Source organism: Salvelinus fontinalis, chromosome 1 (genome assembly GCF_029448725.1).
Source record: "Salvelinus fontinalis isolate EN_2023a chromosome 1, ASM2944872v1, whole genome shotgun sequence".
Lineage (NCBI taxonomy): Eukaryota > Metazoa > Chordata > Actinopteri > Salmoniformes > Salmonidae > Salvelinus > Salvelinus fontinalis.
In genome coordinates, this window is record NC_074665.1 from 75850043 (window position 1) to 76138400 (window position 288358).

General features: G+C 43.4%; 5 protein-coding genes and 5 long non-coding RNA genes across 16 annotated transcripts; 7 read left to right on the plus strand and 3 right to left on the minus strand.

Moving 5' to 3' along the window:
• Nucleotides 1–10772: 10772 nt before the first annotated feature.
• On the minus strand, nucleotides 10773–19216 carry LOC129862147 (glucose-induced degradation protein 4 homolog). Its single transcript, XM_055933530.1, has 6 exons — nucleotides 18818–19216; nucleotides 16396–16455; nucleotides 13458–13565; nucleotides 12807–12908; nucleotides 12537–12667; nucleotides 10773–12173 (listed from the first exon to the last, which is right to left on the minus strand). Exons 1-6 carry the CDS (start codon nucleotides 19004–19006, stop codon nucleotides 12110–12112), a joined length of 654 nt encoding a protein of 217 aa, XP_055789505.1. The 5' UTR covers nucleotides 19007–19216; the 3' UTR covers nucleotides 10773–12109.
• A 362-nt stretch (nucleotides 19217–19578) lies between these two features.
• On the plus strand, nucleotides 19579–22925 carry LOC129862125 (ATP synthase mitochondrial F1 complex assembly factor 2-like). 2 transcript variants are annotated; one of them, XM_055933498.1, is made up of 8 exons: nucleotides 19579–19815; nucleotides 19925–19969; nucleotides 20074–20225; nucleotides 20405–20502; nucleotides 20666–20746; nucleotides 20910–21022; nucleotides 21247–21362; nucleotides 21499–22925. In XM_055933498.1, the coding sequence occupies exons 1-8, from the start codon at nucleotides 19677–19679 to the stop codon at nucleotides 21634–21636; spliced, it is 882 nt and encodes a 293-aa protein (XP_055789473.1). In that variant the 5' UTR covers nucleotides 19579–19676; the 3' UTR covers nucleotides 21637–22925. The 2 variants fall into 2 exon arrangements, with proteins under 2 accessions (XP_055789473.1, XP_055789481.1); XM_055933506.1 differs by having other exon boundaries at nucleotides 20077–20225.
• A 101-nt stretch (nucleotides 22926–23026) lies between these two features.
• On the plus strand, nucleotides 23027–39994 carry LOC129862106 (TOM1-like protein 2). 4 transcript variants are annotated; one of them, XR_008760723.1, is made up of 15 exons: nucleotides 23027–23445; nucleotides 24154–24238; nucleotides 24925–25153; nucleotides 25917–26051; nucleotides 26197–26388; nucleotides 26537–26653; nucleotides 26890–27023; nucleotides 27169–27217; nucleotides 28459–28621; nucleotides 28814–28937; nucleotides 29116–29197; nucleotides 35044–35103; nucleotides 35651–35687; nucleotides 35764–36494; nucleotides 37063–39994. XR_008760723.1 is itself a non-coding variant. In XM_055933473.1 (15 exons), exons 1-14 carry the CDS (start codon nucleotides 23394–23396, stop codon nucleotides 35904–35906), a joined length of 1602 nt encoding a protein of 533 aa, XP_055789448.1. In that variant the 5' UTR covers nucleotides 23027–23393; the 3' UTR covers nucleotides 35907–35913; nucleotides 36085–39994. The 4 variants fall into 4 exon arrangements, 3 of the variants coding, with proteins under 3 accessions (XP_055789448.1, XP_055789438.1, XP_055789461.1); XM_055933473.1 differs by having other exon boundaries at nucleotides 35764–35913; nucleotides 36085–39994; XM_055933463.1 differs by having other exon boundaries at nucleotides 35764–39994.
• Nucleotides 39995–45243: 5249 nt separating this feature from the next.
• On the minus strand, nucleotides 45244–48367 carry LOC129862140 (forkhead box protein L3-like). Its single transcript, XM_055933518.1, has 4 exons — nucleotides 48113–48367; nucleotides 47334–47435; nucleotides 47179–47245; nucleotides 45244–46785 (listed from the first exon to the last, which is right to left on the minus strand). Exons 1-4 carry the CDS (start codon nucleotides 48256–48258, stop codon nucleotides 46318–46320), a joined length of 783 nt encoding a protein of 260 aa, XP_055789493.1. The 5' UTR covers nucleotides 48259–48367; the 3' UTR covers nucleotides 45244–46317.
• Nucleotides 48368–53507: 5140 nt separating this feature from the next.
• On the minus strand, nucleotides 53508–165673 carry LOC129862155 (extracellular serine/threonine protein kinase FAM20C-like). Its single transcript, XM_055933543.1, has 9 exons — nucleotides 164179–165673; nucleotides 163638–163816; nucleotides 161979–162057; nucleotides 84769–84861; nucleotides 66208–66323; nucleotides 63960–64140; nucleotides 63642–63751; nucleotides 60526–60667; nucleotides 53508–55378 (listed from the first exon to the last, which is right to left on the minus strand). Exons 1-9 carry the CDS (start codon nucleotides 164916–164918, stop codon nucleotides 55117–55119), a joined length of 1902 nt encoding a protein of 633 aa, XP_055789518.1. The 5' UTR covers nucleotides 164919–165673; the 3' UTR covers nucleotides 53508–55116.
• On the plus strand, nucleotides 74500–75309 carry LOC129862174 (uncharacterized). The gene is made up of 4 exons (XR_008760727.1): nucleotides 74500–74550; nucleotides 74902–74955; nucleotides 75010–75117; nucleotides 75280–75309. It is a non-coding gene; the product is annotated as an uncharacterized LOC129862174 (long non-coding RNA).
• On the plus strand, nucleotides 75436–76291 carry LOC129862184 (uncharacterized). The gene is made up of 3 exons (XR_008760734.1): nucleotides 75436–75495; nucleotides 75901–75954; nucleotides 76225–76291. It is a non-coding gene; the product is annotated as an uncharacterized LOC129862184 (long non-coding RNA).
• Nucleotides 77090–78398, plus strand: LOC129862165 (uncharacterized). Of its 2 annotated transcripts, XR_008760725.1 has the most exons (5): nucleotides 77090–77142; nucleotides 77332–77412; nucleotides 77899–77952; nucleotides 78169–78249; nucleotides 78358–78398. It is a non-coding gene; the product is annotated as an uncharacterized LOC129862165 (long non-coding RNA). The 2 variants fall into 2 exon arrangements; XR_008760726.1 differs by lacking the exons at nucleotides 77899–77952; nucleotides 78169–78249; nucleotides 78358–78398 and adding an exon at nucleotides 77818–77873.
• LOC129862178 (uncharacterized) lies at nucleotides 78431–79056 on the plus strand. 2 transcript variants are annotated; one of them, XR_008760730.1, is made up of 3 exons: nucleotides 78431–78465; nucleotides 78628–78735; nucleotides 79006–79056. It is a non-coding gene; the product is annotated as an uncharacterized LOC129862178 (long non-coding RNA). The 2 variants fall into 2 exon arrangements; XR_008760733.1 differs by having other exon boundaries at nucleotides 78445–78492; nucleotides 78655–78735.
• LOC129862159 (uncharacterized) lies at nucleotides 164440–174287 on the plus strand. The gene is made up of 2 exons (XR_008760724.1): nucleotides 164440–164737; nucleotides 169293–174287. It is a non-coding gene; the product is annotated as an uncharacterized LOC129862159 (long non-coding RNA).
• The last annotated feature ends 114071 nt before the right edge of the window (nucleotides 174288–288358 follow it).

Consider the following 288358-nt stretch of genomic DNA (forward strand, 5'->3'; position numbering starts at 1 on the left):
GAGCACACAGGCTTCAGTGCGGGAAAGAGTCCAAAAAGCTACTGCAGTTTGCCTTACCACTGACTGCTGGACATCAAGGGTAACCACTTCTTACATGTCAATTATATGTCACTTCATTGAAGATTTTTCGATGTCTAGCTGTCTTCTGGACTGCTTTGAGTTCAGCAACAGACACACCTCAGAGAACTTGGCAGAGGAACTGTTGAGAGTGGCCAGAGAATGGCAAGTAGATGGAAAAATGGTCTGTTGTGTTAGCGACAATGCAGCTAACGTAACTAAAATGGACCCATCATCCATGTCTTGCCCACACAATCAACCTGATTCTAAGAGATGCTCTGAGGGTGATGATGCCTACTGTGGACAAAGTGAAAGCAGCTGTGGAATACTTCCACGGGAGCACAGTAGGTGCTGAAAAACTACACAAGGCCAGATGGGGATGCCTGAGCTGAGGCCTAAACAAGACTGCACTACAAGGTGGAATTCAACATGTTATACGTTGAAGCGGTTTCTTGAGTCAAAGGATGCCATCATCTCTACCCTGGCCATTGTCAATGCAGCTGTTGATGCTCTGACCCAAGAGGAATGGGAGGTGGTGGAGGAAGTGTGCAGAGTTCTGGAACCATTTGAGCAGGTCACTGTGGAGATCAGTGGAGAGATGTACAGTAAGCAGTTATTACTACATCATTATTTAACCCAGTATTATATATGTATATGAGCAGTAGATTAGAATGTAGTATCAGTAGACAAAACATAAACCTGAACTAATAAGTTACTGTTCTGTCTTTTCAGCTATGTGACAGCCTCAAAAATGATACTCCTGTGTAAGGGTCTAAAGCGAATCACAGCCAGCCGCCAGAGAGAAGCAAATGTAACCACAGGACATGTGACAGAGTTGATGGCCACCCTACGTTCATCAATGGACAGAAAGTTCCACAGAATGGAATATAATCACGTGCTATCAGAAACCGCTGCACTTGACCCCAGGTTTAAGAAGTTAGCCTTCAGTGATGCCAGAGCGATTGATGAGGCTCTTCAAAGATTAACCTCAGCAGCAGGGGGGGACAGCCCCGCCAGTCAGCTGGCTCAGGCACCAGGGCAACAGGAAGAAGAGGGATCAGATGGAGCAGAAGCACCAGGAGTAGCGCCACAAACGTCTGCTGTTTGGATGCTGTTTGACGAGAGAGCAACTGGGGATGCAGCACAAAGATGCAATAACGGAGGTCAGATCCTTTTTGTTTTAAGTGGGATGCTGCAGTTTTGCACATTGTTAATTATTTTTCTTTGATATGGTGCAATATTCTATTATTATGCTGTTCAGATTGTATTAGTCTTGAATTGTTACATTTATATGCACTTTGTTTGTATACATAAAAAAGTTATACTTTAAATGCAAATGTTTAATAGCATTCTTTTTCATAGCAAACCAATGCATTTTTAAATATGATTTCATTTAATAATTTAATTAGAATTGTTTTAACACCAATCATAGTCAAACTATCGCAAACTGTTTGACTTGAAAAAATATGAAACATATTTTTTTAAAGAGCCATTTGGGAGCCAAAGGAGCCGAACGAGCCGGCTCACTGAAAAGGGCCGGAATGCCCATCACTACTTTTTTCACCTCTTCATTTCACCTACTGTTCTAACTTGGTAGCGCACAAATAGCCTATAACCTGTTTTAGAGCAATGTATTCGTTGAATATTGTAAGCGCTTTCATTGTCTGTTTATATGCCCCATTTATTTATCCTACAGTTGTAACTTGTACAGGTTCACTGTTAAAACGACCCATGTTCTGAATTCTGTCATTGTACATTTTCAAAAGTGCTAAACAAATAGTTATAGTGACTATTTCCGAAGTCACTTGCTCATGTCTTAATCGAAATTACGGATTGCCTCTTATCCGCTTGTCGTCCCCTTATGCCATAGTTTGTACATCTCAATTGTCAGTATTAAGCAAGTCTGCCATATCAGATATGTTTTTTTTAAAGGTAGTAATTGAGGCTGAATGAATTGTTTCGATAACAGACAAGGCTCCGCTGAAAGCCAGGTGTAGCAGTGGTAAGGTGTTGGGACTCTGCTGTTGGGACATCTTTATGTAGGCCCTAACAGGAATGGTTGAAGAATTGCAACATTTGCGTAGAACTAACGCTACAGATAGCAATACTGGGGGATTTGAAAAGCCATAGTCAATCAATCAATAATATAATAATTATTTTAGCAAAAATGTTTATTTTTAATTTACAATCCGTGGAAGCTATGAGAATAGGAAGATTCAAATCTTTTGTGAAGCATCACAGCACAGTTGAAAAATATATGGCAAATAAAAATCCGAAATGGATGATGTTGGAAGATAGATGGGAAAGGTTGAGTGGAGCTGAAGGGTGGGACTAATAACAAGATAAACAATGTAGGGCATACGGGATCTGTGAAATGTGTATAGGTGCGGAGCTATTGTGAAATAGCACAGTTACAAGTGGAAATCAAACTGGATGGACAACAGAAATAGAGGAAGGACTAAGAACAAACAAGAGAGAACTATTATAAAGTAGACTGTGTCTGTAAAATGTGTATAAGATGTATAAATTGAAGGTAAAAACAGAAATGTTTATCAGTTTACTCCAATTGGGGGATCGGTGGTAGGGTTTGCAGGGAATAATAATAAAGGTATACTCTTTAAAAAAAGTATGTATGTCTATGTAGGTATGTGTATGTATATATGTGTATATGTATGCATACGTGAATGGATATATATATTTACCAAAAAAATATGGGGGATTGGAAATGATGCAGACAATTACATTGGAAGCAACATTCTTTCCGCAATATTAAGCTGATCCACCCCCCCCCCCCAAAAAAAATAGGCCCTAACAGTTTGTGGGCACCGTTTGTCACTGTTATAGTGCAACTAATGTATTGTGTTGTGTAGTGTAGTGTTGTGTAGTGTAGTGTAGTGTAGTGTAGTGTAGTGTAGATTTACATACTAAAATCGCCACTGCAACCACCCATCACGTTTATTATTTTTTTCTCTTCACCTGGCCCTAATACTCTTCCATAGAAAAGTGCTTTACAAATTAAATGAATTAGTATTACCTTCACAAATAAGCAGTTTATTCATCAATCCTGCAAACTTTTAGAAATCCTGGAACCGTTTAGAAATTACACCACTTTTTGTACCTAGTCCCCCGATTTTATGGGACCAAAAGTATTGGGACAAATTCACTTATATGTGTATTAAAGTAATAAAATGTTTATTGTTTGGTCCCATATTCCTAGCAATGACTACATCAAGCTTGTGACTTTACAAACTTGTTGGATGCATTTGCGATTTGTTTTAGTTGTGTTTCAGATTATTTTGTGCCCAATTGAAATGAATGGTAAATTGTGCATCGCCGCCTGGTACGGCAACTGCACTGCCCATAACCGCAAAGCTCTCCAGAGGGTGCTGTGGTTTGCCCAATGCACGGGGAAAAACTTCCCGCCCTCCTGGACACCTGCAGCACCTGATGCCATAGGAAGGCCAAAAAGATCATCAAGGACATCAACCACCCGAGCCACTGCCTGTTCAACCCACTATCATCCACATCCACATACACAAGGCGAGGTCAATACAGGTACACCAAAGCTGGGACCGAGAAGCTGTTTTTCAGTCTCTATCTTAAGGACATCAGACTGCTAAACAGCCATCACTAGCGCATCAGAGGCGCCTGCCAATAGGCATAGATTAGGAATGTATAAACTGCACTCCACACTATTCTACAGTATCTTAGTCACTTTAATTTGTGTTTACATATTACATCACCCATTTCATATGTATATACTGTATTGTATTCTATACTACACCACTGACTGTTAAACAGCCATCTCCAGCACATCAGAGGCTGCTGCCTATAGACATGGATTAGGAATCACTGGCCACTTTAAGGAAATGAAACACTAGCCACTTTAATAATGTCTCCGTATCTTGCATTACTCATCTCATATGTGTAAACTGTACTCTATACTATTCTACGGTATCTTAGTCACTTTACTTGTGTGTAAATACTGCATCACCCATCTCATATGTATATAGTGTATTCTATACTATGCCACTTTATCTTAGTCCAATGCTGCTCTGACATATATGTATATATATTCTTAATCCATTCCTTACTTAGTTTTACGTGTATTTTCGGGTGTATGTTGTGAAACTGTTAGATATTACTTGTTAGATATTACTGCACTGTCGGAGCTCGAAGCACAAGCATTTCGCTACACCCGCAATAACATCTGCTAAAAACTGGTATGTGACCAATACAATTGCTTTAATTTTGATTTGATTTATACCCACTAGGCCTACTTTATATTGGCAGCTCATACCCTCTAGGTCTACTTTATATTGGCAGCTCATACCCTCTAGGCCTACTTTATATTGGCAGCTCATACCCTCTAGGTCTACTTTATATTGGCAGCTCATACCCTCTAGGTCTACTTTATATTGGCAGCTCATATCGTCTACTTTATATTCATTGTGAGAGGACAGAGGATATGGCTTTTGAGTCTCGCCTCATAAATGGAAGGGGAAAACAGTGGAATTGAATCACATGTTGTTAGTCTCTGAAACACTGTTACCCCATCTGACCACAAACGCTTGGCGTTTAAGATCTCCCATAGGTGTCCTCGAAATAGCGATAAGATAGTACTTTATTAATCCCCCAGAGGGGAAATTTGATTGCACCAGCCAACACTTACTCTGAAAACCTTCCTAATATTGAGTTTCACCCTCTTTTGCCCTCAGAGCAGCCTCAGTTCGTTGGGGCATGGACTCTACAAGGTGTTGAAAGCGTTCCACAGGGATGCTGGCCCATGTTGACTCCAATGCTTCCACAGTTGTGTCAAGTTGGTTGAATGTCATTTAGGTGGTGGACCATTCTTGATACACACAGGACAACTACATTCTGGTTAGACTATAAACTCCTTCCAGACTCACACATCTCCAATCCAAAATTAATCCTAGAATTTGCTTCCTATTTCGCAACAAAGCCTCCTTCACTCATGCTGCCAAACATACCCTCGTAAAACTGACTATACTACCGATCCTTAACTTATGCGATGTCATTTACAGAATAGCCTCCATCACTCTACTCAGCAAACTGGATGTAGTCTATCACAGTGCCATCTGTTTTGCCACCAAAGCCCCATATTCTACCCACCACTGCGACCTGTATGCTCTCGTTGGCTGGCCCTCGCTACATATTCGTTGCCAAACCCACTGGATCCAGGTCATCTACAAGTCTTTGCTAGGTAAAGCGCCGCCTTATCTCAGCTCACTGGTCACCATAGCAACACCCACTTGTAGCACGCGCTCCAGCAGGTATATTTCACTGGTCATCCCCAAAGCCAACAACTCCTTTGGCCTTCTTTCCTTCCAGTTCTCTGCTGCCAATGATTGGAAAGATTTGCAAAAATCACTGGAGCTGGAGTCTTATATCTCCCTCTCTACCCTTAAGCATCAGCTGTCAGAGCAGCTTACCGATCGATCACAGTACCTGTACACAACCAATCTGTAAATAGCACACAACCTCATCCCCATATTGTTATTTATCTTTTTGCTCTTTTGCACCCCAGTATCTCTACTTGCACATCATCATCTGCACATCTATCACTCCAACGCTAAATTGTAATTACACTGCTCAAAAAAATAAAGGGAACACTTAAATAACACAATGTAACTCCAAATCAATCACACTTCTGTGAAATCAAACTGTCCACTTAGGAAGCAACACTGATTGACAATAAAATTCACATGCTGTTGTGCAAATGGAATAGACAAAAGGTGGAAATTATAGGCAATTAACAAGACACCCCCCAAAACAGGAGTGATTCTGCAGGTGGTGACCACAGACCACTTCTCAGTTCCTATGCTTCCTGGCTGATGTTTTGGTCACTTTTGAATGCTGGCGGTGCTCTCACTCTAGTGGTAGCATGAGACGGAGTCTACAACCCACACAAGTGGCTCAGGTAGTGCAGTTCATACAGGATGGCACATCAATGCGAACTGTGGCAAAAAGGTTTGCTGTGTCTGTCAGCGTAGTGTCCAGAGCATGGAGGCCCTACCAGGAGACAGGCCAGTACATCAGGAGACGTGGAGGAGGCCGTAGGAGGGCAACAACCCAGCAGCAGGACCGCTACCTCCGCCTTTGTGCAAGGAGGTGCACTGCCAGCGCCCTGCAAAATGACCTCCAGCAGGCCACAAATGTGCATGTGTCAGCATATGGTCTCACAAGGGGTCTGAGGATCTCATCTCGGTATCTAATGGCAGTCAGGCTACCTCTTGCGAGCACATAGAGGGCTGTGCGGCCCCACAAAGAAATGCCACCCCACACCATGACTGACCCATCGCCAAACCGGTCATGCTGGAGGATGTTGCAGGCAGCAGAACGTTCTCCACGGCGTCTCCAGACTCTGTCACGTCTGTCACATGTGCTCATGTGCTCAGTGTGAACCTGCTTTCATCTGTGAAGAGCACAGGGCGCCAGTGGCGAATTTGCCAATCTTGGTGTTCTCTGGCAAATGCCAAACGTCCTGCACGGTGTTGGGCTGTAAGCACAACCCCCAACTGTGGACGTCGGGCCTTCATACCACCCTCATGGAGTCTGTTTCTGACCGTTTGAGCAGACACATGCACATTTGTGGCCTGCTGGAGGTCATTTTGCAGGGCGCTGGCAGTGCACCTCCTTGCACAAAGGCGGAGGTAGCGGTCCTGCTGCTGGGTTGTTGCCCTCCTACGGCCTCCTCCACGTCTCCTGATGTACTGGCCTGTCTCCTGGTAGGGCCTCCATGCTCTGGACACTACGCTGACAGACACAGCAAACCTTTTTGCCACAGTTCGCATTGATGTGCCATCCTGTATGAACTGCACTACCTGAGCCACTTGTGTGGGTTGTAGACTCCGTCTCATGCTACCACTAGAGTGAGAGCACCGCCAGCATTCAAAAGTGACCAAAACATCAGCCAGGAAGCATAGGAACTGAGAAGTGGTCTGTGGTCACCACCTGCAGAATCACTCCTGTTTTGGGGGGTGTCTTGCTAATTGCCTATAATTTCCACCTTTTGTCTATTCCATTTGCACAACAGCATGTGAAATTTATTGTCAATCAGTGTTGCTTCCTAAGTGGACAGTTTGATTTCACAGAAGTGTGATTGACTTGGAGTTACATTGTGTTGTTTAAGTGTTCCCTTTATTTTTTGAGCAGTGTATTTTGCCTCTATGGCCTTACCTCCCTAATTTTCTACATTTGCACACACTGTACATAGATTTTTATATTGTGTTATTGACTGTACGTTTGTTTATGTGTAACTCTGTGTTGTTTTTGTCGCACTGCTTTGCTTTATCTTGGCCAGGTCGCAGTTGTAAATGAGAACTTGTTCTCAACTAGCCTACGCTAGTTTAAATAAAGGTGAAATATATATATATTTTTTAAAACAGCTCTGGTGGACATTCCTGCCGTCAGCATGCCAATTGCACGCTCCCTCCAAACTTGAGACATCTGTGGCATTGAGTTGTGTGACAAAATTGCACATTTTAGAGTGGCCTTTTGTTTTCCCCAGCACAAGGTGCACCTGTGTAATGATTATGCTGTTTAATCAGCTTCTTGATATGCCACACCTGTCAGGTGGGCGGATTATGTTGTCAAAGGAGAAATGCTCACTAACAGGGATGTAACTTAATTTGTGCACACATTGTTTTAGAAATAAGCTTTTTGTGTGTATGAAACATTTCTGGGATCTTTTATTTCAGCTCATGAAACATGGGACCAACACTTTAGATGTTGCGTTTAGATTTTTGTTCAGTGTAGTATGATATGTTGGACAGATGGTTACTTGAGGCAAACATAATTAACGCAAACGTCTAGCATATGCGAGTTCGAAGCTCATCACGGGTCAAATTTAGCATCTAATGATTCTCCATTCCATTCGTATTTGGGAAAAGGAACATAAATTCAGGAGGTGGAAAGAAACAATATCGCCAGGCACCCGTATTTGGAATTACCCCACTGTACCTCCAGCGTTTAATGATACCACCTTTAAATGCTGGTTCCCAAGCAGCATCATACATTTTGAGCATGTGTACTATGATGGATCTCTGCTGTCATTCAATCAGTTACAAGAAAGATTTGGATTATCCAAAGCAGATTTCTTTATATTCTTACAACTCAGAAATCTTATACAATTCGCTTCAACAAATCTGGATGAACCTAAAGGCATCTAGCATAGAAAACATAACGAAAGAAGCTTCTACGCCAAAGACGTTGATTGCCAAGTTATATCAAGGGTTGATTGAAACTCTACCTGATCTAAAGGAAGAAATGGAGAACTATTGGTCACAGATATGTGAAAATGCTCATACCTGCTCCTACAACATGGGACAGAAACTACAGCAATTTAAGATCATTCATAGGATTTACCACATTCCTGCCAGAATGAATGTAATGCACCCAGAAATGTCACATCGCTGTTGGAGATGCAAAAAGTTGCCATGTGTTTGCTGTGTTCAATACAGTTCCATATATTAATTCCAGCCATTACAATGAGCTTGTCCTCCTATAGCTTCTCCCACCAGCATCCTCTGAACACTATTTTGGGATAATGTATGTGCTATCATTTTTTTGTTTATAGGAATTTTATATCCACCCATCTCCAAGATTGTCTGTTGGGAAATGTAAATATTGGTGATCAATATCAGAGAAAGTTTTGCAATCCAGGTCTAATTGCTACGGACAAATGAATAGCGGTCAATTGGGTTGGCGCCCCCCCCTTGGTTGTGCTGTGGTGGAGACCTTTGTGGGCTATACTCGGCCTTGTCTCAGGATTGTAAGTTGGTGGTTGAGGATATCCCTCTAGTGGTGTGGGGGCTGTGCTTTGGCAGAGTGGGTGGGGTTATATCCTTCCTGTTTGGCCCTGTCCGGGGGTTTCTTCGGATGGGGCCACAGTGTCTCCTGACCGCTCCTGTCTCAGCCTCCAGTATTTATGCTGCAGTAGTTTATGTGTCGGGGGGCTAGGGTCAGTTGGTTATACCTGGAGTACTTCTCCTGTCTTATCCAGTGTCCTGTGTGAATTTAAGTATGCTCTCTCTAATTCTCTCGTTCTCTCTTTCTCTCTGAGAACCTGAGCCCTAGGACCATACGTCAGGACTACCGGGCATGCTGACACCTTGCTGTCCCCAGTCCGCCCGGCCTTGCTGCTATTCCAGTTTCAACTGTTTCTGCCTGCGGTTACGAAACCCCTACCTGTCCCAGACCTGCTGTTTTCAACTCTTAATGATCGGCTATGAAAAGCCAACTGAGATTGATTCCTGATTATTATTTGACCATGCTTGTCATTTATGAACATTTTGAAAATCTTGGCTCTCTCTAATTTTCTCCTTCTCTCTTTCTCTCGGAGGACCTGAGCCCTAGGACCATACGTCGGGACTACCGGCCGTGGTGACTCCTTGCTGCCCCCAGTCCGCCTGGCCTTGCTGCTATTCCAGTTTCAACTCTTCTGCCTGCGGTTATGGAACCCCTACCTGTCCCAGACCTGCTGTTTTCAACTCTTAATGATCGGCTATGAAAAGCCAACTGAGATTTATTCCTGATTATTATTTGACCATGCTTGTCATTTATGAACATTTTGAAAATCTTGGCTCTCTCTAATTTTCTCCTTCTCTCTTTCTTTCTCTCGAGGACCTGGGCCCTAGGACCATGCGTCGGGACTGCCGCCCGTGGTGACTCCTTGCTGTCCCCAGTCCGCCTGGCCTTGCTGCTATTCCAGTTTCAGCTGTTCTGCCTGCGGTTATGGAACCGCCACCTGTCCCAGACCTGTTGTTTTTCAACTCTTAATGATCAGCTATGAAAAGCCAACTGAAAATTATTCATGATTATTATTTGACCATGCTTGTCACTTATGAACATTTTTGAACATCTTGGCATAGTTCTGTTATAATCTCCACCCGGCACAGCCAGAAGAGGACTGGCCACCCCTCATAGCCTGGTTCCTCTCTAGGTTTCTTCCTAGGTTTTGGCCTTTCTAGGGAGTTTTTCCTAGCCACCGTGCTTCTACACCTGCATTCTAGCTGTTTGGGGTTTTAGGCTGGGTTTCTGTACAGCACTTCGAGATATTATCTGATGTACGAAGGGCTATATAAAATAAAATTGATTGATTGAATTGGTACGCCTCATATTCACCCTTAAACTGGAGGACTGAACTACCAAGCTACACCCCATTAGATTCTATATAACATAAAGTCGAACATAAACCAGACACATTTGACAGAATTTGGAAATCGTATGTTGACCGTCTCAGAGAATGATTTGTGTAGTGGGCGTTTTGTTTTTGTGTTGTTTATGAAAACATAAAAATAAAGTAATTGGTTACTTTCACTGACCGCCAAGGATTTAATTAAGGCGATTACGCCGAAATGTAAGCCTGTTGTATGTCAGATCGATGCAGAAACAGAGCTTAGTTTTTCTTTATTTTCCAGGCGTCACCAGTCGAAGCGTCCTGTGTTAAGGAATCCTTTTTTTCGTTATGACCCAGAATACTTGTAAACTATTGACAAAACATTGTGTATCAGATAGGTATGACCACTAGAGGGCAGTGGTTTGTAGGTAGGAACAGGTACCCAAAAAATGCACACATTTTTTCCGCTGTGCATTCTTGACCTTCTGTGGCTCAGAAAATACAACCAGATGGAATATTTATTTAGCTCATTGTAGGTGTTTATATGAGAAATATAAAGAGCAGGACCCATTGCTAGTATGTCATTGCAGTACAGTTAATACAACAGTCATTTATTTTTCAAGAAAAAGACAAGGCGTTTTGATATGATTTACTCCATTCCCCATAGCCACAACCAGTCAGGTCACACCAATCTACTTTCACTCCACACACACACACACACACACATTTTGATAAGCATTAAAAAGATGGCACCATTCCATGGCAAGGGACTGCTTTAAAAGGCAATTAGACACAATATTTCCTTTAATGAGAAAGACACGTTTAATACTATCATTATAGAATAAATCTGGTTTCTGAAAATGAGTTGTATGGTTGAAGTCACAGTTGTACTGTTAAATAATGTTGCATAGTTAACGATGAGGTGGCATTGATTTTTTTGTAAGTGAAAAGTAAAATGCTGCAGACTGCATGGGGCTAATAACATGATTCCATGTCAAATCCAACCAGGATCAACGTGTGGCATTACATTATGCATGTACACTGGGTTAGCAGTGTTGCACCGGAGTTAAACACAACAATGTGTGGCAAATAAACCCAGCAACAGAAGCAATCATGAATGTCACCTCGTTAGTCAGAGACCTCCAGACACTCATTACTCTGTCTTCTGAAGCTTTAGAATGGGTAGCTGAAGATGTAACTTGCAAAATCTCTTTGCAGGCAATCAGAGAAGTTAGCTGAGCTTTCCAATAAAACAATAACACTGTCATTCAATGAGCTATAAAGTCTATAAAGCTCCAATCCAAAAGATGCCTGACCTGTAGTTCAAAGATCAGTAAACTTTATTCCAAACGCTAACATTCAGCTTCAAAATTGACCCAGCATTTGATAGAGTAAACTTCTAGAAGAATCCTTGTCCAATATCTGTTCAGCTCAGCTGTGATTGGATAACAGCAGACAAGTCCATAAGTGGGAATCTTCAGCTGTATTTATTGTGTCCAAAGATAAGTGCTGTAGTAATGGAGTCCAGGACTCGACCTCAAAGCAGCAGAGTGAAAGAAAACAAGATATTTTAAACCAGACATTAAAACAAATTAAGAAATTATAAAGCGTCACACTGCTGCAGCTGTCTGGCCCAATCTTACGACTGAAGTTCCTGCCTGCCCTGGGGTAGAGCAGTCCTTTCCCTCAGTCTTTTGCATCCATCTTTCCATCCCTTCATCTGTGAAAGCTCCAGCCTAAAAGACCTCCTTCCATCTGTCCATCAATAAATCCATAATTTCCTTTACTTCATCCTCAGATGTCCTCTTGGTAATCGTAACAACAGTTTATGTTCCTTTCTCCCCAGTCCTTCCCCAGCAGCTTCTGCAGGCCTTACAGTCCTTCTGAGCCAACAGAGCCACAATTCCTGGGTCACCGGAACTCATAGATGGCTGCACTGTGTTCTGGAACATGGGTGAGGTTCAGAGACTGGTACCTGTGAAGGAGACAGAGTCAGACAGTGCTAGTTAGTGTGGAAAGTCAAGAGAGGAGAGATGCATTGGCCTGTCCCAAATCAACCTCTAGTCCTTGACTCATATCTTACAGAGAACAGTGCATTCTGTTTAACTTGACTGAAGTAAAAATCACATAACTTCATGCCCCACAGAAACAGGGCATGAACACCATTCTGACCTTGATAACCTGAGGACATCAAATATTTGCAAAACCAGTCTAAATAAAAAAAATATTAATTTAGAGAAAATAAATCATCAGAACTGGTGATGCACAGGAATATGTTCTAAGTTATTAGTCATAAAATGTTCATGAATTAACCCGTTGGTATTTAGTGTCCCGTTACCATTCTGAGCTCCTGTGGTAGTAGTACCCCTCAATGGTGGCTGTGGACTTCTGGAAGCAGATATAGTAGAAACCAGCAAAGGAAGCACCACTGATGTCTTTAATTGTGTGATCAGGGACCAGGAACTGTTCCTGTGGAGGAGGAAAACAACAGTTAGTACATCCTTATAACAACATTATACAGGGGAAATGTTTCCAAACTTCATATGCATGTTTCAGGTTTTCCTTGGTCGGGGAGGAAACGGTGACATGCGGTCAGGTTTAAGCTTACCTTCCACCTCATGAAAATGTAGTCAGAGTTCTTCAGCTCATCATAGTCAAACTCATCCGAGTTAAACGTTTTTGCATACTGGTAGAAGGCTTGGAATTTGCCCTGGAGCCCAAATAGAAAATTGTTAAAACACACCACAAGGAGTCCTTTTGCTGGATGAGTACAATCTGTTAACAATCAGAACTATTGTTGTTGCTTGACAAATCTACTGATATCAGACAGTAAAAGCCAAACCACTGTTCTGTAGCAACCTGATCTCAGAAACACAGAACTAGAACTGTGTGTAACTGCGTCATATGCTGGATAAGGGGAGATGCATGAGAGAAGATATTAACCAGACTAGTGAAGTCTCCATCCCCATAAACAGAAACTCTTAACCCGGGCCAGCTTAATTGAATCCTCTCATTAATTGAAATCTCCGCCCCCACTTTCAGCACAACCTTCACTCTATCCTGATATGACCAAATAAGCAGTGACTGCAACCCAACATCATTCATGGGGGGGGTGGGGGGCAGGGGTGATGCCCCCACATTCTCACCAGACAAGATTAGCCTACTTCATTTGGATCTGAGGCCTAAAGCAGAGCAATGTTGGTGGAATCGCTTTTTTTTTTTTTTAAAGGCTAAATTAAAGATCAATTCTTTGATTTACCCAGTGCTTGCGATCCACATCCTCATCTGCATCCCACTTCCTGGTTAGAAATGGACGCTTCCTGCTGATGATCTCCCCAGCAAAGAACGTAGTCAGAGTGGGGTACTCCTATGGAAGAAAATCACAACAGAGAAAGAGAAACAAGTTATAGGCTGGGAATCAAATCAAACCAAATGTTATTTGTCATAAGTGAAATGCTTACTTACAAGCCATTAACCAATAATGCAGTTCAAGAAATAGTGTTGGGAAAATATTAACTAAATAAACTACAGTAAAATAAACAATAACGAGGCTTTAAACAGGGTGTACCGGTACCTAGTCAATGTGTGGAGGTACAGGTTAGTTGAGGTAATTTTTACATTTACAGTTGAAGTGGGAAGATTATACACCTTAGCCAAATACCTTTAAACTCAGTTTCTCACAATTCCTGACATTAAATCCGAGTAAAAATTCCCTGTCTTAGGTCAGTTAGGATCACCACTGTATTTTAAGAATGTGAAATGTCAGAATAATAGTAGAGAGACTGATTTATTTCACCTTTTATTTCTTTCACCACATTCCCAGTGGGTCAGAAGTTTACATACACTCAATTAGTATTTGGTAGCATTGCCTTTAAATTGTTTAACGTGGGTCAAACGTGTCGGGTAGCCTTCCACAAGGTTCCCACAATAAGTTCGGTGGATTTTGGCCCATTTGTCCTGGCAGAGCTGGTGTAACCGAGTCAGGTTTGTCTTTGTTGTCCTTAAGCCATTTTGCCACAACGTTGGAAGTATGCTCATTGTCTATTTGGAAGACCCATTTGCGACCAAGCTTTAACTTCCTGACTGATGTCTTGATGTTGCTTCAATATATCCACATAATTTTCCAGACTCATGATGTCATCTATTTTGTGAAGTGCACTAGTACCTCCTGCAGCAAAGCACCCCCACAACATGATGCTGCCACCCACATTCTTCACGGTTGGGATGGTGTTCTTCGGCTTGCAAGCATCCCCCTTTTTCCTCCAAACATAACGATGGTCATTATGGCCAAACAGTTGTATTTTTGTTTCATCAGACCAGAGGACATTTCTCCAAAAAGTACAATATTTGTCCCCATGTGCAGTTGCAAACCCTAGTCTGGCTTTTTTTATGGCAGTTTTGGGGCAGTGGCTTCTTCCTTGCTGGGCAGCCTTTCAGGTTATGTCAATATAGGACTCGTTTTACTATGGATATAGATACTTTTGTACCCGTTTCCTCCAGCATCTTCACAAGGTCCTTTGCTGTTGTTCTGGGATTGATTTGCACTTTTCGCACCAAAGTACATCCATCTCTAGGAGACAGAACGCGTCAAACAATAGTACGCAAGTATAAACACTATGGGACCACGTAGCCGTCATACCACTCAGGAAGGAGACGCGTTCTGTCTCCTAGAGATTAATGTACTTTGGTGCGATGAACATGGTACCTTCAGGCATTTGGAAATGTCTCCCAAGGATGAATCAAACTTGTGGAGGCCTACAATTTGTTTTCTGAGGTCTTGGCTGATTTCTTTATATTTTCTCATGATGTCAAGCAAAGAGGCACTGCATTTGAAGGTAGGCCTTGAAATACATCCACAGGTACACCTCCAATTGACTCAAATTATGTCAATTAGCCTATCAGAAGCTTCTAAAGCCATGACATCATTTTCTGGAATTTTCCAAGCTATTTAAAGGCACAGTCAACTTAGTGTATGTAAACTTCTGACCCACTGGAATTGTGATACAGTGAATTATAAGTGAAATAATTTGTCTGTAAACAATTGTTGAAAAAAAATGACTTGTGTCTTGCACAAAGTAGATGTCCTAACCAACTTGCCAAAAACTATAGTTTGTTAACAAGAAATGTGTGGAGTGGTTGAATAACGATTTTTAATGACTCCAACCTAAGTGCATCTAAACTTCCGACTTCAACTGTAGGTAGGGGTAGTGACTATGCATAGATAATAAACAGCGAGTAGCAGCAGTGTAAAAACAAAAACTTCCGACTTCAACTGTAGGTAGGGGTAGTGACTATGCATAGATAATAAACAGCGAGTAGCAGCAGTGTAAAAACAAAGAGAGAACAGTCTATGACTTGGGTGACTGGAGTCTTTGCCAATTTTTTGGGCCTTCCTAGTATATAGGTCCTGGATGCCAGGAAGCTTGGCCCCGGCGATGTACTGGGCAGTACGCACTACCCTCTGCAGTGCCTTAAGGTCGGATGCCGAGCAGTTGCCATACCAGGCGGTGATGCAACTGTTCAGGATGCTCTCAATGGTGCAGCTGTAGAACTTTGAGGATCTGGGGACCCATGCCAAATATTTTCAATCTCCTGAGGGGGGAATAGGTTTTGTCATGTCCTTTTCACGACTGGCTTGGTGTGTTTGGACCATGAATCGTTTGTAGGTGATGTGGACACCAAGGAACTTGAAACTCGAAGTGAAAGGGGGCATGTTCAGCCCTCCTTTTCCTGTAGTCCACGATCAGCTCCTTTGTCTTGCCCACATTGAGGGAGAGGTTGTTGTCCTGGCACCACCCTGCCAGGTCTCTGACCCCCTCCCTATAGGCTGTCTCATCATTGTCGGTGATCAGGCCTACCATTGTTGTGTCGTCAGCAAACTTAATGGTGTTGGAGTCGGGAGTACAGGAGGGTACTAAGCACGCATCCCTGAGGGGCCCCAGTGTTGAGGATCAGCATGGCAGATGTGTTGTTGCCTACCCTTACCACCTGGGAGTGGCCCATCAGGAAGTCCAGGATCTAGTTGCAGAGGGAGGTGTTTAGTCCCAGGGTCCTTAGCTTAGTGATGAGCTTTGCAGGCACTACGGTGTTGAATTCTGAGCTGTAGTCAATGAACAGCAATCAGAAACATGATGAAAATAAAAGCTTGAGATTCAACCTCTATTTAACCTCTTCAGTATCACGTAATTCATTCTCACCTCTGTCAACCCTTTGATCTTCAAGTACCCACACAAGTATGAGGCTTCCCTGGTCACATGCTGAAAGAAACAAAACTTCATTGTGAATATAAAGGCTGGACATACAGAAAGTAAGATCAATGAAAAGCTGATTTCTGCTGGAATCTTAGGACTGATAGGAGAGCTGGTAATGAAAATGTAACCCTATCACATGTCACTTCAATTAATGATAAGGTCATCCTAAAGCTAGGTTTAATTAAGCAGTAAGGCCTGGGGGGGTGTGGTATATGGCCAATATGCCACGGCTAAGGGCTGTTCTTAAGCACGACAACGTGGCGTGCCTGGACACAGCCCTTGGCCATGGTATATTAGCCATATCACAAACCCCTGAGCTGCCTTATTGCTATTATAAACTGGTTACCAATGTAATTAAAACAGTAAAAATATAAATTGTTGTGGTAGATGGTCTGATATACAACAGCTGTCAGCCAATCAGCATTTAGGGCTTGAACCATAAAGTTTATAATGGCTGTTAGAGCATCCCTGACAAAATGTAAGATGACACTGGCAGTAGGGCTGGGCAATATGGCCAAAATATCATATCAAAGTATTTTCCAAATTTGATGGTATGACGGTATTTAACGTTTTTGAAAAAAGTTTTACTTTGAGTTGTGCGTGACCCTACGGTGGCAACACATTCAATGGGCCTTTCTTCATTCTGATTGTTTTATACTGTTCAATTCAACCAGAAATAATTTCCATAAATTTCTGCATTCCCTGCACTCATTTGAGACAATTTCCACACTGTCACATAGGGCTGCATGATATGGGCAAAAAAACTAGACCTCATCTATAACCAAATGTTGCAATTGCGATTTGACTGCCGACTTAGATGAAAACACTTGGGTGAACTGTTGGAATCATGGAAATAGAACGATTATTATAATTACACTACTGTTCAAAAGTTTGGGGTCACTTAGACATGTCCTTGTTTTTGAAAGAAATGCACATTTTTTGCACATTAAAATAACATCAAATTGATCAGAAATACAGTGTAGACATTAAAGTTGTAAATGACAATTGTAGCTGGAAACAGATGATTTTTTATGGAATATCTACATAGGGGTACAGAGGCCCATTATCAGCAACCATCACTCCTGTGTTCCAATGGCACGTTGTGTTAGCTAATCCAATTTTAAAAGGCGAATTGATCATTAGAAAACCCTTTTGCAATTATGTTAGCACAGCTGAAAACGGTTGTCCTGAATAAAGAAGCAATACAGCTGGCCTTCTTTAGACTAGTTGAGTATCTGGAGCATCAGCATTTGTGGGTTCGATTACCCGCTCAAAATGTCCAGAAACTAAACACTTTCTTCTGAAACCCGTCAGTTTATTCTTGTTCTAAGAAATGATGGCTATTCCATGCTAGAAATTGCCAAGAGACTGAAGATCTCGTACAACGCTGTGTACTACTACCTTCACAGAACAGCTTAAACTGGCTCTAACCAGAATAGAAAGAGTGGGAGGCCCCAGTGCACAACTGAGCAATAGGACACCTACATTAGAGTGTCTAGCTAAAACTTGCTAAGAAAATACAAAACGAATAGTGTAATTATAACACGCACGAAGGAAAGTGGCAACAACATCGTTGTCAACAACATTGTTGCATTGACCATGCAGACCAAACAAGTCTCGTGGTCAAGCAACAAATGCTTGAGTGACAGGGGGCGGGACTAGGTCTGTGTGGAAAGCAGCATAGAGAGAGCGAGAGAGAAGAGATGACTCAAGTAGCGGAGTAAACTAATATATATATATATATATATATATATATATATATATATATATATATATATATATATATATATATATATATATATAAATAAAATGGACGTTACAATACTTATCACATTTAACAAATCAAACATTCAAATAGCATTATACCAGGTAAAGTAAAAACCCAAACCCGTCCGTGCATCATTACCGGCATATAGTAAAATACGGAATACCGCCGAGCATAACCAGTGTTGGGGAGTAACGTTAGTGAACGACATGTAGTTCAACTAGTAACGTTAAATTTAACTACATTTTGCATTAGCTTGGTGGTAGTTTAACTAAATTCAAATATATGTAGTGTTTTCAGTAGTTAATTACTTTTTTGCCCTAAAGTGGTGTAGCTTACTACTGGAACAATTGACAAACATAGGTACAGGTAAGCGTTTTCAGAATTAACATTTTTACAATAATGGATGGATGGCGTCTCAATGCTGTTGCTAGTAAATCCCGCGACCAGTCATCAAAACTCAACTCCGCCTCGATATAAGAGAACCGAGTTGAGGGTTCCTCAGGTAATTTCTGGAAGCTGTCAATCATTACGTGTTATGACATGTCAGCAAAATAACTCGTCAGCTGACTGGCAAATTAAAGTTTCATAAATCGAACTTGCCTGCAAAACAACCTCGACATCGTAGGAGTTGCCTTTGCTCTTCTGGTGTCCTCGGAACTTGGAGCCGCTGTACAGAAGTGAGGCGACAACCCCGGGCTGGTGGGTGTTGATCGGGGGAGCCGGGATAAGCAAGGCCGAGGATGTGAAGGCCATGGGGGTGTTACGGAGGTATCCAGCGGGGACAGGCATGATTCGGGTACCGCGGGGAGGACACCGACCGCTGTCAGTGTCCGTCCGGGCGATAGACGTGGGAAGGGGGCACGGAGAGCACGAATGAGGCGGCTCACCTACATCCAAATACCTCCAAATCTATACCTCCAAATCTGTAAGCACTTCAGTCACCACCAGTCTCGAGTAAAGTAAGCGGATTTTGACGCAGGTGCCGTAAGGCAGCAGCATCCTCCTCTCTCATTAGCTGAGGAATTTCAGTGATCTAAAACCTCGCTCCTGACTGGCTTATTTAGCGCAATGCTCTCTGGGAAGTGTGAGGATGTCGTTTTTTCCTCTCTGGTACTGTTCCATTCTGGTTGATTTTATAACCACTATGGAACTACGTTTCCCATGTATCTGGGAATTCTGCCGTCTGTCAAACACGGAAGGTCAATCTCATGTAGAGATGCGATGCATTGCAGTGAGAGGTGTGTGGAAATACAATCGTATTTCTCCAAATGTTTAGTTTTAGGTCAGTCAACCTTCAACTACTCTTCAGTCGTTTCCTATAGTGACCGCAATATTTCCTACATTTTGAATAGCGACACTATCCGGTATTCATAATTCCTGCTAGCTAACGTTAATGCAAGTTTTGAACCCCACTTGAATTGGGAAAACTTGTTTGTTAATAACTCTTGTCACTGACACGATGCTGAGGAATCTTGTGAGATTGCACATTCGTGTGGGGCATGCCCTCTCTCCCCCCATTGTCTACCCAAGAAGTCAAGCTCTCAAGCTGCCGCTCACTCTACTCTCTGTGAACTCAAAATATTACTCCATTATCACAGGTAAGAGGTGCACCATTTGATCACCTTTTTTCATCAAATATCTGGCTATATGCACCATGGAGGTTGCACAGTTCTTGACATGTTGACTTTGTTATGCTGTCATCAACAGAAAGAAAGAAATTCTACAAGGATGTCAGCATATCCCACGGAGAGGGTGAGTACTGGCCCGGGCGAGTGAGATACTTTCTCTTGATTGAAATAAGTCTGAGTGCTAAGAATTCAAGAACTTACTGTAACATTACCTTGATTCTTGGTCAGCAGGTGGCATGTTTGAGATCAACCTGGACCAACGGAAAATGAAGACACCAGGAGGAAAGCTGTTCACAGCCCCCAACGAAGCCTTAGCCATTGCTGTGGCAAATGAGTGGGATACTCAGAAAGACACGCTCAAGTTCTACAGCATGCATATGGTATGACCTTTTACTTTAGTTACTTATTTTGTTTGATGCTTCATGTTGGCTGTATCTGGAAGGACACACTGTACCCCAAACAGGGCACTACTTTCATTAGCTATTTTGACTTGGGCACTGATTTAAAACTAATGGGGGAAAAGGGTGCCATTTGAGATTTGTTCTCTCTCCTACTTCAGACCACTCTCTGCAACACAGCCCTCGATAACCCTACATTCCGCAGCAAGGACCAAATAATCACTGCTGCCCTGAAGTATCTGGAGACTGACACAATTTGGTACGCAGATGTCTTCGTAGTAGCATAGGGTTTTAGTTTCTGGTGAATAAAAGTAACCTGCCTAACAAAGGACCAATATGATACACAGGTTCTCTCCATCAGATCATTAATGTGTGTGATTTTGTAGGAATTATAACTCTGTGATTATGTTGTCTCCTTGTAGTTACAGAGTTGAGGAGCCTCCAACTTTAGTGGAGCTTCAGAATAATGAATGGGACCCTGTGCTGAACTGGATTGAAGACAGGTTAATTTCACTTTAACATGATCATTGACTCATTTGCTGTGAGTTACCTTACTAGAAGTTCCATGGACATGTCTACTTATTTGCATGTCATCTTCAGCAAAGGAGGAAAACAAATTTGTAGCATTGTCTTGAGAGTACTTGAATTAATGTTTTCCTCTTGCAGGTACAACGTAGTCATTGGCTCTTCTACCAATATACTGGGGCCAGAGATCCCACAGGCAACGATGGATACTTTTCGCCAGCACCTGGGTTCCTATAACTTCTGGTCAATGACAGGTAAAAACAACTAAAAGCGTAATTAGAGATACTCCCATCCTGTGCACATGTGCAAATTCTGAACTGTGTGGGTGCTAAAGGAATCAGCCTCTTGCCTAGACCAATGGAGAGAGAACCCTCAGAAGTTGCACCGCTGTTCATGATCACATCATATTGCTGAGTCTCTTAGTTAAATAGAGAGTACACGACTGCACTAATACTATTTGCGTGTCCTCTGTGTGTAGGACTGGAGTATGTGATCACCCAGCTGAAGTCTGTGGTGCTGGCATTTGCATTGATTGACAAACACATTACAGTGGAGCAGGCCGTGCTGCTGTCACGACTAGAGGAGGAGTTCCAGGTATGAACTCGCCACAGAATCAATGCATATACTGATTAGAAAAGCATCTTGGCTATGTATTCAATCTCCTTGTCTGTTTCCGTCTTCTCCTCTTACTAACCATTTATTTTTCCCTCACTCTCTTTCCCCTTCACAGATTGGGCATTGGGGAAATGTAGAGTGGGCTCATGATGTTGACCTGTATGAGCTGAGAGCACGTACAGCAGCAGGGGCTCTGTTTGTACATTTCTCCTCTGAGAGTTCAACGGTCAAACGCAAACTCATGCAAGACTAAGGAGGCCCTTTGGCGCTTCCTTGGGGCAAACATACAAGCTCAGACAGCACTCTAAGAGCAAAGACAACAAAGGCAGTGTACTGGCCTCTGACTGGGAAGAAATCCCAACTCCTTAGGACTTGAATTTATCTCTGGTGTTGTCCTTGGTGGAACAAAAACACATTTTATCTGCACAGGTCCGTGACATAATCTGCCGTTTATAAAACGTCCTGTGATGATTCATTTCAGTAAAGAGGAACCGTCTCCTCTGCCACTCCTTCCCTATAAAGTACAGCCAAGTATGATGATCATCTCTTCTACATGTGTTTTGAATCACTAACCAGGTTTCCATCCAACCTTTTTATGGGAGTAAAGTACATGTGGGACAAAAATATCATGGCAGGCTTGATGGAAACAGAACATTTGTCTGCAAACGTTACAAATGTCGACAAAACACAATATGATAGACAAGTTGGGCTCTTTTTGTATCGGTCAAATTAATTACATGAGAAACGTTGGTGGAAATTATTTTAAGTATTGATATATTAACCATCATATCGATGTAAACTTGGAGTCGGCTGATAACGTGTGGTTCTCCCTCTGACTAGTCTGGAAAGTATTCACCGTTTGGGAACCACTGTATTGGGCTACAGATTAAATAAAGTGTAAGGTGATCAACTCAATTGATGCCCCTTTCCAATAAATATAGAGGGTCTTATTCTAGTGACATGATCATCGATGCTTGGCTGCTGTTTGACACAAAATAATCTCGTTTGCTAGAGCTCACGTGCCAATACCAGAGTGGGCACACTCGCTATATAACACATTGTTTTGTGTGAGAACCATCAGTAGAGTCCAATTTGTAAGTCGCTCTGGATAAGAGCGTCTGCTAAATGACTTAAATGTGAATGTAGAGTTGAAAATGCGATTGAAACCCATTTAACTTGTTTTTGTTATTCGGTACATGGGAATTTAACGCAACGGGTAGGTGCGTTACGTCATCACGCATCTACGTCATTGATGGAACCACATCTCGGTGGGAAAATGCGTATTTTGTTCTTATGCAGATTTTTTTTTAATATTCCCATGAAAATCTGTCCCCAATTGGATGGAAACCTAGCTAGTACCTCAGTCATCAGTGACTTTTTAGAACATCGGATGTTTTTATGGAAACAGTAAGTGTTACCCTCTATCTGTTTCAGCCCAGACTTCTCACCCACTCCCACTGTATTTATTATGTGGTGACTAGCTTGTACAAAGTTTACTCTTTTGCTTCAGTAAAAATTTAATAAATCTATCAATGGGTCAAACTGACTAAAGTATGTTTGTTACATGCACAGCAGGGACATACATCACCAGCTTTTTTGCCTAACAACTTTGCATCAAACCCTAAATGAATAAAAATGACATGGAAACACTTTTTGTATTTTTTTGTTAGAAAACATTTTGAAATCCTATTGTAAATTCATTGAATTATTGTCTTGTTGATGTGAGAATGTAAACATATGTAATGTAAACATACTTTCTCAAGGGTTTACATTGGATTGTCTCCACTGCACAGATTGTAAAATCCTATTCAGTTGGAAAAAAACTAAAACCAAAATGAGTAGGTTTTATTGTTGGTTGTCATTTATTTACAATAATAATGTAAAGATGGACGTTAATGTTGCTCAATCAGATTGACATGCTAGATGCAGCTGATTGCTCGAAGGGCGGGGCTTACTTGTGTCTTTCCCATGAACTGGTGACTTCGTACAAATTGTTTGTTGTCGATCAAGATGGAGTTCCTTTTGGGAAATCCATACAGCACTCCGGTGGGACATTGCATTGGTAAGTCTTTCTAAAATAAACTGTGATTGAAAGGAAACGTCAGATAATCGTGTTTCACGTTCTTGAATCGCACTGACATTTGATTCTTACTTGCTATCGTCTTCAAGCTCTTTGGCTATCGACCCACTTATTAGCCGCGACGCTATATGCCTGGCTGACTTGCTATTATTTTGGTTATTTGCAGGCTGATTGGAAATAAAGATGTTAACTAGCTATGTGTATATACTCATAAACAGTAGTTGGTGGTAATCTTGCTAGTTCGTGGTGGGGATCTGGAACAGTATGTTGTATCGCTAGCCTGCTATAACTAACGTCAACTATCTTGTATTCATTCCCACTACTAAACTAGCTAGTTACCAACCAAGCTAGCTAGTTTACAGCCTGTACTGTATCTGGTTGCGCTAACTGGCTTACTAGCGAATGATTGTAGCTGGCTAGCTAGCTATTCGATTGAACCATGTCTGTCGTTTGCCATACATTTGACAACTGATACAACTGGATTACTGACCTGGGCGCAGCTGTCCTAAGCCGCAATAACCAGTCCTCCCCAGTACGAGCTAACTAACTAGCTAGTTAGCACTACCTGTCTGTTCCACAGAATAGAGTTGACAGTGGTTGTGAGCCAATTAGCTAGCTGACAAGTTAGTATGTGATCATTACAATTCTACTGCTCTGACAAGAGGAAATGTAATGTTCTGTCTTCTTTAGAGAGAGCCACGGATGGCTCCCTTCAGAGTGAGGACTGGACCCTCAATATGGAAATATGTGACATCATAAATGAAACTGAGGATGGGTAAGTAGAAAATAGCTTTCTAACTAGGCCAATGAATAATATGAAGTCAAAACACATTTTACACCTCTTCTGGAGCTGTGTGAAGTTGGACTCAATTTGTCCCTAGTGACTTACATGTGAATATGACCATGCTTTCTTGGTGAAGATCTCTGTCTTTGTTTGCCGCTTATCAAATACTTGTCTTATCAGAAGCAGTAATGGACTTGAGGATGGATTTGCTCCAAGTGCTCTTCTACTATCTAAGGCTTGGATGGCAATCTGGTCCATTAACCTTGTTTGTGAAAGTGTTGAAAGCCATTGCCTGTTTCTGTTTGAGAAATGGGTGGGAAGTTAGGGTATGTTGATTTGCCCCTACTCCCAGTTTATCTCAAAGTATGACATCAGTTTGATAAAGCCCTATATCAATAATTCAAGGGAAGGCCACACCTACCTATCACAGTACCATTGATTTGTTATCTGCATTATAGTGTAACCTAAACCAGAGCACTCTATTAGACCATGTAAGTAAAACATTGAGTGTTAAAGGGTTTAAGTAAAGTGTTACTAACATTATTTCAGTCAACATGGAGAAATTATGTTTGGTGGTGCTGTTACTACATTGTTACTACTGTTGTGTATCATGCACATCATGTTTCTGTCTCCTCCCTCTCTGACCCTGTGCTCTGCTCTGTGTGTTGTTGCTGCAGGCCCAAGGATGCTATCAGGGCCATGAAGAAGAAGCTGAATGGAAACAAGAACTACAGGGAGGTGATGCTGGCACTGACCGTCCTGGAGACATGTGTGAAGAACTGTGGGCATCGTTTTCATGCCCTCATCACCAGCAGGGACTTCATAGACGGTGTGCTTGTGAAAATCATCTCTCCCAAAAACAACCCTCCCACTATTGTGCAAAACAAAGTGCTCACCCTGATCCAGGTAAAGGATCACACACACTTGTGTGAATGTGTATGCATGACATGTTTTCCTTTTATATTTGACGACTTGAGTGATGGCATTAATAGAACCTGCTTTCATTGAGTATTCTGACAGAATTGTCTGAGGAGATGATGATAGTTTGTCCTTGGGAAAATGGGAGTCATTTGAGGAAGTATACTGTATGTCAAGTGCTTTGAGAATGTACTGTACAGTATAGGCTACATACTGAGGCAGTGGAGGAGGGTGTTTGGTTACATGTAGCTGCAGTGTTAACCAGGCAGGGTCTTGCTGGTGTGCTACCTGCAGCCAGGCCACTGGTTCTCTGTTTACTGTGGGGATCTCGGGTTACCCTGGCCGATTACCTCAAGTGGCTTCTAGTTTCCCGCTGACATGGTGGCTGTTGCTGTCTGCTAGAGCACACAGACCTGACAGCAATATCATCTTGTACAAGTACTGTAACACAACAGAGACCTGACAGCAATGAACTGAATGGTTTCTCACCAGACCTCGTGCAAGTGTTATATTACAAACACAGCACAGTTTTCTCACAAAGATGTATGTGTAAGGATGATACACCAAAGACGCTCACATGCTTCCTTGCTCGGCAAGCAATAGCTTTTGTTGTAGCCTAAATGTAATTTTTGACACCTCTGACCTTAATACTTTGACCACTTAATGAATACAGCACTGAGAAACATGAGAAGATTATACAGTGTATATAACATTTGTCTTTCTCATCCTCCTTCTCCCTCCTGTCTCCCAGGCGTGGGCTGATGCGTTCAGGAGTAGTCCAGACCTGACGGGTGTGGTCCAGATCTATGAGGAGCTGAAGAGGAAGGGTATAGATTTCCCAATGTCGGACCTGGATGCCCTGTCTCCCATCCACACTCCTCAGCAGGTACAACTGCCACTGTCACATCCATTTGCATGCATTTCCTTACTCTAAATTGAGTATGAAAATACATCTGCTGTTCTGCCATTTTTCAACAAGTTTATTTGAGTTTTTTGGGGTTTGAGTCTCTTTTTTTCTTTCTCATTTAAAGCTGTTGACTGGCCCAGAGGAGAACCAAGCCACCGCCCCTCCCCTGGCCCAGCCTATCCCCCAACCCCAACAGCAGCCTCCTCCCCATGCTGTCTCCGCCCCATCGTTTGCATCGTCTGTTCCTCCCACCTACTCCGCCCCGCAGGTCCCCAACCTTGGCGCTTCTGGGTCTATCAACCCTTCACCTGAACAGGTAGGCGAATGAGTGAATTGCCATTACAGTTGCACAATCTGTTCCCTTCTCAGATTTGTAAGAAGGCTTTAAAATCTTCTGGATAGCTTGCATTCTAAGGTGCAAGGAGATGGATCTGAGAGGAGTTGACATGGTATTCCCTGTTCAGATCTGCCGGCTGCGAAGGGAGCTGGACATTGTGCGTGGCAACACAAAGGTGATGTCAGAGATGCTGACAGAGATGGTTCCTGGACAGGAGGACCCCTCGGACCACAAGCTCCTGCAGGTCAGACTCCTTGCCCCTCTTTCTCTCTGGTATTCTTATAGCGTGTAAATAGGGCTGGGTTTCTTGGCCATGTGACATGACAAGAGAACTCCTAGACTTTATTTTACGGAGGCCACTGGTAGGGTCTGCTTCATTGTTTCTGGTGTACTGGTGGAAGTATCTGTGATATCAACAAGTGATTTCAGCCTGGGCAGCACTATATCTTTTGACGGCTAACCCTCCTGTGCTTTTTGTAGGAGCTGAACCGGACATGCCGGGCCATGCAGCAGAGGATAGTGGAGCTCATCTCCTGTGTGTCTGACGAGGAGGTCACAGAGGAACTACTGCACGTCAACGACGACCTCAACAACATCTTCCTACGCTACGACAGGTAGGCTAGCTTACACACACCCACCCACCACTATGAGAGATCGCTAACATTTCTGTCTCAACACCTTTTTCCTCTGAGAGGCATGCATGACTTTATAGTCATTATGAGCAGGTATGGACTACTTGTTATTTGGCTTCTCTCTCAGGTACGAGAGGTATCGGTCAGGCAGAGCATCTCAGGGTATCAATAATGGGGTGAGTTAGCAGTGACCTCCATAGGACGTAACCCCCCCACACACACACACAAACAATGACATCCCTTGCTTATTTGTACATGGTTGTCGCATATTTCTGTGGTAAAGTTTCTGTACTTTGTCTTCCATAGCTTGCCTGTTTCTCACGTTTCCTCATTCTGTAACGTTGTCGAGTCTGTCTAAAATACAACTGTTCTGTCTAGAGATTTCGGCATGTTACATGTTAGATCGTCTGTCGATGTCCGCACCGTACCATTAATATCATGTCCACACTGACCGTGGCGTGTTGCCCAGGCATGTTAATGATTTTCATGGTCTTTTTCCTTTCTGTTTGTCTCTATGTCTAGCTGAGGCAGGCAAGTATGAAAGTCGCCCCAATAAGTAGTATGTCACGTATTTGGACCCAAGGTGGCCACTCATGGCTGAACTATATGGACCTTGTACATCCCATTTGTTCCATGTGGCATGTTTTAACCACCCACTCCCCTCAGTAACTGACACAGAGACAGTCTAAAGCTGGGAGTAGTTGCCACTAGACACTGATCTAAGGCCAGGTGGGTTTCCTCCCTGTATGGTTAAAGTTGGGATTCAGGGTAAACTGATCCTAGATCTGTGTCTAAGGGGTAACATCTACCCGTGTCTAAAGATGCACCAACCCCTTCCCCACCACCACCCATCATTCTCAAGAGGAAAAATTATCCTCTTTCGCAGCCAAAAGAAAAAACACCCACCCAGTGCAAAGGTCATTGCCATGGTTACTGTGGTCACTGCTCATAAATGAATGACAATATCACAGACACACCAAACAGCTCATTCTTCGCCACAAACAAATCATATTATTGCAATTCTCTGACTAACCCATTCTGGCTGAGTACCTACCCCTCCCTTCAGAAAAACTCCCACAAACAACAACTGTTTCTCATTCATGGGCAGATTCCTGTTTTTCTCCAGCTAACCTATGATATTCCCTGACCTCTCACGTGCTTTATTTGCCTGTACCTTTCTGTTCAAGGTAATCAGGTTGATCTTAGTCAAATTGATGAACAAACTGAAGCCAAATGTCAGAGCCCTTTATGTAATCCCTCTCCCCTTACTTCAGGACTAGTTTGTCACTTTGCTGTAGTGATAGTATGCAAAATGGAATTAGCATTCTGTTTTGGAATGGCTCCTAAAAGAGTGGTCTTACATTGTCTTCAATGGGTCTCTTTCTCTCTTTCCCCTTCTGTCATCCCTGGATCCCAGGTCCTCAGTGAGGCTACAGAGGACAACCTTATAGACCTGGGCCCTGGTTCTCCTGCTGTCGTCAGCAACATGGTCACTTCCACCGCCACGCCTCAGTACTTCACCGCACCGCTCAGTACTTCTTCCTCACCTGCCTCCCTCGCCTCTCGGCTGGCCGGCCTCGGTATGTCCTCCAGACTGTTACTAAATAGACTTCGGTGTACAGTAAAAATACATTCTACTTTAACAGTGCTGAAGCATTTTGTTCTCTTTGAACTGTTTGCCAGGTAATTTAGCAATGTGACAAGTTCTTAAAAACATAAATATTTTAATTTTGTTGGAACAATATGGCGGCTGTCTTTTTGTTGTTCCTCAGACGTGGATGCCAGTGTGACCAGCACTCTGAGCTCTCTGCCCAGCTGTAAGCCTCAGGACGACTTTGATATGTTCGCTCAGACCAGGACCGGAGCTCTGCCACTGACCACCGAGACACTCGTCACGTAAGAACACATCATACATGTTCTCCTGTTCAGAGACAACCCCTACCTTATAGGCTTGTAATGAATAGAGCATACACAATTAGATTTTCTACATGACTGACAGTGTCTGTTCTGCACCATACATTTTAAATCTGAATGTTTTATAACTGTCCTTCTGGTCATTACCTCTATCCTGCAGAGCTCCTCTAGAGGACCTTAATGCTGTAGGTGGGATTGAGCTGCCTCCTACTCTGGAAGTCAGGCAGCAGCCTGCAGGAGGGGTGAGTATTGTGGCTGGTCAACCTTTAGAAGTGCGCTAACATCACTAATGATCACTAACTTTTCCATGCGGTCTGCTGTTACTGTCGGGTAGGGCTGTCCCCAACAAAAAATAATCTTGGTCGACCGAGATTCTTCTGTTCTTTAAAACATGTATTTTTCCATATATACACACCCTATGTGTTTGAATAAAATGAACTATATGCATGGCGCTTGTCTGATTCTTTAAGCGCACTAATTGATTAAATAATTAGGACACACTAATGACTAAAGAGGCAGCCAGAGATAAAGATAACAAGATGAAAATAAACCTAAGTGAACAATGTTACTTTAAGTTTTCAACCATACAGTAAGTAGAGCAGCAGTAGTAACAACCAGATGAAGCGAGGAATATACTAGGAAATTAATTATACAGAGTACAGTTTTAATTGAACATATTCACATTTTAAAAAGCTGTTTTTTTATGCTTGATCTGGCAATGCGATCCAGAGACTCAGTACGGAGGGTGTGATGCATTTGCAGAGGTCTGTGGAAGCCAAATCAAGCACCTCCAAAATGTTGTAACATTGCACAGGGCTCTGTAAGGCTCTGCATTGATGTAAATGGTAGGTGGGAGCTGTACGTCCTGTATAAACACAAACTCCCTTCCTTGACAACTTTCTTTACAACAACTCTGCGAATTGCAAGAAGTATGAATGCCCAGACTTCTGCAAAGGCAGCATCGCATTAAATGCTGTACGGCCAATGCAGATGCCGGATTTGCCATGCTGCTAGCTTAACTGTCACAGTGGTATTCAGTACAGTATAAATGGCCATGGCCCTAAGACTGATTGGACTGTACCAGAAGAAGTGCCCCTCTGCAAGGCCCCCTTTAACCTTGTACATTTTCCCATTTGTAAGTTAATATTTGTCTGTATCCTTTTCTCGAAATTAACATTTCCCCCTGTTTTTCCCCCCGAAAATGTGCCCCCCCAAATGTTGGAGTCGCTCCTACGCCCCTGGCTTCATGACTGGTGATTATACACAACAAACTAATACTTTCTATTTGACCGAATCAACCAGGTAACAACTTGTGGGAGTCAACCATCTGAATTAGACCTACAGCAGCCAGGTTAAAACAGTCAAAGCTAAGCTTATCACTGACTCCTCCAAACGCGAATAGCCTATGTCTCTCAGATATAAGATATGGAAAAATCTTATAAGCTATGTAATAAAGAGCAGATAAAATAAGACATTTGTTAAGAACATAACAAATTGAACAATAAACAATAAAATTGTTCTTAATTAAAATAATGAACCGCAAGAGTTACAGCCGATAGGCCTAGTATTCAATCAACATACAGTGCCTTAAAAAATGATTCATACCCCTTGACTTATTCCAGATTTTTGTTATGTTACCGCATGTATTCAAAATTGATTAAATTCAGCCATCTACACATGATGACAAAGTGAAAATATGTTTTGGGAAATTGTAGCTAATTTTTTGAAAATGAAATGCAGAAATATCTAATTTTAAATAAGTACTCACACCTCTGAGTCGAAACATGTTAATCACCGTTGGCAGTGATTCTGGTTAAGTCTCAGAGCTTTGTGGACCATGATTGATTCAAAATTCTTCAAGCTATGCCAAATTGGTTGTTGATCATTGCTAGACAACCATTTTCAAGCAGATTTAAGTCAACATTTTAACTCACGAACATTCAGCGTCTTCTTGGTAAGCAAATTGAAAGTAAATTTGGCCTTGTTTTAGGTTATTGTCCTGCTGAAAGGGGAATTCATCTCCCAGTATCTGGTGGAAAGCATACTGAACCAGGTTTCCTCTAGGGTTTTGCCTGTGCTTAGATCCATTTTATTTATTTTTTATCCCGAAAAATTCCCCAGTCCTTAACAATTATAAGCATACCCATAACATGATGCAGCCACCACTATGCTTGAGGATATGGAGAGTGCTACTCAGTAATGTATTGGATTTGCCCCAAACATAACACATAACACCAAACATAACACTTCTGGACAAAAGTGTATTGCTTTGCCACACTTTTTGTAGTATTACTTTAGTGCCTTATTGCAAACAGGATGCATGTTTTGGATTTTTTTATTTATTGTGTACAGTCTTCCTTTACAATCTGTCAATTAGGTTAGTATTGTGGAGTAGCTACAATGTTGTTGATCCATTCTCAGTTTTCTCCTATCACAGCAATTAAACTCTTACTGTTATAAAGTCACCATTGGCTTCCTGGTGAAATCCCTCTGCAACTGAGTAATACTGATATTCAATGTCTGCTTTAAAAAAATGTTTTTAACCCATCTAGCTTATTTGCAAGACATTGGAAAACCTCCCTGGTCTTTGGTTGAATCTGTGTTTGAAATTCACTGCTCAAATGAGGAACCTCACAATTATCTGTATGTGTGGGGTACAGAGATGAGTTTGTCATAAAAATGATGTTAAACTCTTATTGGACACAGTGAGTCCATGTGACTTGTTAAGCCAATTTTTTTCCACTTTTTTTATTTATTTTTTAATTATTTTTTTTTGGCTTGCCAATAAAAAGGGGTTGACTACTTATTGGTTCAAGACATTTCAGCTTTTCATTTTTAATTAATTCGTAAAAATTTTGAATAACTTAATTCCATTTGTCATTATGGGGTATTTTGTGTATGAAGAACAAGTTGTCACAACAGTAGGCAATTTAAGTCACCTTCAACAGCAGCTTATGATCTCTAATGCTGAACATAAAATGGCTTATATAGGCCTAGGCTACTTCCAAAAAAATAATAAGCATAGACTATTGCACAATTCCAAACGTTTATCCACCTGCATAATTGCTTAGTCTTCTCTCTTGTCAGCTGTATCGGACTGGCTTACTTTACTTCCTCACATAGACCTGGGCTGCCACTTATTAACCTACTTCCCCAATCTTTTCAAGTTATGAGACAGAAACACCAGCTTGTCAACATTTTCGGACAAAAGGCAGCTCCTGGTTTTATTGAATATAAGCCCTGCCTTGGAAAAGATCAGCTCTGATGGAGTAGAGGTCGCCGGGATGGAGAAGAGGTATTTCGCTGCTCTGGCCAGCTTCGGATACCTGTCCTCATTTTTTTCTCCACCAAGCTAGCGGTCCACCGTTGACTTTCATTATATCTTGGAGATATTCCTTAATTTCTGCTTTGCTATCCCGTTGATCCTCTTTCTCTTCCTCATCTCCACACATGAGCATCTCCATCTCTCGCTCCTTGTCTGTTTTCTTTTTCTTTTGTGCAGGTTCCTCTTCTTCCTCCGTGGATGTAGAGTTGTCTCGTTCTCTCTCATGGGGCCCTGGCTCCTCTAGCTGTGACGCGCTCAAACTGTCGGCCAGCTGGGACAGGTTGACATAGGCTTCATCCCGTTTTGCATCGTCAAGGAAGGAAAGCAGCTTGAAGCGGGGATCTATGACTGCTGCTTGGATGTAAAGACTACTGTCAAATATTTGGTCGTTGAGCTGCCATCTTCTATCAATTTCCTGCACCAGCTTTGTTTTGAGACTCTTAGTGGTAGGGCTGTCGTCCTCCGCCATGGCCAAGTGGCGGCGTTTGAGATGCGCCAGCATGGGTAAGGTTGCAGATAAAGATGTGTTGTCCTCCTCAGACAGCAGCTCCGTCAGGGTGACCATAGGCTTCAGCACATTCCAAATGTCTTCTGCCATGTTCCATTGCGCTGTGGTGAGATCAAGGCTGTGTTCCCTTTTCCCTGTGTAGTTTGGATCGGAGAGCACGTCGGTTATGGGCCATCTATGTTCTAGCAAACACTCTAGCATTGTCTGAGAAGAGTTCCACAGTGTGGAAATGTATTGGGGCAGGAGGTGTTCAGCCACCTTTTGTTGTTTCTGCTTCAGTCCCTTTCTGGCTTCCTTCTTAAAATGAGCCACGAGGTGTCTGGCTGCAGCCGCAGTGCGACAGATGGGGTCTTGTTCGAGAGCGGCATTGATGCACAGCTGTAAGGTGTGCCAGGTACATCTGACTCCTTTAACGTCTGCCCATTCCGCTTCCTGCCTCAGTTTATCCGCACACAAAACCATGTTTGCGGCGTTATCGTGTACCAAAGCAACCCATTTACATCCTGGAATTTCATATGCGTCTGCAACTTCTCCAAGTCTCTCTCCAATGTTGGCTGTGGTGGGATTCTCCTCCATTTGTTTTGTCTCCAGCACAAGACACTGCAGTCTCCAGGCCTTGGTAATGAAATGGGCAGTGATGGTCATGTAAGACTCCATTCTCAGGGAGGTCCACATGTCGGTTGTAAAACTTACTGCCTGGCTGTTTTGGATATACTCCAAAACCTTCTCTTTTGTGTTCTGATATTTGGCAGTCAGAGCATGCATAACAGTTTCTCTCTTGGGAACGGTGTAACCAGGCTCCAAGATTTATCATCTTCTTAAATCCCACGCCTTCTATCAGGTTAACGGGCCTCATGTCCAGGGAAATGAAGTCCACGATACCATCGGTTATCTCTCTTTTTCTTTTTTCTGAGATGTGGGGCTTTTGGTCCGCGGTGGTTAAACCTGAGCTAGCAGTGGAGGCGCTGTACTGGGGATGCGCCTATAAATACACAAATAAAGTACATTTAAAATTCTGTATGCTATTACTATGTTATTACATTGTAATATGCCTATTCAATTTCGTAATGTTCACTTTTCAATCATATAAAACCTGTCAATGTTTTAGCATGCAACTAGAAAAACAAAGGAGGTTAACTTACTGTTTTCAAGTGGTATGTCATATTTGTTGTCGAACTATGGTAAGCAAACCGCTGTTGGCAGAGTTCGCATTCCACTTTTTTGGTGTCATCCTTTACTACAATGAAATGTTGCCAAACTGCAGACTTTTTTTGACATTTTGCCTTTAATTAGACCTAATAAGAGTTTCAAGTAGCTACCGTATGTAGCAGTAGGTAAGTCTTAGGCAACAGTTAGGCAGATTCGCGTGTGCTGTCTGCAAAAAAATCTGTCCGATACACAGATAAATGAAAGGGGATGTTAGGCATTATATGTTAATAGTAATTAACCACACAATTCGGAAAACATTTGCTGTAAAATGATAATAAAAAACTATAAGCGTTGCACCATTTTGTTCTTGCATAATATAACTATATACAATTTCAGTAGCACATATGTCTTAGTGATGGACTTTACCATCCCCACGGCCTTCACAATGGATTAGGCCACTGAGACAGGGGAGAGTCAGACGGGTGTCTCCGTCGACCAACAGCCTATCGACCATACAATCGACCAGTCGACTAAATGGGGTCAGCCCTGCGGGCAATACATTATTTTCCACCATTGGCGCGTGTGTGTTTAATGTTGGCCTCTGCTCTAACCATTGATCCCAAGCTTACACTCACTCAGAAGTAAGGATTTCATATAGAGATTTGTTTTTGATGGGATAGAGCTTTTTAGCTGGCCTGTGGTAGTTGGTGCTTGTTGTTTTGAGCAGACAACCTCTCTCCCTAACAACAACTCTAACATTAAAGTCTAGTGCATGGCCATTCTATCCAACAGTTTTTTTTATACAGCCTGGAAGATGCTGCCTCTTCATATTGACTGTCACTGCATGACGCTGCAAAGCTTTCACATGGCTGTGTGTTAGTTGGAGTGTTTCATGGTGTTTGGTACTGCATGTCATCGATCAGTAGCAGAGGTCTATGTACCATTTATCAAATGGTTTGGTTGCGTTTTTATTAAATGTTAGGTTTAAGTATTGCTTTTCACGTTATTTCAGTTATTTTTTATATTTAAGTTGGTTTTGTTTGTCTTTTTTTTTCTGTGTATATTTTTTTGTTGTGGTGCTGTTTGTCCATGACGTTGCCCTGTAGATTCCCGTTGGCCAATCCTCTGTCATGGATGACATAGAGGAGTGGCTGTGTACTGACGTGGTGAGACTATGATTTTATTCCGCCTGTTTTCTTTTCTCTTTTTCCTGTTGCATCCTTCCATTTTTGGACTCCTCTTGTTCTTCAGAAATCTAACTATCACATTCCACTTCCTTTGTCTTTCAACACATTTTCTCATCTTTGACCAATCACGTTTCTGATCCATTGGAGCTTTCTGTGTAGTCTTAAATAATGGTGTGTCCTGGCAGGGAACAAAGGACGATTTCTGTCCTCTTTGGTGCATGGTGGTTTTGTCTTAACATTTAATTTGATGTAAGAATATGTAGTAATACTGTGTGTGTTGAAGTTCTCTAACCTAAATGGCATTGCGGTGTTGGTGAAATAGGGGATCCGCCGTTGTGTGGGTGTAATGCTGTCTGTGGTTTTAAGCACAGAAAGACTTGTCAATGCTGGGTCTGGTTGTGTTTCAATCAGCACTTTTGGGTAAATGAAAGGTCAAAATGTAAAAGTATATTATAGGAGTTTAAATTCAGAATTCAGGTTATCCTTAAAAGATAGTTCCACAATGATGCTTTTCCTTCCTCGACAGCAAGGAGAGGAGGGCGAAGAAGGTGTGACCAGTGAAGGTAGGAAACAATTATTCACCTCTAGTAGCTAGCATGTATAATATGCTTCCTCTGATCCCTCTCGTCCTCCTTCTAGAGTTTGACAAGTTTCTGGAGGAGCGGGCAAAGGCAGCAGAGATGGTGCCCAGCCTCCCCTCACCCCCTAGTGGTGATCCCGGTGCAACTACCGGTGCACCCAAGAAGAAGGCTGAAAGACCAGAGGACGCCCTGTTCACTTAGTACAGTGGTTTTCAAACCTCTCCTCGGGGACCCCCAGACATTTCACAATGTTGTAGCCCTGAACTAGCCCACTGATTCACCTAGTCAAGGGCTTGATGATTTGTTGACAAGTTGAATCAGGTGTGCTAGCCATGGAATAGTTCAAAAGCATGGAACGGCTGGGGGTCCCTGAGGAGAGGTTTGAAACCCCTCGCTTAGTAGACCTCTCTTAACCTTTTGACTTCTGACCTGACCAGCGCCTGGAGTCCCCAGACTGTTGTCTGTGACAAATCCACTTTCTCATCCTCCCACTCTGGAGCTGTCTACCATCAGCTAAACGTCTGCTACCCAGTAACACATATTCATGTTCTCAGGCAATTTACTACACTGCGAAGGGAACCCCCACGCATTGTAATTATTATTTTTTGTTGTTGAAAGAAAGCAGCTACATTAGGTACAAGGTTGCAATGTATTGCCATAATCAACCGTCCCTATCTAACAGTTGATGGTTTGGGACTGTCTCCTGCTTCAGAAGGACTGCGGAGTATCAACAGCCATCTTTATAAACCAGCAGCTCACTCTGTCCCGGGGCTGGTCTTCCTCTGAAGGGTAATATGAGACGTTCCCTACCTACAGTACTACCCATATTCTGCTCTGTTCTGACAGCAAGAAGCCATCCCTATCCAGTCGTCCCCTACTCTACTGCATGTATTAACAGATCCATCCACCCTTCAACCCCTCCTCGGACTGAAAGGGAGTTAAATGAAGTCCATGGACAGTTATTGTTAACCTTTTTTATAGGTCAGATGAGGGCAGGTAGTATTGAAATATATCATGAGATGTATGAATGGGGAATATTCTGGATCATTGTATTGTTTTTACGATGTGTTTAATTATAAGTCTATTATATTGTCCATTATTGCCCCTGACTTGATGTCTTACTTCATCCATTTAACTTTGTTTTTGAGTGTGTAGATTTCTAGAATATTAGTTTGGAGAGATTTATTTTCGGGTTATTCATTTTCATTTGATGTTTTTTTAGAGTAAGACAACATTCATTAAATCATTAAATGCACTGCTATGGTTGTTTATTGAGGTGTTATACATTTTATTTTAATGAACAAATAAGTAGTATCTACCTGACAATGATTTTCTGTTCATCCATATATTGGGACAGGTACAATGCTGCTGGGAAGCCAAAGACCAGATGTTGTCGTGGAGCCCAAGCATGAATGCATCACATTCATAGTGAATAGAGTAGCTGATAATGCTGTAAGAGTCAGTCAGAAGTGATAATGTATTAGTCAGTCTTATGAGAACAATAACTTTTAGGTTTTAAAGTCTGTAATGTGGTTTTCACTACAGATATGGAGGCAGACTGAATATTGTATGGCTGGTGTTGAATAATAACTGAATTAATGGAAGTTTTGTTTAGTGGATGTTTAAAAAATATATATAGAAGAGATTGTTATGAACACTATGAAGGGGACATTTGGTCTTTGATTGGGGAGTCCAATGTTATATTTTCACCTGAACTCTACCATGTTCTTGTCTCTCGCTGGCTGTGCTGGCACAGCACACAGATGTTAGCTCAGTGGTCTCACCAGCTGATCAGAAACAGTGTGACTGTGCTGAAAAGAGGGGTGGCCTGAGTAGGAGCCAGGCTCTCACCATTTAGCGAATGTGACATTGATGTTTTCAGAAACAACACTGCTATACTGGTATGAGCAAGAACATGGAGTACTGAAATCATCTTTATTCTCTTTCTTGATAGTACACATGCTCTTTCATACAAACACTTGACAGTCCTTCATTACCTTATTCTGCTGTTATGTTATTATTAGAAGATCTAGTTGAGTGAGTTGGTAAGTTTAACATATCTGTAATCAACGGAGAATGTTCGAATATTGAAAAGTGTAGGAATAATTTATTTTGTATTTTCTTCTGTTCTATCAGTATTTGAAATAGTTTTATTTTACAAGGCAGAATGAAATCATGAACTGCCTTATGAGACTGATCAAGGTTTTTCATGTGTGTTAAACATGTTTTGTTGATCGTTTATGGACTTTCCCTACATTTTTCCTACACAATGATTTATGCTGATTCAATGTTAGAAATTGTATAAATGTAATCGGATTAATTTGCAACAACTTTAACGGTCACTATTTATGGCAAGTGTCCACTCGTTGGTTTGTAACTAAGAAAATAACCCTATTGAATGTGTTTGTTTTTCCATGGTTTGTTGAACAAGCAGTACAGTCATGTTACTATATCTTCCCCTCTGTCTTTATATACATATATATATATCTCATGGGACAGCCTAGCACATGATGAACCAACATCATAGGTGTCAGAAAAATGACCTCGCTTCTGAAAGACACTTTAAAAGAAGTGTTGACATTGCACATTATGAAAAGGTTTTCCGTCTCTTCTATGAATGGAAGTATTGTGTGTGCATGTAGAAGGGTTGCCCTGCTATAAGCCTGTACATCTCATGTATTGGAGGGGGAAGAAGTATTGCTATGTGTGCCATCCAGTGTACATAGTTTAATATAGCTTGATATTGATCTAGCTTGCTCAGTGGAACTTTGATTCTATACTTTATCTTGTATAATAAGGTGGTCACTTTGAAGCCTGCTCTTAGAAAGAACAAATAATGTGTATATGGTAAAAAAAATAAAGGGTATTTTATAAGGGTATGTATGTATGTATGCCTACTGCTTCAGCTGTTTACTGTGTTACAGTGAGCTTCAAAAGTATTGGGACAGTAACACTGTTGTTTTGGTTCTGTACTCTCCACTTTAATTTGAAGGTGTTTTCATCCATATTGAGTAAACCGTTTAGAAATTACAGCACTTTTTGTACATAGTCCTCCCAATTTAGGGGACCAACAGTATTGGGACAAATTCACTTATGTGTATTGTTTTTTTTACCATTATTTAACTAGGAGAGTCAGTTAAGAACACATTCTTATTTTCAATAACGGCCTACGAGCCGTGGGTTTAACTGTCTTCTTCAGGGGCAGAACGACAGATTTTTACCTTGTCAGCTCGGGGATTCGATCTTGCAACCTTTCGGTTACTAGTCCAACGCTCTAACCACAGCTACCTGCTGCCCAAATTGAAGTATAGTGAGCAAAAATATAAATGCAACAATTTCAACGATTTTACTGAGTTATAGTTCATGTAAGGAAATCTGACAATTTAAATACAGTCATTAGGCCCTACTCTATGGCTTTCACATGACTGGGCAGCCATGGGTGGGCATAGGCCCACCCACTGGGGAGCCAGGACCAGCCAATCAGAATTTAGATTTTTTTCCCCCACAAAAGGCCTTTATTACAGAAAAACTCCTTAGTTTCATCAGCTGCCCGGGTGGCTGGTCTCAGATGATCTCGCAAGTGAAGAAGCCAGATGTGGATATCATACCGCCCAAAAAAATGCTAACCTCCCCTGTTATTATAATGGTGAGAGGTTAGCATGTCTTGGGGGTATGATATTTGTGCCTCTAACGTTCTCACTCATCTTTATTCACAGTTCATTCAGGAACATCCATAATCATGGTAGTATCCACATTAATGTAGACGTGTTTAGAAACATATTCTATTCTTATTTACAATAAAAGTGACTCCAAAATGACAACATTAATTACCATTCATTTCTATTGGGTACAAAATAATCTGAAACACAACCAAAACAAACTGCAAATGCATCCCCAAAAAATGTGTGGAGTCAAAAGCTTGATGTAGTCATTGCATGCTATGGATATTGGACTAAATACTTAACTTTTTAGTACTTTAATACACAAGTGAATTTATCCCAATACTTTTGGTCACCTAAAATGGGAGAACTATGTACAACAAGTGTTTAATTGTTAAACAGTTCACCCGATATGGATGGAAATATCCTTAAATGAAAAAGCTGTCAGTCTGCACTTTAACCTCATAGTCATTGTATCATTTCAAATCCAAAGTGCTGGAGTAGAGCCAAAATTCAAATGTGTCACTATCCCAATACTTTTGGAGCTCACTTGTTTGACTCTATTGTGTGACTCGTGCATGTGTTGAACACCAATAAAACACTATAGCAGTGTAATCTGCACCAACTTTATCCCTTTGGTTTTTTTTCTTACTTTATATAGTTTAATGCTGTGTATATAGTTATGTTGAGTCTAGATGGTATCAACTTGTCTGATACATTTGTGTGCAGTTTTGGCTGTTCATGATTACATATGCTTGCAAATAAATAACACAAAGTACATTACTGTATATTACTGTACCGTGGAACAGAAGTAAATCTTTTCATGGCTTCTGCCTGACATACAATACTCTAGTCTAATTTGACCTACAGTAACCTTTCACCTTGCTGTGGAAACACTGCATTCCCTCCAATACTCACCCCATGGCTCTCTCATCCCTTTCTTCCTTAGGGGGGCAGGCCCTAACTGCCAGTAGTCTAGGGGCTCTCCCATTGGTTGTTTAGGATCACCTCATCTGGAGCATGACTGGCTCCTCACATTCTGCTCCATACTGCCTGCTGCATTTTCCCGGTCAAAAATATGGGCGTGTCTTATTGCACAACTCATGCTTTGCACAAGCTTGCTGACCATGTGTAGACAGTTGTCCACAAATTCTGTTCTGTTCTATTCAATAACGTGTGGATTTCACTTTGGAAGGTAAATCTTAGTAATAATATATTTTTGCATTAGATGGATGCTTGTTCTTCTTGTTGCGAAATTTTATGACAATGTACATGTATTCTGCTGTGTGTTCATATTTCATATTTGATTGATTATTTACTGAATTATCTCAATCTTGTATAATAATCCTTTCTCATCATTTCAACGCTATAATTTACTATAATCTGCCATTTTTGGAAAATGTGAATGATTTAAGTGACCCCGCCAAAACACTTTCATTATAATAACTAGAAGATTCAAAACCTTTATGAAAACCTCTAAGAAAAAAATGTGATCATGCCACATGTGATCAAGTACTGCGTTGAAGGTTTACGTATTGTCCAGTAATGTGATAGTGGTAACAGGGCATCGATCTGAAAGAGAAAAAAGCTGCCTCTGCGTTATCAATGATTGAAATAGATAGAGATGGCCTAATAAATCAATTACATTATTAAAACCATAGAGCTCTTGATTAAAGTATGTGTGTAGAGGGAGCAGTGTGAGCATAGCATAGGCCAGGGATCATCAACTAGATTCAGCCTCGGGATGATTTTTTCTTGAGCAAATGGTTGGGGGCCGGAACATAATTACAAAAACTTTGTAGACTGCAAATTGACCACAGAAAACCCAAACAGATATGTTTGACTAAAACATAATAACTTTAAACCTTGCTTAAATTTGTATACGATCACGTGTCTCAATTGTGCGTAGGAATACTTGGGAACAAATTTCTTAATTCTTTAGAGTCTAAGACATTATTGGAGGATGGGTACTAAACTGACAAGGAATTGTTTTAAACTGGTCATACTATGGATCATTTAGCTGTTACATTTAGAATTTTAGGACCCCTTTTAGGTATCAAAAAAATATATACAAAATGATTTGATAAAATGTAGATTTTGGCCTTTACAACTAAAGCCTAGAGAAACACATTGAATAACACATTCATAAATGGCAAAAAAGATAGTCCAAAAATAAATCATAAAAAACAAGGTTTTGAAGTGTCTGTCCTAAATCTAGGAGATATAAGAAAATTCAGGAAATACATATATATATATATATATATTTTCTTTACACATATTTAACCCCTTTTTTGGGGTATGCACAAAATCACCTTCCTTCCATTAGTTTTTTAAAACCGGTACCGTGACACTTGTGGGGGTCGGATGTGGATATCCCGTGACACTTGTGGGGGTCGTAGAGCAAAACGGAGAACACCATCGTTTTTGGGAGAGTCTCCCCTTTCCATTGCGAGGTAGTAGTTTAGTTTGTAGGTCAAACCATTCGTACGCTACGCTACAGATGTTTAAGTGAGAAGACCGATTTCAGGATGTCTCATGGTCTAACAAAGACCGCTCTAGCTTTACCACCTTTCACTGCAGATGCGGAAGTGTGACACTGGTGGATGCAGTGCATTGAGACGCATCCAATGCACACAAAAAACAACCTAAACTCTAGCAAACTGACACTGACACATTTTTATGGGGATTTTTTTGTTATGTAACTTAGATCGAAGCAACGGTGCGTCAATCAACTCTAGGAGGTTAAATTAAAATCACTTGGAGCTGGTGTTTTTGCAGTCTTTTATGTCCAACAATGAACATATATATATATAATGTTTAATTAAAAACAAAAATGTTTTTAGTTTTTGTTTAGAAAACTTGGGGAGCCAAATAAAATCAACTACAGGCCAAATTTGGCCCGCGAGCCGCCAGTTGGGGAACCCTGGCATAGGCCGACTTACACGACAACATGAATTAACAAGTGGTCTTACAGTCACCCAGCCTCTATTAATGTCAAGGGTCTCTTGCCATCCCCTTTTCTAGTGGTTGTTTACATGGGACCATGGATCTTTGCAGTACGTAGTAGTATCAAAGATACTGATAACCTTTTATCGGTGGTAGAACCTACTGAAGGCAGTAGTGGTGTAAAACAGACAGGATTAATGATGTTCTTCTCTTCCTCTCTCTTCAGTTTCAATGGAAACATGACAATCACAGTTCACATTCTAAGCTGTGAGCAGCTCCTACTGGCCAAACTGGATGTGAGAAGGCAAATGGCCATGTGCAAGCAGCGCTGGAAGGGACTGGGACTAACGACCGTCAATCAGCCCATACACTCATAGCAAAGTAGCAAAATTAACTGGCGTGTGTGTGTGTGTGTGTGTGTGTGTGTGTGTGTGTGTGTGTGTGTGTGTGTGTGTGTGTGTGTGTGTGTGTGAGTGTGTGTGTGTGTGTGTGTGTGTGTGTGTGTGTGAGAGTGTGTGAGAGTGTGTGAGAGTGTGTGAGAGTGAGAGAGAGAGAGACTGTCTGGCGTGCGTGCGTTTGTGTGTATTGACCAGTGCTGTGGTGCATTGTAGTTGCATTGCATGTGTGTGTACATGGTGTGCAATGCGCCTTCCATGCAACACAGAGCTGGGTCATGATGACACACATTGTGCATGCTGTGTAATTCAGTCTTTACAATTGCAAGGAAGAATTAAATAAAAGTCAAGGTCTGATTCTGAAACTTTTTAATCTCATTGTCTACCGTCTTCTCATCTATCATTTCATGATAAATGCATATTAATTATTGTATTTTCACCCAAAGGACATGACTGTGAAGTGTGAATACTGAAACATGGGACAATATAATGTGAATATGCTAGTTAGCTTTTTAAAGCAGTCTGCTGTACCCCTATAGATGTTGTCACAGATAATATTCTTGAAGATGGTTTACAAAACGTTGACTCAGGAACAACAAGTGGATGTCTCAGATTGGTCCTTCAAACATTGGATTAGACATTGTGTTCTGTCTATGGTCTTAGTAAGCTGCTTCTTAAATGGCACCCTATTCCCTACATAGTGCAGTACTTTGAGAAGAGCCCTATGGGCCCTGGTCAAAAATAGTGCACTATATAGGGAATAGGGTGTCATTTGGGACATACACTAAAGGAATAAGGTGTCATTTGGGACTCATCGTAAGCTCTGCCAGGCTTCCTGACTAGGACAAGCAGGCATGGAACTGGAGGTGGAGAAGAAATGAGGCAGGCTAAATTGGAAATGAGGGCTTACGCTTTATTTTACAGTCCGATGTTTACTTGCTATTTACTAAGAGTCGCAAGCTACCATAATTACATAGTAATTAGCTAACAAATTACTCTCATTTCTTTTGAGATTCACTGAAGTGCCTCAACATATAAAGCGGTTCCTGCTTGCTAGGCAGTTAGATGCCAATTCTCAGTGAATAGTGATGTAAAATAAAGGATACTTCCCGTATTTCTCTCACATCCTATTTCATTTCTGACACCCTTCTAGTCATTTTTAAACCCCAGTTTTGGGTTTAGCAGGGACATCCTAACAGGTCTCCAGTAGCAGGAGGCATACAGGGCCTGAAGGATCTACAGTAAATATAATCTGTAACTGTAAACACATCTAAACTGACATTGATTTGACATCCAGTGTTGATGTTCTCATTCAAAACACATTTAAAAGCCATTTTAAAACTGGCATATTCCACCTTGCAGAATCTATCCCTGGCCCTTTGACTTGTACTGTAAATGCGGCTTCGAATGGATTCAAATGTATGTGAGTCTTTTCTGGCTTCTCAGGCTATTCCAACCCATCTTCATTAGCTAGATGCAAGCCTGATATCATTACCCAGCAATATGCATTCCACTGTAGGACTGGTACATAAGCAAGTCCCATACAACAAACTGTGCACCCCTACCCCCTCCAATCCCCTCCTACCACAGCTCAAAGAAATCATGGTTGTTAGTCAAGTAAGGAGAAATTACACAGCCTCCCACATAGACAAACATACACTGTATTGTATTGTTTATAAACAACAACACACATATTTATAATGAGATTCATGGTCATAGTCATGTTGAAAATGACTCCCAAGAATGAAAATCCAATTATAAAACAAACGCTGTAGATTAAATGACTTACTTATGTTTATGATTTAGATGTTATTAACGTTGCAGATCGTTGCTTTCCCAATTTCCTTCTCCCTAATCCACTCAATCTACCCTGCGTTGCACATTTCAACATTACCTACCTGCAACATAGCCCACAGCAGGTTGACGCTTATTGGGATGAGTCTTGTCCTGGAGGCAGGCAGAACTGAGTGATTTCCGCTAGATAGGCCAGCTGCAGAGTCTGTTTTTTTTTGCTCAATATGACATAAATTAAGGTAAAACATATTGATAGCCTCAAAATGCATTTAAAATATTTTGCGAAAATGTTTGGATTAATTAAAAAATATTTCCCCAGAAAAATAAATCAAACATGAAATATGAAATATAGACGTTTAATAAATGTAATAGACGCCGTTCTAGAACCCTTGAGTCCGCAGCTACAGCAATAATAGGAGCATTCATTGACAACATAATGTGTGCACCGACTTTTCCCCTGCCTGTGCTCTTTCTCTTTGGTGTCTCAACACAGACCAATGCAGACCCAGACCAGCCTTGCAGCACTTTATGCTAAGTTCATTTACCCAAATAGGCCTACATCCACAGCGCCACCTTATATCAACAGCTTCGTTAATGGAAACCTACTGATCCATAACAGTGGTGGTGCTAGACGTTGGCTGGAGGGCCAAGCAGGTATGAATGTTAATATCACTGATCGATCACAGGATTTGCAAGGAGGCATACGCCGGTGTGTTTAATTATAATTGCGTCAGGGTGGTCGGGAGGGGGTTGCGGCAATGTTATGGCAGGCCTCTGTATTTGACTAGGGTCACATCTCGGTCTCACCTTGCAAGTGTAATGCTATATTAAATGCCACTCATGTTAAGTGTGTTGTTGTGTTCTGTTGAAACCCCTCCTGTCCTGAATGATGTAGTCACGGCATAATAGAAAGGTTAAATTGAAAATTGTCCCTTCAAACAAGCAAGAGAAGCCCGGAGATGATTGATATCCCTCCTCATAACAGGGAAATAAATGTTAGCAGAGTAGACCCCATGTTTAAACTCCTACATACAATATATGAATATAATGTATTTTAATGGAATGCCTGGATTAAATATGGACTATGTCAGTCTCAGGAGAATTTAAAAGGTCATTGGGAAAGATTAGGTTTAGAGAGGGCTCAGCCTGGATTAATTCAACCTCATGATAATTGCCTTCAATCACAACAAGGGTTGAAGTGGCTGAGTACCAGCTGTGACATGTGCCCTTTACCCTGTTCATTGCTTTGACACTTTCACTAGCCCAAAACATTGTAGAGATTATTACCTTTTAATCTTAATAGTTCATGATGATATCACACTCCCTTCAGTTTTATCAGCTTTCTCATACAGTCAGCATACTCTGTATTATCCTGTACTTAAAATAGGCAAGATATTATATAGATTATAGATATTATATAGGTGAATCATTATTTTCACAGACCTTCGCAACAGAACATCCCACTTTATGGATAAAGCGTAATGTAAACATGTATGCCTTGGGACAAGACTATGAACAGTGTACAAGTTTCTTTTGAGTGTATACTAATGTATATTTACTATAATCAGCTAGGATCCACAGCACAATACTGGACCTCTCTATGTTATTTAATTACAGGACAAGTCAATAAAATATCCCCTTGCACAAAAGGAGGTCTTTCGATCTCTTCATTTACTAATTCAGATATGGAGGGAAAACCATCCAGTCTTTCAGATATAGTCTTTCGATCTCTTCATTTACTAATTCAGATATGGAGGGAAAACCATCCAGTCTTTCAGACATAGTCTTTCGCTCTCTTTCTAGTCAAGACTGTGACACTCACAGGGTCCAGAAGTGCAGGTTGAGGTGTTGGGGCTCCAGAATGTGTATGTGGGGCTCTGTTGTACCACTATGTGGGGGTCTGAAGCCCGGCAGAGGGGGGTCTTGGGTGGAGAGGATGTAGTCAATACTGAATTTAATTTCCGGTTCTGGTTTCCCCTGGCAGTTTGGGTTGAGGGGGTTGTGGTGACCTGGTCTGTGGGCAGGGCTGATGGAGCAGAAGGAGTCCGGGTAGGGGTTAGGATCGGACCGCCTGGTGGAGCCGCTTTGTTGGTTGTTGATGTTGTTATTGTTGTTATTTACTGGCAGGAAAGGCTCCCCAGGCTCTCTGAAACCAATCTTCATGTTGCGTCGGCGCCGGCGACGCCGAAAGTTGCCGTTCTCAAAGAGGTCGAGCATGGACTCACAACCGGTGGCGAAGGTCCAGTAGTTGCCTTTCCCCTTCTCATTTCCCTCCGTACGGGGAACCTGGAGGGAAACAAAAAACACACACCAATAAGAAAAGAGATCCCGCTCAAATGTGAATTCTACATACAGTACTGTAATGAAACAGTATTATGTCTGTTACCATTTTTGCTGATATTGTGTGCAAAAAAGTATTTGCTTACAATTCATACAGTCAATTGGTAAATTTGTATGTAAACGTGTATGCCTGTCTTTACTGTTACCTTATTATTGTAATATATTTTCTAAGTTTCATACAATATTTCATCAATGAGGATAAAATATGATATATTGTTCTGACTGATATCAAGTGAAACTTGTATCGACGATTGTGATAACATTTGTACTCTGTTTGTTAATGATTCTTAATCAAATGATCAAATATCATCACACAACATGTGATAAAATGTCCCTTACCTTAACAAAGCAGCTGTTGAGAGAGAGGTTGTGTCGTATGGAGTTTTGCCATGCCCTCTGGTTGGACCTGTAGTGGATAAAGGAAACACTACTCTGTCAAATTTGTGGAAGGTATCCAGAAAATGGCTGTTGAATAGACATGTGAAGCTCCTGACCGGTAGTAGGGAAAGCGCTTCATGATGAACTCATAGATCCCTGACAGGGTGACCCGGTGCTCTGGACTCTGCTGGATGGCCATGGCTATCAACGCTATGTAACTGAGGAGAGAGGGCAGACAGAAAGTTACAAAAAGTAAAACGATTTATTTGTTGTTTTTCACATTGAAATTCACAAGAACATGGTTGGAGAGTAACTGATTACATGCCTCTTAAGGGGAAGGTAATCCAAAAGTACCTTAAAGTAATCATCAGATTACATAACTGAGTTTTGGTAATCCAAAAGTGACGTTACTGATAAAAATTTGGGACAGGTAACTAGTAACTCTGACGGATTACATTTAGAAAGTAACCTACCCAACCCTGACCAAGAATATCTTGATAAGACTGATTAAAATTACATTCAGGGTAACTTGTTTAATATTCTTAATTATGATACCAATTTAATTTGGATATTGGTTGAAATACCACAATCTGATTAAAATAATACAACAATATTTGGTTATTTGAAATTAAGAAAATAAGGTAACTGAGAGTAAGTTAAAGGTTTTTAGATTTTAAATGCATTGCATTCCTTTGGGATTTATATTATGTTCTATAAAATACCAAAATAATTTGAATTTCTTTAGTTCTTTTTTACACATTAAAACTAACTAAAGATAATGTAATATTTTAAATACATAATTTATAATAGCTTAGATCATGAATAATGCTAATAATAATACTCTTGATAATTATATTATAAATTCATAAGCCTATATTAATCATAAGAATTCTACCTGTAAGCAGGTCGACACATCTTCTTGTCTTCATCTGTGCTGCAGGAAGGGTATCCATCTCCATCATAGTTGAAGCAGTTATATGGATACTGTGAGTTATCAAACATGTCTACACTTCCACACTGGCTATTATCGGACTGCTTCATCTAATTAACAAATAAAGGCAATTTTTACCACCCTATAAATACCAACAAAAGCAGACACTTGTTTCCTTTACAGTGAATGTCAACGGTCTTCTACTCTAGCATACTCTACTCATAGTGGTAGCTACTGAGAATGAAGTCTACCTTCTCCCTCGGTTGATGACTGGGTCACAAGGAACCCCCACTCTCCTCCTGACTGGCTGACTGTTCCCCAGCTACTGTAAGCTAGGCTAGCGCCGATAAGACATGCCATGCACCAAATGACTTGGCCAGCCCAACACATGCTGTCTGCTTGAATGTCTGAACCCGGGGTGTGATCAACTGGTAGCTAGACTAATCTCTGTCTCACTTTGAATCTGGGTGGTCTATAGCTTACTTAGAATTGACTTTGTTATGTTTCTTATAGGTTAATCTACCCAACAGAATTTAAACTAATCCAATACTAACAAACCTCACATCTCCATCGCTCTCTTTCTATTGTTCGTCTTCAGCCTAACTCTTTAAAAAGTGTGTTGTGTCAAGATTATACTTTTTTCTGTCCAATGTTTTTATTGTTTGTGTGTGTGTGTGTGGGGGGGGGGGGGGGGGGGGGGGGGGGGGGGCTTCCTTGCATTTTAGTCAACAAGGAGAGTTTTGTAGATGCATTCTATAACGCTGTATAATGGCCGCAAATTGTGTTTCCGTGAATTGAACAGGGGATGCGTGTTCAGACTGGTTACTAAAGTGGCATGTAGGTCTCTCCAGGCAGCCAACAGCCCATGGGCGCGAGGCCTCCATGTGTGGTCTGCTGGGATCCAGTAGATTAATTGTTGTAGTGGCCCTTTGTGTGATTATATCGATGCGACCAGAACCGTTTTAAAACGCAATTCTGTGTTTACTAATTCTATACTAATGGGGTAACAAAGTGTCAACACCCAGGTCAATTTTAAAGAGGCAAGCAAGAGTGAACATTTTAGATGTCCACGTCCAAATAAATATAGTCCTATTCTCAGATCATGTAATTGTGCATTTTCCAAATGAATAAAACGTTCAAGTAATGATATGAAAAATGTGCCCAACCATATGCTGGCAGCCTAGGTATGGTGCATTAGGAAAGTATTCAGACCCCTTGACTTTTCCACATTTTCTTAAGTTATCCTTATTCTAAAAAATATTAAATCGTTTTTTCCCCCTCATCAATCTACACACAATACCCCGTAATGACAAAGCAAAAACAGGTTTAGACATTTTTGCAAATTTATAAAAAATATGAAACATCATATTTACATAAGTATTCAGACCCTTAATTCAATACTTGGTTGAAGCACCTTTGGCAGCAATTACAGCCTCAAGTCTTCTTGGGTATGACGCTACAAGCTTGGCACACCTGTATTTGGGGAGTTTCTCCCATTCCTCTCTGCAGATCCTCTCAAGCTCTGTCAGGTTGGATGTGGAGTGTTGCTGCACAGCTATTTCCAGGTCTCTCCAGAGATGTTCGATCGGGTTCAAGTCCGAGCTCTGGCTGGGCCAGTCAAGGACATTCAGAGTCTTGTTTGGAAGCACTCCTGTGTTGTCTTGGCTGTGTGCTGTTGGAAGGTGAACCTTTGCCCCAGTCTGAGGTCCTGAGCACTCTGGAGCAGGTTTTCATCAAGGATCTCTCTGTACTTTGCTCCGTTCATCTTTTCCTCGATCCCGACTAGTCTCCCAGTTCCTGGCACTGAAAAACATCCCCACAGCATGATGCTTCACCATAGGGATGGTGGCAGGTTTCCTCCAGACGTGATGCTTGCCATTCAGACCAAAGAGTTCCATCTTGGTTTCATCAGAGCAGATAATCTTGTTTCTCATGGACTGAGAGTCTTTAGGTGCCTTTTGGCAAACTCCAAGCAGGCTGACACGTGCCATTTACTGAGGAGTGGCTTCCTTATGGCCACTCTATCATAAATGCCTGATTGGTGGAGTGCTGCAGAGATGGTTGTCCTTCTGGAAGGTTCTCCCATCTCCACAGAGTAACTCTGGAGCTCTGTCAGAGTGACCATTGGGTTCTTGGCCAGCTCTAGGAAGAGTCTTGGTGGTTCCAAACTTCTTCCATTTAAGAATGATGGCCACTGTGTTCTTGGGAACCTTCAAAGCTGCAGAAATATTTTGGTACCCTTCCCCAGATCTGTGCCATGACACACTCCTGTCTCGGAGCTCTACGGACAATTCCTTTGACCTCATGGATTTTGCTCTGACATGCACTGTCAACTGTGGGACCTTATATAGACATGTGTGTGCCTTTCCAAATCATGTCCAATCATTTGAATTTACCACAGGTGGATTACAATCAAGTTGTAGAAACATCTCAAGAATAATCAATGGAAACAGGATGCACCTGAGCTCAATTTTGAGTCTCATAGCAAAGGGTCTGAAGACTTACAGTAACAGTCAAAAGTGTTGGCACACCTACTCATTCAAGGGTTTTTCTTTATTTTTACTATTTTATACATTGTAGAATAATAGTGAAGATATCAAAACTATGAAATAACATATATGGAATCATGTAGTAACCAAGAAAGTGTCAAAATATATTTTAGATTTTCGATTCTTCAAAGTAGCCACCCTTTGCCTTGATGAACTCTTTGCACACTCTTGGCATTCTCTCAACTAACTTCACCTGGAATGCTTTTCCAACAGTCTTGAAGGAGTTCCCACATATGCTGATCACTTGTTGGCTGCTTTTTCTTCTCTCTGCAGTCCAACTCAACCCAAACCATCTCAATTGGTTGAGGTCGAGTGATTGTGGAGGCCAGGTCTTCTGATGCAACACTCCATTACTCTCCTTCTTGGTCAAATAGCCCTTACATAGCCTGGAGGTGTGTTGGGTCATTGTCCTGTTGAAAAACAAATTAAAGTCTCGCTAAGCGCAAATCAGATGGGATGCCGTATCGCTGCAGAATACTATGGTAGCCATTCTGGTTAAGTGTGCCTTGAATTCTAAATAAATCACTGACAGTGTCACCATCAAAGCAACCCCACACCATCACACTTCCTCCTCCATGCTTCACAGTGGGAACCACACATGCGGAGATCATCCGTTCACCTCTCTGCATCTCACAAAGACACGGGGGTTGGAACCAAAAATCTAAAATTTGGACTCATCAGACCAAAGGAGAAATTTCCACCAGTCTAATGTCTATTGCTCGTGTTTCTTGGCCCAAGCAAGTCTCTTCTTCTTATTGGTGTCCTTTATAGTAGTGGTTTCTTGCAGCATTTCGACCACGAAGGCCTGATTCACACAGTCTCCTCTGAACAGTTGATGTTGAGATGTATCTGTTACTTGAACTCTGTGAAGCATTTATTTGGGCTGCAATCTGAGGTGTAGTTAACTCTAATTAACTTATCCTCTGCAGCAGAGGTAACTCTGGGTCTTCCTTTCCTGTGGCGGTCCTCATGAATGCCAGTTTCATCATAGCGCTTGATGTTTTTTTTGTGACTGCACTTGAAGAAACTTTCAAAGTTCTTGAATTGTTCCATATTGACTGACCTTCATGTCTTAAACTAATGATGGACTGTTGTTTCTCTTTGCTTATTTAAGCTGTTCTTGCTATAATACGGACTTGGTATTTTACTAAATAGGGCTGTCTTTTGTGTGCAACCCCTACCTTGTCACAACACAACTGATTGGCTCAAACGCATTAAGAAGAAAATAAATTCCACAAATATACTTTTAACAAGGCACACCTGTTAATTGAAATGCATTCCAGGTGACTACCTCATGAAGCTGGTTGAGAGAATGCCAAGATTGTGCAAAGCTGTCATCAAGGCAAAGGGTGGCTACTTTGAAGAATCTCAAATATAAAATATATTTTGATTTGTTGAACATTTCTTTGGTTACTACATGATTCCATATGTGTTATTTCATAGTTTTGTGGTCTTCACTATTATTGTACAATGTAGAAAATAGCAAAAATAAAGAAAATCCCTGAATGAGTAGGTGTGTCCAAACTTTTGACTGGTACTGTATGTAAATAAGGTATTTCTGTTTTTTAATTGTAATAAATGTACAACATTTTCTGAAAAACATTTTTTTTCGCTTAGTCATTATGGGGCATAATGTGTAGATTGATGAGAAACATTTTTTTTTATTTAATCCATTTTAGAATACGGCTGAAACGTAACAAAATGTGGAAGAAGGCAAGGGGTCTGAATACTTTACGAAGGCACTGTAGGCCGATACCAGAAAATGTGGATTATATCAACTATAAATAGGTGTCAGTCCAACTGCAACAATGAGGTGTCCACATTATCAACTACAGGATATTGTATTCACATTTAGAGCCACGGTGTATCCTCTCTGTTTGTAAGCGACCTTTGGTTCGTCTCCCTCAAAATTATTTCGCAAATAAAGTGATTAGCCAGTTCTTCTAATTACAATAACCCATTATCTATTCTAAACATGCCAGTACACTAATTCCCTTTCTTTAGTGATGCAGTAAAATCAACCGTCTTCTGGAGCAAATCCAGGGCATGGTGTACCACCCACATTTTTAAACAAGGAGTCACTATCATAGAATTAGAACTTGAAACAGATTCCAAAGCTATGTCCATTCTATTCTATGGTCACTCCATCGGAGCAGTGCAGAGGAAAGAGGGTGGGCGCAGGATCAGATAAGGCGTCCTGTTGGTCGGATTCCTGGTTTATTCCCATGACGATGATTCCTCTGCTGTCCCATCTGCGGTCAGGCTGATTACCCTAGTTAGGCCTGTGGTCTTTCTCTATTAGATGCTTGTCTCAGACAGCATCCCAAATAGCACCCTATTACCTTTACAGTGCAACACTTTTGACCAGGGCACATAGGGTTCTGGTTAAAAGTAGTGCACAATATAGGGAATAGGGTGCTATTTGAGTCATAAACTCAGACTGGGCTTCCTCCATTCAGTCCTATGGATGTATTTATAAAGCATACGGAGGCTTTTACGGCGGCTAGGGAAAGGTTATCAAAACAAAAAGACTGTAAACATGTTGATGTTGGGGTGCTGTAGTAGACATCATTACTGTACTTACATGTATTCAATTCACTTGATTGTGTCAATTAAGCTACAGATGAGGCACTGTACTCTGAACGTATGGACACATAGATATTAGATATATTTGTTTTCTGTAAGACTTGACTGTTTCTGTGGTGCCTACAAGGATCAGAATCAAGTCAGAGTTTTATGCCCCGTCTCAATCATTATTTTATCTATTTTTCTAACTTTGAGATATATAACTGATGAGGTTAAATGACACATTTAAATGCACATCTTGTTTAATTGCACCTTTACAAACCTCCACATTAACCGTCCATACATACAGTATCAACCAGACAGACCTAAAGAGACACAGGTAAAAACAGGATGGGATGGATGGAGTATACGCACAGAACTCCCCACCTATGTATATAGCTTTTTATCAGGAATTCATATTTTCCTGCAATTACTCTTTTAGTCATGATCCCAAACTTTCAAGTAGTTCTATCATTGCACAGGCACTAGGTTTATCTACTGCAGTGGGGGCTGGTGGGAGGAGCTATAGGAGGATGGGCTCATTGTAATGGCTGAAAATGGAATAGATGGAACGGAGTCAGAAATGTGGGTTCCATATGTTTAATGTGTTTGATACTGTTCCATTTATTCCATTCCAGCCATTACAATGAGCCCGTCCTCCTATAGCTCATCCCACCAGCCTCCAATGATCTATATATTGACTTTCAGTAGCAATAACTGAAATGTTTTCTCCAGCAAAGCAGATCTGCCATTGGAAAGTTAAGAAATGTACATCCTGAATATCTGTAGACCACATTTCCATCTGGACATCAGACATTCACCACACTCTAAAGGAACAATCATCATACAAAACCTTGGTGTCACGTTTAGCTTTTTAGTACAATAGAGGACTACTTTTAAATCTTAACTTCATCCTCAAACCAATAAAATAATCTACAAGCAGAAGAAAAATAAGAAAAAAAAAGTACAAAGGAATAATCAGAATAATTGTAATATAAACATAGATTTGAACATACATTTTGATTTGATTTAGTCCAACCAATGATTAACGGGTCTGTGAATTGTGATACAGCTCTGGACTGGTGCAGTTCTTGAAAAGTTTAAAGAGCCTAAATTGGACTCAGCCTACTGTACCCTTGTTAGGTTTTGACACAGTTCAAACTGAATCCACAAGCGATTCAGATTCCTTTCCACTAACATTGAACAAAAAGTTCAAATTTATTGACAAAGGACATTGCTATTTGTAGATGCACTAGTGCTACCCTCTACCTGACAAACTTTGAACTATGTGACCACTTTGTGGCAGGGGTAACTAATAAATACTCTCAGAACAGGTTGCACTTGAAAGATGAAAAGCAGAAGACACAATTTGCAGTAAACTGGCACTCCAATCAAATATATTTATAAAAAAACACATCGACAACAACGTAAAACAACAACAGAAGTAATAAAACAATTAGCAATAAACTTTAAAAAAAATTAAGACAGAGTCGATCTCCTCCAATAGGCATGTTGTTTACAGGCCTTTGACAGGTCCCAACAATGCTTATAAACACACATGATTCAGGTGACAACAGAAGGAATAATATCAGTCTTGGAATTCACTGAATTCAAAAATGTCTTCTGAACAAGACAAGCATCTCAAGACTTTCATGGTCTGTAGCGCTGTGGTGGGCAATCCATCGATCGATCGGTTGGTTGGGTGGTGTACACTAAGCTATTTAAGGGGCCTATGGTGATAGCGGTCCACATTTGTTCAATCCAGTCCAGTTAAGTCCGATCCACTCTAGTTCCGGCCAGTTCGATCCAGTCCAATCTAGTCTAGTCCATTCTAGAACAGTTCAGGCCTCGCAGCTACCTCCCCCTGGGTGATGTGTGCCCCCACTCCCTCTCCCCCGCCAGGTCATCCTCCACAACATTACTATAGCCCTCCTTCTCGATGCAGTCTGCCAGGACGTTGAGTGTGTGGTGTAGTCGTCTGTCCATAGCCTTCAGGTGGGGCTGGATGAGGATGGGGGTCAGTTTGTCCTTCAGCAGAGACTCAGACATCAGACCACTCAGCTGGTACTCCTCCTTCGCCAGCAGCTGCAGACGCAGGTGTGTCGACTTCTTCACTCTGGAGGGACAGGAGGGAATGGAGGAAGTTTATTAATGCTGTTTGATTACAACTTCATATAAAGTCATCAATTTATGATAAGTGAAAACTCAGGTTAAGTGCATTGCAGTTCACCAGTCACAATTCAAGTAAATTCTGAGAGTTCAGGAAGGCCTACAACAAACAAAGAAAAGTAGGAGCGGTGCTCGACAACTATGACAAAAATCCAACAAACGGCCTTACCAAGAAAATCTTCCAAAATTACTAATTCGAGGCAGAATGGATTTGGAGCACTCAACAAAAAAGGCAGAGATTAATTTCTAAAAAAGTTTTAACAGGAGACAGAATGCAATCGGATCATCATCCAATTGAAGTTCACATAACTCTTATAGAATTTCCACGTGGACGGAGATATTGGAAATTTAATCAAAGTTTACTGGAGGACAATTTATTTTGAACTATAACCAAATAATTCATAACTGAATTTTTCCAGTACAATATAGGTTCAGCAAATCACCTTATTGTTTGGGATATCTTTAAATGTACCTTCAGAGGTCATTCAATTCAATATTCATCAATAATAAAAAAGCAGTTTCTGGTTAAAGAAACACGACTAATAAGGGAAATACATGAACTAATAGTACAGGTAGATAGCAAAAAAATGATACTACGGAGATGCAAAATAAGTTAGAGGAAAAACAAAAAGAACTGGAGGAACTTATTCAAGATACAAAATAAGTTAGAGGAAAAACAAAAAGAACTGGAGGAACTTATTCAAGATACAAAATAAGTTAGAGGAAAAACAAAAAGAACTGGAGGAACTTATTCAAGAACAATCTAATGTAATCTATTACAAAAATAAAGCAAACTGGATGGAATATGGTGAAAAATGCACAAAATTACTCCTGAATCTCCATCACAGGAACGCTAACAAAAAGAATTTGCAGAAACTCGTTACTGAGTCATCTATGACTCTCCAAATTATATTTTTAAAGAGGAAGCTAAATATTTTAAGCAGATGTTCTCTTTTCCGTCTCATCCTCACCCACTTAATGACGATTACTGTAAGGAATTCTTTCCAAATAAAACAAAAAATTGAAAATTAACAAATGTACAGAAAGATCAATGCGAAGGCCAAATTACAGAGGAATAACTTTTTGAAGCTATTAAATCCTTTCAGTCTGGAAAAATCCCAGGGCTTGATGGCATACCGGTATATCAAGCCTTTTTTGATATAATCAAAGCTTCATTGTTAGCTTGTTTTAACTACTCCTATAGAAATGGTAGTCTGTCAGGTACTCAACAGGAAGGTCTGATTTCACTATTACTAAACCAAGACCCAGATGGCAAATATAAAGATCAAGTCTATCTTAAAAACTGGAAGCATCTTACACTTCAATGTTGTGATGTAAAAATACTAGTGAAATGCATAGCACTCAGAATTAAAAAGGTTTTACCAGGTATTGTTCATCTTGATCAGACAGGTTTTTTACATGGACAATACATTGGAGATAATATACGACAACTACTAGAAATAATAGAACATCATGAAACATCTAAGAAGCCAGGCCTGGTATTTATACCGGATTTTGAAAAGGCCTTTGATAAAGTAAGACTGGATTTCATTTATAAATGCCTGGATTTTTTCAATTTTGGTGATTCTCTCTAAAAGTAATGTATAGTAACCCCAGGTATAAGTTGTAAATAGCAGCTACTTCTCAGAGAGTTTTGAATTTTTGTCAAGAGGAGTTAAACAACGGTGTCTTCTGTCACAATATCTATTTGCTATGGCCATCGAAATGCTAGCTATCAAATAACATTAGAGGATTAGAAATCCAAGGCTTAAAAACAAAGGTGTCTGCTGGTGCCTCAAGTTTTATATTAAGTCTGCAAGCTAGATCCCTGCAATGTCTCATTGAAGATCTAGATAGCTTTTCTGGACTCTCTGGACTAAAACCCAATTATGATACGTATTGGATCTTTAAAAAAACTTTTACATTACACTGCAGTTTACCTATACAATGGGCTGATAGTGAAGTAGACATACTTGCTATTCATAACACAAAATATATAAATTCCTTTCAATAGAAAACTTGTAAAAATAGACCAGATCCTGCAGCCATGGAGTGGTAAATACCTGTCTATTTATGGAAAAATTGCTCTGATTAACTCTGTTTACTCACTTAGTTATGGCGATGCCTACTCCTGATGATTCGTTTTTAAAATCATATGAGCTAAATATATTTCACTTTATCTGGTATACTAAACCATACATGAATATGAATTGGGTGGGTTGAGATTATTAAATATAAAAGCACTAAACCTCTCTCTAAAAGCTTTGCTTACTCAAAAGTTTTACTTGAACCCTAAATGGTTCTCAAGTGGATTACTCACAACCATTGTTTAAACATTGCTTTTTTGCCATGTCTCATTTTTGATTCATTTAAAATAATATTTTTTTTTAAAGTGTCAGTCTTTTTCAAACAAGCATTGCAGAGCTGGCTACAATTTAATTTCACCCCCCTGAAAAGATAGAACAAATATTACAACAAATATTATGGCTGAACTCAAATGTGCTGGTTGACAAAAGACCTGTATTTATATTGTAAATTGGAATGATAGAGTTATGTCTTTCATGGAGTTATCAAAATTGTGTGGGAAGGTTTGCTCAATCCAAGATTACAACCAATTGATTTCAGCACTACCCCAAAAATGGAGCGGGAGGAGGTAGGGAACTGGTCTGTCTGCCCAATATAAAGGATCAAAACTGGCGGAGGAATAATAACAGCATTAATAGGAAAGTATACCAGTTTCATTTGAAGACCAGGATGTTGACAGCTGTGCCATACAGATTGCAAAATAGTTCAGAAGAGATTTTTGATGTACCAATTCCATGGTACAGGGTGTATGAGTTGATATATAAAATGCCGGCAACAAAATCTTAAATATTTGGGGCATACAATCATCAATGCTCTGCAGATTTTGTTGTGAGGATAGAGAATCAATAGACCATTTATTTTGGTATTGCCCTCAAGTAGCCTGTTTTTGGACTCAAGTCCAAATGACTGAAAATGCATAACATTGATCTAAAATTGTACCGTTGGGAGATCTGGAGACACCGGGCCTGTCAATTACTAATATACTAATACACTTTGTAAAAGTATTTATCTTCAACTCGCAATCTGTGGATTCTATTCGATTAGATAGATTGAAATTGTATGTTAAACATCACATCATAGTTGAAAGATATATGGTGCATCGATATCCGAAGAGGGTGGCCAGCAGAGATAGGTGGGACGGGCTGAGGGAAGCTGAGGGTTGGGATGTGGAATTGGAGACAAGTGGGAGTGGAGTTGCAGGGCGGGGGATAGAATGCTTCTACACCTCATTGCTTGCTGTTTGAGGTTTTAGGCTGGGTTTTTGTACAGCGCTTTGTGACATCGGCTGATGTAAAAAGGGCTTTATAAATAATGTGATTGATTTGAATGAATGACGGTCAAAGATAAAAGTAAAAAAAATGACATAAAAATAAAATATAACAAAAAGTAAGTTTGAATGACACTGAGGGGCAGTGTTGTTACAGTTAATGCCTGTTTGCCTGAGGCTGATGCAGTGCAGGTGTTTTTACATATGCAATATACACACACTCTCATTCAAATGCACACATACACGGACACACACACACACACACACACACACACACACACACACACACACACACACACACACACACACACACACACACACACACACACACACACACACACACACACACACACACACACACACACACACACACACACACACACACACACACAAATAGTGCCATACATGCACTTAAACATATTCAGTTGGCCTTGCTGTTATGATTTTTGTTGTCCTTGATGTCTCTTGTTTTTTGCATTGTTGTTTCTGTTTTCCTTTGTCTTTGTCTTTTTTCGCTTTTATTCATTTTGTTGGTTGTTGGTGCATTGGGGGGGGGTCTTGGGGGTGGGGAATGGAATTATTGTATTTATGTATTTATTTTTTCTTGGGGGGGGACTGTGGGGGGCAGCTCTTGGGGAACTGTAGGGGGGATCTTGGAGGGCTGGTAGGAGATCTGTCGACATGTCCTTGAGCAGGGCGCTGACCCTGGTTGCTTCTGTGTCTCGCTCTGCATGGGAGGCTGTTAGATGACTAATGTGATCTAGTTGTTGAGCGGCTTCAATAAAAAACAAATGTAAATAATGTATTATTTTGAAAGAATATCTGTCAAAGAATTAGCATACAGGAAATCTGTTCACAATGCGGACAGAGTGGACGGATAAGACCATGTAGACGCATTTCTGAAAATGTGGGCACAATCAGAATGTGGACACGATCAGGACAAAGGAAGCATGTTAGCGCCAGAAGTTTATTTATAAACTGGGTGGTTCCAGCCCTGAATGCTGATTGTCTGAAAGCCTTGGTATATCAGACTGTAGGTGGCAATCAACACCCATGCCCACACACTACAACCCTCTACCTCTCCTCCTGTTGCTGCCCATGAACTGTCTGATACAGTTTCCCCTCATGAGACCATCCTCATCCAGGTTGACCCCCCGATATCCCCCACCACCCAGGAGATTAGCTATACCCGGATCCCCAACCAGGTTGAACCTGGTTGGAGATAACCCCCACCGCCCAGGAGACCAGCTACACTATCAAGGAGCCGCCCAGGAGACCAGCTACACTATCCTTGGGGATCCGCCCAGGAGATAACCCCCACAACCCAGGAGACCAGCTACACTATCCTCAACCAGGTTGAACCCCCAATAGCCCCCACCGTCCAGGAGACCAGCTACACCCAAACCCGAATCGAAGAAGACAGGGAGAAAGTCCTGTAGACCCCCCATTTTAGGGTACCAAAAGTATAGCGACAAATTCACTTATCTGTGTATTAAAGTAGTCAGAAGTTAAGTATTTTTGTCTTTTATATTTGAAATGATTCAATTTACTATGTTATTAAATATCGCTGTTTAAATTATTCTTTTTATTTTTAATTAAAATAAAATAAATCTTATTTCTCATTGTTCAGGATGAATACGGGTGTCTGACATTTCAGTTTAATTAGTAAGCCCTTGATGTCTGCATGCCCAATGATACATCAAACATGCCAGTTGATGGAAAATATTAAAAAAGTCACTAACCTGCAACATTGGCTTAAAGGCACCAGAATAGACACCTCATCATGAGAATGCTTTCCAAACCCTCTCCCATTGTCGAGATGGATGATGAAGCTCTCGTTGCCAAACTTCTCAAACGTCTCGTAGTGATGTCGATCCATGTTGCCTAAGGAGAGATGTCATTTTAGAAAGGGAGCCATGTTGTAGTTGTAGGGCAGAGTGCGGTAAGTTCAGCCAAAGGGGTAAGTTAAGCTACCTTTGTTTCTAGAAAACCATACACAAAATTAATAATTTGACCATATAATTATGAAGAGGTCATCATTTCATGCAGTCTGTGAACCAAGACACCACATGGAAAAAGTGGTAAGCGAGTTAGGTCCAAAAACAGATTTTCACCAAGTCAAATGAATGTTTTGTGTTAGAGGGTTCATGATACCAAAGTAGATCATTGTAAGGTTGTTCTATTTATCATTAGGCATCCCTATAAGCTTCAATATGAGGTTCCAAACCTAGGATGAAAGTGTATCCTTGTAGCTGTGTGGGCTAATATAGTGCATTGCGATTGGAAACCCTAATTGGTCTACGCGGACAAGTTCTAGCCTTGTTTAGATGTTATCTGTTGGAAAGATATCAGTTTGTCTTTGTGGATGGTTTGTTCTCTGACAAATAAATAGTACGTTTCAGTGTTTCTCAAGGTTCCGTTCTAGGGCCACTATTTTTACTATATATGTTACCTCTTGGTGATGTCATTCGGAAACACAATGTCAACTTTCACAGTTGTGAAGACAACACACATCTGTACGATTCGATGAAACCTGGTGAAGCCCCAAAATTGTCTACCCTGGAAGCCTGTCTTTTCAGAGTTCAAGTAACAGACACATCACAACATCAACTGTTCAGAGACTGCGTGAATCAGGCAATAATGGTCGAATTGCTGCAAAGAAACCACTACTAAAGGACACCAATAAAAAGAAAAGACTTGCTTGGGCCAAGAAACACGAGCAATTAATATTAGACCGGTAGAAATCTGTCCTTTGCTTAGTGGGACTATCATTTGTTTTTCAACAGGACAATGACCCAACACACTTCCAGGCTGTGTAAGGGCTATTTGACCAAGAAGGAGAGTGATGGAGTGCTGCATCAGATGACCTGGCCTCCACAATCACCCAACCTCAGCTCAATTGAGATGTTTGTGATGTTGGATTGCAGAGTGAAGGAAAAGCAGCCAACAAGTGAAAAGCATTCCAGTGGAAGCTGGTTGAGAGAATGCCAAGAGTGTGCAAAGCTGTTTAAAAGTTTTTGGTTACTACATGATTCCATAGATTAGGGCCTAATGAATTTACTTCAATTTACTGATGTCCTTATATGAACTGTAAAACTTTAAAATCTTTTAAATTGTTGAATGTTGAGTTTGTATTTTTGTTCAGTATACAGTTGAAGTCGGAAGTTTACATACACTTAGGTTGGAGTCATTAAAACTTGTTTTTCAACCACTCCACAAATTTGTTGTTAACAAACCATAATTTTGGCATGTCGGTTAGGACATCTACTTTGTGCATGACACAAGTAATTTTTCCAACAATTGTTTACAGACAGATTATTTCACTTATAATTCACTGTATCACAATTCCAGTGGGTCAGAAGTTTACATACACTAAGTTGACTGTGCCTTTAAACAGCTTGGAAAATTCCAGAAAATGTCATGGCTTTAGATGTCATGGCTTTAGAAGCTTCTGATAGGCTAATTGACATCATTTGAGTCAATTGGAGGTGTACCTGTGGATGTATTTCAAGGCCTACCTTCAAATGCAGTGCCTCTTTGCTTGACATCATGGGAAAATCAAAAGAAATCAGCCAAGACCTCAGAAAACAAATTGTAGACCTCCACAAGTCTGATTCATTCTTAGGAGCAATTTCCAAATGCCCGAAGGTACCACGTTCATCTGTACAAAGAATAGTATGCAAGTATAAACACCATGGGACCACGCAGCCGTCATACCGCTCAGGAAGGAGACGCGTTCTGTCAACTAGAGATGAACGTACTTTGGTGCGAAAAGTGAAAATGAATCCGAGAACAACAGCCTGTGGAGATGCTGAAGGAAACAGTTACAGCAGTATCTATATCCACAGTAAAACGAGTCCTATATCGACATAACCTGAAAGGCCGCTCAGCAAGGAAGAAGCCACTGCTCTAAAACCGCCATAAAATTGCCAGACTACGGTTTACACCGGAGGGCCCCGGTGGCAATACATTAGTAAAACCAAAAGCTTACTTTGACTTGGAAGAGTTTCAGTGTTATGTTGGATAGTCATAGCCAGCTAGCTAACATAGCATCCCTCTGTTTGAGCAGGTTGTTTAAGTAGGCTAAACTAGCTAGCTGCATTGGCTAAGTGAAACTAAAAAAAACAAAAAACGAATGATAATCTCTTGCTTCTCCTTCATTTTGGAAGAAATTAATTTGTTAAACTGTTCAACTATTGTCTTCTCTCTGAGTCAACTACTCACCACATTTTATGCACTGCGGTGCTAACTTATGCTTTCAGTACTAGATTCATTCTCTGATCCTTTGATTGGGTGGAGTTCATGCTCCAAGAGCTCTGACAGGTTGGAGGACGTCCCTGGAGGTTGTCATAATTACTGTGTAAGTCTATGGAAGGGGGTGAGAACCATTTGCCTTCTAGGTTGTGTTGAAGTCAATGTACCCAGAGAAGAAGTGAAGATAGCTTTCTTCTGGCTACACCAGGGTGCTACCCTAGTGCTACTGTAGTCCTTCATTGCAAAATAGTGTTTTAATCAATTATTTGGTGATGTGGATATATTTAGTATAGTTTAATCAAAAAATTGTGACTTTTTAAATGGTAAAAAAAAAAAAATCCACTGAGGATGGTTCTCCCCTTCCTCCTCTGAGGAGCCTCCACTGATGTATGTAAGTCACCGGAGGTTGGTGCACCTTAATAATTGGGAAGAACAGGCTCGTGGTAATGACTGGAGTGGAATCAGTGAAATGGTATCAAATACATTAAACACATGGTTTCCAGGTGTTTGATGCCATTCCATTTGCTCCTTTCTGGTCATTATTATGAGCCGTCCTCCCCGCAGCAGCCTCCTGTGAAGTATGTATTAAGAGGTGTGGTCTCACCCATGAGGAAGTCAAAGATGGTCATGTCCATGATGTCCAATAGACGGGTGCCGCTGTCGTAGGGAGGGGTCTGTTTAACCTCTTCACAGTAGTCAGGGTCTACCTCCCACCTACACACACACACACACAGCAGAGTACTGATCAGCACCATAATAACCTATATACAGTATGTACATACTGTATACCTATCGAGTGAACAAACTTAAAATAAAACTGTTAAACATCTTAACTCTTCAAACTCTACATGGGTGTATAAGCCTGTATATAAATGCACCACTCTATTTGTTATATTATGTCATCCTTGTATTGGTGCCTTACTCTGCTTTCTTGCGTTTGTTGTAGGATCGTCTCCAGGGGTTTCTCCAGGTCTTGCGTTTTGCCAGGGTCAGGTCTGGGAGGAAGGCAGCCAGTGAACCCTCGATCTGGTCTGGCTTACCGCACAGCGCATGCTCTGTAGAGCAGTAGTACGAACACTCCCCGTAGAAACAGATGTTGTTGGCTGAGAAATTACGTAGTTGACATGAATGGCTTAGTTGGTGATATTGATTTGTCAATTTGATGACCAATAGAACCATCTAAAGTTCTTAAACACAGTTGATATGTTCATACTGTGTTTTTTATTATAATGTTTAGTATTTTATTAAGATCCCCACTAGCTAATGCTAAAGCAGCAGCTACTCTTCCTGGGGTCCACACAAAACATACATGACATAATACAGAACATTAATAGACAAGAACAGAACCACATTTAAAATAATAATACACTTTCATACCTTTATGCCTTAGCATTCCAAGCATCATGTGATCATTATAACGGAAACAACGCAGCCATTCATTTGACCATATACTGCATCCGTTGTTCTACTGTTACAATTACTTTACCTAAGCAGGTCCTGATGTCATAATCTCACAGCATCAGGAGCCAACTGTGTCCTTGGTTCTTCCGTTTGACGCCAATACTATGCATAATTATCTGATTCATAGTCACTGGACACACAACGTTAGTTGCACGTAATTTCAATGAAATTACATTGAACCAACGTGGAATAGACATTGAATTGACTTCTGTGCAGAGTGGGTACTGAATGCAAGTGCAACACACAAAAATAGAAGTTTCACCAAGTTGTTAAGTCCTGCTCAGTTCATCTTGTGCGAGAAGAGGCACATTTGATATCGTAAGGAGTTGCCACTAACTTTCACCACTGCTTTGTTCCCCTCACATGAATGCCGCAACCGTTTTTGCTAAATTCCCCTGACATGAACAAAGCTACACTAAAAGTATGTGGGCACCCCTTCAAATTTGTGGATTTGGCTATTTCAGTCACACCCATTGCTGACAGCTGTATAAAATTGAGCACACAGCCATGCAATCTCCAAAGACAAACATTGGCACTAGAATAGCCTTACTGAAGAGCTCAGTGGCTTTCAACGTGGCACCTTCATAGGATGCCACCGTTCCAATAAGTTAGTTAGTCAAATTTATGCCCTGCTAGAGCTACTCTGGTCAACTGTAAGTGCTGCTATTGTGAGGTGGAAACTTCTAGGAGCAACAACAGCTCAGCCACAAGGTGGTAGGACATGCAAGCTCACAGAATGGACTACCGAGTGCTAAAGCGGGTAGCGTGTAAAAATAGTCTCTTTGGTTGCAACACTCACTACCGAGTTCCAAACTGCCTCTGGAAACAATGTCAGCACAGTAACTGTTCGTCGGGAGCTTCATGAAATGTGTTTCCATGGCCGAGCAGCTGCACACAAGCCTAAGATCACCATGCTTCTACACCTGCATTGCTTGCTGTTTGGGGTTTTAGGCTGGGTTTCTGTACAGCACTTTGAGATATCAGCTGATGTAAGAAGGGCTATATTAATATATTTGATTTGATGCACACCGCTAAGCGTCGGCTTGGAGTGGTGTAATACTCGCCGCCATTGGACTTTGGAGCAGTGGAAACGTGTTCTCTGGATTGATGAATCACGCTTCACCATCTGGCAGTCCGACGTACGCATCTGGGTTTGGCGGATGCCAGGAGAATGCTACCTGCCCCCAATACATAGTGCCAACTGTAAAGTTTGGTGTAAGAAAAATGGTCTGGGGCTGTTTTCCATGGTTCGGGCTAGGCTCCTTAAAGCTACAGCATACAATGACATTCTAGACGATTCTGTGCTTCCAACATTGTGGCAACAGTTTGGGGAAGGCCCTTTACTGTTTCAGCATGACAATGTCCCCGTGCACAAAGCTTGGTCCATACAGAAATGGTTTGTCGAGATTAGTGTGGAAGAACTTGACTGGCCTGCACAGAGACCTGAACTCAACCTCCCTGATGTGAATAAAGAAAGCTACACTGTTTTGCTAAATTCCCCTGACTTGAATAAAGCTACCTTGTTTTGCTAAATTCCCCTAACATGAACAAAGCTATATTGTTTCTCTAAATCCCCCTGATGTGAATAAAGCTGTTAAGCTTCCCATGTCAGTTTCATTGCTCAAGACAACTGTGTTTGAACCTCAGACTACTGTCCTATAGGACACTGACACAGAGAACAGAGGAGCGTAGCATGTCTGGTTCAGTACCTGGTGAGATGAAGAAGGTTCTCCACAGCTTCTTGTCTCTGGTCACGTCCTTGATCTCTTTAGTCATATTCAATAGTCTACCGGCTACAGGAGGGACACGGCGGAAATCCAGGATCCTGCAACAGGACATAGAGAGACATATAGGTCCACATGCTATGCCACCATGTAATTTCTCTACTATTCTTCTTCAAGTAAAGTGCACTGTAGTTTCTTTGTAACACCACCAGAGGTAGCTGTGATATAAGAAAGAGCACTCTGCTTTGAACTGCTACAGTAACAGCCTAGGTCATCACAGAAAGTCTAAATGATTTCACATCAAAAGCTCAAATTACTCTATTCTAAATCAGCGATGATAATGATCTAATCAACCATGCTTGGTCTTAATTTACACCATGCGTAGTTCTGACATATGCTATGTTTCTATTCTACAATGTGGGAAGGAGATAGTTATCCAGAGAAGCCACGAGTTGGACACATGCCTCTGATGATTCATCTGTGTGTGAACCCAGGTATGTGCACAGAATATTGGCATGTGTGGGCGCAGATGTGTATGTGTGTATGTCCTGTGAATGTGTGTATGCATGAGCTATGCAGATGTTCTGTGTTTATAGTATTCTCAGCACGTATGAGACCACTCCAGGGAGATGGAGTCTTCTAGCATGAACACGGTCTCTCTCTCTCTGTCAGTCCCTCTCTCTCTCTCTCTCTCTCTCTCTCTCTCTCTCTCTCTGTCAGTATCTCTCTCTCTCTCTGTCAGTCTCTCTCTCTCTCTGTCCCTCTCTCTCTCTCTGTCAGTCCCCCCCTCTCTCTCTCTCTCGCTCTCTCTCTCTCTCTCTCTCTCAGTCCCTCTCTCTCTCTCTCTCTCTCTCTCTGTCAGTCCCTCTCTCTCTCTCTCACTCAGTCCCTCTCTCTCTGTCAGTCCATCTCTGTCTGTCTGTCTCTCTCTCTCTGTCCCTCTCTCTCTCTGTCAGTCCCTCTCTCTCTCTCAGTCCCTCTCTCTCTCTCTCAGTCCCTCTCTCTCTCTCTCTGTCAGTCCCTCTCTCTCTCTCTCTCTCTCTCTCTCTCTGTCTGTCTGTCTCTCTCTCTCTGTCCCTCTCTCTCTCTGTCAGTCCCTCTCTCTCTCTCAGTCTCTCTCTCAGTCTCTCTCTCTCTGTCAGTCCATCTCTGTCTGTCTGTCTCTCTCTCTCTGTCAGTCTCTCTCTTTCTCTGTCAGTCCCTCTCTCTCTGAGTGCTGTTATTCCTGTCTCTGTGCGTGCTACACACACATTTTATGCATGTATAACCCCCCCTTCTGTTAATGATGACACCACTGTTAACCAGGGATGCTTCAATATTTACCTACTGACATGAACTAGGCCTGGGGGGGGGGGAGATATATATATATATATCCTTGCTATTGATAAAGGTCGCCGTAGGCAGACCTGGCTCTCAAGAGAAGACAGGCTATGTGCACACTACCCACAAAATGAGGTGGAAACTGAGCTGCACTTCCTAACCTGCCATATGTATGACCATATTGAAGACACATATTTCCCTCAGATTACACAGACCCACAAAGTATTCAATTTTTTTGATAAACTCCCAAATCAATTGGGTAAAATACCACAGTGTGCAATCACAGCACCAAGATTTGTGACCTGTTACCACAAGAAAAGGGCAACCATTGAAGAACAAACACCATTGTAAATACAACCCATATTTATGTTCATTTATTTGCTTTTCTTTTTTTAAATTGAACTATTTGCACATCGTTACAACACTGTATATATACATACTATGACACTTGAAATGTCTTTATTCTTTTGGAACTTGTGTGAGTGTAATATTTACTGTTGACTTTTTGTTGTTTATTTCACTTGCTTTGGCAATGTCAATTTTTTTAGGATCTGAGGACCCATGCCAAACACAGTTTAGTCTCCTGAAAGCCTATTCCGCTTCAGGAGACTGAAAAGATTTGGTATGGGTCCTCAGATTCTCAAAAAGTTCTACAGCAGCACCACCGAGAGCATCCTGACTGGTTGCATCACTGTCTGGTATGGCAACTGCTCGGCCTCCGACCGCAAGGCACTACAGAGGGTAGTGCGTACGGCCCAGTACATCACTGGGGCCAAGCTTCCTGCCATCCAGGACCTCTATACCTGGTGGTGTCAGAGGAAGGCCCTGAAAAATGTCAAACTTCAGCCACCATAGTCATAGACTGTTTTCTCTGTTACCGCATGACAAGCGGTACCGGAGCGCCAAGTCTATGTCCAAAAGGCTTCTTAACAGCTTCTATCCCCAAGCCATAAGACTACTGAACCGCTAATCAAATGGCTACCCAGACGATTTACATTGTCCGCTCCACCTCTTTTAAGCTGCTGCTATACTCTGTTTATTATCTATGCATAGTCACTTTTACTCTACCTACACATAGATATTACCTCGACTAACCGGTGACATATGCGATTGGATTTGATTTAAACATTTGATTTGATTTAAACATATGTTTCCCATGCCAATAAAGCCCCTTGAATTGAATTGAGAGAGAGAGAGGAGAGAGAGGGAGCAAGAGAGAGAAAGAGAGGGAGGGAGACAGAGAGACAGAGAGATAGCCAGAGAAAAAGACAGAGAGAGAGAGAACAAGGAAGTAGTTCTGGATTCAATTTCCCCTCGTCACTCTGCTCTTATTCCTCCATCCTCCCTCCTCTACCTACACCCTCCTCCACCATCCTCTACTTCCACCCTCCCTCCTCCTCTACTTCCTCTCTCCTCTCCTAGCTCCACCCTCCTCCTACCTCCACCCTCTCCCTCCCTCCCTCCTCTACCTCCACCCTCTACCTCCATCCTCCCTCCTCTACCTTCCACCCTCCTGTCCCTCCACCCTCATTTACCTCCACCCTCCTCTCCCTCCATCCTCTATTGTCCTCTACCTCCACCTTTGCTCTTCTACCTCCACCCTCCTTTACCTCCACCCTCCTCTCCCTCCATCCTCTATCGTTCTCTACCTCCACCTTTACTATTCTAACTCCACCCTCCCTCCTCTAACTCCACCCTCCCTCCCTCCATCCTCCTCTACCTCCACCCTCCCTCTTCTACCACCACCCTCCTGTACCTCCATTCTTGTCACGATCGTTTGTTGAATAAATGCACCAAGGCGCAGCGTGCGTAGAGTTCCACATGTTTAATCAATGAAACTCACAAAAAAACTATAAAGAATAATCAAACGTGAAGTTCAAGCAGTGCTCACAGGCAACTACACAGAAATAAGATCCCACACATAACAGGTGGAAAAGGCTGCCTAAATACGATCCCCAATCAGAGACAACGATAGACAGCTGCCTCTGATTGGGAACCATACCAGGCCAACATAGAAATACAAAAAACTAGAGTACCCACCCTAGTCACACCCTGACCTAACCAAAATAGAGAATAAAAGGCTCTCTAAGGTCAGGGCGTGACAATTCTCCTATAACTCCACCCTAACCCCGCTACCTCCACCCTCCCCTCCATCTACCTCCACCCTACTCTACCCCCACCCTCCCCCTCCCTCCTCTACTTCTACCTCCACCCACCCTCCCTCCTCTACCTCCACCCTCACTCCCTTACCTCCACCCTCCCTCCTCAACCGCTACCTCCCTCTTCTACCTCTACCTCCACCCTACATCCTCCCTCTTATTTTCCTCCATCCTCTACCTCTGCCGTCTACCTCCACCCTACTCTACCCCCACCCTCCCCCTCTCTCCTCTACTTCTACCTCCACCCTCACTCCTCTACCCCCACCCTCACTCCCTTACCTCCACCCTCCCTCCTCAACCTCTACCTCTGCCTCCACCCTCCCTCCTCTACCTCTACCTCCACCCTCTCCCTTACCTCCACCCTCCCTTCTCCCTCCTCAACCTCTACCTCCCTCTTCTACCTCCACCCTACATCCTCCCTCTTCTTTGCCTCCCTCCTCTACCTTCCACCCTCCATCCCACATCATTTCAAAGGAAGCTGAGACATTTAAGACAGCATTTCCTCCTTTTAATCCAATCAGATAATTAATGGTGCATAGAGCCCACCTTAAAATCCCAAATGGAAAGTGTGTGCCTGTGTTTGTGCACATACCTGTGTGTATGTGTGTGTCTGCGGCCTCCTGGGAGAGAAGACAGAGCAGCCTCAGTCTCGATAGTTAGCCCGTACCCGACGACAACGCTGAAACTTTCAATTAGGCCAGAAACCAAATGTGAAAAACTAAACGACTGCTTTTGGCTAACCATAACCCTAACCCAAATCTCTGCCTGGCTTATATTTATAAGGTGTGTGGTAGACTGTCTGCTATTGCTGAATGCTGAATTGTGCCTCCAGGCAGATACAGCTTTATACTCTATCTAGGTACACTGTGTATGTATGTATGTGTGTGAAAGACTAAGAGATAACAAGTACATTATCATCACCATCTTCACACCACAGTTGACTACAACTGAGCCAGACAGAGAAAAGCCTTGCTGTGTGAAAGGGGCTGCGACAGATGACTACAAACGATATAGTATCAATGACCTGTCACGCCCTGGCCTTAGTATTATTTGTTTTCTTTATTATTTTAGTTAGGTCAGGGTGTGACATGGGGTATGTGTGTGTTTGGGGTATTATATGGTAGAGGGGGGTTGGTGGTAGTGTATGGGTTTGTGTTGAGTGTATGTATCTAGATGTGTCTATGGTTGTGTGGAGTTTTCTAGGAAAGTCTATGGTTGCCTGAATGGGTTCTCAATTAGAGACAGCTGGTTTCTGTTGTCTCTAATTGGGAACCATATTTAAGGCGATCATAGGCTTTAGCTGTTTGTGGGTCATTGTATATGTCGAACGTAAGTAGTTTGTGTGTGCACTTGCGTTTTAAGTTTCACGATCGTTTATTGGTTTTTGTTAGTTGGTATAAGTGTTACGTGTTCATCTTCGTCGTTGTAAATAAAAGAAGATGTATTCAAGTCATGTTGCGCCTTGGTCCTCTCATTCACGTCAAGACGATCGTGACATGACCTGAAAGAAAACTATTAGACCTCCATGTCACTACAGTATGTAGCTATGGAAACCGAAGAGTAACCATGGCAGTACTATTATAATACGAAGCTTAACCATCATGGCAGTATTATTATAATACGCAGCGTAACCATGGCAGCCTTATTATAATACGGAGCATATCCATGGCAGCATTATTATAAAACGGAGCGTAACCATGGCAGTATTATTATAATATGGAGCTTAACCACCATGAGAGTATTATTATAATACGGAGCGTAACCATGGCAGTATTGTTATAATACGGAGCATAACCATGGCAGTATTATTATAAAAACGGAGCGTAACCATGGCAGTATTATTATAATACGGAGCATAACCATGGTAGTATTTTTATAATATGGTGAATAACCATGCCAGTATTATTATAATACGGAGCATAACCATGGCAGTATTATAATAACAAGGAGATTAACCATGGCAGTATTATTATAATACGGAGCATAACCATGGCAGTATTATAATAACAAGGAGAATAACCATGGCAGTATTATTATAATCTGGAGCTTAACCATCATGGCAGTATTATTATAATACAGAGCGTAACCATGGCAGTATTATTATAATACGGAGTGTAACCATGGCAGTATTATTATAATACGGAGTGTAAACATCATGGCAGTATCATTATAATACAGAGCGTAACCATGGCAGTATTATTATAATACGGAGCATAACCATGGTAGTATTATAATAACAAGGAGAATAACCATGGCAGTATTATTATAATCTGGAGCTTAACCATCATGGCAGTATTATTATAATACAGAGCGTAACCATGGCAGTATTATTATAATACGGAGTGTAACCATGGCAGTATTATTATAATACGGAGTGTAAACATCATGGCAGTATCATTATAATACAGAGCGTAACCATGGCAGTATTATTATAATACAGAGCGTAACCATGGCAGTATCATTATAATACAGAGCGTAACCATGGCAGCATTATTATTGTCACACCCTGCTCTGTTTCACCTGTCCTTGTTATTGTCGCCACCCCCTCCAGGTGTTGCTTGTTTCCCCCAGTGTATTTATCCCTGTGTTTCCTGTCTCTCTATGCCAGTTCGTCTTGTATGTCCAAGTCAACCAGCGGTTTTTCCTGTTCTTTTGCTTTTGCTATTTTTCCTTTTTCTAGTCCTCCCGGTTTTGACCCTTACCTGTTTCTGGACTCTGTACCCGCCTGCCTGACCATTCTGCCTGCCTTGACCACGAGCCTGTCTGTCACTGTACCTTGTGGACTCTGATCTGGTTTTGACCTTTTGCCTGTCCACGACCATTCTGTTGCCTACTCCTTTTGGATTATTAAACATCTAAGACTCCAACCATCTTCCTCCTGTGTCTGCATCTGTGTCTCACCTTGAGTTATGATAATTATAATACGGAGCATAACATAACCATGGCAGTATTATTATAATATGGAGCATAACCATGGCAGTATTACTTTAATACGGAGCATAACCATGGCAGTATTATTATATTCTGGAGATTAACATTCATGGCAGTATTATTATAATACGGAGTGCAACCATGGCAGTATTATTATAATAAAGAGCATAACCATGGTAGTATTATTATAATACAGAGAGTAACCATGGCACTATTATTACAATAAAGAGCATAACCATGGCAGTATTATTATAATACAGAGAGTAACCATGGCACTATTATTATAATAAAGAGCATAACCATGGCAGTATTATTATAATACAGAGAGTAACCATGGCACTATTATTATAATAAAGAGCATAACCATGGTAGTATTATTATAATACAGAGAGTAACCATGGCACTATTATTATAATAAAGAGCATAACCATGGCAGTATTATTATAATACAGAGAGTAACCATGGCACTATTATTATAATAAAGAGCATAACCATGGCAGTATTATTATAATACAGAGAGTAACCATGGCACTATTATTATAATAAAGAGCATAACCATGGTAGTATTATTATAATACAGAGAGTAACCATGGCACTATTATTATAATAAAGAGCATAACCATGGCAGTATTATTATAATACAGAGAGTAACCATGGCACTATTATTATAATAAAGAGCATAACCATGGCAGTATTATTATAATAAAGAGCATAACCATGGTAGTATTATTATAATACTCATTTGTTTGTCTCTCTTACATCCAGGCGATCCAGGAAGTTTTCCTTCTAGGATCATTAATTCGTTCTCAACAGGCAGGATATAAAGCCTTGTAAAGCCAGTGGAGTTCCAGAGCAGAGAGGCAGACAGAGAGACAGAGCAGACAGACAGAGCAGGCAGACAGACAGGCAGGCCAGAAAGAGAGAGGTAGACAGAGCCGGGTGGTTGGGTTAGCTAGTCATTGTTAAATTCAATCCGAAATGCAATCCTATTCCCTACATAATGCACTACTTTTGGCCGGAGCCCAAACGGAATCTTATTCCCTACATCGGGCTCCGGCCAAAAGTAGTGCACTATGGTCTTCCTGCTGTTATAGGCTGAGTCCCAAATGGAACCCTATGTCCTACATAGTGCACCATAGGGCTCTGGTCAAAAGTAGTGCACTATGTAGGAAAAGGGGTTCCATTTGAGATGCACTTATAAGAGCAGGAAGGCAGTGCTCAGCCAGTCAGTCAGTGTGACTCATGGGCCTCCTGATGATTAGAGCTACAATAGAGTAACACACAGAACTCTGCCTGCTAACTATTCCTCAGATATACAGACATGAGCCCCGTTTTTACCTGCTGCTAACATGCATCCTTTGTCCTGATCTTCTGATTGTGTCCACATTGTCGATATGAGTCTACACATGGTATTAAAATGAGTGTCTTATCCGTCCACTGTATCTGCCTTATGACCAGATTTAATGGTCACTCCCTGTATGCCATTTTTAATTTGAGATAAGATTTATTTATTTTCTTTATTTCTTTCTCGACACATATCGATTCCATATGTACAGTAAATGATGCCAAAATGAGTGTCTGACTAACTCCGGAGGTGGTGGGTGTCTGACTAACTCCGGAGGTGGTGAGTGTCTGACTAACTCCGGAGGTGGTGGGTGTCTGACTAACTCCGGAGGTGGTGGGTGTCCGGCTAACTCCGGAGGTGGTGGGTGCCTGGCTAACTCCGGAGGTGGTGGGTGTCTGGCTAACTCCGGAGGTGGTGGGTGCCTGACCAACTCCGGAGGTGGTGGGTGCCTGGCTAACTCCGGAGGTGGTGGGTGCCTGGCTAACTCCGGAGGTGGTGGGTGCCTGGCTAACTCCGGAGGTGGTGGGTGCCTGGCTAACTCCGGAGGTGGTGGGTGCCTGGCTAACTCCGGAGGTGGTGGGTGTCCGGCTAACTCCGGAGGTGGTGGGTGTCTGACTAACTCCGGAGGTGGTGGGTGCCTGGCTAACTCCGGAGGTGGTGGGTGCCTGACTAACTCCGGAGGTGGTGGGTGTCCGACTAACTCCGGAGGTGGTGGGTGTCCGGCTAACTCCGGAGGTGGTGGGTGTCCGGCTAACTCCGGAGGTGGTGGGTGTCTGACTAACTCCGGAGGTGGTGGGTGTCTGACTAACTCCGGAGGTGGTGGGTGCCTGACTAACTCCGGAGGTGGTGGGTGCCTGGCTAACTCCGGAGGTGGTGGGTGCCTGACTAACTCCGGAGGTGGTGGGTGCCTGACTAACTCCGGAGGTGGTGGGTGCCTGGCTAACTCCGGAGGTGGTGGGTGTCCGGCTAACTCCGGAGGTGGTGGGTGCCTGGCTAACTCCGGAGGTGGTGGGTATCCGGCTAACTCCGGAGGTGGTGGGTGTCTGACTAACTCCGGAGGTGGTGGGTGCCTGACTAACTCCGGAGGTGGTGGGTGCCTGGCTAACTCCGGAGGTGGTGGGTGCCTGGCTAACTCCGGAGGTGGTGGGTGCCTGGCTAACTCCGGAGGTGGTGGGTGTCCGGCTAACTCCGGAGGTGGTGGGTGTCTGACTAACTCCGGAGGTGGTGGGTGCCTGGCTAACTCCGGAGGTGGTGGGTGCCTGACTAACTCCGGAGGTGGTGGGTGTCTGACTAACTCCGGAGGTGGTGGGTGTCCGGCTAACTCCGGAGGTGGTGGGTGTCCGGCTAACTCCGGAGGTGGTGGGTGTCTGACTAACTCCGGAGGTGGTGGGTGTCTGACTAACTCCGGAGGTGGTGGGTGCCTGACTAACTCCGGAGGTGGTGGGTGCCTGGCTAACTCCGGAGGTGGTGGGTGCCTGGCTAACTCCGGAGGTGGTGGGTGCCTGACTAACTCCGGAGGTGGTGGGTGCCTGACTAACTCCGGAGGTGGTGGGTGCCTGGCTAACTCCGGAGGTGGTGGGTGTCTGGCTAACTCCGGAGGTGGTGGGTGCCTGGCTAACTCCGGAGGTGGTGGGTGTCTGGCTAACTCCGGAGGTGGTGGGTGCCTGGCTAACTCCGGAGGTGGTGGGTGTCTGGCTAACTCCGGAGGTGGTGGGTGCCTGGCTAACTCCGGAGGTGGTGGGTGTCTGGCTAACTCCGGAGGTGGTGGGTGCCTGGCTAACTCCGGAGGTGGTGGGTGTCTGGCTAACTCCGGAGGTGGTGGGTGCCTGGCTAACTCTGGAGGTGGTGGGTGCCTGGCTAACTCCGGAGGTGGTGGGTGTCTGGCTAACTCCGGAGGTGGTGGGTGCCTGGCTAACTCCGGAGGTGGTGGGTGTCTGACTAACTCCGGAGGTGGTGGGTGTCCGGCTAACTCCGGAGGTGGTGGGTGTCTGACTAACTCCGGAGGTGGTGGGTGCCTGACTAACTCCGGAGGTGGTGGGTGCCTGGCTAACTCCGGAGGTGGTGGGTGTCTGACTAACTCCGGAGGTGGTGGGTGTCTGACTAACTCCGGAGGTGGTGGGTGCCTGACTAACTCCGGAGGTGGTGGGTGCCTGGCTAACTCCGGAGGTGGTGGGTGCCTGGCTAACTCCGGAGGTGGTGGGTGCCTGACTAACTCCGGAGGTGGTGGGTGCCTGACTAACTCCGGAGGTGGTGGGTGCCTGGCTAACTCCGGAGGTGGTGGGTGTCTGGCTAACTCCGGAGGTGGTGGGTGCCTGGCTAACTCCGGAGGTGGTGGGTGTCTGGCTAACTCCGGAGGTGGTGGGTGCCTGGCTAACTCCGGAGGTGGTGGGTGTCTGGCTAACTCCGGAGGTGGTGGGTGCCTGGCTAACTCCGGAGGTGGTGGGTGTCTGGCTAACTCCGGAGGTGGTGGGTGTCTGGCTAACTCCGGAGGTGGTGGGTGCCTGGCTAACTCCGGAGGTGGTGGGTGTCTGGCTAACTCCGGAGGTGGTGGGTGCCTGGCTAACTCCGGAGGTGGTGGGTGTCTGGCTAACTCCGGAGGTGGTGGGTGTCTGGCTAACTCCGGAGGTGGTGGGTGCCTGGCTAACTCCGGAGGTGGTGGGTGTCTGGCTAACTCCGGAGGTGGTGGGTGCCTGGCTAACTCTGGAGGTGGTGGGTGCCTGGCTAACTCCGGAGGTGGTGGGTGTCTGGCTAACTCCGGAGGTGGTGGGTGCCTGGCTAACTCCGGAGGTGGTGGGTGTCTGACTAACTCCGGAGGTGGTGGGTGTCTGGCTAACTCCGGAGGTGGTGGGTGCCTGGCTAACTCTGGAGGTGGTGGGTGCCTGGCTAACTCCGGAGGTGGTGGGTGTCTGGCTAACTCCGGAGGTGGTGGGTGCCTGGCTAACTCCGGAGGTGGTGGGTGTCTGACTAACTCCGGAGGTGGTGGGTGTCCGGCTAACTCCGGAGGTGGTGGGTGTCTGACTAACTCCGGAGGTGGTGGGTGCCTGACTAACTCCGGAGGTGGTGGGTGCCTGGCTAACTCCGGAGGTGGTGGGTGCCTGGCTAACTCCGGAGGTGGTGGGTGTCCGGCTAACTCCGGAGGTGGTGGGTGTCTGACTAACTCCGGAGGTGGTGGGTGCCTGGCTAACTCCGGAGGTGGTGGGTGTCTGACTAACTCCGGAGGTGGTGGGTGCCTGGCTAACTCCGGAGGTGGTGGGTGTCTGGCTAACTCCGGAGGTGGTGGGTGCCTGGCTAACTCCGGAGGTGGTGGGTGTCTGACTAACTCCGGAGGTGGTGGGTGTCCGGCTAACTCCGGAGGTGGTGGGTGTCTGACTAACTCCGGAGGTGGTGGGTGCCTGACTAACTCCGGAGGTGGTGGGTGCCTGGCTAACTCCGGAGGTGGTGGGTGCCTGGCTAACTCCGGAGGTGGTGGGTGTCCGGCTAACTCCGGAGGTGGTGGGTGTCTGACTAACTCCGGAGGTGGTGGGTGCCTGGCTAACTCCGGAGGTGGTGGGTGTCTGACTAACTCCGGAGGTGGTGGGTGCCTGGCTAACTCCGGAGGTGGTGGGTGTCTGACTAACTCCGGAGGTGGTGGGTGCCTGGCTAACTCCGGAGGTGGTGGGTGTCTGACTAACTCCGGAGGTGGTGGGTGTCCGGCTAACTCCGGAGGTGGTGGGTGTCTGACTAACTCCGGAGGTGGTGGGTGCCTGGCTAACTACGGAGGTGGTGGGTGCCTGGCTAACTCCGAAGGTGGTGGGTGTCTGACTAACTCCGGAGGTGGTGGGTGTCCGGCTAACTCCGGAGGTGGTGGGTGCCTGACTAACTCCGGAGGTGGTGGGTGCCTGACTAACTCCGGAGGTGGTGGGTGTCTGACTAACTCCGGAGGTGGTGGGTGTCTGGCTAACTCCGGAGGTGGTGGGTGTCCGGCTAACTCCGGAGGTGGTGGGTGCCTGGCTAACTCCGGAGGTGGTGGGTGTCTGACTAACTACGGAGGTGGTGGGTGCCTGGCTAACTCCGGAGGTGGTGGGTGTCTGACTAACTCCGGAGGTGGTGGGTGCCTGGCTAACTCCGGAGGTGGTGGGTGTCTGACTAACTCCGGAGGTGGTGGGTGCCTGGCTAACTCCGGAGGTGGTGGGTGTCTGACTAACTCCGGAGGTGGTGGGTGTCTGACTAACTCCGGAGGTGGTGGGTGTCCGGCTAACTCCGGAGGTGGTGGGTGTCTGACTAACTCCGGAGGTGGTGGGTGCCTGGCTAACTACGGAGGTGGTGGGTGCCTGGCTAACTCCGAAGGTGGTGGGTGTCTGACTAACTCCGGAGGTGGTGGGTGTCCGGCTAACTCCGGAGGTGGTGGGTGCCTGACTAACTCCGGAGGTGGTGGGTGCCTGACTAACTCCGGAGGTGGTGGGTGTCTGACTAACTCCGGAGGTGGTGGGTGTCTGGCTAACTCCGGAGGTGGTGGGTGTCCGGCTAACTCCGGAGGTGGTGGGTGTCTGACTAACTCCGGAGGTGGTGGGTGCCTGGCTAACTCCGGAGGTGGTGGGTGTCTGACTAACTCCGGAGGTGGTGGGTGCCTGGCTAACTCCGGAGGTGGTGGGTGTCTGACTAACTCCGGAGGTGGTGGGTGCCTGGCTAACTCCGGAGGTGGTGGGTGTCTGACTAACTCCGGAGGTGGTGGGTGTCCGGCTAACTCCGGAGGTGGTGGGTGTCTGACTAACTCCGGAGGTGGTGGGTGCCTGGCTAACTACGGAGGTGGTGGGTGCCTGGCTAACTCCGAAGGTGGTGGGTGTCTGACTAACTCCGGAGGTGGTGGGTGTCCGGCTAACTCCGGAGGTGGTGGGTGCCTGACTAACTCCGGAGGTGGTGGGTGCCTGACTAACTCCGGAGGTGGTGGGTGTCTGACTAACTCCGGAGGTGGTGGGTGTCTGGCTAACCCCGGAGGTGGTGGGTGTCCGGCTAACTCCGGAGGTGGTGGGTGCCTGGCTAACTCCGGAGGTGGTGGGTGTCTGACTAACTCCGGAGGTGGTGGGTGCCTGACTAACTCCGGAGGTGGTGGGTGTCCGACTAACTCCGGAGGTGGTGGGTGTCCGGCTAACTCCGGAGGTGGTGGGTGTCCGGCTAACTCCGGAGGTGGTGGGTGTCTGACTAACTCCGGAGGTGGTGGGTGTCCGGCTAACTCCGGAGGTGGTGGGTGTCTGACTAACTCCGGAGGTGGTGGGTGTCCGGCTAACTCCGGAGGTGGTGGGTGTCCGGCTAACTCCGGAGGTGGTGGGTGTCTGACTAACTCCGGAGGTGGTGGGTGTCCGGCTAACTCCGGAGGTGGTGGGTGTCTGACTAACTCCGGAGGTGGTGGGTGCCTGACTAACTCCGGAGGTGGTGGGTGTCTGACTAACTCCGGAGGTGGTGGGTGTCTGGCTAACTCCGGAGGTGGTGGGTGTACACACTAGAGGTCGCCCGATTATGATTTTTCAACGCCGATACCGATTGCTGGAGGACCAAAAAAAGCACATACTGATTAATTGGTCGATTTTTATTTTATTTTATATATTTGTAATAATGACAATTACAACAATACTGAATGAACACTTATTTTAACTTAATATAATACATCAATAATATCAACTTAGCCTCAAATAAATAATGAAACATGTTCAATTTGGTTTAAATAATGCAAAAACAAAGTGTTGGAGAAGAAAGTAAAAGTTCAATATGTGCCATGTAAAAAAGCTAACGTGAGAACATATGAAAGCTGGTGGTTCCTTTTAACATGAGTCTTCAATATTCCCAGGTAGGAAGTTTTAGGCTGTGGTTATTATAGGAATTATTTGACTATTTCTCTCTATACGATTTGTATTTCATATACCTTTGACTATTGGATGTTCTTATAGGCACTTTAGTATTGCCAGTGTAACAGTATAGCTTCCGTCCCTCTCCTCCCTCCTACCTGGGCTCGAACCAGGAACACATCGACAACAGCCACCCTCGAAGCAGCGTTACCCATGCAGAGCAAGGGGAACAACCACTCCAAGTCTCAGAGCGAGTGACGTTTGAAACGCTATTAGCGCGCACCCCGCTAACTAGCTAGCCATTTCACATCGGTTACACCAGCCTAATCTCGGGAGTTGATAGGCTTGAAGTCATAAACAGCGCAATGCTTGAAGAATTGCGAAGAGCTGCTGGCAAACGCATAAAAGTGCTGTTTGAATGAATGCTTACGAGCCTGCTGCTGCCTACCATCGCTCAGTCAGACTGCTCTATCAAATATCAAATCATAGACTTAATTATAATATAATAACACACAGAAATACGAGCCTTTGGTCGTTAATATGGTTGAATCCGGAAACTATCATTTCGAAAACAAAACGTTTATTCTTTCAGTGAAATACGGAACCGTTCCGTATTTCATCTAATGGGTGTGTAACGGTAGTCCTCCTCCTCTTCAACCGAAGAGGAGGAGTAGTGATTGAACCAAGGCGCAGCGGGTTGTGAATACATAATTTATTCAAAGAAAAGACGAAAACACGAACTTCACTATAAACTAACAAAACAACAAACGGAGTAGACAGACCTGGACGACGAACTTACATTAAACACGAAGAACGCACGAACAGGGAAAAATAGACTACACAAAAAGAACGATGTACAAACAAACCGAACAGTCCCGTATGGTGCGACAAACACTGACACAGGAGACAACCACCCACAACGAACACTGTGAAACAACCTACCTAAATATGACTCTCAATTAGAGGAACGCCAAACACCTGCCTCTAATTGAGAGCCATACCAGGCAACCCTTAAACCAACATAGAAACAGACAACATAGAATGCCCACCCAAACTCACGTCCTTACCAACTAACACATACAACAAACTAACAGAAATAGGTCAGGAACGTGACATAACCCCCTAAGGTGTGAACTCCGGGCGCACCAGCACAAAGTATAGGGGAGGGTCTGGGTGGGCATCTGACCACGGTGGTGGCTCAGGCTCAGGACGAGGTCCCCACCCCACCATAGTCAATCCCAGCTTGCATCTCCCCCTTAGAATGACCACCCTCTCTCTCCACCCACCTAATATAAGGGGCAACACCAAGACAAGGTCGAGATAGAGAGGTAGCTCAGGATAGAGAGGTAGATCAGGATAGAGAGGTAGCTCAGGATAGAGGGGCAACTCCGGACTGAAAGGCAGCTCCGGACAGAGAGACAGCTCTGGACTGAGGGGCAACTCCGGACTGAAAGGCAGCTCCGGACAGAGAGACAGCTCTGGACTGAGGGGCAGTTCCGGATTACTGGCAGCTCCGGGCTGGCTGACGGCTCTGGACGCTCATGGCTGGCTGACGGCTCTGGACGCTCATGGCTGGCTGACGGCTCTGGACGCTCATGGCTGGCTGACGGCTCTGGACGCTCATGGCTGGCTGACGGCTCTGGACGCTCATGGCTGGCTGACGGCTCTGGACGCTCATGGCTGGCTGACGGCTTTGGACGCTCATGGCTGGCTGACGGCTCTGGACGCTCATGGCTGGCTGGCGGCTCTGGACGCTCATGGCTGGCTGGCGGCTCTGGCAGATCCTGTCTGGTTGGCGGCTCTGGCAGATCCTGTCTGGTTGGCGGCTCTGGCAGATCCTGTCTGGTTGGCGGCTCTGGCAGATCCTGTCTGGTTGGCTGCTCTGGCAGATCCTGTCTGGTTGGCGGCTCTGGCAGATCCTGTCTGGTTGGCGGCTCTGGCAGATCCTGTCTGGTTGGCGGCTCTGGCAGATCCTTTCTTGTTTGGCGGCTCTGGCAGATCCTGACTGACGAATGGCTCTAGCGGCTCCTGACTGACTAACGGCTCTGACGGCTCGGGACAGACGGGCGGCTCTAATGGCTCGGGACAGACGGATGGCTCAGACGGCGCTGGGGAGACGGATGGCTCAGACGGCGCTGGGGAGACGGATGGCTCAGACGGCGCTGAGGAGACGGATGGCTCAGATGGCGCTGAGGAGACGGATGGCTCAGATGGCGCTGAGGAGACGGATGGCTCAGACTGATCCTGTCTAGCGGAAGGCTTTGGCTGCTCCTGTCTGGTGGAAGGCTCTAGCGGCTCCTGTCTGGCGGAAGGCTCTAGCGGCTCCAGTCTGGCGGAAGGCTCTGTAGGCTCATGGCAGACGGGCGGCTTTGCAGGCTCATGGCAGACGGACAGTTCAGGCGCCGTTGGGCAGACGGCAGACTCTGGCCGGCTGAGACGCACTGTAGGCCTGGTGCGTGGTGCCGGAACTGGAGGCACCGGACTGGAGACACGCACTTCAAGCCTAGTGCGGAGAGCAGGGACAGGGCACACTGGACTCTCAAAGCGTACTATTTGTCTGGTGCGTGGTACCGGCACTGGTGGCACCGGGCTGAGTGCACGCACATCAGGACGAGTACGGGGAGAAGGAACAGTGTGTACAGGGCTCTGGAGACGCACAGGTGGCTCAGTGCGTGGTGCCGGAACTGGAGGCACTGGGCTGGAGACACGCACCATAGGGAGAGTGCGTGGAGGAGGAACAGGGCTCTGAAAACGCACTGGAAGCCTGGTGCGTGGTGTAGGCACTGGTGGTACTGGGCTGGGGCGGGGAGGTAGCGCCGGAAATACCGGACCGTGCAAGCGTACTGGCTCCCTTGAGCATTGAGCCTGCCCAACCTTACCTGGTTGAATGCTCCCCGTTGCCCTACCAGTGCGGGGAGGTGGAATAACCCGCATCGGGCTATGTAGGCGAACCGGGCCCACCATGCGTAAGGCTGGTGCCATGTATGCCGGCCCGAGGAGACGTACTGGTGGCCAGATATGTAGGGCCGGCTTCATGACATCCGGCTCAACGCTCAATCTTGCCCTACCAGTGCTGGGAGGTGTAATAACCCGCACCGGGCTATGCAAACGTACAGCAGACACCGTGCGCTCTACTGCGTAACACGGTGTCTGCCCGTACTCCCGCTCTCCACGGTTAGCCTGGGAAGTGGGCACAGGTCTCCTACCTGCCCTTGGCCGACTACCTCTTAGCCCCCCCCCCCCCTCCCCCAATAAATTTTTGGGTAGTACTCACGGGCTTTTCGGGCTTCCGTGCTAGACGCGTCCCCTCATAACGCCGGTTCCCTTCTCCGGTTGCCTCTGCTCTCCTCAGTGCCTCCAGCTGTTCCCATGGGAGGCGATCCCTTCCAGCCAGGATCTCCTCCCATGTGTAGCAACCTTTACCGTCCAAAACATCCTCCCATGTCCATTCCTCCTTCTTGCGCGGTCCCTTCCTCCGATTACACCGCTGCTTGGTTCTGGTTATTTGGTGGGTGGTTCTGTAACGGTAGTCCTCCTCCTCTTCAACCGAAGAGGAGGAGTAGTGATTGAACCAAGGCGCAGAGGGTTGTGAATACATAATTTATTCAAAGAAAAGACGAAAACACGAACTTCACTATAAACTAACAAAACAACAAACGGAGTAGACAGACCTGGACGACGAACTTACATTAAACACGAAGAACGCACGAACAGGGAAAAATAGACTACACAAAAAGAACGATGTACAAACAAACCGAACAGTCTCGTATGGTGCGACAAACACTGACACAGGAGACAACCACCCACAACGAACACTGTGAAACAACCTACCTAAATATGACTCTCAATTAGAGGAACGCCAAACACCTGCCTCTAATTGAGAGCCATACCAGGCAACCATTAAACCAACATAGAAACAGACAACATAGAATGCCCACCCAAACTCACATCCTGACCAACTAACACATACAACAAACTAACAGAAATAGGTCAGGAACGTGACAGGGTGGCATCCCTAAGTCTAAATATTGCTGTTACATTGCACAACCTTCAATGTTATGTCATAATTATGTACAATTCTGGTAAATTAATTACGGCTTTTGTTAGGAATAAATGGACTTCACACAGTTCGCAATGAGCCAGGCGGCCCAAACTGCTGCATATACCCTGACTGCTTGCACAGAATGCAAGAGAAGTGACACAATTTCCCTAGTTATAAGAAATTCATGTTAGCAGGCAATATTAACTAAATATGCAGGTTTAAAAAGATATACATGTGTATTGAATTTAAAGAAAGGCATTGATGTTTATGGTTAGGTACATTGGTGCAACGACAGTGTTTTTTTCACGAATGCGCTTGTTAAATCATCACCCGTTTGTTGAAGTAGGCTGTGATGCAATGATAAATTAACAGGCACCGCATCGATTATATGCAATGCAGGACACGCTAGATAAACTAGTAATATCATCAACCATGTGTAGTTAACTAGGGATTATGTTAAGATTGATTGTTTTTTATAAGATAAGTTTAATGCTAGCTAGCAACTTACCTTGGCTTCTTGCTGCCCTCGCGTAACAGGTAGTCAGCCTTCCACGCAGGCTCCTCGTGGAGTGCAATGTAAGGCAGGTGGTTAGAGCGTTGGACTAGTAACCGGAAGGTTGCAAAAACGAATCCCTGGGCTGACAAGGTAAAAATCTGTCGTTCTGCCCCTGAACAAGGTATTTAACCTACCGTTCCTAGGCCGTAATTGAAAATAAGACTGTGTTCTTAACTGACTTGCCTAGTTAAATAAGGTGTAAAAAAATAAATAATAATTTGTGTCCAAAAATACCGATTACCGATTGTTATGGAAACTTGAAATCGGCCCTAATTAACCAGCAATTCCGATTAATCGGTTGACCTCTAGTACACACAGACACACACACACTGTGGATTCTTCGTGTCAGGTACAGGTGTGTGTGTGTGATTTACCTGTCCAGATGAAAGGCAGCGATCTCAGCATTGTGTCTCTCAAAGTCCGAAAAGTAGAAAAAGTCAGGGGGCGTCTCCTGCTCCCGAGTCTGCCTGCAGGGGAAAGGGCAAAGGTCAGGGGTTTTACAACCCTGTTCTCTTAACCCCATACAAGAAAATAAGCTCTGGGTTGGCATAGATCTAGGATCAGCTTCCCCTTCCCAAAGCATAGCCTTAGGTGAAAGAACGCTGGATTGACCTTAGATCAGTGTCAAGGTAGATCAAAGTTTTATCTGGGTAGATGGACGTTGCTCTAGGCACAGATCTAGGATTTTAAGATGCTAACTTCTATACCTAACAGAGACACACCGCCTACCACACAACCAAGGCCCTCTCTAAAGCACTAACAGAGGTGAAGCCACAATTTAAACTTTGCGGATTGCATTGTGGCTTTGTGTTTGAGACTGGAGAGATTCAAGGTTACTGTAGCCCTCTACCGTACCTATTTCTGGAGTCCTATGATCCTCCCTGAAAATGCTTTCCACACACAGTCTGACCGAAAGCTCTGACTGTTTAAAAAAAGCTTTTTAAGGCTTAACCCTCTCGGAGAGCCCAACAGAGAGGATGAGTTTAGAGGCGAGGTACAAAGGAGTCAAAGGCATTGAAGTTGAAGAAAAACAGACATACACTTTGGTACCTTTAGATTATCAACGAGCTGACACAGAATATATGTTTTTCAGTAAAGACATGATAGCAAGTTGAACTGCAGTTCACAAACTCTGTTAATCACAACAACAAAAATACCACAAAACATCCAACATCTACGTGTAGTCAGGGTGTATTGCTGATTAATAGAAGGAATGTAGCTGAGATGGGACCGTTCCATCCATTCAATGACATGCTTCACGTTGCCTCTCACACTGTTGTTTACACAAGCGTTAGAAGAATAAAACACAACCAGAGAGAAGTCGTTTCGGGAGAAATGGGTCTGCAACCTCCTCCACATCCATATCTACTCTGAAGGCCTTATCTCATCAGCTGAGGAGGGGTGGTGAGCAGAGGAGAGGAGAGGAGGGACAGGAGGAGGATTGGAAACAGATTCTTATCTTGGCAAGGCAATGCGCTGCGCTCTCTCTCTTCTTCTATCACTTTTTCTCACCCTCCCTCTCTCTCTCTTTCTGCCTCCCTCAAGCACTTCTCTATCTCTCTATTCCCCCTTTCTTCCTCACTCTCCCCCCTCATGTCCTCTCTCTCTCTCTCTCTCTGTAGCCTTCAGCTGTGTGTGATTGTTGCTCCACAGCTGTGAAGCTGACATATGCACCCATCATTACATAACTCACCCGGAATCATGGAACACTCCACAACGCATTCCTAACTCTCTACTAACGCTTCCTCATCCCTCCTTCCTTCCTTCCTCAGCTCTCTCTCGCTGTCTCTTGCTCTCTTTTCTTTCTCTCTCCCCCCTTTCTCTCTCTCTCTCTCCCCCCCTCTTTCTCTCTCTCTCTCTCTCTTGTTCATCCTCAAAGACCAGTCAGCCTGCAGATTCTATCTTCTAAAAAGAAGGCTCTACAGGGACCGCTAATTTGAAACAGACTGTCTTTGCCTGATGAGAATAACAACAGTGAAAAAGTGACTCTGCTTAGGCCTACGTATGGTGTTTGGTTACACTGTAAAACATTTCCTGTAAAATGTACAGTAAGTTATTGGCAGAAATTACAGTACCAAGTGAGTTACTATAATCTCATTCACAGTACTAATTACAATTACAGCATATTACTGTAATTACCTAGGGACATATTACCCATTGTTCTTTGCAAGTCTTCATGTTTACATTTTGGTCATTTAGCGTGCATTCTTGTTTAGCAACTTAGTCGGTGCATTCAGCCAAGCACATATCAGTCATAGGAAGTGAAACGTTTCTGTAACCATTACTGAGAATGTTGTTGTAGTTAAGGATACATTGGTCTTCAGAATAATTGTAATTACAACAAGATATCTTAGGATATAGAGTATCAGTCAAAAGTTTGGATACACCTACTCATTCCAGAGTTTTTCTTTATTTTTGCTATTTTCTACATTGTAGAATAATAGTGAAGACATCAAAACTATGAAATAACAGATATGGAATCATGGAGTAACCAAAAAAGTGTCAAACAAATCAAAATATATTTTATATTTGAGATTCTTCAACGTAGCCATCCTTTGCCTTGATGACAGCTTTGCATACTCTTGGCATTCTCTCAACCAGCTTCATGAGGTAGTGACCTGGAATGCATTTCAATTAACAGATGTGCCTTGTTAAAAGTTAATTAGTGGAATTTCTTTCCTTCTTAATGCGTTTGAGCCAATCATTTCTGTTATGACAAGGTAGGGGTGGTATATAGAAGATATCCCTATTTGGTAAAATACCAAGTCCATATTATGGCAAGATCAGCTCAAATAAGCAAAGAAACATGACAGTTCATCATTACTTTAAGATATGAAGTCCAGTCAATCCAGAAAAATTCAAGAACTTTTAAAGTTTCTTCAAGTGCAGCTGCAAAAACCATCAAGTGCTATGATGAAACTGGCTCTCATGAGGACCGCCACAGGAAAGGAAGATCTACAGTTACGTCTGCTGCAGAGCATAAGTTCATTACAGTTATCAGTCTCAGATTGCAGCCCAAATAAATGCTTCAAAAGTTCAAGTAACAGACATTTCAACAACAACTGTTCAGAGGAGACTGCGTGAATGAGGCCTTCATGGTCGAATCGCTGCAAAGAAACCAGTACTAAAATACACTGTGACGGATCAGCTCGTCCAAAACACCCTAACACTGGAGGGGGGCATGAAATTAACAGACCGGAGGCAGTGGCTGGGGTTCCTTTTCTTTTGTATCGTCACTAAACAGGTTTTCTTTCGCCCGACAAAATAAGCCCAGTACAAGGTAGGGTCCAACGCTGAAACAACAGCGTCAAAATAATAAACCTCAACTAAGCAGCTGACAAAGGCTGTGGCCAAAAAGGGAACACAAAACAACACACGTCTCCCCTTGTCTTTAGACTATTGTCTACACATCATATTTACATGGGGAACGCTTCCCTCTATCTATAGCCTGCCTTGTTTCACATAGAGCCAAGGTGCATCAGATGAAGACGCTTTCTCTGAGGTAGGAAAGTCTGACGTCCTCACAGGTCCCCGTGTCTGATCCCAATTCATCCCCAGCTCTTCTCCTGGCACACCTATACAGTCGTGGCCAAACGTTTGGAGAATGACACAAATATTCATTTCCACAAAGCTGCTTCAGTGTCTTTAGATATTTTTGTCAGATGTTACTATGGAATACTGAAGTATAATTACAAGCATTTCATAAGCATCAAAGGATTTTATTGACAATTACATGAAGTTGAGGCAAAGAGTCAATATTTGCAGTGTTGACCCTTCTTTTTCAAGACCTCTGCAATCCACCCGGCATGCTGTCAATTAACTTCTGGGCCACATCATGACTGATTGCATAATCAATGCTTGGAGTTTGTCAGAATTTGTGGGTTTTTGTTTGTCCACCCGCCTCTTGAGGATTGAGCACAGGTTCTCAATGGGATTAAAGTCTGGGGAGTTTCCTGGCCATGGACCCAAAATATCGATGTTTTGTTCCCCGAGCCACTTAGTTATCACTTTTGCCTTATGGCAAGGTGCTCCATCATGCTGGAAAAGGCATTGTTCGTCACCAAACTGTTCCTGGATGGTTGGGAGAAGTTGCTCTCGGAGGATGTGTTGGTACCATTCTTTATTCATGGCTGTGTTCTTAGGCAAAATTGTGAGTGAGCCCACTCCCTTGGCTGAGAAGCAACCCCACACATGAATGGTCTCAAGATGCTTTACTGTTGTCATGACACAGGACTGATGGTAGCGCTCACCTTGTCTTCTCCAGACAATATTTTTTCTGGATGCCCCAAACATTCAGAAAGGGGATTCATCAGAGAAAATGACTACCCCAGTCCTCAGCAGTCCAATCCCTGAACCTTTTGCAGAATATCAGTCTGTCACTGATGTTTTTCCTGGAGAGAAGTGGCTTCTTTGCTGCCCTTCTTGACACCAGGACATCCTCCAAAAGTCTTTGCCTCACTGTGTGTGCAGATGCACTCACACCTGCCTGCTGCCATTCCTGAGCAAGCTCTGTACTGGTGGTGCCCCGATCCCGCAGCTGAATCAACTTTAGGAGACGGTCCTGGCGCTTGCTGGACTTTCTTGGGTGCCCTGAAGCCTTCTTCACAACAATTGAACCACTCTCCTTGAAGTTCTTGATGATCCGATCAATGGTTGATTTAGGTGCAATCTTACTAGCAGCAATATCCTTGCCTGTGAAGCCCTTTTTGTGCAAAGCAATGATTACGGCACGTGTTTCCTTGCAGGTAACCATGATTGACAGTGGAAGAACAATGATTCCAAGCACCACCCTCCTTTTGAAGCTTCCAGTCTGCTATTCGAACTCAATCAGCATGATAGAGTGATCTCCAGCCTTGTCCTCATCAACACTCACACCTGTGTTAACGAGAGAATCGCTGACATGATGTCAGCTGGTCCTTTTGTGGCAGGGCTGAAATGCAGTGGAAATGTTTTTGGGGGATTCAGTTCATTTGCATGGCAAAGAGGGACTTTGCAATTAATTGCAATTCATCTGATCACTCTTCATAATATTCTGGAGTATATGCAAATTGCCATCATACAAACTGAGGCAGCAGACTTTGTGAAAATTAATATTTGTGTTATTCTCAAAACGTTTGGCCACGACTGTATAGAGGGAGACACCAAGCCAATTAGTGGGCCCAGGTGTGTACTAATTGGCTTTACACTGAGTACCTATCTCCTGAGGAGGGTGCTGTCGTGTCGTCTTCCTCCGTCTGGTCACTGAACCCTCACAACACCAATAAGAAGAAGAGACTTGCTTGGGCCAAGCAATTTTGCATCTAAGATATTAGGTTCAGTATTTCTTCTCAAGTGAAAAAATGTGTATGAAAACGAGTCTTCTCTCTAGTTACTGCACTAGCACAGTAGGCCTACTAGCTTTTAACACCTTTTCTTCTGGCAAACATTCAGTCCTATGATTCAAGGTCATTCGGGCTCCTGGAAATCCACAATCATACCACACACATTCCTTTCCTTGTGAAAACTAGACATAACAAAATCTTGGATTTAATTTCTGTGCAACAGAATACACACCATGTTTTCATAGTGTGAACCTATGGCCCAGCGGCTGTCTAAGACCCTGTCTTGCTGTGTCCCCCCTGACTAAGACCCTGTCTTTCTGTGTCCCCCCTGACACTCTGTGGCTGTCATGTGCGTGTGTGTGCATGCACGGTGTGTGTGGGATGTGTGTGTTTGTGTGTGCGCCTATATGCATGGTGTGTGTGTTCCCCTCTTATTGTCTACAGGGCCAGAGATGATCCAGCATTGACACGTATTTGTCAATGAGTGTCTTGCCCAGAGGCAGGAAGGCTGGGTAATTACTTTGATACACATCTAATTCAAATGCCAATAAAGCTATCTATCTGGAGCATGGTATTACACACACACAGAGAGAGAGAGAGAGAGAGAGAGAGAGAGAGAGAGAGAGAGAGAGAGAGAGAGAGAGAGAGAGAGAGAGAGAGAGAGAGAGAGAGAGGTGGAATGCTTCAAGTTTCTCGGCGTACACATCACTGACACACCACGCAATAGGGTCTCTTCAATCTCAGGAGGCTGAAGAAATTTGGCTTGGTCTCTAAAGCCCTCACAAACTTTTACAGATGCACAATTGAGAGCATCCTGTCGGGCAGTATCACTGCCTGGTACGGCAACTGCACCGCCTGCAACCCAACGCATCACCGGGGGCAAACTACCTGACCTCCAGGACACCTACAGCACCCGATGTCACAGGAAGGCCAAAAAGATCATAAAGGACATCAACCACACGAGCCATTGCCTGTTCTCCCCGCTATCATCCAGAAGGCGAGGTCAGTACAGGTGCATCAAAGCTGGGTCCGAGAGACTGTAAAACAGCTTTTATCTTAGGGCCATCAGACTGTTAAATAGCCATCACTAGCCGGCTTCCACACGGTTACGCAACCCTGCTCCATAGAGGCTACTGCCCTATATACATAGGCTTGGAATCACTGCTCACTTTAATAATGGAACACTAGTCAATCCACTGGAGCACCAGGCCTGATGGTGATGGTGGCCTGTTGTTTTAACTCCACTGGAGCACCAGGCCTGATGGTGATGGTGGCCTGTTGTTTTAACTCCACTGGAGCACCAGGCCTGATGGTGATGGTGGCCTGTTGTTTTAACTCCACTGGAGCACCAGGCCTGATGGTGATGGTGGCCTGTTGTTTTAACTTTAATGGAGCACCAGGCCTGATGGTGATGGTGGCCTGTTGTTTTAACTCCACTGGAGCACCAGGCCTGATGGTGATGGTGGCCTGTTGTTTTAACTCCACTGGAGCACCAGGCCTGATGGTGATGGTGGCCTGTTGTTTTAACTTCACTGGAGCACCAGGCCTGATGGTGATGGTGCCTGTTGTTTTAACTTTACTGGAGCACCAGGCCTGATGGTGATGGTGCCTGTTGTTTTAACTTCACTGGAGCACCAGGCCTGATGGTGATGGTGCCTGTTGTTTTAACTTCACTGGAGCACCAGGCCTGATGGTGATGGTGCCTGTTGTTTTAACTTTACTGGAGCACCAGGCCTGATGGTGATGGTGGCCTGTTGTTTTAACTTCACTGGAGCACCAGGCCTGATGGTGATGGTGCCTGTTGTTTTAACTTTACTGGAGCACCAGGCCTGATGGTGATGGTGGCCTGTTGTTTTAACTTCACTGGAGCACCAGGCCTGATGGTGATGGTGGCCTGTTGTTTTAACTTCACTGGAGCACCAGGCCTGATGGTGATGGTGGCCTGTTGTTTTAACTTCACTGGAGCACCAGGCCTGATGGTGATGGTGGCCTGTTGTTTTAACTTCACTGGAGCACCAGGCCTGATGGTGATGGTGGCCTGTTGTTTTAACTTCACTGGAGCACCAGGCCTGATGGTGATGGTGCCTGTTGTTTTAACTTCACTGGAGCACCAGGCCTGATCATAGAGCTGATCAAAGGAGAAAGGCAACACACATCTCTCCAAAAGCTGATGGTGACGTATTAATCTACAAAAGCACCTTATAGTTTTTATGAGAGCAATGATTAAAAATATAATGTAATAATTATGCATAATTAGCATAATCATGTTGTTGTGTTGGAAATGAGGCGCCTCATTTCTAAGTGTATCTTTTCCCCAACCACATTTAAAAACAGAGTTAAAATAGGAGAGGCTATCTAGTGTATATGACCACAGTATTGCTCCCTGCCTCAATGGGCTGCTGTGTTTTATAGTGATTTAGTGCTCTGTCAGACAGTGGTAGCTGACAGTGTGTGTGTGTGTACTGGTTGGGTGAGGATGAGAGAATTTGAGAGGGGAGGAGGAGAAGACCTTGAGCATGCTCCAGACTGCCTTGTCCATGAGGGAGAAGGAGTGTGTGAACAGATACTCAGCTAGGCAGTAAACATTCCACTTAGAGACTCTAGTAGCCAGAGGATTCTTAACAACTCCTACACGGTGGTCCACGTATGCCTGTTTGTATGTGTGTGTGTGTGTGTATGCATCATGCGTGCGTGCATATACGTGCCTGTACTGTATGTGTCTGTGTGTGCGTGCATCATGTGTGTGTGCATATACGTGCCTGTACTGTATGTGTGTGTGTGTGTGTGTGTATGTGTGTGTGTCTGTGTGTGTGTGTGTGTATGTGTGTGTGTGTGTGTGTATGTGTGCGTGTGTGTGTGTGTGTGCGTGCGCGTGTGTGTGTGTATGTATGTGTGTGTGTCTGTGTGTGTGTCTGTGTGTGCGTGCATCATGCGTGTGTGCATATACGTGCCTGTACTGTATGTGTGTGTGTATGTATGTGTGTGTGTCTGTGTGTGTGTGTGTGTGTCTGTGTGTGCGTGCATCATGCGTGTGTGTGTGTGTGTGTGTGTGCGTGCATGCATATACGTGCCTGTACTGTATGTGTGTGTGTGTCTGTGTGTGCGTGCGTGCATCATGCGTGCATGCATATACATGCCTGTACCGTATGTGTGTGTGTGTGTGTGTGTGTGTGTGTGTCTGTGTCTGTGTGTGCGTGTGTCTGTCTGTCTGTGTCTGTCTGTGTGTGTGTGTGTGTGTGTGCATCATGCGTGCGTGCATATACGTGTCTGTTCTGTGTGTGTGTCTGTGTGTGTGTCTGTGTGTGTGTGTGTGTCTGCGTGTGTCTGTGTGTGTGTGTGTGTATGTGTGTGTGTGTGTGTGCGTGCGTGTGTGTGTGTGTCTGTGTGTGTGTGTGTGTGTGTGTCTGTGTGTGCGTGCGTGTGTGTGTGTGTCTGTGTGTGTGTGTGTGTGTGTGTGTCTGTGTGTGCGTGCATCATGCGTGTGTGCATATACGTGCCTGTACGGTATGTGTGTGTGTATGACTGGAGATGACTGGAGAGTCGGTCGGTACTAAAAGACTGACTGACAGGTTCTCACTCTGTATTACCATTTAACTTTGACTTCCAAGACACTATAGGCAGTCCTCTTCTCTGTGTGTCTACTTTCTAAGATATATCAAATAACATGTGTTGAATGCTAATAACTATAAGTGTGAGGCCTGATGTCTTTGACCTTGCTGGGTGGTAACAGATAGAAATATCCCTACCTTATTAAACTTCCCAACATTTAAAAAGTCCTGTGTTTAAGCTATAAATAGACCTAAATGTAAATCCGAGTTTGAAACAGCCATTAGAGGGTTAGTGTGTGGCAAGACAACATGTGTTTTTACTCTGTGAGGAGAACGCAGAAGAACTGCACATTATTGTGTTACTGAATAGCTTTCAAGATGAAAGCAAGAGAGAGCTAAGGCACTGACTGACAGGTGAAAGCAAAAGACAGCTAAGGGACTGACTGACAGGTGGAAGCAAGAGACACCTAAGGTACTGACTGACAGGTGAAAGCAAGAGACAGCTAAGGGACTGACTGACAGGTGACAGCAAGAGACACCTAAGGTACTGACTGACAGGTGAAAGAAAGAGAGAGCTAAGGGACTGACTGACAGGTGAAAGCAAGAGACAGCTAAGGGACTGACTGACAAGTGACAGCAAGAGACAGCTAAGGCACTGACTGACAGGTGAAAGCAAGAGACAGCTAAGGGACTGACTGACAGGTGAAAGCAAGAGACAGCTAAGGGACTGACTGACAGGTGAAAGCAAGAGACAGCTAAGGGACTGACTGACAGGTGAAAGCAAGAGACAGCTAAGGGACTGACTGACAGGTGACAGCAAGAGACACCTAAGGTACTGACTGACAGGTGAAAGCAAGAGACAGCTAAGGGACTAACTGACAGGTGAAAGCAAGAGACAGCTAAGGGACTGACTGACAGGTGACAGCAAGAGACAGCTAAGGCACTGACTGACAGGTGAAAGCAAGAGACAGCTAAGGGACTGACTGAGGTGACCGCAAGAGACAGCTAAGGGACTGACTGACAGGTGAAAGAAAGAGAGAGCTAAGGCACTGACTGACAGGTGAAAGCAAGAGACAGCTAAGGGACTGACTGACAGGTGAAAACAAGAGAGAGCTAAGGGACTGACTGACAGGTGAAAGCAAGAGACAGCTAAGGGACTGACTGACAGGTGAAAACAAGAGAGAGCTAAGGGACTGACTGACAGGTGAAAGCAAGAGACAGCTAAGGGACTGACTGACAGGTGACAGCAAGAGACAGCTAAGTCAATAACTGACAGGTGAAAGCAAGAGACAGCTAAGGGACTGACTGACAGGTGAAAGCAAGAGAGAGCTAAGGCACTGACAGAAGACAGCAAGAGACAGCTAAGGGACTGACAGAAGACAGCAAGAGACAGCTAAGGGACTGACTGGCAGGTGACAGCAAGAGACAGCTAAGGGACTGACAGTTGACAGCAAGAGATAGCTAAGGGACTGACAGAAGACATCAAGAGACAGCTAAGGGACTGACAGAAGACATCAAGAGACAGCTAAGGGACTGACAGAAGACAGCAAGAGACAGCTAAGGGACTGACTGACAGGTGACAGCAAGAGACAGCTAAGGGACTGACAGTTGACAGCAAGAGACAGCTAAGGGACTGACAGAAGACAGCAAGAGACAGCTAAGGGACTGACTGACAGGTGAAAGCAAGAGACAGCTAAGGGACTGACTGACAGGTGACAGCAAGAGACAGCTAAGGCACTGACTGACAGGTGAAAGCAAGAGACAGCTAAGGGACTGACTGAGGTGACCGCAAGAGACAGCTAAGGGACTGACTGACAGGTGAAAGAAAGAGAGAGCTAAGGCACTGACTGACAGGTGAAAGCAAGAGACAGCTAAGGGACTGACTGACAGGTGAAAGCAAGAGACAGCTAAGGGACTGACTGACAGGTGAAAGCAAGAGACAGCTAAGGGACTGACTGACAGGTGAAAGCAAGAGACAGCTAAGGGACTGACTGACAAGTGACAGCAAGAGACAGCTAAGGCACTGACTGACAGGTGAAAGCAAGAGACAGCTAAGGGACTGACTGACAGGTGAAAGCAAGAGACAGCTAAGGGACTGACTGACAGGTGAAAACAAGAGACAGCTAAGGGACTGACTGACAGGTGAAAACAAGAGACAGCTAAGGCACTGACGGACAGGTGAAAGCAAGAGACAGCTAAGGGACTGACTGACAGGTGAAAGCAAGAGACAGCTAAGGGACTGACTGACAGGTGACAGCAAGAGACAGCTAAGTCAATAACTGACAGGTGAAAGCAAGAGACAGCTAAGGGACTGACTGACAGGTGAAAGCAAGAGAGAGCTAAGGCACTGACAGAAGACAGCAAGAGACAGCTAAGGGACTGACAGAAGACAGCAAGAGACAGCTAAGGGACTGACTGACAGGTGACAGCAAGAGACAGCTAAGGGACTGACAGTTGACAGCAAGAGATAGCTAAGGGACTGACAGAAGACATCAAGAGACAGCTAAGGGACTGACAGAAGACATCAAGAGACAGCTAAGGGACTGACAGAAGACAGCAAGAGACAGCTAAGGGACTGACTGACAGTTGACAGCAAGAGACAGCTAAGGGACTGACAGAAGACATCAAGAGACAGCTAAGGGACTGACAGTTGACAGCAAGAGACAGCTAAGGGACTGACAGAAGACAGCAAGAGACAGCTAATGGATTGAAAGATAGATCCTGCACCTGCAATGCAATACAGGATGAGATCTGTAATCCCACACACACACACATGTGCGCAAGCACACACACACACACAGCTACTCCACACACCCACCCCCCTGTCTACCACACATACTGTAGATAAACTGACAGGCATAACATAATATCCTTCCCTACAATACTCCATAAGCAAGCCTCCCCTACCAGGCCCTGTTGTAATGACATCCTGTAAATGCCCAGGCAGGCAGCTACATCAACAGGTCATAAAGAGGGATCTATACATAGACTGGGAGCGATTTACCGCTCACTGCTGATGAAGCCTTTTTAAAACTGAAATACACTACAAGTTTGTATTACTTCCTGTGCAGGAAAATTATCAGCTACAAAAAAAGTGATTCAATTACAATCCTACATGTGCAAGCAGCTACAGTAGCGATTGTTCCCCCCAACCCCTCTTTACACTGCTGCTACTTTCTGTTGACCATATATGCATAGTCACTTTAATTATACATTCATGTACATACTACCTCAATTAGCCTGACTAAACGGTGCCCCCACACATTGGCTACCCAGACTATCTGCATTGTGTCCCGCCACCCGCCAACCCCTCTTTACGCTACTGCTATTCTCTGTGTATCATATATTCATAGTCACTTCAACCATACCAACATGTACGTACAATTGTTTACATTTTTTAATTCACCTTTATGTAACCAGGTAGGCTAGTTGAGAACAAGTTCTCATTTACAACTGCGACCTGGCCAAGATAAAGCAAAGCAGTGTGACACAGACAACAACACAGAGTTACACATGGAATAAACAAACTAGCCAATAACACAATAAACAAGTCAATGACACAGTAGAAAAAAAGAAAGTCTATATACAGTGTGTGCAAAAGGCATGAGGAGATAGGCAATAAATAGGCCATAGGAGCGAATAATTACAATTTAGCAGATTAACACTGGAGTGATAAATGAGCAGATGATGAAGTGCAAGTAGAGATACTGGTGTGCAAACGAGCAGAAAAGTAAATAAAAACAATATGGGGATGCGGTAGGTAGATTGGGTGGACTATTTACAGATGGACTATGTACAGCTGCAGCGATCGGTTAGCTGCTCAGATAGCTGATGTTTAAAGTTGGTGAGAGAAATAAAAGTTTCCAACTTCAGCGATTTTTGCAATTCGTTCCAGTAACTGGCAGCAGAGAACTGGAAGGAAAGGCGGCCGAATGAGGTGTTGGCTTTGGGGATGATCAGTGAGATATACCTACTGGAACGTGTGCTACGGGTGGGTGTTGTTATCGTGACCAGTGAACTGAGATAAGGTGGAGCTTTACCTAGCATAGACTTATAGATAACCTGGAGTCAGTGGGTCTGGCAACGAATATGTAGCGAGGGCCGGCGGACTAGAGCATACAGGTCACAGTGGTGGGTGGTATAAGGTGATTTGGTAACAAAACGGATAGCACTGTGATAGACTGCATCCAGTTTGCCTGGTAGAGTATTGGAAGCTATTTTGTAGATGACATCGCCGAAGTCGAGCATCGGTAGGATAATCAATTTTACTAGGGTAAGTTTGGCGGCGGTGCTCAGCATATGTGGGAACTCCTTCAAGACTGTTGGAAAAGCATTCCAGGTGAAGCTGGTTGAGAGAATGCCAAGAGTGTGCAAAGCTGTCATCTGAACACTTATTTGGTTACTACATGATTCTATATGTGTTATTTCATAGTTTTGATGTCTTCACTATTATTCTACAATGTAGAAACTTTTATAAATAAAGAAAAACACCTCATTTGGTGACAATATTAGCCTATCACTTGTGAATTATATATTATCACTTGTCAAGGATGCCCAGCATAAGAAACAACATTTTGCGACATTTTCGAATCACAGTCGCACATCTCATGTAGCATAGCCCATAGACCTATATGTTTGTATAACTTCTTAAATTGAAGCACATTAATCTGGCATACATAAGCAGCTCGTGAGTTTCACAATTGGGGAAGATAATTTTCACAATAATAATGCACCTTTATAATAAAGGCATTACATGCTTAATCGCATTTGCGGTCACTTTTGATAATGGTGTTTTCCCGCTAATGGAACATTCATGCTTATAGCCTACTGCCATGTGCGCATTACTGCGCTTATAATTTGAAGAAATAGCCTAATAATTTTCCAACATTTTAAGCTAAACGTTCTGATCTGTTGCATCAGCCACATTGGGTAAATACGTTTTTGGGGATGCTAGTGGTTGTATTAATTTGGGATCTATTGCAACCGACAACTGTCCCAAAGAATGTTTGGAATATTTATTTATTGCACAGAATAGAATAGGTCGACTTTTGTACTATGGGGGATAGTAGGCTGACAGAGGCTAGTGCTTTTGCTATTTGTTTGGCCTACTCATCTTGTTGGCTGACGAAAAGTAAATATAGACAGTTCCCAATATCTTCAATACGTACCTTGGAATTGGATAAGGATGTGCGCAGTTGCGTTCCTGATGTGTCTGTCTTCACTTGTAGCCTGTGAGAAAGACCCGATCACGTGATGGAGACATATGTGAGTGAGAGGTGCTTGGATTGCGGCCACAAAGGGGATGCTGCTCTGAAATTCGAGGCATTATCAAGTGCTTGTCAAATTGTGAATGAGAGACGAATGAAGTGTGTACAGCCTGCGCAAAAAACGAAGCAGAGCTCATGCCTTTCAAGCGACTTTTTCAAATCATCATTAGAGTCGCATCATGCAGCCTTACAATGTATTAAAAAATCAAAACATATAGCCCAATGTTTGTAGAACAACTAAAGTTACATAATAACTCTAAATTAAGCACATAGGAGTACCTATTTCTTTATTAACCACTCAACACCGAATAGCCTCATGTGCGTACTCCCTCAAATCGTTTGGAGAAAATATTTATACTTTATTCAGCTTTGTTCAATTGTATTCTTCATAGTATAAAACAATGCCACGTAATTCTAAGCAAATCGTTTCTGCTAAATTAACTAGTGTATGCCACATTCATTTGGCATAGCCACATCAGGAACTAACGTAAGGACAACTCAGAGTATGCTATTATTTTCTTCTGAAATAGACTACATTTTCTTCATATCATGCTTCTTTAGACCTGTCTAAAATAAATACTGGATTTATTGTGAAGGTGTAGGCTATATTACATGGATTTATTAGACTTTTTAAAATGTAGATGTTCCAAAGGTCTGCATCAGTGGTTACAGTGGGGCAAAAAAGTATTTAGTCAGCCAACAATTGTGCAAGTTCTCCCACTTAAAAAGATGAGAGAGGCCTGTAATTTTCATCATAGGTACACTTCAACTATGACAGACAAAGTGAGATTTTTTTCTCCAGAAAATCACATTGTGTCACGTTCCTGACCTGTTTTCCTTTGTTATGTATTTGTTTTAGTTTGGTCAGGGCGTGAGTGTTGGGTGGGCAGTCTATGTTTTCTATTTCTATGTGGGGTTTTGTGTTTGGCCTGGTATGATTCTCAATTAGAGACAGGTGTGTATCGTTTGTCTCTGATTGAGAGTCATACTAAGGCAGCCAGGGTTTCACTGGTGTTTTGTGGGTGTTTGTTTCCTGTGTTAGCGTTTGGGCCACACAGGACTGTTGCAGGTTAGTCACTTTTGTTAATTTGTAGTGTTTGTTGGTTTGCCATTAAAATCATGAATACCTCCTACTCCGCATCTTGGTCCGATCCATGCTCCTCCTCGTCTGAGGAGGAGAACGACATTGACAACCTTTACAGAAACACCCACCAAACCAGGACCAAGCGGATTGGAGAAGGACCGCAAGAACAAAAGCAATGGAGAGAAGAGGAATGGACATGGGAGCAAATATTCAACGGAGAAGGACCCTGGGCTAAGGTGGGAGAGAATCGCCTTACCGTGGAGGGCTTACCGTGGAGTGAGAGGGCGTCGTACTGGTCAGACACCGTGTTATGCGGTAAAGCGCACGGTGTCCCCAGTACGCGTGCTTAGCCCAGTGCGGGCTATTCCACCTTGCCGCACTGGGAGGGCTAGGTTGGGCATCGAGCCGGATGTCATGAAGCCGGCCCAACGTATCTGGCCTCCAGTACGTCTCCTCGGGCCGGCGTACATGGCACCAGCCTTACAGGTGGTGTCCCCGGTTCGCCTGCATAGCCCAGTGCGGGCTATTCCACCTCGCCGCACTGGCAGGGCTACGGGGACCATTCAACCTGGTAGGGTTGGGGAGGCTCGGTGCTCAAGAGCACGTGTCCTCCTTCACGGTCCGGTATATCCGGCGCCACCTTCCCGCCCCAGCCCAGTACCACCAGTGCCTACACCACGCACCAGGCTTCCAGTGCATCACCAGAGCCCTGTTCCTCCTCCCCGCACTCGCCCTGAGGTGCGTGCCCTCAGCCCGGTACCTCCAGTTCCGGCACCACGCATCAGGCCTATAGTGCGTCTCAGCCGGCCAGAGTCTGCCGTCTGCCCAGCGGTGCCTGAACTGCCCGTCTGCCCAGCGGTGCCTGAACTGCCCGTCTGCCCAGCGGTGCCTGAACTGCCCGTCTGCCCAGCGGTGCCTGAACTGCCCGTCTGCCCAGCGGTGCCTGAACTGCCCGTCTGCCCAGCGGCGCCTGAACTGCCCGTCTGCCCAGCGGTGCCTGAACTGCCCGTCTGCCCAGCGGCGCCTGAACTGCCCGTCTGCCCAGCGGCGCCTGAACTGCCCGTCTGCCCAGCGGCGCCTGAACTGCCCGTCTGCCCAGCGGCGCCTGAACTGCCCGTCTGCCCAGCGGCGCCTGAACTGCCCGTCTGCCCAGCGGCGCCTGAACTGCCCGTCTGCCCAGCGGCGCCTGAACTGCCCGTCTGCCCAGCGGCGCCTGAGCCATCCGTCTGCCCAGCGCCGTCTGAGCCATCCGTCTGCCCAGCGCCGTCTGAGCCATCCGTCTGCCCAGCGCCGTCTGAGCCATCCGTCTGCCCAGCGCCGTCTGAGCCATCCGTCTGCCCAGCGCCGTCTGAGCCATCCGTCTGCCCAGCGCCGTTTGAGCCATCCGTCTGCCCAGCGCCGTCTGAGCCATCCGTCTGCCCAGCGCCGTCTGAGCCATCCGTCTGCCCAGCGCCGTCTGAGTCATCCGTCTGCCCAGCGCCGTCTGAGTCATCCGTCTGCCCAGCGCCGTCTGAGTCATCCGTCTGCCCAGCGCCGTCTGAGTCATCCGTCTGCCCAGCGCCGTCTGAGTCATCCGTCTGCCCAGCGCCATCTGAGTCATCCGTCTGCCCAGCGCCATCTGAGTCATCCGTCTGCCCAGCGCCATCTGAGTCATCCGTCTGCCCAGCGCCATCTGAGTCATCCGTCTGCCCAGCGCCATCTGAGTCATCCGTCTGCCCAGCGCCATCTGAGTCATCCGTCTGCCCAGCGCCATCTGAGTCATCCGTCTGCCCAGCGCCATCTGAGTCATCCGTCTGCCCAGCGCCATCTGAGTCATCCGTCTGCCCAGCGCCATCTGAGTCATCCGTCTGCCCAGCGCCATCTGAGTCATCCGTCTGCCCAGCGCCATCTGAGTCATCCGTCTGCCCAGCGCCATCTGAGTCATCCGTCTGCCCAGCGCCATCTGAGTCATCCGTCTGCCCAGCGCCATCTGAGTCATCCGTCTGCCCAGCGCCATCTGAGTCATCCGTCTGCCCAGCGCCATCTGAGTCATCCGTCTGCCACGAGCCATCTGAGTCATCCGTCTGCCACGAGCCATCTGAGTCATCCGTCTGCCCAGCGCCATCTGAGTCATCCGTCTGCCACGAGCCATCTGAGTCATCCGTCTGCCCAGCGCCATCTGAGTCATCCGTCTGCCCAGCGCCATCTGAGTCATCCGTCTGCCCAGCGCCATCTGAGTCATCCGTCTGCCCAGCGCCATCTGAGTCATCCGTCTGCCCAGCGCCATCTGAGTCATCCGTCTGCCCAGCGCCATCTGAGTCATCCGTCTGCCCAGCGCCATCTGAGTCATCCGTCTGCCACGAGCCATCTGAGTCATCCGTCTGCCACGAGCCATCTGAGTCATCCGTCTGCCACGAGCCATCTGAGTCATCCGTCTGCCACGAGCCATCTGAGTCATCCGTCTGCCACGAGCCATCTGAGTCATCCGTCTGCCACGAGCCATCTGAGTCATCCGTCTGCCACGAGCCATCTGAGTCATCCGTCTGCCACGAGCCATCTGAGTCATCCGTCTGCCACGAGCCATCAGAGTCATCCGCCTGCCACGAGCCATCAGAGTCATCCGTCTGCCACGAGCCATCAGAGTCGCCCGTCTGCCACGAGCCATCAGAGTCGCCCGTCTGCCACGAGCCATCAGAGTCGCCCGTCTGCCACGAGCCATCAGAGTCGCCCGTCTGTCCCGAGCCATCAGAGTCGCCCGTCTGTCCCGAGCCATCAGAGTCGCCCGTCTGTCCCGAGCCATCAGAGTCGCCCGTCTGTCCCGAGCCATCAGAGTCGCCCGTCTGTCCCGAGCCATCAGAGTCGCCCGTCTGTCCCGAGCCATCAGAGTCGCCCGTCTGTCCCGAGCCATCAGAGTCGCCCGTCTGTCCCGAGCCATCAGAGTCGCCCGTCTGTCCCGAGCCATCAGAGTCGTCCGTCTGTCCCGAGCCATCAGAGCCGTCCGTCTGTCCCGAGCCATCAGAGCCGCCCGTCTGTCCCGAGCCATCAGAGCCGCCCGTCAGTCAGGAGCCGCCAGAGACGCCCGTCAGTCAGGAGCCGCCAGAGACGCCCGTCAGTCAGGAGCCGCCAGAGACGCCCGTCAGTCAGGAGCCGCCAGAGACGCCCGTCAGCCAGGAGCCGCCAGAGACGCCCGTCAGCCAGGACCCGCCAGAGACGCCCGTCAGCCAGGACCCGCCAGAGTCCCTCAGCCAGGACCCGCCAGAGTCCCTCAGCCAGGACCCGCCAGAGTCCCTCAGCCAGGACCCGCCAGAGTCCCTCAGCCAGGACCCGCCAGAGTCCCTCAGCCAGGACCCGCCAGAGTCCCTCAGCCAGGACCTGCCAGAGTCCCTCAGCCAGGACCTGCCAGAGTCCCTCAGCCCGGAGCTGCCCCTTCATTTAGGTGGGTTTAGTTGGAGGGTGGTTATTGGGAGGGGGATACGGAAGCGGGGAGTGACTATGGTGGGGTGGGGACCTCGCCCAGAGCCGCCACCGTGGACAGACGCCCACCCAGACCCTCCCCTAGACTTTGTGCTGGTGTGCCCGGAGTTCGCACCTTAAGGGGGGGGTTCTGTCACGTTCCTGACCTGTTTTCCTTTGTTATGTATTTGTTTTAGTTTGGTCAGGGTGTGAGTGTTGGGTGGGCAGTCTATGTTTTCTATTTCTATGTGGGGTTTTGTGTTCGGCCTGGTATGATTCTCAATTAGAGACAGATGTGTATCGTTTGTCTCTGATTGAGAGTCATACTAAGGCAGCCAGGGTTTCACTGGTGTTTTGTGGGTGTTTGTTTCCTGTGTTAGCGTTTGGGCCACACAGGACTGTTGCAGGTTAGTCACGTTTGTTGTTTTGTTAATTTGTAGTGTTTGTTGGTTTGCCATTAAAATCATGAATACCTCCTACTCCGCATCTTGGTCCGATCCATGCTCCTCCTCGTCTGAGGAGAACGACATTGACAACCTTTACACATTGTAGGATTTTTAATGAATCAATTGCAAATTATGGTGGAAAATAAGTATTTGGTCACCTACAAACAAGCAAGATTTCTGGCTCTCACAGACCTGTAACTTCTTCTTTAAGAGGCTCCTCTGTCCTCCACTCGTTACCTGTATTAATGGCACCTGTTTGAACTTGTTATCAGTATAAAAGACACCTGTCCACAACCTCAAACAGTCACACTCCAAACTCCACTATGGCCAAGACCAAAGAGCTGTCAAAGGACACCAGAAACAAAATTGTAGACCTGCACCAGGCTGGGAAGACTGAAGCTGTGCTAACATAATTGCAAAAGGGTTTTCTAATGATCAATTAGCCTATTAAAATTATAAACTTGGATTAGCTAACACAACGTGCAATTGGAACACAGGAGTGATGGTTGCTGATAATGGGCCTCTGTACACATATGTAGATTTTCCATAAAAAATGATCCGTTTCCAGCTACAATTGTCATTTACAACATTAACAATGTCTACAGTGTATTTCTGATCAATTTGTTATTTTAAAGGACAAAAAATGTATTTTCTTTCAAAAACAAGAACACTTCTAAGTGACCCCAAACTTTTGAACGGTAGTGTATTTCTTATATATTTCTTTTACTTTGAGATTTGTGTGTATTGTTGTGAATTTCTAGATCCTACTGCACAGTTGGAACTAGGAACACAAGCATTTCACTACACCCGCAATTACATCTGCTGAATATGTGTATGTGACTAATAACATTTGATTTGATTCGAAGTGGTTACATACATTATTAAATCTCTCCATATCCCAGTCTGTTGTCCCCACTTGCTTCAAGATGCCCACCATTGTTCCTGTACCCAAGAAAGTGAAGGTAACTGAACTAAATGACAATCGCCCTGTAGCACTCACTTCCTTGACCCACTACAATTTGCATATTGCAACAACAGATCTATGGACGACGCAATCACCATTGCACTGCACACTGCCCTATCCCACCTGAACAAGAGAAATACCTATGTAAGAATGCTGTTCATTAACTACAGCTCATCCTTCAACACATTAGTGACCTACCTCCAAGCTCATAACTAAGCTCAGGGCCCTGGGTCTAAACCCTGTGCAACTGGGTCCTGGACTTGCCGACAGGCCGAACCCAAGTGGTGAAGTTAGGCAACCACACCTCCTCCACTCTAATTCTCAATACGGGGGCCCCACAGGGGTGCTTGCTCAGCTCCCTCCGATGCTCCCTGTTCACTCTTGGATGCTTGACCACGCACATCTCCAACTCAGTCATCAAGTTTGCTGACAACACAACAGTGATTACCAACAACCATGAGATAGGGAGGAAGTGAGAGCCCTGGCGGAGTGGTGGCAGGAAAATAACCTCCCCCTCAACATCAACAAAAGGAAGGAGCTGATCAGGGACTACAGGAGACAGCAGAGAGCGCATGCTCCCATCATCATCAACAGGGCCACAGTGGAGAGGGCCAAAAGCTTTCAGATCCTTGGTGTGCACATCACTGACAACCTGAAATGGTCCCATCACACAGACAGTGTGGTGAAGAAGGCGTAAAAGCGCCTCTTCAACCTCAGGAGACTGAAGAAATTCGTCTTGGCCCCTAAGACCCTCACAAATGTCTACAGATACACCATTGAGAGCATCCTGTCGGCCTGTATCACCGCCTGGAACGGCAATTGCAGCATCAGCAACCGCAGGACTCTCCAGAGGGTGGTACGGTCAAGCCCAATGCATCACCATGGAAACACTGCCTGCCCCCCAGGACATCTACAGCACCTGGTGTATATAATTTCTCTCATTCCATTTCCAGTGCATCATCATCAAAGCCACCAGTACATTATTAAGGGATTACATTTAATGAAAATGCATTTGATTAAAAACGTAGCTTGAGAACGCGATTAAGCTTTTCAAACAGGCTATTAACATCCAACTCTGAGCTGTGGAGAAGCAGAGTGTGGAGTGTCTCTCAGCCCAGCCTAGTGATGAGGCTTCACTGTGGGGCTGGTGAAGAGAGATAGAGGGCTCTATGGTGCTAACAACACCTAAAGGATATAATATAACTTACTACCCTCAGGGATGCAGTTAAGTGTTAATCAACACCAGCTGATTATAAAACGTATTTATAAGTATCATAAAATAAAGTGTAACCAAATTATTTTAATTATTAAAGGTGTGAAACATGAAGGTACTTAATTTAATATTTTTTTGTTTTTGTTTACCTTTATTTAACTAGGCAAGTCAGTAAACCCTCTCTGGTACCAGTGGGACGGTAGCGTCCCACCTCGACAACAGCAAGTGAAATTGCAGGGCGCCAAATTCAAAACAACAGAAATCCCATAATTAAAATTCCTCAAACATACAAGTATTATACACCATTTTAAAGATAAACTTATTGTAAATCCAACCACAGTGTCCGATTTCAAAACGGCTTTACGGCGAAAGCACACCAAACGATTATGTTAGGTCAGCGCCTAGTCACAGAAAACCATACAGCCATTTTCCAGCCAAGGAGAGGGCTCACAAAAGTCAGAAATAGCGATTAAATTAATCACTAACCTTTAGTGATGGCCCTCACAGGACTTCATGTTACACAATAAATGTGTGTTTTGTTCGATAAAGTTCATCTTTATGTCCAAAAACCTCAGTTGAAATTGGCACGTTATGTACAGTAGTCATTGTCTCAAACAAACATCCGGTGAAATTTCAGAGAGCCACATAAAATTACAGAAATACTCATCATAAACGTTGATGAAAAATACAAGTTTTATGCATAGGATTAAAGATAAACGTTTTGTTATTCCAGCCGCCGTGTCAGATTTCAAAAAGGCTTTGTGGCAAAGCACACCACGTGATTATGTTAGGTCAGCGCCTAGCTACAGAAAACCATACAGCCATTTTCCAACCAAGGAGATGTGTCACAAAAGTCAGAAATAGCGTTAAAATGAATCACTTACCTTTGATGATCTTCATCTGGTGGCACTCCCAGGTCTCCATGTTAGACAATAAATGTTCATTTTTTTCGATAATGTCCCTCTTTATGTCCAAAAACCTCCGTTTTGTTAGTGCGTTTAGTTCAATAATCCAAAGGCACAATGCGCGCTCTCAACATCCAGACAAAAAGTTTTAAAAAGTACAATAAAAGTTCGTAGAAACATGTCAAACGATTTTTTAAATCAATCCTCATGTTGTTTTTGTCATAAATAATCAATAATATTTCAACCGGACAAAAGCTTCGTCAATAGAAAAGGAGAAACAAGAAAGGCGCACTCCCGATCACACGCTGGACTCATGTCTAGAAATGTCCACTGTCCACTCATTGAAAGTGCTATATCTCCCTCATTTTTCAGAGTAAAAGCCTAAAACAATGCCTAGAGACTGACCACGTGTAGAAGAAGCCATAGAGATCGTGAACTGGGTCCTAAGTCTTTGTATGGTGGATAGGCTTTCAATGGAAAAACAGCCTTTCAAAATAATAGTACTTCCTGGATGGATTTTCCTCAGGTTTTCGCCTGCCATATCAGACTCACAGACTGAGTATGATGAGTATTTCTGTAATTTTATGTGGCTCTCAGATTTTAATAGTTTTGGAAAATTTAGAGTGTTTTCTATCCAAATCTCAGGCAGTTTAATTTGGGCGCGCTTTTCATCCAAAATTCCGAATGCTGCCCCCTACCCTAGTGAACTTAAGAACACATTTTTATTTACAATGACGGCCTACCCCGGCCAAACCCTAACCTGGACGACTCTGGGCCAATTGTGCTCCGTCCTATGGGACTCCCAATCACGGCCGGTTGTGATACAGCCTATAATCGAACCAGGGTCTGTAGTGATGCCTCTAGCACTGAGATGCAGTGCCTTAGACCGCTGCGCCACTCAGGAGCACGTCTTAACCCCATGATGAATGAAGTCTGGAATCAACAACTAGTTGTATCATTACGTTAAAGTAAAAGTGTTGTCATGACTCTCTCTCTTTGGTGAGGATCAAGGGTGCCAGATAAGCTAGGCCAATGGCTGACAGATAGCCAAATTCTCTCTCTCCTGTTGGAGTTGGCACAGTTTTGACTTAACAACCAGATCGTAAATACCTTGCAGAAACTCTCCGTTTGGTTCTGCAGTATTGGGAAAGAAATCCTTTGTGTTACAGAAGAGAGACTCTTGCCCAAAACTTCAAACATCAGACAATGGACACTGGGATAATATACTTCAACATCCAAATGTTGGGGATGATGAGGGATGGAATATGGGAAATTAGTATCTCTTTTGCCATTAACATGATCAGAAAGACGTTATAACGGAAACATCGTAACTTTAAGAGCTTTCACAATGTATATTTCAGATTTACATCTAAATGTTGTAAACCGTATATGATTAAATATGTAACTATTTGTGAAAAGATAGCAATGTGATTTCAGCCTTCTAAATGAGAATAGTTTTTCTTGCAAAACTTGTGACAGTCAGTAGCCATGCCCAAGTGAGCTCAGAGTTTGTGTCAACATGATGGAACCGCCTTTCAGGCCAGAGTGCTTAAGAAAACTCGTCACGAAATGTACATTAGACAAGCAGGCAGATGGTGTAAGCCGGACGTCACGAAAAGGTTAAAACTACAAGACCAGAAAATGATAATGATATGGCGAGTAGTTCGATGCAAGTCTCTGGATGTCCATCAGAGGTCACAATGTCCTTCTTAGTTGTAGGCTTCTTTTGTTCTGGAGTGTTGCATTTCTAAATCTGAATGAGCGGTTGTTAGGGTGCTAAATATTCATATTTACGATGAGCGTAGTTCGAAATGTATGTACGATAAGTCCACTCTCTTTGTCTCTCCTGTTCTTTATCTTTCCCCACCTCTTTCCATTGTGTAACGACACATCAGAGGTGTACCACACAGTGGTAAAGTGGGAAATGGGAAAGTAAGATCCTGCGAAACTCTCAACGAGTGAAGGTGAAGATTAGACCAAACATTCTCAGTCTGCAGCTGGGTACTATGAAGTAGTCTAGGACAATTGACCAAGACAAAAGGGAATCTTGGTCAATTGTCCTAGACTACTTCATGATGTGTCGTTACATTGTGACATTGTGACCTCTGATGGACATCCAGAGACTTGCATCGAACTACTCGCCATAGATGGAACTACTCGCCATAGGTGGTTTCAACAGAGAGACAACAGAGAAAGACATCTACAAGTAAATATATGTTGCATTTCTAAATCCGATGAGCGGTTGTTAGGGTGCTAAATATTCATATTTACGGTGAGCGTAGTTCCAAATGTATGTACGATAAGTCCACTCTCTTTGTCTCTACCGCCCTTCTTCTTTCCCCACCCCTTTCCATTGTGTAACCAAACGGCCGTGTTTTTGTTAGTCCACTAGGGACTTCTCATTGCCTTATGTTAGTAATCAATAACATATACAGTGTGTGTGTTTATGTATTTCTGTGTGATTATTTAGTTAGTTAGTAAATAATTAAGCTAATTTGTGTATCGCTGATTCATCACTTAGGTTAGGGTTTGTGCAGATTAACCTGTTGGGGATGGGGGCGCTGTTTAGACTATTTATGCTAATTGGGTAATTTTTGAAACGGCTTCCCACAAAATCCTTGATCGTACAATATGCATATTATTATTATTATTGGATAGAAAACAGTCTATAGTTTCTATAGGAGTTGAAATTTTGTCTCTAAGTGGAACAGAGCCCATTCTACAGCAATTTCCCTGACATGGATTCAGATTTCAGAAATGTTGGCCACTGTTCTGAAGTCAGTTAAAAGGGCACTGATATTGCTATGACTATACGGACACTTCTTACGTCTTCCCCTGGATGCCTTTACGTGATGACGATTCCAACGGGGTCGATTGCGCGTTCACAGGCCCTACAAATGAAAAAACCCTGTAGCTAGCAAGTCTTTTCTTGGTGCGTCACGCGCGTGGAAGACACCGACCCTTTCCTGTTCCAAGCGTTAGTTTAGCCTGTTATATTTCTCCGGTCATCTTTTCACTCGTTATAGGAGTTACAAACATCATGAAGTAGTTAATTTAAAGCGTTTTATAGCAATTTATATCCGTTTAGTGCGATTTTGGGACATTTATTTTTGAAACGATGTGAATAGTTGGGCACGCTTTTCAGTTCATCCCGAACGCAGTTGGCATTTCCACATGGCAAGAGGACAGCTTTCCACCAAAAGACGATTTCTCCCAAGAAAGGATCCTTTGCCCAAGATACTGATGGAAGAACAGCTCAAGGTAGGACATTTTTATTATGATAAATCGTGTTTCTGTCGAAACATTTTAGTGGCTTAGGACGCCATGTTTTTTGACGTAGCTTCGCTTGGCGCAAACTGTATTGAAAAGTAAGGATAAATTAAAAAATGTAATAACGCAATTGTATTAAGAATTAAATTGTCTATCAATCCCTGTCCACCCTATATTTTTTAGTCACGTTTATGAGTATTTATGTATAAGAGTAGATCACTGTCTAAGTGGCGCAAGGACAAATTCTGACCAGCTGAGTTACATTTCACATTGTCTAACCATGATTTTGGTGGCTAAATATAAACATTTTCGATCAAACTGTATATGCATGTTGTAATGTGATGTTACAGGAGTGTCATCGGAAGAATTCTGAGAAGGTTAGTGAAAAAATTAATATCTTTTGGCGATGTTGACTTTTATCGCTCACTTTGGCTAGAATCAATGCTGGGCTGCTAATTGCTATGTGCTAAGCTAATATAACGATTTATTGTGTTTTCGCTGTAAGACACTTAGAAAATCTGAAATATTGTCTGTATTCACAGGATCTGTGTCTTTCGATTCGTGTATGCTGTGTATTTTTACGAAACGTTTGATGATTAGTAGTTAGGTAAACACGTTGCTCATTGTAATTATTCTAGTCCATTTGTGATGGTGGGTGCAATTGTAAACTATGAAGTCTACCTGAAATATGCACTTTTTTCTAACAAAACCTATCCCATACCATAAATATGTTATCAGACTGTCATCTAATGAGTTTTTTTGTTGGTTAGGGGCTATAAATATCTTAGTTTAGCCGAATTGGTGATGGCTACTGGTGTTGGTGGACAAATAAAAGATGGTGGATTATGCTAATGTGTTTTTAGGTAATAGATGTACATCTTTACATATTGTGTCTTCCCTGTAAAACATTTTAAAAATCGGAAATGTTGACTGGATTCACAAGATCTGTGTCTTTCATTAGCTGTATTGGACTTTAATGTGTGAAAGTTAAATATTTTAAAAATATATTTTTTTTGAATTTCGCGGCACTGGTTTTTCAGTAGGGGGGGGGGGGGGGGTGCCGCTAGCGCCACGCTGATCCTAGACAGGTTAATTATTACATGATTAATTTAATCGAGTAATAATTAAACGTAGAACGTAATTATTCAATGAATACCAGTCATCACATAGTCATGTCCCGACAGTGTTATATTAAAGTGTAGGTTTCTATTTAATTTAATCATAAGGGATTAATAATAGGCCGTGGTTATGGATACAGTGTTTTCGCCAAAGCCACACCCCCACTCCGGAAATCTCTTACTTAAGGATCCGGATCACATTGGAACGAAATGCAAAAATCACCGAAGCTGGAGACTCGTATCTCCCTCTCTAACTTTAAGCATCAGCTGTCAGAGCAGCTCACAGATCACTGCACCTGTAAATAGCCAATCTGTAAATAGCCCATCCAACTACCTCATCCCCATACTGTTATTTAGTTTTTTGCTCCTTTGCACCCCAGTATCTCTACTTGCACATTCATCTTCTGCACATCTATCACTCCAGTGTTTAATTGCTAAAGTGTAATTATTTCGCCACTATGGCCTATTTATTGCCTTACCTCCCTTATCTTACCTCATTTGCACACACTGTGTATAGACTTTTCTATTGTGTTATTGACTGTATGTTTGTTTATTCCATGCGTAACTCTGTGTTGTTGTTTGTGTCACACTGCTTTGCTTTATCTTGGCCAGGTGGCAGTTGTAAATGAGAACTTGTTCTCAACTGGCCTACCTGGTTAAATAAAGGGGAAATAAAATAAAAAAGACATTCTGCGCATGTGTTATTTTACGCACACATTCGTTTTCTAAAGTAGCTGCTGCACACACTCCCCCTCTTCAGTTTATCTCTTTTCTCCCAGTCTTCTGAACAATGATGACTTAGCCTTTGTGTCTTCCTCATATTTCTAAACAGCTGAAATAAAAACCCTGCGCAATTTTAACAAACATTCGTAAAACATACTGTATATCATGAAGGCTACAACCTTGTCTCTCTGTCTGTTGTAACCAATATTGCAGTTGCACAAGAAGGATGCAGTCCCTACACTTTGGAGAAACAACAATCAATGTTTTGTGTGATGATGTAGGATAATCTTTATAGTTGCTGCCATATCATAGTTCCTGAAAAAGCAATACTTGACTGATTGTCTGTCTGCCTCCTGAGCAGCTTAGCCAATGTTTACAATGATGATGAAAAAAGTAAGTTCAATCACTAGACTGCGTGTCTGTGTCTTGCTGCGCTCCATCTCTGGGCAGCCAAACCTTCTAGGCAGCCAAACCTTCTAGGCAGCCAAACCTTCTAGGCAACCGAGCATGTATGGGGGCTGGTGAAAAGAGTCTGACAATGGGCAAGTTTGTTTTGCATCACCCTGTGCCGTAGTTATGCCATACAGTACGTATGCTGATTTCGTGGAGAGAGTAAATAGCTGCATGTAACTAACTCAACATCAATGAACTTGAAGTCACTAGACTGCCTGTTCGTGTTGTGCTTAAGTTTGTAATACTGACAACAAAGTTTGTATGAATATGGCGATAATGCATTTTGTGTAAAGCATGTAAATAGCTGCATGTAGCCTACTCCCCTCATGAAGAAATAACATGACATTCCTCTTATGCTTAGTGATGAATGGAATGCAATAGTTCGAACAGTTTTGTGTACAACATGAAGTTTGTAGGCTTCACCAGTGACCATTAGTGTGGGCTGAGGGGGCTGTGGGTTATGAGTCAACCCAGACATCACTAGTGACCATGACAAAGGCGATCAAGGAGGAGGGAGCGGCAGTGGAGTACTCAGCACAGCAGCTACGTAGGCAACGGAGTGGGTACTCAGCTCCATAAAATGAAAATCCTACACATGCACCCAAATACCGTATTTTTAGCCTCCTGGGCAAATTGGAATACTAAAACTCTGTATCCGCAGCCACTCCGTTAATAATAATACACGTACAGCCTGTGGAAGGTAGATGAAAGCTTTCTACAACACCTAAATGATTTACCTTCAACTAAGTCTGAATTTGTCTTGCTAGGTGACCTAAACTGGGACATGCTTAAACCACCTGACCAAGTCCTAAAGCAATGGGACTCCCTAAATCCTTCTCAGATTATTACCAATCCCACAAGGTATGACTCCAAACATCCAGGAAAGGCTACTCTCCTCGATGTTATCCTCACAAATAATGCTGATAGGTATCAGTCTGGTGTTTTCAGTAATGACCTTAGTGATCACTGTTTTACAGCCTTTGTTCGTAATGGCTTCTCAGTGAAACGACCTGTCCTGATTTGTCATAAGCACTTGGTAAAAAACTTTAATGAGCAAGCCTTCCTTCATGACCTGGCCTCTGTAAATTGGTATATAATCAGCTTAATCCCCTCTGTTGAAGACGCTTGGACCTTCTTTTTTTATATTTTCAGTGGTATTGTTAAACACGCCCCCATGAAGAAAATGAGAATTAAAAACAGGTTCAGCCCCTGGTTCAACCATGATCTTGCAGAGTTACTCCACCTCAAGAACTGCATTTGGCGAAAGGCTCGGCACACACATATTCAAGCTGACTGGCTATCATAAAGGCAAATGAGAAATAAGGGCACTCAGGCTATCCGGAAGGCCAAAGTTAGTTACTTTAAGGAGCAGTTCTCTCTCTGTGGGTCTAACCCCAAGAAGTTCTAGAAAACGGTTACAGACCTGGAGAATAAACCCTTTTCCTCACACCTGCCCATGTCCCTTAAAGTTAATGATGTGGTTGTTACTGACAAGAAGCACATGGCTGAGCTTTTTAATCACCACTTCATCAAATCAGGATTCCTATTTGACTCAACCATGCCTCCTTGCCCTTCCAACATTTCCTCATCTCCCACCCCTTCTAATGTGACAAGCCCCGATGCTCCTCCCTCTTTTCCCTCTGCCCAGCTACAAAGTTTCTCCTTGCAGGTGGTCACAGAGTCCGAGGTGCTAAAGGAGCTCCTTAAACTTAACCCCCAAAAAACATCTGGATCAGATGGTTTAGACCCTTTCTTCTTTAAGGTTGCTCCCCCTATCATCGCCAAGCATATCTCTGACCTTTTTAACCTGTTGGGGATGGGGGCGCTGTTTAGACTATTTATGCTAATGTGGCTAATTTTTTAAACGGCTTCCCACAAAATCCTTGATCGTACAATATGCATATTATTATTATTATTGGATAGAAAACAGTCTATAGTTTCTATAGGAGTTGAAATTTTGTCTCTAAGTGGAACAGAGCCCATTCTACAGCAATTTCCCTGACATGGAGTCAGATTTGAGAAACGTTGGCCACTTTTCTGAAGTCATTTAAACGGGCACTGTCGTTGCTATGACTATACGGACACTTCTTACGTCTTCCCCTGGATGCCTTTACGTGATGACGATTCCAACGGGCTCGATTGCTCGTTCACAGGCCCTACAAATGAAAAAAACCTTTAGCTAGCAAGTCTTTTCTTGCTGCGTAACGCGCGTGGAAGACACCGACCCTCTCCTGTTCCAAGCATTAGTTTAGCCTGTTATATTTCTCCGGTCATCTTTTCACTCGTTATAGGAGTTACAAACATCACAAAGTAGTTAATTTAAAGCGTTTTATAGCAATTTATATCCGTTTAGTGCGATTTTGGGACATTTATTTTTGCAACGATGTGAAAAGTTGGTCACGCTTTTCAGTTCATCCCGAACGTAGTTGACATTTCCACATGGCAAGAGGACAGCTTTCCACCAAAAGACGATTTCTCCCAAGAAAGGATCCTTTGCCCAAGATACTGATGGAAGAACAGCTCAAGGTAGGACATTTTTATTATGATAAATCGTGTTTCTGTCGAAACATTTTAGTGGCTTAGGACGCCATGTTTTTTGACGTAGCTTCGCTTGGCGCAAACTGTATTGAAAAGTAAGGATAAATTAAAAAATGTAATAACGCAATTGTATTAAGAATTAAATTGTCTATCAATCCCTGTCCACCCTATATTTTTTAGTCACGTTTATGAGTATTTATGTATAAGAGTAGATCACTGTCTAAGTGGCGCAAGGACGTTTTCTTTACCAGCTTGTCTACATTTCACATTGTCTAACCATGATTTTGGTGGCTAAATATAAACATTTTCGATCAAACTGTATATGCATGTTGTAATGTGATGTTACAGGAGTGTCATCGGAAGAATTCTGAGAAGGTTAGTGAAAAAATTAATATCTTTTGGCGATGTTGACTTTTATCGCTCACTTTGGCTAGAATCAATGCTGGGCTGCTAATTGCTATGTGCTAAGCTAATATAACGATTTATTGTGTTTTCGCTGTAAGACACTTAGAAAATCTGAAATATTGTCTGTATTCACAGGATCTGTGTCTTTCGATTCGTGTATGCTGTGTATTTTTACGAAATGTTTGATGATTAGTAGTTAGGTAAACACGTTGCTCATTGTAATTATTCTAGTCCATTTGTGATGGTGGGTGCAATTGTAAACTATGCCATCTACCTGAAATATGCACTTTTTTCTAACAAAACCTATCCCATACCATAAATATGTTATCAGACTGTCATCTAATGAGTTTTTTTGTTGGTTAGGGGCTATAAATATCTTAGTTTAGCCGAATTGGTGATGGCTACTGGTGTTGGTGGACAAATAAAAGATGGTGGAATATGCTAATGTGTTTTTAGGTAATAGATGTACATCTTTACATATTGTGTCTTCCCTGTAAAACATTTTAAAAATCGGAAATGTTGACTGGATTCATAAGATCTGTGTCTTTCATTAGCTGTATTGGACTTTAATGTGTGAAAGTTAAATATTTTAAAAAAATATTTTTTTTGAATTTCGCGGCACTGGTTTTTCAGTGGGGGGGGGGGGGGAGTGCCGCTAGCGGCACGCGGATCCTAGACAGGTTAACCTGTCTCCTCTCTGGGGAGGTTCCCATTGCTTGGAAGGCAGCCACAGTTCATCCTTTATTTAAAGGTGGAGATCAAGCAGATCCTAACTGTTATAGGCCTATTTCTATTTTGCCCTGTTTATCAAAAGGGTTTGGAAAAACTTGTCAATAATCAACTGACTGGCTTTCTTCATGTCTATAGTATTCTCTCGGGTATGCAATCTGGTTTCCACTCAGGTTATGGATGTGTCACTGCAACCTTAAAGGTCCTCAATGATGTCAACATTGCCCTTGATTCTAAGCAATACTGTGCTGCTATCTTTATTGACTGGCCAAAGCTTTTGATACGGTAGACCATTTCATTCTTGTGGGCCGGTTAAGGGGTATTGGTGTCTCCGAGGGGTCTTTGGCCTGGTTTGCTAACTACCTCTCTCAAAGAGTGCAGTGCATACAGTCAGAACATCTGCTGTCTCAGCCACTGCATGTCACCAAGGGTGTACCCCAAGGCGTGATCCTAGGCCCCACGCTCTTCTCAATTTACATTAACAACATGGCTCAGGCAGTAGGAAGCGCTCTCATCCATTTAAATGCATATGATACAGTCTTATACTCAGCTGGACCCTCCCCGGATTTTGTGTTAAATGCTCTACAACAAAGCTTTCTTAGTGTTCAACAAGCTTTCTCTGCCCCTAACCTTGTTCTGAACACCTCCAAAACAAAGGTAATGTGCTTTGGTAGAAGAATGCCCCTCTCCACACAGGTGTGATTACTACCTCTGAGGGTATAGAGCTTGAGGTAGTCACCTCATACAAGTACTTGGGAGTATGGCGAGATGGTACACTGTCCTTCTCTCAGCACATATCAAACCTGCAGGCTAAAGTTAAATCTAGACTTTGTTTCCTCTATCGTAATCGCTCCTCTTTCACCCCAGCTGCCAAACTAACCCTGATTCAGATGACCACCCTACCCATTCTAGATTACGGAAACATAATTTATAGATCGGCAGGTATGGGTGCTCTTGAGCGGCTAGATGGTCTTTACCATTCGGCCATCAGATTTGCCACCAATGCTCCTTATAGGACACATCCCTCCTCTGTAAAATGGTCATCTCTGTATACCCGTTGCAATACCCACTGGTTGATGCTTATTTATTAAACCCTCTTAGGCCTCAATCCCCCCTATCTGAGATATCTACTGCAGCCCTCATCCTCCACATACAACACCCGTTCTGCCAGTCACATTCTGTTAAAGGTCCCCAAAGCACACACATCCCTGGGTCGCTCGTCTTTTCAGTTCACTGGAGCTAGCGACTGGAACAAGCAGAAACAAACACTCAAACTGGACAGTTTTATCTCAATCTTTTCATTCAAAGACTCAATCATGGACACTCCTATTGACAGTTGTGGCTGCTTTGTGTGATGTATTGTTGTCTCTACCATCTTGCCATTTGCGCTGTTGTCTGTGCCCAATAATGTTTGTACCCTGTTTTGTGTTGGTACCATGTTGGTGTCATATTGTGTTGATACCATGCTGTTTTGTCATGTGTTGCTGCCATACTTTTTTGTCTTAAGTCTCTCTTTATGTAGTGTTGTGTTGTCTCTCTTGTTGTGATGTATGTTTTGTCCTATATTTTTATTTAAAAAATTACATTTTTAAATCCCAGCCCCCGTCCTCGTAGGAGGCCTTTTGCCTTTTGGTAGGCCGTCATTGTAAATAAGAATTTTAATTTAACAGGCCAGTCTATGTCATGGAAAGAGCAGGTGTTCCTAATGTTTTGTACACTCAATGTATAAGCCATGTCTTTAAATTATTCTTAATCTCTAGCGACGAGGACTGTATGTGTGTTTTACAGCGTGGGCAGGAGAAAATCTGGTCTCCTTTAGGAACATACTCTATGTGTCATAGAGCAGGAGTTCCCAAACTTCCCCTGACAGCATTGGGGAACATCCCGCGCCACCCCTGCACTTGCGTGCCACGTCTATTTCTATTGGCACAAACACTGTACATGACACTAACTGTTCACACCCCTCTTGTTGGTGGAGAGACAATTTTGCAGGTTTAAAGCTTATTTCCTCCAATTCTACACATTTTGTCATGGGGCGCAGAATTTTTTTTGCCATTTTAAAGCTAATTTTCTTTCAATTTTATAAATGTTGCCATGTCTTGTGTATTCATGTGATATTCTTCACTCAAACATTATAAAAAAATCTATGGGCTAAAACACCAAGCTGACACGAAGCTGACATGGGCTCGTTGATCTGGACATTTCTGACAAGTTATAAATAGTTCCCTATGATATGCAATGACTGATATGACAACAGGAAAACTGATGATACACTACTCAATTTCTAAATTGCACCTTATGCATTCTACTATTACAACTTTCAAGAGTAAGTTGAAAGCCGGACTGAGTTCCTTTATCCTCTATGACAGTGTGGGGGCGCCCACCCCTGCCGATCCCTTATCCCACAGTTTGGGAACCACTGTCATAGAAGATAATCCATCATTCTTACCCACCATTCAGATGATGGTAGAAGCGTGAAGGTTGAAGAGTGAAGGTAGAATAGCTGCCAGTGTTATTCTAGTTGTGCTGATCGTAAAACTTCTTCTGCATTGATTCATTGATCCACACATAACATAACACCTGCTTCAACCGCTCACAGTTTCAAAGCTGCAATTTAATCCTTCTGATGTTGACAACAAGATTGACGTCAACAATCACCAAGCTTCCAATGCATTTACTTGAATGTTTGCTTTTGTCACGATAACACAATCACCGTCTTCATGTAATTGGAATTGACTATTATTATCCCTGTTACTGCAATGCAGTATAAACACCCACTGCTATTGTTGTTTTATAAATAGAATTGACCCCTGTGTAACAGGGTGTAGTAATGCTCATTGCATCCTTGTGTCTGAAGGTGCTATTCTTTATATTAACTGTATTAGATTCAGTATGAAACACAAACCACATTTGGAAGTTAGTGAAGTTGAATGGAATGGTCTCTGGTCTGTCCCATGAGCTCATTCAGAAGGTGATTCATTTTGATGCAATTTCAAAACAAGCAATTGATGGTCGGAATCCTTACATTCTTCAATGGTCCTAAACTGGCTCAAACCCCTTTTTCTTAGACACTATAGAATTCAGAAAGTGGTTCTACGTTGACAATAGGTTTATGGAGCGATCTCTGTAACTACATGCTATTATCTGAGAGAGAGAGAGAGAGAGAGAGAGAGAGAGAGAGAGAGAGAGAGAGAGAGAGAGAGAGAGAGAGAGAGAGAGAGAGAGAGAGAGAGAGAGAGAGAGAGAGAGAGAGAGAGAGAGAGAGAGAGAGAGAGAGAGAGAGAGAGAGAGGAGAGAGAGAGAGAGAGAGAGAGAGAGAGAGAGAGGAGAGAGAGAGGAGAGAGAGAGAGAGAGAGAGAGAGAGAGAGAGAGAGAGAGAGAGAGAGAGAGAGAGAGAGAGAGAGAGAGAGAGAGAGAGAGAGAGAGAGAGAGAGAGAGAGAGAGAGAGAGAGAGAGAGAGAGAGAGAGAGAGAGAGAGAGAGAGAGAGTTCACAGTCAGCCCACTGACACCCCTATCAGACCACAGCAAAATCACAGTCTACTTAAACAGAGCAATACTCAATCATGAGGCATCAAAGCCAAAGGAACTGAGTAACATTAAGAAATGCTATAGATGGAAGGAATGCAGTTTGGAAACCTACCAAAAAACAATTAGGCAACAACAAATCCAATCCCTTTTAGACAATTTCCCGGGTAAAACGTTCCACTGCAATAGTGAAGGTGTAAACTTGGCAGTAGAAAATCTTAACAGTATATTTGACCTCTCAGCTTCTCTATCAAATCTAAAAATCTCAAATAGAAAACCGAAGAAAATGAACAACATTGACAAATGGTTTGATGAAGAATGAAAAAATCTAAGAAAGAAATTGAGAAACCTGTCCAACCAAAAACATAGAGACCCGGAAAACCTGAGTCTACGCCTTCACTATGGTGAATCACTAAAACAATAGAGAAATACACTACGGAAAAAGAAGGAACAGCACGTCAGAAATCAGCTCAATGTAATTGAAGAGTCCATAGACTCTAACCAATTCTGGGAAAATTGGAAAACACTAAACAAACAACAAAACGAAGAATTAACAATCCAAAATGGAGATGTGGGTAAACCACTTCTCCAATCTTTTTGGCTCTATAACAAAGAATAAAGAGCAAAAACATATACATGATCAAATACAAATCCTAGAATCAACTATTAAAGACTACCAGAACCCACTGGATTCTCCAATTACCTTGAATGAGTTACAGGACAAAATAAAAACCCTCCGACCCAAAAAGGCCTGTGGTGTTGATGGTATCCTTAATGAAATGATCAAATATACAGACAACAAATTCTAATTGGCTATACTAAAACTCTTTAACATCATCCTTAGCTCTGGCATCTTCCCCAATATTTGGAACCAAGGACTGAACACCCCAATCCACAAAAGTGGAGACAAATTTGACCCCAATAACTACCGTGGAATATGCGTCAACAGTAACCTTGGGAAAATACTCTGCATTATCATTAACAGCAGACTCGTACATTTCCTCAATGAAAACAATGTACTGAGCAAATGTCAAATTGGCTTTTTACCAAATTACCGTACAACAGACCATGTATTCACCCTACACACCCTAATTGACAACCAAACAAACCAAAACAAAGGCAAAGTCTTCTCATGCTTTGTTGATTTCAAAAAAGCCTTCGACTCAATTTGGCATGAGGGTCTGCTTTTCAAATTGATGGAAAGTGGTGTTGGGGGTAAAACATACAACATTATAAAATCCATGAACACAAACAACAAGTGTGCAGTTAAAATTGGCAAAAAACACACACATTTCTTCACACAGGGTCGTGGGGTGAGACAGGGATGCAGCTTAAGCCCCACCCTCTTCAACATATATATCAACGAATTGGCGCGGGCACTAGAACAGTCTGCAGCACCCGGCCTCACCCTACTAGACTCTGAAGTCAAATGTCTACTGTTTGCTGATGATCTGGTGCTTCTGTCACCAACCAAGGAGGGCCTACAGCAGCACCTAGATCTTCTGCACAGATTCTGTCAGACCTGGGACCTGACAGTAAATCTCAGTAAGACCAAAATATTGGTATTCCAAAAAAGGTCCAGTTCCAGGACCACAAATTCCATCTAGACACTGTTGCGCTAGAGCACACAAAAAACGATACATACCTCGGCCTAAACATCAGCGCCACAAGTAACTTCCACAAAGCTGTGAACGATCTGAGAGACAAGGCAAGAAGGGCATTCTATGCCATCAAAAGGAACATACATTTCAACATACCAATAAGGATCTGGCTAAAAATACTTGAATCAGTCATAGAGCCCATTGCCCTTTATGGTTGTGAGGTCTGGGGTCCGCTCACCAAACAAGACTTCACAGAATGGGACAAACACCAAATTGAGACTCTGCATGCAGAATTCTGCAAAAATATCCTCCGGGTACAACGTAGAACACCAAATAATGCATGCAGAGCAGAATTAGGCCGATACCCACTAATTATCAAAATCCAGAAAAGAGCCGTTAAATTCTACAACCACCTAAAAGGAAGCGATTCCCAAACCTTCCATAACAAAGCCATCACCTACAGAGAGATGAACCTGGAGAAGAGTCCCCTAAGCAAGCTGGTCCTAGGGCTCTGTTCACAAACACAAACACACCCCACAGAGCCCTAGGACAACAGCACAATTAGACCCAACCAAATCATGAGAAAACAAAAAGATAATTACTTGACACATTAGAAAGAATTAACAAAAAAACAGAGCAAACTAGAATGCTATTTGGCCCTAAACAGAGAGTACACAGCGGCAGAATACCTGACCACTGTGACTGACCCAAACTTAAGGAAAGCTTTGACTATGTACAGACTCAGTGAGCATAGCCTTGCTATTGAGAAAGGCCACCATAGGCAGACATGGCTCTCAAGAGAAGACAGGCTATGTGCTCACTGCCCACAAAATGAGGTGGAAACTGAGCTGCACTTCCTAACCTCCTGCCCAATGTATGACCATATTAGAGAGACAAATTTCCCTCAGATTACACAGATCCACAAAGAATTCGAAAACAAATCCAAATTTGATAAACTCCCATATCTACTGGGTGAAATTCCACAGTGTGCCATCCCAGCAGCAAGATTTGTGACCTGTTGCCACAAGAAAAGGGCAACCAGTGAAGAACAAACACCATTGTAAATACAACCCATATTTATGGTTATTTATTTTCTCTTGTGTACTTCAACCATTTGTACATTGTTACAACACTGTATATATATAATATGACATTTGTAATGTCTTTATTGTTTTGAAACTTCTGTATGTGTAATGTTTACTGTTAATTTTTATTGTTTATTTCACTTTTGTATATTATTATTACCTCACTTGCTTTGGCAATGTTAACATGATTCCCATGCCAATAAAGCCCCTTGAAATGAATTGAATTGTGAGAGAGAGAGAGAGGCAATGACGTGTTGTTTCAGATGAGCCACAGAACAGGGATGATAAAGTGTTTTAATAGGGCGTTGGGACACCACCATTGAGAACAGCTTCAATGCACCTTGGCATAGATTTTACAAGTGTCTGGAAAAATATTACAGGTATGTGACACCATTCTTCCACGAGAAATTCCATCATTTGGTGTTTTGTTGATGGTGGTGGAAACTGATCTCAGGCACTGCTCCAGAATCTCCCATCACTTTTCAAATGGGTTGAGATCTGGTGACTCTCTCTCACACACACACACACACACACACACACACACACACCCTCTTTAAACCCCCTGTGCACCTTTGAGACCCCTCTTTCAAAGTCACTGAGATCTCTTCTTTTAGCCATGGTAGCTATAATAATGGACAACTGGGACTTTTTAAACATGACCCTAAGCGTAATGGGATGTTAATTGCGTACAGTTGTTTTTTTATCGCTTTGGGACTATTTTCACAAGTATGTGGTAAAATTTCACAACTCTTAGTACAAAACTCAAAACAGATCATCAAAAAGGTGTCACGTTCCTGACCTGTTTTATGTTATTTTTGTATGTGTTTAGTTGGTCAGGGCGTGAGTTGGGGTGGGCATTCTATGTTTTGTGTTTCTATGTTTAGGTGGTTGGTAATTAGCCTTATATGGTTCTCAATCAGAGACAGGTGTTTGACTTTTCCTCTGATTGAGAATCATATAAAGGTAGGCTGTTCACACTGTTTGTTTGTGGGTGATTGTCTTCCGTGTCTGTGTCTGCGCACCACACGGGACTGTTTCGGTTTGTTCATTCGTTCGTTTTGTTGTAGTCTGTACCTGTTCGTGCGTTCTTCGTGTTTCATGTAAGTTCTCAGAGTTCAGGTCTGTCTACGTTTTTCGTTTTGTTATTTTGTAATCATTTCAAGTGTTCTTCGTGTTTCGTCTTCGTCTGTCAATAAATCATTATGTATTCACAACCTGCTGCATTTTGGTCCTCCGATCCTTCTCTCCTCTCCTCGTCCGAGGAGGAGGAAGATCTAGACACCCGTTACAAAAGGCAGTTTTTCACAACTTTGAGCACGTTTTCAATTGACTACACAAAATCATACTAACTTTTTCACCTAATCAGTGTCACCCAGAAATACCTTTCATATAAAGTAATTGCCTTTCACAATACACACAATACTTTTCATATGATTCTCTTCTCATTTGTTTAAATACATGTAATACACTAAAAACATACATTTCTTACAGACAGTTCACCTATGTTGCAATTATATATACATTTTTTTCATCAATGATTGTAGAGAATGTCTTCATTGATCACACATTGGATAGATATTATGGAAATTATAGATTTTCAGTCAAATTTGTTGGGTAATGTAAGTGCATTGCCTAATGTGAAAACTGTGTAATCTACTGTAATTAACAGTACTGTACTGTAGCATATTACTTTCAGCACTTCTAAGTGCGACTCTAAAGACATATCTTGCATTGTTTGCTATTGGATTAACTGGTAGTTAAAACGACTAAATTGAAAAGATGTCATTATGTTGTGTTTTAGTGATTAAACCACCATTCTCATTACATTTCACAATAAACATATCTTACAGTACTTGTGACAACAGTACCAATGCAATACAAATAAGGTAATTCACTCAGGAACTACACCTGTGTGAAAGCACCTGCTTTCAGTATACTCATCCCTTCATTATTTTGGCGGTTACCTGTATTTTTCATCTCTCTCCCTCTCAACACGCCGCTTGGCCAATTATGTTTGAATGATTATGGGTAATGGATGGTCTTCCTGCACCCGGCTGATGTATGAACATCCCTATGGACCTCACTTTCTTCTCACACTACAGAGGAACGAACAAGGCTGTCTAATTGTGCTTTCAAGACTACTGGGAACTATGAAGTCAAATCAAATCATAAAGTTAGTGATCTTTAGGTTGCAAAGTCGGAGCTCTAGAAAGATGCCCGAGTTTCTGACTTGGAATCGTATGAACGTTCAAAACTATTTTTCCCAGTTGGAGTAAGTTTTTTGAGAGTTCCCCAGTTAAGAGCGTTGGGCCAGTAACTGAAAGGTTGCTGGTTTGAATCCCCGAGCCGGCAACGTGGGAAAATCTGCCATTCTGCCCTTGAGCAAGGCAGCTAACCCCCAACAACAACTGCTACCCCGATGCCAATGACATGGATGTCGATGAAAACTTCTTCGAGATAGGGGGCAGTATTCGGAAGTTTGGATCAATGAGGTGTCCAAAGTAAACTGCCTATTACTCAGGCCCAGAAGCTAGGATATGCATATAATTGGTAGTATTGGATAGAAAACACTCTAATGTCTGTGAGTATAACAGAACTGATATGGCAGGCGAAAACCCGAGGACAATCCATCCAGAATTGTATTTTTTTTCAGCTCACCACTGTTTAGAATGTCAATGGGAATATAAAAGGAATACCTCCCAGATTGCAGTTCCTAGGGCTTCCACTAGATGTCAACAGTCTTTAGAAAGAGTTTCAGGCTTATTTTTAGAAAAATGAGCTAGAATTTGTAGTTTTTGTAAATGGCTCCCCTTTTGACTGTAGTGTTTGTAGCGCGATGCGGTGAGGGTGCGCACTTCGTTATTTATGTCCGGTAATGACAATACTATTCTCTGTCACTAAATGTTATCGTTTATTTACATATTAGGGTACCTGTGGGTTGATTAGGAACGTTGTTTGACTTGTTTGGAAGAAGTTTATTGGTAATTTACGGGATTCATTTGTATGCATTTTGAACGAGGAAAACCGGTGGATTACTGAGTCAAGCGCGCCAACTAAACTGACTTTTTGGGGATATAAAGAAGGACTATCAAAAAAAAGGACCATTTGTTATGTAGCTGGGACCCTTGTGATTGCAACCAGATGAACATCTTCAAAAATAAGTGATTTATTTTATCGCTATTTCTGACTGTCGTGACGTCTCTGCTTGGTTGAATGTAATGCTTTTGTGTGCGGGGCGCTGTCCTCAGATAATCTCATGGTGTGCTTTTGCCGTAAAGCCTTTTTGAAATCTGACAAAGCGGCTGGATTAACAAGAAGTTAAGCTTTTAAATGATGTATGACTCTTGTATTTTCATGAATGTTAAATATTATGATTTTTGTCAAAAGCCAAAATGTCCACCCAGTTAGGGAAACCCTGGTCTAACACACAGTGATGGTCTACATCAGGCTGTTCAACTCTGGTCCTGGAGGGCCAATACACTTCTGTTTTTGTTTCTACCTGGTAGTTAATTGCACTTACCTGGTGTCCTAGGTCTGAATCAGTCCCTGATCAGAAGGAGAGGATGAAAACCAGAAGTGTGACTGGTTTCAAGATCCAGATTTGAAATTTGAGGGCTACAGGGATGCTCTACAACAGCCAAGAAATAAACAACATGTACCTCATCCTGTAAGAGTCTAGATCCATCATATTGTTGAGGTAGATAAAAGTGTTATAAAGATGCAGCCTTGTAGTTCCTTCTCTTCAAGTGGTAGAAATGATATACATTTAAGAGGACGGAAAAGGAACGAACAGTGTCTCTCTGCTAGACCAGCTAGGCTACACATACACAGGGGCTTCTTAACACAAGCTTAGGATGTGTAACTGGAGTCGATCTGTTCCATTCCTCTCAGCGGGGGCCTGATGGGTTTAGCTCTGTCTGGAGAGCAGAGGGAGAATCCCCTGGTAGAGAAGGGGATGGGAGGAGGCAGGAGAGGAGAGAACAGGAGGGGAGAGGATCTACTGAGTGGTGAGATAATTTTTATAAGGGCATTCTGAGGGCCAGGGAGGGGGGTTGGTTAGTGGGATAACCTGGGAGCTGCCAATAAAAGGAGCATAATTTGTGCCGTTTGAGTGGAGTCCTCAGTCATACAGCCGGCTACACCTCCCTGTGAATACACACACAAACCTGCACACACACACATGTACACACTTCGACTGGCTATTCCAGGCAGGCGGTCAATGATGACACAGTCATAATGTTAGATTGCCAGGGGCCGTCCATTCCTTCATATTACACAGCTCTGCTTGGCCTGGTTTATGAATCTTCCTTTGAGAGGCTGCATGGGCCAATCACATACGCCAGGTCAATTCAAAACGTAGAAAAAACGGCATTGATTTTCAATGACTTCTCAATAACGCTATTTAGAATATCAGACTCTTATCTTCTTAGTGATTCAAACCTCACTGTGCAGCTGAAAGCTGAAGGCCACACTAAGGAGGACAAAGCCAGAGCCTCATAAATACTTCCAAATATTTCCAAATAACAATGTAGGATTTGAAGGTAACTTGCCAACAGAGCTCAAAATGCAGATCACTATGTAGAGATCGCTGTGTGGAGATCGCTGTGTAGAGATCGCTGTGTGGAGATCGCTGTGTGGAGATCGCTGTGTGGAGATCGCTGTGTGGAGATCGCTGTGTGGAGATCGCTGTGTGGAGATTGCTGTGTGGAGACTGCTGTGTGGAGATCGCTGTGTGGAGATCGCTGTGTAGAGATCACTGTACATGTAGTGCAGTGACACATAATGCAAAATGTTGTTGGACAACACATGCTGTCCTTGTCCTCCAGTCCCAGTGCAGTCAATGAACTCCCAGACTTAGAGAGCTCCGGAGAATCATATCACATCTGTGAACATGTGAAAGTCATTCGGAAGCGAGAGGGGGAAAGGGGGAAGAGCGAACTCATGGCACTACTCTTCCCCTGTCGTTTGGGATGATGAGCACTGTGAAACACACACACACACTAAGCTGTGTGAGCTTCCGCTGTAAACTGACGCTGAGTGTCTCTGTACTAGGCTAGCCCCTGGGGATCCTGCCTGGCTAGGCTGGGGCTGAGGATGGAGGAAACACAAGACCATCATCCTCCAACACAGTTCAAATCCTACTCTACACTACTGGGCTAAAGACCATCATCCTCCAACACAGTTCAAATCCTACTCTACACTACTGGGCTAAAGACCATCATCCTCCAACACAGTTCAAATCCTACTTTACACTACTGGGCTAAAGACCATCATCCTCCAACACAGTTCAAATCCTACTTTACACTACTGGGCTAAAGACCATCATCCTCCAACACAGTTCAAATCCTACTTTACACTACTGGACTAAAGACCATCATCCTCCAACACAGTTCAAATCCTACTTTACACTACTGGACTAAAGACCATCATCCTCCAACACAGTTCAAATCCTACTTTACACTACTGGACTCCAACACAGAGAGCCCTCTGTCTGATCCTATAGCCAGGAGCAGAGTAGGACTCCAACACAGAGAGCCCTCTGTCTGATCCTATAGCCAGGAGCAGAGTAGGACTCCAACACAGAGAGCCCTCTGTCTGATCCTATAGCCAGGAGCAGAGTAGGACTACAACACAGAGAGCCCTCTGTCTGATCCTATAGCCAGGAGCAGAGTAGGACTACAACACAGAGAGCCCTCTGTCTGATCCTATAGCCAGGAGCAGAGTAGGACTCCAACACAGAGAGCCCTCTGTCCGATCCTATAGCCAGGAGCAGAGTAGGACTCCAACACAGAGAGCCCTCTGTCTGATCCTATAGCCAGGAGCAGAGTAGGACTCCAACACAGAGAGCCCTCTGTCTGATCCTATAGCCAGGAGCAGAGTAGGACTACAACACAGAGAGCCCTCTGTCTGATCCTATAGCCAGGAGCAGAGTAGGACTACAACACAGAGAGCCCTCTGTCTGATCCTATAGCCAGGAGCAGAGTAGGACTCCAACACAGAGAGCCCTCTGTCCGATCCTATAGCCAGGAGCAGAGTAGGACTCCAACACAGAGAGCCCTCTGTCCGATCCTATAGCCAGGAGCAGAGTAGGACTCCAACACAGAGAGCCCTCTGTCTGATCCTATAGCCAGGAGCAGAGTAGGACTCCAACACAGAGAGCCCTCTGTCTGATCCTATAGCCAGGAGCAGAGTAGGACTCCAACACAGAGAGCCCTCTGTCTGATCCTATAGGGGCTCAGAGGTAAAAGGAGAGAAAGGAGATCACAGATCCAGTTTCTGGAGTCCCATACCTAGCCAGACCCTATTCATTCATTACAGACACTCAAGAGTGTACAGCTACATAGTGTGTGTGTGTGTGTGTGTGTGTGTGTGTGTGTGTGTGTGTGTGTGTGTGTGTGTGTGTGTGTGTGTGTGTGTGTGTGTGTGTGTGTGTGTGTGTGTGTGTGTGTGTGTGTGTGTGTGTGTGTGTGTGTGTGTGTGTGTGTGTGTGTGTTTGTGTGTGTGTGTTTGTGTGTGTGTGTTTGTGTGCGTGTGTGTGTGTGTGTGTTAGAGCTGGGCGATAATTTAAATAAATCCAGCAATAAATAAATCAGCAATAAATGTGTTTTTGGGGAGGTGTGTGAGTGTGTGTGTGTGTATGCCGTGACAGGAATCAAAGCAGATGAATTAATGCCAGCTCATTTCCACTGCCCTTGATGTTAGCCCAAAGCAGGGAATAATCGTGCACCAAAACAGGAAACATCAGACATATCACTGTCTTCGACTTTTCCTTGATGTCCAATGAAACAAAGACACTGAAAAAACTGTTCAATACAGTGTTGATGTGTTCAAATGAGCATTGTTGTTCACCACTGTGCCAAGCCCTTAGGCTAGGATTGACACAGAGACAGACAGACCGAAAAATATTACATCACAATGGCTTTCACGGCCAACAATACAAAATAAGTGGAGTGAAACTAGGTTCTATTAAAGGTAATCGCTGACTCACACATCATCTGTTATTGTCTGATGCTCTATTAAACTCCATTCAAGTGTCTTACAACTGCAACCAATGACACGTCACTAGCTACAGTACAACTCCCAATCCCTATTCCACCAATGACACGTCACTAGCTACAGTACAACTCCCAATCGCTATCCCACCAATGACACGTCACTAGCTCAGTACAACTCCCACCCCTCTCCCACCAATGACACGTCACTAGCTCAGTACAACTGTCACGTTCCTGACCTATTTATGTTAGTTTTGTGTGTTAGTTGGTCAGGACGTGAGGTTGGGTGGGCATTCTATGTTATCTGTTTCTATGTTGGTTTTGGTTTGCCTGGTATGGCTCTTGATTAGAGGCAGGTGGTTTGCGTTTTCCTCTAATCAAGAGTCATATTTAGGTAGGGCATTCTCACTGTTTGTTTGTGGGTGATTGTCTCCTGTGTCCGTATGTTATGTTCGTACCACATAGGACTGTAGCGTTTGTTTGTTTCGTTTTCGTTTCGATGTCGTCTGTTACCTGTACGTAAGTTTATGTTTAGTTATGTAAGTTTATGTTCAGGTCTCGTCAACGTCGTTTTGTTATTTTGTAGTTTGGAAAGTGTTTTGTTTCGTTTCGTGTGCCATCGTAATTTATAATAAAGATGGCTTATTTCCCTGAGCCTGCGTTTTGGTCTGAAGATCCTTCTCTCCTCACCTCTTCCGAGGATGAGGAGAGCGTCACCCGTTACAGAATCACCCACCAACACGCTAAGACCAAGCGGCAAGGGAAAACGAAACGGAGTAAGGGACAGGAGAGAAAGGAGCAATGGACATGGGACGATGTTTTGGATGGAAAGGGTTGCTACACTTGGGAGGAGATCCTGGCTGGGAGGGATTGCCTCCCATGGGAACAGGTGGAGGCATTGAGGAGAGCAGAGGCTACCTGGGAGAGGAACCGGAGCTATGAGGGAACGCGTCTGGCACGGAAGCCAAAAAAGCCCGTGAGTAATTCCCAAAAATTTCTTGGGGGGGGGCTAGGAGATAGTGGGCCAAGGGCAGGTAGGAGACCTGCGCCCACTTCCCAGGCTTACCGTGGAGAGCGGGAGTACGGGCAGGCGCCGTGTTACGCAGTAGAGCGCACGGTGTCTCCTGTACGAGTGCATAGCCCAGTGCGGGTTATTCCACCTCCCCGCACTGGTAGGGCTAGATTGAGTATTGAGCCAGGTGTCATGAGGCCGGCTCAACGTGTCTGGTCTCCAGTGCGTCTCCTCGGGCCGGCATACATGGCACCGGCCTTACGCATGGTTTCTCCGGTTCGCCTACATAGGCCGGTGCGGGTTATTCCACCTCCCCGCACTGGTCGGGCAACCGGGAGCATTCAACCAGGTAAGGTTGGGCAGGTTCAATGCTCAAGAGTGCCAGTACGCCTCCACGGTCCGGTATTTCCGGCACCACCTCCCCGCCCCAGCCTAGTACCTACAGTGTATACACTACGCACTAGGCTACCAGTGCGTATCCTGAGCCCTGTTCCTCCTCCACGCACTCTCCCTGTAGTGCGTGTATCTAGCCCGGTGCCTCCAGTTCCGGGTCCACGCACTAAGCTACCAGTGCGTCTCCAGAGCCCTGAACCCACTGTATCTTCTCCCCCTACTAATCCTGATGTGCTTGTCCTCAGCCCGGTGTCACCAGTGCCGGTACCACGCATCAGGGATAGAGTAGGCTTTGAGAATACAGTGTGCCCTGTCCCTGCTCCCCGCACTAGTAGGAAGGTGCTTAGCATTAGCACGGTGCCTCCAGTTCCGGCACCACGCACCAGGTCTACAGTGCGCCATATCCGGCCAGAGCCATCCGTCTCACCAGCGCCATCTGAGCCATCCGTCTCACCAGCGCCATCTGAGCCATCCGTCTCCCCAGCGCCATCTGAGCCATCCGTCTCCCCAGCGCCATCTGAGCCATCCGTCTCCCCAGCGCCGTCTGAGCCATCCGTCTGCCAGGAGCCTGCAAAGCCGCCCGTCTGCCATGAGCCTGCAAAGCCGCCCGTCTGCCATGAGCCTACAGAGCCGTCAGCCAGACAGGAGCCGCTAGAGCCATCAGCCAGACAGGAGCCGCTAGAGCCGCCATCCAGACAGGATCTGCCAGAGCCGCCAACCAGACAGGATCTGCCAGAGCCGCCAACCAGACAGGATCTGCCAGAGCCGCCAACCAGACAGGATCTGCCAGAGCCGCCAACCAGACAGGATCTGCCAGAGCCGCCAACCAGACAGGATCTGCCAGAGCCGCCAACCAGACAGGATCTGCCAGAGCCGCCAGCGAGCCATGAGCAGCCAGAGCCGTCAGAGAGCCATGAGCAGCCAGAGCCGTCAGAGAGCCATGAGCAGCCAGAGCCGTCAGAGAGCCATGAGCAGCCAGAGCCGTCAGAGAGCCATGAGCAGCCAGAGCCGTCAGAGAGCCATGAGCGTCGAGAGCCGTCAGCCTGCCATGAGCGTCGAGAGCCGTCAGCCTGCCATGAGCGTCGAGAGCCGTCAGCCTGCCATGAGCGTCGAGAGCCGTCAGCCTGCCATGAGCGTCGAGAGCCGTCAGCCTGCCATGAGCGTCGAGAGCCGTCAGCCTGCCATGAGCGTCGAGAGCCGTCAGCCTGCCATGAGCGTCGAGAGCCGTCAGCCAGCCATGAGCGTCGAGATTCGTCAGTCAGCCATGAGCTGCCCTTCAGCCTGAAAAGGCTAAATACCCAGAACTGCCCATCAGTCCAGAGCTGTCTCTCTGTCCGGAGCTGCCTTTCAGTCCGGAGTTGCCCCTCTATCCTGATCTCCCTCTCTATCTTCATCTACCTCTATATTCTTATCTATCCCTCTATCTTGATTTATCTCTCTGTCCCGGTGTTATCCTTATTAGGTATATTATTAAGAGAATTGTGTGGGGGAAAAAAGAGGGTGGACATTCTTGGAGGGAGGAAGTTAGGATGGATTATGGTGGGGTGGGAACCGCGCCCGGAGCCTGAGCCACCACCGTGGTTAGATGCCCACCCAGACCCTCCCCTAGACTTTGTGCTGGTGCGTCCGGAGTTCGCACCTTGTGGGGGGGGGTACTGTCACGTTCCTGACCTATTTATGTTAGTTTTGTGTGTTAGTTGGTCAGGACGTGAGGTTGGGTGGGCATTCTATGTTATCTGTTTCTATGTTGGTTTTGGTTTGCCTGGTATGGCTCTTGATTAGAGGCAGGTGGTTTGCGTTTTCCTCTAATCAAGAGTCATATTTAGGTAGGGCATTCTCACTGTTTGTTTGTGGGTGATTGTCTCCTGTGTCCGTATGTTATGTTCGTACCACATAGGACTGTAGCGTTTGTTTGTTTCGTTTTCGTTTCGATGTCGTCTGTTACCTGTACGTAAGTTTATGTTTAGTTATGTAAGTTTATGTTCAGGTCTCGTCAACGTCGTTTTGTTATTTTGTAGTTTGGAAAGTGTTTTGTTTCGTTTCGTGTGCCATCGTAATTTATAATAAAGATGGCTTATTTCCCTGAGCCTGCGTTTTGGTCTGAAGATCCTTCTCTCCTCACCTCTTCCGAGGATGAGGAGAGCGTCACCCGTTACAACAACTCCCACCCCTCTCCCACCAATGACACGTCACTAGCTACAGTACAACTCCCACCCCTCTCCCACCAATGACACGTCACTAGCTCAGTACAACTCCCAATCCCTATTCCACCAATGACACGTCACTAGCTACAGTACAACTCCCAATCCCTATCCCACCAATGACACGTCACTAGCTCAGTACAACTCCCACCCCTCTCCCACCAATGACACGTCACTAGCTACAGTACAACTCCCAATCACTATCCCACCAATGACACGTCACTAGCTCAGTACAACTCCCACCCCTCTCCCACCAATGACACGTCACTAGCTACAGTACAACTCCCACCCCTCTCCCACCAATGACACGTCACTAGCTCAGTACAACTCCCAATCACTATCCCACCAATGACACGTCACTAGCTCAGTACAACTCCCAATCCCTATCCCACCAATGACACGTCACTAGCTCAGTACAACTCCCACCCCTCTCCCACCAATGACACGTCACTAGCTACAGTACAACTCCCAATCACTATCCCACCAATGACACGTCACTAGCTATAGTACAACTCCCAATCCCTATTCCACCAATGACACGTCACTAGCTACAGTACAACTCCCAATCCCTCTCCCACCAATGACACGTCACTAGCTACAGTACAACTCCCACCCCTCTCCCACCAATGACACGTCACTAGCTACAGTACAACTCCCAATCCCTATTCCACCAATGACACGTCACTAGCTATAGTACAACTCCCACCCCTCTCCCACCAATGACACGTCACTAGCTCAGTACAACTCCCACCCCTCTCCCACCAATGACACGTCACTAGCTATAGTACAACTCCCAATCCCTATCCCATAATCTGGAGGTTGAATTGGGCCTTTTATGTGGTATGATCAAATCAAATTAAATGTTATTTGTCACATGTGCCGAATACAACAGGCACTATATAGGGAATAGGTTGACGGTTCAAAACTAGTGTACTATATATAGGGAATAGGTTGACAGTTCAAAAGTAGTGTACTATATAGGGAATAGATTGACTGTTAAAAAGTAGTGCACTATATAGGGAATAGGTTGACAGTTCAAAGACGGCATACTATATAGGGAATAGGTTGACATTTCAAAGGCAGTGTACTATATAGGGAATAGGTTGACATTTCAAAGGCAGTGTACTATATAGGGAATAGATTGACGGTTCAACTCTGGACTCTGGTTGGATATAATTTCAAATAGAAGCATCCTTGGTCGCTTCTTTAACTTCTCTAACTATAATTAGATTTGTTTCTCAAAAATCTTTCATGTTTGGGATGAAATGTATTGCTGCAACAATTAAGCTAATTATACAGCTAAGCAGTCTCGGTAGTAAGGCTTTGTTGGCATGCCACAGAACCGACAGGACCAGGCATGTAGAGCTGTTTTCCCCAGTTTTACCAGGAGGCTTAATTGCAACACAATCAGTACTTCTTAATCCTGGTTCCTTTGCGTTGACGTGAATTGAGGTGATTGGATAACAGGTATGTTGAGTAGATCTCGCAATGTTGGTTGGTTGGCTCTCAAGGCACAAACAGTCTAAAGATTGAGAGCTTCATAAATGGTGTAGAATATCAAATCAATAAAGCATTTCCAAAAGCTAATAAGATTAGAAAATGACTCAAAAACACATGGAAGAGTCAAAAGGGTATAGTATAGAATAGATCCTTCTAGCTCCAGTATCTGGGTTTCAACAGTAAATCATGTGGGCTGTGCATGAGGAGAGATAGAGTATGTGGTAGACGCAGACTGACACTCCATATTGGAATAGTTATTAGAGAGCAATGAGAGATAGAGAGAAAGTGAGAAAGAGAGATGTGGAGGGGAGAACCTATACTGTAATCAGAACCCTGTGGTATAGTCAGAACCATGTGGTGTAATCAGAACCCTGTGGTATAGTCAGAACCATGTGGTGTAATCAGAACCCTGTGGTATAGTTAGAACCATGTGGTGTAATCAGAACCCTGTGGTATAGTCAGAACCATGTGGTGTAATCAGAACCCTGTGGTATAGTCAGAACCATGTGGTGTAATCAGAACCCTGTGTTATAGTCAGAACCATGTGGTGTAATCAGAGCCCTGTGGTATAGTTAGAACCATGTGGTGTAATCAGAACCCTGTGGTATAGTCAGAACCATGTGGTGTAATCAGAACCCTGTGGTATAGTCAGAACCATGTGGTGTAATCAGAACCCTGTGGTATAGTCAGAACCATGTGGTGTAATCAGAACCCTGTGGTATAGTCAGAACCATGTGGTGTAATCAGAACCCTGTGGTATAATCAGAAACCTGTGGTGTAATCAGAACCATGTGGTGTAACCAGAACCCTGTGGTATAGTCAGAACCCTGTTGTATAGTCAGAACCCTGTTGTATAGTCAGAACCTGTGGTATAGTCAGAGCCCTGTTGTATAGTCAGAACCCTGTGGTATAGTCAGAACCATGTGGTGTAATCAGAACCCTGTGGTATAGTCAGAAACCTGTGGTGTAATCAGAACCATGTGGTGTAACCAGAACCCTGTGGTATAGTCAGAACCCTGTGGTATAGTCAGAACCATGTGGTGTAATCAGAACCCTGTGGTGTAATCAGAACCCTGTGGTATAGTCAGAACCCTGTGGTATAGTCAGAACCATGTGGTGTAATCAGAACCCTGTGGTATAGTCAGAACCATGTGGTGTAATCAGAACCCTGTGGTATAGTCTGAACCATGTGGTGTAATCAGAACCCTGTGGTGTAATCAGAACCCTGTGGTATAGTCAGAAACCTGTGGTGTAATCAGAACCCTGTGGTATAGTCTGAACCATGTGGTGTAATCAGAACCCTGTGGTATAGTCAGAAACCTGTGGTGTAATCAGAACCCTGTGGTACAGTCAGAAACATGTGGTGTAATCAGAAACCTGTGGTATAGTCAGAACCCTGTGGTATACTCAGAACCCCGTGGTATACTCAGAACCCTGTGGTATAGTCAGAACCATGTGGTGTAATCAGAACCCTGTGGTGTAATCAGAACCCTGTGGCATAGTCAGAAACCTGTGCTGTAATCAGAACCCTGTGGTATAGTCAGAACCATGTGGTATAGTCAGAACCCTGTGGTATAGTCAGAACCATATGCTGTAATCAGAACCCTGTGGTATAGTCAGAACCATGTGGTGTAATCAGAACCCTGTGGTATAGTCAGAACCATGTGGTGTAACCAGAACCCTGTGGTATAGTCAGAAACCTGTGGTGTAATCAGAACCCTGTGGTATAGTCAGAACCATGTGGTGTAATCAGAACCCTGTGGTGTAATCAGAAACCTGTGGTGTAATCAGAACCCTGTGGTATAGTCAGAACCATGTGGTGTAATCAGAACCCTGTGGTGTAATCAGAAACCTGTGGTGTAATCAGAACCCTGTGGTGTAATCAGAAACCTGTGGTGTAATCAGAACCCTGTGGTATAGTCAGAAACATGTGGTATAATCAGAACCCTGTGGTATAGTCAGAACCATGTGGTGTAATCAGAACCCTGTGGTGTAATCAGAAACCTGTGGTGTAATCAGAACCCTGTGGTATAGTCAGAACCATGTGGTGTAATCAGAACCCTGTGGTGTAATCAGAAACCTGTGGTGTAATCAGAACCCTGTGGTATAGTCAGAACCATGTGGTGTAATCAGAACCCTGTGGTATAGTCAGAACCATGTGGTGTAATCAGAACCCTGTGGTATAGTCTGAACCCTGTGGTATAGTCTGAACCCTGTGGTATAGTCAGAAACCTGTGGTATAGTCAGAACCATGTGGTGTAATCAGAAACCTGTGGTATAGTCAGAAACCTGTGGTGTAATCAGAAACCTGTGGTATAGTCAGAACCATGTGGTGTAATCAGAACCCTGTGGTATAGTCAGAAACCTGTGGTGTAATCAGAACCCTGTGGTATAGTCAGAACCATGTGGTGTAATCAGAACCCTGTGGTATAGTCAGAACCCTGTTGTGTTATCAGAAACCTGTGGTGTAATCAGAACCCTGTGGTATAGTCAGAACCATGTGGTGTAATCAGAACCCTGTGGTATAGTCAGAACCCTGTGGTGTAATCAGAACCCTGTGGTATAGTCAGAACCATGTGGTGTAATCAGAACCCTGTGGTATAGTCAGAGCCCTGTGGTGTAATCAGAACCCGGTGGTTTAGTCAGTGGTGTAGTCAGAACCCTGTGGTATAGCCAGTGGTGTAGTCAGAGCCCTGTTGTATAGTCAGAGCCCTGTGGTATAGTCAGAGCCCTGTGGTATAGCTAGAGATGCACTACTCAGTACGGTAAATTGGTGGGTGGGGAATACTGTGGCTGTTGATAAGCATTTAAAAAACAGAAAAGCTTCTATAAATATAGTAGGGAAACTCTGGGATGAGCCTTTGTGACCAGGCAGTAAGGCAGCGGTGAGGAGAACCCCCTGACCAACACCCAGTCTGATGAGAGAGAGAGAGAGAGAGAGAGAGAGCGAGAGAGAGAGAGAGCGAGAGAGAGAGAGAGAGAGAGAGAGAGAGAGAGAGAGAGAGAGAGAGAGAGAGAGAGAGAGAGAGAGAGAGAGAGAGAGAGAGAGAGAGAGAGAGAGAGAGAGAGAGAGAGAGAGAGAGAGCAGTAAAAGATGATCCCAACCCACACAATCTGCAGAGCTCCTTGTATTATTATGTAAGTAGAGAAAATGGCATCTTAAAACTCTCTGTTTGACCTTACACGAACCCAAACCTTTCATTGTGCTATTTTACACACACCAATATAACAGGATAATAGAGGAGAGGATACACTGTGGAAACTACAACTGAAAACGAACCTTGTTAAACATTTACAGGCACCGTCTGGGATGCTTTATTGGGGAAAAACAAGTTTGTCAGAGAAGAAAAAAGAGATTATAAATGACTCCCTTGACATTGGCTGTGCATGAACGACTGTTCACATTGTCCAACAATGTGGATAAACTGCTTTGGTAAGAGTCACTGGAGCAAAACACAAAGTGAGAAGGAGGGAAAAACACACGTTTTTAAGAGGTATATTTTCCTCCGTATTGGATCGGTCAGGTTGTTAAAGAGAAAACATGTTTGTTGCTAGACAAAGGGCAGTGCTTTCTGCTTCCTATCGCTCCAAGATGAAGGGATGGGGGAGGAGGACTGGAAAAGGGAGTCGAGTGGTGAGAGAGAGGAGAGAAAGAGAGAAAGAAAGAGAATCAACATGGCTTTTAGATTAATGATATAAATAGAACTGTATGTAGATATAGACCCAAAGATATAGATACACTAGATATAGAAACATAAAAATAGAACTGTGACAAATATGGTGCAGAATACCAGAAGGATCCACCAGAGAGAGAGGTCTGGTGGCAGTTATAGTCACTTATAGTCTCGGTGCCACTCTGTAAACCTCTTCCTGAATGACTGTCGCGTATTTTCCTACAGGGGAACCAAAGCCTACAGAACTAGTCACAGAGCCTCACCATACACTCATAACACATTCACAAATGAAATAATAGCCTGTGGTGACCTACTCGTTCTGGAGCCTTTTTAGACTCTAAAACCTAAAATAGTCCCATCCCAAGCCTTTCCACTTCCTCTAAGGGAAAAATGCCATTAAGTGATCATAGCTGGAGCAGGATTATCACTTTGTTGATCTGAAGTGATGTTTTCATGCTAAAGCCAAGTCATTTGTTTACATAATGGTTGGCCAACTAGTTTATTTGGATCAGTCTATTGAAAGTAAGCCAGAGTTAATGTTTTGCAGAGAGAGACTACAAGTGGCAGCCATCTTGATGATGATGTCTACTGTGTGGGAGGGAGAGGAAGGGGGTGGGGCAGAAGGTACATATAAAATCCTATTTCTGGCACTGTTTTATGATTTCTTCACTGGGTCATTACTGTGACTGGTGAGCGAGACACTCCCCCAGACACGAGGTCTTGCTCGGACAGAGATTCAACTCCAAAGCTCATATTTGAATAAGCCAACAGACAAACACCATCATGTTTTCCCCCCTTACTGAAAGACAAACAAGATGGTCCGTCCCTACGACATGGAGTTTCATAAACTGTTTTTCTCCAGATTGGCCAAACCAAGCTGAAGTACACGAGTCATGTTTTCTTTGCAACAACAAATTATAATCATTCTTTGGTGGGGCTGGTTGCCATATGCTATTTTCTTTATCCTTTCATTTTACACAATCCACAACCTACTTTAATAAACTCTCTGGGGAGAATAAGAGGGAGGAAAACACACACACACACACACACACACACACACACACACACACACACACACACACACACACACACACACACACACACACACACACACACACACACACACACACACACACACACACACACACACACACAAAGAGCAAGACATTTTATAAATGATAAGCCACCAGTTTTCAGTCCCTGTGGAATACTTTTTGTTGCTCCATTCAAAACAGCTGTGACTACTGCCTACCACTTGGATAGCACAATCACATTCACAAATGTAGCCAATTCATGACGGTGGATAAGCTGTTACGGTAAGTGTGTCCTCCTTATGCATTGATATAGGAACACTTCTGGCTGCTTTGTGTTCAGATGTGAAGGTTTTTATATTCTACAGCCCTGAAATGTACACACAAAAAAAAGGGGTTCTCAACGTTTCTTTGGGAAGGGTGATGGTTCTATGTGGAACCATAATGACTCAAAGGACCCTTCAATGGTTCTTTGCAGTTCACAAAAGGCTTATTTGCTCTTTTAATGATCATTAAACTGTAGTTGAGGCGGTTGCACAAAAACTATTTTTTGAGTTTGAGTATTATTTCAGTTGAGCTAATGTGTTGTGTTATGCCATTACATATTATACCAGGCCTTTTGGCTGATCAATGGATGGTTTCAGGTTGGGGGGAAAAGATGATGGGTGTTGTTGGTGAAGGTAACCCGAAGTGGACTTCTGATGTTTGTGTTTCTTCTGACCAGAAGGATCAGGCGCTCTGTGCCACGCAACGTGAGTCAAGATCTGTTTCTTCCTTTGCTCTTAGGAACAGGGCAAGGAGTTGAGGTAGCGTTAAGTGTGGAGGTGGAGCAACTGAAGTTGAAGATTGATGGTGTTTGTGACCAGGCTCACCACCGTGGTGAACCTGAAGAGTCACTGTCAGTCCTTTTGAGTCTATACCCATGGTCATGTTAGGATACACTATACAGTTCATTCGGGAAGTATTCAGACCCCTTCCCTTTTTTCACATTTTGTTATGTTACAGCCTTATTCTAAAATATTATTCTACAATGTAGTAAAAAAATAAAGAAAACCCTGGAATGAGTAGGTGTGTCCAAACTTTTGACTGGTACTGTATATATAAATACATATAAATATCTAAAAATAAATATATAAAAATGTATAAATATATACAATTTTGTTCCTTTTTTTGTTTCCCTTTTCCCATTTTGTATCACAAAGTGTAATGGATCTACACTATAGTTCAGTTGGGGGTGGCAATGCAACATATTGGATGGCAACCGCCGTTAAACCTCACAGAAGAAGAAGACTTCTTCTGTGAAAGAAGACTCATACGTAAGAGACTCACGTATGAGTCTAAATCAGTCACTAGTTGTCAATTCTCCCCTCAGAGACCCCCAGCTGTTCCAGAGGTAGCTGACTTGATTCAATTTGTCAATTCATTCAATAATAACACTTATGGATTTTAACAATATAATATGGGCTGGCCAGAATAAAAAACAACTTTATTCAAAAGGATCTACAGAGAACCTTTCAGATTGAGGAAGATTCTTTATAGAACCATTCTCTATAACGGCTCTACAAAGACCCATAAAAAGGGTTCTATATAGCCCCAAAAGGGATTTAACGACAGCAGAACCCTTTTTAGGTGCTATATTTAAGCAATAAGGCCCGAGGAGGTGTGGTATATGGCCAATGTTCTTACGCACGATGCAACCGGAGTTCCTGGACACAGCCCTTAGCTGTGGTATATTGGCCATATATCACAAAGTCAATCACCCAGTGTATAAAATACTTTTTTTAATGGTACTTTATAGAACCTTAGGAAAGGGTTCTTCATAGCACTATACAGGTGCCATTTAGAACCTTATCAGCATGGTTATTTATAGAACATTCAAAAAATTGTTCTACATAGCACCAAAAGGGGTTTTGCTACGGTTACAAGCCAAAGAACCCCTATCTGGTACAATTTATAGCAGGGGTGGGCAACTTTGATGGGGGTGGGGGCCACACAAAAAATCTGAACCCATCATGGGGGGCTGAGAGAGCGAGAGAGAGAGAGATTCAACATCTAACTCACAGAGACAGAGTCCAAATAGAAAGTCTTCATCAACCCTGGTGGACTGTAGGAGGGGAGACTAGAGAACAAACCATGTTGGGACAGGGATGTCACGCGTTGCATTGAGGACAGTTACATCAATGGGGTGAGCCATCCACATCTCCCATCTCCCTTCACTGGATCAGGGAGTTAGAAATCCCTTGTGAGAGTGAGAGAAGAAGTTAAGGCGCTGTAGTCATTTAAAGCTTTGAACAGATATTTCTTTACACCCAGTCTATTGTATATGGGGACTTTAGACTGCTGAATGACAGCCGTCCACAAAGATGCATACAGTATAGCAATGCAGATTTTCCTGTTCCTTTTCCTCCAATAATTATGCGTCACAATGTGATGTTTCAGATGCATCAGGGTAGATCGCTCCTAAGGAAAAGACTAAAGCAATGTACAGATTTAGCTGTTTTCAAAGATTTTGCCGCAAAACATCCATATTTACAACACAACACGGTATATTTAGAATCAGATCACTTAGCTTAGGGAAAGACCAAACTACCATGTACTGTACAGCAGCAAATAGATTTAGCTGTTGTCCAATAATGATGCATATAGACCTATACAACACCATATTTCATATCAGATCACTTAGCTTATAGCTCCCATGTAAAAAAAACAAAAAAAACAATTAGACCTACGTGACAACGTGACATTGGCCCTTCGGTGTCATAATTAAACCTGACAGTCAAGACTTTATGGAACTGTCAACGTGGTATTTTACCCCCTGCTTCATTATCTATGAATGATTCTCCTGAGGGTCTTTTCTCCGAACACTAACTACCGGTTCTAAAACATGTCTGCTCCTACTGGTGGGGAGAGAGAGACACAAGACAAGGGCAACCAGTGAAGAACAAACACCATTGTAAATACAATCTATATTTATGTTTATTTATTTTCCCTTTTGTAGTTTAACCATTTGCACATCATTACAATAATGTATATAGACATAATATGACATTTGAAATCCCTTTATTCTTTTGGCATACAGGAGACTAGATTAAACCTACACCTATAAACGTGGGAAAGCACTGTAAAAGAGAAGCTATAAAAAGAGAAATGATGGTGCCGCTCAAAGTTAAGTAGAGTTACACGGCTGCTTCACGTCTAATACCCAGGTACGTCAGGATAAAAGGAGGATTCCCTGTTTTCCGTCAAGCAGTTTGAAAGCATCAACGTGATGGCTATGCGAGCAGCTACATTCTCTCTGGGCAGAAAGATAGACTAGTCGGCCTTGGAGGGAAGTCAATTCAATTCAAGGGGCGTTGTTGGCATGGGAACCATATGTTTACATTGACAAAGCAAGTGAAACAGATAAGAAACAAAAGAGAAATAAATAATACAAAATGTACAGTAAACATTACACTCACAAAAGTTACAGAAGAATAGAAACATTTCAAATGTTAATTCATGTCTATGTACAGTATTGTAACAATGTGCAAATGGTTAAACTACAAAAGGGAAAATAAATAAACATAAATATAGGTTGTATTTATAGTGGTGTTTGTTCTTCACTGGTTTCCCTTTTCTTGTGGCAGCAGGTCACAAATCTTGCTGCGGTGATGGCACACTGTGGTATTTCACCCAGTAGATATGGGAGTTTATCAAAATTGGGTTTCTTTTTGAATTCTTTGTGGGTCTGTGTAATCTGAGGGAAATATGTGTCTCTAATATGGTCCTACATTTGGCAGGAGGTTAGGAAGTGCAGCTCAGTTTCCACCTCATTTTGTGGGCAGTGTGCACATAGTCTGTCTTCCTTTGAGAGCCAGGTCTGCCTACGGCCGCCTTCCTCGATAGCAAGGCTATCCTCACTTAGTCTGTGCATAGTCAAAGCTTTCCTTAATTTTGGTCAGGTATTCTGCCACTGTGTACTCTCTGTTTAGGGCCAAATAGCATTCTAATATGCTCCGTTTTTTGTTAATCCTTCTTAATGTGTCAAGTAATTATCTTTTGTTTTTTCATGATTTGGTTGGGTCTAATAATGTCTCTCTCTCTCTCCATGAGACGAGACAAGGTGACAGTTGATATCAACTGACACAGTCACACAATGAGCTACTGTTATTAAAATGACTCATTCTCTTTCCAGAGGAGAACAGATAGGGATGAGGCCGGAGGAGGGGTTGTGTACATTAGTGTCATAAAAACAGGGTGATTAACCTTCTCTGTCTTCCCAGAGACAATGAGCGGGTTTATCAGAGCCTGCCTTAATGTGATGCATTGTGATGAGCCATAAACATTATGCCTGAGACAACACAGAAATGTCAGGAGTGAAGTCACACACGCACCCAGGCACACAAAGACAAACACACAGAGAACCTGTGATATGCAGATTCTGTACTAACCCGTCACCTTTCCTTTACTAAGCAGAAAATGTGTTTTCATTCCTTTAACAGTGGAAGAAGAACAACATTCTAACTGATAAGAATCAACCTGGAGGGAGGTTTTTTAGCTTTTTTAAGAAATGTTTCTAAGGTTTAAACACTCACAGCATGGAAGCTGTGAGTAATGCACGGATTGCAGAGCTACCTATCACTGAATGTAACACAGAAAGATTTGTTTGTTCCCAGCCTGTCCAAAATCATCAGGGGTGTGGTGAGGAGAAACACTGGGCTGAGAAGTGTTCATTTATAACAATGAGACTCAGCAATGCTAGACAACGCTGAGGAGAGCAAAGAGGAGAACAGAGCAGAGAGGAGAGGAGAACAGAGAGGAGGAGAGAGGAGAGAATAGAGCAGAAGAGAGCAGAGGAGAGGAGAGCGGAGCAGAGAGATCAGAGAGGAGAGGACAGGAGAGGAAAGGAGAGCAAAGAGGAGAGCAGAGCAGAGAGGAGAGCGGAGAGCGGAGAGGAGAGCAGAGAGGAGAGGACAGGAGAGAGGAGAGGAAAGTGGGAAGGAGAGAGGAGACGAGAGAGGAAAGGAGAGGAGAGAGGAGAGCAGAGCAGAGAAGAAAGGAGAGGAGAGCAGAGCAGAGCTGAGAGGAAACGAGAGGAGAGCAGAGAGGAGAGTAGAGCAGAGCTGAGAGGAGAGCAGAGAGGAGAGGAGAGCGGAAAGGAGAGAGGAGAGCGGAGCAGAGAGGAGAGGAGAGGACAGCAGAGAGGAGAGGAGAGAGTAGAGGAGAGGAGAGTAGAGCAGAGCAGAAAGAAGAGGAGAGAGGAGAGCGGATAGGAGAGGAGAGGAGAGCAGAGCGCAGAGCGCAGAGAGGAGAGCGCAGAGAGGAGAGCAGAGAGGAGTGGAGAGCGCAGAGAGGAGAGGAGAGCAGAGAGGAGTGGAGAGAGTAGAGGAGAGTAGAGCAGAGCAGAAAGGAGAGAGCGGATAGGAGAGGAGAGCAGAGCGCAGAGAGGAGAGCAGAGAGGAGTGGAGAGCGCAGAGAGGAGAGGAGAGAGGAGAGCAGAGAGCAGAGAGGAGTGGAGAGAGTAGAGGAGAGTAGAGCAGAGCAGAAAGGAGAGGAGAGAGCGGATAGGAGAGGAGAGCAGAGCGCAGAGAGGAGAGCGCAGAGAGGAGAGAAGAGAGGAGAGAGGAGAGCGGAGATGAGAGGAGAGGAGAGAGGAGAGCAGAGAGGAGTGGAGAGCGCAGAGAGGAGAGGAGAGAGGAGAGAGGAGAGCGGAGCGGAGAACGGAGAAGAAAGGAGAGCAGAAAGGAGAGGAGAGCGCAGAGAGGAGAGTAGAGAAGAGAGGAGAGCAGAGAGGAGTGGAGAGGAGAGCAGAGTAGAGAGGAGTAAGGCACAGCATGTAAGACACTTCAAATGCTGTCATATTATAAACAACCCTAAAAATCAGAAGCTAAATAAATACGGCAAACAACATCTTCCAACATTCAATAGCACTATTGTTTTTACACATTGCGTACAGCGATTAACCCACAAAGCCAGTAACAAGGACAGTAATGTGCATGCCCACATTGTGTAATTCACCTCCTATTTGCAACGTACAGTAACACATATTGACCCTTTGCATTGGCAAGTAGGGCACAATACATTAACAGGCCAACATAGAGCATCACAGGATGCTAGTGAGATCCCTGAAGGATTAAACATGATGGCTGACAGTAGGAGGAGGTCACTACACACTCCCTCAGGTTAAACATGATGGTTGAGAGTAGGAAGAGGTCACACGACACTCCCTCAGGGTTAAACATGATGGCTGAGAGTAGGAGGAGGCCACTACACACTCCCTCTGGGTTAAACATGATGGATGAGAGTAGGAGGATACTACACACTTCCTCGGGGTTAAACATGATGGCTGAGAGAAGGAGGAGGTCACTACACACTCCCTCAGGGTTAAACATGATGGCTGAGAGTAGGAGGAGGTCACTACACACTCCCTCAGGGTTAAACATGATGGCTGAGAGTAGGAGGAGGTCTCTACACACTCCCTCAGGGTTAAACATGATGGATGAGAGTAGGAGGAGGCCACTACACACTCCCTCTGGGTTAAACATGATGCCTGAGAGTAGGAGGAGGTCACTACATACTCCCTCAGGGTTAAACATGATGGCTGAGAGAAGGAGGAGGTCACTACACACTCCCTCTGGGTTAAACATGATGGCTGAGAGAAGGAGGAGGTCACTACACACTCCCTCGGGGTTAAACATGATGGCTGAGAGAAGGAGGAGGTCACTACACACTCCCTCGGGGTTAAACATGATGGCTGAGAGAAGGAGGAGGTCACTACACACTCCCTCAGGGTTAAACATGATGGCTGAGAGAAGGAGGAGGTCACTACACACTCCCTCTGGGTTAAACATGATGGCTGAGAGAAGGAAGAGGTCACTACACACTCCCTCAGGGTTAAACATGATGGCTGAGAGAAGGAGGAGGTCACTACACACTCCCTCGGGGTTAAACATGATGGCTGAGAGTAGGAGGTCACTACACACTCCCTCTGGGTTAAACATGATGCCTGAGAGTAGGAGGTCACTACACACTCCCTCAGGGTTAAACATGATGGCTGAGAGTAGGAGGTCACTAAACACTCCCTCTGGGTTAAACATGATGGCTGAGAGTAGGAGGAGGTCACTACACACTCCCTCAGGGTTAGACATGATGGCTGAGAGTAGGAGGAGGTCACTACACACTCCCTCAGGGTTAAACATGATGGCTGAGAGTAGGAGGAGGTCACTACACACTCCCTCAGGGTTAAACATGATGCCTGAGAGTAGGAGGTCACTACACACTCCCTCGGGGTTAAACATGATGGCTGAGAGTAGGAGGTCACTACACACTCCCTCAGGGTTAAACATGATGGCTGAGAGTAGGAGGTCACTACACACTCCCTCAGGGTTAAACATGATGCCTGAGAGTAGGAGGTCACTACACACTCCCTCAGGGTTACACATGATGGCTGAGAGTAGGAGGAGGTCACTACACACTCCCTCAGAATTAAACATGATGCCTGAGAGTAGGAGGAGGTCACTACACACTCCCTCAGAATTAAACATGATGGCTGAGAGAAGGAGGATACTACACACTTCCTCGGGGTTAAACATGATGGCTGAGAGTAGGACGAGGTCACTACACACTCCCTCAGGGTTAAACATGATGGCTGAGAGAAGGAGGAGGTCACTACACACTCCCTCTGGGTTAAACATGATGGCTGAGAGTAGGAAGAGGTCACACGACACTCCCTCAGGGTTAAACATGATGGCTGAGAGTAGGAGGAGGCCACTACACACTCCCTCTGGGTTAAACATGATGGATGAGAGTAGGAGGATACTACACACTTCCTCGGGGTTAAACATGATGGCTGAGAGAAGGAGGAGGTCACTACACACTCCCTCAGGGTTAAACATGATGGCTGAGAGTAGGAGGAGGTCACTACACACTCCCTCAGGGTTAAACATGATGGCTGAGAGTAGGAGGAGGTCTCTACACACTCCCTCAGGGTTAAACATGATGGATGAGAGTAGGAGGAGGCCACTACACACTCCCTCTGGGTTAAACATGATGCCTGAGAGTAGGAGGAGGTCACTACATACTCCCTCAGGGTTAAACATGATGGCTGAGAGAAGGAGGAGGTCACTACACACTCCCTCTGGGTTAAACATGATGGCTGAGAGAAGGAGGAGGTCACTACACACTCCCTCGGGGTTAAACATGATGGCTGAGAGAAGGAGGAGGTCACTACACACTCCCTCGGGGTTAAACATGATGGCTGAGAGAAGGAGGAGGTCACTACACACTCCCTCAGGGTTAAACATGATGGCTGAGAGAAGGAGGAGGTCACTACACACTCCCTCTGGGTTAAACATGATGGCTGAGAGAAGGAAGAGGTCACTACACACTCCCTCAGGGTTAAACATGATGGCTGAGAGAAGGAGGAGGTCACTACACACTCCCTCGGGGTTAAACATGATGGCTGAGAGTAGGAGGTCACTACACACTCCCTCTGGGTTAAACATGATGCCTGAGAGTAGGAGGTCACTACACACTCCCTCAGGGTTAAACATGATGGCTGAGAGTAGGAGGTCACTAAACACTCCCTCTGGGTTAAACATGATGGCTGAGAGTAGGAGGAGGTCACTACACACTCCCTCAGGGTTAGACATGATGGCTGAGAGTAGGAGGAGGTCACTACACACTCCCTCAGGGTTAAACATGATGGCTGAGAGTAGGAGGAGGTCACTACACACTCCCTCAGGGTTAAACATGATGCCTGAGAGTAGGAGGTCACTACACACTCCCTCGGGGTTAAACATGATGGCTGAGAGTAGGAGGTCACTACACACTCCCTCAGGGTTAAACATGATGGCTGAGAGTAGGAGGTCACTACACACTCCCTCAGGGTTAAACATGATGCCTGAGAGTAGGAGGTCACTACACACTCCCTCAGGGTTACACATGATGGCTGAGAGTAGGAGGAGGTCACTACACACTCCCTCAGAATTAAACATGATGCCTGAGAGTAGGAGGAGGTCACTACACACTCCCTCAGAATTAAACATGATGGCTGAGAGAAGGAGGATACTACACACTTCCTCGGGGTTAAACATGATGGCTGAGAGTAGGACGAGGTCACTACACACTCCCTCAGGGTTAAACATGATGGCTGAGAGAAGGAGGAGGTCACTACACACTCCCTCTGGGTTAAACATGATGGCTGAGAGAAGGAGGAGGTCACTACACACTCCCTCAGGGTTAAACATGATGGCTGAGAGAAGGAGGAGGTCACTACACACTCCCTCAGGGTTAAACATGATGGCTGAGAGAAGGAGGAGGTCACTACACACTCCCTCAGGGTTAAACATGATGGCTGAGAGTAGGAGGAGGCCACTACACACTCCCTCTGGGTTAAACATGATGCCTGAGAGTAGGAGGTCACTACACACTCCCTCAGGGTTAAACATGATGACTGAGAGTAGGAGGAGGTCACTACACACTCCCTCAGAATTAAACATGATGCCTGAGAGTAGGAGGAGGTCACTACACACTCCCTCAGAATTAAACATGATGCCTGAGAGTAGGAGGAGGTCACTACACACTCCCTCAGGGTTAAACATGATGACTGAGAGTAGGAGGAGGTCACTACACACTCCCTCAGAATTAAACATGATGCCTGAGAGTAGGAGGAGGTCACTACACACTCCCTCAGGGTTAAACATGACGGCTGAGAGTAGGAGGAGCTCACTACACACTCCCTCAGAATTAAACATGATGCCTGAGAGTAGGAGGAGGTCACTACACACTCCCTCAGGGTTAAACATGATGGCTGAGAGAAGGAGGAGGTCACTACACACTCCCTCTGGGTTAAACATGATGGCTGAGAGAAGGAGGAGGTCACTACACACTCCCTCAGGGTTAAACATGATGGCTGAGAGAGGGAGGAGGTCACTACACACTCCCTCTGGGTTAAACATGATGGCTGAGAGTAGGAGGTCACTACACACTCCCTCTGGGTTAAACATGATGCCTGAGAGTAGGAGGTCACTACACACTCACTCAGGGTTAAACATGATGGCTGAGAGTAGGAGGTCACTACACACTCCCTCTGGGTTAAACATGATGGCTGAGAGTAGGAGGAGGTCACTACACACTCCCTCAGGGTTAGACATGATGGCTGAGAGTAGGAGGAGGTCACTACACACTCCCTCAGGGTTAAACATGATGGCTGAGAGTAGGAGGAGGTCACTACACACTCCCTCAGGGTTAAACATGATGCCTGAGAGTAGGAGGTCACTACACACTCCCTCGGGGTTAAACATGATGGCTGAGAGTAGGAGGTCACTACACACTCCCTCAGGGTTAAACATGATGGCTGAGAGTAGGAGGTCACTACACACTCCCTCAGGGTTAAACATGATGCCTGAGAGTAGGAGGTCACTACACACTCCCTCAGGGTTACACATGATGGCTGAGAGTAGGAGGAGGTCACTACACACTCCCTCAGAATTAAACATGATGCCTGAGAGTAGGAGGAGGTCACTACACACTCCCTCAGAATTAAACATGATGGCTGAGAGAAGGAGGATACTACACACTTCCTCGGGGTTAAACATGATGGCTGAGAGTAGGACGAGGTCACTACACACTCCCTCAGGGTTAAACATGATGGCTGAGAGAAGGAGGAGGTCACTACACACTCCCTCTGGGTTAAACATGATGGCTGAGAGAAGGAGGAGGTCACTACACACTCCCTCAGGGTTAAACATGATGGCTGAGAGAAGGAGGAGGTCACTACACACTCCCTCAGGGTTAAACATGATGGCTGAGAGAAGGAGGAGGTCACTACACACTCCCTCAGGGTTAAACATGATGGCTGAGAGTAGGAGGAGGCCACTACACACTCCCTCTGGGTTAAACATGATGCCTGAGAGTAGGAGGTCACTACACACTCCCTCAGGGTTAAACATGATGACTGAGAGTAGGAGGAGGTCACTACACACTCCCTCAGAATTAAACATGATGCCTGAGAGTAGGAGGAGGCCACTACACACTCCCTCAGAATTAAACATGATGCCTGAGAGTAGGAGGAGGTCACTACACACTCCCTCAGGGTTAAACATGATGACTGAGAGTAGGAGGAGGTCACTACACACTCCCTCAGGGTTAAACATGACGGCTGAGAGTAGGAGGAGGTCACTACACACTCCCTCTGGGTTACACATGATGGCTGAGAGTAGGAGGAGGTCACTACACACTCCCTCAGGGTTAAACATGATGGCTGAGAGTAGGAGGAGGTCACTACACACTCCCTCAGGGTTAAACATGATGGCCGAGAGTAGGAGGAGGTCACTACACACTCCCTCAGGGTTAGACATGATGGCTGAGAGTAGGAGGAGGTCACTACACACTCCCTCAGGGTTAAACATGACGGCTGAGAGTAGGAGGAGATCACTACACACTCCCTCAGGGTTAAACAAGATGGCTGAGAGTAGGAGGAGGTCACTACACACTCCCTCTGGGTTAAACATGATGCCTGAGAGTAGGAGGAGATCACTACACACTCCCTCATAATTAAACATGATGCCTGAGAGTAGGAGGAGGTCACTACACACTCCCTCAGAATTAAACATGATGCCTGAGAGTAGGAGGAGGTCACTACACACTACCTCAGAATTAAACATGATGCCTGAGAGTAGGAGGTTACTACACACTCCCTCAGGGTTAAACATGATGGATGAGAGTAGGAGGAGGTCACTACACACTCCCTCAGGGTTAAACATGATGGCTGAGAGTAGGAGGAGGTCACTACACACTCCCTCAGGGTTAAACATGATGGCTGAGAGTAGGAGGTCACGACACACTCCCTCAGGGTTACACATGATGGCTGAGAGTAGGAGGAGGTCACTACACACTCCCTCAGGGTTAAACATGATGGCTGAGAGTAGGAGGAGGTCACTACACACTCCCATAGGGTTAAACATGATACACACCCCCTTAGCATTAAACATAATGGCTGAGAGTAGGAGGAGGTCACGACACACTCCCTCAGGGTTAAACATGATGCCTGAGAGTAGGAGGAGGTCACTACTCCCTCAGGGTTAAACATGATGCCTGAGAGTAGGAGGAGGTCACTACTCCCTCAGGGTTAAGCATGATGGCTGAGAGTAGGAGGCCACTACACACCCCCCTAGGGTTAAACATTGTGGCTGAGAGTAGGAGGTGTGTGCAGGTACTGTGTGTGTAGGGACTGCGAGCAAGCCTGTATACTGTACATACGTGCGTGAGTGTGTGTGTGTGCATTCCTGTGTGTGTTTGCATGTGTGTTAAGCTTACATTGCCTTTCACAATGCCTCCCGTTCATTAGACTAGCCCCCATAAACATATATTAAGTAATTCAACACAAACCCTGTTGAACTCAACAAAGCCCAGAGGACCCAATTACAGTATTACAACAGGGAAATTGTCAAAACATTATTAAACATTAGGGGGTAATTTGCTGAACCAGTGTTGGGCTCACAGTGCTGTTGTATCACATGATCACACTGAGATCTTTACTGATTCAATATTTTGTTCTTCTGACTCACTTCGTCTCCCATTAGGAACACTGTCAACTGCTACCAAGACACTGATCTAAGGTCTGTTTGTGTGTTTCCTCCTAATGGGTTAAGTTATAGTAGGGTGAAGCTAAGCTAATCCTAGATCTGTGTTCAGATGATCATCATAATATATCTTTGAAGAGTGTGGCATTTCTTGTTTGATTTCCTGTAATTATAATTATTTTACCAGGCAGGTCAATTAAAGGTGCACTATGCAGAAATCGCTCTGCAATTTCCTGCTTGCTAAAATTCTAATAGTTCGCCTAATTTCAGTTTATGTGACAAAACAATCAAGTATAGTGTAGAAACTCATTGTACCATCTAAACCGCTGTGAAATATATTTTCTGGTGTACAACCAAATCAGTATTTGTTCACCATAAAACAATCTGATGGGAAAACAATACCCTGAACCAGCGGTTAGAGGTGAAACATCTACTACAGTATACCAACCTTCCCTGGCCTGAAGCTGTGTCATTGTAGTAATCATAAAGTGTCAGTTCTACTCATTTTAAACCTGTCTCATATTCATCTCCTCTCAACCAGTTGTCCTGAGGCCAGTCATTCCTCTACAACAGTCAATCTCAGAAGACCTAGTCAAATATTGTTATATTATAAAACAGAGAGGACAGAGAGAGAGAAAGGGAGGGAGAGAGAGAGAGGGGAGACAGAGAAATAATGTTCATGTTGTATTAGAGATTAAAATAAAGAGAAGAGGTTATATTATATGCTGAGAATGTTGAACGATTGTGTTAGTTTGATATCTCTCTATAAGGCTGACAAAACAGAACTGGTTGTATTGTCATAGGGCTGCATTGTTCTCAGAGAGAAGCCAAGCGGCCATCAAAGCGAATGAAAGACACTCTGTTCAGACACGTCTTGTTCAGTTCAGACATTTTTCTATCTCAATACAGCACATCGCCCTGAGCTCTGATGCTATTTGATAAAACCATTGTTTCACATCTCGCCCATTTTGACGAAATGTTGAAATGTTTTGTGTGAGTAATGATATGCCTACACATGCTGACATATCTCAGGGGAGTTATTTGGTGTTGTTAATATACTGACAAAAAGAGTGAAAAATATTGCACTGACTCTACTCTCAAACTGTCAATCAATTAAATATATGGTTGCACCATTATTATGAACCGTCCTCCCCTCACCAGCCTCCTGTGTTTGATTGATACTACACAGACTATCCAATTTGTCTCCATAGAAAGCGAATGGGTATATTGGATTTGTGTGTACTGTATGACTCAGTGGCGTTGATTGACAAGCAATACAGTTAACCAGGAATGCTGGAACAGAAACCATGATTATATCAATACTCAACCCTGCCTCCCATTTGATCTCATCAGCTAACTAACAATGTCTGTGTACTCAGGGTCTAATTTGGATGTACATATGACGATCACGTCTCCTCCACACCCACAAACAGATGAGACAGAGAGACTGACAGACAGACAGCTAGACTGGCTGTCAGAATAATGATCGTTACAGAGGCAGCGTTTACACCCAACCTACCGCTCTATACCCAAACAAAGACTGGAATCATGGTGAAATGGAGCTTATCAGTTAGGATTCAGGCTAACCCACTAAGACAGTAGACTAGACTGTACCGTGGGTGGCTCTACCTCATTGTGCAACTAAATAGGATGTAGAGATTATTTGTAAGGCGCGCAACATGACAAGGCCGATGTTAAGGGGTGAATAATCAAACTTACTGTTGCCTGAGTTGGGCTTTGAGGAAGCTGACTGACCTGACTTATGCTCCAAATCACTTTTCACAAAACATAAGACTTTCCGGATGCAATAATCTCAGGAGACAGAGAGAGAGAGACTGGTCTACTACTACTGACTGGTTGAGACTGGTTGAGACTGGTCTACTACTACTGACTGGTTGAGACTGGTCTACTACCACTGACTGGTTGAGACTGGTCTACTACTACTGACTGGTTGAGACGGGTCTACTACTACTGACTGGTTGAGACTGGTCTACTACTACTGACTGGTTGAGACTGGTTGAGACTGGTCTACTACTACTGACTGGTTGAGACTGGTCTACTACTACTGACTGGTTGAGACTGGTCTACTACTACTGACTGGTTGAGACTGGTTGAGACTGGTCTACTACTACTGAATGATTGAGACTGGTCTACTACCACTGACTGGTTGAGACTGGTCTACTACTACTGACTGGTTGAGACTGGTCTACTACTACTGACTGGTTGAGACTGGTTGAGACTGGTCTACTACTACTGACTGGTTGAGACTGGTCTACTACTACTGACTGCTTGAGACTGGTCTACTACTACTGACTGGTTGAGACTGGTCTACTAATACTGACTGGTTGAGATTGGTCTACTACTACTGACTGGTTGAGACTGGTCTACTACTATTGACTGGTTGAGACTGGTCTACTACTACTGACTGGTTGAGACTGGTCTACTACTACTGACTGGTTGAGACTGGTCTACTACTACTGACTGCTTGAGACTGGTCTACTGCTACTGACTGGTTGAGACTGGTCTACTACTACTGACTGGTTGAGACTGGTCTACTACTATTGACTGGTTGAGAATGGTCTACTACTACTGACTGGTTGAGACTGGTCTACTACTACTGACTGGTTGAGACTGGTCTACTACTATTGACTGGTTGAGACTGGTCTAGTACTACTGACTGGTTGAGACTGGTCTACTACTATTGACTGGTTGAGACTGGTATAATACTATTGACTGGCTGAGACTGTTCTACTACAATTGACTGGTTGAGACTGGTATAATACTACTGACTGGTTGAGACTGGTCTACTACTACTGACTGGTTGAGACTGGCCTACTACTACTGACTGGTTGAGACTGGCTTACTACTATTGACTGGTTGAGACTGGTCTACTACTACTGACTGGATGAGACTGGTCTACTACTACTGACTGGTTGAGACTGGTCTACTACTATTGACTGGTTGAGACTGGCCTACTACTACTGACTGTTTGAGACTGGTCTACTACTATTGACTGGTTGAGACTGGTATAATACTACTGACTGGTTGAGACTCGTCTAATACTATTGACTGGTTGAGACTGGTCTACTACTACTGACTGGATGAGACTGGTCTACTACTACTGACTGGTTGAGACTGGTCTACTACTACTGACTGGTTGAGACTGGTCTACTACTATTGACTGGTTGAGACTGGTATAATACTACTGACTGGTTGAGACTGGTCTACTACTACTGACTGCTTGAGACTGGTCTACTACTACTGACTGGTTGAGACTGGCCTACTACTATTGACTGGTTGAGACTGGTCTACTACTACTGACTGGTTGAGAATGGTCTACTACTACTGACTGCTTGAGACTGGTCTACTGCTACTGACTGCTTGAGACTGGTCTACTACTACTGACTGCTTGAGACTGGTCTACTGCTACTGACTGGTTGAGACTGGTATACTACTACTGACTGGTTGAGACTGGTCTACTACTACTGACTGGTTGAGACTGGTCTACTACTATTGACTGGTTGAGACTGGTCTACTACTATTGACTGGTTGAGACTGGTCTACTACTACTGACTGGTTGAGACTGGTCTACTACTATTGACTGGTTGAGACTGGTCTACTACTACTGACTGGTTGAGACTGGTCTACTACTATTGACTGGTTGAGACTGGTCTACTACTACTGACTGGTTGAGACTGGTCTACTACTACTGACTGGTTGAGACTGGTCTACTGCTACTGACTGGTTGAGACTGGTCTACTACTATTGACTGGTTGAGACTGGTCTACTACTATTGACTGGTTGAGACTGGTCTACTACTATTGACTGGTTGAGACTGGTCTACTACTATTGACTGCTTGAGACTGGTCTACTACTACTGACTGGTTGAGACTGGTATAATACTACTGACTGGTTGAGACTGGTCTACTACTATTGACTGGTTGAGACTGGTCTACTACTATTGACTGCTTGAGACTGGTCTACTACTATTGACTGGTTGAGACTGGTATAATACTACTGACTGGTTGAGACTGGTCTACTACTACTGACTGGTTGAGACTGGTCTACTGCTACTGACTGCTTGAGACTGGTCTACTACTATTGACTGGTTGAGACTGGTATACTACTACTGACTGGTTGAGACTGGTCTACTACTACTGACTGGTTGAGACTGGTCTACTACTATTGACTGGTTGAGACTGGTCTACTACTACTGACTGGTTGAGACTGGTCTACTACTATTGACTGGTTGAGACTGGTATACTACTACTGACTGGTTGAGACTGGTCTACTACTACTGACTGGTTGAGACTGGTCTACTACTACTGACTGGTTGAGACTGGCCTACTACTATTGACTGGTTGAGACTGGTCTACTACTACTGACTGGATGAGACTGGTCTACTACTACTGACTGGTTGAGACTGGTCTACTACTATTGACTGGTTGAGACTGGTATAATACTATTGACTGGTTGAGACTGGTCTACTACTATTGACTGGTTGAGACTGGTCTACTACTACTGGCTGGATGAGACTGGTCTACTACTACTGACTGGTTGAGACTGGTCTACTACTACTGACTGGTTGAGACTGGTCTACTGCTACTGACTGGATGAGACTAGTCTCCTACTATTGACTGGTTGAGACTGGTCTACTACTACTGACTGGTTGAGACTGGTCTACTACTACTGACTGGTTGAGACTGGTCTACTACTACTGACTGCTTGAGACTGGTCTACTACTACTGACTGCTTGAGACTGGTCTACTGATACTGACTGGTTGAGACTGGTCTACTACTACTGACTGCTTGAGACTGGTCTACTGCTACTGACTGGTTGAGACTGGTATACTACTACTGACTGGTTGAGACTGGTCTACTACTACTGACTGGTTGAGACTGGTCTACTACTATTGACTGGTTGAGACTGGTCTACTACTATTGACTGGCTGAGACTGGTCTACTACTATTGACTGGTTGAGACTGGTCTACTACTACTGACTGGTTGAGACTGGTCTACTACTATTGACTGGTTGAGACTGGTATAATACTACTGACTGGTTGAGACTGGTCTACTACTATTGACTGGTTGAGACTGGTCTACTACTATTGACTGCTTGAGACTGGTCTACTACTACTGACTGGTTGAGACTGGTATAATACTATTGACTGGTTGAGACTGGTCTACTACTATTGACTGCTTGAGACTGGTCTACTACTATTGACTGCTTGAGACTGGTCTACTGCTACTGACTGGTTGAGACTGGTATAATACTACTGACTGGTTGAGACTGGTATAATACTACTGACTGGTTGAGACTGGTCTAGTACTATTGACTGGTTGAGACTGGTCTACTACTATTGACTGGTCGAGACTGGTCTACTACTACTGACTGGTTGAGACTGGTCTACTACTATTGACTGGTTGAGACTGGTATACTACTACTGACTGGTTGAGACTGGTCTACTACTACTGACTGGTTGAGACTGGTCTACTACTACTGACTGGTTGAGACTGGCCTACTACTATTGACTGGTTGAGACTGGTCTACTACTACTGACTGGATGAGACTGGTCTACTACTACTGACTGGTTGAGACTGGTCTACTACTATTGACTGGTTGAGACTGGCCTACTACTACTGACTGGTTGAGACTGGTCTACTACTATTGACTGGTTGAGACTGGTATAATACTATTGACTGGTTGAGACTGGTCTACTACTATTGACTGGTTGAGACTGGTCTACTACTACTGGCTGGATGAGACTGGTCTACTACTACTGACTGGTTGAGACTGGTCTACTACTACTGACTGGTTGAGACTGGTCTATTGCTACTGACTGGATGAGACTAGTCTCCTACTATTGACTGGTTGAGACTGGTCTACTACTACTGACTGGTTGAGACTGGTCTACTACTACTGACTGGTTGAGACTGGTCTACTACTACTGACTGCTTGAGACTGGTCTACTACTACTGACTGCTTGAGACTGGTCTACTGATACTGACTGGTTGAGACTGGTCTACTGCTACTGACTGGTTGAGACTGGTATACTACTACTGACTGGTTGAGACTGGTCTACTACTACTGACTGGTTGAGACTGGTCTACTACTATTGACTGGTTGAGACTGGTCTACTACTATTGACTGGCTGAGACTGGTCTACTACTACTGACTGGTTGAGACTGGTCTACTACTATTGACTGGTTGAGACTGGTCTACTACTACTGACTGGTTGAGACTGGTCTACTACTATTGACTGGTTGAGACTGGTCTACTACTACTGACTGGTTGAGACTGGTCTACTACTATTGACTGGTTGAGACTGGTATAATACTACTGACTGGTTGAGACTGGTCTACTACTATTGACTGGTTGAGACTGGTCTACTACTATTGACTGCTTGAGACTGGTCTACTACTATTGACTGGTTGAGACTGGTATAATACTACTGACTGGTTGAGACTGGTCTAGTACTATTGACTGCTTGAGACTGGTCTACTACTATTGACTGCTTGAGACTGGTCTACTACTATTGACTGGTTGAGACTGGTATAATACTACTGACTGGTTGAGACTGGTATAATACTACTGACTGGTTGAGACTGGTCTAGTACTATTGACTGGTTGAGACTGGTCTACTACTACTGACTGCTTGAGACTGGTCTACTACTATTGACTGGTTGAGACTGGTCTACTACTATTGACTGGTTGAGACTGGTCTACTACTACTGACAAAACGTTTGGACACACCTACTCATTCAAGGGATTTTCTTTATTTTTACCATTTTAAAAGACCAAGTCCATATTATGGCAAGAACAGCTCAAATAAGCAAAGAGAAACGACATTCCATCATTAGTTTAAGACATGAAGGTCAGTCATTCTGGAGAAACTTTGAAAGTTTCTTCAAGTGCAGTCGCAAAAACCATCAAACGCTATGATGAAACTGGCTCACATGAGGTCCGCCACAGGAAAGGAAGACCCAGAGTTACCTCTGCTGCAGAGAATAAGTTCATTAGAGTTACCAGCCTCAGAAATTGCAGCCCAAATAAATGCTTCACAGAGTTCAAGTAACAGACACATCTCAACATCAACTCTTCAGAGGAGACTGTGTGAATCAGGCCTTCATGTTCGAATTGCTGCAAAGAAACCACTACTAAAGGACACCAATAAGAAGCAGAGACTTGCTTGGGCTAAGAAACATGAGCAATAGACATTAGACCGGTGGAAATCTGTGCTTTGGTCTGATGAGTCCAAATTTGAGATTTTTGGTTCCAGGCTGGTTCTGGATGATCTCCAGGTTGTGTAAGGGCTATTTGACCAAGAAGGAGAGTGATGGAGTGCTGAATCAGATGACCTGGCCTCCACAATCACCCGACCTCAAACCAATTGAGATGATTTGGGATGAGTTGGACAGCAGAGTGAAGGAAAAGCAGCCAACAAGTGCTCAGCATATGTGGGAACTCCTTCAAGACTGTTGAAAAAGCATTCCAGGTGAAGCTGGTTGATAGAATACCAAGAGTGTGAAAAGCTGTCATTAAGGCAAAGGGTGGCTACTTTTTTATTACTGCATGATTTCATATGTGTTATGTCATAGTTTAGATGTCTTCATTATTATTCTACAATGTAGAAAATAGGAAAAATAAGGAAAAACACTTGAATGAGTAGGTGTGTCCAAACTTTTAACTGGTACCGTATACTTTGACAATTAATTTAACTTGCCAAGTCAATAAAGTCTATTGAATTGAATTGAATTGAGAGAGAGAGAAGAGAGAGACAGAGACACAGCGAGACTGAGAGAGAGAGAGAGAGAGAGAGAGAGAGAGGGAGAGAGAGAGAGAGGGAGAGAGAGAGAGAGAGAGAGAGAGAGAGAGAGAGACATAGGATTGATACAGAGCAGCACTACTGGATTCCTGCTCTGATCTGCACCTGCTCGGTGCCATTCTATTCTGAACCCAGTTTACTGGTAGAGTCCGTCGCCAGATTGGTACCCAGACGCTCTGCTCCTCTCTCTCAAATGTTGATGCATTTGCATTTGTGTTCAGAGGAGAAGCTGATGTGAAGCCTTTGATGTTGCAGCCTCTGTCTCTTTGATGCACCATGTGGCAACACGCAAACAGATTGAGGAGAGAGTTGGTGGGGTGTTATGGAGCGGTGTGTGTGTGAGTGCGCAAGTGTTTGCGTGCATGTGTATGTGTGTGTGTGTGGCGGCAGGTAACCTATCGGTTAAGAGCGTTGGGACAGTAACCGAAAGTTTGCTGGTTCGAATTCCCGAACCGATGTGAAAAAATCTGGCGATGTGCCCATGAACAAGGCAGTTAATACTGATTCCTCTGAATAAGAGTGTCTGCTAAATGTCTCAAATGTAAGTGTGTGTGTGTCGGTTCACAATATTGTCTAGGGAATAGTGCAGAGGATATGTCTGCCAGTCCAGCTGGATGGAGATTGGGGTCTAACTCTGCCGTCAAGACAGTTCTGATGGCCATGCTTTGTTAAATGAAATGTATCCTCCTGCCACTCCTGTCTCTAGATTAGAACACCAAGGGGATAGATAATATCAGACATGAGTTGACAGCCTCAAACAACAAATAGATTTAAATCCACACATCACCACACATCACCACAGGTTTTGACTTTTCAAACAAACGTAATTTCGTGTTTCTGTTCAAATTCAATATTAGTGTACCGCAGAGAGAAAATCTGGATGTATTTTGATTGCATATTTCAGCAACAATGCATAGGGGGTGTGGTATATGGTATAAGGGCTGTGGTATAAGGGCTGTATCCAGGCACTCCATGTTGCATTGTGTGCGTAAGAACAGTCCTTAGACGTGCTATATTGGCCATATACAACACCCCCTGAGGAGCCTTATTGCTTTAATGAACTGGTTACCAATGTAATACGAGCAGTAAAAAGTACTTTTTGTCATACCCGTTGCATGCGGTCAGATATACCACAGATTTCAGTCAATTAGCATTCAGGGCTCGAACCACCTGGTTTAAAATGTCAGTATGCTTCTCTCCTGATTTGAGGTGTGTCTCGCTTGACTTGATATGAGTAGACTGAAGGAGTTAGTAATGACAGCCTATGAATAGATTCTCCCCCTTCCCTCCTCCTTATCCTTCTCCCGCTTCCCTCCTCCTATTCCTCCTTCTCCCCCTTTCCCTCCTCCTATTCCTCCTTCTTCCCCCTTCCCTCCTCATATTCCTCCTTCTTCCCCCTTCCCTCCTCCTATTCCTCCTTCTTCCCCCTTCCCTCCTCCTATTCCTCCTTCTTCCCCCTTCCCTCCTCATATTCCTCCTTCTCCCCCCTTCACTCCTCCTCCTCCTTCTTCCCCCTTCCCTCCTCCTATTCCTCCTTCTTCCCCCTTCCCTCCTCCTATTCCTCCTTCTCCCCCCTTCCCTCCTCCTCCTCCTTCTTCCCCCCTTCCCTCCTCCTATTCCTCCTTCTCCCCCTTCACTCCTCTTCCTCCTTCTCCCACTTCCCTGTTCCTATTCCTCCTCCACCTTCTCCCCCTCCCTGTTCCTATTCCTCCTCCACCTTCTCCCCCTCCCTGTTCCTATTCCTCCTCCACCTTCTCCCACTTCCCTGTTCCTATTCCTCCTCCACCTTCTCCCACTTCCCTGTTCCTATTCCTCCTCCACCTTCTCCCCCTCCCTGTTCCTATTCCTCCTCCACCTTCTCCCCCTCCCTGTTCCTATTCCTCCTCCACCTTCTCCCCCTCCCTGTTCCTATTCCTCCTCCACCTTCTCCCACTTCCCTGTTCCTATTCCTCCTCCCCCTCCCTGTTCCTATTCCTCCTCTACCTTCTCCCCCTCCCTGTTCCTATTCCTCCTCCACCTTCTCCCCCTCCCTGTTCCTATTCCTCCTCTACCTTCTCCCCCTCCCTGTTCCTATTCCTCCTCCACCTTCTCCCCCTCCCTGTTCCTATTCCTCCTCCACCTTCTCCCCCTCCCTGTTCCTATTCCTCCTCTACCTTCTCCCCCTCCCTGTTCCTATTCCTCCTCCACCTTCTCCCCCTCCCTGTTCCTATTCCTCCTCCACCTTCTCCCCCTCCCTGTTCCTATTCCTCCTCTACCTTCGCCCACTTCCCTGTTCCTATTCTCCCTCCTCCTTCTCCCCCTCCCTGTTCCTATTCCTCCTCTACCTTCTCCCCCTCCCTGTTCCTATTCCTCCTCTACCTTCTCCCCCTTCCCTCCTCCTATTCTCCCTCCTCCTTCTCCCCCCTGTGATCATCCACAGGCTTAACCCAGCTCTCCACACTGACACTGAGGCCACACACCACGGGAGGGTGAATATGATTAACCAATTACGATAACAAAAGTAATTACATTTAAAAACCCAGCTAGCTATAACAATGATGAAAAGGATTAGGACTAAAGGACCAAGTCTCTCAGAGGAAGTATATTATCATTACAATATGGCCAACCTGGATACAAATAAGGTTAAATAAAATAAATGTTGTTTTCATTTAACCTTTATTCATCTAGATTGTCCCCCTGAGGCACTGCACGGATAGCCTATTGAACCTATACAATACATCACCATGAAACACATTTCTGGTTGTTATAGAGCATTCTACTTACTTCATAGGTTTGAACAGAGCCTGTCCGTAGTTCTGGAACGTCATGATGAGTTTTAGTTGGGTGCCTCCAGACTTCATGGCTGTTGGAGATACACAAAGACAAACAACTCAAATCATCATTGACAGCAATTACACAGTATGGCAGAATCATTCTCACTGGATGACATTGTAAAGTACAAGAAAATCATCAGAGATTATATAATCAATTACGCAATGGATTTCCCTCTCCAGAGGATGGTCAACCTCTCCCACTGATTCAGTTCAGACTGTGTGACTGTGTACTCAGAGTGAGTGACAGATGATGTCACAGTGTTTGTTTGATCAGGAAGAAGACTGGGAGGTGAAGGACAGAGAGTGCATTCACATCGCTGTCTGTTTTCTCTCTATTCTTTCCATTCTCTCTGTTCTCTCTTGTGCTTTTCTTTCTTCCCTCATTCTCTCTCTCTGTTCTTTCTTCCCCCTCTCTCGCTCTAGAACCTAGAACACAATAAGCCATTCTACAGGGACTCCTGAGACAGCTGTTCAGAGGGCAGAAGATGGAATCCTCACATCCAAAAAGGGACAAAATTCAAGTCAATTTCTTGGTCGTAAAACAAATTGGCCCCAAAAAAAGAGGCACAAAGTCTTTGAAAAATACCATAATAGCTTTGAGAAAATATTGTTTAATGTAAAAGAGATGTTGACATGGGCTGTGCAAAGGCGAGAAGAGGGTAACCGTTCAAGAGGAAAATGTCAACGTTTCAGTCTCTAGACCAGGGGTGTCAAACTCATTCCACGGAGGGCCTAGTGTCTGCAGGTTTTTGGTTTTTCCTTTCAATAAAGCCCTAGACAACCAGGTGTGGGGAGTTCCTATCTAATTAGTGACGTAAATTCATCAATCAAGTACAAGGGAGGAGCGAAAACCCGCAGACACTCGGCCCCCCGTGGAATGAGTTTGACACCTGTGCTCTAGACTGTTGGCATACCCACTCTATAGGGAAGATGCCCTGATGTAACAGACCCAAAGGCTTTAGGCTCTATGTTCTACGTGTCCTAGTGTGAGTTACACATTACCAAATATGTCACCTATCAACTAGAACATGGAATTTGTCATACATTATCAATATACAGTATATAATATCCATTGATCATTTGTATTGTATTCTTTCTGTGAATGAGTGAAGTAGATGTGACTGTAGCTAGGCATGCTATATAAAAAATAAAAAAAATACCAACTGCTGACTTCTGTAGTCTCAATTGGTATTGACATCCTGCTTCTCAGTAGTCATATAGCTGTGTAATTACATGGGCTGGAGGGAGCAGCATGTAGCTGGCCATACTGCCAGACCAAGCTGCATCCATCCTGCATTCTCTCATTTCACTTTGTGTGGATTTGGAGAGAGAACCTGGTCACAGATCTGTTTCTGTGTTTCGTTTAGCCAACTCCTCTGACTACTGTTGTTGTGCCATACATAGGAGAAACTAGCCTGGTCCCATCTGTATGTGCCTTCGCCAAGTTATCTGTGTCAATGATAGTCAGAGGACTTGGCTAAACAAACCACTAACAGATCTGGAACCAGGCTAGTTTCTCAACTTCTATGGCAATGAGAGTTGGCTGAACGAAGCAAAATCAGATCTGGGACCAGGCTATAGAGAAGCTACCTTCTCTCCTCTGACTTACCAACACTGGTGATTCTCTGTGAAACCAAGTCCCTGAGAAGGGCATCGATGACTGGGTTGTGTCTGGAGTAGAGCTCATATCGATTAATCCCTATGTGGAAGCGGAGCCAGTTGGGGTAGGAGTCAACCGTCAGCTCCCCTCCTGTCGGAGAGTACTCCTCCACGTTCTGCTCAGCATGCCTGGGGGGGAAGAGGAGGTGATCAGTGTTATTACAACAGGGAGGATGACATGATTATGCATTTTGTGTAACCCCTGAATCACCCTCCTTTTTAGTGCTTCAGCTGTTTTAGTGTTTCGTGTGTTGAGGTGACATGTTTTACTAAGGGACTTTTGATAATATGGTTCCGTAGCCTATAACCCTTTGTGTAATAACACCTTTATTCATGTAGTAACACGATTAAATTGATAAAATTAACACATCATATCTTAGGTGTATTGTTTGTTTCATTTATGTTCATGTCTTATGTTGAATTTGAGGAGGATAATAATCACTTTCAGATTGTGGTGATAGTCTATAAATATCTATAAAAATATAGGTTACCATTCCTGATTCTCTGTGGCGCCTTTGGTGTCAAATCTGATGTCTGTGTTGACGTTGAACAACGTGTCCTCGTCGGTCAGAGATGGTAAGGTTCTCTTAAATAATGGGTGGTCAAACAGCGCCCGCAACCTTGAACCTTTGACAGGTACGTTTTTGTTGAGCACAGTGTCCTGTATAAACCGTCTATTTTTGTCACCATTTTGCGCATAATGTTCAGGCCGTATAAAGGCTTCCGTTTTGTCCCCCGCTTTGGGGATCTTCTCCGGAGAATGGGAAGAGATGTTAGAGTTTGGCTCATTGCTGAAGTCCTGGAGGATTCTCAGAGTGTGTTTGTTAGGCCAGCCCGACTCCACTCCCGACCTGGCTCGGTGTTTAGCCCAGTTCTGAGGGTCCTCGCTCGGCGTGTGCGAGCAGGAGCAGCCGGTGTTGCCGCGCCTCTCCAGCTTTGGTAACAAGTCTATCAAGATGTGCATCGAGCAGGCGATTAGAAACACCAAGAGAATCAAAACCCGGAATTTACGGAAGAGTAGCATCTTCATAGTCCCCTGTTTGAGCTGTTGTGAGTATTTACTGCAAATGATGAGCACGCATATGAACAGACTCACTACATCACTGATTATGTTTATCACGCTGGATGCCAATTTAATGAAATACACGTTGAACACGAAACCATCTTCACTTATAGCCGTCTTGAGTAGACTAAAGTTGTCAGTGTTCAACTTTTGTATTCCCAACCACATAGAAGGCTCCTTTTGTGATTCAGAACGAGAGGATTCTCCGCATGCGCCCAGGTAAAACAAGTCGATTCGGTTCAGACCAACGGTCAAGTTGGGCAAGCGGCATTATCTCAACTGCTTTCTGCTCTATTGCTCCGAGTCCGACCTCAAGGCTTTATGCATAACATAAGGTATAAAGAAAGTGCAAGGGGCCCGAAAAAAAAAGCTCAAAAACGCTAGATAAATGATCCATCAGAGGTGTGTGTTCGCGTGGTCTGCTGGCGCACATCGGTCCGGCCGTTGAGCGTGAACTCTGCGGTGTGAGAAACGAGGCTATCGTGGATCCGCTGGGCACGGGCAACGCATTGGTCCAGTCCGGGATAGGGAAAGCGCAGAGAGCGCTATTCACCAATGTTGAAATATATATATTTTTAAATAAGTCTATTTGAGATTCCTCCTTTGCCACGATAAACGGTGAACCAACGTTGAAAAGCACCGCAGGTTAAAAAAAAAAAAAAAAAAAAAGTGTAGGCTAAGTGAATTAGTTCACCGAGAGCCTACTGCACAGTAAGCGACCCAGGATGAAATATATGTCAATGATCACACAACAAACCGGAATAACGACAAGCAATACAAAACAACCAAAACAAGACAAATCAAATAAATAATTCGGACAGGTGCCGATTCGCTTTCTCTCTCGAATATGTGGCTTTTGCGCGAGGAAAAAGAGAACCACTGTCTGTCCAGCGTGAGATCGAGGGTGGGTGTGTTAAATATGATGATGAAGCGCGTCTAGATCCAGCCTTGCGGTGCGTCACCGTGCACAGATTGGCTGAGTCTCTCGTTCAATCATAGAGATGATGAGGACAGCAACCCCTGAGGCTCAAGTGCCTGGCCTGTCTGTGTCTGTATTGTTGAAAATATCACCCCTGCACATCCAGGATGTGCAAGAAGAGGGCGTCTCATCACAGTGGCGAAAATCCGCTGTCGCACAATATTGTATGAATACTATACATTCAATTATTTATGTCTACTGATTAGTGAAGTGCATCTGCTTGCATCACGGAGGCTTCCTTATGGAGACATGGCCGTGTCAGTCCAGGGGTTCCATTCAGTCAAATCAGCACTGCATTATCTGTGCAACACACAGGAGGCTGGTGAGGGGAGGACGGCTCATAATAAAGGCTGGAATGGAGTGAATGGCTGGAACGGAATTCCATTAATTCCGTTCCAGACGTTACTGGAACTTGTTCTCAACTAGCCTACCTGGTTAAATAAAGGTTAAATCATGTTTATTTGTTTTTTAACTATGAGCCCGTCCTTCCCAATTAAGGTGCCACCAGCCTCCTGTGGTACAGCAGCATCATCAACATGTATAAAACAAATGTATGTGGCCAAAAACAACTACAGGAATACCAGGCAGTATGGAAATGTACAGAAACAACAGATGGCTGCAGCTAATATTCAAATCGCCTGCCTTCACTTCCCAATCTAATTGACTGGCTGTAAAGCTACTGAATGGATGGTTAGGGTTAGGATGGTTGGACCATGTCTTTGTATTACCGATCATGTCCATCATGATTACCTTTTGAGATGACATTATAGCTACAGTAAAAGCAGCATGGCTTAACAACATGAAAGGAGACAGACAGTGGGGTCTGTGCCACGCCACACCACAATGGTATAGGGATGCTTTTAGACTGTATAGGGATTTACATAAAACAGTACATTAACCGTGAGGACTAATTAAGTATCTGTAAAGGCAAAATTAGATGGGAACATAATGATAATTGTCAATCCGGGCACTGAATTGGAAGTGTGTGTGTGTGTGTGTGTGTGTGTGTGCCTGCCTGCTTGCCTGCCTGCCTGTGTGTATGATTGAGGTCGTGCGTGTGTGTGTACTAAAGTGAGTGAGTGAGAAATTATGGGTTTATTTCAGTCCTACCAAAAGGAGCCTTTCCAAGAACCAAGTAACAGTCTAGTGACTCACTCACCTAACACAACGGACCATTACAGTCTTGCCTATTGTGTGAGACAGAGGAGGAGGAACATAGCCCCACTTACTTAATAGATTAGAGATTAGGTCACCAAATTGCAATGTTGGCTTCCTGCAGGGATAACATGGGGTGACACATTGACTTTTGAAGCCATGAAGAAACTCAAGAAAGTAGCAGGTAACTAATGGCATTAATTCAGACTACAGATCTAGGATCTTAATTTGATCAGTCTTTTGTTCCTGAGAATTTTCCTGCACAACAGGAAATGCAAACTTGTAGTGTATTCAAGTTTAAAAAAGGCTTCTAAAGTTAGTTTTTTCCACCTTAAAATGTCAGGCTTGATTTACCCGAACAAAAAATATATCACCCCTACAAAAAAATGTCCATTAATTATAATCCACATAATAATTTACATTTCCTGTTGCTGCAGGATTATTTTCCTGCTGTAGCAAACTGGCTCTAAATAAGATCCTACATCTGTACTTAGAGACAATGCTTCGCTTGTTACCCATCATCCACTATGATCATCTACAATGACTGCTCTAGCTTCCTCTCTTTTGCCTATAGGGTGAAATAGCCAGAGCCATATGTCTATTGATGTCAGTCAGATAGGCATGATGATGATAGCATGCACTCAATGGGTCAGTGAATCTTTAAAAAAACTGGTCTGAATGACAGGCTGCATTGTGCAATTCATTCAACCTTTCAATATGAATCAAGTGCACCTTTGTATTCTTGCTATTTTACTGACCATTGCCCTGTAAGAGGAAGACAACATTTTACAGGTGGTCCAATACCATTTGCCAACTGTACCAGTAGAGACTGCAATGAGATGAGGAGAAACAATACATTTAATAATTGATTCGTTTCTAAATGAATTAATTGAAACAAATAGATGTTTCCTCTCATTGTCTCATTGGCCACAACATATCACCTAGAATGCCCTTTACGTGACAAAGTGCTCTGTGTTATCTCTGGCTGACACAGGCCAAGCAGTGATATGTCTCTGGATACGGAACGCCCCCCTCCCCCACTCTCAAATGACAACAATAACAGGGCTCTTGTTGCCCATTTTCCCACAATTACATATTCTGACAATGGACTATTCTAGCTTCCTCTCCTATCTGAGGGGAAATAGCCAGGATTGAATGGATGTGTATTGATGTCAGCCAGGTAGGCATGGTGATGATAGCATGCAGTCAATGGGTCAGTGACTCTTCACAAACCCCATGGCCTGAATGACTGGCTGCATTGTGCAGTTTATTCAACCTTTCAATATGATTCAAGACCACCTTTGTATTCTTGATATTTTACTGACCATTGCCCTAAAAGAATATATAACACATTCTTGATTAACTGGTGTTACAACACACCTATCATGTTTCAGAACACCTCAGTGAATGTTTCAGTTTAGCTTCAATCTGTCTCATAAGCCTCACACCCATGTGTTACAACACACCATGTCATGTTTCAGAACACCTCAGGATGAATGTTTCAATGCTTCAATCTGTCTCATAACCCTCACACCCATGTGTTACAACACACCATGTCATGCTCTACTCTCCGGCTACCCGGATAAAGCACTAAATACACTTCAGTTAGTGCTAAACACGGCTGCTAGAAATTTGACTAGAACCCCCAAAATATACCGTATTACTCCAGGGCTAGCCTCTCTACACTGGCTTCCTGTCAAGGGTAGGGCTGATTTTAAGGTTTTACATGGACTTGCTCCTACCTATCTCTCCGATTTGGTCCTGCTGTACATACCTACATGTACGCTAAGGTCACAAGACACAGGCCTCCTTACTCTCCCTAGAATTTCTAAGCAAACAGCTGGAGGCAGGGCTTTCTCCTATAAAATCAATTTGAATGGAATGGTCTGCCTATCCATGTGAGAGACGCAGACTCCGTCATCTCTTCAGTAGGTCCTATGATTGAGTGTAGTCTGGTCCAGGGGTGCGAAGGTGAACGGCAAGACACTGGAGCGACAAACCGCCCTTGCTGTCTCTGCCTGGCAGGCTCCCCTCTCTCCACTGGGATTCTCTGCTTCTGAACCTATTAAGGGGACTGAGTCACGGGTCTGAGTCACTAGCTCCTCCATGCCATCCTTCGGAAGGGTGCGTCACTTGAGTGGGTTGAGTCACTGACGTGATATTCCTGTTCGGGTTTGCGCCCCCTCGGGTGGGGCAGGAGATCTTCGTGGGCTATATTCAGCCTTGTCTCAGGGTAGTAAGTTGGTGGTCTTTTGATATCCCTGTAATGGTGTGGGGGCTGTGCTTTGGCAAAGTGGGTGGGGTTATATCCTGCCTAGTTGGACCTGTCCAGAGATATTGTCGGACGGGGCCACAGACGGGGCCAATGCTCCCTTTAATTCTCTCTCCCTCTCTCCCTCCCTTCCCAGAGGACCTGAGCCCTAGGACCATGCCTTAGGACTACCTGGCCTTATGACTCCTGGCTGTCCCAAGTCCACCTGGTCATGCTGCTGCTCCAGTTTCAACTGTTCTGCCTGCGGCTATGGAACCCTGACCTGCTCACCAGATGTGCTACCTTGGCCCTGCTACCTGCTGTTTTCGTCTCTCTCTCTCTCTCTCTCTCTCTCTCTCCACCGCACCTGCTGTCTCAACCTCTGAATGCTCAGCTATGAAAAGCCAACTGACATTTACTCCTTAGGTACTGAGCTGTTGCACCCTCTACAACCACTGTGATTATTATTTGAACCTGCTGGTCATCTATGAATGTTTGAACATCTTGAAGAACAATCTGGCCTTAATGGCCATGTACTCTTATGATCTTCACCCGGCACAGCCAGAAAAGGACTGCTCGCCCCTCAGAGCCTGGTTCCTCTCTAGGTTTCTTCCTAGGGAGTTTTTCCTAGCCACTGGGCTTCTACATCTGCATTGCTTGCTGTTTGGGGTTTTAGGCTGGGTTTCTGTACAGCAGGTTGTGACATCTGCTGATGTAAAAAGGGCTTTATAAAGAAATTCAGTACACCTTCAGTCTGTCCCAATACCCTAACACCCATGTGTTACAACACACCATGTCATGTTTCAGAACACCTCAGGATGAACGTTTCAGTACATCATAAATCTGTCTCATAACCCTCACAACCATGTTTTTCAATGCTCCAGCAAAGTTAAGGTTTCGTCTCCTTAAGGTTGGTGGCAGCTCAGTTGCCACTAGTTTTAGTGTTACAAAGCACTTTTTTTTAACAGTGTGGTGCAATAACATTTTTCCCCTGTACGAGTATCCTAACAGTGAGGTACAGCAGAAGGGAAAGAAATCAAATTAGCGTAACAAATCAATTAATCTATTAATTGAAACAAAATCGTCTTATTGGCCACAACGCATCTGTAACGGCAGTCCTCCTCCTCTTCATCTTCGGAAGAGGAGGAGTATTGAGGGAACCAAGGCGCAGCGTAGTGAAAAGACATATTTATTTAACGAAAACACGAACTTGATAAACTAACAAAAAACAACAAACGGTGTAGACAGACCTAGACGACGTACTTACATAAAACAAGAAAAACGCACGAATAGGTAACATAGGCTACACAAACCGAACAAACCGTAAACAGTCCAGCGTGGTGTACAGACACAGACACGGAAGACAATCACCCACAACGAACACTGTGACAACGCCTACCTAAATATGACTCTTAATTAGAGGAACGCCAAACACCTGCCTCTAATTAAGAGCCATACCAGGCAACCCAAAAACCAACACAGAAACAGAAAACATAGAATGCCCACCCAACCTCACGTCCTGACCAACTAACACACATAAACTAACAGAAATAGGTCAGGAACGTGACAGCATCACCTTAAATGCCCTTTATGTGACAAAGTGCTCTGTGTTATCTCTGGCTGACGCAGCTGACAGGCCAACCAGTGATATGTCTCTGGATACAGAACGACCTAGCCCCCCCGATTCAAATGACAACAATAACAGGGCACAGCAGAGGTCATAAAGACATAGATTGATGTCCTATACGTATTGGGGAGTACATTGAGAAAGCAAATCCTTATCTTCATCAATGCTATCTCAGCAGTGGGTGACTTATCTATTTGCTATATAGGGGCTGGTGGGAAATAGGGGAGTCAGGGCTGTGGTTTTGGTGGGAAAATAATTAAAGTTGTAATTGGGAAAGGTTGCTTACTTGATCGTGAGCTTCTGTCCTGAAATGTGCAGTAAAAGTGGGGCTGGTACTGTATCAGCAGTGTCTGGTTAGGAATGACATCATTGGTCACACACGCCACTATATGGAAAGGAAATGCATCAAGTTAAGATACGAACGTCACCCTCAAGTTTTAAAAGGAAAAAATAAATCCTATGTATTATCATAAAGACAGCTTGGGTTGGCCCTTCCTCTCCACCTTCACTCCTCATCATTGCGCTCCAAGCGTTACATATGCGTTGTGTGGTAGCTGTATTTGTATGAATCTGCCCTTGGCGTGACCGGGGTTGAATGGAACATCCATGGAACAAGCCTCATTTCCATCCCTGAAGTGCTTCTGCACCTGATATGGCAGATTTAAATGGATGTTACAGATACCGTTGCCCTCTGTTGGCCCCAATAAGCCACAAAACTCCCATCTTATTACTAATTTGTTTGTCCCTCTATCCCTCCCTCCCTCCTTCTCGCCATCTTCAAGTCTTCCGCGATTTAATTTAGAATGCGGTTCACAGGCCAGCCACTGTTGAATTGTAAGGACGTGGAGATTTAATTTAAATGGTCCCTTTAATTGACGGCAATGACTTTATCAATATATGCTAGGTCAAAATGACACCCCTTTCCCTATATAGTTCAGTAGGGAATAGGGTGCATTTTTAGAAGTACTATTTGTATAAGCCATTGCAGCTTTATAATTACATGTGGGCAGTTTTTTCTCCATCTATTTGAACCTTTTTATTTTCTTTAAAGGGCCAATCTGCGGTTCAAACAATAACAATGCGCCTCCCCACCACTGGTTTGGCAAATGCACTCTTAGAAAAAAAGGTGCTAAGTAGAACCATATAGGGTTCTTCGGTTTGTCCCCATAGGGGAACCCTTTTTGGTACTAGGTAAAACCCTTTACAAAGGGGTTGTTAATGTAGGGTTTGCCATAGAACCCCTTGTATATGGTTCTATCTAGAACCCTCTATGAAGAGTTCTGCCTAGAAACCCCTATAAAAGGTTCTACTCAGAACCCTTTTCATCTTTGAAGAGTTCTTCCTAGAACCCTCTATAAACAGTTTCACCAGCTTTATTAGCCTTTAAAATTAAACTTGTTATGACAATACATTACATATATCATGACCCCTTTCTTTGAGGGCCAAGTTATACCCTAACACAGTGGTCTTAGGAAACTCCTGGTTTATAGGCCACATCAGGCCTGCAAGTCACGCTACGCCAGCGTGCAAAGTGAAGTGTAATATCTACTGGAATCCAGCCAGAGAGAGGATATCCAACCATTGGCTCATTTAATCACCCGCAACCTGCATTCCGAATGAGAAAGCATAGAGTAAGGAGACTACCTAAATAATCTAAAGAGGAACAACCATCTCAGTAATGAGTGCAATAATTCCAACTGCTAACAGATTGGATTAGTTTAGAAAAAGATACGTTATTTATTTTTGTATAGCATAATATTAATCAACCAATCAATGTACATGCAATAACACAGATATTGAAACAAAAAATTCTGAAAAGCAACCTGAAATAGAGCATGCCTGGAAATAAACTCTGCAAAAAAGGAAACGTCCTCTCACTGTCAACTGCAATTATTTTCAGCAAACTTAACATGTGTAAATATTTGTATGAACATAACAAGATTCAACAACTGAGTGAACACTGACATTCCTGTCTTGCAGGAAATCACGCACAGAACGAGCAGTATAGCTGGTGGCATTGTCATGCTGGAGGGTCATGTCAGGATGAGCCTGCAGGAAGGGTACCACATGAGGGAGGAGGATGTCTTCCCTGTAATGCACAGCATTGAGATTGCCTGCAATGACAACAAGCTCAGTCCGATGATGCTGTGACACACCGCCCCAGACCATGACGGATCCTCCACCTCTAAATCGATCACGCTCCAGAGAACAGGCCTCGGTGTAACGCTCATCCCTTCGACGATAAACGCGAATCCGACTATCACCTCTGGTGAGACAAAACCGTGAGCTGTCAGTGAAGAGCACTTTTTGCCAGTCCTTTCTGGTCCAGCGACGGTGGGTTTGTGCCCATAGGCGACGTTGTTGTCGGTGATGTCTGGTGAGGACCTGCCTTAGAACAGGCCTACAAGCCCTTAGCCCAGCCTCTCTCAGCCTATTGCAAACAGTCTGAGCACTGATGGAGGGATTGTGCGTTCCTGGTGTAACTCAGGCAGTTGTTGTTGCCATCCTGTACCTGTCCCGCAGCTGTGATGTTCGGATATACCAATCCTGTGCAGGTGTTGTTACACGTGGTCTGCAACTGCGAAAACGATCAGCTGTCCATCCTGTCTCCCTCTAGCGCTGTCTTAGGCGTCTCACAGTACGGACATTGCAATTTATTGCCCTTGACACATCTGCAGTTCTCATGCCTCCTTGCAGCATGCCTAAGGCACGTTCACACAGATGAGCAGGGACCCATGGCATCTGTTTTTCAAAGTCAGTAGAAAGGCGTCTTTAGTGTCCTAAGTTGTAATAACTGTGACCTTAATTGCCTACCGTCTGTAAGCTGTTAGTGTCTTAACAACCGTTCCACAGGTGCATGTTCATTAATTGATTATGGTTCATTGAACAAGCATGGGAAACAGTGTTTAAACCCTCTACAATGAAGATCTGTGAAGTTATTTGGATTTTTACGAGTCTTTGAAAGACAAGGTCTTGAAAAAGGGACGTTTCTTTTTTTGCTGAGTTTATGATAAGTGGTTTTGAGTGTTTTACTCTACACAGAGTGAAAATGACACAATCACACTCAGCTCTTGTTATTAACACCAATACTGGGGTTATTTTATACCACTAAGTGTTAAGTTAATTTAACTCCTGAATCAACACTAGGCATGTTACAGTGAAAAATCAACATAGGTAAAACTGGCCAATTTGATATTTACCAAACAGTACAATACACTGTTGGTTCACTCATTCCCTTCTATTCTCCTACTCTCCGCTCAATAAAATCACAGAAAATACTAATTTGAATGACAGAAATCACGGCAGTACCATATATGTAAAATGATTAAGGGAATACCAGATACGTGCACAATTATTCCCATATAGGTACAGTTTAAAACATTCTCATGTGTATCTTTTTTAAATTATAAGATTACTCAAACTCCTGATGTAAAAGTTTAAACACTGAGGTAAGCACTAATGCTCAGGCACTATTTGAAAGAAAGAAACAAAATACAAAAATAAATGCTATCAGATTCAGATTCAGTTCTATGTAGAACTCTTTTGGAACCTTTTTTTCTAAGAGTGCAGCTGAGGGATGGGCTGAAGAAATGTAGACCATCTCAAATTTATACACAGCGCTATGGATGCAAGGACTGACCATCCATGAGATCAACATGACATTTTTAACAATGTTTTGATGCTATACAGTGTTTGTTTACAATTACTTTGTTTACAAACAAAGGAATAAAACAAGTTTGTATTGGGTTCAGATGAGGTAAGAACATGGAACTAAGCTCATGAGGTATTCATAAGTTATATTATTCAATAATCAATGGGTATATACAGGTGTATGATTAATTTAAAAGTCCAAAATTGAATTTAGCAATCGCAGATTGACACTTTCATGTGGAAATGATCCACATTTAGCATCATCCTTATTCAGTGTGTAAAAAGAGACTGTTATTGTGATTAGAAGTGTGCAGTGCCTCCCCCCCTCTCTGAAAGCTGTAAAATGCAATCAAGCAATATGTAAACTCAGAGGAGGATGTAGATATTCAGATGTACAGGAATGGCTTATATTGCTCTTCATGGCCTACTTCCCTATATGTTCTCCTCATGTGGGTGTAGGAGACGAGACCATTATTATATTATTCATATTATTCTATGGACGAGACAGGCTTCTTAATTCACACTCTTCTAAACACAAGGCCTCTACAGTACTGTATGTGGTGATTATGCCCTGAGGCCAGCTACCTGTGATCTGAAGAGCCCCAGTCTTAGCGATAATAAGCTGCTATTGCGAAACACAGCCCAGTCTGCCTACTTTAGCTATAGGTCTGACTCCTCCCCTCCTCTTACCCCGGCCTCCTTCTCTCCCTGGTTCCCTACCCCACGTTGTGTTTATTCATACATCTTGTTTAGGCGGCTGGCTGCACCTAGTCTCCACACTGCTCGATCTTTATGTGTTAGTATAGACCCTGGGCGAGGAGAAATATGTACAGATGTAGGATCTTAATTTGACCTATTTGTCACAGCAAAACAATCCTGCAGCAACAGGTCCTTAAAGTGTAGCCCATAACGTTGCATGATCGGCCGTTAGGCTATTAGCTGTCCAAAAGTAAGCTACATGAAAAGTGCATATGTTAATATAACCTTGTGTTAGTGTAGATTTCAGTGAATTGATGTAAATCTCAAAGCTCATCTGCATTTCATGCGATGCAGGACAATTCCGAGCAACAGGAAAGCAATCAAATTATTGATCCCACACCAGTACATATGGGGTCGTATAGAGCATAGAGAGGCGTGTTTGTGTCATCATTTTTATGTGTGTGTGTTTGTGTGTGGAGTTTATTTTGGAGTGTGGGCCTCTCCAGGGATAGGTCCCGATATAGTAATGACCCCTCTGCCTCTTCCGGCCAAATAACAGATCTGTGGAAAATATGCTTGTTATGTTGACTTCCACTGCTCTAAATATATTGTAGGTCTGAGAAGTACACTTTAATATACTGTAGGTCTGAGAAGTACAACTTAATATACTGTAGGTCTGAGAAGTACACTGTAATATACTGTAGGTCTGAGAAGTACACTGTAATATACTGTAGGTCTGAGAAGTACACCGTAATATACTGTAGGTCTGAGAAGTACACCGTAATATACTGTAGGTCTGAGAAGTACACCGTAATATACTGTAGGTCTGAGAAGTACACCGTAATATACTGTAGGTCTGAGAAGCACACATTAATATACTGTAGGTCTGAGAAGTACACAGTAATATACTGTAGGTCTGAGAAGTACACCGTAATATACTGTAGGTCTGAGAAGTACACCGTAATATACTGTAGGTCTGAGAAGTACACCGTAATATACTGTAGGTCTGAGAAGTACACATTAATATACTGTAGGTCTGAGAAGTACACATTAATATACTGTAGGTCTGAGAAGTACACAGTAATATACTGTAGGTCTGAGAAGTACACTGTAATATACTGTAGGTCTGAGAAGTACACCGTAATATACTGTAGGTCTGAGAAGTACACAGTAATATACTGTAGGTCTGAGAAGTACACAGTAATATACTGTAGGTCTGAGAAGCACATATTAATAAACTGTAGGTCTGAGAAGTACACAGTAATATACTGTAGGTCTGAGAAGCACATATTAATAAACTGTAGGTCTGAGAAGTACACATTAATAAACTGTAGGTCTGAGAAGTACACCTTAATATACTGTAGGTCTGGGCAGGGAGGTACGCTTTAATATACTGTAGATCTGTGCAAAGAGGTACACCTTAATATACTGTAGGTCTGGACAGAGAGGTACACCTTAATATACTGTAGGTCTGTGCAGAGAGGTATACGTTAATATACTTCAGGTCAGAGAGGTACACCTTAATATACTGTAGGTCTGGGCAGAGAGGTACACCTTAATATAGTGTAGTTCGGGCCCCCATGTGGCGCAGCAGTCTAAGCCACTGCATCTCAGTGCTAGATGTGCTATTACAGACCCTGGTTCGATTCCAGGCTGTATCACAACTGGCCTTGATTGGCCCAGCGTTGTTCTGGTTAGGGTTTGGCCGGGGTAGGTTGTCGTAGTAAATAAGAATTTGTTCTTAACTGACTTTCCTTTTTAAATAAAGGTTAATAAAAATAAATTAAGGTCTGCGCTGAGAGGTGCACTTCAAAGAACGTACCCTGTGTTGTCGCGGAGTGGCTTATCAGATCTTATTATAGCATAGGAGGGAGACTGTAACAACATCCCCGATGTAAGGATCAATTGTATCTTTTTTTTTAAACACTTTTCATTGTACAATCACAATATCCCAATGGAGATTGATATAATCAGTGAATCCCAATGAAAATATCAGTGTCACGGATCCCTCCGGAACTTCCATTACGCACACCTGGCCCCTGACCCCTATTCCCAGTGATTAGTAATTGTATAAGTGTGTCCTTGGGTTACCATTGTCCTGTCGATTATTGTTACAATGTCCGTTGGTGCGTGTGAGTGCCTGTGCTATGTGTTTTGGCTTTCGTGTCATTGTGGATTGTGCAGATGATTTCGGGTCTCGTTCCGTGTGTTAATCATTGCGCGCTTGTTTTATTTATTATTTTACTCTTTTGTTTGGGTTTCAACCCTGTGTTTTATATAATGTTTGTTTGGTCTTCGTCCCTGTGCCTTTACACGGCACGCCGTAATTTGGGTAAGAAATAAAAAAAATATTACGCATTCCTGAGCCTGTCTCCCTAATCATTCATACCAACGTGACAATCAGTAAAATTGTATCATGTGTCAAGTCATTTAGAATCACTTTAGGTGCACTTTATAAAGCCTGTTTTTTGATGCTCTCTAACAAAATCAACACAGACGTCGGTGGAGCATATTAACTGTCATCTTCAACCTCTCCTTGTCCCAGTTTGTAATTCCCACATGACTGGTTGGCCACGCACAACTCCAAAACCATCATCAAGTTCGCTGATGACACAATGGTGGTAGGCTTGATCTCCGGCGACAATGAGTCAGCCTACAGGGAGGAGTGACCTAGCAGTGTGGTGCCAGAGCAACAACCTCTCCCCCAAGGTCAGAACGACCAAGGAGCTGATTGTGGACTACATGAAACAAGGCTTTCAATATAGCCCTTGATGGTTTTTGCGACTGCACTTAAATAAATGTTAAAAGTTCTTGAAATGTCCCCCATTGACTGACCTTCATATCTTAAAGAAATAATGGACTCTCATTTCTCTTTGCTTATTTGAGCTGTTCTTGCAATAATATGGACTTGGTCTTTTACAAATTAACTTTTAACAGGGCACACCTGTTAATTGAAATGCATTCTAGGTGACTACCTCATGAAGCTGACTGAGAGAATGTCAAGTGTGCAAAGCTGGCATCAAGGCAACGGATGGCAACATTGAAGTGTCTCAAATTTAAAATACACTGCTCAAAAAAATAAAGGGAACACTTAAACAACACAATGTAACTCCAAGTCAATCACACTTCTGTGAAGTCAAACTGTCCACTTAGGAAGCAACACTGATTGCCAATAAATTTCACATGCTGTTGTGAAAATGGAGTAGACAAAAGGTGGAAATTATAGGCAATTAGCAAGACACCCCCAATAAAGGAGTGGTTCTGCAGGTGGTGACCACAGACCACTTCTCAGTTCCTATGCTTCCTGGCTCATGTTTTGGTCACTTTTGAATGCTGGCGGTGCTTTCACTCTAGTGGTAGCATGAGACGGAGTCTACAACCCACACAAGTGGTTCAGGTAGTGCAGCTCATCCAGGATGGCACATCAATGCGAGCTGTGGCAAGAAGGTTTGCTGTGTCTGTCTGCGTAGTGTCCAGAGCATGGAGGCGCTACCAGGAGACAGGCCAGTACATCAGGAGACGTGGAGGAGGCCGTAGGAGGGCAACAACCCAGCAGCAGGACCGCTACCTCCGCCTTTGTGCATGGAGGAGCACTGCCAGAGCCCTGCAAAATGACCTCCCGCAGGCCACCACCTTTGGCAATGGTTACAGCCTAGAGTCTTCTTGGGCATGACGTTACAAGCTTGACACACCGGTATTTGGAGAGTGTCTCCCATTCTTCTCTGCAGATCCTCTCAAGCTCAATAGCTCAAACAGCTATTTTCTGGTCTCTCCAGTGATGTTCGATCAGGTACAAGTCCGGGCTCTGGCTGGGCAACTCAAGGACATTCAGAGACTAGTCCCTGGGTTATTGTCCTGTTGGAAGGTAAACCTTCACCCCAGTCTGAGGTCCTGAGGGCTCTGGAGCAGGTTTTCATCAAGGATCTCTCTATACTTTGCTCTGTTCATCTTTTCCTTGATCCTGACTAGTTTCCCAGTCCCTGCCGCTGAAAAACACCCCAACAGCATAATGCTGCCACCACCATGCTTCACCGTAGGGATGGTGGCAGGTTTGAAACCAAGAGTTCAATCTTGGTTTCATCAAACCAGAAAATCTTGTTACTCATGGTCTGAGAGTCTTTTGGTGCCTTTTGGCAAACTCCAAGCGGGCTGTCATCAAATCAAAATCAAATCAAATATATTTATATAGCCCTTCTTACATTATCTGATATCTCAAAGTGCTGTACAGAAACCCAGCCTAAAACCCCAAACAGCAAGCAATGCAGGTTTAGAAGCACGGTGGCTAGGAAGAACTCCCTAGAAAGGCCAAAACCTAGGAAGGAACCTAGAGAGGAACCAGGCTATGAGGGGTGGCCAGGCCTCTTCTGGCTGTGCCGGGTGGAGATTATAACAGAACATGGCCAAGATGTTCAAATGTTCATAAATGACCAGCATGGTCAAATAATAATAATCACAGTAGTGGTCGAGGCTGCAACAAGTCAGCACCTCAGGAGTTAATGTCAGTTGGCTTTTCATAGCCGATCATTAAGAGTATCTCTACCGCTCCTGCGGTCTCTAGAGAGTTGAAAACAGCAGGTCTGGGACAGGTAGCACGTCTGGTGAACAGGTCAGGGTTCCACAGCCGCAGGCAGAACAGTTGAAACTGGAGCAGCAGCACGGCCAGGTGGATTGGGGACAGCAAGGAGTCATCATGCCAGGTAGTCCTGAGGCATGGTCCTAGGGCTCAGGTCCTCCGAGAGAGAGAAAGAAAGAGAGAAAGAGAGAATTAAAGAGAGCATACTTAAATTCACACAGGACACCGGATAAGACAGGAGAAGTACTCCAAGGGATATCTTCAACCACCAAAGATCCTGAGACAAGGCCGAGTATAGCCCACAAAGATCTCCGCCACGGCACAACCCAAGAGGGGGCGCCAACCCAGACAGGAAGATCACGTCAGTGACTCAACCCACTCAAGTGACGCACCCCTCCTAGGGACGGCATGAAAGAGCACCAGTAAGCCAGTGACTCAGCCCCTGTAATAGGGTTAGAGGCAGAGAATCCCAGTGGAGAGAGGGGAACCGGCCAGGCAGTGACAGCAAGGGCGGTTCGTTGCTCCAGAGCCTTTCCGTTCACCTTCACACTCCTGGGCCAGACTACACTCAATCATATGACCCACTGAAGAGATGAGTCTTCAGTAAAGACTTAAAAGTTGAGACCGAGTCTGCGTCTCTCACATGGGTGGGCAGACCATTCCATAAAAATGGAGATCTATAGGAGAAAGCCCTGCCTCCAGCTGTTTGCTTAGAAATTCTAGGAACAATTAGGAGGCCTGCGTCTTGTGACCGTAGCGTACGTGTAGGTATGTACGGCAGGACCAAATCGGAAAGATAGGTAGGAGCAAGCCCATGTAATGCTTTGTAGGTTAGCAGTAAAACCTTGAAATCAGCCCTTGCCTTAACAGCAAGTCAGTGTAGAGAGGCTAGCACTGGAGTAATATGATCAAATTTTTGGGTTATAGTCAGGATTCTAGCAGCCATATTTAGCACTAACTGAAGTTTATTTAGTGCTTTATCTGGGTAGCCGGAAAGTAGAGTATTGCAGTAGTCTAACCTGGAAGTAACAAAAGCATGGATTAATTTTTCTGCATCATTTTTGGACAGAAAGTTTCAGATTTTTGCAATGTTACGTAGATGGAAAAAAGCTGACCTTGAAACAGTCTTGATATGTTCGTCAAAAGAGACATCATGGTCCAGAGTAACGCCGAGGTCCTTCACAGTTTTATTTGAGATGACTTTACAACCATCAAGATTAATTGTCAGATTCAACAGAAGATCTCTTTGTTTCTTGGGACCTAGAACAAGCATCTCTGTTTTGTCCGAGTTTAAAAGTAGAAAGTTTTCAGCCATTCACTTCCTTATGTCTGAAACACAGGCTTCTAGCGAGGGCATGTGCCTTTTACTGAGTAGTAGCTTCCGTCTGGCCACTCTACCATAAAGGGCTTGATTGATAGAGTGCTGCAGAGATGGTTGTCCTTCTGGAAGGTTCTCCCATCTCCAAATAGGAACATTGGAGCTCTGTCAGAGTGACCATCGGGTTCTTGGTCACCTCCCTGACCCTTCTCACCCGATTGCTCAGTTTGGCCGGGCGGCAAGCTCCAGGAAGAGTCTTGGTAGTTCCAAGCTTCTTCCATTTAAGAATGATGGAGGCCACTGTGTTCTTGGGGACCTTACATGCTGCAGAAATGTTTTGGTACCCTTCCCCAGATCTGTGCCTCTCCACAATACTGTATCTGAGCTCTACAGACAATTCCTTGTTTTTTGCTCTGACATGCACTGTCAACTGTGGGACCTTATATAGACAGGTGTGTGCCTTTCCAAATCATGTCCAATGAATTGAATTTACCACAGGTGGACTCCAATCAAGTTGTATTATGTGTGAGTGAGCAGGCACTGTGTATGTGTATTAAAGTCGTAAGTAGTAGTGTTTGGTCCCATATTCCTAGCATGCAACGACTACATCAAGCTTGTGAATTTACAAACTTGTTAGATTCATTTGCTGTTTGTTTTTATGTTGTGTTCCTCCATCTCCCCCATCCCATTTACCTGGCTGTTGACTGTACATCTCATATCGCTCCTCTCAGCTGCTGTCATTTCTCTCCCACTCAGAGAGAGATAGAGAGAGCAGGGCAGGTAGTATAGCACGGCTTGTTCCTTTATTACTCTAGCTGTCTGTCTGCCTGTCGTGCAGAGTGTTAACTCAACCAGCTCCCATCCTCATCATCATCATCGTCGTCAGCCACGAACACTACACGGCTGAATAAATATACATATGGTTATGAGGAGTGGAAGTCGGTGCGGCACGGCTCGGCTTCGGTTCAGTCAAAGATCTTGTTTTTAGAAAGGATTGCAGGTCACGATGACAAAAGAAAAGTGGTGTTCGTACGTCTGTGTTTGAAAGACATGGTACACAGACTCAGTTAAGCTCAGATGTCGCAGTTGGAATGATTTTTAGAAGTACAGTAAAATCCATCATACACTGTATGACATGAATTTTACAACATCCATGACTCTTCCTTCAGCCGAGTTACAGAACATGGATATCAAACTGTCAGAAGACAGTTTTAGCATTCAACAAATCTGCAATTAATTAATTAACTATGCCAAATGAATGACAATTAACAAAACAACATGTTGACCTGTCTCACTTTACAACCTCAATTACAGCAGTGTGTGAAGGGGACTTTCTGACTCTTTCAGTCTGTTATAGGTCAGTATTAGGTGGGTATTCATTTAACACTGACCTCAGATCTGTTATCTCTCCCCACAATGAAACAGTGCACTGGAGGGATGAAATGATAGGGGCGGGGGGGGGGGGGGGGGGGGGGGGGGGGGCAGAGAGAGAGAGATGGGGTGTGATAGAGAAAGGAAATAGGAGAGGAAGAAAGGAAAAGTAGAAAGAACAAAATAACAAACAGGAGAGATATAGAGACAGAGAGGGAACATTGGGGGAAAACACAGGTTGGCAACTGATTCCCAGTGATATCACTATTTACATTAATTTCTACAAAAGTTCAAATCGATGTGTTAACACAGATCTCAATATCCAAAATACCAAACCCCACCCCACCCCCGCTGTTATGTTGTACTTTATACGATTATGATAGCTCCGTCTGGTTGGCACTGACTGTTACCAGGAAAGATAGTTTTAATCAGACTCAGGATGGACTGACCTTTCAGTGATATAGCCTCAACACCGCAGTACTTTCCTCCAGGCTAAACTGAAAGACATTAAGGCTGTTTTTCCCCGAACACAAGCTTTATTGAGAGTGAGAGAGACAGAGAGAGCAGTTATTTCTCCTTTTTCTTTATCAGTTCTCATGGAGTATTACGATAAAGTCTCACCTCCGAGCCCATTTGGGTTCTCTCAGCGATCGGTGAGAGAACGGTGAGAGCCAAAATGTTTTTAAGAAATGTTTTTAGCCTTGTGAATGCAGAAAAAGCTACATTGTACCATGAATTTAAACTATTCCAGCTAAGAGCATTCGTTTATTATGTCATGCTAGAATGATGTGAACCATGTTACTGCGGGACAGCTATTAAATCTACGCGTCACACTTATTTTCTGGGTTAAGGTATTTTATTGTATGTTTAATGTGTCTGAACATTTAACTATTAGAGGGTTTTTTAAATTTAATTTTGATTTATCCGTTATTTTACCAGGTAAGTTGACTGAGAACACGTTCTCATTTACAGCAATGACCTGGGGAATAGTTACAGGGGAGAGGGGGGGGGTGAATGAGCCAATCAGAAACTGGGGATTATTAGGTGACCGTGATGGTTTGAGGGCCAGATTGGGAATTTAGCCAGGACACCGGGTTTAACACCCCTACTCTTACGATAAGTGCCATGGGATCTTTAATGACCTCAGAGAGTCAGGACACCCGTTTAACGTCCCACCCGAAAGACGGCACCCTACACAGGGCATTGTCCTCAATCACTGCCCTGGGGCATTGGGATATTTTTTAGACCAGAGGGTCTAAAGGGGTGATAGAGGAAGCCCAGAGAATTTGCCAAAGACTCCAGCCACCCAAACCATAGACAGTCCACTCTCCTACCATCAGGCAAACGGCACTGGACAGGGGAGAACTGGGACAAGAATTCAGCCCTGGTATTTTATCCACACCAGCCCACCTCACTGCACGCGCTACTAACTTTTGAGTTGAATATTGGGTTGACAAGTTGTAATATTTTACTGTAAAAAATCCAGAATTTCCTGATTTTTTTATTGTTCAATACAGCTTTATGTGCTTTACTAATATCATATGCAAATTAATTTGGGGTTGAACACCTGAGGAAGTGGAAACACATTAACTAGATCACTAACTCTCAATATAATACCTACTGCTAGTATACAGTGCCTTCGGAAAGTATTCAGACCCCTTTACTTTTCCAGATTTTGTTACGTTACAGCCTTGTTCTAAAATTGATGAAATATTTTTTTCTTCATCAATATACACACAATACGCCATAATGACACAGCAAAAACATTTTTTAAAATAAATTTATGCTCATAAAAAAACTGAAAAATTGAAAAATAGAATTTACATAAGTATTCAGACCCTTTACTCAGTACTTTGTTGAAGCACCTTTGGCAGCGATTACAGCACCGAGTCTTTTTGGGTATTACGCTACAAGCTTGGCACACCTGCATTTGGGGAGTTTCTCCCATTCTGCTCTGCAGATTCTCGCAAGCTATGTCAGGTTGGATGGGGAGCGTTGCTGCGCAGGTATTTTCAGGTCTCTCCAGAGATAATCGGTCAGGTTCAAGTCTGGGTTCTGGCTGGGCCAATCAAGGACATTCAGAGACTTGTCCCAAAGCCACTCCTGCGTTGTCTTGGCTGTGTGCTTAGGGTTGTTGCTTCTACACCTGCATTGCTTGCTGTTTGGGGTTTTAGGCTGGGTTTCTGTACAGCACTTTGAGATATCAGCTGATGTAAGAAGGGCTATATAAATACATTTGATTTGATTTGTTGTCCTGTTGGAAGATGAACCTTCACTCCAGTATGAGGTCCTGAGAGCTCTGGAACAGGTTTTCATCAAGGATCTCTCTGTACTTTTCTCTGTTCATCTTTGCCTCGATCCTGACTAGTCTCCCAGTCCCTGCCACTGAAAAACACCCCCACAGCATGATGCTGCCACCACCATGCTTCACCGTAGGGATGGTGGTAGGTTTCCTCCAGATGTGACGCTTGGCATTCAGGCAAATTCATGTGCCTTTTACTGTGGTTTCCGTCTGGCCTCTCTACCATCTCTACCAAGGGCTGATTGATGGTGCGGCAGAGATGGTTCTCATTCTGGAAGATTCTCCCATCTCCAAATAGGAACTCTCAAGCTTTGTCAGAGTGACCATCGAGTTCTTGGTCACCTCCCTGACCAAGGCCCTTCTCCCTCGATTGACCAGTTTGGCCGGGTGGCCAGCTCTAGGAAGAGTCTTGGTAGTTCCAAACTTCTTCCATTTAAGAATGATGGAGGCCACTGTGTTCTTGGGGGCCTTCAATGCTGCAGAAACATTTTGGTACCCTTCCTCAGATCTGTGCCTCGAAACAATCCTGTCTCTGCGCTCTATGGACAATTCCTTCGACCTCATGGCTTAGTTTTTGCTCTGACATGCACTGTCAACTGTGGGACCTTATATAGACAGGTGTGTGACTTCCCAAATCATGTCCAATGAATTGAATTTACCACAGGTGGACTCCAATCAAGTCGTGAAACATCTCAAGGATGATCAATGTAAATAGGATGTACCTGAACTCAATTTCGAGTCTCATAGCAAAGGGTCTGAATAGTTATGTAAATAAGGTATTTCTGTTTTTAGGGTTTTATAAATTTGCAAAAATGTCTAAAAACCTGTTTTAGCTTTGTCATTATGGGGTATTGTGTGTAGATTAATGAGGATTTTTATTTATTTTAATCAATTTTAGAATAAAGCTGCAACTGAACAAAGTGTGGAAAAAGTCATTGAGCCTGAATACTTTTTGAAGGCGCTGAAGGCGCTGTATGTATTCATCTAACAGTAAATGTAATGTCCTAAACAAACATTCTAGTTGTAGGCTACTATCCTAAAACCTAGAAAGAATAAATCCATTACTGAAATTTCCCATTGGGCACATTTAAATTAAATTACGTTGGACCAATTCGGAATAGACGTTGAATTGACATCTGTGCCCAGGGGGTTAAGTCGTTCTCAGATTGGCGGGATAGTTTTTTGGCTCGATGGACACATCGGGATTTCGAAATTCAACAGAGGGCCACACAGATGTTTTTAATAGTTTTTTTGTTGTTGTTATTTTTTATCGGTTTGCGTGCTTGAAAAAGGGCAGGTATTTGAAAATATAATTTCTTCATACTTTCTGTCTAGTTTCCCTGTAGCTCCATTCTTGTTCTTATTACTCATGTTACTAATTTTGTATTATTCTTTTTAAACTCGTTGGGAAGGGCTCGTAAGCAAGCATTTCATGGTAAAGTCTACACCAGTTGTGCATGTGACAAATTCAATTTGATTGGATTTGTATGATCTATGTGGGTAAAATATGGTAATAATTTCATATGAAATGTACTATATCGGAAGGCCACTGACGTCTTGTAGATGGCTGACATCTAGGCAGCATTTTTTTTGTTTAGCATATTTTGAATTTTATTAGGATACCCATTAGCTGTTGAGAAAGCTGCAGCTACACTTCATGGGGTCCACACAGAACATGTCTAGAGCTCTAGACTCAGGTCTAGAGCTTTTGGAATGAGTTGTACCAAATACGATGCTCCTCATTTTAGAAATGTTCAGGACCAGTTTATTACTGGTCTCCCATTCCAAAACCGACAGCAACTCCTTGTTTAGGGTTTCAGTGACTTCGTTAGCTGTGATTGCTGACACGTATATGGTTGAATCATCAGCAATACTTTGTCAGGCTTACCAGCATTTGTCCTGCCAGCTCCTGTCTTTTCCCAGCCTCTGTTTTTCTCATCCTCCTGGTTTTTGATCCTTGCATGTCCTGACCCTGTACCCGCCTGCCTGACCACTTTGCCTGTCCATGACCCTGAGCCTGCCTGACCACTTTGCCTGTCCCTGACCCTGAGCCTGCCTGACCACTCTGCCTGTCCTGACCCTGTACCCGCCTGCCTGACCACTTTGCCTGTCCATGACCCTGAGCCTGCCTGACCACTTTGCCTGTCCATGACCCTGAGCCTGCCTGCCGTCCTGTACCTTCGCTCCTCCTCTGGATTATCAGCCCCTGCCTTTCTTGACCTGTCGTTTGCCTGCCCGTGTTGTTACAATAAACATGGTTACTTCACACAGTCTGCACTTGGTCTTACCTTGATACCTGATAGTACAAACTGGCCATGACTGACCCAGCAGACTTGGACCAGCTCTGCAACGCCATCTCCCCCCAAGGAGCCACCATTGGTAGGCACGAGGAGTTGCTTCGAGGGCGGATGGAAGGGTTCCAGGCTGTGGCCGAACATCACGATCTAGCCTTGGTCGCATTGCTGGAGCAATTCCGTCGGTTGCCTACTAGCAGCCTACCACAACGGTAACCTCCCATCCCCTCTGTAACCCGGCTGGTAGCAGCACCGTCAACCCGGTTTCCTGGGAACTCCACTTACCTCCCCCGGAAAGCTATGATGGAGATTCCAGAACCTGCCAGGCATTTCTCGCCCAGTGCTCCCTTGTTTTCAAGCTGCAGCCTTCTTCGCTCCCCTCGGACCGCTCGAAGATAGCGTACATTATTACACTGATGTCCGAGAGGGCACTCGCCTGGGCCATGGCGGTGTGGGAGCAACAACCCGCCGTCTGCCTCAGTCTGGAGGTATTGGTGGCGGAGGTGAGAAAAGTTTTCGAGGCTCTGGTGTCCGGGAGAGAGGCTGCCCGGAAGTTACTCCAGCTTCGGCAGGACACCATCAGTATGGCAGACTATGCGGTGGAGTTCCGCACGCTAGCAGCAGAGGGCTCCTGGAACCCGGATGCGCTGTTCGACACGTTCCTGCACAGATTATTAGAGGAGGTAAACGATGAGCTGGCAGCCCAAGAACTACCGACGGATCTTGACTCACTCATCACTTTAACCTTCCAGGTCGATGGTCGGCTACGGGAACGTAGGAGGGAGAAGAGGTCCGATTGCGTACCCAATCGCTCACTCAGTGATCCCACATTGCAGCTGATGAACTCTGGAAGTCCCCGGCGTCTGAGTCCCCGAGAGGATCTGAGCATACCCGAGTCCCTCCAAGAGCCTCTGGAGACTGCCGATTCACCTCTTCCCGAGCCAATGCAGCTCGGCAGGGCTAGGCTGTCTCCAGACGAACGCGCACGCAGACTTGAGACCCAGAGTTGTCTGTATTGTGGTACTGCCGGTCATTTTGTGTCTACCTGTCTCTTCAAGAGACCTCGATCATTCGTTGGAGTGAGTTCACTGGTGAGTCTTAAAGATAATTATTATTCTCCCCTTACTCGCCCCCCTCTCCATGCTACCCTGCTGTGGGATGACCAGTCCAAGTCTCTCCAGGTACTCAATGACTCAAGTCCCTGACCCTGAGCCTGCCTGCCGTCCTGTACCTTTTCACCTACTCTGGATTATTGACCCCTGCCTGCCTTGACCTGTCATTTGACAGCCCGTGTTGTGACAATTAACATTGTTACTTCACACAGTCTGCACTTGGGTCTTACTAATATATTAATAATATCAAAGGCTGCACTTTAATATACTGCTTCCACAATCTTCTTATTATCAATTTCTTTCAACCAACCATCAGTTATTTGTGTCAGTGCAGTACATGTTGAGAGCCCTTCTTTATAAGCATGCTGAACGTCTGTTGTCAATTTGTTTACAGATAAATGTCACTGTATTAGGTCAAACACCATTTTGCTAAGAGCTGGCAGCAAGCTTCTTGGTCTGCTGTTAGAACCAGTAAAGGCCACTTTACCACTTTTGGGTAGCGGAATGACTTTGTCTTCCCTCCAGGCCTGAGGACAAACACCTTCCTCTAGGCTCCGATTAACTATGACAGATAGGAGTGGCTATAGTCAGTCATTGTCATTATTGAATGATAGCAATAATTTTCCACCTGTCCCACACTAACTTTACAAAATTCAAACTTACAATGATTTTCTTTCATTATTTGTCTTTTATGCATGAATACATTGGCACACTGTTCGTTGTTGGCAATTTCTGTTTAAGTTTGCCCACGTTGCCAATGAAGTAATCATAAAAATAATTGGCAACATCAAATGATTTTGTGATGAATAAGACATCTGATTCGATGAAAGATGGAGTTGAATTTGTCTTTCTGCCCCTAATTTCATTTAAAGTATGCCTATGTTTTTTTCCATCATTCTTTATACCATTGATCTTGGATTCAAAATACAAGTTCTTCTTCTTTTTGTATAGTTTAGTAACATCATTTCTCAATTTGCAGTAAGTCAGCCAGTCAGATGTGCAGCCAAACTTATTAGCCACTTATTTTGCACAATCTCTTTCAACCATACAGTTTTTCAATTCCTCATCAATCCATGGAGCATTAATAACAGCTCTAACAGTCAGCTTCTTAACAGGTGCATGTTTATCAATAATTGGAAGAAGCAATTTCATAAATTCATGAAGTGCAGCGTCTGCATGCTCCTTATTAATCACATCAGACCAACAAATATTTTTTACATCATCCACATAAGCGTCACAGCAAAATATGTTGTATGATCCACTATATTAGGCCCAGCTTTTGGAACCTTGGTTCTCCTAGATATAGCCATATTGTGATCACTGCATCCAGTGGGTACGGATACAGCTTTAGAACAGAGTTCTACAGTGTTAGTAAAAATGTGATCAATACATGTGTATGATCTTGCTCCAGTAGAGTTTGTAAACACCCTGGTAGGTTGATTAAAACCTGAACCAGATTACAGGCACTGGTTACAGTGAGACGTTTCCTCTTGAGCAGGCAGCTTGATGAAAACCAGTCAATATTCAGGTCCCCAAGAAAGTAGGCCTCTCCATTTATATCACAAACACTATCCAGCATTTCACACACATTACTTAGATAGATTGTTAGCACTTGGTGGCCTATAGCACAGTGTTGTGTTTATACCATAAAAACCATAAAAACTTGTTTTCAGTTGAAGCAAACGTTTATCTCAACGAGTAGCATCTCAAAATATTATAGAAATAGAACCACCAAACACCTAGTCATTTCCGATAAAAACATAAACAAAATAGACTGTCCAATCGATGATACAAATGACGGATGCTATACTAGACAATCAGTGATGAACACAACGCAACAAACACCCCAAAGGAACAGGCTTTAGATGAGGCAGGTGAACCTGCAGCCACAGTACTTTGATAACTCTTGACATGAGATCTCCTCTAAGAATTACAGGGATATGGTGCTGAATAGCAACACCTCCCCCATAAACATTCCTGTCTCTTCTATAGATGTTATACCCTTGTATTGCTACTGCTGTATCATCAAAGGAATTATCTACATGAGTCTCAGAAATGGCTAATATATGAATGTCATCTGATGTCAGCAAGTTATTGATTTCATTAACCTTATTTCTACGGCTACATATATTAATAAGGGACTTTTTTCAGCCCTTCTCTGTGTAGCTTCTCAGAGATAATATGGAAAAGAACAAACAAAGCAAAAAAATATCAGTTGGTGTGCGTGTAAGTGCTGCAGGGTTGAAGCTACGAACCCATAGGCTTGGCTCTCACATCCCTTCCAGGCATTTGGAAGGGAGGGTGGACAATTAGCCTGTCATAGCATATGTACGCAATGTCCCCACGCGCTCTGGCAGCTTTCATGGCTGGGATAGATTTTCTCTTCTGGCGCACATCTTAAGGATAGTCCTTGCTGAGGAAGATGTATGTTCCCCTCAAGTTCTTGACTTTTCCCAGAACCGCTACCTTGTCCTAGGAACCTGGGCCGGTGTGGGTTTTCCAGTCCTGTTGGCGCCCTCCAACTCAATCTTCCTGTGGTCCATCTTCAGTTTCCCCAAGATCATTTACCTGTCCATTATTTTATTAGTTGACTCCACTTTAAGCTATTTTATTGTTGTTGTAACAACTGCTAGTAGAACCCTTTTGTTTGTTTAAAAGATCCTTAGAGAGACACCACTGTCCTCAATGGTACTCCCGCCGGCTTTGGTCTTTGTCATGCTAGCAGCGTAGGCTACGCTTTTAGTCCCTGCAATTCCAGACAGGGAATTCACAAGGAAGATGGCACTCAGCTGCTGCAGCTCATTACCCTCCGTCAGGGTCACCTGCTGCAGCTCATTACCCTCCGTCAGGGTCACCTGCTGCAGCTCATTACCCTCCGTCAGGGTCACCTGCTGCAGCTCATTACCCTCCGTCAGGGCCACCTGCTGCAGCTCATTACCCTCCGTCAGGGCCACCTGCTGCAGCTCATTACCCTCCGTCAGGACCACCTGCTGCAGCTCATTAACCTCCGTCAGGGCCACCTGCTGCAGCTCATTACCCTCCGTCAGGGCCACCTGCTGCAGCTCATCACCCTCCATGCCGGGTACAATACAAACAGAGGGGCTGATCCTTAAAGCCTGGAAATGAATACGGCCTATTGATGGACAGACTGATGGATTATTCTGGGGGTTCATGGTTTTATGGAGCTAATGCTGTTATTCAAGACGAAAGTCGGGGATTCTTTCTCAAGTCCTCTTTCCTCGATTCCTCACATTCTGTTTCGTCACCTCCTCAAAATGCATTGGAAAAGAACGTTTGAGGGGAGGGACCTTGGACCATCAACTCCAATATGGTTGAGAGAAGAAAAGGAGATAATATGCGAGGAATCGAGGACAGGCAGGAAAATTGAGAAAGAGCCAGCATCTAGATTCTGTCTGTGGATGCGTACAGACAGGACAGCAACGGCTCGAGGTCCATTTCATGCTTTGTTTCTGTGTCTGTCTGGTGAAACAGTCAGATGACCCCATCAATCATGGCTAATCTGAGGTCAAACTCATTCCATGTCAAACTCATTCCATGTCAAACTCATTCCATGGAGGGCCTAGTGTCTGCTGGTTTTTCCTTTCAATTAAGACCTAGACAACCAGGCGAGGGGAGTTCCTTACTAATAAGTGACCTTGATTCATCAATCAAGTACAACGGAGGAGCGAAAACCCGCAGAAAACCCTCCTTGGAATGAGTTTGACATATGTGCCTTAGGTGGACCAAATAACGGCCCTCTTGAAGATTCTCCATGGTGTTTTGTCTGTTTGTTTGTGGTAAAACTGAGCAGCTACAGTTGTAACAGTGCTGTACATTTTAGAACTTGGGGGAAGGTAGAATTTAAATGTGTAGTCTGCAACAGACAGTCTGGGTAAAGTCTGGGTGCTGGGACAAAGCAACTTCTGAGGAAAAATACATTTGATTTGTAATTGCAACCACTTTAAAACCCCAAGCAGAACAGAGAATGTAAAATCGCTAAAATACAGTGAACATAAAACAAGGAATCTAGAAACTAAATTTATGGCTAAATGATGACTGCTGCACTGCATTTCTCTGTAACTAGAGGCTAGATCAATCCTTCTCTGTATTGTTTGTCCTCTTCTCTTGTCTTCTTTACTTACCTCACTTTTAACTAAAGCAAGAGAGCAGGCAAATTCGGGCTTCTGAATAGATTTCATTCAGATTGAAAAAGTCAATTGAATTAGCATTGGTCAATCATTCAACCGAGGTATTGATCTCCTACCCATGGAAATATCTAGATGGCAGCTGACCAACGTGTGATTGATTACACCCAACAATAACATGGGATTTCCAGTCCCTTACATCAATTCTCTCACAATGACAACACATCACGTTGATAATGACAACACATCACGTTGATAATGACAACACATCACGTTGATAATGACAACACATCAAGTTGATAATGACAACACATCAAGTTGATAATGGCAACACATCAAGTTGATAATGACAACACATCAAGTTGATAATGACAACACATCACGTTGATAATGACAAGACATCACATTGATAATGACAACACATCACGTTGATAATGACAACACAAGTTGATAATGACAACACATCAAGTTGATAATGACAACACATCAAGTTGATAATGACAACACATCACGTTGATAATGACAAGACATCACGTTGATAATGACAACACATCACGTTGATAATGACAACACAAGTTGATAATGACAACACATCAAGTTGATAATAACAACACATCAAGTTGATAATGACAACACATCACGTTGATAATGACAAGACATGACGTTGATAATGACAACACAAGTTGATAATGACAACACATCAAGTTGATAATGACAACACATCACGTTGATAATGACAACACATCACGTTGATAATGACAACACATCACGTTGATAATGACAACACATCAAGTTGATAATGACAACACATCACATTGATAATGACAACACATCAAGTTGATAATGACAATGATCAAGTTGATAATGACAACACATCACGTTGATAATGACAACACATCAAGTTGATATCGGCAGCTATCAGTACTTGATACAGTTCCACTGTGGAACATTGGGTGGTATGAGAAAAGGCTTTGGAGCTGCAATTCTAAATACATTTCTTCATAACTACATTGTTTTTCCATTCATAGATAAGGTCCAAGTCTGCGAGAGAGAGCAGTATGCCTGTATTGTAGCTGTATGTTTACATGCCTTAACTTCATAAAGCAGAGAATGGATGGAGAGGCACATAGATACTGTCCATTGTTATTATAATACATCCCATTTTTTATAATATTTCTCAAAGGTATATTGTCCAGCCAGGGGATGCAGCGAGATGGTTAAGAGCCCTGGAGATATTCCTGTTGTTCATCCATCACTGGGGTAATTGTAGGAGCTAGGATTCTGTTACCACAGTTCATCTGAGGCACTGATAAAGATGAATGTCCCTAGCTATGATTCTGTTACCACTGGCAGTCCATTGTGGCTCTGAGGTATTGATAAAGATGCATGTCCCTATCTATGATTCTGTTACCACTGGCAGTCCATTGTGGCTCTGAGGCACTGATAACACACCCCAGCCTGTCCCTTCTCTGTATGGCTCACAGCCTACAGCCATGCCCCAGCCATAATTGTACACATCAATAAACCTTTCACATCATATCTGACCCACACTCCTTCTTGTGCACACACACACATGTACAGGCAGGAAACACACGAGCACACACACATAGAGACATGATTCCATTGAAAAGATGGAGGCATGGGTGAAATGATACCTGTATTGCTCACAGGGCAGTGTTCATTTTGGCACTCTTTTTTTTAGATTTAGTCTAGTCTTAGTCATTTTGACTAAAATATCATTAAGTCTTAATCACATTTTTGTCATTTGAATAATGATTTAGTCTAGTTATTGTCGAAATGATGGAAACAGTGGGCCATTTTAGTCAACTAAATGCCCTTTCATTTTAGTCATTACATTTGGTATTGCCTCATTAACCTATAGTAAACATACATCACTGACTTCCATGTGTACAAACATACATAGCCTTGTCCTACCAACATGTTTTTTTTTTGCATAACATCCTATTCTCTTCCCAACAGCAGAAATATGACAACCATACAGTATATATGTGTAACTCTGTGTTGTCTGTTCACACTGCTATGCTTTATCTTGGCCAGGTCGCAGTTGCAAATGAGAACTTGTTCTCAACTAGCCTACCTGGTTAAATAAAGGTGAAATAAATAAAAAATAAAAATAAATATAGGAATATATAAGAATTACTGTATCTCCTTAGGGTGCTTTCACATTTCCCCTTATGATCCGGATCCTGGAGCGTTTGGTACCCTGATCTGCGCTATAAAGCATGTGTGAAATGCAAATGAACCCTGGCTGAAACAAATCCTGGACCTGCATGATTAGACCAGTGGTTCTAGGCCTCCTGATTGTAGCAGCGGTCTAAGGCACTAGAGGAGGGTTTGTCCTTGTCCCATCACGCTCTAGTGACTCCTTGTGGCGGGCCGGGCGCATGCACTCTGACTTCAGACGCCAGAGGTACGGTGTTTCCTCCGACACATTGGTGAGGCTGGCTTCCGGGTTAGGCGAGCAGTGTGTCAAGAAGCAATGCGGCTTGGCAGGATCGTGTTTCGGGGGATGCGTGGCTCTCGACCTTCGACTCTCCCGAGTCCTACGGGAGTTGCAGCGATGGGTGGGACAAGACTGTAACTACCAATTGGACATCACCATTTTCTATTTAACAAATAAAAGAGTAGTGGGTCTAATGGTGCTTTCAAGACAACTGGGAACTAGGTCGAGTTCGAATCATGACATCAGTGATCTTAAGGATTGGAAAGTCGGAGATCTAGAAAGAGGCCTGAGTTCCCGACTTGGAATTCTGAGTTGGATCACTGTTCAAAATGAATTTTCCCAGTCTAATCTCTTTTTTTCCCGAATTCCCAGTTTTCTTGAATGCACTGAAGTCGGAAGTCTGAGATTTCCCAGGCTGCTGAGGGGAGGATGGCTCATAATAATGGCTGGAACGGGTTAGTGAGTGAATGGAATGGTAACAAACATATGAAAACCATGTTTCCATTCCATTTATTCCATTGCAACCCTTATTATGAGCCGTTCTCCCCTCAGCAACCTCCACTGACAGATATAGTGTTGTGGCAAGAGGAATTTAGTCAATAAATTGTTTGCTATTCCTTTTCCTTTCTTTCTGTGCCACCAAATGTTTGCATATAGGCTACTGGTAATGTTACCAGGGCCACTTTCAGTTGCAAAACGTTCTTGAACATTGCAGATAGAAATTCCATGAATAGAGAAAATGTTATTCATTATTCAACGTATCAGAGAGGCATGTTTGTTCTACATAGCATATTTCTATCTGAACGTTCCAAAACTTTGAGTCCTGCTGAATGCGCCTCAGGTTGTTAGCTATAGGTAGCTGATGAGGTAAGATGACTGAACAAGGTGTAGCCTAAACAAATGGTTAATAGTCAGGTCCACAAGTAGCCTAGTTTGAGAATGGCCTGTGATATGCTTTATGAATGTAAAATGCGGCCTGCCAATGCATGATAGAAAGAAAAAAACGTAGCGCTGGTATTATGGGTCATATCTTTTGGATGGTAAGTGCTAGAATAAAGCCGTTTTCTCTGAGGAAAAGAGGGAGACGTGGCTACGTTGGCTACAGGACCTAGCTATGAAATACAGTGGGGAAAGTGGGAGGGGTAAGCCAGACTACAAATTCAAAGACAGTCTACTTTTCTATACTAAAGGGAGAAAAAAACATACTGTAGTTACTGCTGTTTTACTTTTAAACTCAATGCTGCTATTGTTTTAAATTATGTACGGCAGCTTGTGTCTCTTAAAGAGACAAAGGGTAGCTAACTAGAAGGCTGGTGTTGACTGGTTAGCTACGGGGAAGCAAAAGAGTCGCCTGCTCAATTTGTATAATCGGAAGTGGAGCCGGAGAAGAGCCTGTCTGCCTACACTCATCACTTGCTCCCCCACAGCTCACCAGCTGAATTAGTCTGTGTGTAGAGGGTGTGGCGCATCCTTCCCACTGCTGAACAGAACTGCGCATCTGTGCTGCTAATATTAATTGTGCTTATCACTGAAAAGCTCTCAATCTCACCAAAAACTTTTGTCCAGTCCACTTTGTAGTCCGGTTTTAGTCACAGAGATAATTTTGTCTCTTCTCGTTTTTGTCAACTGAAATGAAGAATCATTTTATTTTAGTTATTGTTTTCTCTATTTTTGTCTATTTAGTCAGCTAAAGTGTCATCAATTACCACCGAAAAATAAGTGTTTGACAAATATGTTCGTCACTATTTTTGTTGACGAAATTATCACTGTCACAGGTTAGGGCTTAAAGCAGAAAACACTGTCTATATACTGTCTGTATGGTTTACAGTCTGCATCGGGCCTCTCTCTCTCCACCATCCGTGATCTGATGTGTCTGCGGGGAAATGGCTCTATAACTCATTTACACCCACTGTCAATGCGTGGCCAGAGCGGGGGAGGGATACGCTCTCTTTTCCTGCCATTAACAGGGGGTCTATATTTAAAGCAGCTGTGACGGTGGAAGGATATGTCAAGCGAGCTCCTGCTTGGGTCTTCAGACAATAATATGTGTATTCTGGATGGAAATTGTGGTCGGCATCAAACACCTCTTCAGACGCACATTCAATTATTTTTCTTGGGTTGACAAAAAATGTATTGTTATCCACAACGCCATGAGTTTGTCCTGACTAACCAGGAGAACTGACCAGGAAGAACTCTAGACCCAGAGATCCAAACTATGAGATATAAAAACAGGTTAAATGCTATACATTCAAATAAATTACATTCATTTGTTAAATTAAGAGTACACAAAATGGCTACTGTCTTATCTTCTAGGTGGCAGATTGAAACGTTAATGATGTCATTTGATCATGAGGGGCCATGCCTGTCAAGAAGGCTTTAAACACATCCATTTGTTTGTCCAAAGCTTGGTTGAAATCTGCTCTTCACTGCTCTGAGTTGGATTAAGAAACACAGTACTTTGACATGAATTGCTCTCTCTCTCTAGCCTCACCACTGATTCCCCACAGTTTCCAATTATTGATTGGTCTTATGAAGAGGTGAAGGTCCTGGGATTTAGACACGAGACTCAAAAGGAGATGGGTTTCAGAAAGTGGCCACATCAGCAGTAGACTTTCAATCTCAATGAAGAGAAGAATAGCAGAGAGAGACACCGAGAGAGAGAGACAGACAGAGACAGAGACAGAGAGAGAGAGAGCGCGAGAGACAGAGAGAGAGAGACAGACAGAGACAGAGACAGAGAGAGAGAGAGCGCGAGAGACAGAGAGAGAGAGAGCGCGAGAGACAGAGAGAGAGAGAGCACGAGAGACAGAGAGACAGAGAGCGCGAGAGAGAGCGACCAGACGGACGGACGGACAGACAGACAGACAGACAGACAGACAGACAGACAGACAGACAGACAGACAGACAGACAGACAGACACTATTGCATGTGGGAACTACTGATGTAAAGAAATGTCATTGTCGAAAAAAAATGTGGTACCTTAGAACTTTTATGGTCATCAGATGAAATGAGAATGTAAATGGGTTATTATCTATACTGGAGGGGATACATTGCTACACTAACACATCCGTGAGTATTTTGGTTTTATTATAACTGAACCAGTGTTCCTGGATGCAGACACACCAAGTTGAAACCAAACACTGACGCTGATTGGTCTCGGGTGAGTAATTTGTGAGCCAATAATTTCCAGTTACATACAGTAGATGTTCCCCATTCATTCTTGTACAGGCTGATCCAAGATGGCGTAGCAGTCAGACGTCCTTTGTCCTCGTCTTGTCCCATGTATATATATTTTATATATTTTTCTTCGCATATCTTTTTATATATTTTTTCTAAAACCTTCAAAACACTCTCCTGCAACCCGCTTCACCAAATGTGGTGCGGATCTGTTTTTTTTCCCCAAAAGTATTATTCACCTCGTATCCGAAATCCACAACAGAAGCTAGCCAGAAGTTAGCCAGGTCACTAGCTAACGTTAGTATTCAGCTAACCACGGCTAGTGGTCATCAGCTATCCTCTAGCTCGGAAAGCTATCGCCAGTTTTGTACAATGCGACTCAGACCAGAGCATACCGGACCTATTTTCTCTCCGTATCCCCGTATTTCTACCGCAAGCTCTGGACATGTACACCTGGATCTTGCAGCTAACTAGCTGCTATCCGAGTGACTATTGGCTAACGTCGATTCCGGAGCAAACACCAATTATCCCGGAGCTAGCCAGCTGAAGAGTTCCATCAGCCACTCCTGGGCTACAATCACCTATCCAGACCCGTTTTACTGCCGATGCGGAGCCCCACCGGGCCTTCACAACTGGAATACCGACGTTATCTGCCCGAGGGAGTTTTTCAACTGGCCCCTCCAACGCAACGTAACCTGAACGCCCATCTGCTAACTGCGGCCCGCTAATCGTTAGCTGTCTTGAGCATATTGGCTGCTATCTGAACAGGTCTATCGAACAATCTTCTTGGGCTGCTATAACTATAACTATTTTGACAATTGGATTGGTCCCCTCTACCACACGGAACCCCACTAATCTACCGACGGAAACGCACGGGGTGGCTAAAAACAGACCTCCATCTTCTGCTAGCTTGGCTCGGCTAGCTGTCTGAATCGCCGTGACCCTAACCAACCTCACTACTCACTGGACCCTTATGATCACTTGGCTAAGCATGCCTCTCCTTAATGTCAATATGCCTTGTCCATTGCTGTTCTGGTTAGTGTTTATTGGCTTATTTCACTGTAGAGCCTCTAGCCCTGCTCATTATACCTTATCCAACCCTTCAGTTCCACCACCCACACATGCGATGACATCCCCTAGTTTCAATTATGTTTCTAGAGATAATATTGCCCCCCATCTATCTTCAGAACTCGTACTGCTAGGTGACCTAAACAGTGACATGCTTAACACCTTGGGCATCCTACAATCTAAGCTTGATGCCCTAAATCTCACACAAATTATCAATTAACCTACCAGGTACAACCCCAAAGCCGTAAACACGGGCACCCTTATAGATATCATCCTAACCAACTTGCCCTATAAATTCACCTCTGCTTTTTTCAACTATGATCTCAGCGATCACTGCCTTATTGCCTGCGTCCGTAATGGGTCAGCGGTCAAACGACCTCCACTCATCACTATCAAATGCTCCCTGAAACACTTCTGCGAGCAGGCCTTTCTAATCGACCTGGCCCGGGTATCCTGGAAGGATATTGACCTCATCCCGTCAGTAGAGGATGCCTGGTTATTCTTTAAAAATGCCTTCCTCACCATCTTAAATAAGCATGCCCCATTCAAGAAAATTAGAACCAGGAACAGATACAGCCCTTGGTTTTCTCCAGACCTGACTGCCCTTAACCAACACAAAAACATCCTGTGGCGTTCTGCATTAGCGTCGAACAGCCCCTGTGAAATGCAACTTTTTCAGGGAAGTTAGAAACCAATACAAACAGGCAGTTAGACAAGCCAAAGCTAGCTTTTTCAAGCAGAAATTTGCTTCCTGCAACACAAACTCAAAAAAGTTCAGGGACATTGTAAAGTCCATGGAGAATAAGAGCACCTCCTCCCAGATGCCCACTGCACTGAGTATAGGAAACTCTGTCACCACCGATAAATCCACTATAATTGAGAATTTCAATAAGCATTTTATCTACGGTTGGCCATGCTTTCCACCTGGCTAACCCTACCCCAGTCAAGAGCACTGCACCCCCCCACAGAAACTTGCCCAAGCCTTCCCCATTTCTTCTTCTTCCAAATAGAGTCAGCTGATGTTCTGAAAGAGCTGCAAAATCTGGACCCCCACAAATCAGCCGGGCTAGACAATCTGGACCCTTTCTTTCTAAAATGATCTGCCGAAATTGTTGCAATCCCTATTACTAGCCTGTTCAACCTCTTTCGTGTCGTCTGAGATTCCCAAAGATTGGAAAGCAGCTGCGGTCATACCCCTCTTCAAAGGGGGGAACACTTTTGACCCAAACTGCTACAGACCTATATCTATCATACCCTGCCTTTCTAAGATCTTTGAAAGCCAAGTTAACAAACAGATCACCGACCATGTGGAATCCCACCGTACCTTCTCCGCTATGCAATCTGGTTTCAGAGCTGGTCATGGGTGCACCTCAGCCACGCTCAAGGTCCTAAACGATATCTTAACCGCCATCGATAAGAAACAATACTGTGCAGTCGTATTCATTGACCTGGCCAAGGCTTTCGACTCTGTCAATCACCACATCCTCATCGGCAGACTCAACAGCCTTGGTTTCTCAAATGATTGCCTCGCCTGGTTCACCAACTACTTCTCCGACAGAGTTCAGTGTGTCAAATCTTAGGTCCTGTTGTCCGGGCCTCTGGCAGTCTCTATGGGGGTGCCACAAGGTTCAATTCTTGGGCCGACTCTCTTCTCTGTATACATCAATGATGTCGCTCTTGCTGCTGGTGAGTCTCTGATCCACCTCTACGCAGACGACACCATTCTGTATACTTCTGGCCCTTCTCTGGACACTGTGTTAACAACCCTCCAGATGAGCTTCAATTCCATACAACGCTCCTTCCGTGGCCTCCAACTGCTCTTAAATACAAGTAAAACTAAATGCATGCTCTTCAACCGATCGCTGCCTGCACCTGCCTGCCCGTCCAGCATCACTACTCTGGACGGTTCTGACTTAGAATATGTGGACAACTACAAATACCTATGTGTCTGGTTAGACTGTAAACTCTCATTCCAGACTCACATCAAACATCTCCAATCCAAAGTTAAATCTAGAAATGGCTTCCTATTTCGCAACAAAGCATCCTTCACCCATGCTGCCAAACATACCCTCGTAAAACTGACCATCTTACCGATCCTCGACTTCGGCGATGTCACTTACAAAATACCCTCCAACACCCTACTCAACAAATTGGATGCAGTCTATCACAGTGCCATCCGTTTTGTCACCAAAGCCCCATATACTACCCACCACTGCGACCTGTACGCTCTCGTTGGCTGGCCCTCACTTCATACTCGTCGCCAAACCCACTGGCTCCAGGTCATCTACAAGACCCTGCTAGGTAAAGTCCCGTCTTATCTCTGCTCGCTGGTCACCATAGCAGCACCCACCTGTAGCACGCGTTCCAGCAGGTATATCTCACTTGCCACCCCCAAAGCCAATTCCTCCTTTGGCCGCCTCTCCTTCCAGTTCTCTGCTGCCATTGACTGGAATGAACTACAAAAATTTATGAAACTGGAAACATTTATCTCCCTCACTAGCTTAAGCACCAGCAGTCAGAGCAGCTCACAGATCACTGCACCTGTACATAGTCCATCTATAAATAGCCCAAACAACTACCACTTCCCCTACTGTATTTATTTATTAATTTATTTTTCTCCTTTGCACCCCAGTATTTCTACGTTGCACACTCATCTACTGTCAAATCTACTATTCCAGTGTTTTAATTGCTATATTTTATTTACTTCGCCACCATGGCCTATTTTTTGCCTTTACCTCTCTTATCTCACCTCATTTGCTCACATTGTATATAGACTTATTTTTCTACTATATTATTGACTGTATGTTTGTTTTAGTCCATGTGTAACTCTGTGTTGTTATATGTGTCGAACTGCTTTGCTTTATCTTGGCCAGGTCGCAGTTGTAAATGAGAACTTGTTCTCAACTTGCCTACCTGGTTAAATAAAGGTGAAATTAAAAAAAACTATCAAAATACACCACAGGCTCTGTATACAGTACATTCAGCATGTAGGTTGATAATGATGACATGGTTGTAAGAAACATCAACCTTGCTCTTATGACAGAATGAATTCACTTACAGTACATAATGCTTCTGTACTTATTCCACTTAATGCTGTTCGTTCTTATTCTATAGTGTGTACTATGCTTTGGTCAAACACCATTTCTTTCCCAATATAACTTAATATAATTGTCTTATTAGTAGCTGGTGTATAGAGGAGAGCAGAGGATAAATGTCCAGTTCCCCTACAAGTGGCTTCATTCCTGTATAACACATTGGAATAACACTGACAGGGATGTCTGATGTGTTTAAATGGAAATGGGACAACTCTCTTTATCACTGGTTCATGGTTGAATTAGAAAGTGATTGCTTAATTGGACATCCCAGTTGCAATCACGTTGTGAAAAGATTTCATTAAAAGGCTGTGTAAAATGTGTACAGTACTCAACATGTTCCAATGATGGGTCCTTCCCTTCGTTTGTCAGAAATGACCTGGAACCCAAACAATTCTTTGACAGTCCTGGGCATATTTTTGGGAGGGTTTAATCATATCAGATAGAGTAATCAAAACTAAATATTATTCCAAATGAGCTTATAATACTCCTACTTTGATCTTATATGGCTGATGAAGATAAATGGCAATGTAAAATACAACAGTAACACAATGAAATCTGAAAATAATAAATACCCAGATCATTATCTTTGGAAAAAGTCCATTGAAACCATGTTATTCTTCAATAACATAAGCTGATGTAAAGGATAGTCAATGTAACCACTCATTATGCAGAACTTGTTTAACATTTATGTTTAACATTTATTTAGCTTTTACATTAGCTCTCTGTGTGAGTTATTATGTCTCATGTTTCTCTACATGCTCCCCTCATTATCCCAGCCATAGCTCTGATTATCTGAGGCCCCATAATTGCTGCAATTATCATTCAAACTACTGTAGCTTGTTCCGCCTGGGCCATATGACACTGAGACCCTTCTGGTGTGCTACTCAATCTCAGACATACTGGACAGCTACCACATCTTATTAACAGGTAGAGAGTACTGTACCAAGTCGTAAAGCTACATGTCTTAATAGTAGCTTGTGTACAGAGGAGTAGAGAGAGAGATAGGGTGCGAGAGAGAGAGAGGGGGAGAGAGGGGTGAGAGAAAGAGAGGGGGAGACAGAGAGAGAGAGAGTGAGAGGAGAGGAGGAGAGAGGGGAGAGGAGCAGAGAGATGGGAGCAAGAGAGGAGAGAGAGGGAGAGAGAAAAAAGAGAGGGGGAGAGAGAAAGAAAGAGAGGGGGAGAAAGAAAGAGAGGGAGAGAGAGAGAGAGAAAGAGAGAGAGAGAGAGAGTATCATCTAGCACAGTACAGTACAACAACATGACAGCTGAGGTTGAATAATAATCAATGCCTGCCAGGGTTGATTTCAATGGCTGTCAGGAGGGTTAAGGGCTGGCCGCTGGGCACTGGATTAGTACTGGTTAAAAACCATCCCTGGGAGAATTATTAACGTGAGTTTTAATGTACAGACGCTGTTTTTAATTTAGGTAAGAGGAGTTCTATTAGCTGTATTAAAATCAATCAATCAATTCTTCCTGTTTTATGTAATTAAGGCCCTAATAAAGCTATGGACTGAAATAAAGTAAGACTACAGGAGGCCTTTAGAAGGCCCTATTGATGGAATATATGTAGCTTTAGTTTCATCAGCAAAATCCTCATTTAGTTGAGTACAGTATCCTCCTCAGTCTCTGAGGAGACAGACTGTTCTGTTGTAGAGGAAATGACAATCAATCAAATGTATTTATAAAGCCCTTCTTACATCAGCCGATGTCACAAAGTGCTGTACAGAAACCCATCCTAAAACACCAAACAGCAAGCAATGCAGGTGTAGAAGCACGGTGGTTAGGAAAAACTCCCTAGAAAGGCCAGAACCTAGGAAGAAAACTAGAGAGGAACCAGGCTATGAGGGGTGGCCGTCCTCTTCTGGCTGTGCCGGGTGGAGATTATAACAGAACATGGCCAAGATGTTAAATTGTTCATAGATGACCAGCAGGGTCAAATAATAATAATCACAGTGGTTGTCGAGGGTGCAACAAGTCAGCACCTCAGGAATAAATGTCAGCTGGCTTTTCATAGCCGATCATTCAGAGATCCTCTTCCGCTCCTGCTGTCTCTAGAGAGTTGAAAACAGCAGGTCTGGGACAGGTAGTACGTCCGGGGAACAGGTCAGGGTTCCATAGCCGCAGGCAGAACAGTTGGAACTGACAGGGCCAAACAGGCAGGATATAACCCCACCCACTTTGCCAAAGCACAGCCCCCACACCACTAGAGGGATACCTTCAACCACCAATTTACCATCCTGAGACAAGGCCGAGTATAGCCCACAAAGATCTCCGCCACGGCACAACGCAAGGGCGGCGCCAACCCGGACAGGAAGATCACGTCAGTGACTCAACCCACTCAAGTGACGCACCCCTCCTAGGGACGGCATGGAAGAGCACCAGTAAGCCAGTGACTCAGCCTCTGTAATAGGGTTAAAGGCAGAGAATCCCAGTGGAGAGAGGGGAACCGGCCAGGCAGAGACAGCAACACAGTTACACATGGAATAAAAAAACATGCAGTCAACAATACAGTAGAAAATAAAACGAGTCTATATACAGTGTGTGCAAATGAGGTAGGATAAGGGAGGTAAGGCAATAAATAGGCCATGGTGGCGAAGTAATTACAATATAGCAATTAAACACTGGAATGGTAGATGTGCAGAAGATGAATGTGCAAATACAGATACTGGGGTGCAAAGGAGCAAGATAAATAAATAAATACAGTTTGGGGATGAGGTAGTTGGATGGGCTATGTACAGGTGCAGTGATCTGTGAGCTGCAATCATCATTGAAATGATAGGAGAGAACATGTGAGGATATGACGGAGCCGAGTGACTTGGTGTATAGAGTGAAGCGGAGAGGGCCTAGAACCAAGCCCTGGGGGACACCAGTAGTGAGAGTACGTGGTGCAGACACAGACCTGCATGGCAAGTGGTACTGGTACCTCATGTCTGACACCAACAGGCTCCTGGACAGCTTCTATCCCCAAGCCATAAGACTGATAAATAGCTAACAGTACGGCTACACAGACTATCTGAGTTGACCCTTATATTTTATCTCTAATGCACACTCATATGACTATGCACACTCACACACGTTGGCAAGCCAACACACACATAAAATGCACACATATTTATACGGGACACACACACGGTCACACAAACACACTTGCATACAATCATAATTTACACTGCTGCTACTCTGGACGGCAACTGCACCACCTGCAACCGCATGGCTCTCCAGAGGGTGGTGCGGTCTGCCCAACACATCACCGGGGGCACACTGCCTGCCCTCCAGGACACCTACAGCACCCGATGTCACAGGAAGGCCAAAAAGATCATCAAGGACATCAACCACACGAGCCATGGCCTGTTCACCCCGCTATCATCCAGAAGGTGAGATCAGTACAGGTGCATCAAAGCTGGGTCCGAGAGACTGAAAAACAGCTTTTATCTTAAGCAAATAGGGGGCGCCCTTTTCACTTTGGGAAAAAATAGTGCCCAAATTAAACGGCCTCGTACTCTGTTCTAGATCATATGATATACATATTATTATTACTATTGGATAGAAAACACTCTGAAGTTTCTAAAACTGTTTGAATTATATCTGTGAGTAAAACAGAACTCATTTGGCAGGCAAAGTTCCAAACAGAAAGTGAAAATTCTGAAATGGGTCTCTGTTACTGGCCTCGCCTATTCAATTGCCTTGTATTTATGGATATGTATGCACTTCATACGCCTTCCACTAGATGTCAACAGGCAGTAGAATGTTGAATGAGGTGTCTAGCCTGATGTGGGACCGAATGAGAGCTTTTGGAGTGACAGGTCAGCCATATTGGCAGTATTTTGCTGCTCACCTGGGAGCACCACATCATTTTCTGCAATGCGTTAAGTAGACACGAAGAAATGCTCCGTCTGGGACGTTATTGGATACATATGAGAAAAACATCATAAAGATGGATTTTCAACTGAGTTTGACCAGTTTATTCGACTTTTATTATAACTTTTGGAAATTTTCGTTCCATGCGCCAAGCGTTCATGGACACGTGAGCACCATTATGCTAGCCAAAGTTGCTAATTCGATAGAAGAAATGGACATTCTAAAACAATACAATGATTTATTGTGGAACTAGGACTCCTTGCGCTGCATTCTGATGAAAGATCATCAAAGGTAAGAGAATATTTATGATGTTATTTCGTATTTTTGTGGAATATGTTGACTCCAACATGGCGGAGAATGGCTGAGCGCTGTCTCAGATTATTGCATGCTGTGCTTTGTACTAAAGTTTTTTTTTTTTTTATCTAACACAGCGGTTGCATTAACCTTTTCTCAATAGGGGGGGGCACTGTTTTCACTTTGTAAAAAATCGTTCCCAAATTAAACTGCCTCGTACTCAATTCTTGCTCATACAATATGCATATTATTATTACTATTGGATAGAAAACACTCTCTAGTTTCTAAAACCGTTTGAATTATATCTGTGAGTAAAACAGAACTCATTTTGCAGCAAACTTCCTGTCAGGAAGTGAGAAATCTGAAATCGAGGGCTCTGTTCCAGGGTCAGTTTATTAATTTGCATGGAATCTATGGGTCTACATGCACTGCATACGCCTTCCACTAGATGTCAGTAGGCAGTGAGAGTTGGAATGGGGTGTCTAGCTAGATCTGAGGCCGAACAAGACGTCTTGGAACGGAAGGTCTGGTCTTTTCACCGTTTGGCCTGACGCAGGAGGGACCTCTGCATTGCGTTCAGAAAAGCTTTCGTTTTAGCATTTAGATATATCCGGCTCTGATTTTATTTGATATATGTGTTAAAAAAATCATAAGGTAGTTATTTTAAACCGAGTTATATCAGTTTATATCAGTATATTGCGATTTTCGGTATTTCCTTTGTTATGCGTTATTGTGAGTTGGGCACTTCCATGCCGCATGGCCATCTTTGTTAGCTAAATCGACAGATGAAGACGACATTCTACAACCAAACAACGATTATCCTGGAAAAAGGACACCTTGTACAAGATTCTGATGGAAGCTCATCAAATAGTAGGAACTATTTATGATATTATTTCGTATTTCTGTCGAAAATGTTTAGACTATATTCAGTGTATTTTTCATTTGCTGTACAACATGTATTTTTCAGCAAAGTTTATGATGAGTTTTTTGGTTAGATTACGTGGCTGTGTAAAATTTCTCCGGACAATTTGGTGCTATTTGTGACGATGGCTGCGTTGTAAAACCCAGATTTGTAGCTATAAATATGCATATTTTCGAACAAAACATAAATGTATTGTATAACATAATGTCATAAGACTGTTGATGAAGTTGTTCAAAGGTTAGTGATTAATTTTATCTCTATTTGTGGGTTTTGTGAAAGCTATCTTTACGGTGAAAAAATGGCATTGTGTTTTGGGCTATTGTGGTGAGCTAACATAAATATATGTTGTTTTTTCGCTGTTAAACACTTAAACAATCGAAAATATTGGCTGGATTCACAAGATGTTTATCTTTTATTTGCTGTACAACATGTATTTTTCATAAATGTTTTATGATGAGTGTTTATGTATTTCACGTTGCTCTCTGTAATTATTCTGGCTGTTTTGGTGCCATTTATGATCATGGCACCAATGTAAAAACAGGATTTGTAGCTATAAATATGCACATTTTCGAACAAAACATAAATGTATTGTATAACATGATGTTATAAGACTGTCATCTGATGAAGTTGTTCAAAGGTTAGTGATTAATTTTATCTCTATTTGTGGGTTTTGTGAAAGCTATCTTTGCGGTGAAAAAATGGCGTTGTGTGTTGCGCTATTGTGGTGAGCTAACATAAATATATGTTGTGCTTTCGCTGTAAAACATAAAAAAAATCTGACATATTGGCTGGATTCACAAGATGTTTATCTTCCATTTGCTGTATTGGACTTGTGATTTCATGAAATTATCTGATATTCCCTTTGGCGCTAGGCTAGGCTATGCTAGTCAGCGTTTCTGATGAGGAGGATCCCCGATCCGGGAGGGTGATTAAGTGGCCATCAGACTGTTAAATAGCCATCACTAGCCGGTTACCACCTGGTAACTCAACCCTGCACCTTACTCAACCCTGCACCTTAGAGGCTGCTGCCCTATATACATAGACATGGAATCACTGGCCACTTTAATAATGGAACACTAGTCACTTTAATAGTGTTTACATACTGCTTTACTCATTTCATATGTATATACTGTATTCTATTCTAGTGTATTTTAGTCAATGCCACTCCGACATTGCTCATCCTAATATTCATATATTTCTTAATTCCATTATTTTACATTTAGATTTGTGTGTATTGTTGTTAACTGTCAGATAATACTGCATTGTTGGAGCTTTGAACACAATCATTTCGCTACACCTGCAATAACATCTGCTAAAAATGTGTATGTGACGAATACAATTTCATTTATCATATATCCTGATGCCTAGTCATCTTACCCATACACAGAGCTCTCTCTTATCGCTCTAGTATCCCTGCACATTTTAAATATGGTATTGGAACTGACCCTGTATATACAGTAGCTTCTTCATGTTCTTCTTATTTCAATATCTTGTGTTTTTTTTCTACCTTGTTTTCTTTTTAGTGCTACATTGATATTGATAACTTCATGTTGGGTTTAGAGCTGCAAGAAAGACATTTCACAGTATTTGTGCACATGACAATAAAACGTCAAACTAGAACGGATGAATAACCACATAAAGTCTCCAAATACCATTGTGCCCTTCTTGACAGTCTTGTCCTGTCCTGTGAGGGATGAGAGGAAGGATGAGGCCCAGTTATCTGCAATATTATCTTCCAACTGCTCAGTCTCTTATTCCACTGGGCTGCTTGTGCCTTCCAAGCAACACCCCCCTCACTCCCTCCCATACAGCCAGCTAAAATAGCCAATGTCCCAGTAGAGTACGATATTACTGCTCCATTGAACAGCATAATGAAAGTCTCCATTGGTTCACATCCATGGACTGCCCTGGGAAAGTAAATGTAGTGGTTAGCTGGTGTTTCATGACCATATACTGAAGCGATGTATGGGGGAGAATGTTGCATATCCATTTCATTTTAGGAGATCAATTGAAATCATTGAAATGTACATTTTACAGTAAGAATTAATATAACATGTATTTTCATTCAGATTTGTATTTCGCTATCTCATGCAGCTTGTGGTTCAATCTTTGTGTCAGTCCAAATGGAACCATTACAAAGCCATCTTCACATGTTCAGATGGGCCGAAACACCCCACTGTCCACCGTGGGGGGCGCAGGATAAGTGGTTTCATATTGTCTCCCTTCCACCTAGATTAAGTCAAATGAAGCCCTTGTAATATAGCGGTTGCTATGGCTACTTTGTCAAACTAGCCCTGAGGAGTAAATAATGGTTCTCTCTCACAAAAAGTCCCCACAAACAGTCACAGACCCCAACCAGACTGTCCATCTCACCCTCCTTCGTTAGTCAAGACGATTCAGAGGGAAGTGACAGAATATGGGTTGATGATGCACATTGACTCCACAGTGCACATTTCATTTGGACTGATAGGGCAGCAATTAGACACATAATGGATCAGCAGACTATCAGACAAGGCTTGCTGAACTAGCGTTCATGCTACAGTAATTGGGTTTTCAGTTCAGATGCTCAGTCTGAACGTAGAGAGGATGGCTGATGTCTCAACCAGCCGTACAGCAACCTAATAGGAGGACACAGATCTACTAGATTAATATAGATCTAGGTATCCGTCTTCTAGATAAAATACAGTACCAGAGTGTAAATGAAATAGTTTTGCCTTCAATGGCATACAGCATAATACTTTTACTGTAATTCACTTTTCTTCATGGCTAGGATTCATCTTTGGTGGTCTATGGTCCAGGAATAGGCTTAATATGGGTCTGGGGAAACAGACCTACCTAACTGTGCTTTGCAAAAATGTGTCACCTATGCAGATGTTCTTTACCAGATAACATCCACAGTGCAGAGTTGTCCCAGTAGTTCAGTGATAAAAAAAGCAAAGAAAAGCAATTCAATATTTTTCTGCCAGCACTCACTCTTAGGTGTGACTGCTCACTCCCCACCCCTCTCTCCTTTTTTCGTTTCAGAAAGATGATAGATGGAATGAGAGTAGAGCTGCAGGTGACGCGGACATGCTTCATTGTCTCTCATTAGAACAGGAAGAAGGAAATGTGTCCTGTGGACATCTGCTTGTTTGGCTCAGATGTTAAAAAGGCACAGTGCTGTAAAATACATGATTTCACCAAATCAGTCACCAGGTTAATTAATAAGTGCATCGACAACGTCGTCCCCAGAGGGACCGTACGTACATATCCCAACCTGAAGCCATGGATTACAGGCAACATCCACACTGAGCTAAAGGCTAGAGCTGCCGATTTCAAGAAGTGGGACAAAAATCCCGCTATGACCTCCAACAAGCCATCAAACTGTCGAAACATCAGTACAGGACTAAGATCGAATCCTACTATGCCGGCTCTGATGCTCGTCGGATGTGGTAGGGCTTGCAAACTATCACAGATTACAAAAAGAAACCCAGTGGCGAACTACCCAGCAACGCTAGCCTACCAGATGAGATAAATGCCTTTTTACAATCATTTTGAATCAAGCTACACTGAACCATGCATGAGAGCGCCAGTTCTTCCGGATGAATGTGTGATCTCGCTCTCCTTAGCCGATGTGAGTAAGACCTTTAAATAGGTTAACATTCACAAGGCCAATTACCATGATTACCAGGACGCGTACTCAGAGCATGCGCTGACCAGCGTCTTTACTGATATTTTCAACCTCTCCCTGACCCAGTATCTAATAACTACATGTTTCAAGCAGTCCACCAGTCCACCATAATCCCTGTGCCCAAGAACACCAACGTAACTCGTCTAAATGACTATCGCCCCATAGCACTCACATCTGTAGCAATGAAACACTTTGAAAGGCTGGTCATTGCTTACATCAGCATCATCATCCTAGACACCCTGGACCCACACCAATTTGCATGCTGCCCCAACAGATGATGCAATCTCTATCGCACTTCACACTGCCTTTTCCCACATAGCCAAGAACACCTACAGTATATGAGAATGCTGTTCATTGACTACAGGATCCTGGACTTCCTGACAGGCCGCTCCCAGGTGGAGGGTAGACAACACATTCACCAAGCTGAGCCTCAGCACAGGGACCCCTCAGGGATATGTGCTTAGTAAATTTCTAAATATGGTATCCAGAGCACTTTCTAAATATGGTATCCAGAGCAACTTACATTTACTGCATTCATCTAGCTAGGTAAGACAACCACATATCACCGTTAGTGCATTCAACTTAAGATAGCCAGGTGGGACAACCACATACTGTATCACAGGCATATTAAGTACACTTTTCCTCAAAAGTACTTATCAGCAAAGTCAGAGCTAGATGGGGGGATTCAATTGTTGGTTCAGATGTATTATTTAAAAAATGATGGGGGGCTTGGTGAGGGGGATTATTTAAGATACTCTTTGAAGAGGTAGGGTTTCATGTGCTTTCAGAAGATGGACAGGGACTGTCCTGGCTTCAGGGGGAAGCTGGTTACACCATTGGGGTGCCAGGACAGAGAATAGCTTGGAATGGGAGGGTTAAGGGACCAGATGTGGCAGAACAGAGCCCTCGGGTTGGTGTGCAAGGTTTGAGCATAGTCTGAAGGTAGGGAGGGGCAGTTCCTCTTGCTGCTCCATGGCCAAGCACCATGGTCTTGTAGTGGATGAGAGCTTCGACTGGAAGCCAACGGAGTGTATGGAGGAGCAAGGTGACATGGGAGAACTTGGGAAGGCTGAAATCCAGGCGGGCTCCAACGTTCTGAATAAGTTGCAGGGGTTTCATGGCAATGAAAAGAGAGACCATGTCAGTAAATGATGGAGCCGAGTGACTTGGTGGATAGAGAGAAGAGGGCCTAGAACCAAGCCCTGGAGGAAACCAGGAATGAGAGTACGTGGAGCAGACACAGATCCTCTCCACATTGCCTGGTACGAGCGACCTGCCGGGTAGGATGCAATCCAAAAGTGTGCAGAGCCTGAGACGCCCAGCTCTGAGACGGTGGAGAGGAGGATCTGATGGTTCATTATGTCGAAGACAGTGGATAGATCTAGGAGGATGAGAACAGAGGAGAGAGAGTCAGCTTTGGCAGTGCGTAGAGCCTCTGATACAGATGAGCAGTCTCGGTTGAGTGACCCGCCTCAAAGCCTGACTGGTTAGGGTCAAGAAGATTGTTCTGAGAGATCTAAGGAGAGTTGATCAGAGAAGGCATGCTCAAGTGTTTTCGAAATAAAATAATGGATACAGGTCTATAGTTTGACGTCAGATGAGTTGAGTGTTGGTTTCTTGAGGGGACGCAGCTAGTGGTCAGGGATGAGTTGATGAGGGAAGTGAGGAATTGGAGAAGGTCTCCAGCGTTGGTCTTTAGAAGGGAGGGGATGGGGTCGAGCGGTCAGGTTGTTGGATGGCCAGACCTCACCAGTTGCAGGATTTCATCTGGAGAGAGGGGAGTAAAGTCAAGGCATAGGGTAGTTCTGTGTGAGTGGGACCAGTGGAATCAGTAGGCTGAGTGAATGAGGAGCGGATGTTGTCAACCTTTTTTCAAAGTGGTTGACGAAGTCATCTGCATATAGGGAGGAGGGAGAGAGGGAGGCGGAAGAGGGTGAAGGATTAAGGAGGTGGAAAATAGTTTCCTATAGTTAGAGGCAGAAGCTTGACATTTAGAGTGGTAGAAAGTGGCTTTAGCAGCAGGCACAGACGAGAAGGTAGAGAGGAGATAGAGAAAGGATGATAGGTCCTCCGGAAGTTGAGTTTTCCAAAAAGAATTGCCCTGTTTGGTAAGCTCGCACTGAGTCACTCAGCCACAGAGCAGGAGAGGAGGGCCGAGTCATAGGATGCGGAAATGGAGGAGTGTAGGGTCAAAGAGGTAGAATCAGGAGACAGAAGGGAGAAGGATTTAGCAGAGAGATGATAGGATAGATGAGGGGAGAGTAGTGAGAGAGAGCGAAGATTGCGGCGTTGCATGACCATCTGGGTATTGGCTGAGTGGTTAAGGTTGGAGGAAAGGGAGACAGGAAAGAAAACAAAGTAGTGATCAGAGACCTGGAGGATGGTTACAGTGAGATTAGTATGCGAACAGCCTCTTAAAGATGAGGTCAAATGTATTGCTTGCCTTGTCAGTTGGAGGGGATTGGGAAAGAGTGAGGTCAAAAGAGGTGTGGAGGGAAAAGAGAGTGTTGGAAAGAAATGGCAGATGTCGGGAGGTTGCAGTCCCCAAGTAGGAAGAGCGGTGAGTTTTTGTCAGGAAATTAGCTTATCAAGGTTTCAGGGCACCTGGTGGGCGATAAATGACAATGTTAAGTTTGAGTTGACAAGTGACAGTAACAGCATGGAATTCAAATGAGGAAATGGACAGGTGAGAGAGGGAGAATGTTTTTACATCTCCAGTTAGGACAAACAAGTAGCCCTGTGCTCCCACCGCGACGACTATATGCTCTTGGACTATGAGAGAAAACCTTGTCAAATGAAGAGAGCAGCTGGAGAAGCAGTGTTCTCTGGGGTGATCCATGTCTCCGTCAGGGCCAGATCAGCAGTTCCAAACGCTGCCAGCGACCCAGAATTCCACATGGGTTGTGCGCGCAGGATACACTAAATTAGAAGGGTTGCAGCCAAGGAGTGGGGAGCGTCTGTAAACCCTACAGGGAGAGGAGTGAACAGGAATAGAAAATTCTCACAGTTGCCAAAGCTACAAAAGAGCAAAATTAGATAATAAGAAAATAACTACATACTCAAGTGAGAGAGTGGTGTGGAGCCTTCTCCTCGAAGAACTCTGCAGAACCGTCTTTGTTTTGGCGACGTTCTTCGTTTCGGCGACAAAACCACTGCTTACATGACCACCACTTACACGGCCATCGCTGAGAAAGCAGGGCAGACGGAAGTACTATCCTAATTGCTAAATGCCTAGCAGAGGTGGAGAGCACTCCTCTCTGTACTGATTGCTGATTGCCTAGGAGAGGATAAACCACTCCCCCTCCAATACAGCCACCAAAATAAGTCACAAATTGCCCTGCCCCTTGATCCTGGTTGATGTGTCAACAATAATCTGCAAGTTATGAGCAGTCAGAAATTCACACACCAAGTAGGCTACTGGGAAGACTGGCAGCACTTAAAGTAGGTGGCCTTATCTATCAAAAAGACAGTACTAGACAACAGATAAAGACAATTCTACTTATCACTCCTGGAGATATCAAGAGTCCTCTAGCTATAGAAACGAAGTGAAAGTACAATACTGGCAATCTTTCATTTAAATCTGACGAGAGAAACATTTCTCATAATCGTCCACTGAGTGGTGCAGAGACACCATTCAAATGTGTGCAGGCTCTATGACTTCATCTTTAAGCACGAATTGATTTCGTTCGTCTGTGACAAAGAGAATGACAAATGCCAAATCTTTTCAGTCTCCTGAAGAGGAATAGGCTTTGTCGTGCCCTCTTCACGACTGTCTTGCTGTGTTTGGAACATGATAGTTTGTTGTCAATGTGGACAGCTAGGAACTTGAAGCTCTCAACCTTCTCTACTGCAACTCTGTTGATGAGAATGGGGATGTGCTTGGTCCTCCTTTTCCTGTAGTCCACAATTATCTCCTTTGTCTTGATCACGCTGAGAAAGAGGTTGTTGCCCTGGCACCACATAGCCAGGTCTCTGACCTCCTCCCTATAGGCTGTCTCATCGTTGTCGGTGATCAGACCTACCACTGATGTGTCATCAGCAAACTTAATGATGGTGTGGAGTCGTGCTTGGCCGTGCAGTCATGCATGAACAGGGGAGGGTACTGAGCACCCCCGAGGGGCTCCAGTGTTGAGAATCTGCTTGGCGGATGTGTTGTTACCTACCCTTACAACCTGGGGGCGGCCCGTCAGGAAGTCCAGGATTCAGTTGCAGAGGGAGGTGTATAGTCCCAGCCTCCTTAGCTTAGTGATGAGCTTTGTGGGCACCATGGTGTTGAACGCTGAGCTGTAGTCAATGAATAGCATTCTCACATAGGTGTTCCTTTTGTCCAGGTGTGAAAGGGCAATGTGGAGTGCAATAGAGATTGCATGATCTATGGATTTGTTGGGCGGTATGCAAATTGGAGTGGGTCTAGGGTTTCTGGGATAATGGAGTTGATGTGAGCCATGACCAGCCTTTCAAAGCACTTCATGGCAGACGTGAGTGCTACGGGTCGGTAGTCATTTAGGTAGCTTACCTGCTTACCTTAGTGTTCTTGGGCACAGGTACTATGGTGGTCAGCTTGAAACATGTTGGCATTATAGACTCAGTCAGGGACAAGTTGAAAATGTCAGGAAAGACACTTGCCAGTTGATCAGTGCATGCTTCGAGTACACATTCGGGTAATCCGTTTAGCCTTGCAGCCTTGGGAATGTTGACCTGTTTAAAGGTCTTTCTCACATTGGCTATGGAGAGCATGATCACACAGTTGTCTGGAACAGCTGGTGCTCTCATGCATGTTTTAGTGTTACTTGCCTCAAAGCGAACATCGAAGTAATTTAGCTTGTCTGGTTGGGTCGTGTCACTGGGCAGCTCGCGGCTGTGCTTCCCTTTGTAGTCAGAAATACAGTAGTGAGCAAATCCTGCCATATCCGATGAGCGTCGGAGCCATATTAGTACGATTCAATCTTAGTCCTCTATTGATGCTTTGACTGTTTGATGGTTCGTCTGAGGGCATAGCGAGATTTCTTATAAGCTTCCGGGTTAGAGTCCCACTCCTTGAAAGCGGCAGCTCTACCCTTTCACTCAGTGCGGATGTTGCCTGTAATTCATGGCTTCTGGTTGGGGTATGTACGTTCAGTCACTGTGGGGACAACCTCATCGATGCACTTATTGATGAAGCCAGTGACTGATGTGATGAACTCCTCAATGCCATCGTAAGAAACCCAGAACATACTCTAGTCTGTGCTAGCAAAACAGTCCTGTAGCTTAGCATCTGCTTCGTCTGACCACTTTTTTATTGACCGAGTAACTGGTGCTTCCTGCTTGTAAGCAGGAATCAGGAGGATAGAATTATGGTCAGATTTTCCAAATGGAGGGCAAGGGAGAGCTTTGTACGCATCTCTGTGTGTGGAGTAAAGGTGGTCTAGAGTTTTTTTCCCTCTGGTTTCACATTTAACATGCTGGTAGAAATTAGGTAAAGCGGATTTAAGTTTCCCTGCATTAAAGTCTCCGGCCACTAGGAGCGCTACCTCTGAATGAGCGTTTTCCTTTTGCTTATGGCTGTATACAGCTCTTTGAGTGCTGTCTTCGCTTCAGCATCGGTTTGTGGTGGTAAATAGACAGCTCCGAAGAATATAGATGAAAACTCTCTTGGTAAATAGTGTGGTCTACAGATTATTATGAGATACTCTAGCTCAGGCGAGCAAAATCTTGAGATATAATTCGATTTCATGCACCAGCTGTTGTTTACAAATATACATAGACCGCCACTCCTTGTCTTACCAGACAGAGGCTGCAGTTCTATCTTGATGAAAAATAGTAAAACCGGCCAGCTGCATGTTTTTCATGTTGACATTCAGCCACGTCTTGGTGAAACATAAGATATTACACTTTTTAATGTCCTGTTGGTAGGATATACGTGCTCGCAGTTCGTCTATTTTATTATCCAATGATTGTACGTTGGCTAATAGGACCGATGGTAAAGGCAGATTACTCACTCGCCATCGGATCCTTACAAGGCACCCAGACCTACACTACTGTTCAAAAGTTTGGGGTGACTTAGACATGTCCTTGTTTTTGAAAGAAAAGCAAAACGTTGTGTTAGTTAATCAAAGTTTATCATTTTAAAAGGCTAATTGTCACGATCGCTGTCTTCAAACTCCCTGTCATAGATGAGCCAAGGCGCAGCGTGCATGTAATTCCACATCTTTTATTGAAGTGAAACCTTCACAAAAAACAGGTAAACAGAAACCCGAACGTGATGCAACTGTGGCGCACCCAAACACACACAGAAAATAAATAATTACCCACAACATTAGGTGGGAAAAAGGCTGCCTAAGTATGATTCCCAATCAGAGACAACGATAGACAGCTGCCTCTGATTGGGAACCACACTCGGCCAAAAACAAAGAAATAGAAAACATAGAATGCCCACCCAAATCGCACCCTGACCTAACCAAATAGAGAAATAAAACGGCTCTAAGGTCAGGGCGTGACAGGTGCGGACTCCAGCCGCAAAACCAGACTCTATAGGGGGAGGGTCCGGGTGGCCATCTATCCTCTGTGGCGGCTCCGGTTCGGGACGTAGCCCCCGCTCCGCACGCTGATCCCTCCGCTTCCGTGGAACCGGACCGTGGATCGTCGCCGGAGACTCTGAACCGTGGATCGTTGCCGGAGGAACCGGACCGTGGATCATCACCGGAGGCTCTGGATTGGGAACCCCCACTGGAGGCTCCGGACTGCAGATCGTCGCTGGAAGCTCCGGACTGCGGACCGTCGCTGGAGGCTCCGGTCTGCGGACCGTCGCTGGAGGCGCCGGCCTGGGGACCGTCGCTGCAGGCCCTGGCCTGGTGACCGTCGCTGCAGGCTCCATGCCATGGATCGTCGCTACAGGCTCTGGGCCATGGATCGTCCGTGGAGGCTTCGTGCCATTGATTTTCACTAGAGGCTTCGTGCCATTGATTTTCACTACAGGCTCCGGGCATTGGATCATCACTGGAGGCTTCGTGCCATGGATCATCACTGGAGGCTTGGGGCTATGGATCATCACTGGAGGCTCCGTGCCATGGATCATCACTGGAGGCTTCGGACCATGGATCATCACTGGAGGCTTCGTACGTGGAGCCGGAACAGGTCTCACCGGACTGAGGAGATGTACTGGCAGCCTGGTGCGTGGAACTGCCACAGGGTTTATCAGGCTGGGGAGACACACTGGAGGCCTGGCACGTGGAGCCGGAACAGGTTTCACCAGACTGGGGAGATGCACTGGAAGCCTGGTGCGTGTAGGAAGCACCGGATACACTGGGCCGTGGAGGCGCACTGGAGGTCTCGAGTGTAGAGCTGGCACAACCCGTCCTGGCTGGATGCCCACTTCCACCCGGCAAATGCGGGGCGCTGGCACAGAGCGCACCGGCCTGTGAATGCTCACTGGAGACACAGTGCGCATCACCGCATAACACGGTGCCTGACCGGTCACATGCTCCCCACGGTAAGCTCGGGGAGTTGGCTCAGGTCTAAACCTTGACTCCGCCAATCACCTCGTGTGTCCCCCCCAAAAACAATTGGGAGCTGCCTCTCGGGCTTCCGTGACCGGGTCTTGTCCCCTGCCATAATCTCCCCATAATCTCCCCGGTCCAGCTCATCCTCCAAGTTGGCGCACGCTGCTTGGTCTTTTTGTGGTGGGTAATTCTGTCACGATCGCTGTCTTCAAACTCCCCGTCATAGATGAGCCAAGGCGCAGTGTGCATGTAGTTCCACATCTTTTATTGAAGTGAAACCTTCACAAAAAACAGGTCAACAGAAACCGAACGTGACGCAAAACCAGACTCTATAGGGGAGGGTCCGGGTGGGCATCTATCCTCTGTGCGGCTCCGGTTTGGGACATAGCCCCCACTCCGCATGCTGATCCCTCCGCTTCCGTGGAACCGGACCGTGGACACAGAAAATAAATAATTACCCACAACATTAGGTGGGAAAAAGGCTGCCTAAGTATGATTCCCAATCAGAGACAATAATAGACAGCTGCCTCTGATTGGGAACCACACTCGGCCAAAAACAAAGAAATAGAAAACATAGAATGCACACCCAAATCACACCCTGACCTAACCAAATAGAGAAATAAAACGGCTCTCTAAGGTCAGGGCGTGACACTAATTGATCATTAGAAAACCCTTTTGCAATTATGTTAGCACAGCCGAAAATTGTTGTGCTGATTAAAGAAGCAATACAACTGGCCTTCTTTAGACAAGACTAAAGAAGACTGGTAGTAGGATATACATGTAAACAGGGCTGAAAAGTGACTGGTAGCAAGAATACTGTATATCAATATTTATGGTAATATACTAATGGTAATATATACATGTAAACAGCAGTAATAGTGACCAGTAGCAGGATAAATAGATACTAATGGTAATGGAAATCAATAATCAATGAACAGCAGTGTAGTGGTAGTTATAAATCTAATCAATAATCATTTTAGTAGCAGCCTAGGTTAAGGATGAGCGGGTAGAGACCTGTGGATGGACAAAGAGTCAGTGTAGCTAGTCTATGGGAGATGGTGAGCACTAGTTGTTAGCCATTGAACAGTCTTATGGCCAGGGGATATAAGCTGTTTAGTAGTCTGTTGGTCTGAGCCTTGATGCACCAGTACTGTCTGCTGGACGGGAGCATTGAGAACAGTCAATGTCTTAGCTGGCTAGAGTATTTGGCAATTTTTTGTCCCTTTCTCTGACACCGCCTGGCATGTACGTCCTGGATGTCCGGGAGAGGTTTCTGTCCTGGCACCACACTGCCAGGTACGAGAGGGCAGTGTGGAGTGCAATTGAGATTGCATCATCTATAGATCTATTGGGGCAGTTTAATAAAGTGTTTAATAAACACATGTACAGGGTTGCAGGTGTAATTGCAGGGTACCGTGAAAATCTTTGAGCTCCAACAAGTAGGACTAAGTTGTAACGGCAGCCTTCCTCTTCTTTGTCTGAAGAGGAGGTGTAGCAGGGATCGGACCAAGACGCAGCGTAGTTCGTGCTCAACATGTTTAATGACAGACGATAAACGTGAACACTATACAAATACAAAATAATAAACGTGGCAAAACCGAAACAGTCCTCTCTGGTGAAATGAACACAAAGACAGGAAACAACCACCCACAAACCCCAACACAAAACAAGCCACCTAAATATGATTCCCAATCAGAGACAACACATAACACCTGCCTCTGATTGAGAACCATATTAGGCCAAACATAGAAACAGACAAACTAGACACACAACATAGAATGCCCACCCAGCTCACGTCCTGACCAACACTAAAACAAGTAAAACACACAAGAACTATGGTCAGAACGTGACATAAGTGAAATAAAATAATGAAAATTGTAATAAAACACAACAATATACACAGAAATAGTACTATATATGTAATAACAACTGTGGCAGGGATGAATAAATAAATGTCCATTGGGGTGGATGCAGAGTAAAGACTCTTGAGGGGGTGGGGGGGAATGACCATAGTGGAAGCAAAACAAAATGTTTATTAAAAAAAGTAATAATATTAAAATGACAACTGCAATAGTGATGAATGGAGTTGGGGTGTGGGCAGAGTAAAAGTCTGAGTTCAAAGGGGGGAGTAGCGGGGGTACGTAGCAGGAGAGATAATGTCCATAGGCGGAGCAGCAGGTAAGGTAAGTGGATATTGAGGGTGTTGGGGGAGTGTGGAGTAGGAAGCTTGTGGTCTGATGGTAGAAACTATTGGCCTGTCTTTCAGTTTTTGCCATGATTCTCCTGTACTGCCCACTTCAGACCCAGTGCCGTGAGCTTTGAAATGAGTTTATATGGGAATATGGTATTGAAGGCTGAGCTGTAGTCAATGAACAGGATTCTCACATATGCATTCCTTTTGTCCAGGTGGGTAAGGTCAGTGGAAATCCTCCCATGGGGAGGGAGGAGGTAATATGGTCTTTGACTAGCCTTTAGAAGCACTTCATGATGACGGAAGTGAATGCTACTGGTCGGTAGTCATTCAGTTCTGTTACTTTCCCTATCTAGGTGTCACGTTCCTGACCTGTTTTCTGTTATTTTTGTATGTGTTTAGTTGGTCAGGACGTGAGTTGGGGTGGGCATTCTATGTTATGTGTTTCTATGTTTAGGTCGTTTGTAATTAGCCTTATATGGTTCTCAATCAGGGACAGGTGTTTGATGTTTTCCTCTGATTGAGAACCATATAAAGGTAGGCTGTTCACACTGTTTGTTTGTGGGTGGTTGTCTTCCGTGTCTGTGTATGTTGCACTATACGGAACTGTTTCGGTTTGTTCGTTGTAGTCTGTTCCTGTTCGTGAGTTCTTCGTGTATTTATGTAAGTTCCATGTTCAGGTCTGTCTACGTCGTTTTGTTATTTTGTAGTTTGTTGAAGTGTTTTCGGTTTTCATCTTTACTTTAATAAACATCATTATGTCAAAATATCCCGCTGCGCTTTGGTCCAATCCCTACTCCTCCTCTTCATCCGAACAAACTGTTGTTTTGGCAAGTCGGTTAGGACATATACTTTGTGCATGCAAGTCTAATTCATCCTTGGGAGCAATTTCAAATGCCTAGAGGTACCACGTTCATCTGTACAAACAATAGTATGCACGTATAAACACCATGGGACCACTCAGCCATCATACCGCTCAGGAAGGAGACGCGTTCAGTCTCCTAGAGATGAACGTATTTTGGCGCGAAAAGTGAAAATCAATCCCAGAACAACAGCAAAGGACCTTGTGAAGATGCTGGAGGAAACTGGTGCAAAAGTATCTATATCCACAGTAAAACGATTCCTATATCGACATAACCTGAAAGGCCGCTCAGTAAGGAAGAAGCCACTGCTCCAAAACTGCCATAAAAAGCCAGACTACGGTTTGCAACTGCACATGGGGACAAAGATCATACTTTTTAGATAAATGTCCTCTGGTCTGATGAAACAAAAATAGAACTGTTTGGCCTTAATGACCATCGTTATGTTTGGAGGAAAAAGGGGGATGCTTGAAAGCCGAAGAACACCATCCCAACCGTGAAGCACGGGGGTGGCAGCATCATGTTGTGGGTGTGCTTTGCTGTAGGAGGGACTGGTGCACTTCACAAAAAAGATGGCATCATGTGGAAGCAAAATTATGTGGATATATTGAAGCAACATTTCAAAACATCAGTCAGGAAGTTAAAGCTTGGTCGCAAATGGGTCTTCCAAATGGACAATGACCCCAATTATACTTCCAAAGTTGTGGCAAAATGGCTTAAGGACAACAAAGTCAAGGTATTGGAGTGGCCATCACAAACCCTGACCTCAATCCTATAGAAAATATGTGGGCAGAACTGAAAAATCGTGTGCAGCAGGGAGGCCTACAAACCTGACTCCGTTACACCAGCTCTGTCAGGAGGAATCCCAACTTATTGTGGGAAGCTTGTGGAAGGCTACCCGAAACATGTGACCTAACTTCTTCTGGCTAAGTTACATAGCCCTAAATAGAGTGTTATGCAGAGGAGGAGGAGGAAGATGCATACACTGAGTGTACAAAACATTAGCTCTTTCCATGACATAAACTGACCAGGTGAATCCACATGAAATCTAGGATCCCTTATTGATGTCACTTGTTAAATCCACTTCCACCAGTGTAGATGAAGGGGAGGAGAAAGGTTAAAGAAGGATGTTTAAGCCTTGAGACAATTGAGACATGGATTGTGTATATATGCCATTCAGAGGGTGAATGGGCAAGACAAAATATTTAAGTGCCTTTGAACAGGGTAGGTGTCAGGTGCACCGGTTTGAGTGTCAAGAACTGCAGGGTTTTTCATGCTCAACAGTTTCCCGTGTGTACCAAGAATGGTCCACAACCCAAAGACATCCAGCCAACTTGACACAACTGTGGGAAGCATTGGAGTCAACATGGGCATTGGAGTCAAAATGGGCCAGCAACCCTGTGGAACGCTTTTAACACTTGGTAGAGTCCATGCCCCAACAAATTGAGACTAAACTTATAGTTTGAGTAGACTGTAGTCTGACTGTTTAGTAAAGATATATCCTGCTTGGTGTAGAGAGAGGCTGGCTCTTCTCTCCTCTATGTCTTCCCTCATGGCTTATCTTCCAGGGTGGTTTCAGAGAGCTGAGACAATGACTAAATTAAAGAGATATTTTAACTCTCTCTCTCTGATTGATACACCCATTTCACAAAGATTTCACACCTGAGGGTTCCCAAATGGGTCTGCGCTCACAACCAACATATACATTTTCATAGATTTGAAAGTTGCTGGTCTTGAAAATTGTTTGAGTATCTTTGAAACACCACGAAGAGGTGGCTAAACCACACCGGTCCCTCTGTTTCATTTCTACAATGCTTTGGGAACGGTGTTAATGGCAATGATGTACATAATCAGTTATAACACCTCTATAACAGCTCTGTAACGCCTATATAGCACATCTACAACATCTCTATAACACTTCTATAGCACCTCTATAACACCTCTATACCACCGCCATAACAACTTTATAACACCTCTACAACCTCTCTATATCTCTATAACACCATCAGTACACATCTATAACATCTCTATAACACCCCCATAACACCACCATAACATCTCTATAACAACTCCATAGTACCTCTACAACACCTCTAAATCTCTATAACACCTCTATAACACCTACATAACAACTCCATAATACCTCCATAACACCACCATAACACCTCTATATCGCTATAACACCTCTATAACACCTCTATATCACTAACACCTCTGTATCATTTACATAATATCTCTGTAGCTCCTCTATACCATCTAAATAACATCTCTATAACACATCTATATCTCCATACCTCTAACATCTCTATAACATATCTTAAATATATATGTTTATATGTTAATCTATACCTCTATAACATCTCTATAACACCTCTATGACATATCTATAACACCTCCATAACTCCTCTATAACACCTCTATATCTCTATAACACCTATATATCTCTATAACATCTCTATAACATCTCTTAAATATATATATTTATATGTACATCTATACCTCTATAACACCTCTATAGCACCTCTATATCTCTATAACACCTCTATAACATCTCTTTAATACCTCTATAACACTATTATAAAATCTCTATAACTCCTCTACAATTCCTCTACAACACCTGTATAACACCTCTAACACCTCTATAACACCTATAACACCTATATATCTCTATAACACCTCTATATCTATATAGCACCTCTATAACACCTATATATCTCTATAATATCTCTATAACACCTCTATAACATTTCTATAACATCTCTATAACACATCTGTATCTCTATACCACTATAACATCTATATAACACCTTTATAACACCTCTATAACACCTTTATAACACCTCTATAACACCTTTATAACATCTCTATAACACCTCTAAAACACCTATGACATCCACCTATGACATCTAACGCTTCTACACCTGCATTGCTTGCTGTTTGGGGTTTTAGGCTGGGTTTCTGTACAGCACTTTGAGATATCAGCTGATGTACGAAGGGCTATATAAATACATTTGATTTGATTTGATAACACCGGTATAACACATGTATAACAACTCTAAGACATATAACACCTCTATAACACCTGTATAACACCTCTATAAGACCTCTATATCTCTACAACACCTATATAACACCTATATACCACCTCTATATCTCTATATCACCTCTATAGCACCTCTGTATCTATATAGCACTTCTATAACATCTCTTTAATACCTCTATAACACCGTTATAAAATCTCCTCTACAACACCTGTATAACGTCTCTATAACACCTCTATATCTATATAACATCTCTATAACACCTCTCTATAACACTTCTATAACATCTCTATAACGCCTCTATATCATATAACACTTCTATAAACTATATTTAATACCTCTATAACACCTGTATAACACCTGTATAACATCTCTATGACATTTCTATATATCTTTAACACCTCTATGATATCTATATAACACCTCTATAAGACCTCTATATCTATATAGCACCTCTATAACACCTCTATAACACTGTTATAAAATCTCTATAACACCTCAACAACACCTATATAACGTCTCTATATCACCTCTAACTCCTCTATAACACCGCTATAGCTCTGTAACACCTCTATAACACCTATATGTATCTCTATTACATCTCTATAACACCTCGATAACATTTCTATAACATCTCTATAACACATCTGTATCTCTACATCACTATAACATCTCTAACACCTCTATAACCCATCAACATATCTATACCTCTATGATATCTATATAACACCTCTATAAGACCCCCATATCTCTATAGCACCTCTATAACACCTCTATATCTATATAGCACCTCTATAACACCTATATGTATCTCTATAGCACCTCTATAACACCTATATGTATCTCTATAACATCTCTATAACACCGCGATAACATTTCTATAACATCTCTATAACACATCTGTATCTCTACATCACTATAACATCTCTAACATCTCTATAACCCATCAACATATCTATACCTCTATGATATCTATATAACACCTCTATAAGACCTCTATATCTCTATAGCACCTCTATAACACCTCTATATCTATATAGCACCTCTATAACACCTCTATAACACTGTTATAAAATCTCTATAACACCTCAACAACACCTATATAACGTCTCTATACCACCTCTAACTCCTCTATAACACCGCTATAGCTCTGTAACACCTCTATAACACCTATATGTATCTCTATAACATCTCTATAACACCTCGATAACATTTCTATAACATCTCTAACACATCTGTATCTCTACATCACTATAACATCTCTAACACCTCTATAACCCATCAACATATCTATACCTCTATGATATCTATATAACACCTCTATAAGACCTCTATATCTCTATAGCACCTCTATAACACCTCTATATCTATATAGCACCTCTATAACACCTATATGTATCTCTATAACATCTCTATAACACCTCGATAACATTTCTATAACATCTCTAACACATCTGTATCTCTACATCACTATAACATCTCTAACACCTCTATAACCCATCAACATATCTATACCTCTATGATATCTATATAACACCTCTATAAGACCTCTATATCTCTATAGCACCTCTATAACACCTCTATATCTATATAGCACCTCTATAACACCTATATGTATCTCTATAACATCTCTATAACACCTCGAAAACATTTCTATAACATCTCTATAACACATCTGTATCTCTACATCACTATAACATCTCTAACACCTCTATAACCCATCAACATATCTATACCTCTATGATATCTATATAACACCTCTATAAGACCTCTATATCTCTATAGCACCTCTATAACACCTCTATATCTATATAGCACCTCTATAACACCTATATGTATCTCTATAACACCTCGATAACATTTCTATAACATCTCTATAACACATCTGTATCTCTACATCACTATAACATCTCTAACATCTCTATAACCCATCAACATATCTATACCTCTATGATATCTATATAACACCTCTATAAGACCTCTATATCTCTATAGCACCTCTATAACACCTCTATATCTATATAGCACCTCTATAACACCTCTATAACACTGTTATAAAATCTCTATAACACCTCAACAACACCTATATAACGTCTCTATACCACCTCTAACTCCTCTATAACACCGCTATAGCTCTGTAACACCTCTATAACACCTATATGTATCTCTATAACATCTCTATAACACCTCGATAACATTTCTATAACATCTCTATAACACATCTGTATCTCTACATCACTATAACATCTCTAACGTCTCTATAACCCATCAACATATCTATACCTCTATGATATCTATATAACACCTCTATAAGACCTCCATATCTCTATAGCACCTCTATAACACCTCTATATTTATATAGCACCTCTATAACACCTATATGTATCTCTATAACATCTCTATAACACCTCGATAACATTTCTATAACATCTCTATAACACATCTGTATCTCTACATCACTATAACATCTCTAACATCTCTATAACCCATCAACATATCTATACCTCTATAACATCTATATAACACCTCTATTACACCTTGATAACACCTCTAAACACCTCTGACATCTACATAACACCTCTATAACACCTCTATAACTTGTCTATAACAATACTATAACATCTCTATAACATCTATATAACACCTCTAAACACCTCTGACATCTACATAACACCTCTATAACTTTTCTATAACAATACTATAACATCTCTATAACTTCACTATAACACCTCTATACCACCTGTATAACACCTCTAACACCTCTATAACATCTCTATGACACCTCCATATATCTTTAACATCTCTATAACATCTCTATAACATCTCTATAACACCTCTATAACATCTCGTTAACATCGCAATATCTCTATAACACATCTATATCTCTATACCTCAATAACATCTATATAACTCCTTTATAACATCTCTTTAACACCTCTGAAACACCTCTATGACATCTCTGTGACATCTCTATGACATCTCTATATATCTTTAACACCTCTATACCATCTCTAATACCTTTATAACATCTCTATAACAATAATTAGTAAAGTAGAATACAAAAGGTGTAACTAAATCTTACTTAGCGTCCCTACAAGGATAGAGGAGCTTCTGTGCATACTCTTCCACACACACCCGCGTGCACACACACTAATTAAGAGGCCTACGTCTCTTTTTGCTGTGCCAATCTGCATGGCCCATCTCAAGGTGAGTGGAGCTGGGATGTCTATAAAAAGCCTTTGATCACAGATCCTCACAAGGGGCACGATTCCGACTTAGGAAATGTACGCCATTCCTACACACTTCTCAGTACTTGGTATTCAGACTTACCTTAAGCAGGTGCGTAATAGGCTTTGTAGACATGCTTCTCTTGCGTGGGCTGAATGAATTTAATTAAACTGCTGTAAACACCCACACATTCTTGTGGAGTTTTTGTTCAATGGGGTTTCAGTACATTTATCTTCAGCCATTCGTTTAAATATGATGTACCTTTAATTAGAATTTTGTCGACAGACTAGAATACATCAAGAGAACGGGGTCAGAATAAAGGGATCAATGAAAGAAAGCCATGAATGCATATTTGTCTGTTTCAACCCAACTGATTTAAAATGTATGTATGAATCGTAAAACAACGGGTTTGAAGAGCCAGTGATTCATCCTAAAAGTTGCCATATTCAAGTTCAATCCATTAAATAATGGAAGGTGATTTATTAATTTTTTTTACAATAGGGGTTGAACAATAGTCCTATACATCTACCTTAATTCTCACTAATCATAGAACTGTATGACAACGGTCCTGTCATCATGAACCGTGCTCCAGGTTGAACCTGCTACAGTACGCGTGGTCTGAGTTCCATAATGATTCAAATAGGCTACATGTCCCAAATTATTGCACATCGTTAGCCTAATATTATCCACTAATGCTAGCGACCCCAGGAACAATTTACAAGGCCGTGACAGAAGACAGAAAAGTAAACGAAATGGAATGGAATTATGCAAAATGTGGGATACAAATTGAAGAAAACTAACACTTAAGTGACAGTTATAAATGTATGTGGGTATTCCTGACGTAGATCCCGATAGCGGCTAATATTTAAAATGATACAAATGGTAAAATAAAATGGAGAAAAGCCTGGATATATAATTAAAACATTTGAAAGCGCATACATCAACTCGGCAGGTTCAGCCCTACAGAAGCCTATAGCTTGCATCTCCAAATTTCATCCACGCAAATTAAGAAGGCACACAATTAATGGCACTGCTATTTATAGCCTACTTCACTGTGGAAAAGGGTCTGCAATACCTCTTATGTTGATATGATTTTCAGTTTGCTTGCTTTTGGCTGGTTTCACATTCGTCTCCAGTGATCATAATGTAAAATATATCTAAAGCAATTGTTATTTCGCCTATATTTACAATCCCCTTCTAACGGAGTACTCATTTACCTAGCTCTTATCAATAGGTCTTATCAATTTATAAATTACAGTGCATGGAGAATGCTGTTATTTCTATCTGAAAAAATTAAGTAGATGCTTTTTCAACTTGGAACTGGCAGGTTCACTAGACCTTATTCATGGTTTCCTCACGCGTAAAGGTGGTGGAATTATGAGGGGAATAAGTCAAGATCAGAATACGGTGTATCTGTAGACACACCTCCGCCACACCTTCATTTCCTAGATCTCCACCCCCAATGAATAGCAGGTGAATAGCATGATCAGAATTCTAGAGAGAAAAGTACATTAGAAGTGAATTACGTTCCATTTATGCATGCTTAACTCATCCTGGAAATACTACCACCACTTACCTGAACTCATCCTGGAAATACTACCACCACTTACCTGAACTCATCCTGGTAATACTACCACCACTTACCTGAACTCATCCTGGTAATACTACCACCACTTACCTGAACTCATCCTGGTAATACTACCACCACTTACCTGAACTCATCCTGGTAATACTACCACCACTTACCTGAACTCATCCTGGAAATACTACCACCACTTACCTGAACTCATCCTGGTAATACTACCACCACTTACCTGAACTCATCCTGGTAATGCTACCACCACTTACCTGAATGGTGACTATTTTCAAGAATGGCAGTGGCCTTGAGTGCTATGATGTTGAGGTAGCTAAAATTGACATATTTTATTAGGCAACTTCTGGAAATACTGGGTCAAGGCTCTGAACATGGCAGCTCCAACATGAACAGGGTCAGTGTGGATGGTACACTGGAGACCAATGACCCTTCTCCCTCACAACAATCAGTATACAGTAGATGGGGGTGTTTTATTTACCTTCAGACAACACTGTCTGTATAGTAAAGCTGTGTTGATTCACTGAATCTTGAGTTAGTTTTAGGCTGAAACAATACCCTTCACTAGACCCTGTGGATCCATTAAACCAGGAGTGAAGAACACTGAGCTAAGGAGAATTATTAGATTTAATCCGTAGCGCCAAAGATCAGCATTGTAGCCAAGGGGCCAGGGTTCAGGTCTAGAAGCACAGTTTTGACTGTTCCTACAGTTTTGCTTCAGTACTGCAGTTTAACTGATGCCCGGCGCAGAAAGACAATTTCCATACACTGCCAAATAGAAGTCGAATTAGAAAATTCATAATAAGACACTTTAGTCATCACTTTTGTGTACAAAACATCCATTGAATTATTCAAATAACTGTCACTGAGGCAGATTTGTTTCCATCACACAGCCTTCATTTTTTGTGTTTATATTCATTCAATGTCTGCCATGTTTTTGGATGATGCCATCATTGCTGGCGCTGCTCCCTGTGCGGACCATAGTGCACATTTGATGTTGGCTGTAAACCAAATGCAACCCAGATAGAGATGGTCCATGAATCGGTCTATTCGAACTTGAGTACATTACCATGAAAACAACAGTCGGACGTCTTGGAAGTATTCTCCAGTTGTTATTATATCTCAGTGGTTGTAGTGCAGTTGAAATGTAAAGGTAATTTACGATTGGGCCGGCAAATGCAGCGTTTACCATGAATACAGTCGCCGCGAACGCGCAAGTATTTGCTTTAAATTTCAATAATGCTACTACACTGATTTTCAGAACTACAAGTTGAATCCAGCCCTGAGTCTCTCCATAGTGTCAATGCTCCACAGAGGGATGGATGGTGTTGGGGAAAGTCATGGCACGTGGTCCACTGTGACAGGTGGATGTATTGTAATGTCTGACAGCAGGCTGATTTAGCATGGGGTTTGAAGTCTACATCTATCAGGAGGGTTAGACTACGGTCTACATCTATCCCCCTATAGCCTGTCAGACAGGGGACGTCCATAATAAGACCATGAATTAGTGTGTCCCCAACCATACTGTGGTTTCAGGGCACATGATTTATAGGGTGTGTTTGTGTGTGTTTCTCTGTGTGTGCGTGTGCATGTGTAGATCCGTACGTGCGTGTGTGTTCATTCAAACATGTCACTCAGAATCAGGTCCAGAATATCTCTCTGCAGACTTCAGTGTCAGTCCAATATCAGGCGGTAATGACATGCTGCTTGGTTTATCCATCCCCAGATGGAGCAGGAACAGGTGAGTAATCAGGGGACAGAGACTCTGGGCTCAGACAGGGAACCAGACAGAAGTCATTCATCACAGAGGTGATTGTTCTCAGCTGGTCAGTCTGATGCTATTATTTCATCCTTTTATGGATCCATTGGTATCAGTATGCAAGAATTAACCAACAAATAATGATACTTTTACAGTCATTTTAACTCCATTTAAAATAAGATCGTTTTTCTCTGAATTCATTATTTCGGTGCTGTGGCTGGCAACGAATCAGAAAATATCTGCATGTTTTGGTCTTTGATTCATATTATTCTATTCATGAACACAAAGATCTCCATTTTCCAATGATTTGCTATCTCCATGGTAGAGTACACAAGTAAAATTTCACGCCTGAAAGCAGTAATACTTTCTTCAATCAATAAGGTATTTCATCCTGGAACATACAAGGACTCACAAAATAATGTAAATCCTTGATGGATACTCATAAAATGCATACAATTATATCTGTTCTGGAGATATTACAGGGATGAAAGACAACGTCATCAATGGATCTTGTCTGATGCACTGTGTGTAGAACATTAGGGAAAAAACGGTCTACTTTTTTCTGAGGACTTTGATGTTGGAGCTTCAAGACTCATCATGAGAGAGATGGGTCTTTCCTCAATTAGTTAAGAGTCTGTCCTCTCCTCAACTCCTCCGTCCTCCTCTCCTCCATAAAACGGCAGTTTTTTTCCTCAAAGGAGAAAAGCATGCACACATTTAAAAAAAGATAGGCTAATTATCCTTTTGTCTATAAAATGTCTAGCACCACTAGCAAAATGAATTTTTACCACTTTACAGTTGTGTTTGGCTATTCCACCTCTGTAAACGTAATTTGCTAGTTGATTTTCTTTATCTACATTTTTTAAGATTTTCTGTCTTCATAGCAGAGTACACAAGTTATGTTTCCACCTGAACCTCAAGAGGTGTCAGTAATGCTTTCATCAATCAATAAGATCATTTAATCCTGGAACAAAATATAATGAAAATCCTTGAGGATGGACACCCATGCTATGCATAAAATTATATCTGTTCTGGAGATGATAGTGGAGATGGAAGTTAGAGAGAGAGAGACAGAGAGAGAGAGAGAGAAAGAGCGACAGAGCGACAGAGAGACAGAGAGAGAAAGGAGTGAGGGAAAGAAAGCAAGGAGAAAGAGAGAAGACACTGCATTCTGGGCCGGGTGGATGGTCCTTTAGAAACACATACCTGTGTGTGTGTGTGTGTGTGTGTGTGTGTGTGTGTGTGTGTGTGTGTGTGTGTGTGTGTGTGTGTGTGTGTGTGTGTGTGTGTGTGTTGTCCTGTGCTGTGGAGAAAAATGGCTGTGTTTGATTCCATTACAGCTGTAGTTAATGGTTGTGTCACAGTCTATTAACTGCATTCATCTTTTCTGTGATATATCATGACATTTCTGCACTCAACAAATGACCTCCCCTTTTCCTGCTACTGCATTACCATTCCTACCTTATTCTCATCAGTGTGGCAATACACACACACACACACACACACACACACACACACACACACACACACACACACACACACACACACACACACACACACACACACACACACACACACACACACACACACACACACACACACACACACACACACACACACACACACACACACACACACACACAGAGGTAGGACTATATGAGCACCAGTGGCAGCCAGGTAGCAACAATCTGAGTTTATAATGGCTCAGAGAGTTGGTTTATGTAATTTAAACAGAGATGGTAATGTAATCTAAACAGAGATGGTAATGTAATCTAAACAGAGATGGTAATGTAATCCAAAAAGAGAACGTAATGTAATCTAAACAGAGATGGTTTATGTACGGTAATCTAAACAGAGAAGGTAATGTAATCTAAACAGAGATGTTTTTGTAATCTAAACAGAGATGGTAATGTAATCTAAATAGAGATGGTTTATGTAATCTAAACAACATAATTATCTGTAGGAGACCATGATCAAAAGACTATCATAATGACCATACTACATGATAACCACAGAACAGGAAATGAGGGGTGACAGCTGTGACTGTGTGTGCTCATATGGATGTGTGCCTTCATGCTTGTGTGTGTGTGTGTGTGTGTGTGTGTGTGTGTGTGTGTGTGTGTGTGTGTGTGTGTGTGTGTGTGTGTGTGTGTGTGTGTGTGTGTGTGTGTGTGTGTGTGTGTGTGTGTGTGTGTGTGTGTGCATTCTTGTCTGTCTTTCTCTCATTTCTTCAGCGCCTGTTTAAAAAAACATCATTTCATATTGAGAATATGCATGGGGGGGCACACCTTGGCAGCTAGTGTGCGCTCTGCTCTCGGCTTGCCAGCCTCAATCTATTTGAAGCGGCTTTTAGGCCTGCTCCGTTCCTATACTCTTTCACAATTTGAGTCTCTAGTCAATAAACAATAGAGCATCTACATGAAGAATGGTAATGGGAAAACAGCAAGGAGAGAAATATGAAAAGCTGTCCTTTTTCTATGAAATAGATACCGCTCAACTGACTAATATATCTTAATATGAAACTCAGAGACCACATACGCAGCCGGTGGAAGCTGATATTCAGCTTAAGCATTTCTATTCCCCACTCCCCAGCCCGCCCGCCCGACCGCCAGCCTGCTCGCCAACGTTCCTGCCTGACAGCAATAAACACATTTAGATAACTCACACGTTGCCAAGCTCCAACTCTAGCTCCAGGGATATTACCCTCTCTCTCCAACGGTACACACGGAAATTACACTGTCACTTTACTATTAATGGAGACAGGTGTGTAGGCCCTCTTTGAACTTATATAATTAATATTAATTCTCTGTCAGTCCTCATTAGGAACTTGATTAACTTGTATCCGGAAGCAAATGAGCATTTTGACCCTTTCAGGGGGCAGGTGCTTAACTTGATTGACATCAGGAAAAGAACGGTGGCTATCAGCTGACCATTGAGGTTGTTGTAAATCTGCTAGTTAGTCAGCTAGCTTGATTCTTTTTTTTCACTGATTGTGATTTATCTTCAATGCTCTTAAATACTTATATAATAACTTCATAATATAATATTCATCATCTTCTAACTCATGATATATGGGTTGGCTGGCTAGTGGCATGTGTGGATATGCTAGTATATGGTGATTAGTTAGAGTCTGGACTACCCGTATTGCTGCTGCCCTGACACACATGTATAACTCCCGACTGAAGAAGGGATGGAGTTGAGTGAAGGGTCGTTGATATAGCCGCTCCTCACCATGTCTTTCTGCCTTGCTCTGTTGCACGTATCAGCCAATCAGATCGAATATTGATGTTGTAAATCAAGTTTTATTAAGTGTTAATCAAATGTCATGCTACTGTGGCAGTACTGTTGATATTTAAACTAGGTAGCTAGCTATTCACATTCGATGTGTGACCGCAGTGGGTTCAGAACTACAACGACAAAAACTGTATACGAAACTGTATACCATAATTATACCATCACCCAGAAGGGCACTAAGTGAGTGGGAGGATGAAGGGGCGTGTGCTCGGCACAGGTAGACTCCTATCTGTGCATGTGCCTAAAGCCGATACATCTTTCAGTTGTGACAAGTCAATGAGAAGTGACCCCTGGTCTAAGATGGACATCCAACAGAGTTTTTGTTAACTCTGATTCAGATGTAAGGCTGCATTACAACTACTGTAGGATTTACATTATATACCGGCTGAAATATATTTTTACTAAATTAAATATTTCATTCCTGAAATATTTGTTCCTAAATAAGATCCACTTGATGCTCCCTGTCTCCCAGCTGTCCCCTTGTCTAAAACAGCTGATGCCATATTGGCCTTATCCTCTCCTTGTTCTAGAAAGATGTGCCTATTGTTAAATTACCCATTATTCTTCATGGCTGGGTCACTGTGCCTTCGTCCATAATCACACCCTATTCCCTATTTAGTGCACTACGTTTGACCAGGGCTCCTGTGCGCTTAACAGGGAATAAAGTGCCATTTGGTATGAAGCCATTGTCTGTCAGTCTGTCTGTGCTAGCTGGCTGGCCAGTGGACTGGGTGTAATCAGCCATGCTGTATGTCTCTGTTAGCTGCATGGGGAGATGTGTCTGTAATAGAGATGAGAATGGAACGGGTTCAAGTCTATTTTCTTCAATAAACACTTGTTATAAGGGGGGTAGCTTTTTTATTTTTATTTTATTTTACCGTTATTTTACCAGGTAAGTTGACTGAGAACACGTTCTCATTTGCAGCAACGACCTGGGGAATAGTTACAGGGGAGAGGAGGGGGATGAATGAGCCAATTGTAAACTGGGGATTATTAGGTGACCATGATGGTTTGAGGGCCAGATTGGGAATTTAGCCAGGACACCGGGGTTAACACCCCTACTCTTACGATAAGTGCCATGGGATCTTTAATGACCTCAGAGAGTCAGGACACCCGTTTAACGTCCCATCCGAAAGACGGCACCCTACACAGGGCAGTGTCCCCAATCACTGCCCTGGGGCATTGGGATATTTTTTAGACCAGAGGAAAGAGTGCCTCCTACTGGCCCTCCAACACCACTTCCAGCAGCATCTGGTCTCCCATCCAGGGCCTGACCAGGACCAACCCTGCTTAGCTTCAGAAGCAAGCCAGTAGTGGTATGCAGGGTGGTATGCTGCTGGCTAAGTCCTGGCTTTAAGCCAAGTCATTCCAAGCTGCTGTAAAATAAAATAAAAGGTTCAACACAAGTTTAACTGAGGCAGGTGCAAGCCAAAACACTTTTACTGAACCTGTGAACATGTCCCCCTGATGACTAAAAATGGTGCTGGAGGGGATGGGTGCTGTTTTACGGGCTCTTAACCAATTGTGATATTTTGTGTGTTTTTTCGCATTGTTTGTAACTTATTTTGTACATAATGTTGGTGCTACCGTCTCTTATGACCAAAAAGAGCTTCTGGATATCAGAACAGCGATTAATCACCTCGAACTGGACAAATATTTTTTCTTTAATGAGTCGGACGCAAAGGATATAATGTTGCTCCCAGGCAAGGCCCAAATGCTCATCATTCGCATGAAGAAGAGAAGCAAATATAATATGAAGGAACTCTCAAGGTTTTGCTCGCCTGAGGTAGAGTACCTCACGATAAGCTGTAGACCACACTATTTACCAAGAGAGTTTTCATCTATATTTTCCGTAGCCGTCTATTTACCACAATCAAACCGACGCTGAAACTAAGACCACATTCAACGAGGTGTATAAGGCCATATGCAAACAACAAAATGCTCATCCAGAAGCGCCGTTCCTAGTGGCAGGGGACTTGCAGGCAAACTTAAATCCTTTTTTACCTCATTTCTACCAGCATGTCACATGTGCAACCAGAGGGGGAAAAAACTCTAGACCACCTTTACTCCACACACAGAGACACGTACAAAGCTTTCCCTCGCTCTCCATCTCGAAAATCTGAAAATAATTATATCCTCCTGATTCCTGCTAACAAGCAAACACTAAAGCAGGAACTACCAGTGACTTGCTCAATACGGAAGTGGTCAGATGATGTGGATGCTACACTACAGGACTGTTTTGCTAGCACAGACTGAAATATGTTCTGGGATTCATCCAGTGACAATGAGGAGTATACCAACTCAGTCACTGGCTTCATCAATAAGTGCATCGGCCATATGGACATATCCCCACAGTGAACTTACATACATAAGTGCATCAACCGTACGTATGCATCAACCCCACAGTGATCGTACGTACATATCCCAACCAGAAGCCATGGATTAGAGGCAACATCCGCACCGAGCTAAAGGCCAGAGCTGCCGCTTTCAAGGAGCGGGACATTAATCCGGACGCTTACAAGAAATCCCACTATGCACTTAGATGAACCATCAAACAGGCAAAGCATCAATACAGGACTAAGATTGAATCCTACTACACCGACTCTGACGCTCATCAAATGTGTCAGGGCTTGCAAAACTATTATGGACAACAAAGGGAAACCCAGCCGTGAGCTGCCCAGTGACGCTAGCCTACCAGATGGGCTAAATGCCTTTAATGCTCGCTTCGAGGCAATTAACACTGAAGCATGCATGAGAGCACCAGCTGTTCCGGACGACTGTGTGATCATGCTCTACATAGCCGATGTGAACAAGACCATTAAATAGGTCAACATTCACAAGGCCGTGGAGCGAGATGGATTACAAGGATGTGTACTGCAAGCATGCTCAGACCAACTGGCAAGTGTCTCACACTGACCGAGTCTGTAACACCTACATGTTTCAGGCAGTCCCTGTGCCCAAGAAAGCAAAGGTAACCTGCTTAAATGACTACCGCTCCGTAGCACACACGTCGGTAGCCATGAAGTGCTTTGAAAGGCTGTTCCCGGCTCACATCAACACCATCATCCCGGAAACCCTAGACACACCTTCCATTCTGCTAGCAAATGTGTCATCTTTGGAGAATAAATAGATAACCTGCACGCAAGATTAAACTACCAACGGAACATTCAAAACTGTAATATCTTATGCTTCACAGAGTTGTGGCTGAACAATGACACTATCAACATACAGCTGGCTGGTGTACCGGCAGGCTAGAACAGCAGATTCTGGTAAGACAAAGGGCGGCGGCTATGTATTTTTGTAAATAACAGCTGGTGCACGATATCTAAGGAAGTCTCGAGCTATTGCTCGCCTGAGGTAGAGTATCTCATGATAAGCTGTAGACCACACAATCTACCTTGAGAGTTTTTATCTGTATTTTTCAGAGCTATTTACATACCACCACAGTCAGAGGCTGGCACAAAGACAGCATTTAATGAGCTGTATTCCGCCATAAGCAAACAGGAAAACTGCTCACCCTGAGGCGGCGCTTCTAGTAGCTGGGGACTTTAATGCAGGGAAACTTAAATCCTTTTTACCAAATTTCAATCAGCATGTTAAATGTGCAACCAGAGGAAAAACAAATCTGTACCACCTTTACTCCACACACAGAGATACAAAGCTCTCCCTCGCCCTCCATTTGGCAAATCTAACCATAATTCTATCTTCCTGACTCTTGCTTACAAGCAAAAATTAAAGCAGGAATCATAAGTGACTAGATCAATAAAAACTGGTCAGATGAAGCAGATGCTAAGCTACATGACTGTTTTGCTAGCACAGACTGAAATATGTTCAGGGATTCCTCCGATGGCATTGAGGAAAACACCACATCAGTCATTGGCTTTATCAATAAGTGCATCGATGACCTCGTCCCCACAGTGACCATATATACATACCCCAACCAGAAGCCATGGATTACAGGAAACATCCGCACTGAGCTAAAGGCAAGAGCTGCCGCTTTCAAGGAGCGGGACTCTAACACGGAAGAATATAACCCGGAAGCTCCTCCCAGTTAGGGGGAGTGATGAGCTCTACAGCAGAGTCTCACAACTCAATCGCTGGTTGAAAATTGTTTTCTGCCCCTCTCAAAAGATAGAATTTGTAGATAATTGGCCCTCTTTCTGGGACTCACCTGCAAACAGGACCAAGCCTAGCCTGCTGAGGAGTGACATACTCCATCCAAGCTGGAGGGGTGCTATCATCTTATCTATGAACATTGGATACATTTTTCTGCACAAAGTTTGATTTTTGCAATGTTACGAAGATGGAAAAAAGCTGTCCTTTAAATATTCTTGATATGTTCGTCAAAAGAGAGATCAGGGTCCAGAGTACCGCTGTGAGGTCCTTCACAGTTTTATTTGAGGTGATTGTACAACCATCAAGATTAATTGTCAGATTGAACATAAGATCTCTTTGTTTCTTGGGACCTAGAACTTGTCTGAAAGACAGGCTTCCAGGGAGGGCAATTTTGGGGCTTCACCATGTTTCATTGAAATGTACAGCTGTGTATCGTCCTTATAGCAGTGAAGTTAACATCACCAAGATGTAAAATACATAGCGAAAACAATAGTGGTCTTAAAACGGAACCTTGAGGAACCCCGAAATTTACAGTTGATTGTCAGAAGACAAACCATCCACAGAGACAAACTGATATCTTTCCGACAGATAAGATCTAAACCAGGCCAGAACTTGTCCGTGTAGACCAATTTTTCCAATCTCTCCAAAAGAATGTGGTGATCGATGGTATCAAAAAACAGCACTAAGGTCTAGGAGCACGACGACAGATGCTGAGCCTTGGTCTGACGCCATTAAAAGGTAAATTACCACCTTCACGAGTGCAGTCTCAGTGCCATGAAGGGGTCTAAAACCCGACTGAAGCGTTTGTATACATTGTTTGTCTTCTGAAAGGCAGTGAGTTGCCGTGCAACAGCTTTTTCAATAAAAATTGAGGGGAATGGGAGATTCGATATAGGCCGAGAGTTTTTTATATTTTCTGGGTCAAGGTTAGGCTTTTTCAAGAGAGGCTTTATTACTGCCACTTTTAGTGAGTTTGGTACACATCCGGTGGATAGGGAGCCGTTTATTATTTTCAACATAGGAGGGCCAAGCACAGGAAGCAGCTCTTTCAGTAGTTTAGTTGAAATAGGGTCCAGTATGCAGCTTGAAGGTTTAAAGGCCAAGACTCGGGTATTTCATCAATGTCTCGAGAGATATAGTATTACAAATCTTCAGTGTCTTGATCCTAGGTCCTGGCAGTGTTGTCCAGACTCAGGACAACTGAGCTTTGGAGAAATATGCAGATTTAAAGAGGAGTCCGTAATTTGCTTTCTGATGATCATGATCTTTTCGTCAATGAAGTTCATGAATTTATCACTGCTGAAGTGAAAGCCATCCTCTCTTGGAGAATGCTGCTTTTTAGTTAGCTTTGCGACAGTATCAAATATACATTTTGGATTGTTCTTCTTCTCCCCAATTAACCTGTTGGGGATGGGGGCGCTGTTTAGACTATTTATGCTAATTTGGCTAATTTTTTAAACGGCTTCCCACAAAATCCTTGATCGTACAATATGCATATTATTATTATTATTGGATAGAAAACAGTCTATAGTTTCTATAGGAGTTGAAATTTTGTCTCTAAGTGGAACAGAGCCCATTCTACAGCAATTTCCCTGACATGGAGTCAGATTTGAGAAATGTTGGCCACTTTTCTGAAGTCAGTTAAAAGGGCACTGTCGTTGCTATGACTATACGGACACTTCTTACGTCTTCCCCTGGATGCCTTTACGTGATGACGATTCCAACGGGGTCGATTGCGCGTTCACAGGCCCTATAAATCAAAAAACCCTGAAGCTAGTCATTCTTTGGGAGCTGCGTCATGAGCCTAGAGGACACCGGCGCGCACCTGTTCCAAGCGTTAGTTTAGCCTGTTATATTTCTCCGGTCATCTTTTCACTCGTTATAGGAGTTAAAAACATCATAAAGTAGTTAATTTAAAGCGTTTTATAGCAATTTATATCCGTTTAGTGCGATTTTGGGACATTTATTTTTGCAACGATGTGAAAAGTTGGGCACGCTTTTCAGTTCATCCCGAACGCAGTTGACATTTCCACATGGCAAGAGGACAGCTTTCCACCAAAAGACGATTTCTCCCAAGAAAGGATCCTTTGCCCAAGATACTGATGGAAGAACAGCTCAAGGTAGGACATTTTTATTATGATAAATCGTGTTTCTGTCGAAACATTTTAGTGGCTTAGGACGCCATGTTTTTTGACGTAGCTTCGCTTGGCGCAAACTGTATTGAAAAGTAAGGATAAATTAAAAAATGTAATAACGCAATTGTATTAAGAATTAAATTGTCTATCAATCCCTGTCCACCCTATATTTTTTAGTCACGTTTATGAGTATTTATGTATAAGAGTAGATCACTGTCTAAGTGGCGCAAGGACATTTTCTGACCAGCTGAGCTACATTTCACATTGTCTAACCATGATTTTGGTGGCTAAATATAAACATTTTCGATCAAACTCTATATGGATTGTGTAATATGATGTTACAGGAGTGTCATCGGAAGAATTCTGAGAAGGTTAGTGAAAAAATTAATATCTTTTGGCGATGTTGACTTTTATCGCTCACTTTGGCTAGAATCAATGCTGGGCTGCTAATTGCTATGTGCTAAGCTAATATAACGATTTATTGTGTTTTCGCTGTAAGACACTTAGAAAATCTGAAATATTGTCTGTATTCACAGGATCTGTGTCTTTCGATTCGTGTATGCTGTGTATTTTTACGAAATGTTTGATGATTAGTAGTTAGGTAAACACGTTGCTCATTGTAATTATTCTAGTCCATTTGTGATGGTGGGTGCAATTGTAAACTATGCCATATACCTGAAATATGCACTTTTTTCTAACAAAACCTATCCCATACCATAAATATGTTATCAGACTGTCATCTGATGAGTTTTTTTGTTGGTTAGGGGCTATAAATATCTTAGTTTAGTCGAATTGGTGATGGCTACTGGTGTTGGTGGACAAATAAAAGATGGTGGATTATGCTAATGTGTTTTTAGGTAATAGATGTACATCTTTACATATTGTGTCTTCCCTGTAAAACATTTTAAAAATCGGAAATGTTGACTGGATTCACAAGATCTGTGTCTTTCATTAGCTGTATTGGACTTTAATGTGTGAAAGTTAAATATTTAAAAAAAATATTTTTTTTGAATTTCGCGGCACTGGTTTTTCAGTGGGGGGGGGGGGGGGGTGTGCCGCTAGCGCCACGCTGATCCTAGACAGGTTAAGTTGGAAAAATAAGATTATCGAGCAGCAGAGAGGGCTCTTTGATACTGCACGGTACTGTCTTTGTAAGCTAGTCAGAAGACGTCCAGTTTGGTGAAGCGCCATTTTCGTTCCAATTTTCTGGAAGCTCGCTTCAGGGCTCGGGTATTTCTGTATACCAAGGAGCTAGTTTCTTATTACAAATGTTTTTGGTTTTTAGGGGTCCCACTGCATCTGGGTATTACGCAAGGTTAAATTGAGTTCCTCAGTTAGGTGGTTAACTGATTTTTGTACTCTGATGTCCTTGGGTAGGTGAAGGGAGTCTGGAAGGGCATCTAGGAATCTTTGGGTTGTCCAAGAATTTATAACACGATCCTTGGTTGGGGTGGGAGCAGATTATATTGAGATTTTAATAAAATGGTGGTCCGATAGTCCAGGATTATGAGGAAAAACATTAAGAGCCACAATATTTATTCCACGGGACAAAACTAGGTCCAGACTATGACTGTGGCAGTGAGTAGGTCCGGAGACATGTTGGAAAAAACCCACTGAGTCAATGATGGCTCCGAAAGCATTTTGGAGTGGGTCTGTGGACTTTTCCATGTGAATATTAAAGTCACCAAAACTTAGAATATTGTCTGCTATGACTACAAAGTCCGATAGGAATTCAGGGAACTCAGAGAGGAACGCTGTATATGGCCCAGGAGGCCTGCAAACAGTAGCTATAAAAAGTGATTGAGTAGGTTGCATAGATTTCATGACTAGAAGCTCAAAGACGAAAACGCAGTCATTTGTTTTGTAAATTGAAATTTGCTATTGTAAATGTTAGCAACACGTCCGCGGTTGTGGGATGCGCGGGGGATATGGTCACTAGTGTAACCAGGAGGATAGGTCTCATTTAAAACAGTACATTCATCAGGCTTGAGTCATGTTTCAGTCAGGCCAATCACATCAAGATTATGATCAGTGATTAGTTCATTGACTATAACTGCCTTGGAAGTGAAGGGTCTAAAATTAAGTAGCCCTATTTTGAGATGTGAGATATCACAATCTCTTTCAATAATGACAGGAATGGAGGAGGTCTTTATTCCAGTGAGATTGCTAAAGCGAACACCACCATGTTTAGTTTTGCCCAACCTAGATTGAGCCACAGACACGGTCTCAATGGGGATAGCTGAGCTGACTAAATGGACTATGCTAGTGGCAGACTCCACTGAGCTGGCAGACTGGCTAACAGCTTGCTGCTTGGCCTGCACCCTATCTCATTGTGGAGCTAGAGGAGTTAGAGCCCTGTCTATGTTCATAGATAAGATGAGAGCACCCCTCCAGCTAGGATGGAGTCCGTCACTCCTCAGCAGGCCAGGCTTGGTCCTGTTTGTGGGTGAGTCCGAGAAAGAGGGCCAATTATCTACAAATTCTATCTTTTGGGAGGGGCAGAAAACAGTTTTCAACCAGCAATTGAGTTGTGAGACTCTGCTGTAGAGCTCATCACTCCCCCTAACTGTGAGGGGGCCAGAGACAATTACTCAAGGCCTTGTTGCGTTTGGTGACCTCTGACTGTTTCATCCTAACATTGTTGGTGCTGATGTGGATAACAATATCCCTATACTCTCTACACTCGCCAGTTTTAGCCTTGTTATGTTATGTAAGCTAGTTTATACAGAAAACTGAATATTGTCACCCAATGTGTAATAGCGTAGCAAACAACATAGCAACATAGGCTAACAAACATAAGTGTTATGCTAGCCTATTTCATTACATGCATAATATTATACTCATTAAGAGATGACAAAGTGGCAAGGCAAAGTATGTGAACCCTTTGGAATTACCTGGACTTCTGCATATATTGGTCATAAAATTTGATCTTCATCTAAGTCACAACACTAGACAAACACTGTGTGCTGTCAAGCGCATCAGCGATTATTGGACTCATCTGGACTCAATCACCTCTGTCATTACCTCCCCTATATCTGTCTGTTAAATGTTTGACTCCCCGTACCTGCTTCTCATCTCCGGCGTCGGTCCTTACAAATACATTTTCAAAAATGGCTAAACACCTGTTTCTACTTTGTCATTATGGGGTATTGTGTGTAGATTGCTATTTTTTTATTTTTATTATTTTTTTAAATCCATTTTAGAGTAAGGCTGTAACGTCAGAAAATGTGGGAAAAGTCAAGGGGTCTGAATACTTTCCGAAGTATGTATGTTATACAGACAGAGTCAAGGTCAAAACCAAGCACACACAGCCACTAAGATAAACAGAGAAAGGGAGCGGCCTGTGACTTTTACATAACAATAGATCTCTCACCGAGAAATAAATACAAGCAGGTGCATTATTGGGAAGTGTTTCTCAGTGATAGGGGGAATTTAAATGAATCTTGACTGGGATGATGAGTTGCCATGTTTAGAGGTAAATGTGAGTCATAGGAAGATGATGTTTTGAATCAATATTATAATGTTAACCTATGGACTGTTTTTGACCTTGATCAAACAGCTCTCCAGCACTTTCCTACTTGCTGTTCACCTTTTCTGTCCTCAAACTCACCCTGCCCTGTACAGTACATACACCTTCTCTACCCCTCTCTCCCCTCACCCTCTTTCTCTCTTCCTCCACACTCTCTCCCACTCCTCCTCCTCTCTACCATGTATTTTCAACTTGACCTGGCTCTCCTCTGAGAGATCAGATCAGCATTTAATGAAGCTCCTGGTAACTTGAACAAGTGCTTCTTGTCGAGGAAGTTACCTTTCAGTCTGTGATTTGAGCCCTGGGGCCCTCGAGGGGCCAGGAGAGTGGGATTCAATCAATGTCTTTGATTAATGTATTAAGTGCTGAGCTGCAGAGAGAAGCAGAGGCCTCTATATGTCACTAGGAGAATGGAGCTGCTGACTCTTCATCCAACACATCATCTGTTAAAGGGGAAAGATCCTCTCTATAGCGATGTTGTGAATCCAAGATGGCGTAGCAGTGCAGACATGGTTTGTTGTCCTCTCGTTTACTTTTTGTATTTTTCGTCTTTTTTGTATATATTCCAATTTATTTTTCAATCTCTTTTTCCATTTTTAAATTAAATATACCTTCCGGTAACCCGCCTCACTCAATGTGACACGGATCCGCTATTCTTTTTAGACCCTATAGCCAAAACTTAGTTAAGTTACTAGCCATTTAGTCATTGTTAGCCACTGCTAGCGGCATTTAGACCTCTGCTGAGGCACCAGACTTTTTTTTAGCCTGGATAATACCTGCCAGATTCTTGCCGTAAACCCTGAACCATTGATCATCACAGCTAGCTAGCGGCCACTGAGTGACCCAGCCCCGAAGCTAGCCCTGAGCCAGGCAAATCTCCCGGCTAGCAAAAGAAATGACCACAACTACAATACCTCTTTCGCCATCTGGTCTGCAGACGTAATTCCATCAGCTGTGCCTCCAACCGGCCTTTGCCGGACGACCGAGCAGACGCTTCTACTTACCCCGGACTGCTAACTTTAAACGGCGTGTCTCCCGCGTGCTAGCGTAGTTACGACTACCTAGCGGCTTCCCTGTTTCATCTAGTGCTGTACACTGGACCCTATGATCACTTGGCAACATAGCTGATGCCTGCTGGACTGTTCATTTATCATGGTACTCCACTTTGTTTACCTTTGTGTATCTATCGGCCCTAGCACAGAACTCAGGCCCTGTGTGTAGTTAACCGACCCTCTCTGCCCATTCATCGCCACTTTACCTGTTGTTGTTGACTTAGCTGATTAGTTATTGTTGTCTTACCCATTGTTGACTTAGCTAGCTCTCCCCATCAACACCTGTTATTCCTTAATGCCTTGCTTTATGTCTCTCTCAAATGTCAATATGCCTTGTATACTGTTGTTTAGGATAATTATCATTGTTTTAGTTTACTGCGGAGACCCTAGTCCCACTGTACATGCCTCAGATACCTCCTTTGTCCCACCTCCCACACATGCGGTGACCTCACCCAGTATAACCATTATGTCCAGAGATGCAACCTCTCTTATCATCACTCAGTGCCTGGGCTTACCTCCACTGTACCCGCACCCCACCACACCCCTGTCTGCACATTATGCCCTGAATATATTCTACCACGCCAAGAAATCTGCTCCTTTTATTCTCTGTCCCCAACGCACTAGACGACCAGTTTTGCTAGCCTTTAGCCGTACCCTCATCCTACTCCTCCTCTGTTCCTCGGTGATGTGGAGGCTAACCCACGTTTCCCCAGGCACTCTCATTTGTTGTCTTCTGTAGTCGAAAAAGCCTTGGTTTCACACATGTTAACTTCTTGACGCTCGGGGTCAGATTTTATTTTTTAATTTTTTAAATAACGTTCCCAAGGTAAACTGACTATTTCTCAGGCCCAGATCGTAGAATATGCATATAATTTACAGATTAGGATAGAAAACACTCCAAAGTTTCCAAAACTGTCGAAATATTGTCTGTGAGTATAACAAAACTGATTCTGCAGGCGAAAACCTGAGGAAATCCAACCCGGAAGTGTTTTTTTATTTTTTTTATACCCTTTTCATTGCCTGCCCCTCTTCCATTTAAAGGGGGTATCAACCAGATTCCCTTTCCAATGGCTTCCTCAGGCTGTGACCAGGCTTTAGACATAGTTTCAGGCTTGTATTTTGAAAAATGAGCGAGATTTTTCAAAACGAGTCAGATGTCCTTTGATTAGTTCCTGCGCGCGAGAGGGGTAGCTCGACATTTTCTTTCTCTCTTTTATTGAATAGGTTACCGTCCGGTTGAAATATTATCGATTATGTATGGTAAAACCTTTTCTCAATAGGGGGTGCTGTTTTCACTTTGTAAAAATTTCGTTCCCAAATTAAACTGCCTCGTAGTCAATTCTTGCTCGTACAATATGCATATTATTACTATTGGATAGAAAACACTCTCTAGTTTCTAAAACCATTTTAATTATATCTGTGAGTAAAACAGAACTCAAGTTGGAGCAAACTTTCTGTGAGGAAGTGAGAAATCTGAAATCAGGCAGGCTGTTCTGGGGTCAGTTTATTAATTTGCATGTCTTCTATTGGTCGAGATGCACTGCATACGCCTTCCCCTAGATGTCAGCAAATAGTGAGAATTGGAATGGAGTTGCTAGGCAGATCTGAGGCCATATAAAGGGTCTTGGGATGTGGGGTGCAGTCTTTTCAACATTCGCCATGACGCAAGACAGACCTCAGGATGGCGTTCTGGAAAGCTCCCGTTATAGAACTTAGATATATCCGGCTCTGATTTTATTCGATATAGGTGTTAAAGACATCATAATGTTGTTATTTTAAACCGAGTTACATCAGTTTATATCAGTATATTGCGTTTTTCGGATATTTCTTTGTGCTGCGTTATAGTGAGTTGGGCAGGTCTTCGCCACATGGCTAATGTTTACTGCTAATTCCAAAGTTGAAGGCGCCAATCTACAACCGAGCAACAATTCATCTGGACAAAGGACAACTTGCCCAAGATTCTGATGGGAGCTCATCGAAAAGTAAGAAGTATTTATGATGTTAATGTCAAACTACTATTCCGCCATTAACCTGTTTGGCGTGCAAGCCCGACACCGGTACACTTATGACAACAGCCAGCTCAAAGTGCAGGGCGCGAAATTCAAAATATATATATTTTTTTAAATATTTAAAACCTGTTATGGCTGCAGGGCGAATATTGAAAAAACTGGAAAATGTGTGCACATTTTCAAACGGCCTCCTAAGAAACTTTTTATTTTCCAATATGCATATATTTACTACTGTTGGATAGATAACAGTCTGTAGTTTCTAAAAAGGTTTGAATTGTTTCTCTAAGTCGAACAGAAATATTTTTACAGCCATTTTCCCAGCCGAATTGAGTTTTCCAAAATGCGATGTGTCTCTTTAAGACCTTCTCTATAAAAGGCCCTTTGACTTAGGACCATAGGGACATGTCACAGGCGTTCGTCAGACTGTAATGCGGAAGTGAGAATTGAAAGGAGTCGAATATCTCGTCCATGGACTGAATAACACACCTTCTTGTGAGACCTGCGCAGTTAAAAAAAAAATCCGGGCGCGAAGGATAATTTGTTCTCGGCTTCTGGAACAAGGTAGATAACGTTGAATATGATGCCTGACTACGATATTATTTGATACATGTCACAAAATCATCCTAAAGTATGTTTTTTCAATATACTTTAATTATATTATTGCAATTTATTCTGGACTTTAGATGTGAAACGACGGAAGAATTTTTTGAAGAAACGCTTTCTAGCTCCGCAATGCTATCGTGCCTGCTAACCCAAGAGGGAAATAATTCGTTCTGGAACCCAACTAAAGACTCTACTGGACATTGGACCCCGTTACAACATTCTGATGGAATATCAAGAAAGATAAGACCCAATTTGGGATGCTTTTTCATATATATGTCGAACTGTTGAATGCTAACTCTGCTAACTGTGCTAGGCTAGCGCTTGACTAGAATCAATGCTGCCTAATGCTAGCTTATGTTGTTAGCTAATATAACGATATATTGTGTTTTCGCTGTAAAACACTTCAAAAATCGGAAATGTTGGCTTTATTCACACGATATCTGTCTTTCATTAGTTATCCACCATATGTTTTTCTGAAATGTTTTATGAGGTGTAATTAGTAGCCGACGTTGGTGTATGTATTTTCTCTGGCTACTCCCGGCTGGATTCAGACTTTAACCTGTTTGGGGTGCAAGCCCGACCTCGGACCGAAAATGACACCCCTGCAGGGCGCGAAATTCAAAATCTATTTTTTAAAAATATTTAACTTTTACACATTAACAAGTCCAATACAGCATTTGAAAGATAAACATCTTGTCAATCCAGCCAACATGTCCGATTTTTTTAATGTTTTACAGAGAAAACACCACATATATTTATGTTAGCTCACCACCAAATACAAAAGTGGACAGACACGTATGAATTATGATTATGAAGTATGAATTATGATTGAAGTAGCATGCACAACCAACCGAAATAAACTAAAACCAACCTAAAGAGCCCAGAAAAAACGACCTCAGATGACAGTCATATAACATGTTACACAATATATCTATGTTTTGTTCATAAAAAGTGCATATTTTAGCTATAAATCAGTTTTACATTGATGCTACCCAAAAATGCTAATACATAGCTTGAGTCTGAATCCAGCCGGGAGTAGCCAGAGAAAATACATACACCAACGTCGGCTACTAATTACACCTCATAAAACATTTCAGAAAAACATATGGTGGATAACTAATGAAAGACAGATATCGTGTGAATAAAGCCAACATTTCCGATTTTTGAAGTGTTTTACAGCGAAAACACAATATATCGTTATATTAGCTAACATCATAAGCTAGCATAAGGCAGCATTGATTCTAGTCAAGCGCTAGCCTAGCACAGTTAGCAGAGTTAGCATTCAACAGTTCGACATATATATGAAAAAGCATCCCAAATTGGGTCTTATCTTTCTTGGTACTCCATCAGAATGTTGTAACGGGGTCCAATGTCCAGTAGAGTCTTTAGTTGGGTTCCAGAACGAATTATTTCCCTCTTTGGTTAGCTAGCACGATAGCATTGCTGCGCTAGAAAGCTTTTCTTCAAAAAAATCTTCCGTCGTTTCACATATAAAGTCCAGAATAAATTGCAATAATATAATTAAAGTATATTGAAAAAACATACTTTAGGATGATTTTGTGACATGTATCAAATAATATCGTAGTCAGGCATCATATTCAACGTTATCTACCTTGTTCCAAAAGCCGAGACCAAATTATCCTTCGCGCCCGGATTTTTTTTTTAACTGCGCAGGTCTCACAAGAAGTTGTGTTATTCAGTCCAGGGACGAGATATTCGACTCCTTTCAATTCTCACTTCCGCATTACAGTCTGACGAACGCCTGTGACGTGTCTCTATCGTCCCAAGTCAAATGGCCTTTTATAGAGAAGGTCTTAAAGAGACACATCGTATTTTGGAAAACTCAATTCGGCTGGGAAAATGGCTGTAAAAATATTTCTGTTTGACTTAGAGAAACAATTCAAACCTTTTTAGAAACTACAGACTGTTATCTATCCAACAGTAGTAAATATATGCATATTGGAAAATAAAAAGTTTCTTAGGAGGCCGTTTGAAAATGTGCACACATTTTCCAGTTTTTTCAATATTCAGCGTGCAGCCATAACAGGCTAGCTATGTATTAGCATTTTTGGGTAGCATCAATGTAAAACTGATTTATAGCTAAAATATGCACTTTTTATGAACAAAACATAGATTTATTGTGTAACATGTTATATGACTGTCATCTGAGGTAGTTTTTTCTGGGCTCTTTAGGTTGGTTTTAGTTTATTTCGGTTGGTTGTGCATGCTACTTCAATCATAATTCATACTTCATAATCATAATTCATACGTGTCTGTCCACTTTTGTATTTGGTGGTGAGCTAACATAAATATATGTGGTGTTTTCTCTGTAAAACATTTAAAAAATCGGACATGTTGGCTGGATTGACAAGATGTTTATCTTTCAAATTCTGTATTGGACTTGTTAATTAATGTGTAAAAGTTAAATATTTAAAAAAAATAGATTTTGAATTTCGCGCCCTGCAGGGGTGTCATTTTCGGGCCGATTTCGGGCTTGCATCCCAAACAGGTTAACTTTCACACATTAACAAGTCCAAGACACCAGATGAAAGGTACACATCTTGTGAATCAAGCCAACATGTCCGATTTTTAAAATGTTTTACAGGGAAGACACAATATGTAAATCTATTAGCTAACCTCGTTAGCAAAAGACACCACTATTTCTACTCCATCCGTTTTTTACTACATCAGTAGCTATCACAAATTCGACCAAATAAAGATATAAATAGCCACTAACCAAGAAACAACCTCATCAGATGACAGTCTGATAACATATTTATTGTATAGCATATGTTTTGTTAGAAAAATGTGCATATTTCAGGTATAAATCATAGTTTACATTGCAGCTACAGTCAGAAATTGCACCGAAAGCAGACAGAAAAATTACAGACACCAACGCCAAATAACTAAATACTCATCATAAAACATTTCTGAAAAATACATAGTGTACAGCAATTGAAAGACAGGCATCTTGTGATTCCAGACAATATTTCCGATTTATCAAGTGTTTTACAGTGAAAACACAATATAGCGTTATATTAGCTTAGCACAATAGCAAACATAACAACAGCATTGATTCAAGGCAAAAATAGCTATAACGTATAAACCACCAAAATATATTAATTGTTTCACTAACCTTCTCAGAATTCTTCAGATGACAGTCCTGTAACATCATATTACACAATGGATATAGAGTTTGTTCGAAAATGTGCATATTTAGCGACACAAATTGTGCTTATACAATGAAAATAGTGTCCATAACGTCAAGCAATCTGTCTGGCGCCATCTTGGAAAGCCACCTACTCTTATCGAAAACTATTCATAAACTTGACTAAAAAAATACAGGTTGGACAGCAATTGAAAGACAAATTAGTTCTTAATGCAATCGCCAAATTACATTTTTAAAATTAACCTTACTGCGCAATACAGGCTGTGATAACACAATGCTACACTGCAAGCAATGGCGTCTCATGCATTTGACATTTTTCAACAGAACAATGAATTATCAGCATAAAGACTGCTTACTATTAGCTGAGCTTCCATCAGAATCTTGGGCAAGGTGTCCTTTCTTCAAAACAATCGTCTTTGGGTTGAAAGATGTCCTCTTGTCCGGTCGAATTAGCCGCTAAACGTTAACCGCCAACTGGAGTGGTGTCCAACTCGTGAAAGCGCATGGCAAAGAAATCCCAGAAAATCGCAATAAACTGCTATAAACTGCTATAAGTCGGTTTAAATTAACTACCTTATGATGTCTTTAACACCTATAACGAATAAAAACATGACCGGAGATGTAGAAATACTAAAACGAAAGCGTTTGCAGGACGACATTCTAATGTCTTCATGCGTCAAGCGCACTGTTGAAAAGAACGGTACTTCCTGTTCCACGGTCTAATATAAGGTCCCAGATTGCGCAATCGACTCCATTCAAAGTCTCACCGCTTACTGACATCTAGAGGAAGGCGTATGCAGTGCATGTACCCTCATAGCTTGCATGGGGACTTATAAACTTATCAACTCTTATCAATTCTTGCTCGTACAATATGCATATTATTATTATTATTGGATAGAAAACACTCTCTAGTTTCTATAGTCGTTGGAATTTTGTCTCTGAGTGAAACAGAACTCCTTCTACAGCACTTTTCATGAGAGGGAGTCAGATTTCAGACATCTTGGCCCCTGATCTGGAGTCAGTTTAAAGGTCCCTGTAAATGCTATGGAGAAACAGACACTTCTTACGTCTTCCCCTGGATGTCAGTACGTGATGACGCTTTGAATGGAGTCGATTGCGCAATCAGGGCCTCTATAAATCACCAAATACCGGAAGTAACTTCCTTTGGCTGCCTGCGACTGACGCACGAAAGACGTCGGACTCGCCTCCTTCCAACCTTTTGTTTAGCCAGTAATATTTCTCCGGTCATGTTTTTACTCGTTATAGGTGTTAAAAACAACCTGAGGGTTGATTATAAAAAATGTTTGACATGTTTCTACGAACATTACGGATACTTTTTGGAATTTGTCTGCCTTTCAGGAACCCAAATGGCGTTTTTTTGTTATAAAACTAATATTTATCGAACAAAAATAACATTTATTGTGTAACTGGGAGTCTCGTGAGTACAAACATCCAAAGATTATCAAAGGTAAGCAATTCATTTTATTGCTTTTCTGACATTCGTGACCAAGCTAATTTAAGGCTAACTGTTCTAGCATTGATACACTCACTCCCCAGTTTACAATTGGCTCATTCATCCCCCTCCTCTCCCCTGTAACTATTCCCCAGGTCGTTGCTGCAAATGAGAACGTGTTCTCAGTCAACTTACCTGGTAAAATAACGGTAAAATAAATAAATAAAAAATAAAAAACGCTTGGATTGCTTTCGCTGTAAAGCATATTTTCAAAATCTGACACGATAGGTGGATTAACAACAAGGTAAGCTGTGGTTTGGTATATTTCACTTGTGATTGCATGATTATAAATATTTTTAGTATTATTTTTTTAATCTGATACTGTTTGGAATTTTCTTCTGCCTTTCAGGACTGGAACGAGCATGTGGTTTTCTGACCATAACGCGCAACCCAAATAGCGTTTTTTTGTTATAAAACTAATATTTATGGAACAAAAATAACATTTATTGTGTAACTGGGAGTTACGTGAGTGCAAACATCCGAAGATTATCAAAGGTAAGCGATTCATTTTATTGCTTTTCTGACTTTCGTGACCAAGCTAATATAAGGCTAGCTGTTCTAGCATTGATTGATAGACTCAAAAAACGCTTGGATTGCTTTCGCTGTAAAGCATATTTTCAAAATCTGACACGATAGGTGGATTAACAACAAGCTAAGCTGTGTTTTGGTGTATTTCACTTGTGATTCCATGATTATAAATCTTTTTAGTATTATTTTTGAATTTGGCACTCTGCAATTGAGTGGTTGTTTAGGAAAATGATCCCGGTAACGGGATCCGTAGCGTCAAGGAGGCATCAGAAGCCTCCTCCCTAAGTTTGTTTTACTCACTCCGCCAACCCTGATGTCCTTGCCGTGTCTGAATCCTGGTTTAGGAAGGCCACCAAAAATTCTGAGATTTCCATACCCAACTACAACATTTTCCATCAAGATAGAACTGCCAAAGGGGGAGGAGTTGCAATCTACGGCAGAGATAGCTTGCAAAGTTCTGTCATACTTTCCAGGTCTATGCCCAAACAGTTCGAGCTTCAATTTTTTTTTTTTTTATCTCTCCAGAAATAAGTCTAACTGTTGACGCCCCCTCAGCTCCCAGCTGTGCCCTGGACACCATATGTGAATTGATTACCACCCCATCTATCTTCAGAGTTCGTTCTGTTAGGTGACCTAAACTGGGATATGGTTAACACCCCAGCAGTCCTACAATCTAAGCTAGATGCCCTCAATCTCACACAAATTATCAAGGAACCCACCAGGTACAACCCTAAATGCGAAAACATGGGCACCTTCGACCAACTTGCCCTCCAGATACACCTCTGCTGTTTTCAATCAGGATCTCAGCGATCACTGCCTCATTGCCTGCATCCACTATGGGTCCGCGGTCAAACGACCACCACTCATCACTGTCAAACGCTCCCTAAAACACTTCTGCGAGCAGGCCTTTCTAATCGACCTGTCCCATGTATCCTGGAAGGATATTGACCTCATCCCGTCAGTCGAGGATGCCTGGTCGTTCTTTAAAGGTAATTTCCTCACCATCTTAAATAAGCATGCCCCATTCAAAAAATGTAGAAATAAGAACAGATATAGCCCTTGGTTCACTCCAGACCTGACGGCCCTTGACCAGCACAAAAACATCCTGTGGCGCACTGCAATGGCATCGAATAGTCCCCGCGATATGCAAATGTTCAGGGATGTCAGGAACCAATACACGCAGTCAGTCAGAAAAGCAAAGGCTAGCTTTTTCAAACAGAAATTTGCATCCTGTAGCTCTAACTCCAGAAAGTGTTGGGACACTGTAAAGTCCATGGAGAACAAGAGCACCTCCTCCCAGCTGCCCACTGCACTGAGGCTAGGCGACACGGTCACCACCGATAAATCCATGATAATCGAACATTTCTATAAGCATTTCTCTACCGCTGGCCATGCTTTCCTCCTGGCTACTCCAACCTTGGCAAACAGCTCCCCACCCCTTGCAGCTACTTGCCTGAGCCTCCCGAGCTTCCCCTTCACCCAAATCCAGATCGCAGATGTTCTGAAAGAGCTGCAAAACCTGGACCCATACAAATCAGCTGGGCTAGACAATCTGGACCCTCTCTTTCTAAAATTATCCACCGCCACTGTTGCAACCCCTATTACCAGTCTGTTCAACCTCTCTTTCATTTTGTCCGAGATCCCTAAAGATTGGAAAGCTGCCGCGGTCATCCCCCTCTTCAAAAGGGGGTGACACTCTAGACCCAAACTGTTACAGATCTATATACATCCTGCCCTGCCTTGCTAAAGTCTTTGAATGCCAAGTTAATAAACAGATCACTGAACATTTCGAATCCCACCGTACCTTCTCCCCTATTAAATCTGGTTTCAGAGCTGGTCAAGGGTGCACCTCAGGCACGCTCAAGGTATTAACCTGTTTGGGGTGCAAGCCCGACCTCGGACCAAAAATGACAACAGCTGCAGAGCGCGAAATTCAAAATCTATTTTTTAAAAATATTTAACTTTTACACATTAACAAGTCCAATACAGCATTTGAAAGATAAACATCTTGTCAATCCAGCCAACATGTCCGATTTTTTAAATGTTTTACAGAGAAAACACCACATATATTTATGTTAGCTCACCACCAAATACAAAAGTGGACAGACACGTATGAATTATGATTATGAAGTATGAATTATGATTGAAGTAGCATGCACAACCAACCGAAATAAACTAAAACCAACCTAAAGAGCCCAGAAAAAACGACCTCAGATGACAGTCATATAACATGTTACACAATAAATCTATGTTTTGTTCATAAAAAGTGCATATTTTAGCTATAAATCTGTTTTACATTGATGCTACCCAAAAATGCTAACACATAGCTAGAGTCTGAATCCAGCCGGGAGTAGCCAGAGAAAATACATACACCAACGTCGGCTACTAATTACACCTCATAAAACATTTCAGAAAAACATATGGTGGATAACTAATGAAAGACAGATATCTTGTGAATACAGACAACATTTCCGATTTTTGAAGTGTTTTACAGCGAAAACACAATATATCGTTATATTAGCTAACATCATAAGCTAGCATAAGGCAGCATTGATTCTAGTCAAGCGCTAGCCTAGCATAGTTAGCAGCGTTAGCATTCAACAGTTCGACATATATATGAAAAAGCATCCCAAATTGGGTCTTATCTTTCTTGGTACTCCATCAGAATGTTGTAACGGGGTCCAATGTCCAGTAGAGTCTTTAGTTGGGTTCCAGAACGAAGGATTCCCCTCTTTGGTTAGCTAGCACGGTAGCATTGCTGCGCCAGAAAGCGTTTCTTCAAAAAATTCTTCCGTCGTTTCACATCTAAAGTCCAGAATAAATTGCAATAATATAATTAAAGTATATTGAAAAAACAACCTTTAGGATGATTTTGTGACATGTAGCAAATAATATCGTAGTCAGGCATCATATTCAAAGTTACCTACCTTGTTCCAGAAGCCGAGATCAAATTATCCTTCGCGCCCGGATTTTTATTTTAACTGCGCATGTCTCACAAGAAGTTCTGTTATTCAGTCCAGGGACGAGATATTCGACCCCTTTCAATTCTCACTTCCGCATTACAGTCTAAGGTACGCCTCTGACGTGTCCCTATGGTCCTAAGTCAAATGGCCTTTTATAGAGAAGGTCTTAAAGAGACACATCGCATTTTGGGAAACTCAATTCGGCTGGGAAAATGGCTGTAAAAATATTTCTGTTCGACTTAGAGAAACAATTCAAACCTTTTTAGAAACTACAGACTGTTATCTATCCAACAGTAGTAAATATATGCATATTGGAAAATAAAAAGTTTCTTAGGAGGCCGTTTGAAAATGTGCACACATTTTCCAGTTTTTTCAATATTCAGCGTGCAGCCATAACAGGTTAAACGATATCATAACAGCCATCGATAAAAGACGGTACTGTCAGCCATCTTCGACCTGGCCAAGGCTTTCGACTGTCAATCACCGCATTAATATTGGCATACTCAACAGCCATGGTTTCTCAAATGACTGCCTCGCCTGGTTCACCAACTACTTCGCAGACAGAGTTCAGTGTGTCAAATCGGAGGGCCTGTTTGGACCTCTGGCAGTCTCTATGGGGGTACCACAGGGTTAAATTCTCGGGCCGACTCTTTTCTCTGTATATATCATCGATTTCGCACTTGCTGCGGGTGATTCCCTGATCCACCTCTATGCATACGACATCATTCTGTATACATCTGGCCCTTCTTTGGACACTGTGTTAACTTCTTTGGGAAAGGGGGGCAGTATTGAGTAGCTTGGATGAATAAGGTGCCCAGAGTAAACTGCTTGTTACCCAGGCCCAGAAGCTATGACATGCATATAAGTAGTATATTTGGATAGAAAACACTCTAAATTTTCCAAAACTGTTAAAATAATGTCTGTGAGTGTAACAGAACTCATATGGCAGGCGAAAACCTGAGACAAATCCAAGAAGTGGGAAATCTGAGGTTTGTAGTTTCATTTAAGTGATTGCCTATCCAATATGCTGTGTCCATGGGGCCAGATGGCACTTCCAAAGGTTTCCAGCAGATGTCAACAGTCTTTAGAAAGTTGTTTGAGGCTTCTACTTTGGAAAGGTGTCGAATAAGAGCTGTTTCAACAAGTGGACTAGGCTGAGGCCAATGAGTTGTTTACCGCACGGTCACGAGGGTGCGCCGTTCCTTCTTTTTCCTCTGTAATGAATATTGGAATATTATTGAAGATTTATTATAAAAAGACCCTAAGGATTGATTGTAAACATCGTTTGACATGTTTCTACAAACTGTAATGGAACTCTTGACTTTTCAAGACTTTGTCTGGTTTTTCATCTGGATTTGCGCTCGCGCATTGTGCCTTTGGAATAGTGAACTAAACGCGCAAACAAAACTGAGGTATTTGGACATAAATATGGATGTAATCGAACAAATCAAACAGTTTTTGTGGAAGTGGGAGTCCTGGGAGTGCATTCCGACAAAGATCAGCAAAGGTAAGTGAAGTTTTATAATGCTATTTCTGACTTTTGTTGTTTCCACAATTTGGCGGGTAACTGTATGGCTTGTTTTGGTGGCTGAACGCTATACTCAGACTTTGGATATTGTGCTTTTGCCGTAAAGCTTTTTTGAAATCTGACACAGCGGTTGCATTAAGAACAAGTTTGTCTTTAATTTAATGTAAAACATGTATCTTTCATCAAAGTTTATGATGAGTATTTCTGTTATTTGATGTGGCTCTCTGCAATTTCTCCGGATGTTTTGGAGGCATTTCTGAACATGGCGCCAATGTAAACTGAGGTTTTTGGATATAAATATGAACTTTATAGAACAAAACATACATGTATTGTGTAACATTGAGCCATGGGAGTGTCATCTGATGAAGATCGTCAAAGGTTAGTGATTAATTTTATCTATATTTCTGCTTTTTGTGACACTTCTCTTTGGTTGGAAAATGGCTGAAAGCTTTCTGTAACTAGGCGCTGTCCTAACATAATGATATGTTGTCCTTTAGCCGTAAAGACTTTTTGAAATCGGACACTGTGGTTGGATTAAAACTTCTTAAGACTAGGGGGCAGTATTTTCGTTTTTGGCTAAAAAACGTACCCATTTGAAACTGCCTATTTCTCAGCCCCCGAAACTAGAATATGCATATAATTGTCAAATTAGGATAGAAAACACTCTAAAGTTTCCAAAACTGTCTTAACTTGTTAAGGCTGGGGGCGCTGTTGTCACTATTTATGCTAATCGTGTAATTTTTGAAACGGCTTCCCACAAAATTCTTGATCGTACAATATGCATATTATTATTATTATTGGATAGAAAACAGTCTATAGTTTCTATAGGAGTTGAAATTTTGTCTCTAAGTGGAACAGAACCCATTCTACAGCAATTTCCCTGACATGGAGTCAGATTTCAGAAATGTTGGCCCCTGATCTGGAGTCAGTTAAAAGGCCACTGTTATTGCTATGAGTATACGGACACTGCTTACGTCTTCCCCTGGATGCCTTTACGTGATGACGATTTGAATGGGGTCGATTGCGCGTTCACAGGCACTATAAATTAAAAAACCCTGTAGCTAGCAACTCTTTTCTTGGTGCGTCATGCGCGTGGAGGACACCGACCCGCACCTGTTCCAAGCATTAGTGTTGGGAGTAATCTTTCTCCGGTCATGTTAAAACTCGTTATAGGAGTTAAAAACATCATAAGGTAGTTAATTTAAAGCGTTTTATAGCAATTTATATCCGTTTAGTGCGATTTTGGGACATTTATTTCTGAAACGCTGTGAATCGCTGGGCACGCTTCCAGTTCATCCCGAACGCAGTTGGCATTTCCACATGGCAAGAGGACAGCTTTCCACCAAAAGACGATTAGACCCAAGAGAGGATCCTTTGCCCAAGATACTGATGGAAGAACAGCTCAAAGTAGGACATTTTTATTATGATAAATCGTGTTTCTGTCGAAAAATGTTAGTGGCTTAGGACGCCATGTTTTTTGACGTAGCTTCGCTTGGCGCAAACTGTATTGAAAAGTAAGGATAATTTAAAAAATGTAATTCCGCGATTGTATTAAGAATTAAATTGTCTATCAATCGCTGTCCACTCTATATTTTTTAGTCACGTTTATGAGTATTTATGTATAAGAGTAGATCACTGTCTAATATGGCGCACCAACATTTTCTCACCAGCTGGGCTACTTTTGTCATTGTGTAACCATGATTTTGGTGGCTAAATATGCACATTTTCGAACAAACTGTATATGTATGTTGTAATGTGATGTTACAGGGGTGTCATCTGAAGAATTCTGAGAAGGTTAGTGAAAAAAATAATATCTTTTGGCGATGTTTACGTTATCGCTCTCTTTGGCTAGAATCAATGCTGGGCTGCTATGTGCTATGTGCTATGCTAATATAACGATTTATTGTGTTTTCGCTGTAAGACACTTAGAAAATCTGAAATATTGTCTGTATTCACAGGATCTGTGTCTTTCGATTAGTGTATGCTGTGTATTTTTACGAAATGTTTGATGATTAGTAGTTAGGTAAACACGTTGCTCATTGTAATTATTCTAGTCCATTTGTGACGGTGGGTGCAATTGTAAACTATGCCAGCTACCTGAAATATGCACATTTTTCTAACAAAACCTATCCCATACCATAAATATGTTATCAGACTGTCATCTGATGAGTTTTTTTCTTGGTTAGGGGCTATAAATATCTTAGTTTAGCCGAATTGGTGATAGCTACTGGTGTTGGTGGACAAATAAAAGATGGTGGATTATGCTAATGTGTTTTTAGCTAATAGATGTACATCTTTACATATTGTGTCTTCCCTGTAAAACATTTTAAAAATCGGACATGTTGGCTGGATTCACAAGATCTGTGTCTTTCATTAGCTGTATTGGACTTTAACCTGTCTAGGATCAGCGTGGCGCTAGCGGCACACCCCCCCCCCCCCCCACTGAAAAACCAGTGCCGCGAAATTCAAAAAAAATATTTTTTTAAAATATTTAACTTTCACACATTAAAGTCCAATACAGCTAATGAAAGACACAGATCTTATGAATCCAGTCAACATTTCCGATTTTTAAAATGTTTTACAGGGAAGACACAATATGTAAAGATGTACATCTATTACCTAAAAACACATTAGCATATTCCACCATCTTTTATTTGTCCACCAACACCAGTAGCCATCACCAATTCGGCTAAACTAAGATATTTATAGCCCCTAACCAACAAAAAAACTCATTAGATGACAGTCTGATAACATATTTATGGTATGGGATAGGTTTTGTTAGAAAAAAGTGCATATTTCAGGTATATGGCATAGTTTACAATTGCACCCACCATCACAAATGGACTAGAATAATTACAATGAGCAACGTGTTTACCTAACTACTAATCATCAAACATTTCGTAAAAATACACAGCATACACGAATCGAAAGACACAGATCCTGTGAATACAGACAATATTTCAGATTTTCTAAGTGTCTTACAGCGAAAACACAATAAATCGTTATATTAGCTTAGCACATAGCAATTAGCAGCCCAGCATTGATTCTAGCCAAAGTGAGCGATAAAAGTCAACATCGCCAAAAGATATTAATTTTTTCACTAACCTTCTCAGAATTCTTCCGATGACACTCCTGTAACATCACATTACAACATGCATATACAGTTTGATCGAAAATGTTTATATTTAGCCACCAAAATCATGGTTAGACAATGTGAAATGTAACTCGGCTGGTCAGAATTTGTCCTTGCGCCACTTAGACAGTGATCTACTCTTATACATAAATACTCATAAACGTGACTAAAAAATATAGGGTGGACAGGGATTGATAGACAATTTAATTCTTAATACAATTGCGTTATTACATTTTTTAATTTATCCTTACTTTTCAATACAGTTTGCGCCAAGCGAAGCTACGTCAAAAAACATGGCGTCCTAAGCCACTAAAATGTTTCGACAGAAACACGATTTATCATAATAAAAATGTCCTACCTTGAGCTGTTCTTCCATCAGTATCTTGGGCAAAGGATCCTTTCTTGGGAGAAATCGTCTTTTGGTGGAAAGCTGTCCTCTTGCCATGTGGAAATGTCAACTACGTTCGGGATGAACTGAAAAGCGTGTCCAACTTTTCACATCGTTGCAAAAATAAATGTCACAAAATCGCACTAAACGGATATAAATTGCTATAAAACGCTTTAAATTAACTACTTTGTGATGTTTGTAACTCCTATAACGAGTGAAAAGATGACCGGAGAAATATAACAGGCTAAACTAATGCTTGGAACAGGAGAGGGTCGGTGTCTTCCACGCGCGTTACGCAGCAAGAAAAGACTTGCTAGCTAAAGGTTTTTTTCATTTGTAGGGCCTGTGAACGAGCAATCGAGCCCGTTGGAATCGTCATCACGTAAAGGCATCCAGGGGAAGACGTAAGAAGTGTCCGTATAGTCATAGCAACGACAGTGCCCGTTTAAATGACTTCAGAAAAGTGGCCAACGTTTCTCAAATCTGACTCCATGTCAGGGAAATTGCTGTAGAATGGGCTCTGTTCCACTTAGAGACAAAATTTCAACTCCTATAGAAACTATAGACTGTTTTCTATCCAATAATAATAATAATATGCATATTGTACGATCAAGGATTTTGTGGGAAGCCGTTTAAAAAATTAGCCACATTAGCATAAATAGTCTAAACAGCGCCCCCATCCCCAACAGGTTAATGTGTGAAAGTTAAATATTTAAAAAAAATATTTTTTTTGAATTTCGCGGCACTGGTTTTTCAGTGGGGGTGGGGGGGGAGTGTCGCTAGCGGCACCCTCATCCTAGACAGGTTAATATTGTCTGTGAGTTAAACAGAACTGATATTGCAGGCGAAAACCGGAGGAAAATCCAATCAGGAAGTCCCTCTTTTTTGAAACCTCTCTGTTCTTATGCATGCCTAACGTGCATTTAAAGGGATATCAACCAGATTCCCTTTTCTATGACTTCCCTAAGGTGTCAACAGTCATTAGACAAGGTTTCAGGCTTTTATTTTGAAAAATGAGCGTGGAAGATCACATTGCGTAAGTGGATAGGTGGGGGCTCTCACAGTGAGTTGTGCGCAACAGAGAAAGGCGGCCATTGTTTCTCCCGGTCCGATTGAAAAAACAACACTACCGGTTGATATATTACCGAATATATATTTGAAAAACATCCTGAGGATTGATTATAAAAAACGTTTGACATGTTTCTGTGGACATTTTCGTACGCTCTTTTCGGTGGATTTCGGAGCATTATGCACCAAACGAACGGAGGTATTTGGATATAAAAGTAATATTTATCGAACAAAAATAACATTTGTTGTGTAACTGGGAGTCTCGTGAGTGGAACCACCCGAAGATTATCAAAGGTAAGCGATTAATTTGCTTGCTTTTCTTACTTTCGTGACCAAGCTAACCAAGCTAATATAAGGCTAAGCTAATGTAGCATAGAAAGCTACACACACAAAAGCTTGGATTTCTTTCGCTGTAAAATATATTTTCAAAATCTGACATGATAGGTGGATTAACAACAAGCTAAGCTGTGTTTTGGTATTTTTCACTTGTGATTGCATGATTATAAATATTTTTAGGAATATTTTTTAATCTGATACGTTTGGAAATTTCCGTGTTCCTTTCAGGACCTGAATGAGGCTGTCGTTTTTTTCTTCATGACGCACAACCCAAATGGCGTTTTTTTGTGATAAAAGTATTTATTTTGTGATAAAAATATTTATCGAACAAAAATAAGATTTGTTGTGTAACTGGGAGTCTCGTGAGTGGAAACGTCTGAAGATTATCTAAGGTAAGCGATGAATTTTATTGTTTTTCACGCTTTCGTGACTATGCTAATTTGGGGTTAGCTGATGTAGCATTGAAAACTACACTCACAAAAGCTTGGATTTCTTTCGCTGTAAAATATATTTTCAAAATCTGACACCATAGGTGGATTAACAACAAGCTAAGCTGTGTTTTGGTATTTTTCACTTGTGATTGCATGATTATAAATATTTTTAGTAATATTATTTGACTGTGGTTCTATGCTATTCAGCGTTGCTGATGACAATTATCGCGGATCCGGGATGGGTGCTTAAGAAAGGTTAACGAGAAGAGTATCTTTAAAATGGTGTAAAATACTTGTATGTTTGAGGAATTTTAATTATGAGATTTCTGTTGTTTGAATTTGGCACCATGCAATTTCATTGGCTGCTGGCGAGGTGGGACGCTTGCGTCCCAAACAATCCCAGAGAGGTTAAACGCTAGCAAAACCAAATGCATGCTTTTCAACCGTTCGCCGCCCTCCCAACTAGCATCACTAATCTGGACGGTTCTGACCTAGAATACATGGACAACTACAAATACCTAGGTATATCTCCTCATGTGCTTCCCCAAATTTTTTAGGGGGGCTGCCTCTCGTGCCTGCTTCGTTGCCGTGGCTCCTGGTATCGTTGTCGTTTCTCCCTCGCTACTTCCGCCTGTTTCCATGGCAGGGTCTTGTCCCTTTTGTTGTAAATGCCAACAAAACAAGAAACTAAGAAACAACCGTGAAGCTTAACAGGGCTATAGTGCCACTAACAAAGATAAATACCCACAAACACCAAAGGAAAAAAGGCTGCCTAAGTATGATTCCCAATCAGAGACAACGATAGATAGCTAGCTGTCCCTGATTGAGAACCATACCCGGCCAAAACATAGAAATACAAAACATAGAAATAAAGAAACTAGAATGCCCATCCTAGTCACACCCTGGCCTAACCAAAATAGAGAATAAAAGCCTCTCTATGGCCAGGGCGTGACATTAACTAGCTTACCTGGTTAAATAAAGGTGATTTTTTTTTTTTTTATGCTATAATGTATAATATGTTTATAATGCATATCATGTACTTGACATTCATAGGATCAAATGGTATGGTGTATAGGTTCATTGCTATGTGTGACTTAAATGGAATGAATTAGGTGGAGTTAATATTGCACTGGTTTTTGTAATATGGACAGGCGTTAAAGTCAGTGTTGATCAGGCATATGTTTTATTGACTTCCTCCCTCATTTTTTATTCCACACATTTCAATTACTGTTGAAGGGCTCTGATTAATGGTTCAAGTTGTTCTCTCTATACAAGGTTAATAACGCCAACCCTAATGTAAACATATATGTTTCTATATCAGTGTATTATGTATGTGTAACAGTTTAACTTTAGTCCGTCCCCTCGCCCCGACCCGGGCGTAAACCAGGGACCCTCTGCACACATCAACAACAGTCACCCACGAAGCATCGTTACCCATCGCTCCACAAACGCCTCGGCCCTTGCAGAGCAAGGGGAACCACTGCTTCAAGGTCTCAAAGCGAGTGACGTCACCGATCGAAACACTATTAGCGTGCACCACCGCTAACTAGCTAGCCATTCCACATCAGTTACATATGTATGTATGTACGTGGGTGTGTGTGACCAAGGTCAGCATGAACATTAGACCAGTTGATTATTACTACAGGGTAGCGGGGTCCACTGATTAGCCTGTTAATTGGTTGAATTACTCGACAGTTGTCTTGGCATTCCTCTGTTGTAAGAATTCTATAGATGGTAGTGGTAGGAGCAGCACCTTGAAAGGATCAACACAGGAGATGAGAAGCAGGTACAGGGAGTGAAGGTTTAATAGCTGACGGACATGAAATGGAACAAGAACAGCGTCTGGACAGGAACACATAACAATTAATGCGGACACAGGGAACACCACCGAGGAACAGACAGATGTACAGGGGCAATCAACCACGTGAAGGAGTTCAGGTAAGTCCAATGAGGGCTGCTGCGCGTTATGATGGTGACAGGTGCGTGTAAAGACGGGTAGCCTGGCGCCCTCGAGCACCAGGGAGGGGGAGCGGGAGCAGGCGTGACACACTTGATGTTTCTAATGTCTTACTAGTTATAGTCCTATACTGTACATGATTCTAGTCCTATACTGTACATGATTCTAATCAGTCCCTCTCTCTATTTTAGAAGTCAATGTCTTTCATACAAATATAAAATAATAACACATGAATAATTTGTCACGCCTTACGGTTGGGTCCTTTCTTACATTATGGTCTTGCTTGTTGTGGCCTGTGTGAGGTCAACAATGGAAATGGGTCGAGTAGAGAAGAGCCACCCTCCCTTTAATGGTAGAACTCCCTCAGCATATAGATCGTGTATTTTAGCCAAACTGTCTCTCTCTGCGAGTTTGAATAACATCCTGGGATGTCTATATTTCATATTCAAATCATATTCTATTTTTAATTTGTGTGATATATGTTAGTATAATTTAAAAATGTGTAATTTAGCTAAAAGATGCTTTTATCCAGAGCAATTACTGTTAAGTGCTTTGCTCAAGGGCACATTAACTGATTTTTCACTTAGTCGGCTCAGGGATTCAAACCAGCAACTTTTCACTAGGCTACCTTATGCAATAACACCTACAGTATATACCATTTGTTCTAGCTTGACCTATAACCCCATATCTTCTCTTAAATGTCTCTATCTTTTGTGGAGATGCTTATTCTACCGGTAACTGTAACATGTAACTATAGAGCTGATGCTGCAGCTAATGAGTCAGAGGGGTATTTAACAAGCATTTTTCTCACTTTCACTGTTTTAGCATCTCTTTCTAACACCTCTGCTCCCTTTTCAGTTTCTACCCTGGCGTAGTTGTCACTGAGCGTCTACTCTACAGAGACAAACCGATAATGTGTCTCACAAAACTAAACTCTCCCCATCCTAAACTACAAAGTGCTACAGAGAGTCCACTTGCCACTTACCTGTTGAAGCCTTTCCAATAAATGATGCACAGCAGCTTTCCTAGAACAGAGGCAGAGGTATAAAACAACACCATTTGAGGGGCTGCAGTTGTCAGCTGAAAATAAAATGCAAATTAATTACTTAAAAATCATACAATGTGATTTTCTGGATTTTTGTTTTAGATTCCGTCTCTCACAGTTGAAGTGTACCTATGATAAAAATTACAGACCTCTACATGCTTTGTAAGTAGGAAAACCTGCAAAATCGGCAGTGTAACAAATACTAGTTTTCCCCACTGTATATATAGTGTACTCTATACCATCTACTGCATCTTGCCTATACCGCACGGCCATCGCTCATCCACATATTTATATGTACATATTCTTATACATCCCTTTACACTTGTGTGTATAAGTTATTTGTTGAGAAATTGTTAGATATTACTGTACGGTCAGAACTAGAAGCACAAGCATTTCACTACACTCACATTAACATATGCTAGCCATGTGTATGTGACCAATAACATTTGATTTGATTTGATTTGATCTCTGTCAGGTTGGATGGGGAGCGTTGCTGCACAGCTATTTTCAAGTCTCTCCAGAGATGTTTGATCGGGTTCAAGTCTGGGCTCTGACTAGGCCACTCATGGACATTCAGAGACATTGTCTTGGCTGTGTGCTTAGGGTTGTTGTCCTATTGGAAGGTAAACATTCGCCCCAGTCTGAGCTTCTGAGCGCTCTGGAGCAAGTTTTCATCAAGGATCTCCCTGTACTTTGCTCTGTTCATCTTTCCCTCGATCCTGACTAGTCTACCAATCCCTGCCGCTGAAAACATCCCCACAGCATGATGCTGCTACCACCATGCTTCACAATAGGGATGGTGCCAGGTTTTCTCCAGACGTGACGCTTGGCATTCCAAATCAAATCAAATTGTATTTGTCACATGTGCCGAATACAACAGGTGTAGTAGACATTACCGTGAAATGCGTACTTACAAGCCCTTAACCAACACTGCAGTTCAAGAAATAGAGTTAAGAAAATATTTACTAAATAAACTAAAGTAAAAAATGTAATAAAAAGTAACACAATAAAATAACAACAGCGAGGCTATATACAGTGAGTACCGATACCGAGTCAATATGTGGGGGTAAAGGTTAGTTGAGGTAATTTGTACATTTAGGTAGAGGTAAAGTGACCATGCATAGATAATAAACAGAGAGTAGCAGCAGTATAAAAACAAAGGGGAGAGGGTGTCAATGTAAATAGTCCGGGTCTCCATTTGATTAATTGTTCAACAGTTTTATGGCTTGGAGGCAGAAGCTGTTAAGAATCCTTTTGGACCTAGACTTGGTGCTCCGTTACCGCTTGCCGTACGGTAGCAGGGAGAACAGTCTATGACTTGGGTGACTGGCATCTTTGACAATTTTTTGGGCCTTCCTCTGACACCAAAAAAGTAAAGGCCTTGGCAATTATTTTCCAAGGAGGGCCACATTAAAATATATTTTTTGCCATCGTGGGCCATAATCATATTACAGGATTATACATCATGTGTATGACTTTGTAGAGAAAAATATCTACTGTAAATCATGTCCAGATATGCTACCTATTTTGCACCGAAATAAACCACATCCATGTTCTCCTTTTGGTAGGTATTTTCATTTTTAAACACGCAATGAACTACACAAAGGGAAAAGTACACTGTGCATTCAGCACCACGGAGAGAACTCTTGTTAACAGTCATGCACAAAAACACAAGAAAGAAAGAGAGCTCAACATTAAATGTAAACTAGTCAATCAGTGTGAGGAGTGAAGTCTCTGATGGGCATTGACGAGAGCAGTGAAGTCAGGTACAGTTTCTGACGTCGCTATGCACAGGATTGCTGAGAAGTGAGAATCAGTAAGAGATGATCTGTGCCTTGACTTGTTATATTTCATCACTGAAAACGTCTGTTCGCATACATAGGTTGACCCAAACAGTACAAACATTATCTGAGAATGGAAAGTTTTGTTCATCGAGAGATGCATAGAACCTCCTCAGTGACATTGTTTTGAATAGTTCTCCAATCACTGCATCAGACTGAAGATCGATAAACTCAAGTTGCAGGTCAGTGGGAGCGTTATCCACATTGAAGGTGAAAGGAGAGGAAACCAACATCATGTCATTTTCCAACACTTTGAAATCATCAAAACGATGAAAAACTCACCATTCAAAACACGCAGCAGCAATGTATACTTCTCCCGCTGTTCATCTGATAATTAACAGACTAGTTGTCACGGCCGTTGAATGAACTGGGCCAAGGTGCAGTGTGGTTAGCGTACATTTTCTTTTATTTAAATGAAAAGATGCCAAACAAAACAATACACACTACAAAACAAACCGTGAAGCTAAAGGCTTTGTGCCATAAACAAAATCAACTTCCCACAAAGACAGGTGGGAAAAAGGGCTACCTAAGTATGGTTGTCAATCAGAGACAACGATTGACAGCTGTCCCTGATTGAGAACCCTACCCGGCCAAAACATAGAAATACAAATAATAGAACATAGAATACCCACCTCAACTCACACCCTGACCAAACCAAAATGGAGACATAAAAAGTATCTCTAAGGTCAGGGCGTGACAGTACCCCCACTCCCCCAAAGGTGCGGTCTCCGGCCGCAAAACCTGAACCTATAGGGGAGGGTCTGGGTGGGCATCTATCCGCGGTGGCGGCTCAGGTGCGAGACGCAGACCCTGCTCCACCACTGGCTCACCCCACTTGGTGGCACCTCTGGTGCGGGGACCCTCGTAACGGGCCCCGGACTGGGGACCCTCGTAGCGGGCCCCGGACTGGGCACCCTCGTTGCGGGCCCCGGACTGGGCACCCTCGCTGCGGGCCCCGGACTGGGAACCCTCGTTGCGGGCCCCGGACTGGGCACCCTCGCTCCGGGCCCTGGACTGGGCACCGTCGCTGGAGGCTCCGGACTGGAGAACGTTGCTGGAGGCTCCGGACTGGAGAACGTCGCTGGAGGCTCCGGGCTGGAGTCCTTCGTTGGAGGCTTCGTGCCATGACTCCTCACTGGAGGCTTCTTGCCATGGATCATCACTGGAGGCTTCTTGCCATGGATCATCACTGGAGGCTTCGTGCCATGGATCATCACTGGAGGCTTCTTGCCATGGATCATCACTGGAGGCTTCGTGCCATGGATCATCACTGGAGGCTTCTTGCCATGGATCATCACTGGAGGCTTCGTGCCATGGATCATCACTGGAGGCTTCTTGCCATGGATCATCACTGGAGGCTTCGTGCCATGGATCATCACTGGAGGCTTCTTGCCATGGATCACCACTGGAGTGAGGAGACATATGGACAGTCTGGTACGTGGAGCTGCCACAGCGCTCACCAGGCTGGGGAGACATACAGGAGGATTAGTTCTGGGCGCAGGCACAGGACTCACCAGGCTGGAGAGACATACAGGAGGCCCTGTCCTTGGCAGAGGCACCGGATACACTGGGCCGTGGAGGCGCATTGGAGGTCTCGAGCTTGGAGCCTGCACAACCCGTCCTGGCTGGGTGGTTATCTTCACCCCGCAAATGCGGGGCGCTGGCACAGGACGCACTGGGCCGCGCAGACGTACCGGAGACACAGTGCGCAGAGCCGGCACAGGATATCCTGGGCCGTAGAGACGTACTGGCGGCCAGATGCGCTGAGCCGGCACCCTCCGACCTGGCCGGATGCCCACTCTAGCCCGGCCGATTCAGGGAGCTGGAAGGTAGCGCACCGGGCTGTGCATGCGCACTGGAGACACCATGCGCTCCATCGCATAACACGGTGCCTGACCAGTACGACGCTCGCCATGGAAAGCACTGGGAGTTGGCTCAGGTCTCCAACCTGGCTCAGCCATACTCCCCGTGTCCCCCCCGTAACGCTGCTATGCTCTCGGGCTTCCTTCTAGCCGTGTCCCTTCGTAACGCTGCCATGCTGCTTTTCCTGCCTCCAGTTCCTCCCGTGGACAGCGATACTCCCCAGCCTGCCTCCAGGGTCCCTTACTGTCCAGGATTTCCTCCCAAGTCCACGAATCCTGAACACGCTGATCCTCCTTACCACGCTGCTTGGTCCGTTTGGTGGTGGGAATTTCTGTCACGGCCATTGAATGAACTGGACCAAGGTGCAGCGTGGTTAGCGTACATTTTCTTTTATTTGAATGAGAAGACTCCGAACAAAACAATATACACTACAAAACAAACCGTGAAGCTAAAGGCTATGTGCCATAAACAAAGTCAACGAAACCACAAAGACATGTGGGAAAAAGGGATACCTAAGTATGGTTCTCAATCAGAGACAACGATAGACAGCTGTCCCTGATTGAGAACCCTACCCGGCCAAAACATAGAAATACAAATAATAGAACAGAGAATACCCACCCCAACTCACACCCTGACCAAACCAAAATAGAGACATAAAAAGGATCTCTAAGGTCAGGGGGTGACACTAGTAGTGTCGGAAGGTGGTTGAGATTGTTGGCTTCTACTTGGCGGGTCAGGAGGAATAATTTTCTCTTGAAGGCTTTGACAAGGCAGTACATCTGATGTGCAAAAAGACCCTTCCCTTGTAGTTTGGAATTCAGTTCATTCATGAGAGCCATGATGTCCACGGTGAAGACAAAATCAGCCAACCAATTCTTTATCTTGCAGTTTAGGGAAATCCACATATTTTCCTTTCATTTGCAAAAACTCAGCAATCTCCGACTTCAGGTCCTACACCCTTTTAAGCACCTTCCCCAAACTCAGCCATCTCACATTTGTGTGGTAGGGGAGATCTGCATGACTCTGTCTCTTCCAACAGTGAGACTAACTTCCTGTGATTTAAAGATGTTGTTCATATGAAGTTTACCACTTTAGTGACTGTATCCACAACATGGCTCATTTTTAGAACACATTTACAGATCACCTCCTGATTAATAATGCAATGCAGGAAAATAAGTTCAGCTCAGCTACTTAAACTTGTATCCTTTTCAAAAGGCCAACGTTTTTTCCTGTCAAGTTTGAGCACCCATCAGTGGTCACACTGGTTAACTTTTCAAAACTCAGTCTCAGCTTTTCCACACACTTATTAAACTCCTCCATTAAATCTTTCCCTGTGGTTGAGCTCTTCATTGACTGCACAGAAGCAAGCTCCTCTGTAATTTCAAAGTCTGGGGTTATGCCTCGTAAGAATATCAACAACTGCGCCGTGTCACGTGCATCACTGCTCTCATCCAGGGCCAAGGAGAAATAGGTGAAATCCTTTACCTTGTTGTTCCATATTCTCTGCGATGTCCTCAACACGACGTGTTATTCTTCATCTTGACAGGGAGCTCTTCAAACAGCTCTTTCTTGTCAGGGCAAAGTATTGCTGCAGGGTGAATAAAAAATGATTTAATGAATTCGCCCTCAGCGAATGGCTTGCTATGTTTAGACATTTTGTGTGACAGTATGTAGCTGGCTCTCGCAATTCTGTCATTTGCTGAATGTAGTTTTGTGAAAAGTCCTTGCTGCTTTTGTAACTGAGAAAGCAACTCTTTCGATGCACTTTCCCTCTGCTCAGTAGAGATATTCCTTTACTTCTCTGCCTGCTTCGTCTGGAAGTGTCGGGACAAGTTGTAGTCTTTCAAGACAGCGATGCTCTCTTTGCACACTAAGCACACAGCTTTCTCTGATACCTCAATAAAAACATATTTGATGTCCACTCTTGCTGGAACACCCTATATTCATTGTCTACTTTCCTTTTCTGGATGGCAGGAAGCTTGGCCCCAGTGATGTATTGGGCTGTACGCACTACCCTTAACGAGCAGTTACCGAGCAGGATGCCGAGCAGTTACCATACCAGGCGGTGATGCAACTGGTCACGATGCTCTCGATGGTGCAGCTGGATAACTTTTTGAGGATCTTTTTGAGGATCCATGCCTAATCTTTTCAGGCTACGGAGAGGGAAAAGGCATTGTCATGCCCTCTACAACTTTCTTGGTGGGTATGGATCACAATAGTTTGTTGGTGTATATACAGTTGAATTCGGAAGTTTACATACACTTAGGTTGGAGTCATTAAAACTAATTTTTCAACCACTCCACAAATTTCTTGTTAACAAACTATAGTTTTGGCAAGTCGGTTAGGACATCTACTTAGTGCATGACACAAGTCATTTTTTCAACCATTGTTTACAGACAGATTATTTCACTTATAATTCACTGTATCACAATTCCAGTGGGTAGGAAGTTTACATACCCTTAGTTGATTGTGCCTTTAAACAGCTTGGAAATTTTCAGAAAATGATGCCATGGCTTTAGAAGCTTCTGATAGGCTAATTGTCATAATTTGAGTAAATGGAAGGTGTACCTGTGAATGTAATTCAAGGCCTACCTTCAAACTCAGTGCCTCTTTGCTTGACATCATGGGAAAATCAAAAGAAATCAGCCAAGACCTAACAATTTGTTTTAGACCTCCCCAAATCTGGTTCATCCTTGGGTGAAATTTCCAAATGCCTGAAGGTATCACGTTCATCTGTACAAACAATAGTACGCAAGTATAAACACCATGGGACCACGCACCCGTCATACCGCTCAGGATTGAGGCTCGTTCTGTCTCCTAGAGATGAGCGTATTTTGGTGCGAAAAGTGCAAATCAATCCCAGAACAACAGCAAAGGACCTTGTGAAGATGCTGGAGGAAACAGGTACAAAAGTATCAAAATCCACAGGAAAACGAGTCCTATATCGACATAACCTGAAAAGCCGCTCAGCAAGGAAGAAGCCACTGCTCCAAAACCGCCATAAAAAAAGCCAGACTACAGTTTGCAACTGCACATGGGGACAAAGATCATACTTTTTGGAGAAATGTCCTCTGGTCTGATGGAAATTAGAACTGTTTGAACTGTTTGAACAAAGCTCCATTTTCCCTGAATCCAAGATGGCGTAGCAGTGTAGGCGTGTTTTTGTTCGTCCTCCTTGTACTTTTGTATTTTTCGTATTTTTTTGTATATATAAAAAAATATATATATATCGCTTTTCGATTTTTAATTCGATTATACCTTCCGGTAACCTGCCTCACCAAATGTGATACGGAATCGCTATTATTTTTAACTTTGGAACACTTTCAAGAACCTCCAGTAGCTAACCAGCTAATCAGCTACAAGCTATTTAGTCATTCTTAGCCACTGCTAGCGGCTTTTACCTTCTGCACAGACACCAACCCTGTTCTTAGCCTGGATATTACTCGCCAATCTACCAGCATCGGACTGTCTCTCCACAACAACGCCGGATTCCTGCCGTAATCCCTGAGCCACTACTTCTGATCCTCACAGCTAGCTTGCAGCTAGCTAGCTCACAGCTAGCTTGCACCCTCCGTGGCACCCAGTACCGAAGCTATCCCCTAACGCCACTGCCACGAAGCTAGCACCAGTTAGTAAACAAAATTCTACAATACTTCTTTCGCCATCTGGCTTGGATTCTCTGTCGACACGGCGCCCCGCCGCACCACCACGTCTGGTCTGCCGACGAATACTCCATCCGCTGTGCCCTCAACCGGCCTCCATCTGAGCAGACCAACCCCGGGCTACTAACTTTAAACGCCGCGTGCTAGCGTGGTGACGGCCTCCCTGTTCCATCCACTGCTCCCCCCTAGACACTACGATCACTTGGCTACATAGTTGATGCCTGCTGGACTGTCCATTAATCACGGTACTCCATTCTGTTTATTTGTGTTTATCTGTCGGCCCCAGCCGCGAACTCAGGCTCTGTGTGTAGTTAATCCGACCCTCTCTGCCTAGTCATCGCCATTTTACCTGCTGTTGTTGTGTTAGCTGACTAGCTGCTGTTGTCTCACCTGTTGTTTTAGCTAGCTCTCCCAATCAAGACCTGCAATTACTTTATGCCTTACTATATGTCCCTCTCAAATATCAATATGCCTTGTATACTGTTGTTCGGGTTAGTTATCATTGTTTCAGTTTTCAATGGAGCCCGTAGTTCCACTCCTAATACCTCTGATACCTCGTTTGTCCCACCTCCCACACATGCGGTGACCTCACCCATTATAACCATTATGTCCAGAGATGCAACCTCTCTTATCATCACCCAGTGCCTGGGCTTACCTCCGCTGTACCCGCACCCCACCATACCCCTGTCTGCACATTATGCCCTGAATATATTCTACCACGCCTATAAATCTGCTCCTTTTATTCCTTGTCCCCAACGCTCTAGGCGACCAGTTTTGATAGCCTTTAGCCGTACCCTCATCCTACTACTCCTCTGTTCCTCGGGTGATGTGGAGGTAAACCCAGGCCCTGCATGTCCCCAGGCACCCTCATTTGTTGACTTCTGTGGATAAGAGCGTCTGCTAAATGACTTAAATGTAAATGTAAATGTGATCGAAAAAGCCTTGGTTTCATGCATGTCAACATCAGAAGCCTCCTCCCTAAGATTGTTTTACTCACTGCTTTAGCACACTCTGCCAACCCTGATGTCCTTGCCGTGTATGAATCCTGGCTTAGGAAGGCCACCAAAAATTCTGAGATTTCCATACCCAACTATAACACTTTCCGTCAAGATAGAACTGCCAAAGGGGGAGGAGTTGCAATCTATTGCAGAGATAGCCTGCAAAGTTCTGTCATACTTTCCAGGTCTATGCCCAAACAGTTCGAACTTCTAATTTTAAAAATTAATCTCTCCAGAAATAAATCTCTCACTGTTGCCGCCTGCTACCGATCCCCCTCAGCTCCCAGCTGTGCCCTGGACACCATCTGTGAATTGATCGCCCCCCATCTAGCTTCAGAGTTGGTTCTGTTAGGTGACCTAAACTGGGATATGCTTAACACCCCGACAGTCCTACAATCTAAGCTAGATGCCCTCAATCTCACACAAATCATCAAGGAACCCACCAGGTACAACCCTAAATCCGTAAACAAGGGCACCCTAATAGACATTATCCTGACCAACTTGCCCTCCAAATACACCTCTGCTGTCTTCAATCAGGATCTCAGCGATCACTGCCTCATTGCCTGCGTCCGCTACTGGTCCGCGGTCAAACGACCACCCCTCATCACTGTCAAACGCTCCCTAAAACACTTCTGCGAGCAGGCCTTTCTAATAGACCTGGCCCGGGTATCCTGGAAGGATATTAACCTCATCCCGTCAGTTGAGGATGCCTGGTCATTCTTTAAAAATAACTTCCTCACCATCTTAGACAAGCATGCTCCGTTCAAAAAATGCAGAACTAAGAACAGATATAGCCCTTGGTTCACTCCAGACCTGACTGCCCTCGACCAGCACAAAAACATCCTGTGGCGAACTGCAATAGCATCGAATAGTCCCCGCGATATGCAACTGTTCAGGGAAGTCAGGAACCAATACACGCAGTCAGTCAGGAAAGCAAAGGCCAGCTTTTTCAAGCAGAAATTTGCATCCTGTAGCTCTAACTCCAAAAAGTTCTGGGACACTGTAAAGTCCATGGAGAACAAGAGCACCTCCTCCCAGCTGCCCACTGCACTGAGGCTAGGTAACACGGTCACCACCGATAAATCCGTGATAATCGAAGACTTCAACAAGCATTTCTCAACGGCTGGCCAGGCCTTCCTCCTGGCTACTCCAACCTTGGCCAACAGCTCCGCCCCCCCCCCCGCTGCTACTCGCCCAAGCCTCCCCAGCTTCTCCTTTACCCAAATCCAGATAGCAGATGTTCTGAAAGAGCTGCAAAACCTGGACCCATACAAATCAGCTGGGCTTGACAATCTGGACCCTCTATTTCTGAAACTGTCCGCCGCCATTGTCGCACCCCCTATTACCAGCCTGTTCAACCTCTCCTTCGAATCATCTGAGTTCGCGAAGGATTGGAAAGCTGCCGAGGCCCAAACTGTTACAGACCTATATCCATCCTGCCCTGCCTATCTAAGGTCTTCGAAAGCCAAGTCAACAAACAGATCACTGACCATCTCGAATCCCACCGTACCTTCTCCGCTGTGCAATCCGGTTTCCGAGCCGGTCACGGGTGCACCTCAGCCACGCTCAAGGTACTAAACGATATCATAACCGCCATCGATAAAAGACAGTACTGTGCAGCCGTCTTCATCGACCTGGCCAAGGCTTTCGACTCTGTCAATCACCATATTCTTATCGGCAGACTCAGTAGCCTCGGTTTTTCTAATGACTGCCTTGCCTGGTTCACCAACTACTTCGCAGACAGAGTTCAGTGTGTCAAATCGGAGGGCATGTTGTCCGGACCTCTGGCAGTCTCTATGGGGGTACCACAGGGTTCAATTCTCCGGCCGACTCTTTTCTCTGTATATATCAATGATGTTGCTCTTGCTGCGGGCGATTCCCTGATCCACCTCTACGCAGACGACACCATTCTGTATACTTCTGGCCCTTCCTTGGACACTGTGCTATCTAACCTCCAAACGAGCTTCAATGCCATACAACACTCCTTCCGTGGCCTCCAACTGCTCTTAAATGCTAGTAAAACCAAATGCATGCTTTTCAACCGTTCGCTACCTGCACCCACACGCCCGACTAGCATGACCACCCTGGATGGTTCCGACCTAGAATATGTGGACATCTATAAGTACCTAGGTGTCTGGCTAGACTGCAAACTCTCCTTCCAGACTCATATCAAACATCTCCAATCCAAAATTAAATCGAGCGTTGGCTTTCTATTTCTATTTCAAAGCCTCCTTCACTCACGCCGCCAAACTTACCCTAGTAAAACTGACTATCCTACCGATCCTCAACTTCGGCGATGTCATCTACAAAATAGCTTCCATTACTCTACTCAGCAAACTGGATGCAGTTTATCACAGTGCCATCCGTTTTGTTACTAAAGCACCTTATACCACCCACCACTGCGACCTGTATGCTCTAGTCGGCTGGCCCTCGCTGCATGTTCGTCGTCAGACCCACTGGCTCCAGGTCATCTACAAGGCTATGCTAGGTAAAGCGCCGCCTTATCTCAGTTCACTGGTCACGATGGCAACACCCACCCGTAGCACGTGCTCCAGCAGGTGTATCTCACTGATCATCCCTAAAGCCAAAACCTCATTTGGCCTCCTTTCCTTCCAGTTCTCTGGAAGGAATTGCAAAAATCTCTGAAGTTGGAGACTTTTATCTCCCTCAACAACTTTAAATATCTGCTATCTGAGCAGCTAACCGATCGCTGCAGCTGTACATAGTCCATATGTATATAGCCCACCCAATTTACCTACCTCATCCCCATACTGTTTTTATTCATTTACTTTTCTGCTCTTTTGCACACCAGTATCTCTATTTGCACATGATCATCTGATGATTTATCACCCCAGTGTTAATCTGCTAAATTGTAATTATTCCCTCCTATGTCCTATTTATTGCCTACCTCCTCATGCCTTTTGCACACATTGTATATAGATTCTCTTTTTTCCCCCTACTATGTTATTGACTTGTTTATTGTTTACTCCATGTAACTCTGTAACTCTGTGTTGTTGGCTGTTCACACTGCTATGCTTTATCTTGGCCAGGTCGCAGTTGCAAATTAAAAGTTGTTCTCAACTAGCCTACCTGGTTAAATAAAGGTTAAATAAAATTAAAAGAAATCAAATTAAAAAAATTATGACCATTGTTATGTTTGGAGGATAAAGGGGGATGCTTGCAAGCCGAGGAACACCACCCCAACCGTGAAGCACGGGAGTGGCAGCATCATGTTGTGGGAGTGCTTTGCTGCAGGAGGGACTGGTGCACTTCACAAAATAGATAGCATCATGAGGTAGGAAAAGTATGTGGATATGTTGAAGCAACATCTCAAGACATCAGTCAGGAAGTTAAAGTCTGGTCGCAAATGGGTCTTCCAAATGGACAATGACCCAAATTAAATTTCCAAAGCAGTTGCAAAATGGCTTAAGGACAAAGTAAAGGTATTAGAGTGGCCATCACAAATCCCTGACCTCAATCCTATAGAAAATTTGTGGGCAGAACTGAAAAAGCGTGTGCGAGCAAGGAGGCCCACAAACCTGACTCAGTTACACCAGCTCTGTCAGGAGGAATGGGAGGAATGGGCCAAAATTCACCCAACTTATCGTGGGAAGCTTGTGGAAGGCTACCCGAAACATTTGACCCAAGTTAAACAATTTAAAGGCAATGCTACCAAATACTAATTGAGTGTATGTAAACTTCTGACCCACTGGGAATGTGATGAAAGAAATAAAAGCTGAAATAATAACACTCTCTACTATTATTCTGACATTTCACATTCTTAAAATAAAGTGGTGATCCTAACTGACCTAAGACATGGCATTTTTACTCTGATTAAATGTCCGGAGTTGTGAAAAACTGAGTTTAAATGTATTTGGCCAAGGTGTATGTAAACTTCCAACTTCAACTGTATGTCAACTGTATGTCCTGAGTTTTCTTATACCATTGATGAATGTATTATTTAATGTGTTTCTATGGGCTGTGGTACTAAAGGCCTAATTCTATATTTTTTCTAATATTTTTTTAATAGTTATTTGGAGATGCCTAAAAGGGTCCTAGAATTCAAAATTAAATAGCTAAATGATCCATGGTGTGACAGTCATAAAACAATTCCACATGTTAGCTTAGTAGCCCCCCCCCCCCCCCCCCCACCCCTAGATCAGTCATTACAGCAGGTTGTCAACAATTTATCACTGGGGTCCCATTTGACCCTGAGTACAGTGGGGACACACACACACTTGATATATTTCTGTCTCCACACCCACTTACATATTACATGTATTTATTTGCTAGATTGTAGCAAGTTCATTTGGGTTCTAGAAATGTCATGTTTGTTATTATAGGGTTGCTTACGAAAAGCAGAAACAGCCAGGTGTAAATTCTATGCAACATTAGCATTATATTCAATTTAGTTAATTCTGTCTTGAGTAATGCCTGCAACCCCCCCCCCCAAAAAAACCTGATTGCTCCAGGGTCTCTGTAAATAATGACAGATCCTGGCAGTCTCAGGGGGAGTTGGGATATGTAACAAAAAATAATATTTCCAATTAATAAACACTTATACATGTGTGAAATAGGATAAATATAAGCACCCACCAAGATGACTGTTTTCACACACAATAGTCCAAAAATCAGATTAAGCCTGGGATTTCTACTTTTAAACTTGACACTGGCGAGTACTCATCCAAAATAATAGGATTTGCAACTGAAAATAGTTAACTTCACGAACTGAAAGGTCATATTGTAACTTGTTATTCACACCACACAAGGGACTGTTGTAGAGGGTGTGCATTTCACAGGAGAGCTGCTTTCCTCTCTGTCCTTCTCCTCATGACTCTGAGATTTGATTTATGAACGTTGACAACAGTATCACTGTTTTTAATTATTAATACAGTATAGTCTCCCGGTGCAATCTCTCAATCACTCCGTGAAGTAATGGGGTTATTTGTTCCATCACACACTGTACACCTTGATTCATTTGACAATAGTCCACCGTGTCAAGTACAGCTGCAGTATCTGGTAGATAAGAATATTATTTTTAATGATCCGGTGACATTGACCCGTCCTGCGAGGACACACAAGCTCACAGAAACACACACACAGAAACACACACACACACACACACACACACACACACACACACACACACACACACACACACACACACACACACACACACACACACACACACACACACACACAAACACAAACCCATTTTATCCATTATCCGTGTTATGAGGCCTTTGTTCTTCATGCTATCAACATTATCCCAAAGGGTTTAGGTTGTGAAGAGACCCCAGTCAATATTAACATTATCACAAAGGGTTAAATATGAACAGACCCCAGTAAATATTGTCATTATCCCAAAGGGTTTAGGTTGTGAAGAGACCCCAGTCAATATTAACATTATCACAAAGGGTTAAATATGAACAGACCCCAGTAAATATTGTCATTATCACAAAAGGAGTAGATTGTTAAGAGACCCCAGTAAATGACCTCTAGGTTGAATGAATAGTTACAAAATCAAGCATCTACTGTGTGAGTGGTATAACGTCCATTCTGATTCCTATATTGTCCAAACAGTTCTCAAGTTAGACATTTTTTCCCCCCAAAAAAGGATTCAACTGATTCAAATTATTGAAATTGTAGTAAAACAGTTAATGCCATGTTAATCAACAAAAGCCCAAAGAAAATAGAGCTGAAAAACAAATATAATTAAATGCAACGGAGTTGACTACTTATAACTCCTTCCATGAATAAATTATGTAAAGTTCAGTACACAACAACACAGTACAGTTCAGTACACAAGCACAGTATAGGTCAGTACACAACAGCACAGTACAGGTCAGTACACAACAGCACAGTACAGGTCAGTACACAACAACACAGTACAGTTCAGTACACAACAACACAGTACAGTTCAGTACACAACAGCACAGTACAGTTCAGTACACAACAGCACAGTACAGTTCAGTACACAACAACACAGTACAGTTCAGTACACAACAGCACAGTACAGTTCAGTACACAACAGCACAGTACAGGTCAGTACACAAGCACAGTACAGGTCAGTACACAACAGCACAATACAGTTCAGTACACAAGCACAATACAGGTCAGTACACAACAGCACAGTACAGGTCAGTACACAAGCACAGTACAGGTCAGTACACAACAGCACAGTACAGGTCAGTACACAAGCACAGTACAGGTCAGTACACAACAGCACAGTACAGGTCAGTACACAAGCACAGTACAGGTCAGTACACAACAAAACACAGTACAGTTCAGTACACAACAACACAGTACAGTTCAGTACACAACAGCACAGTACAGGTCAGTACACAAGCACAGTACAGGTCAGTACACAACAACACAGTACAGTTCAGTACACAACAGCACAGCACAATACAGTTCAGTACACAAGCACAGTACAGTTCAGTACACAACAACACAGTACAGGTCAGTACACAACAGCACAGTACAGTTCAGTACACAACAACACAGTACAGGTCAGTACACAACAGCACAGTACAGTTCAGTACACAACAGCACAGTACAGGTCAGTACACAACAACACAGTACAGTTCAGTACACAACAGCACAGTACAGGTCAGTACACAACAGCACAGTACAGTTCAGTACACAACAGCACAGTACAGGTCAGTACACAACAACACAGTACAGTTCAGTACACAACAGCACAGTACAGTTCAGTACACAACAGCACAGTACAGGTCAGTACACAACAACACAGTACAGTTCAGTACACAAGCACAGTACAGGTCAGTACACAACAGCACAGTACAGGTCAGTACACAACAGCACAGTACAGGTCAGTACACAACAACACAGTACAGGTCAGTACACAACAACTCAGTACAGTTCAGTACACAACAACACAGTACAGTTCAGTACACAAGCACAGTACAGGTCAGTACACAACAGCACAGTACAGGTCAGTACACAACAGCACAGTACAGGTCAGTACACAAGCACAGTACAGGTCAGTACACAACAACACAGTACAGGTCAGTACACAACAGCACAATACAGGTCAGTACACAACAACACAGTACAGGTCAGTACACAACAGCACAGTACAGGTCAGTACACAACAGCACAGTACAGGTCAGTACACAACAGCACAGTACAGTTCAGTACACAACAACACAGTACAGTTCAGTACACAACAGCACAGTACAGGTCAGTACACAACAGCACAGTACAGGTCAGTACACAACAACACAGTACAGGTCAGTACACAAGCACAGTACAGGTCAGTACACAACAACACAGTACAGGTCAGTACACAAGCACAGTACAGGTCAGTACACAACAGCACAGTACAGGTCAGTACACAAGCACAGTACAGGTCAGTACACAACAACACAGTACAGGTCAGTACACAACAACACAGTACAGGTCAGTACACAACAGCACAGTACAGTTCAGTACACAACAACACAGTACAGGTCAGTACACAACAGCACAGTACAGGTCAGTACACAACAACACAGTACAGTTCAGTACACAACAACACAGTACAGTTCAGTACACAACAGCACAGTACAGGTCAGTACACAACAACACAGTACAGGTCAGTACACAACAGCACAGCACAATACAGTTCAGTACACAACAACACAGCACAGTACAGGTCAGTACACAACAGCACAGCACAGTACAGTTCAGAACACAACAGCACAGCACAGTACAGTACAGTTCAGTTCAGTACACAGCAGCAAAGTACAGTACAGTTCTGTAAACAACAGCACAGCACAGCACAGTACAGTTCAGTTCAGTACACAACAGCAAAGTACAGTACAGTTCTGTAAACAACAGCACAGTACAGTACACAACAGCACAGTACAGTACAGTTCCATGAAGAACAGCAAAGCACAATTCAGTACACAACAGCACAGTACAGTTCAGTACACAACAGCACAGTACAGGTCAGTACACAACAACACAGTACAGTTCAGTACACAACAGCACAGTACAGTTCAGTACACAACAGCACAGTACAGGTCAGTACACAACAACACAGTACAGTTCAGTACACAAGCACAGTACAGGTCAGTACACAACAGCACAGTACAGGTCAGTACACAACAGCACAGTACAGGTCAGTACACAACAACACAGTACAGGTCAGTACACAACAACTCAGTACAGTTCAGTACACAACAACACAGTACAGTTCAGTACACAAGCACAGTACAGGTCAGTACACAACAGCACAGTACAGGTCAGTACACAACAGCACAGTACAGGTCAGTACACAAGCACAGTACAGGTCAGTACACAACAACACAGTACAGGTCAGTACACAACAGCACAATACAGGTCAGTACACAACAACACAGTACAGGTCAGTACACAACAGCACAGTACAGGTCAGTACACAACAGCACAGTACAGGTCAGTACACAACAGCACAGTACAGTTCAGTACACAACAACACAGTACAGTTCAGTACACAACAGCACAGTACAGGTCAGTACACAACAGCACAGTACAGGTCAGTACACAACAACACAGTACAGGTCAGTACACAAGCACAGTACAGGTCAGTACACAACAACACAGTACAGGTCAGTACACAAGCACAGTACAGGTCAGTACACAACAGCACAGTACAGGTCAGTACACAAGCACAGTACAGGTCAGTACACAACAACACAGTACAGGTCAGTACACAACAACACAGTACAGGTCAGTACACAACAGCACAGTACAGTTCAGTACACAACAACACAGTACAGGTCAGTACACAACAGCACAGTACAGGTCAGTACACAACAACACAGTACAGTTCAGTACACAACAACACAGTACAGTTCAGTACACAACAGCACAGTACAGGTCAGTACACAACAACACAGTACAGGTCAGTACACAACAGCACAGCACAATACAGTTCAGTACACAACAACACAGCACAGTACAGGTCAGTACACAACAGCACAGCACAGTACAGTTCAGAACACAACAGCACAGCACAGTACAGTACAGTTCAGTTCAGTACACAGCAGCAAAGTACAGTACAGTTCTGTAAACAACAGCACAGCACAGCACAGTACAGTTCAGTTCAGTACACAACAGCAAAGTACAGTACAGTTCTGTAAACAACAGCACAGTACAGTACACAACAGCACAGTACAGTACAGTTCCATGAAGAACAGCAAAGCACAATTCAGTACACAACAGCACAGCACAGAACAGTTCTGTAAACAGCACAGCACAGTTCAGTACACAACAGCACAGCACAGTTCAGTACACAACAGCACAGCACAGTTCAGTACACAACAGCACAGCACAGTTCAGTACACAACAGCACAGTACAGTTCAGTACACAACAGCACAGTTCAGTACACAACAGCACAGTACAGAACAGTTCTGTAAACAGCACAGCACAGTTCAGTACACAACAGCACAGCACAGAACAGTTCTGTAAACAGCACAGCACAGTTCAGTACACAACAGCACAGTACAGTTCAGTACACAACAGCACAGTTCAGTACACAACAGCACAGTACAGTTCAGTACACAACAGCACAGTTCAGTACACAACAGCACAGCACAGTTCAGTACACAACAGAACAGTACACAACAGCAAAGTACAGTACAGTTCAGTATAGTACAGTACAGAACAGCAAAGTATAATACAGTTTAGTACACAACAGAACAGTACAGTACACGACAGGACAATACAGTACAGTACAATTAAATACACAACAGCGCAGTAGAGTACAGTACAGTTCGTGCACAGAACAGTACCTTAAAAAAATATATACATATTTGACCTTTATTTAACCAGGTAGGCCAGTTGAGAACAAGTTCTCATTTACAACTGCGACCTGGCCAAGATAAAGCAAAGCAGTGCGACAAAAACAACCACACACACATAAACAAACGTACAGTCAATAACACAATATAACAATCTATGTATAATGCCTGCAAATGTAGAAGATTGGGGAGGTAAAGCAATAAATAGGCCATAGAGGCGAAATAATTGCAATTTAGCATTAACACTGGAGTGATAGATGTGCAGATGATGTGCAAGTAGAGATACTGGGGTGCAAAAGAGCAAGAATATAAATAATATGTGGATGAGGTAGTTGGGTGTGCTATTTACAGATTTGCTGTGTACAAGTACAGTGATCGGTCCACCGTTGGCTTTGGGGATGACCAGTGAGATATACCTGCTGGAGCGCTTGCTATGGGTGGGTGTTGCTATGGTGACCAGTGAGCTGAGATAAGGCGGAGCTTTACCTAGCAAAGACTTATAGATGACCTGGAGCCAGTGGGTTTGGCGATGAATATGAAGCGAGGGCCAGCCAACGAGAGCATACAGGTCGCAGTGGTGGGTAGTATATGGGGCTTTGGTGACAAAACGGATGGCACTGTGATAGACTGCATCCAATTTGCTGAGTAGAGTGTTGGAAGCTATTTTGTAAATGACTTCGCCGAAGTCGAGGATCGGTAGGATAGTCAGTTTTACAAGGGTATGTTTGGCAGCATGAGTGAAGGAGGCTTTGTTGTTAAATAAGAAGCCGATTCTAGATTTAATTTTGGATTGGAGATAATTCATGTGAGTCTGGAAGGAGAGTTTCCAGTCTAGCCAGACACCTAGGTATTTGTAGTTGTCCACATATTCTAAGTCAGAACCGTCCAGAGTAATGATGCTAGTCGGGCAGGCGGGTGCGGGCAGCAATCGGTTGAAGAGCATGCATTTAGTTTTACTAGCATTTAAAAGCATTCGGAGGCCACGGAAGGAGTGTTGTATGGCATTGAAGCTCGTTTGGAGGTTAGTTAACACAGTGTCCAAAGAAGGGCCAGATGTATACAGAATGGTGTCGTCTGCGTAGAGGTGGATAAGAGAATCACCAGCAGCAAGAGCGACATGATTGATATATACAGAGAAAAGAGTCGGCCGGAGAATTGAACCCTGTGGCACCCCCATAGAGACTGCCAGAGGTCCGGACAACAGGCCCTCCGATTTGACACACTGAACTCTATCTGAGAAGTAGGTGGCGAACCAGGCGAGGCAGTCATTTGAGAAACCAAGGCTGTTGAGTCTGCCGATAAGAATTTAGCACTGTCTTTTATCGTCTGGGGTTATGGTATAGTTTAGGACCTTGAGCGTGGCTGAGGTGCATCCATGACCAGCTCGGAAACCAGATTGCATAGTGGAGAAGGTACGGTGGGATTCAAAATGGTCGGTGGTCTGTTTGTTAACTTGGCTTTTGAAGATTTTAGAAAGGCAGGGCAGGAAGGATATAGGTCTATAACAGTTTAAGTCTAGAGTGTCTCCCCCTTTGAAGAGGGGGATGACTGCGTCAGCTTTCCAATCTTTGGGGATCTCGGATGATACGAAAGAGAGGTTGAACAGGCTAGTAATAGGGTTTGCAACAATTTCGGAGGATAATTTTGGAAAGAGAGGGTCCAGATTGTCGAGCCCAGCTGATTTGTAGGGATCCAGATTTTGCAGCTCTTTCAAAACATCAGCTGTGGGGGGGGGGGGGGGGGGGGGGGGGTCAGCTTGGGCAAGTTGCTGCAGGGGGTGCAGAGCTGTTGGCCGGGGTTGGGGTAGCCAGGTGAAAAGCATGGCCAGCCGTAGAAAAATGCTTATTGAAATTATCGATTATCGTAGATTCATCGGTGGTGACAGTGTTTCCTAGCATCAGTGCAGTGGGCAGTTGGGACTAGGTGCTCTAATTCTCCATGGACTTGACAGTGTGCCAAAACTTTTTGGAATTTCTGCTACAGGATGTAAATTTCTGATTGAAAAATCTAGCCTTAGCTTTCCTACCTGACTGCGTATATTGGTTCCTGACTTCCCTGAAAAGTTGCATATCGCGGGGGCTATTCGATGCTAATGCAGAACGCCACAGGATGTTTTTGTGCTGGACAAGGGCAGTCAAGTCTAGGGTGAACCAAGGGCTATATCTGTCTTAGTTCTAAATTTTTTGAATGGGGCATTCTTATTTAAGATAGTGAGGAAAGCACTTTTAAAGAGCTTCCAGGCATCCTCTACTGACGGGATGAGGTTAATATCCTTCCAGGATCCGCGGACCAGGTCGATTAGAAAGGCAGTACACGACAGCACAGTACAGGTCAGTACAGTTCAGTACACAACAGCAGAGCACATTACAGTTCAGTACACAGCAGCACAGCACAGTACAGTACAATTACATACACAACAGCACAGTACAGAACAGTTCCGTAAACAACAGCACAGCACAGTTCAGTACACAATAGAAAAATACAGTACAGTTCAGTATAGTGCAGTGCAGTGCAGTACACAACAGCACAGTACAATACAGTTCAGTACACAACAGAACCGTACAATAAAAAACAGCACAATAAAGTACAGTACAGTACAGTACAATTACAGAGACAACAGTACAGCACAGCACAGTTCAGTACACAACAACAGAGTACCATACAGTCAGTTCAGTAGACAACAGCACAGTACGGTACATTACAGTACAGTTCAGTACACAACAGCACAGTACATTTCAGTTCATAACACAACAGCACAGCACAGTTCAGTACAGTACACACCAGGACAATACAGTTCAGTTCAGTATACAACAGAACAGTACAACACAGCACAGTTCAGTACACAAAAACAGAGTACAGTACAGGACAGTTCAGTACACAACAGCACAGTACAATACAGTGAAGTACAGTTCAGTACACAACAGCACTGAACAGTACATTACAGTACAGTTCAGTACACCACAGCACAGCACAGTTTAGTGCAAAACAGCACAGTACATTACTATTCAGTAAACAACAGCACATTACAGTACAGTTCAGTACACAACAGCATAGCACAGCACAGTACAGTACACATCAGCACAGTATGGTACAGTTCAGTACACAACAGCACAGTACAGCACAGTACAGTTCAGTTTAGTACACAACAGCACAGGACAGTACTTTGCATTGATGACAGCTTTGCACACTCTTGGCATTCTCTCAACCAGCTTCACCTGAAATGCTTTTCCAACAGTCTTGAAGGAGTTCCCTCATTGTAATTAATAATTTGTACTTAACTGACTGGCCTAGTTAAATAAAGGTTATATAATAAATATAAAAAACATATGCTGAGCACTTGTTTGCTGCTTTTCCTTCAATCTGCGATCCAAATCATCCCAAACCATCTAATTTGGGTTGAGGTCAGGTGATAGTGGAGGCCAGGTCATCAGATCCAGCACTCCATCACTCTCCTTCTTGGTCAAATAGCCCTTGCACAGCCTTGGGTCATTGTCCTGTTGAACAACAAATGATAGTCCCACTAACCGCAAACCAGATGGGATGGCGTATTGCTGCAGTATGCTGTGGTAGCCATGCTGGTTAAGTGTACCTTGAATTCTAAATTCATGCGGAGATAATCCGTTCACTAATTCTGCATTTCACAAAGACACGGCGGTTGGACTAATCAGACCAAAGAACAGATTTCCACCAGTCTAATGTTCAATGCTTGTGTTTCTTGGCCCAGGCAAGTCTCTTCTTATTATTGGTGTCCTTTAGTAGTGGTTTCTTTGCAACAATTTGACCATGAAGGCCTGATTCACGCAGTCTCCTCTGAACAGTTAATGTTGAGATGTGTCTGTTACTTGAACTCTGTGAGGTGCAATCTGAGGTGCAGCTTCTTTGCGCTACAGATCCCGTTTACGGGATCATTTTCCTAAACAACTGCTGAATTGCAGGGCGCAAAATATTACTAAAAATATTTATAATCATGCAATCACAAGTGAAATATACCAAAACACAGCTTAGCTTGTTGTTAATCCACCTATCGTGTCAGATTTTGAAAATATGCTTTACAGAGAAAGAAATCCAAGCTTTTGTGAGTGTATCAATCAATGCTAGAACAGCTAGCCCCAAATTAGCATGGTCACGAAAGTCAGAAAAGCAATCAAATTAATCGCTTACCTTTGATAATCTTCGGATGTTTGCACTCACGAGACTCCCAGTTACACAATAAATGTTATTTTTGTTCGATAAATATTACTTTTATAACAAAAAAACGCAATTTGGGTTGCGCGTTATGTTCAGAAAACTACAGCCTCGTTCCGGTCCTGAAAGGCAGAAGAAAATTCCCAAACGTATCAGATTCCAAAATATTACTAAAAATATTTATAATCATGCAATCACAAGTGAAATATATCAAAACAAAGCTTAGCTTGTTGTTAATCCACCTATTGTGTCAGATTGTGAAAATATGCTTTGCAATGAAAGCAATCAATGCTTTTG

Excerpts from the sequence above, each read along its gene's own strand:
- LOC129862147 (XM_055933530.1), bottom strand. The coding sequence starts at position 19,006 with ATGCCTGTCCCCGCTGGATACCTCCGTAACACCCCCATGGCCTTCACA. Across the intron at positions 13,566-16,395 it reads AGATCAAAGGGTTGACAGAG|GAGTACCCCACTCTGACTAC; the intron begins GTGAGAATGAAT and ends TTTCTTCCATAG. Across the intron at positions 12,668-12,806 it reads ACATTTTCATGAGGTGGAAG|GAACAGTTCCTGGTCCCTGA; the intron begins GTAAGCTTAAAC and ends CCTCCTCCACAG.
- LOC129862125 (XM_055933498.1), top strand. The coding sequence starts at position 19,677 with ATGCTGAGGAATCTTGTGAGATTGCACATTCGTGTGGGGCATGCCCTC. Across the intron at positions 19,816-19,924 it reads ATATTACTCCATTATCACAG|AAAGAAAGAAATTCTACAAG; the intron begins GTAAGAGGTGCA and ends TGTCATCAACAG. Across the intron at positions 20,503-20,665 it reads CTGGAGACTGACACAATTTG|TTACAGAGTTGAGGAGCCTC; the intron begins GTACGCAGATGT and ends GTCTCCTTGTAG.
- LOC129862106 (XM_055933463.1), top strand. The coding sequence starts at position 23,394 with ATGGAGTTCCTTTTGGGAAATCCATACAGCACTCCGGTGGGACATTGC. Across the intron at positions 26,389-26,536 it reads TCAACCCTTCACCTGAACAG|ATCTGCCGGCTGCGAAGGGA; the intron begins GTAGGCGAATGA and ends TTCCCTGTTCAG. Across the intron at positions 29,198-35,043 it reads GGCAGCAGCCTGCAGGAGGG|ATTCCCGTTGGCCAATCCTC; the intron begins GTGAGTATTGTG and ends GTTGCCCTGTAG.
- LOC129862140 (XM_055933518.1), bottom strand. The coding sequence starts at position 48,258 with ATGAAGCAGTCCGATAATAGCCAGTGTGGAAGTGTAGACATGTTTGAT. Across the intron at positions 47,246-47,333 it reads AAGCGCTTTCCCTACTACCG|GTCCAACCAGAGGGCATGGC; the intron begins GTCAGGAGCTTC and ends TATCCACTACAG. Across the intron at positions 46,786-47,178 it reads TCAACAGCTGCTTTGTTAAG|GTTCCCCGTACGGAGGGAAA; the intron begins GTAAGGGACATT and ends GTTTCCCTCCAG.
- LOC129862155 (XM_055933543.1), bottom strand. The coding sequence starts at position 164,918 with ATGTGGTTGGGAATACAAAAGTTGAACACTGACAACTTTAGTCTACTC. Across the intron at positions 84,862-161,978 it reads GCTCTGTTCAAACCTATGAA|GCAGACTCGGGAGCAGGAGA; the intron begins GTAAGTAGAATG and ends TTTCCCCTGCAG. Across the intron at positions 66,324-84,768 it reads GCTGCCTTTCATCTGGACAG|GATCCTGGATTTCCGCCGTG; the intron begins GTAAATCACACA and ends GTCCTGTTGCAG.